At 47.3% G+C, this 288,358-nt stretch overlaps 2 protein-coding genes and 1 pseudogene across 2 annotated transcripts; 1 reads left to right on the plus strand and 2 right to left on the minus strand.

Moving 5' to 3' along the window:
* Nucleotides 1-13,326: 13,326 nt before the first annotated feature.
* Nucleotides 13,327-234,182, minus strand: PRKCH (protein kinase C eta). Its single transcript, XM_040975480.1, has 14 exons — nucleotides 233,257-234,182; nucleotides 159,891-159,954; nucleotides 112,969-113,119; nucleotides 110,341-110,375; nucleotides 105,758-105,846; nucleotides 104,038-104,167; nucleotides 102,152-102,279; nucleotides 97,456-97,599; nucleotides 96,997-97,170; nucleotides 70,754-70,908; nucleotides 35,320-35,458; nucleotides 34,095-34,283; nucleotides 16,439-16,582; nucleotides 13,327-14,544 (listed from the first exon to the last, which is right to left on the minus strand). The coding sequence occupies exons 1-14, from the start codon at nucleotides 233,617-233,619 to the stop codon at nucleotides 14,398-14,400; spliced, it is 2,052 nt and encodes a 683-aa protein (XP_040831414.1). The 5' UTR covers nucleotides 233,620-234,182; the 3' UTR covers nucleotides 13,327-14,397.
* LOC121153254 lies at nucleotides 96,225-96,371 on the minus strand (annotated as a pseudogene).
* A 31,996-nt stretch (nucleotides 234,183-266,178) lies between the features above and the next one.
* TMEM30B (transmembrane protein 30B) lies at nucleotides 266,179-267,448 on the plus strand. Its single transcript, XM_040975646.1, has one exon. The coding sequence runs from the start codon at nucleotides 266,188-266,190 to the stop codon at nucleotides 267,250-267,252; it is 1,065 nt and encodes a 354-aa protein (XP_040831580.1). The 5' UTR covers nucleotides 266,179-266,187; the 3' UTR covers nucleotides 267,253-267,448.
* The last annotated feature ends 20,910 nt before the right edge of the window (nucleotides 267,449-288,358 follow it).

A 288,358-nucleotide genomic window follows, 5' to 3' on the forward strand; every position in this document is an offset into this window, starting at 1 on the left:
AATGTTCCTAGAGAAACAGTGGAAGATGGCTCAAATCCTTGGGCCATTGTATCCATGTGGGCGACCTGGAAGAAGCTCCTCGCTCCTGGCTTCAGTATGGCCCAGTCCTAGCCATTGTGGCCATTTGGAAAAACGAAGCAGTAGATAAAAGATAGCTCTCTCCCTTTTTGTCTCTCCCTCTCTACGCTTCAACCTTTCAAATAAATCAATATATGTGACAAAAAAAAAGCTTAAGAATACTTCCAAGACATCCAGGAGTGTCTGGAGCCTGAAGGTCTCCTGTCTCCTTTGTCTGTGACCCTGCTTAAGGAGTGGGATTGGGGAATCCGCTATGGAGTCACTCCCATCTCCCAAATTTCTTCTAGAGTCTGTGTGTGGCTGAGGGTGTGTTTATCTCCTTGGAGAGCAGATGGGAAGCCACAAGGCCAGAGTCAGTATCTGACTCATGCCAGCAGCTTCCTGTAAGGGCAGTGCCGGGCCGAGGCTGAGCAGTACTTTTCCAAGGTGATCCAGGGCTGTTGCCACATTCCTGCCTTCCCCCATCAGACCTTCCTGTAGGCCAAACCAGAAAGTCAACCCAAACCACGCATTCCTGGGCAGTCAGGCACAAGGCTCCAGAATCAGTGTTTCCAAGCAGTCCCTGGGTACCCTGTATACAACACCTCCAGGCCCTGGACTCCCTGAGCAGGGCCCTGTCTGCCCTGACTAGCTATGGGGTCACATGGACGCCAAAGTGGGGGGCTCCATGTCAGCTGGGAAGCACTGTCCTGGCTGGACTCCCCTGTGGGAGTAGTCAGCTGAGAAAGCCACAGAGCCTTGAGCTCCCTGGGCCCTGCTTTTTAAAAAATGTATTTGTTTATATCATTATTTTATGATACAGTTCCATGGGCTCTGGGATTTCCCTTCCTCCCACCCCCTAAACCCCCACTTCTCCACTGATTTCCCCTGTATCATTATAATATTATAGTCCTTCATAATCAGTCATAAGTCCATCATTCTGCTATGTAAATGTATCCTGACATTGTAGGTGTGGAAAATGGCAGAGAGTCCAGCATCCTATGGTCAAGATATATCCAATAGTTTCATTGGGAGTCCATCTTTGATTCAAAGCAGAGGTATATACTGCATTGTATCTTCACATTGGATGTGATCATCTCTATTACATAGTTACTATTCATCCTCTTAAATGAAATGCCATAAAATCAAATCAACAACAGTAAGAAAAGATAGAAAATTTACAACATAAAGTTAGATAGCATGCTACTGAATGACCAATGTGTCTCTGAAGAAATGAAAAAGAAAATAAAAGCCTTCTTGAAGTAAATGATGCTACTTTGTGACCTATGAGTCAGTGAGGAAATTAATAAGGAAACAAACTTTTTTGAATGAATGAGAATAAAAACAATAATGTAAAACTCCCTGAGATGTAGCAAAAACAGTATTGAAAGGGCTGCTGAGCTTGTATTTTGCATGAAGGTTGCCTTATATCAGAGAGAACACATGATATTTGTCCTTTGGGAATTGACTTATTTCGCTGAGCATAAAGGTCTAAAGTTGGACTATTTGCAAATGGTAGAATTTCATTCTTTTTAATGGCTGGGTAGCATTCTATGGAGTAGATGTACCATAGTTTCTTTATCCACTCCTCCTTGGATGGGCATCTGGGTTTTTCCATATCTTTGCTACTGTGGACTGTGCTGTCATGAATGCAGGACTACAGATCCCTTTCTCATATGCAGATTCATTTCCTTTGGAGATACTCCCAGAAGTGGGATAGCTGGGTTATATGGCAGATCAGTTTTCAGTTCTCTTAGCATTCTCCGTACTGACTTACGAAACATTTTAAAAAGAAATAGAAGAAGACATTAAAAGATGGGGAAACTTATCGTGTTCTTGGATCAGCAGGATCAACATCATCGAAATATCCATAGATTACCAAAGATAATATACAGATCCAACATGATCCCAATCAAAATCCCAACAACATTTTCTTCAGAAATAGAAAAGCTGATACGGAAACACAAGAGGCCATGAATAGCCAAAGCTATCCTGAAGAATAAAAGTCAAGCTGGAGGAATCACAATTCCAGACCTCAAGACATATTACAAAGCAGTGGTCGTCAAAACAGTCTGGCACTGGTACAGAAACAGAGATCAGTGGGACGCAATAGAAACCACAGAAGGGAGCCCACACATGTACAGGCAACTGATCTTCAACAAGAAAACAGAAAGCAATCCAAGGAAAAAGCCTGGTCTCTTCAACAAATGCTGCTGGGACAACTGGATAGCAGCTTGCAGAGGGAAGAAGCAAGACCCCCCACCTGTGACATTATACAAAAGTCAGCTCTAACAAGGACCTAAAACTGCACCCAGAAACCATCAAACTACTAGAGGAAGACATAGGAAGAGCTCTCCAAGATATAGGAACAGGGAAAAACTTCTTAGAAAAGTCACCAAAAGCACAGGTAGTCAAAACCAAAATAAGCTACATCAAGCTTAGAAGCTTCTGTACAGCAAAGGAGATGATCAACAAAGTGAAGAAGCAATCAATGGAATGGAAGAAAATCTTGGCACATTACACAACAGATAGGGGACTAATACCCAGGATTTACAAAGAGCTTCAGAAACTCAAGGACAGCAAAACAAACAACCCTGTGAAGAAACGGGCACAGGAAATGAACAGACATTTTTCAAAACAACAAATTCATACTCAAATGGCTAATAAACAGGCTCCCTAACTGTCAGGGAAATACAAATGAAAACCACATTGAGGTTCCACCTACTTCCAGTAAGGCTGGCCTACATTCAGATCTCCACTAACAACACCTGCAGGCGTGCATGTGGGAAGAAATGTAACCTTCACTGTTAGGGAGAGTGTAGGCTGGCACAACCTCTATGGGCCTGCCTTTCACAAAGACAGTTTTTTTTTTTTTCTGGCACTGCCCAGCCATGGCTGATACCAGTCTTGGTGGTGGTGGTTTTGTGTGTGTGTGTGCATGTGTGTGTGTGTGTATTTTCTCCCCTAAAGCCAGGTTCTGACTTAGAAGTGCCCCTGCTGCTTTCTCCTGCCTTACACATGGCAGACATGCAGGTGAGCCCCTCTCTTTTGAGAACAGAACCCCCCGTGAGTGGTAGCAGGACATGCGCAGAGAGGGGCAAGAAGAGAGAGCGGTCTTGCATGGTCTGCGGGGGAGAGAAGGAAGGAAACTCACACATCACCAAGGAACCCTTTGGCTCCACTCACCCCATTCCTTCCTGGCAAATGGAGAGCTGGTGAGGGTCGCGTGTCTGGGGGAATGAAACAGATCCAGAACAAGCTGGCAAATGACTTCTCCCTCCTATTCTTGCTTGACTGATGGCTATGGGTCAAACCCAGCTCTGTCATCCTGTTTTAAAAATTAAGTCCTCAGTCATGGTAAACAGGACTGTGCTTTGCACTGAGTCAGGTCAGCAATGTGCAAGGCATCTCTTGGTATTCTTGTTGCAGTCTTAGGAGATGAGCACCACTATTATCACAGGTTGACTAGTCCTAGTTGGAAAGCTGAAAGGCTCCAAAATCTAAAACTCTTCACGTGCCCGTGTGACACTATAGTGGGAAATTCTACCAGTGATGGGTTGCGGTCAAAATACAGGGACATTAGAATATTGTCTAAACTTACCTTCCAGGCTACGTGGATAAAGTGTATAGGTAAAGAATTAATTTGATGTTTATATCTGGGTCCCATTCCCAAGATAGCTCCTTAGGAATATATGAATATTCCAAAATTTGAAAATTGGAGCTACTTTTTGGAGTATTTCAGACAAACATTATGGGTATGAAGTACCATTTAATAGACGAGAACAAGGATTGGCAGTGTTTAGTAACAGGCTCATAATCAAGCATAATCAAGTTCAAATCCATGTGTTCTGGCTCAATGTTCCTTACTGCTTAAAAAAAAAAAAAGGAAAAAAAGATTTACTAATTTAAAAGTCAGAGAGTTGGGCTCGACACGATAGCCTCGTGGCTAAAGTCCTTGCCTTGCATCTGCTGGGATCCTATATGAGTGCCGTTGTTTTTTTGGGGGGGTGGGGGATGCTGGTTAGTAACAGCTACTCCACTTTCTACCCAGCCCCTTGCCTGTGGCCTTTGGGAAAGCAGTCATGGACCAACCAAAGCCTTTGGACCCTGCACCCACGTGGGAGACCTAGAAGAAGCTCCTGGCTCCTGGCTTTGGATCGCCACAGCTCTGGCCATTGTGGCTCCTTGGGGAGTGAACCAGTAGATAGGAGAATTTTGAAATCCGTGTGTGGCTTTCCATGGAGTTTTGGAATATCTGTCTTTGTACCTCGGTCTTTTCTTGCCCTCTTGAAATTGCAGGCCTTGCTTAACCCTCTCCCTCCCAGCCTGTAACAGGCCTGTTTTCTCATAGCTTGATCCCAAACTTCCTTTCTCTTTCCACTGTCACATTTCTTACCTGTAAGAACAGTCATTTCTCAATAACGCCCCCGGTCTGCTCTCCTGGGCTGTTCACTCTGAGCTTATCAGGGAGCTGGAGTGGAGAACAGGGCCAGCCCTGCTGCTTACCTAACCAGGAGCCTCTCCTTCCTTCCCCTGCTCCATCTCTGGTCCTTGTCCTGGCCCTGCTGGGAGAACTAAGCCCTCTCCATCCACAGAGGGCTAAGTCACAGTTGGCCTGCAGCTTAGGCGGCAGCCACAGGTTCTCTGTGCTGACTATACGATGGAGCTGCCTGGGGAGCTTTACAAATCTCACTGTCCCAGCAGGGCAGCTCCAGGGCCCCTCTGGAACCTCTGGATGGCACCCACTCATCTTCAAAAATGGCTGGTGTTAGGCACAGTGTGTAATACCCAATGGGCCAACGCGTAAGACCATGATTCGGGAATGTTCTCTGTCTCCAGAGCTCCTTGTCCGCACCTGCCTCAAGGCAAGGCACTGCGCAGGCAGGGCTGCCTTCCCTCCTCATGCTGTCCTCTCTGCAGTTGATATTGCCGTGATTAACTAACCACATTCTACAGACAAGGAAACTGGAGTTCACAGACGTTTCAACATCAAGCCACCTCCTTGCAATGACAGTCGCCAGCGCAGCTGAGCCGCGGGAATCCAGTGTTGGCTAACTCCAAAGACCATCATTTAGTTGTTAACTACAGGGATGTGCTGGTAGCCCATCTGGCTTCCCTACCTCCAAATACTTGCCCATTTCCAGTGTATAATTATTTCCCAACAAAAGCAATTCTGTACTACCACAGTGAACTCCCTAAACTCTAACGTAGGCAGAGACGTGTTCAGTCTCTTGAGGGCTGGTGGGGCCAGCCCCGGTGAACCCTTGGTGGAGACGGGAACACATGTGTAATTGCACCTTCTCCTGACAGGTCTTCCTGGAATGGACCTTACACTGGAGCTCTGCATGAGTAGGTAGGAAGGAGGCTTAGCTCTCAATACTGAAAGGCACAAGACATGCCACAGGAACAAGCACCAAGTGGCTGCAACGGCCAGAGCTGAGCCAATCCGGAGCCAGGAGCCAGGAGCTCTTCCAGGTCTCCCACTTGGTACAGGGTCCCAAGGCTTTGGGCTGTGTTGACTGCTTTCTCAGGCCACAAGTAGGGAGCTGGAAGGAAAGTGGAACAGCCAGGATATGAACCAGCACCCATATGGGATGCCAATGCATACAAGGTGAGGCCTTTGGCTGCTAGGCTGTTGTGTCAGGCCCATATTTTTAAAACAACAATTTATTTATTTTTATCTACATGAAAAGCAGAGTGATGGAGAATGCAAGAGATCATCCATCTGCCAATTCACTTCCCTAAGTAGTTGAAAAAATAAGGGCCAGGCAGTAGCCAGGGGTCTGGCATTCCATCCAGGTTGTCCATGTGGGGAACTGTGATTCAAGCAGTTAAGCCATCCTCTCCTGCCTCTCAGGATGCGTTTTGGAGAAACTGGATCAGAATCAGAGCAGTTGGGACTTCAGCTGGTACTACAATACAGGATGTGGGCGTCCCAAGTTGTGTCTTCGCTCACTGCACCACAACACTCTACCCATAAGAGCCATTTTGAAGAAGACAGACCACTTGGGCAGCCTTGACCTTTGGGCTCCTTTGGATCAACCCAACATCTCTAGATTAGAACTTAAGTTCCAAGAATGCAACAGTTGATGAGTGTTTCCCTTATCAGTCTAGTTTTCCAAGCAACCAACCAAAGTATGACTGGACTGTAGTGGGTATGAATTCCATAAATGTTAGTTTGGCGAGTGAGTGAACATGCAAGCTCTTTTGTTCTTCTACATCAGAATCTCCTGAGAGGACACGTGTAAACTGAAAACAAGGCAGCAAGTGTTCCCGTGGCTTCATTTTTGTGTTTATATTGAAAGTTTGCCATCTCCAACAAGATGAATGAAAGCCCTGAAAGTTTATCTAAGAGGAGCAGGCATTACCCAAAGTTTGCAGAACCACTATTCCAGATTGATAGCAATCTGTCAATCACTACACTTCTGGTACCACTGCTTCTTGAATCCATATTGACCACACGGAAGAGTCACGTATATTGCAGCAGCTGTTATGCAAAATCTATTACCCTGGTAGATCCCCTGCCTGGTAACCGTGTTGCAGGCTCATCTCCAAGCCTTGTTCTTCCTAAGCACCTGCACACTCTAAAGCCCATCACCACTCACAGTGCTCTTGAGACATCACCTCATTCTGTCCTCAGCTCGCCTGCATCCACCGGGATGCTCTGTAGCATCTCTTCATCCAGCTTGGCTATTGTTCATGCTAACTGTGAGCCGGAGAGTCTTTCGAGAAAACAAAGAACAGAACTGAAGCATCCCACCATCTCGTTCCTCCTCAAGAGCTCTCTTTTCAGTTTTAGAATCTTCGCGTGCTGATCATCATCTTAGAGAGCTGCTGCTTTTCCATGGAGGAACAAGCATGAGAAATAGGAAAGGCAACCGGATGCGAGATATTAGTGAATGTGTGATTATGGAGACAAGCGAGCTGTGTGCGCCTGCAGAGGGGAGGACAGTGTACCAGTGTGTGCAGTGAATGATGGACTGATGGTGTCTGGCAGAGGGTCGCTAAGGCTGGTGTGCGCAGATAGAAGCTGATGGGCCACAGCCCCCTGCTCCCTTTGAGAGTCACCTGAATAGAAGGCTGAGAGAACTTGAGAGGTCATCCGGGTTATTTCGGACACTGTCAGGTTAAACGAGTACTGGATGGTGCCTGATTTCTAATTTGAAATGACTCCAAAGAAGATTCCTATCTCATCCTCCGCAACCCACTCGAATGTTCGGCCACACTCAATGCCCACACAATCTTCCCTTTGTCTGGCCTAAATCCTCCCCGCTGGGGTCCAAACCCTTAGAAGAATGAAGCCTGTGTGGGGTGAGGGCCGCCTGGGTGTGAGACAGGCAGCCCTGGTTGATCTGAAGGGCTGCTGCACAGGGACAGCGGGCTATGGTTCAGTCTCTATAAGAAAGCACAGACATATGGGGATTCAGGTTTGACTAGAAACCTTCCCAGAAAGATGATTTATTTAGGGGACAGAGAGGGAGAGAGAAACAGAGAGCTCCTATCCACTGCTTCATTCCTGGAGTGCCTTCAGTGGCTGGTGTTGGGCCAGACCAAGGCTGAGAGCCAGCAACCCAATCCACGCTTCCCACATAACATGCATGGCGGGGACCCAACAACTCACCCGCTCTACACTGGCTCTCAGGGCCTCAGTTAGCAGGAAGCTCAACAAAGAGCCACAGCTGGGTTTAAACGCAAACAGTGATAGGAGCTGCGGGCACCTCAACCAGCAGCTCAACTGCTGGGCCAAACACCTGCCCTGCCAGTGTCTGTGTCCAGAACATAGAGGCTCTTGGTTCTCCCACTGGCTTCCACTCTTAGGCATGCCACGACTCTCTGAACTTCTTCAATGCCTGTCTGTGTTCTTTTTCCAAACTCACCTCCAGCATGCTGAGGGTTCTGAGAATGGGATGTAGCCCTGATGCCATCTGGTCCAAAGTGTGAATTCAGTGTACAAGAAGAGTTTAAAATGTTCATGTGCAGTCAAGGATAGCCCCAAATCGGGACCCTGCACCCACTTGGGAGACCCGGAGGAGGCTCCTGGCTCCTGGCTTCTGATCGGCTCAGCTCCGGTTGTTGAGGCTAGAGGCTCTTTGTCTCTGTCTCTCCTTCTCTCTATAGATATGCCTCTCCAATAAAAATAAATACATCTTTTTAAAAATAGTAATAAAACAATCATGCTGAACTAGAATTAAAAATGAGATTATTTGGAGGCAATTTTTTTTGAAAAACATCACTTAGGAAAATCATGGGCAATTCTCAGCCTCCCCCTTTTTTTAGGACAAGCACAAGTTTCAAGCATACAACAGGGCAGGATGGACTCAAAACACTGTAGAAGTTGTATGAAGGTCTTTGGGAAAGGTCCATAGCTTCAATCTCTTCAACTTGTAGCTGGCACAACTGCCATACCTGAGGAGATGGAGAGCAGAAGAAGACGGATATTCACTCACTTACTGGCGGGCACAGTAAGAAATATTCCCACAGGCTCTGTGGAATAACGGCAATCACCTTAGCTAAAAGGGGTTGAACATTTGCCTGTGTTCCCATGATAAACACTTGACACATATAGCCATCAGTCACGCTTGCAGAAGTAACATTGGGCAGCCAGGTGCTGTTGTCACTTTCATTTCACAATGAGAACATCGAGATCAGAGAACCACTGCCTGTCCTAAGGAACGGGTGGGGAGTGTACACTCATCACACAGCTCTGCGCCAGCCTCGAGCCAGCACCACCTTGCCTCCTAGGACTGTGGTTCCCTGGGTTTGCAGCCGCTTCCCTTGGCAGTCTACAATGCGATAGTAACAGCTGACCCAGAGCCATTTCTAGAATTCAGAAATATACAGGAGATGAGTACAGACAAAGAATTCTATATTACAGCATGCACAAAAATGAAAAAACTCAAGGTGGGCGTTGCAATGTAGTAGATTGGCCTACTGACATCCCATGTTGGAATGCCAACTGAGTCCTGGCTGTTCCGATTCTGATCTATCCCTCTGCAACCTTAGAACAGTGATTATTAGAGGCTGGGAGGATTTGGGTGAGGAACTAGAGAGGGAGGTTGCATACCACGTGCCAAATCAGATATTGTGCATCATACCCCATTAAAATGTGTAAATACACGTGGCATGTGGGATTAAACTGTCACCTGCAGATATCTGAGTGCTAGCTGGATTCAGGCTGCTCCAGCTCCCTTCCAAAGCACCTGGGACAGATGAAAGATGTCCCCAAAGCCCTGCATCCACCTGGGAGTTCCAGATGCAGTTCTAAGCTCTTGGCTTTCACTGGCCCAGACCTGGCTATTGCAACATCCCCTTCTCTGTGTCCCTCTGTCTTTAAGGTACATAAATAAATCTTAAAAAAAAAAATGTACAGGTAAGCATCCAATACGGGTGGTGGTTTGTGTCCTGGCCACTCTACTTCCAGTCAAACTCTCTACTATTGGCTTGAGAAAAACAGTAGAAGACGGCTCATGTGCTTAGGCCCCTGCTACCCACAGGGCAGATTCTAAAGAAGCTCCCAGCTTCCTGGTTTTTGTCTGGCCCAGCTCTGGCTGTTGCAGTCATCTGGGAAGTGAACTAGTAGAGTGGACATGTCTCCCTATCTTCTTTTTAACTCTTTCAATTAAGTACTTTTTTTTTTCTTTTTAGTGTACAAATATTACATGCTAATGTGCTAATGAAAACTTTACAATAAGAAACACACAAGGAAGGTAACCACCATTTTTGAGCTTTCCCAGAACCTCCTCATGTAAGATCAATATGCAAAGCAGGCCGTCCTGCCATCTTGAACATTTGCTGCATCACAGCGTTCAGCTCTGAAAAAGAATGGGGGAAGAAACGGAAACAGAGCTCACTGATGACACAGGAGAGTAAAGAGCAAGGAAGGGGGCAGTGACGGAGGTTGGAGGGAAGGGCAGGCAGGGGCAGGGAAAGCCCAGGGTGGCAGCTTCTGCTCCGACACAGGAAGGAAGGGAGACTACAAAGCTGTTTATGCTCTGGCTGGGTCCCTGCCAATGCCTCGCTTCAGAGGATCAAACGTGTGCGGGGCTCATTTCCATTGCAAATGTCCAGAGTGGGGCTGCATGGTGTCCTAAAAAGGTGGGAAATCAGACCTCGTGTGCTGCTGAGTCAGGGACCACTGCATTGGGCTGTTTGGTCCTTTCAAGTCAGCACTGCCCCATGAACTGACCAGGCCAGCCCAGCTGGGGAACACAGAAGACAGAATACCTTTTCAGGGCTGGCCTGTGCTAAGGTCAAGGCCCAATCTGTGGCTGAGATGCAGTTGAGATCAGCACATGACCAATAGGCTGGTTTCTCTTTTTCTTGTTTTTTTGGCTTTTTTTTTTTTTTTTTGCTACCAAGTGAGCATCAACTGGGTAGCTGAAAGGCAGTTACTCCTGTTGCTGTTGCAATGGCCAGCAAGAGTGGGTGGCAAAGGAATACACCCAAGGAGCAGGGAAGAAAAGACTGGAAACTCCACCAAGGCTCAGAGGTTCCCCCAGGGGTTCAGCTGGGGTGCAGAGGACTCAGCATGACCTAGACTACTTCCTCTTGCTCAGAGGCTTAAGTCCCAATTGCATCAGCTGGGCCTGCCCTGTTCCTTTATACAGGGTTAGCAGCTCCAGGCCCTGCATCTGCCGATCACACCATTTCACTGCCGATGAAGGTGACTCATTGTCCTGCCTGCCCCATTTATCTCGCTGCTAACCCCAGTTATACTCTCTTGGTCTCAAAACTCCACCAAGATGGGAAAAAAAATAATGCTGATTTTCATAGAAGAGCCTAACTAAACTGAGGGACAACCAGAGACCCTAAGAGTGAAATGGCCTGCTGCCTTGTGTGATTTCGCGTGGGTTGTTTCATTGCCCCGGGGCCTGTTTTGCTATCCATAGGACAAAGATGACAGTATTCACCTGGTACACTGAGAAGGCAGTCCAACGGAAGACTCTGGAATCAGGTCGCACACATTACACATGCTCAATGAGTGCTAGCCATTCTTATTAAGTGAAAATGTCTTCGGCATCAAGGGACAATCTACTTGGTCAAAGCAAATGCTTGGGAGCTAATCCCCCTTTCACATACTGGAGGCTCCATATCTACCCGAGCCATCAATATGGGATGTGCTGGAAAGTTGGGGACAAAGAAGAATGGGAAGGATATGAGGCCCAAGAAGGAAATATCTCTAAACTCTATCCAAGAGGCAAGATGGTCCCGAGGGAGCCAAGGGTCACAATGTGGCCTCATTTCGACCTAGGCCTTGCCCCAAAGCCCAGAGTCCAGTGGCCTGGCAGACTCAGAACCTGCCGGCTAGACGACTCACTACCAGCTGGCTGCCAGCCTGCGCCAGGAAGTGGGAGGGAGGGCCTCGTGACCCTCAGGAGCAGATGGAAAACTAGGCTCAGGAGAACTAGGGAGAGGCAAGACACTTAGTGCTGCCTAAGGTCACAGCACATCCTCTCTCTCCTCACACGTGAAAGAGGGATGAGCAAATCAGAAACTCCATCCTTGCAAAGTCAGTAGCAGCTGGTGGATAGTCTGACAGGTCTAGAATAACCATGGGAGGGTGGACACCAGCTAACCTGGGGTACCAGGTAGCAGGTATGAGGATGGACTGGGACAACAATGGTGATTGGTGACACAGACTCAAAATCATGAACCCCAAACAGAGCCTTCAACGCAGAAGCTAGAGACCACGGGGCCCAGTCTCCTAGACTGTCTCCCTTGGTTTCAATGAGTTGAAGAAGGAGGTACGTTAAGGTTCTATTCATCGAACTCAAGAGGTTATTTGCTTCTCCAAGATATAACTTGATGGCCAGTAGTGTCTCAGGGGTCTTCAATTACGGGAATTCCAGGTCTGGCGCAGAAAATAACTACCACCTGTTTGTCCACCCCCGCCCCTCTCCTAGGCAGCCTGGAGCCCCTTGGTTACCCTACACATTCACTGCAGAGAGCAGCATTGCTGACCAACCAGGAACTTGGACACGAGCTCAACGTGTAAGCAGATCAGATAGCCACAGTGACTCCAACCAACCCCTTATCTGCGGGCTGGAGGCCAGCATGCAGCTGTCCTGCACCTTTGTCCCCCTCATACCTGACACCCTTCCTTGTGGCCTCTTTAAAACCGGGAGCATTTTCGTTTAGCTGGATGGTCACTCTTGAGACTTGAAAACTGGTGACCTTCTCACCTATAGATTAAACTCCCACGTTCTTTTATCCTCAAACCTCGTCCTTGGTTTTTTGATTTTGGCAATGGAAATGAGGACTAAGCTTTTGGGAACAACCCCAGAGAAGGTTTAGGATCCTTGCCATGGCTGTGATGCTGAATTTTGTAAGCAACTTTGGAGTGGGGCAAACCACAGTAAGAAGCAAATCAATCTCACAGAACCAAGGGAACTGCTATGCTGTCACAAAAGCCAAAGAGATTCCTGGGAAAAATCCCAAAGTCAGAGGCGATCCCTCCCTCTCCAGAGGCAAGCCTGTTGGATCAGAACTGAAAAGATTCAGATTCCAGATCTGGATTCACTCCTGGTCAGGACTGTATCCTGTGGGAAACCAACCAACTCAACCTCTCCAAGCCTTTCTTTCCTTCTCATTTGTAAAATGCACCTGAGGCTTCACACTTTCCATGGTGGAAATGGTGGGAGAAACTGTCAGCCTTACACCGCTGCCACTGTCACAATTACTCCATGAAGTTATACAGCCAAGAACGCAGGTGTACTGCCAAAGAAATACAAAGGAGGCTCCTAGCTACTCTTTGGCAGGCAAGAGTGAGCCCTGGATGGGAACTGCCAAAACCAGCCAGATGCTGCTCGGTGTCTACTTAATGGGGCACCCCACTTGGGGCACGGGGAAGCCACACAACACTCCCAGGAGAGGACATGGGGCAACACACACCTCCTCTCTTCCCCTTCCCCAGCTCTGACCACTTCACCAGTTATACTTTCCAGATGGCCAAGTTATAAACACAGGAGGCCATTGAACTTGCACTCTGGGAAGGAGAAATAAATACTCTGTCTCACCATGACACGTGGCGGGTTAGTCTGCTCGCTCCAGCAGCCTAGCGGTCACGATCCTGATTCAGAAGAGAAGCAGCGGCCAGGAGAGAGTGCCACTTCCAAGTTGAGGACACACGCAGGAAGCAGATGTCAACCCCTCAGGTACCTGCTTTTGGGCCAAGGGTTCCATCCTTTGTGCTCAAAGGTTTCCTCTGCAAGAGAAATTCCTCCTCATCGTTGGGGGTGGAGGGACAAAGCTTGCTAGACCAACAATTTCTTTTTGTTACAAAATGTATTTATTTTCAGCCAGATAAAATTTTCCAACTGCACGTATTATAAGGTCTGCCTTTGATGCAGGCCCACAGTTTACAAGACCTGTTTCTAATTATTACAATGTATATCAAATGTTTCTGTCTCTTAAAACATAACTTAAATAAACAGCTAACATGTGAGTTGCCAGTCTGGCCATGGACGTGAGGGGTGTGCAGTTCTTCACCGCTGAGTTCCAAGTACTTGGAACCTGGTCAGACACCCCAGGTAAACAGGAGGCGCAAACCCACAAGCTCACCTATGGAGAGCGCCACCGTGGCAGTGATCCTTCTGTGAAAACTGAGTGATGTGGGGAGGGGGCAGGGGACAGAGAGGACAGGGTATTACACAGAATACGAACGCCATCCAGGTAAATTCATGGAATGCTGAGCGAAAGAAAGCTGCACAAATGCCAAACCATGGTTCACGTGATGGTGGTCTGTGGCACCTGTTTGTTGGACACTCAATAAATATCAAACAACGCACTGGGAGTTGGGGTCTGAGAGTAATGTCATAGCAGTCACCTTGGAGCCCAGGAGTGGGTGTTAAGTTGTGGGTTTTAGGAATCCCGTCTTTTGATGCTTCAGAGGAGACCATTCTATTTGGAAACCATGCACAGCCTCAGACAGGCCTTGGAAATCTTGACAAGCATGGAGAAACTTGAAGACAGCAGGTAGGGTCTTGGCTAGAAGAACACAGAGTGATCCATGAAAATCTTGATTTGTCTCTCTGAAGTCAAAAGCCTGATGGGCAGAGAATGCCCAGGATCCAGTGGATCTCTCTCTCTCTCTGCCACCTGTTAACTCCCCAAGCCCTGAAGAGGCACCGAACCGCCTAGGCTGAGCAGTGTCCACTGTCACAGATCTCATCATGATAGCACCCTGGCTCCGTCTGCACTTGAACGAGTGGCTCTTGAAGCTCTGTGTGCTAGAGTCCTCCACTTGCTCCTGGATGGACGGACGTACGGACGGCGAGGTGGCTGCTTCTAAGGCCGATGCTGCTGAAGCTCCCTCCCAGCGGGCTCTCACTCTCCGTGGAGCTAGGGCTGCAGCTCTGGAGACATGTAGGAAAAGTTTCTGAACTCATCCTGGTTGATCATAGGCAGGTGCGCCTCATCCATGGGCGTTAGAACCGGCTCTTCCTTGATGAAGTCAGGGTCGAAGTTACTGACATCTTCTCGGGATTTCTGTGACAGACAAGAAACAAGAGTCAGTGTGGGGTCCCTGTCCGCACGGGACTCGGTCCCTTGCAGCAGCCGGCTGACAGCTGGCTCAGTAGCAGCCCCTTGCAGCCATGCACGCTGGGAGTCAGCAGAGCCTCGGGGCGAGTCTATAGCCTTCAGTCCTCTGACAGCAACTACGAGTCGCCAAGCCCATGGAAGTGTCGCTGGGCAGGTCGGCCTTCCTACACAAGGCATTCATCCGGCCATGCGCACCAGCCGATACACACAGGCTCATGTTTGTCAACAAAGGGGTGAGAAGGGTCCTGCGCCCCTCCTTTCCATCTCCTTGTTGGCACCCAATTCCATACGTGCAGAGCTGCTCTCATCTCTTTGGATGTTGAGCCTAAGGGGTACTCTCCTGTTATGTTCCTCAGCACTCAGCTGTACCAAGCTCTCCTGGGTCAGCTACACAGTCAGGGCTGTAGGATCCACCTCTGATCACGAGGCTTTCCCCAGGGCCCAACCCCAGAGGAGCCGGCAGGGGAGGTCCACAGAAGGAAACGACTCTTAAAAACTAAGTAATAAGGCAGTGGAGAGGTGGCTTCGGGACACAGGCATTCAGCGCTCCTATCCTGTGATGCACGCTCTGAAAGTCTGCAACAGCTGGGCAGGGCTGAGGGCAGAGCCAGGAGTCCAGACCCTGAGCCGGATCTCCCATGGGGCTGCTGCTCCTGCTGCCTCCCCAGGTCCATAGTAGCAGGACCCTGGAGTTGGAGACGGAGCCAGGAATGGAACCCAGGCACTCTGCTGTGGGACACGAGCATCTTAACCCCACGCACTGGGGTCCAAAGCTTAAGGGGCTCTTACCAAGTAAGCCCACTCTTTTTTCAAAAGCTGTATATTTTACAACTTTCTAAAAAATACAATCCTTAAAAAAACGTTTAGTTATTTTCATTGCAAAGGCAAGATTTACAAAGAAAAGGAGAGGCAGAAAGATCTTGTATCTGCTGGTTCACTCCGCAAATGGCTTTCATGGTCGGAGATGAGCCTATCCGAAGCCAGGAGCCAGGAGCCTCCTCCAAATCTCCCACACAGGTTCAGGGTTCCAAAGCTTTGGGCCATCCTCTGTGGCTTTTCCAGGACATAAGCAGGGAATTGGGCGAGAAGTGGAGCAGCCAGAATATGAACCAACGCCGAGATCAGATTCCAGCACTTGGATGTGGAGGATTAGCTAGTTAAGTGACTGCACTGGCCCCCTATTTTATATCTTCCTCAAACAATGTCCAAATCACCATCTCCCTCAGTCCAACATCTCTTCTCTGGCTCAGTATCTTTCTCCCTCTTTGCTTTCAGGGCAACCCTTTCAACCCCTCTAACTTTCTGGCTGGTCTGGCTCCTCTACAATCTTGACCGATGGGGAGCAGGAGCTTAGATCTGGGGCCATGGTGGGCTGCCCAGGGGCTGCCATGTCATGCTGCTGAGCAGTCTGGACAGGGGCCCTGGCTGCTCTCAGGACTTCTCGGGCCTGTGGGACTTGGCCTGTGCTGTGCTGGGATGAGAGCTGCGGTGGCTGTGACAGAGCCCACGCTCTCCAGCCATGTCCCACTCTCTCTCTGTGTTCCTGGGAGCTAGGGGAGCCCACAGGCACCCTGACCAGGGAGCACTGACTTTCCATTCAGCCAGCCTCTTCTGGGGAGATCTGGAAAGTTCCAGTCCTCTTAGATTCTGGGAGATTTTCTTTCAATAAGCGGGGAAGGACCCAGGGCAGGAGAGAGGGGAGGACCTTGTGAGGTACACCTGTGCAGACACGTCGGCGGCAAGGACCAGCCCCGCTTCCGGGGGAGGTTCCCTGGTGTCTGTGCATCTGTGCTCAGCCCAAGGGATAGAGAGGAGATCCACAACAACCTCTCACACTTACGATTCTGGGTCTGAAGGGCGGCTCGAGCTGGCGGTGGTTCAGCTGGGCCCAGTCGATCTCCTTAAAGAAAGGGTGTCTCAGGATGGCGTGCTCTCCTCCCTGGGTCAGGCTGCCCAGGCGCATGGTGGGGTTCTTGGTCATGAACTGAGGGAGACACAGAGGGGGAGAGGGAGAGGGTTAATCCACTCATTCATCTGCCGTAGAGATGGCCTGGGTTGGCAGGCTGGCAGGCGGGCGGGCAGGTGGGCGGGTGGCACACAGGCTTGGGCCCTGGCACACAGGCTTGTGGCAAGCCTGCTGGCTGCCCCTACTTCACGAGCTGGATTTTCCATCTCGAGCAGCCCAGCCGACATGAATCACGTCTCACAGGCGCAGCTGTGATGTGGATTTACGGCCTTGCCCACTCCCATGGCAGCTACGGCCCCAAGCAGAAAGCTCAAGGGCTCACTTCTCTGGAAACACCACGTCGTTTCTTTCCTGTTGCAGGAAAAGCACCAACTGATGACAGAGTGCACCTTTCCCCAGGCGTGCTGCAGCTGTGGCCAGCCAGCACCTCATGAATGGGCTGCTTTGGGGGGACAGCTGTGCCGTTTTTCCCAGGGACCTGACCACCTGACCAGCTGGCCAACATTCCTGCTCCCTAGCAAGACCAGACTGAAAACAAGAGAGAGCCATTGTTTGCAAAGACCTGTGTACAGCAGTAGTAAGGGTGGAAAAGCTTGGGTTTGGGGCTCTGAGACTTTTTTTTTCTGCAGCAAAGGTTAACAAGAATTTTACAGGCAGCTTTCTAACGATGCTCCCGCTCATTCAAAAATTGATAATTCATTAATTTGAGAGGCAGGAACAAAGACAAAGAGCTCATTACTGGTTCGCTTCACAAATGCCTGCAATGGCCGGGGCTGGGTCAGGAGGAAAGTAGGATTCGGGATCTCCCATGTGGGTGGCAGGGACCTCCTCGCTTGTGCCATTGCCTGCTGCCCACCAGGCTATCCATTAGCAGGAAGCTGGAGTTGGAAGTGGACCTGGGACTTGGACTCAAGCACTGTGCTACGGAGATGTGTGTTTTGATGGCTGTTATCCATCTCTCCCCCATTTTGTTCTGCTTTTGTTGTTTACAGATTTATCTGATAGACAGCATTTTGGCGATTGTGGGGGTGAGAAGGAGAGAGATCTACCCCTGCTGGTTTGTTCACTCTCCAAATGGCAGTAACAGCTGGGGCTTGGCTGGACAGAGGGCAGGAACTTTTCCAGGTGCATTCGCAGGGGACTGGAGCAGAGGCAGAATCACCAAGACCCATACGGCATTGCAGGTGGTGGCTTAACCTCGCCATGCCACAACACCAGTGCCGTCCCCATTTTGAAATAAATTCAATGACTAAGACTTGGTTTCTGCGCAGACCAAAAACGACAAGCATTGCCACAGACTTGAGCAACTGTGTTTATTTGATTGGGAAACTGGTGTTGAGCTCGTAAGAGATGTTTTGGGCTACAAGTGCCTTCACAAAATGCCCAAGTGTTTTGAGTACATCTTGCCGAGGGATGGGGATGGGCTAATTCACTTTTCATGATCAAAACATGGTTCTCTATTTCCCAAACACCCAGGCAAACTGAATTGCCCATTTCCAAGGAAAATTGTCTAGGGTAACAAAGTTTCATTTTGGCTCACTGAAAGTTATCTGTAAGCAGTAAGTTATCTGTAACTTACATAACTGTTGTATGGAGAACATATGACAGGCCCCAAGCACACTTCTTCAAGTCTGATCTGTGAATTACACCAAAGTAATCCCATGTTTACAGAAACCCTTGAGAAGCCAGATTTACAGAATTAATCAAAAGCAAGCCTTTTTGATGGCACAAGAGATGCAAAGGTGGTGCAGGTGGCTATCCCCGCCCTGCCAGGTGGCCAGAATTCACAGCTCCAGGACAGCAGGAAGTGATGAGCAGTGAATGGTGAACAGTCCACCCGACAGGATCTGCCTCATCCAATGCCCCCAACTTCAAAGGGCAGCTCATAGGAAGCAAAGACACTGACCAGCTTAATGGCTTCTAGTCCCAGGGAGAAGACATTGAAGGCACAGGTGTGCTGGTTTGGAGGCTCATTTCAAAGGCCCACAGGAGCAAAGCCCAACTTTTACTGCAGAAGACGGATGGGAAATAATTCAGCCTGGGGACTTCAGTAACTTTGTGAGACAGGCATTTGGCCTGGTGGTTAAGATGCTTGGCTGGGACACCAGCTAGCTCCTAACTCCACCTTCCAGCTAACACACGCCCAGGCAGGCAGCAGTGGGAGCTCCAGGCATTGAGCTCCTGTCACCCACAATGGAGACCTGGGTTGAGTTTCTGGCTTCCAGACCTTGGCCCCACTCAAGAACTCTTGCAGGCATTTGTGGAGTGAAACAGTGGATGGAAACTCTTTTTTTTTAAAAAAAAAAAAAATGATGCTACTACATTCACTCAAATACCTTAAAACACGTATTTGTAGGAGGAGAAGGGGGGCAGTAGGATACCCCTTACCAGAGCTGCCCTATAAACAGGAAATGACCCCGGCCACTGTCAGATGAACTCAGGAAGGTTAGGATAGGTGGTTTGAACAGGTATGTGGCTGAGGGAATAGCTGAGACAGCTCAAGGATGTCAGACTCTAGGAGGGTTTCTAGTTAACAGGAAGGGAAGGTTGGGAGCAAGTCCCAGAGAATTATGGGGGAAAGAATGGACAGAGACCACCAATTGCCTGAAGTTGGTGTGAACAGTTGAGTTTAAGATCACAAGGCTCCTCCTGGCTGTCTGATGAAGCAGTGGTGTTGAGTAACAGGAAAGGGAACAGAGCAGCAAATTATTCTTTGTAGTCTGGTAAATTTTTTTTAGAGGATTTGTTTATTTGAAAGGCAGAGCTATGGAGACAGAAGTAAAGACAGAAAAGAGCTACCATTCACTGGTTTACTCCCGTGTGGCTGGGCCACACCAAAGCCAGGAATAAGGTGCTTTATCTCGGTCTCCCACATGGGTGCAGGGAGCCAAGCACTTGGGTTATCCTCCATTGCTTTCCCAGGCCATCAGCAGGGAGCTGGGTGGGAAGTGGAGCAGCTGAGACTTGAACAGGTGCTCATATGGGATGCAGGCATTGCAGGTGGCAGCTTAGCCCAACGCACTGTAACACTGATCCCTGTAGTTCAATATATTTTTAAAAAGATTTATTCAACTGGAGCCAATATGGGATACTTGCAGACAGAATATTAACCAGTTGAGCCATTGTGTTGGCCCCATCCCCCCACAAACATTTTAAGATGCCCATGTCTACCCAATAAAAAAAAAAATGATTTGCCAGAACCACAACCTTAGGTGAGAAGTGCTTTTGTTGCTCAAGCTAGGGCTGATGTCACCCTGACTAGTGACCCCTGTACCCAAGCACTGGGTGCCCATTCTGCCTTTAAAGCTTCCTCAGCCTCAACCCTCCTGAACAGGTACAGCATCTACTATAGTACGAAGATTCTACTGCAATGCCCACTCCCGAGTAAACCTACCAACTGTTGGAGAATCTGTTGGTATTTGGTTAAGCAAGGCCTTCCCACCTGCTGAGCCTGGGAACCCTGTTTTGCAGCTGAAGGACATAGGCATCCACATGGCGGGGGGGATTTGTGGCATCACTCTGGGGTACACGTCCAGACCCCTAAGTCTCAGGAACACTTTGGGTGGCAGAGGGAGGGCAGAGGAGGCTGTGGGGAGGGAGACAGTGCAGACCTGGGGCAAGCCCCATGTCTCAGACACATTTTGATTGGTCCCTAGAATATGTTTTAAAATAACTGCAGTTATGTTTCAAGCACTCAAAACCTAGGAAGTGTTATATCACACAGCAGTCAGATTTTTGCAGTTTCTTTCAGAAAATGGACTTTTCTGGAACACTGGGCCTGCACACCTCCCCTGAGACAAGGGCCAGTTAGTTGGGGCAGTAGCAGAGGTCCACTGGGTTGCTTCTCATTCCCATGGCCTCCCTGGTGAAACAAACCAGAACAGGAGCCAGTTCCAGAAGGGGGAGGGGTGACGGGGAGCTTGTGACATGGAAAGGGTGAAGGAGGTTTGCAGCCCCACTGTGACACCCCCTCCAAAGCCACTGATCCCAGGTATGAAATCTGCAATGGTCCACAATGGAACAGTTAGAGGCTAGAGGTCCTGCTTGCTACTCTAGGCATGACACCGGCCGCTTCCTAAAACCCATCCCGCTGCTGTGAACCATAATGACATAACAACCCCTTTGCAGAAAACGCCTTCTATTTGCTGTTGTCCCTAAGGGAACCCAAAAGCCAAACAAGCTCACAAGAACTCTGTGTCGAGCAATCCCTTCGGTCTAGACCTGAGGTTCCACTTCAAACGTAGTCACCTCAAATGACCCTCTTCCTGACTGAGGGCCACATGGCCATGCCAGCCAGGAAGGAAAACCATGTGAGTGCAGGGAAGATTCTGGCACACTTGCTAAAGGAAGCAGGAGTTTTTCCAGGGCTGATGAAAGCGCCTTGCAAGCTGCCGGAGAGTAAGAGCAGTAAGAGCGGCTGGGTGGAAAATCTGAGTCCATGTGGAATGTCAGCGGAGGGCGAGGAGAGGGACTCCCCTGCACAACCTGCCCTGGATGGGGGGCCCTCACAGGGAGTGGGGGCTACCATGGGACTCAGAGTCAGCCAGCCTTGGGCTCTGGCAACTTCACAGCAGCCTGCAGAGAAGGTGTGCCCACAGCAGGCAGAAACCAGTCTTCGCTCTCCCCTGCCTGCCACCTCCTTGGGGGAAACGTGTGGGAGGGAGCTGGGCTTATGCAAACCAGGAGAGGAGCTTTGCGGGGTGGGGGTTGGGGAGGGCGCTTCAAAAAGTTCATGGCAAAATGGAACTAAAAGGTGTGTATATTGGGTGAAAATCATTTGCGAATCCACATGGAGTTTTTTCATTCCACTCATTTTTCAGTCAACTTTTTGAAAATGTGTGGATTTCAAATTTTTTTGACACCGCAATACACACATCTTTTCAATTCCACTGTCCGTGAATTTTTGGAAGTGCCCTCACATGAAGGAGCTAGGAAGACCTCTGATATTGAAGACAGGGAGGTTAATGTCAAGTCCTGCAGTTCAATCACCGGTGTTTGTAGGCCAGTTCTAGCCTGGAGCAGCTCTGTGACCTTGGAGGCAAATGTCTCAACGTCAATGGACCTCTCATTTCTCAGCCACACCAGAGATTTTCCTGTACTTCATCATGCCAGGATGTAATCACCAATGCAAAGTACATAGGAAAGATGCAAGTCTTCCAGAAACAGGGACATCTGTGAGGATCCTAATAAACCACTCGGAGGTCCGTCCTGTCCTTTCTAAAGGCAGAAGTTGGGATTGAAGGCCTCTGAGAGACTAAACCCTGGGGTTGGACTTGACCCTGAAGGCCAGCTGGCCTCCTGGCTACTCTTCATGGCAGCCAAGAAACACAGTAAGAGGGGCTTCCTAGCCCAGGTTCTAAAGTGTTGGTGGGGGGTTGGTGGCAGGCATGGTCTTGGCAAAACAGAATTTCTGACAGCGAATCTTCTCTAAGGAAGTCTTAAAGCAAGCATACATAGAACACTCAGGTTTTCATGTGCAATTAGATGTGTGTGAAGAGAGACGAGGGCTGCTGTGTGTAGAGATGAGTAAGAGGGAGTGACCTGGTATTGCTCTGGCATTGGGGACAGGACTGATCATGTCCCAAAGCCTGTGCTACCTGAAGCAGCTTTGGTTTGGAGCTGTCACACATTCCTGATGGCAGAGTCTAAGCTGACCCTGTGTCAGTATGAATCTCGAGACAACAGAATCAAAACACACTCTGAAACTCATCAAAACGTCAGCAACGGGTGACAGTAGCGCTTCCTTTTCCAGAATCTGATTTCACAGAATGAGAACTAGTTGTATAAAGAGAGCAATTAGACTAATAGGATTTTCTTCCAGGAGCCAAAGAACACTGAATTTCCCACCTAATAGTTGGATTTGGCTGTTGGACAAAGAAAATAACCTTGTCCTTTCATTCAATTTCAGACATTAAACAAAGGGCAGAGCGAATTAGTGGCTGGCACTGGTGAGCCGGGAGGGGAGAAAACCAGGCCACAGGACATTCCCAATGCCATCAATATTCCAGGGAGAGCTACCAAACGGTAAGAGGGCATTTATGATTCTAAGCCAAGTCTCGGGGAGGAGGGCAGGGATAGAGCATAGGGCACAGAACAGAGCGAGGTTCACAGCCACGGCTGCCAAACCCCCTCCAATGCAAAACTGAGCTGTCCCTAGGGGCTGACTCAGAGCAGCCTGTGTGCAAGCGTGTCACCAGCGTCAGGAGAGTCTGACCCAGTGAGGAGAACTTACCAGTCCCTGTTCTTTCACAGTCCTTTGTACTGGTTGCAGGATGCATACACCTGGGGACAACAGGCCTCTGGGATCAGGGCAGCTGCAGAGGCAGGGCAGGGCTGGGCAGGTGAACGAGTGGACCACGCAGCAGAGCAAAAGAGACACAGCAGGGCTGGGGGCTGGCACTGCTGAGGCATTATTCTAGGGACAAAGGTGGGGCCACACAGCCATACTTCAGCTGAAGCTGGTCTGCGGGCAAGGTGTACACGGGGAAGTTTTTTTTGGCGGGGGACTGAATCTTCCTTGGTACAGCTGGGTGCTGCTGTCAAACAGTGGTTGGGCCAGACCAGGGGAGCTGCTCTGGCCTGCTCAGATTCAGCCTGGATGGAAGTGAGCAGGGTGGGCGGTGACAGGCCATCAGCACGCTCATCACAGAGACCACCCTGCTGGGCATCAGCACAGGATGGGCAGGAGTGGCTGGAATGGCTGATGATGATAGCGAAGGTAAAGGCAAGAATAAAGCTGTTTTGGCTAAAGTTAGAGCTTTCTAAGCAACTGAGACTCGTCAAGGGTACTGAGAAAGCTCATGGAAATGAAATGAATACAGTTGTTCATTTTAGTGCCAACCCTGCTCATCAAGGACCTTCCAGAAGTTCATGAAAACTGTGTCCAACCAGGATGCCTATAACCCACATGGGAACATCTGGCTTCAATTCCCGGTTCCAGCTTCCTGCTAATGCATACCCTGAGAGGCGGCAGTGATGGCTCAAGTGACGGACGCCCTACCATCCACATGGGAGACACCAGCTGATTTCTGGCTTCCTAGCTTGGGCTCTCTTGTGGACAGTGAATCAGGGATTGGAACACTGTCTGATTCCGTCTCACACACAAATGAAGAACATTTCTTAAAAACAGAATTCAATGCCATCCAATAATGGGAGGCCCAGGATTGTTTCATTGGAAGAATTTCCAGCAAAACCTGACGGACTTGTCTGAAATTAGATGGGAGGAGAGATGAATGTCCACAGTCTGTGCCAACCTCAGCAGTTTGCCACTGATGCTTTCTTCCTCTGTGGATTTATCACTCACATTCTGGGAGCGTTGGGCTGATATGCTCAAGATATGCTCAAGGCTGTAACTTCCTCCATCACAGAGGCCACAGATCCCTTGGGTCTGAAGTGAATTTGCCTTTCAAAATAATAATAATAATAGAAAAAAGTTGTTGGAGTGGACGTGTGGGTAAGTGGGTTGCCAGTGTTAGGTTAGCCCTGGCAGGCTTAACGAATCTGTATCAGATCATTCAGGGAGATCTTAGACACATACTCTACTTCATTTCCTCCTTAGGAAATCTCCTGAATAAATGCCCCGTGTTGCTCCTAGTCCTTCAGGAGTATAGCATGAATAAAACCAAAATCAGCAGCGGGCCATTGGGCTGTGTCTTCCATCCTGTCTGTGATAGGAATCCAGCAACCCTTTCAGAAACTACTCAATTCCTTGAAAATGTTTCCAATAATCAACCTTCCCTATGTCTTATAAGATTTACTACATTGGCTGGATCCCAGGTCATCTTAGAAGCTTCCTTTAGGTCATGACATGATGTTGGTTCAAAGCAGGGGAAGGTCAGAGGCAAGTTTCAGGGATGGAAGTTCAAGGTCATGCACTATGCTAAGGCCAATGCTATTAGTTGATTTGGTTTTATTCCCGGCAAACCGGCCTTCAGCTGCTTTAACAGAGGGGTGAATTTCATTGCTCCCCAGTAACATCCAAGTGGTAAAGTAAGAGGCAGCTCTGGACCCCAGTTGCACAAGCTAGGAAAGAACTGCAGAAAACTCACACCAAATGGAATCAAACGCACAATTTTGAAATCACTGCATACTTTTTAAAGAAAACTCATTTTTTCCCATCAACTTTTTGAAGACCTCACATTTTTGCACGGATTTTGAATTTTTTTTTACGCCAAACTAAAATCCTTTTATTTCTATTTTCCCACAAACTTCTGTAGCTACTGAGAAGAGTTGAAGTGGCTAAGGAAGGATTCTCCAAGGGCTTATGACACGATGTCCTTTATTTTCAACCCTGACCACTTTCCTTCTTTATCATGGATACATGTTATCTTTGAGGTCCAAAGTAAGTGGTCAAGTGCTGGGTGGGTGTTAGCCTAGTGGTGTAGATGCCTGCATCCCACATCGGAGTGCTTGGGTTGACTCCCGGACCTGGTCTGTGCCTCCAGCTCCCTGCTAATGCAGACCTGGGCAGCAGCAGTAATAGCTCAGGGGACTAGGTTCCTGCCACCCATGGGGGAGACCTGGGTTGGATTCTGGGATCCAGGCTATAGTTCAGATCAGCTCCGGGCAGCGTGGACATTTGTGGAGTGAACCAGAATCTCTATATTTCTACCTTTCAAATAAGTTGTGAAAGTTTTAAAAAAAATAGAAACCACATATTTGGAGCATAATCACCTGCTAAAAATGATCCATCTTTGATAGTTGCCCAGCATAAAATGAAAAGCAAAAACAAAGTATATGACATCAGCTCACAAGAAGTTTTCTGACTTGAAGCAGAGAGCTCTTGTGACACAGATGTAGGTGAGCAAACCTTCACACAGAGTATGTCCTCATGCTCATTTTACAAAACTTTTAATTTCTCTATGCTCCTAGTGCAGATGGAGATGAAAAGAGGTGTGTGTTAGGAGTACTGCATTGAAAACAGAAAAACCAGGGCTGGCATTACAATACAGCAAATAAAGCTGCTACCTGCAACACTGGCATCCCATATGGGTACTGCTTTGTGTCCTGAATACCTTGCCTCTGATCCAAATCCTGGTTAATGGCCTAGAAAAATCAATGGAAGATGGCGCAAGTACTTGGGTTCCTGCCACCCATGTGGGAGATCCAGATGGCATTCTAGGACCCTGGCTTTGGATTGGTCAAGCGCTGGCTGTTGTGGCCATTTGGGGAGTGACCCAGCAAATGCAAGACCTCATCTGCCTCTCTTTTTCTGTCTCTGTAGCTCTTTCATATGAATACATAAATAAATATGTAAAAACAAAATCTCTTTGCACTGCTTCCTATACATAAAATATCATGCTCTTCATCCTTGGGAAATTTGGAATCTAATGAGGGGAAAGATGTTGAGGAAGATCATTCTAATAAAACCGCATGATTTTAAAAATACACCAAATGTGAAGTCTCTGGGAAGGTCCATGGTTTTCCATTGTCTGCCAATGTCAGCCATGATCTGTGAGCAAATGTTCATTTCTGAAACATATTCACTCCACTAGGAGCCTGGGGTCAGTCCTGGCAAAGACTTCTGATACCCTTCTTTAGAGTCCCCCTTAACCATGTTAGCAAAGCCAACTCTATGTTTTGAAGTGGGCCCATGTGTGCTGCTCTGGTCCTATTCTCTTCTTCTCTTTCTTATTTCCTCCTGGCTTGCCAGTCACCTTCTGGCTTGATCCCTTGAGCAACCATCCTTTACCATGGTGGGAGAAGAGTGACTAGCAGCCAAAGTCCCTTGAACTGACTGCCTGAGGACAGGTGCAGGGCTAAGAGTGTGGCCTCCTTTGTGCATCGAGCTGAGCAGGAATGTGGCCCACAACGCCAGGATGGCGAAACCTGCTAGGTCTGATGACAGATGGGCCCATACGCCTGCACACACAAGAACTTCTGTAAGGTTCAGGGACAAAGGCACACTGTGCTCTCTCTCTCTCTGCAGCCAAGTCTGTGATGCTTCCAGAACTGACAGAGGTCTTAGAAGAACGCCCCACACTGCTTCCTGCACTTGGCTAACCTCGCCACCTGTGTGAATCCAGACAGGGTGCTGACATCCTCTGAGTCAGCACTGAGCCACGTGATGATTCAGCAAAGCCCTGACCTCTGACTCGGGCACTAGGTCCCAGTTCTTCAGTCACTGACGATCCCCCCATTTTTCTGGAACTGGACAAAGGCAAAACCCAGCCCCACCTCCAAAGCCCTAAACAAACACAAGCCTGCTTTTGAGACAAAAATATCAGCCTTTGGGGATCATTTAGTGATAGCTTAAGAAACCTGATAGCATAGCAATGACAGAAAACACGTAATATTTATTCCAAAGCCATGCAAAAAAGCCATTAAAATATTTAAGGTCAGCACTCTGGAATGTCTGAATCTATTTTTTACACAAGTGCGCATCCCTGTGTATTTTTTGTTAACATCTGAGGGTATTGCAGGTTTAGTAATCCATTCTGTGACAACAGACAGTGGGCTCATTCTTTATTTGGAGCCTGCATACAAAGGTTCATTCAAAAAACTCATGAAAAATGAACTAGAAGGGGGTGTCCATAAAAAAAAATTAAATCCTTCCATTTGCAAAAAAGTGGGTCCAACTGGAGACCATCATACTCAGTGAAATAGGCCAATCCCAAAAGGATAAATAGCATATGTTCTCTCTGATATAAAACAGACTTCACACAATATATAAAACAGACAGATACAAAAGGTAAATAAACACAAACACGTGTACTTGCAGATGAATCTCTAATGCAGACTAGCATACTGGCAAGTGAATACACATTGCCGTGTCTCTCCCTACTCCGCACAAAATGGAGAACTCCCAAATGGAACCGTTAAACATACCGACAGTACGTTACCAGATTTTCTACTTCTGCCTATACCTAAAATGCCATAATGAACTTAAATAGCAGAATGTCAAACTTGTAACTGTTCCGAGAGGTCTATACTACTGTGACAATATGGGAGGGAATGAGGAGGGAGGGAGAAATCTCTAGACCCACAAAAATGTGTCACGGAAAATAAGAACAAGGAAATAATGAGGGAAAAGAGAAAGGGCTGGCATTGTGGCGCGAGTTAAGCAGCTGCCTGCAGCGCTGCCATCCCATATGGAAGCCAGTTCTTGTCCTGGCTGCTCTGCTTCGCATCCAACCGCCTGCTAATACGCCTGGGGAAACAGGGGGAATGCTGCCCAAATCACTGGGTCCCTGTACCTTCACAGGAGACTTAGCTGGAGTGCCAAGCTCCTGACTTCAGGCTGGCCCAACCCCAGCTCATGCAGGCATTTGGAGAGTGACCAAATGGAAGGAAGACCCATCTCTATCTGCCTTTCAAGAAAATGAGTAACTCCAGGAAAAAAAACCAAAAAACCAAAAAAAACCCCACCAGAATTCAGAATTAAAAGACAAGGTGTAAAAATTCTGAAATCCATGCAGTTTTCTCTTGATATAAGAACTTTTTGAAAGCCTCCTCAAATGTATGGATTTCAGCATTTTTTCTAAATGAACTTACCTAAAAAGTCCTCTCATATGAATATTTAACTGATACATTTAAAGCAAAGATGAGAAACACAACAAAAGCAAGAAAAAAGTCTCTTCCATGCATCCTGCTTGGGGCAGACAGGGTTGACTTTGGATCACTGATTTGGAACTGCTTGTTTCTTCCCCCTAGATACAAATTCTAAGCTAAAGACTTTGTGTGTGATCCATCCATCCCTTCAGCTGCCTACTCTGTGCCCCATGAGAAGTGCTCTCACAAGTGTGCCCTTTGTCCCCCATCATGTTCACATGAAGTTTTCAGACAGTCACACACCAAAGAACTGTTACGTGCACAGAGCAGGGGTGGTGAGGTGGAGTGGGGAGTGGTGAAGGTGACGACGCGAAGGGCCAGTGCAAGGAAGTGAAGCTGCAAGCTGAGTCCCAGCAGGTATGAGAAGGAGCAGGTCCCATCAACCATTGACTTTCAGAAGAAGGCCTGACAATGTCATCACTCTCCTCTCAAATCCAGAGGATGAGCTCTGAGGTTTTTAACCTCCATGAGAGAACTTTAAAAAGTACAAGGTGGACATTTAGCCTAATGGTTAAGACGTCATTTAAAACATCAAGTCTCATGTTGGGGTGCCTCAATTGTAGACCCAGCTGGGCTCCTGATTCCAGCTTTACACTAATGTGTATACTAATGTGTACACTGGGAGATAACAATGACAGATTTAAGATCCTCCAGCCATATAGAAGACCGGGATTTGGGCTGGGCCTGAACGCTGTTGTCTGCAGCACCGGCATCCTCTGTGAACACAGGTTCAAGTTCAAGTCATTCCAACGTCTAATCCAACTCCCTGCTAATGCACCCATGTGGGAGATCCCAGTGAGGCTCCTGGCTTCAGACTGACCCAGCTCTGTAGGTTATAAACCAGCAGATGGAAGATCTATTTCTCTCTCCCCACTCGCTTCCCAAACAAATAAATCTTTAAAAACAGAGAAAGATAGAAGATCTGGATTGAGTTCCTATCTCTCAGTTTCAGCCCTGCCCCAGCCCTGGCTGTTGTGGGCTAAACAGCAAGTTCAGGGATTTTCAGTTTTAGGGGTTTAAACAGTTTTAGGGCTAAACAGCAAATTCTGTCACTTTCTCTGCCTCTTAAAAAATTTTGCAGTAAAATGGAACTAAGAGATACATTTATTTTGGTACAAAACCAGTTGAAATCTATGCACATTCTTCATAATGGATATTTTCTATGAGTTTTTTGGAGGGTCCTTTGTATATCTAGACCTACAAATCTACCCATGACTGCCTGAAACTAGATACTACGAAACCTTACATGCTACTATGCTTTTTCCTACCATGCACACCTATGATAGAGATTAGTTTGCAAATTAGACATGGTATGAAATTAACAGCCAATAATAACAGAACAACTACAATAATACAATATAATAAATATTATTGAAAGATTCTGAATTAGCACTGGGGTTTTCCAATTAATATTTTTGCATCATGGATGACTGTACATAAAGAAATCTTGGGAAAAGCAGAACCCCAGGTCAGGAAGGACTATCATACCAGCGCCTTGGTGTCTCCCTAGTTCATCAGAGCTCACTCAAATTTGTTTTTCTCTGAGCCCGACATTTCAGTGGTGCAGAATCCGAAACAGTAATTCTTAGAACTGCTACTTCCTACCTCAGAGATTTTGACAAGTCATTTCCTCCTCTTCCTAGAATTCTTGCCTCCCTGTTCTTTACGCTGCAGAACCCTGGGTGGCACTTTAACTTTCAGTATAAGTGTCATTTCCTTTAGTGTTGACCTTAGGTTCCCTTCCTTGTCCTGACCCCCAGAGAAGAAACTCTCCAAAGTTTGTGTTTCGTGGCCCTGTGCCCACTCTCTGTCCTCCTAGACTGCGAGTAACATTGGAAGGTCACGTCTTTTCCCCTTGGTATTCCCAGGCCAGGCATCTGACAAGAATGAACAGAATGTAGATTCTGGTTGCCTTTCAAAGCTGGTCAGTTTCTGATGCCACTGTGTTATTCAAAGGTGCCAAATTAGACACCACTAACCAAGCATCCTGAGAAGCACTAGGACTGTTTTATAATTGTGAAGCAGGTGAGAGCTGGCACTGTGGGGGGCAAGTGCCCACCACCTTGGCAGCTTTCTCAATGGACTGATGCTTCAGGTATAACAGCAAAGCATCCAATCATGGGGTAATTTTGGAGGCCAGAAATGTGGGGTTCTAAGGATGAAAGTTACTTCTTCATGGGGAGCAATGCTGCTTGAGTCAGAATGACCAGAATTCTAACTCCATGTTTCTGCCAATTCCCCCTTTTCTTTGTGGCAAATTCCACATAAGGTGCGTGTCCTGCACAGCTCAGTGGCCTTAAGTCTACCACCTTGCTGTACAACCATCACCCTTTCCATTTCTAGAACTTTCTTTCTCCCAAAATGAACCACCAATACATTACCCCCACAAATACCCCCTTCACACCTCCTTCCAGCATCTGGAACCACAGTCTACTTTTGATCTCTGACTGTGAGCACCTGAATAGCACAATCGCATTTGCCTATTGTTGTCCGGCTTATTTCCAGAGCAGAACGAACCTCAAGGTTCACCCATGCTTTCGCACGTGTCAAAACTCCCTTCCTCATCATAGCTGAATCACATCCAATTGTCTGGCAATACTGCATTTTGTTTATCTACTCACCTATCAGCGATCATTTGAATTTCAATTTTTTTTCATGGCACTGCTGAGCATGGAGATCTGTTTGAGTCCCTGTTTCCAGTTCTTTTGAGTACCTGATAATTCTGTGTATAACTGGGGGCGGGGGGAACCTCCTAGCACACCATTTCCCACAATGACAGCCCTATTTTACATCTTTGTTGGCAATACGCAAACGTTCCAATTTATTTTGCTCTAGTTACGTGCTGAATAGCCTTGGGCAAATGATGACTTCTGTGAGCCTGAGTTTTTCCATCTACAAAATGAGGGTGGGAATGGACACTCTAAAGTTTCTTCTGGCCGTAAAAGAAGAGCTCAGTTGTCTTAATTAAATCAAGTTGCCACTGGAGCCACCGTGGGGTTTTGTGAATCTTGACTGGGTATCTTGAATCTGCCTTCTCAGGGACAAGGACAGAGTCTAATCTTTGTCCCAAGCCTGCAGCTCTCAGCAGTCTTACATGCTCTGTGCCCATCCCTGTTACCAGTGTCTCCCACTCACCATCTTGTATCAGCCATGCAGGAGCCTGGAGGGTGCACACCCTACCTGCACAGGAAGCATGCTGCATTACTCTGTTGACCCAAGATGAGCTAGCTATGAGCCAAACAGCCAAAACCTGCTCATGGAGAGGTCAGGGCTGGAGCGGGGGGTTCTTGATTGGCCCAACTCTCATGATTTCCCCTATCCAAGGGAAAATTCTCCCAAGTCTTGTGTGTTCTAACATGTTCTCCTGCTTTTCCTTGGTCACACTTCCATTTCAATGGCTCAGCTTATTGCAACAACTAGCAGAATGCCCTCATATGCGGATACACATCTGACTCAGACACAGGGAAGTTAGACTCTAGGGAAGTACCCCAGAAGTCTCCTCGGTGAATGTGGTTTTTAAGTGATTTTTAGAAGCAGTGAGAGGCACTGTCTCTCTTCCACTGTCACACCTCAAATGCCTTTACTGGCTGGCTTGGTCTGGGCAGATATGCCATGCAGCAACTCAATAATCTGGGGCCTCACTGCTGCCTGCCAGGGTCTGCACTGGCAGGATTCTGGAGCCAGACACTATGTTGTGGGACATGGGGCATTTTAACCACTAAGGCTAAATGCCCCCGCCTGGACTGTGAAATTCCACATCTTCTTCCCATGTTAGCCTCTCAGGGATGTTAGCTGTAGTAATGAAAAGTTACCTAACATAACATATATTACATCATTGAATCCTGATATTAACTCAGGGTGTGAATTTTAATACTTCTATTTCACCTGTAAAGAAGAGAACAAGGTATAGAAGCTCACGAGGGTCACATGGTGTTGAGAATCTAAAACCCCTGATCCTTCTTAGTGGGGGAGACCACCCCAACACTCCGGGCAGGGGTTGGGGGTGGCAGTAATGATCTCCACGTCAATAAATGACATGGACATGCATGATACGAAGCAGTCCTGGGTGTAGTCACTAGGACACTGAGCCTAAGAAAAGAAGCCAGAAAGGAAAGGAAGTGAGAGATCTACAGCTTCCCACAGGCCGGGGGAGGGACCCCTCTATCCTTAATGTGGACAAGACCCTCGAGGCCACGAAGATCGCTTCCTCTTGGGACAAAGATTATGGAGAACACTGGATGGCTGGATGTGCTATTTACCAAACAGCCACTGCATATGTATTTGGGGTGGGGATATCCACTCTACAGGCCGTATCAGGCCCATGAAACAACCTGGTCTGTCCCTACCAAGGCAACCGAAGGCAGGACTGGAAATTCAATAAATGTGTAGTGGCCTGATATTAAGTTGCTAATTTTTAGAGCCACAAAAGATACTATATATATATATCCAAATAACTGCTGGCATCAAACCCTGATATATATATATATATATAAAAGAAATTGTTCAAGTATTAATTATATCTGGCGAAGACAAAACAGTGTCAGTAAGTCCATATAAGGCTGCCTGTCCCAGGTGCCATGGACACTGGCTCTAAGGAGTGAGGCCCAGTCTTGCTTTGGTTAAGCCACTGCCTGCCCAGCGCTGGCACCCCATATGGATGCAGTTCAAGTCCCAGGGTAGGCACACTTTCCATGAACTTTTTGAAGACATCCTGTGAATGGGTCTTCTAAAAATACTCTACCTAGGAGACATTTGAATGTGAAGGTACGTACCCAAGCCTGAGAATCAAGTTATGAATCATGATTCACTTTGGTGATATTTGCCCAAGAAGAATTTCAGTGAATACTTTCCTTTTTTGGAAAGCTGAGACATCTAAGGACAATGATGCCTTCAACCCCAGGGCACAGTGACCTGCACACAGAATGTTCTCGAAATGGCACTGAATGTAAGACTGAAGATTCCTAAGGAGCAGCAAGTCTTTCAACCAGCAGCTAATATTTCTCAGATTTGGTTTTTCTGTCTCAAATCCCTGGAAGGACAGAACGTGAAGGAGGTCTCTTCCCCCCACAGACACTACACAACAGAGAACGCAGTGTTTTTTTTTCCTACTTGAAGAAAGCACCTTTTACTATCTTTACCGTAGAGAGCAAGTGAAAAATACATGATTTCTGAACTCAGCTAACACGGATACAGAACTGACCCAAATTACAAGCCCTTTCATAGTTCCAACACAAAGACCTCAAATACGCTTCTTTTCCATGCAAGTAAGGCATCTGGCATATTGCCCTGAGCCCACAGCAAGGGAGGATCTTTCTCATGTTATGACATAGCGCCCGAGTCCCAGGCCTGGCATCTGACTGTGTAAGGATAATGTGAAGGCCAAAGGGCACCTGCAGAGCTTTGGAAATCCCCTCCCAGTGCTCTCCATCCCACTCGTTGAATGCTGTCGACAGAAGCACCATGGGTATCACAAACTGCAACGGCATTTAATGGCTCCCACGCGACATGAAGGGCATGTCAATACACATGAAATCCTAAGTGCTACAAATAAGGTATGGTAATGTCAGGAAGTTTGTGGAAAATGGAATTAAAACTTTATATTGTTGCAAAAAAAACCCTTGATATCTATGTCTAATTTTTTCACAGTAAGTATTTTTCATGAACTTTCTGAAGACTCTTTATATGTGGGGCTTCAGAATGTTTTTGCATCCAAATAAACTTGTATTTTAAACTCCATAGTCTGTGAAACTTTGGAATAGCCTCAGCTTGGACAAACAAACTTTTAGAGTGCTACTATCATTAGCCTGGAAATAACACTTGCATAAGATAAAAGAAAGCCAGAAAGAGCCCTGGTTCCTTGACTCTTCAGAGGAAGACATTTTTGGGTGAGCTGGTGGCTTGCTGGCAGCAAGTTTTTAAGCAAAAACAAGAGGCACAAGGAACAGGCTGGGTTTGCAGCCGGGTGGGGAGCCAGACTTACGGATTTCAGGATCCCTGTGGCGTCCTCGTGCAGCCAGGTAGGGTAAACGACTTCATCGTTCAGTATGGCCTCAAACAGGTCATCCTCGTTCTCTGCCTCGAAGGGGGCGTGGCCACAGAGCATCTCATAGAGCAGTACGCCCATGGCCCACCAGTCCACCGCAGGCCCGTACAGCATTTCCTGCAAGATCTGAGCAGAGAGAGAGAGAGACAGTGAGGAGCACGCCTCGGACACCTGAGCAGCAGACACCTGCCTCGTGACCAGGGAGGCTGGCCATCTCTAAGGTGGTGATGCATATAGGGAGGGGAGCCTGCTTTCCCTGGGGCCCATCACAGGGACTTCCTCATTGAGATGAGACAACCTAAGGGGTCAAGGTGATGACACCTGCAGATCCAAAACACAAAGTGCCTTGGTCATTCGAGGGAACTTCAAAAGGTTTGTGGGAAATGGAATGAAAAGATCAATTCCAGGGTGGCAGTTTGGCCTAACGGTTCCATGCCCATATCTCACATCAGAACGCCTGGGTTTGAGCCCCCGCTCTTGCCCCTGTCTAGTCTCAGATCCCTGTCACCCCTGTCACCCATGTGTGAGGCTGAGACTGACCTGCTCCTGCTGTCACTGTGGCTCCCCCTGGCCACTGTGGGCATCTGGGGGAGTGAACAAGCAGACACAAACATCCTCTCTTTCTCCCTCTGCTTCCCCAATTAGAATAACGAAAAGCATTAGCTTGTTTTGGTACCAGCATATTTTGAAATCCAGGCATACAAGAGATATTCCAAAAATACTCATGAAAAATGAATATTATGAAAAAGAAAAACCTCTGCATAGATTTCATCCTTTCTCTGTGCCAAAATAAATTTATCTTTTATTTTCTTGTTCCCACAGACTTTGAGTGCCCTCATATATCCATGTACAAGGATAAGGAGTCTGGGTGCCCTCCCTCGCAGCTTTTCTTTAGCTCTGCTCAGTGAGGCTGAAATTAAATCGCTGTGCAGAGACAAGGAAGGGAGAAAAATAAAAGAACCATGAGCGCAGCATACTGTCTTCACTCCAGGCTAATGCCTAAGCAGATACAAGGTTTTGCTTTTTCAAACTAAAACTCTTCCTTGAAGGAACCCAGGGCAGTTCTGCCTACCCTTGACAGTGTGCCATTGATGAGCCTGGAGGCTACCTAAGTGTGGCAGGTGGTACTTGCAGTCTGGGTGATGTGAAAAGGCGTGCTCACCTCGGGAGCAATGTAGTCAGGCGTGCCACAGAACGTGGCCGTGGTAACTCCATCACAGATGCCCTCTTTGCACATCCCAAAATCTGCCAGCTTGCAATGGCCCTCGTGGTCCAGCAGCACATTGTCCAGTTTCAGATCCCTGAAAGAAACCAAGAACAGTGTGTGACCATGCAGCCTGGCCCCGCCATTCCTGGAAGGGCAACAGACCAGACCTGTGGCCGTCAGCTGGGGCTGCATTCGCCTTTTACACATGCTTCGAAAAGAACATGTGTCTCTGACTACCTGTGTAACACCTTCAGATAAGTCTCAGGGCTTGCCCCATGGTCTCTAGGTGATGGGTCCTAACAAGTGATCTAACCACATATAAAAATCTAGCTGGGGGCCAGCAGTGTGGCGTAGTGGGTTCAGCTGTCACCTGGGATGCCCGCATCCTCTATGGATGTTGGCTCAAGTCCTGGCTGCTCTACTTCTGGTCTGGCTAGCTCCCTAATGAGCCCTGGGCCCTGGGAGAGCAGCATGGGCCCCTGCATCCATGTAGGAGACCCAGATAAAGCTCTTGGCTTCAGCCTGGCCCAGCCCACAGTATTGTAATCATTTGGGGGAATGAACCAGTGGATGGAAGACCTCTCTCTCTCTGATTCTCCCACTCTCTCTGTAATGTTTCCAAATAAACAAACATTTTTTTAATACTCAGGAGAAAAAGCATACCTGTACTGAACATGTACACATATTTTTGACAGCTATTTATTAGGACACTATAAATAACTGAGAGTGTACAGAAATATGGCATAGGTCATGTGCAAATACAACACTGCTTATATAAGGGATTCGAGTATCCAAGGATCTTGGTATCCACATGTTCCTGGAAGCAATCTTCAGATACTGAGAGGGTGGTACTTGTTTTGCATGGAGAGTGAGGCGGAGGGGGAGAGCGGGGTTCACACGTGTTGATATAGGAAGCAAGTGGCCCCGTGCAAACCGCAGGCTGTGAAGGCAAAGGGAGGAGAAAGTCTTCCTTCCAGAGATGAGGGGGCTGCCTTAAGAGAAGAACTGAGCTAGACAGAACCTCCTGTGCAAAGGGGAACAGGGCGGTGGCTGCAGGCAGACGCCCAGGGACAGGCTCAGAGGTGAGGTTGGGCAGGTGGGATCAAGGAACCATGGATGAAGTGAGGCTCAAAGAGGAGGAGGATGCTTGGGACATGAGGGAAGTGAGAGGCTGACTTATGAAGGATCTGAAGGCCACATTAGCAGATGTTAATGCTTCATTTATTACACAAAAAGCTGTGCTGCAAGCCCCCTTACTTCAAGGGAGGAACGGGGTCCCAGCTGAAGAGGCAAAGATCAGGCCAGGGTGGTTGTGATGGTCCCTGGGAGACCTAGCAATGCCTGCACGAGGCAGGGAGCAATGGGGAGGCCCAATCTGGCCTGATGTATGATGGCCACTCAGGTGAGCAGTCAGAGGAAGGACGGAAAGATGACTTCCTGCCGCGGGTCCAATGGGTCAGTGGCCATGTTCACACCAAGAAGACAGGGTGGGTACAGAACTCTGTCTGGGTATACCACAGGCCCACAGGAGGCCCAGACACAGGCTGGTCCCACCCATCAGCCAACCCTGCAGATCAGACCCAAGGGAACTGTCAGGAATGCGCCTTAGGCTGCCAAAACCACACAAATAAAACAAAAAATCACACAGATGATTCCCTGATCAGACTAAGACTCAGCTTCCCGGCACAGGCTTCTGGCCTCTGACTCTACATCACTAGTCCCCAGCCCAATCTCTGTTCCGTCCCCAAGCAGGGTCCCTGTCCCTCAAAGCAACCATTCACAGGTGGTTAGAATTTGTGGAAACCACACACACATTCATATTCGTACACACACACACAGTTTACGGATATACACTCATACACTCTTGCACACACCCTACCAGCACCACTATTTAACTCATGAGAAGCTGCCTTGCAGGTGCACAGGTCGGGGTGGAGTTGAGGATGCTGACAGCTGTGTCAGGTGATGGAGCCACTATTGGTACACGAATGCATGGGTTCTCTGGCCTGCTCTTCCTTAAGGTGGTTTCTGACTCAGGAGTGCTTGATCACCTGAACTCTTTGGGGCTGGCTGGCAAATGTCGGGGGGGCGGGGATAGGCTGACATAAGACCCAGTAGCATGTGGTCCTAGGAGGCAGCAAAGTGGTAGTGAACAAGGCATGCGAGGCTCAGTGTGGTGGCCGTCCTGGATGGGCCTGAGCCCTAAGCACTCTCACTCATCTTTCCAAGCAAGAGGATTGAGGTTCTGCCTTCTCCTGGGGCCTGCTGGGGTTTCAGAAATGTCTTCTTGGGCAAGAGATACAAGTGTGGACAGAAACCCCCACTGGCAGTGGGGCTGCTGGTGATGGGTGATTGCCCAACACAAGCCTGGGTGAGTAACAACCCGGGAAGGAGGCTGGCCTGCCTGCCATGGGTCGCGGGAAAGTTCGGGGAGGGAAAAGTGCTGTGCAATCTTTTCTGTCAGTCACCAGTACATCCCCTCTGCCCAGTGATCAGCAGACACACCTGGCTGGCTCCGGGGGTGTGACTCATCCCAGTCACAGGATCATAGGATGCCACCACAGGCCACCAGGGCAGCTTACACACCTTAAACCTGACTCCTCAGACAGACTCAGAACTTCACGTGTGCTGAGGCAAAGGCCAGAGAAGCTTTGCCACCTGCTAATCAACAGGATGAAACTCTCATACTGGGATTCCAAGAGGGCTCCTTGAAGAGTACCCTATGGACAGGTGCAATGACTCAATTGGTTAATCGTTCACCTGCAAGTGTCAGCATCTCTTCTGGGCACTGGTTCATGTGCCAAATGCTCCACTTCCCACCCAGCTCCCTGCCCGTGACCTGGAAAAGCAGTTAAGGACAGCCCAAAGCCTTGGGACCCTGCACCTACACAAGAGACCTGGAGGAGCTCCTGGCTCCTGGCTTTGGATTGGCTCAGCTACCGCTGTTGAGGCCATTTAGGGAGTGAATGAGTGGAATGGAATCTTTCTCTCTCTCCTCCTCTCTTTAACTCTACCTTTCCAATAAAAATAACCTGAAATTTTAAGAGTGTCCCCTAATCCCAGCTATTAGTTCTGTGCTTAGTTCAAATCTCCACATTTGCTCTAGAAAGTACATCCTGATGTCTTCCCAGCAGACACACTGTGGAGAACACACTTTATTCCCCAGGTACCCACTGCCCAAGCCATCCTTCTCCCAGCTCCAGCTCAGTGTGGACAGGAACTGCTGTCCCCAGGAAGCAAGTGGAAGCATATTCTGACTTCATAAGGACATCAACAGAGCTGCCCTGGCTAACCCAGAGCTTGTCCTACTTTTAGCAGAAGGCAGGAAGTTCCACAAAACCCTTGCTGGGAACCGGCCCGGCTCTGGAGCAGTGAGCCTTAGAGGAAGCGTGTACTCCCCTCCTCCCACCGAGGATTCCACAGGGAAAAGAAAGCTGAAATACAAGTTCAAAGTCTTCTCTGCAGTGAGGCAGGAGACAGGAAGCTGCTGTAAGGAAGACAGACAAGCCGGCAGCACCTCTCCCTGGGCTGGCTCACCTGGCTGTCTGCGCCTGAGCAGAGCCCGACGTGGCTAGGGTTAGGTGGACTCAGCCGTGGTCAGCTGCCACTCACAGGGGTCATTACACTTCTGCTCTTTAAAAACCACAGAAGTCACCGGACAACTCCTGGCTTCAGTCTGCAACAGGCAGAGGTCAGTTTCTTGAGTTTGGCATTCCTCAGCCTCATCTGCCAACGCATAGCTCGGCAGCTAAGCTCGACAAGGCCACACAACGAAGATGGCAAGTTCACACAGCTCAGATCCTCAAACGCAGAACACACAATTACAGGCTCCCCATTCATGAGCTCATTGGGCAGCGGTATTTAATAGCGGCAGCTTTTGTCAGGCAGGCATGGGAGGGTAGACGGCGGTATTTCCTCCTCCGCTGCTTGCCTCAAAGGTATATTGTGCTGGCCCGGTAATCGGGGTTACTTAACATGCCCACAGCAGTTTCAGAGAGAATCCCCAAGTGGTTGGAGACAAAGAAGAATCAGAAATCGGATTTATTTTGTTTCTACCCGGAGCTTTCCTGAGAGTAATAAAGACCAGGGGCCGAAGCCTCTGGGCTTAGAACATTAGAATTGGTTAGTCCTCCAAGAGAAACACAGGACAGCGAGTGGAGGGCTGGTCCCTGCAACCTGAATGCAGCCACGAGGCCAGTCGCTCTCGGCAGCTAATTTTAACCTATTTCCTAACTTTTTATCATGGAAAATTTCAGACACAGACTACAACACAGAGAATAACACGATAACTCCGGAAGTGACTGTGCAACACTTTTAGCAATCGAAGCATCACCTCATTTAGCTTCACATGATCTTCAAAGCATTCATGGAAGATGCACATTGCCTCTGAATTCCATTATTCTTTTAATTTTTAAAAAGACGCCTTATAATTTCTTTGATCTTGCATTCATCTATTGGTTCATTGCCCAGATGGCTGTGAAAGCCCAGGGCTGGACCGGGCTGAAGTTAGGAGCCTGGAACTTCACCTGTGTTTCCCACATGAGTGGCAGCAACCTTACACTTCCACTGGGGCCATCATTTTTTTTTCATTTATTTTATTTTTATTGGAAAGGTAGAGTTAAAGAGAGGAGGAGAGAGAGAAAGATTCCATTCCACTCATTCACTCCCCAAATGGCCTCAATAGCGGTAGCTGAGCCAATCCAAAACCAGGAGCCAGGAGCTCCTCCAGGTCTCCTGTGTAGGTGCAGGGTCCTAAGGCTTTGGGGTGTCCTTAACTGCTTTCCCAGGTCACGGGCAGGGAGCTGAGTGGGAAGTGGAGCATTTGGCACATGAACTGGCACCCATGTGGGATCCTGGCTGAAACAAGGTGAGGAATTTAGCCACTAGGCTACCGTGCAAGGCCCCATCAATCCCATTTTTCTATGAACCCTTGGTCATCCATTCACTCCCTTTCTGTTTCAACTGTTTAAAGATTATTTTGAAGTAAATGCAAGACATGAGGTCATCTCACTTCTAAGTATTTTTAGTATCTTTAATAAAGCACAATTTTGATGTCAGTTTTCACAAAATGAACCATCTGTATATAATTGTCAGCACATTGCCTTTGTGTTTGCGGCGTGTTGGTGTCTGAGTCCAGAAGCAAGGATCTGTGCCGAACAGTAATAGTGTCACCCGGAGTTAATATGAAATGTTCACCCAAGGCTGAGTGCTTAGTCCATGCCAAGGAACTTTAAAAGACCTGTGAGCAAATGGAATTACAAGGTAAGTTGACTTTGCTGCAAAACCCCTGAAATCCACATAATTTTATCAGAATATATATTCTCACAAATTGTTTTTGAATAGTTGTCATATATATGATTTCAAGTTTTTGCACTACAATAACCATCTTTTCATTTTCCTATGAACTTTTGGAAACGTCTTCATATTTTTCTTATTTTATGCTTGAAACAACTCAGTTTGAAACAACTCAGTGAGGTAGGCAGAATAACACTGTTGTGTGTGTGGGAAAGGTCAAGATTTGAACTCCCAGACCTGGGCTAGCAATGCCCTCCACGAAGCACACCGCCTTCCATGTGGTGGTATTCCTGGCCAGTCCCTGTTGTTCACTGTCTCCCAGGAGAACTTTCCTAACTGGAACAAGAATCATCTGAAAGGAATGGTAGCTATCCCAAGATGGTACAGGGACAAAGGGATCCTGAAGCTCTTTACTGTGCAATATGTCATCAAAATTCTGCAAGAAAAATTTGCATCTTGCCCTTACTCTGGTTCTTGGCTTATATACACAAAACTCAAGGCATCCTACAAAATCCCAGACGTCAGAGGACTGGGCAAGGGCACAGCCCATCTCTTTGGCAGTTAAGTGCACAGCAGACAGCTTGCTGCTCTTCTGTAAGGAGCATGGCAGTCTTAAGTGGAGACACTACCAGGAAAGTGAATGCAGAAATCATGTTGGGTCATCTTGTGCAGTCTAGGTTGATGCTTGAAATTTCTATAAAGCAAGACCGATTCAAAGACTTGTGGAAAGAAAAGAAATAGCAACGTCTCAAATGTGGTACTGAACATCTGTTAGAGTCCCAGCTGCTTGGCCTCCAAGCTCCTGCCCTGCTAATGCACGTGGGCCTCAGTGGGAGATAGCCTCAGTGGTTGGGCCACCATTGTGGAGACCCAGAAGCAGCTTCTGCCTCCTCCCTTTGGAGTGGTTCCAAAGAGCTGTTGTAAATGAACTAACTCTCCCCTAACTCTGCCTTTCAAATAAATACAATTTTTTAAAAGCCTTAAATTCTCTCCCTCCTCCCCCGAGTTAAACACGGATTCAGTAGAATTCAAAAGTGCGTTCATGCAGCACTTAACAGAAAATATTCATCCCTTCACTCGCCCAGCAAATTACTGAGCATCATGCACAAACCAGGGGCAATGCAAGAGGCATGGGAACACAGGGCACCATCCCCACAGCTCAAGGAGAGGAATGCCTGCTGGGAGAGGCAGACCACACTAGGCACTCACACAACTAGGTATACAATTATCAACTTGGCTGTGCGCAATACTGCGAACATGCGGCAGTTAAAAATGGGACAACCTGAGCTGGCACTGTGAGGACATCTCCCAAGAAAGTGACATATGAGCTGAGCTGGGAGGATTCCCAGGGGAAGTAAAGGTGATGGAACTCCAGGCAGAGAGAATAGAGGTGGTAGGGAGAGCACAGGGCAGCCCAGGAGCAGAGCCCAGTGAGGTCAGAGTCCGGGGGACGCGGTATACACAGCATGAGCGTGGCAGGAGGTAGACAGCACCAAGGCACGGTGTCCAATGAGGACTTTGGCCTCTGGCAAGAGGAAGGAGAAACAGCTGCACAGTTCTCCCTGGGCCAGGAGTGGACCGGAGTTTAAGGACAGACATAATGAGATTGGTCGGGAAGCTTTGCAGAGTGTCCAGAAAATCGGCCATGGAGGCCTGGATGAGGGTGGGAGTAGGGCGAGAAAAGACCACTGTAAGGATGGAGATCTAGGGAGGAACGGCAGATGAGATGTAGTCATGGAAAGAGGCAGAGGCTGGCGGGAAGGAGATGTCAGCAGGCTCTGGCTCACAGAGTTTATTTTTGACACACTGAGTTATTTTTGAAATATCCAAGTGGAGAAGTGTGATGGGCAGCTGAACTCACATGGCTGGAAGTCAGAGGAAGGCTGGGCCGGAGCCATCATCTGAGAGCCATCAACTGGGTGTGGATGGGCCTACCTGGGGAGCAGGGATGGAGTGAGAAAGACAGGGGCCAGGGCACAGCCTTGGGTGAGTCTTTGCTGAGGACAAAACGCCTGGTCTTTTTACTCTGAGGTTACACATACTAGTGATGAGTTAGATCCTGGTTGGGGGGGAGCAGAGCTGAGGGCCAGGGCAGGATCCCAACTCCCTGTCTCCATGTGGGCAGTCTACAGTCCTGATAAGGATCAAACACAAGACATCAAACTTACACAAGTAGCCTTCAAAAAGTACACGGAAAATGGATATGATGAAAAACGATTTGGATTTCAGAACTCTTTTGCACCAAAACAAACAATAAATCTCTCTTTTTGTCTTGATCCCATGTACTGGTTCACTTTTTTTTTTTTTTTTTAAAGATTCACTTATTTGTTTCAAAAGTCAGAGGTGGAGAGAGATGGAGAGACAGCAAGAGAGATCTTCTATCCACTGGTTCAGTCCCACAGATGGCTGCAATGGCCAGGGCTATGCCAGGCTGAAGCCAGGAGCTTGCATGGGTGGTAGAAGCCCAAGGTCTTGGGTCATCTTCTGAGGCTTTTCCAAGGCCATTAGCAGGGAGCTGGATCAGAGGTGGAGCAGCTATTACCAGCATCCATATCGGATGATGGCATCACACGGCTTTACCACACCACCAGCTCCCTGATTCACTCCTCAAGTTCAGATTGGCTAGGGTTAGGCCAGGTCAAAGCCAGGAACTCCACCCAGGTTTTCCACATGGCAGGGCAGGGTAGGGCAGGGTCCCAGACACTTGGGCATCAACTACTGACTTCCGGGATGAGCGTTAGCATGAGGATAGATCTGGGAGCTGAAGTCAGGAAGTAAACCTGAGTTCTCCTGATATGGAACACGGGTATCTTAAACATTAGGCTAAATGCCTACCTCAACTTAGCTTTTAATGACTTTCCAGTTTTTTGAAGTACCCTCACAGTCCAAACAAGAATTCTTTCTAGGTTAACTCAGAAGCTCTTCTGTATCACGTGACTGATGCTATTGGGGCCGTAAATCTAGGTGCTTCATTTTATAAGGATATATTTTGCTGCATCATACATAATAAAAAAAAAATGAAGAGTAGAATTGCTGCCTAAATTGCGGGACATCAAGAAGAATTTTATGAGGCTAAAAATGTAGGAACATGTTTATATGAAACTTTTTATGTTTTTGGAAATTATTTTGAAATTATAAAAGGAGTTTTTTTCATCACAAAATACAATTATTCCAGAAAAAATTATGGGAGGAATGTTGATGGCTTTATGGTCTTGTCATGTTCTTTTCCATCTTAAAGTAACACAGATTTTTTTTTTTATTGAAGCAACTTGTTTTCTTCCCAGTTAGCAAGTGTTTGGGTGTAGTTACACATCTGCAAGTGTATCTCAATCTCTGCGCTGACTGCATACAACTCTAAGAGGCAACACAATTTCAACCATCCCCATCGCCATGAATCTTTGGGTACATTTTTTGCAACTTCAAACAAGGGAGTGATGAGCATTCCCGGCGCACCTGTGGGAGCGCACAAGATAACCCCCATTAGCAAACAAACGTGGAGAAACTGCACTCCACAAAGGTTTGCCCATTTGCAACCCCACCAACAGCGTTTGGGAGTGTCCCCGTTGGGCGTCCTTCTTCAGGCCACATGTCCTCACTCCCATCCTCCTTGCCAAGCCGCTAGCGAAAATGAGCTCACCGTTCCAACTTGACTCTGGATTATTAGTGACATTAAGCTTTAAGGAAAATATATGCTTACGAACCGTTTTGATTTTTCTTGCCTAATTCTATGTTTAACCCAGTTTAAAACATGCTTATTTTTTTTTGGGGGGGGGAGTCATGTTTAAGAAGCATATTGCATATTACAGAAAGTAACAATTTGTTCTACTGCTGGCCAACATTGCTGCTTATCTTTTTGCATGTTTATGGTGCCTCTCCCAGCAGGCAGTGTAATCTAAATCAGTCTTTCCTTTACAACTTCTGCGTTTCTCGACTTCTTTACCAAAACTGGATGCAATGCCGAGTGAAAGGACCGCAAATGACATTTCTGACTTTCTCTTAACTGCAATTTGGGTAGTGGGATAAAGGAGAGGGAAGAAGGTGGGGGGAGGAGCAAAGAAAAAAATAGTAGAGGTGGAAAGGCCACTACTGGGTGCTTGTTTATATGTGAATTTTTTTTTCTGATACTTTAAAAATTACCCACTGGAATCATGCATTATTTTCTTAAGCAGTAAAAAAGCTATGAAATGTGTGTTTATATATTTTGGCTAGAATGCCTTCCTTTAGTTCCTATGCCATTTAAGGCTGTAGTTCTCAAGGAAGACATGCAGGCAAAACGATCCACTAGTCAGAACTTCTTTTCCAACTGAAGCCGTAAGAGAATGTTGAAAAAACGTCATGCCACTGGCTCGGGGAAGCCGCACAGTCGTGGTTTGGAATTCTGCACCTGCAGAGTGAAATCCCTTCCAGCCCAGTTCCCAGGAGCTCCATGTGCCCCCACTTCTCCCGCCCACTTACAAGGATACATGGTGGGAAATGAGTTCTATGAGAATTTGTCCAGGACTTCCCCTTGATAGCACAGGGCCAAGGACTGATAGAGGAACCCCCAGGGACAAGGTGTTGGTCTGCATCCAGGCCTGGGTGTCCATCCCTGCAGGGCAGGCAAGCATGTTCCCACCATGGAGACATGGGACCAACTTCACCTCCAGTAGACACCAGGAGATTCCCCCAGGCCTCATTCCCTGGTAGGAAAAAGTGTACAGAAAGATGTTTTTTTTTTAATTGGGGGGGGGGGTCAGTTCTCTGGGAGGAAATATGCTTGGTTAACATCCACAAAGTACACATTGCACATCTTCTCTGGCCCATCAAACTGACAGTTCAGCCTCATATACAGTTATTTTTTTCCATGCCCCAATACTCTCTTCTAGAAGACTGGATTCCTTGGCTAAAGCAGTACACGTTTATTTAGCAGTTTCTTACAATGTCTTATTCTGTCATCGCCAAGAAAATGTCTCTACCCAGCTCCCTGCGGAAAACGCTTCCTACAGGATACCTGGCAGCACTGCTCACAGATGTACCAACGGCCAAGAAGAAGAGGGAGGCAGGCCAGAAGGCTCTGGAACAAGGAGATGATAAATCTGGGGAGCTGGGGCTTTCCTCACCACTAGGCCCTGCTCTCTGACAACAGACAGGATGCTGGGGCCAACAGTGCACTTGAACTTGCTGGTCCAGAGGCACAAATTTTTCCAGCAGCTGACTTTTTTAGGTTCCTCTAATGCCAGGTGCCAAGTGTAGGTGACACACAGAAAATGACCTGCTAGGCCGCCCTGAGTCTTGTCTGCAGAAACCCAGAAAGGAAATGGAGATTGTCTGACATTCATTCACTTAAGGGTAAGGCCACAGATAAGTCAAAGAGCCCTGGGCAGGAGTGGGGGGCTGGGGTACATTAAGCTACAGCCCACAATGTTGCTCTCACATATCGGCATACTGGTTTCAAGTTCTAACTGTTCTACATCAGATCCAGCTTTTTGCTAATGTGCCTTGGAAAGCAGAGCTTAATGCCTCCCAAGCACTTGGCCCCCTGCCACCCATCTGGGAGATGCACGTGGGGTTCCCAGCTTGGGATTTGCTCTGGCCTACTCTGGGATGTTAGAACCATTTGGGGAGTGAGCCAGTAGGTGTAGCTTTCTCTCTCTTTCTCTTCTTACTCCTCTCTGTCACTGCCTATCAAATATACAAATAAAGCACACACACACAAAAAAAGAGCCACAGCTAGGGATGAGATGGGTGTGATGGTCCTCCTTATTGGTTGACTGCTTACTGTCCATATGAGGAAAGATGACAGAGAGAACAACCTCCAGTGAGAAGGAATTAAAACTTGGGTCTCTTTAGCAGTAAGACTTAAGTCTCACCCAGGGCCACTGCACAGTATGAATGGGCTGAGGACACACAGCACCAACATCCACAAGCAGGTTCACAGATGGAAAACTGACTCAACACTGGGGAATACAGCTTCCACAAGAAGGGGAGCCACCAAGAGGATGGCCATTTTTATCAGGCAGACCAATGCTGCGGCTGTGCCCTCAGAGCCCTAAGCTAGACGCTGCAGCTGTCATTACCAGTAGAGTGAAGGTCTGCCCCATGGCTACTCTCCACCCAGGGCAACACAGGTGCTAATCCTAAGAGAGGTGCACAGCCCCTATCAGCACTGTCAGCTCCCTGCAGACACTGGTTGACTGGAAATAGTAAAGTCTGTTTTGTCAGGATGAGAACTCCCCTTTTGCTTGGAAAAAAAAAACAAAACAAACAGCAGTGGTTGCAGTCACCTGCCGCCCACGCATGATCTTGTATAGAAAGAAGGGCGATTAGCATGCTTAGGAAGGGCGAGGGAGAAGGGTACAGGGCAGGAAGGGATAGGGAAAGGTGTAGGCTGCTTTTGGCTTATCGCCAACCTTTGCCAGGCTCAGTCAATCCTCACCAGAGGGCGGGAAAGCAGTGGCCACTACAGCCCACCTCTCCTAGCCATCTGTGGTCCTCCTGACCCAGCCAGAGTCATTTAAAAACCCCCGAGGACATTTACAGTTCAGAACCACACCCAGTTCCTTGGAACTCACACGTGCCTCAGAGCTGAGTTCTGCTTCAAGGCCGGTCGATATTGCCTTGTTCTCTGATAAGGCTCTGCGTGAAAATCCCCTTTCCCCCCATTGGATGACAAACTCCAAGGTCAAGCCTCAGGCACATCTTGTGCTCTCTCTAGAACGCTAGACACAGAACAGCACTTGAACAAACACTTGAGGCTTGTTTCCAGGGAACTTCACTGATTTCCTACTAATGGCAAGCTCAGGTCACAGCTTTTTCACAAGAAATGCTCTCTGGAGAAGACTTCCTGAGCTTTCACTCTTTTCCCAGTGTTTGGTTTTTGCAACAGAAGGGTTGAGTGTTTCCTCAAACAGCCACTTAGTTGTGCATTCTTTGAATATCTAAGTACTTGGACACCATCTGAAGGTTCCCATTCTGTCACAGAGCTCCTCTCACTAATCAGAATCCACCATCAAGTGCTCCGGGTGAGTCATTCATCGTACCTCCCGAAGGTCTTAGCAGGAAGCGGACTTCACACTTTAGGGGAAAGTTTATGCTTCAGCTTATGTGTGTACCTGCCAGCCACAGAGGGTGATGAAGAGATCTTTTTCAGAGACAACCAAGGTTGTTCTTGCCAAAGCTATGGCCTGACAAATAATGGCTAATTCAGTCTCTCTGCCAGGATGTCCAGGCTGTACAGCCCAAATAGTCATTGGTCCTGGCACTCACTCCAAGTAGCTATACAGCAACATTATATACTTGAATAAGAGGCACTTTCCAAAAAAAAAATCCATGGAAAATAAATCCATGGAAAAATAAAAGCAAAGGTAAGAGTATTTTGGTCTAAACAAATTGGAAATCCACGCATAGGTTTTGCAGAACAGGTATTTCCCGTGATCCCTCTGAAGTAGGAGTTCCACATTCTTTATTACAATAAACTTACCTTCGTAATTCCAGTTCTACAAACTCTTCTAAGGCTCATACATCCATAGGTGCGTTATAAACAAAATTTAACACCTTCCACAAACGTACAGTTTCATATAGCAATAATAATGGATCATCTCCTGCATTTCCTAGGAAAACCAGGGCCCGTGGTGCTGATCATGTCTGCTAATAGATCCAAAGTGACCGGTTTGGGTTACACAACAAACCCAGGATCACAGCCAAGAATGGAGTCCTATGCTATCAAGGCAGGCGACGGGCAAATTCTCAGCTATGTTCCTAAGAAGCAAAAAGCCGTTTGCTTCCTCCAGTCTGCTGCCACCCAACAGCCCCAAGAGACCCTGGGGGAACCACTCAGCTACCTCGTGCGTGTACTGTCTAAAGGCAGGACAGTGTGAGGTGACAGGCATAAATTCTGGACACAGACTGCCTGAAATTGGATCTCAGCCCTGCTATTTATTAGCTGCGTGATCTTAGGCAATCTACTGAAACATTCTGGGCTTGAGAAAGTAGATAACAACCATTCTTGCCGTACCAAAATGCTGAGTTATTTAAAGCAAACTGCTTAGACTAAATGCCTGAAACATGTGAAATGTTATAGACGCCCTAGCTATGCCTTCAACAAACCCTAACTAGTACTGCACAAACTCCAGGAGGCTTCTGCAGAGTCAAAACTGATCAAGAAGACAAAGGCTGGTGTTACGGAACAGTAGGTAATGTTGCCAGCTGTAATGCCAGCATTCCACAGGGATGCTCCACTTCTAATCCAGCTTCCTGTTCATGTACCTGGGAAAGCACTGGAAGATGTCCCAGATGCTTGGGAGTCCTGCCTCCCACACGGGAGACCCAGATGAAGCTCCTGGCTTTGCCATTATACCCATCTGGGAATGAACCAGCAGATGTAACATTTTTCTCTGTGTGTGTCTGTCTTTCACATAAATGAATAAGACTATAATAAAGAGTACAAAAAAACACATAAAATTCTAGATCACTACTATGAGTGCTGGAGTTTGGCGCCGGCCGGCCAAGTGACATACCTGGCTGAGTCTGCAATCTGGGTAACTAGGCCATCACCTTGGGCAGTGAGCAAATGTCTCCAAGAACTGGTTATCAGCATAACACTTCAGTCTGCATCACTCATTTTTGCTGAGGTCAAATTCTTAAGTATTGGGCCCAGTGTGGTAGCCTAGCAGCTAAAGTCCTCACCTTGCACGTGCCAGGATCCCACATGGGTGCCGGTTCTAATTCCGGCAGTCCCGCTTCCCATCCAGCTCCCTGCTTGTGGCCTGGGAAAGCAGTTGAGGACAATCTAGAGCTCTGGGACCTTGCACCCGTGTGGGAGACCTGGAAGAGGATCCGGGGTCCTGGCTTGGGATTGGCGCAGTTCCAGCCGTTGAGGCCGCTTGGGGAGTGAATCAGCCGATAGAAAATTTTCCTTTCTGTATATCTGACTTCACAATATAAAAAAAATAAACCTTTAAAAAAAATCTGAAGTATTAAGATGTAGGAATTAGTATCTCTGTTTGGTATCAGCTGTCCAAATTGGTACAATGAGAAAATGCTGGTTTAAGTTGAAGCACATTAAGTTCATCCTGGACTGCCAAGTGCTGGTTAGTTCACCACAGATGCTCCAGTCTTTTTAGGAAGAATAAGTTGAAAGAGAATTAGACTCCCGTTGATATCCACAAGGTCTCACTGTAGCTGGAGAACTTTATCTTGGAGAAATTAAAATTCTCCAAAAATCAAACACAAAACCCCCACAAAACAAAGTAGCATCTATATTTCAAAAGGCAATCAGTGGACTCAGTTGTCCATCCAGTCTTTGTTTCCTACCTTCTCCCTGCATGACTATTTAGCACATGACCCAAGAGTGGCTACTGTGCAGGGTGATGAACCCACTTCCTGCAAGTGCGCTTCTGAGAGAAGACACTTTCAATTTTTCACTTGATTAACAATGCTGCAACAAGTGGAGACATCTTTGCAACATGTTCAAATCTATTACATTTTTAATATTCAGAAAAAGTATTTAAAGAGGCATGGGGTGAGTGGTGGAAAGAGGAAAAGACAGAGTTCTCCCGTCTGCTGTTGGTTCACCCCGTACATGCAACCCAGGCCATCCAAGTGGGTGGTAGAAATTCCACTACATGAGCCATCACTGCTTCCTCCCACGGTCTGTATGAAGCTGGGGTCAGGGGCCAGAGTGAGTTATTAAACTCAGACACTGCAATACGGAGCATGGGTATCTACACACATACTAGGGCAAATGCTGCTTCTACTAACATGTTTAACAAGTGCTTTTACAGATGAGCCACCAACGCCAAGGGTCATGGTCACATTTAGGAATTCTGGGAGGCCACTGAAGACCGTGAAGATCACAGAGAGCGAAAGCTATAGAGTAGATTCAGAAGCCCTGTCCTGCGCTGCTACATGATGCCTGTCTTTCCCACTAAAATGCTATCCCAATAAGGAGAAGTGTCTCATGGTCTATCCCTATCGTCATACAAGGATACTTCAAAAGGTTCGTGGCTAAAGAAATTAAAAGGGAAGTTCATTTTGATGCCCCCAATTTTGAAATGCAAAGTATGTTTGCAGTAGGCATTTTTCATGAACTTCTTCAAGATCCCTTGCGTTGCGGGATTCCCTTTGGCGTCTAGAGTAACATTTTACACGTTTTTAGGCCCCCAATTAATGTCTGAGCAGCAAAATCCTGTTTGACTACATGGAATTGGTTTGCTCTGAAACTCCTGAGGCTGACCTGTGGCGGTTGTGGGAGACTATTAGGAAGCTGGGAGAATTCTGTTTTTTATTGGGATCCTGGACCCATGTGGGACCTCTAGAACCAGTAAGGACGCCATTGCCTGCTGGGGTCCTCTTTCCTGGGGTTGACTTAAGGTCAGAATAGCACTCCAGGAACCTCCCGTGGCTCTGAACAGTCTCATATTCACTCAATACCCGATGCCAAACCTTCAAGACTAGTCTAGAACCAAAGGAAAACGAGCCCTCCTTGGTGATTGCCCAATCACGCTTGGCTTACTAAACAGCCTTTGTTGCTATAAAAGAAGGGTATTAAAATTCCACCGAGTGCCTCAACAGGATCAACCTGAGTTCAACCAGATTTTACAGGACACAATGAACTTCTGGAGTGCTTTCCATCATGAAGACGGTGACCAGGTACAGAGGGCACAGAGGGGTCAGCCATGCTGGCATCCGCATGCACCGTGTACCTGCTAACAGCCATCTGCCTTTCCCGAGAGGGAGTGTAGACTGGGGTGGGGTGGACAAGCTGGGATGCTGGCTGCATCTGATGAGGTAGTAGGGTATAAGAGCTCTTGTCCCCAGCCAGAAAGCAGAGTGTCTGGCCTCTGCCTTATCACCTCTCTGGGTCTCAGTTTCCTCATCCGTCAAATGACAGCACGGAGCCAATGGCATCCTTTCCCCACCAGCCTCCCCCAGGTACTTACTCAGAAGTGACACCCTTGACCTTATCTACAATCAGATGCCTTCCCTCCAGCCCCTCAGCCCCATGGTTCCCTACATTGCTGGCCTCGGTACTGTGCCAGTGATTTTTTTTAATACAATTCTAATCCTTAGCCTTGTGTCTGAGGCTGGGAATAGCTCTCACCACAGGCCTTGGCTGCTCCTGCAGTCTCATCTCTCTCCTTGCATGTCTCAGGTGGCCTTCACAGTGGACAGTGTGGATGGTGGCTGCTGGCCCTCTGTCCACTGCTATGACAGAAACACTGGACGTTTTGAAGCTCTCCTAACTGACAGTAACCTCAAGACCTGGTTTTCCTATGTCTTTTGGACATGCTCTTTTTCTACTAATTTAATCTCAATATGTGAGAGTACATAAAAAAGGGCATGAAAAATAGAACAAAAAGATACCTTTATTCTGGTGTAAAAATGGTTATCAAACCCAGGCAGTTTATTCATAATACACACTGCCATGGCTTATTATGATTTTTTGACGATGTCTCATATTTCAGAAAACTGTTGCTTCCAAAGGGACTGAAAGATGAAAAAGCCCAAGTGCACCCCTGGTGACAACCACAGAGAGCAGGAGGGGTTCCGCCTGGCACTTCCTTCAGCTTCTCCCCAGAGCTGAAGCTTCTCCACTCAGAAGCCGCCCGTGGCTCCCCCAGGACAAGTCCTCACCTCTCCTCTGTGCCTGGTGGTACTGGGCGCACGCCTCTAATGATGGCATGTATTGTACTGACTGTATTCGCTGGTTTCCCTGCAGGTCTTTCCCAGGCTTATCTCGGCTAACTCTAGAACAACGAACAAGGAACAGGGTTGAGTGGTCAATTAGGCATTCACCAAGTGTTGAACTAGCTCTAAGTTGCTTACCCTAACTAGTGAGTTGTTCCCTTTATCTCACCTGTCCTCAAGGGTAAGGGAAATCCCAGAGCCTGTGGAATTATATCATACATTTAAAAATAAATAATAACAGTAAAAAAGAAAAAAATATTCTGGGTAAATATTTCCCTCTCCAATACCTGTAGATGTTCTATGCCCAGTGGGGCAGATGCTGAGGGAAAGAGGTTGAAATTAGAACCGTTTTGTGCATCTGGGAGTGATACTTCTGTGCTACCCATTCAATTACACCATCTCTTCTCTTACTGTCAACCAGCTCCTACAGTTAATATAAGAAAACTGGGCTTGTAGGTACAACAACCAGTGACTAATGCGTGTGCCTGGTGATTAACCGCCCTTACAACACCGTGGTATTATAAACTAGACAAGACAAATCAGTCCTGTACATCTGCTGTAAAATTAAAAGGTCAGTCTAAGAAGAAAAGGAATGACTGAATTCCCAAGTCCTTCATCAAGTTGAAAAGCTCATTTTTAAAAAAAAAAGGCATTTCATGGAAAATTCCAAAGCCAGGAGGAATGGAATATTACACAGGAAACAATTTAAACCTTCAGAGGATCTTTTAAGCCCAAATGCAGGATCATGACTCCTATCCCATGTAACTAACTTCGTTTTGGAAGCTGATACAACAAAAATTTTATGGGGAATCAGCAGGTTGCCTAAGAAGGCTATTTGAGGACATAGTTCCAGAGGCGTGGTCTCTTGGCTTCTATCCACAATTTCCCTTCTTGAGGCCATGGAAAAAAATCTTTCCTCTTCCCCTCTCTCTGGGTATCACTGCTTTTAAATCTCTTATAAAGTTTTACTTGAAGTACAGAGAAAGAAAGACACATAGACAGGTGCTATCCATTGGTTCACTGCCCAGATGTAATGGCCTATAATGGCCAAAGTCAAAGCTAGGAGCTAGGGAGTGGGGAACCCAATCCAAGTTTGCCTTGTGGTGACAAACCCAATCACTTGAGCCATCACCACTGCCTCCCAGGGTGCACATCAACAGATGGCTGGAGTCAGGAACTACAGCTGAGAACTGAGCATTGTGGCATAGGACGTGTGGCTCTAGAACTTCTCTTGAGAAAGAGGCTTTGCAGTCTCCTGCCTATTTATAGGAAACAGCATATGACTCCCGAGGGCTCTGACCTCAGAGAGCCTAAGACTCATCTATTGTTAAACAAGAATAAGCAGGCTCCAGAAACATGGCAAGTGATATCTACCCCTCCCTCATTAGACTCTATTCTTCACTCAACGGAAGAAGCAGAGAATCAAATGATGAAACATTTTCCCAACAAGAGAAAACCTGGACTTTTGAATACGGATGATGCAACACATACCCGGCCAGGAAGGTGCCTCTATCTCTCTTCCTGTAACTTCCCATACATACAAAGGAAATGGCAAGTGCCGGGAGGCAGCAGCAACAGGTCTGTGTGGGCAATGATGCACGTGCCAGGGTGGGGCACCTGCGTTCCCTTCGCAAGAAGCACTGCTCCCAGCTCCTGGCACAGTGGGAGCAGCTATAGCCCTTGTAGTTTGGGTTGCCAAGAGCCCCAGACAGTTGCCATGGCCTTGCTCTGGTGATGTTTCCACTTTCTCGAGTGGTTCAGGAGGTAGGGGCCATCGGAGAGGTTCTGCCTGTGCTGGGTCTGCCTCCTGGCCAGAGCCAAGCATGTACAGCCTGGGTTAGGGAGTTGGGGGGGGGGTTCCCTTTCTTAGAGATGGGGCACATGACTGGCTTGTACTCTAGAGAACCCACAGAATAGGTTTTCAGGAGCTGCAAATCTTCAGGTCCTAGACATGTCTTAGCTGCCCAGCATGAGTTCTGAGGAGCAGAACTGCAGGTGTGAGAATCATTAGCCAAGTGGGGGGGTTGACTGTCTCTTGTATCCGAGTCACAGCAAACACAAGGGGGATGTGAGAGCAGAGAAAGTTGGCTTGATCTGACTCATGAAACCACAGCAAGCTGAGGTCGTTGGATGAGGACTGTTTGCTGGGAGCCCCAGGGCCACTTAAGTCCCCACCCTTAAGAGTCCACGTCTGCTGTGTAAGCTGGTCTTTTCCTGATCCTGGCTTACGGGAGACTCAGGTCCCCCAAGGGCTTGGCCCATGCTTAGTTTATTCCCAGCACTCCTGCCAGAGCAGATGGTGCCTTTGTTCAAATGAGAAGAGGCCCCTTTCTCAAGACAGGAAACTACCATCTGCCAGCAAACATAGTTCTCACCCAACCCTACCACTGGGGGCCCTGCAGTGTGCACCTGCTCAGGTGTGAACAATTGGCTTGCTTGCTTTCCTGCTGGAGTTGAATCCCAGGAGCCCAGCCACTGCGCTGGACAGATGGCTCTTCTCTGCATCTCTCATTGCTGGCAGAGGACAAGGGGGTCCAGAGCTACTGGGGATGTTTCCAGTACACAGTCCCAGGAGGAGCAAGCCAGAGCTTTTGTCAACTGCTGTCCCTCTGCAGGGAAAGCTTCAGAGACCTTCACTGGCAATCACCCTCAGTGCCCAGCCTTTGGTCTTTATATGGACTTCCACAGCAGAGTCATCTGACGTTCCCCAGGGTGGGCGACTCCTGCCCTTGGCTTCTATCTACTCCCACCATTGCTGGCTTGCTTCAGGCCAGGTTGTGACATTCTTGTCTAGGTGCCAATAAACCCTTCTCCCTGAACTTGTGGCTTCAGGCTGGCTCCTGAGGGCTGTAACACAAAGCATTTATCTTCTCTGCCTCCACCCCTACTCTGCTGCCTAAGCTGGAATGTAGGACGAGTGGGTACCTCAAAAGACTGGCGACAAGCAGAATTGAAAGGTAAGTTTTTGGATGATGCAAAAACTGAGGAATCTTTGGAAAATTTCAGGAAAATGAGTGTTATGAAAAAACTAGGCATGACTCTCAAAATATTTTTCCACCACAACAAACTTGGTTTTGAATTCTCCTTTTCTGCAAACTCTCTGAAGTACCTTCTCATGTCTGCCTATTTCACTATTACATGAAAACATACACATCCTCTGAGGTGGCTTACATACCATCTCTTCTTCAAAACCTTCACTTGAATCAACAGAGGCTCCCACTGCACTCTGTATTCGACTTTGACTCCATGATTTATTTACATTGTCCACTCCTGTGTGCTTCGGAAATCCCTATGGGCAAGGCTATCGCTTTACTTCTCTTTGCATTTTCGGAGGCAAACACAGAACAAAGCAGGTGCCCAGGGTTTGCTGAACCTGGATACTGAATGGCAGAGAACTTTCCTTCACAGATGGCTTTATATGGTCTGCTCTGAGCCTGCATATTTGCATAGCACTAGCTTATGGAGCAAAGCAATACAGGAAGCCACGGGTACTGACCAACCCCAAAGTGTACACAATGAAAACACAAATGAGTATACATGTCCTAACATACAATCTGACCAAATGCAAGCCCTGGCAGCCCAGAAGAGACAGCAGGACTCAAGAGCCTCTGTCTGGAGCCCACGTCTGCCTCAGCACAGCTCCTCCAGGCCTGGGACTTGCCCAGCCCTACCACCAAGGCTTAATAAGGAAACCACAGAGTCCGAGCACTCATTAGGAAAAACACCTGTGGGAAGGCCAGAACACGCAGGGGCCAAGTGAGGCCAAACGGGATGCTTGTGAATCTACTTAGCAGCATTGTCTGGGAAAAATAACAACAACAAAAACAAAACAAAAGAAAAACCCTTCCACTGTGAACAAAGTCATCAAGCGTCATTCTTTAAGACATTCGAGCAGAGCCAAGAAAGCCAGGACAGAAAGGATCATGACAACACTGGGACTGCAAAATAAGCTGGGGTATCTTATCAATGTTTTCATCTCCACCTTACGAAATACTGGGACATCCAAATGCACTCCTATCTGAGACTAGATTCCCCAGTTTCTGGGAATGATATGACAGAGAACACAGCTAGCAACACAGGAACTGGGAAGGAGTGGCCTAACGACTTTGCTGGGCAACGGAAAATGCTGGTGTCAGCATGTCCAATCACCCTGTCTACTTCCTCTCTTCTTTCTGCAGAAGATGAAGAAGGGCACAGGAAGGGGGGGAGCACCTCACGCCCAGCTGATGGTGCACTTGGCTGATCATCCAGTCATTTCTCTTCTACTGTCACCAGTTATGGTGGAAACCTGGCCACCCCCCAAGCCCTGTGCCTGGAAGGGACAATGTGTCTCTAGCCCTCCTGGGGAGAAGACCAAAACTCTAACCCCTGAGGGGTTTCCTAAAAAGTCATGAAAAAATGTACATACAAAAAATTTATGCATGAACTTAGAAAAAAAGATGCCAAAATAATTTATCTTTTCGTTCGACTTTGCACCACCTTGAGTCCCTTGCCTACTGTCTTAATTCTAAAGTTCCTTCCTTTCCATGTCTCAAACAGTGAAGTTCCCCAAAGTTAGCAAACAAAAACACTTGCCAGCTTCCAGAACTGCTGTTTTCATCAAATCAAGAACCATTCGCATTTTTGTAATGACAGTTTCTTTGAATCAAGGAAATACAATAACTTTTTCTATGCTTATCTGTGTCAACTACTGTGTTAAAGGTTGATGTACTGATGCAGGCTTCTGGGCTTAATTTTCAGCTTCTGGAAGATGAAGTACCTGGAAGGCAATGATGATGGCTCAACTACTTGCTTACTATCCAGCTACCAAGGAAATGTGGATCGAGTTTCCCAGCTTTAGCTTGGTTCAGTCCAAATTGCCTATTCAGATTCCTTGCCCATTTATTTTAATTGGATTGTGGTGGTTTTTTTTTTTTTTTTTTTTTTTTGCTATTGAGCTGTATGCATTCCTTATATCATTTGGATATTGGCCTCTTAACAGATATACGGTCTGAAAATTTTTTCTCCCATCCCATAGCCTGCCTTCTCATTTAGTTGTTCATTTCCTTTGCTGTGTGAAGGCTTAGTTTAACGTAGCCCCTTCTACATACTTTTGCGTTTATCTCCTCTGCTCTGGGTGTCTCAGGGATGATTCTAACAGGAATAACAGGAATATTTGGGGCTTAAACATATTCATTCACCTTCAAAGGGAAGTCTATAATCCCATTTGAAGTGATCCATCTTGAAGACACCAAGACCTTATGAGAGGTTTTGTAAAAACCACTGCCTATGGGAACTTGGAGTGTTCCAACAATTTCCTGACATGCCTGTAGAGGAACACTTGCTCTGGACAGGCAGGCAGGCTGCCCTCTCAGGGATCCTGTGTGTTTTTTTTCTCTGTGGAAGAGCTTCAGTGTCCCAGGACAGCTGGGAGCCTATGGGCTTCCAGGGGTTTCTTAGCATGGAAGAGAAACTTTTGGAAGTGGGGTGGGGCATGGGGTAACCAAAAAGGAGAATGACTTTTCAGGGGGAGCTTCCCCAAGTCCAGGGAGCTCAAATCTGGCTCGAGTGGGTTGGTATTACCTACCAGAAGGGGCCTGCAACCCTGGACCAATGAATACTGTGACACTGACACACACACACACACACACACACACACCTACCTGGACAAGTGAGGACAGTGAGTCTTACACACACGTACATGCACACACACACACACACAAATACATACACACACACACCTGGACTGGCAAGGACAGACATCACACACACATACACACACACGCACCTGGATTGGTGAGGACAGTGAGTGACACACACACACACACACATACACAGCCCTGAATGGAGGAAAGCCTGGGCCATGGTACGCTCAAGTTTCTCTTTCTGACTCACCCTGGCACGCTGCAGCAGTGTGTAGGAATTCTATGACAAAAGCTCATATTCCTGACATCATTCCAAGCACTCAAACTTTCCAGATTTTCATGAGCATTCTGTCCTCCAAACTGTGAGGAGACACGTGGCAGATTCCAAAGTGGAGTGGAAAAACCCAATGTGATTGTGAAACGCTCACCCTGCCCTCCTGTCCTCTGAGAGGCTCTGAGAACCCAGTGAAATGCAAGACTGACCAGGCCTGGCGGACACTGCGGGCGCTGGGAGAAGTGACTTCATGGCCAGCGCCAATATCCCCGATGAACACGGCATGTCTGGTCTGAGGTTCCTTGTCTTTGTTTCCTTAACGGAACTTTACCTGCAGCGACCTGTTCATGCACCTGACTAGCACCTGGGGCCTGCAGGGAGCCCCTGGGTTCCCAGTAGGAAGGCACTCGAATGAGTGTGAAGCGTGGCAGGCTTGTACACCCCACAATCAGGTGACTGTATGTGGAGGCGGGGAAACAGCTTTGGGTAGCTGGACCACAGGGTGAGCCCTCAGGAGTGGCCTGGGTGCCCCTAGGAAGGAGTTCCTTGCATTGCTACCATCTGAGGGAAGCCAGGAAGACAGCTTGAACCTGGAAGCAGGTCCCTCCCCACGTGGAATCTGCTGTTACCCTCCCTGCCCCACCTCCTTGAAAGCAAAGGGAGGAGAGAAGGGAAGGGAAGTTTCTTTGACTTCTTCATGTGTTTATACTAAAACACATGCTTCCTATAGCTAGGGGGCTGGCCTGCTTTGTTCACTTTTATATCCCTAGGCACAAAGTCAATCTCCATAAATATTTGTTGCATGCATAAATTATTGAATAGATGAGGGGATACATATGTGAATGCAGACCTCTGAAGTTATGACAAATGTCTATCTCACATAAACACACAATGGAAATAAACAACGAGTTAATGGGGACAGCACTGTGGTACAGTGGATATAGCTGCCACCTGCAATGCCGGCCTCCCATATAATTGTTGGTTTGAGTCCTGGCGGCTCCACTTCTGATCCAGCTCCCTACTAATGTGCTTGAGAAGGAAGCAGAAGATGACCCAAGTGCTTAGGTCCTTGTGATGGAAGAGCTCTCTCTTTGTCTCTCTAACTCTGCCTTTCAAATAAATAAAAAATTTTAAAAAGAGTCGACTTAGGTACAGAAATATTTAAATTCCATGCAGTTTTTCTGTGACACATTTTTTCATGAGCTTTCTGTGGATCACTCACATACATGGATTGCAAAGTGTCTAAAAGCCTACACCAGTATGAACTTTAATTCTGTTTTCCACAAATGTTTAAGTCCCTATGGATTAAAGGGTCCTAGAAAGGAAATGAAGCATGGCACCTGGGAAAAGGCCACTCTCCTCCTGCTTTGGGTTTCGGAAACCAGGGTAGCACCCGATGCTGACAAAACTCCATTTAAATGGCTTAGTGATTGAGTGTCCAATTCCCAGACCAGGAAAGAACAGCTCGCAAAAGCAAAAGGCTTGGGGGCGGGGGTGGGGGCTCCTTCCTGCAGAGGACTCCTCTTAATGAGTGGAAAAGCATCCTTCCTTCTCAGGTTCTACCACAGCACAGAATAAAAGAGAAGGCAGACTCTATATAGGTGGTTGTGCAATGTGGCCCACTCCCTGCAGCTCCCGAGGGGACCTTGAGTGGCATGGCGAGCTATCTGGTTTGAGGGGGAATGGGGGGGCGGTAAGGGGAGCAGCCAGATGTGGGGGGCCTGAACTACGTCCTCCCCAGGAAGCCAATCTGAGCTCACTCACTCCAAGTTCTAGCAACTTCTCCATTTCCCTTCAGCTGAGGACTCATCTCCCTCAGAACGGAACCTCCAGGGTCTTGAGTTTCCTGGGAAGTTTTTGGTTCTAGCATGAACTAAACAGCACAAAATGTGACCAAAGGGATAGAGGTCGGTGTTTCCCGGCACCAGCTCTCTGGTGAGACCCCGGCACAGTGTGGGGCAGGGGAGGTGGGCAGGAGCCTGGTGTGGTGAGTCCTCCACGTGGTGATCGGTTAGCCAAAGGCGGACACGCTGCAAAGCCCTGGTGGTGCCACAACACACAAAGATGACAGTCAGCCTTCCTGGCCACAAACAGATCCTCAGCTTTCCCCTCCCTGCTGCCAGCGCTGAAGCGGTGAGCCTTGCCGGGAAGCTGGCCTATGACTGCAGCACACACTTTATATTTTACATCCTGAAGCCCTATGAGCTAGCTGCCCAGGACAGCCTCCTGTTTCTTTGTTGGCACAGGCAGAGCTCTGAGCTCTGGCCTCCTGGGCACAAAGCGCTCCCAGAGCCGGCTGGCCTGTGGACCCCTTCCCGGCACACGTGGCTGACCTCAGCTAACTCTGCTCCCTAGTTCTGCTTCATTATTTTGTAACCTTGAAGCGATTCAACCAGATTCTTACAGGGGGGGAAAAAAAAAATCCTCAGGAGTGCATATAAATAAACTCTAAAGGAGACTCAACGACAGCCTGGGACCGGTTTGAACCTGTCTTGTCTGCAACAAGGAAACAAACCTTCAGTGTTCTTGAGGCCAAACTGTCTCTGGCTCTTCAAGGCGCGGGTGAAGCCGCAGCCACCCAGCAGTCGGCCATCAGGTTTGTTGTGGTCAAAACTTACTCCCCACCTCTGTAAATCATTTTCATCACCACAGTGTGTTTCCCTGAATTCTCTCTTTAAGACTGATTTATTTGAAAGCCAGTTACAGAGAGAGAGAGAAAACAAGACATTGTTGGCTCACTCAAAAATGATCACTTCTATGCAAATGACTACTACGACCCAGACTGGGCCAAGCCTGAAGCCAGGAGCCAGGAGTTTCATCCAGCTCTTCCACGTGCAAAGCGGGGGCCCAAACACTTGGCTCTCAAACGAATGACCATATAAGATTGCAGGTGCTGGCTTGAGATGCACTGCCACAACATTGGTCCCTGGTTTTCTGAATTCTATCCACAAAGCCAGAGCTCCACAAACAAGCCTGCCTTTATTTTGCTCCCCACCTTAAATTTTTCTTTCCCTCTCCTTGCCTCCTTCACCTCTCCTCTTTCCCCCTTTCCCTTCCCTCCCTCAACACTGGGCCCCAGGAAGGGCTCCTGACGAAGGACCTGGTTTTCTTAGGCTGAAGGTCATGCACCTGTGTCACTTACACCTTCCTCTGTCACTCAGCCCCATTTCTTGGCCAAAGGGCTGAGAAAATCTACCCAGGGTACCTTGGGAGGAGCAAGATCCTCACCACTCAGTTCAGCTGAGACTCAGCGGCCCTCTTGCTCTCTGGATAAGACATAGGGCGGTGGCGGCTGCTCCTAGCCCTTTCCAAGGACAAGGGCTCTCTCGTGATTTCTTCTCTGTTACACAGTATTTGTACACAAAGGTGATGGAGATCTCCCTGGACAGTCGGCAAGCTCCTGTGCGAGAGGAAGACCCCCTACGCCATGGAGGAACACCTGTGACTACTCTAAACCAGCTATAAATAAGGACAGATACACATGCTGGCTGTGGGACTGGCATCGTGGCCTAGTGGGTAAAGCCACTGTCTGCAACACTGGCATCCCACATGGGAAGCAGTTTAAGTCTCAGCTGCTCCCTTGTCAATCCAGCTCCCTACAAATGGACCGGAAAGAGCAGTGGCAGGCGCTCCGAGGGCTTGTGCCCCTGCCATCCAGACCCAGAGGAAGCTCCCAGCTCCTGGCTTCAGCCTGGCCCAGAATTGACCATTGTGGCCATTCCAGGGGTGAGCCAGCAGATAGAAGATGTCTTTCTGTTTCTCCGTTTCACTGTAACTCTTACAAATAAACAAAAACAAAGTTTTCAGGGGAAAAAAAAGAAACTGCTGTCTGTTTAAAAGAAATCACTTTGTAGCCATGTAAATGCATGAAACTTTTTTTGTTAAATATATTTGATAGACAAGAGAATGTGCTTGTGTCTACTGGTTCACTCCCAGATTCTCCAGGACCAAAGCTGGGATCCAGGTCTCTCTCCCGGGTGGCAGAAACCCACTTACTTAAAAAGCCAGCACTGCCTCCTCTTAGGGTGTGCACAGGCAGGAAGTTGAAACCAGAGCTGGAGCCGGGGATTGAACCCATGTGCGGGACATGGGCATCTTAACAGGCCAAACACCCACCCCTGAAGTAAACTTTCACATGCCTGCTGTAAGATCTGAAAAAGAAATGAAAAGCAATAAACAAAATCCGCTCTGCCCTGTTGGACAGAACAAGATTCTTGACCATCTTACCCAAAGGGAAGGTGGCTGTAGCTTACCTGCCTACCACCCTCTGATAAGGATTGAGCTCTGAAAGGACTGGGGACTCTTGGCTGTTCTGCTTTTGATTCAGCTCCTTGCTAATGCACCTGGGAAGGCAGTGGACGGTGGCTCCAATACGGGGCCCCTGCCATCTGTATGGGAGACTGCATGAAGCTCTAGGCTCCCGGCTCGGCCACTGTGGCCATCTGGAGAATGAACCAACAGACAAGGATCTCCTTCGCCCTCTCGTTCCTTCTCCTCTGCCTTTCAAATAAAAAGTCTCTTGAATAAAGATAAACTCATCTCAGTGAAGATTTTCAAACACTGGTATATGGGTGGATTTTCAGGAAGCACATAGAAAGTACGTATTATGAAAACAGTGATTTCAAAAATTGGCACCAAAATCGACGTATCTTTTAACTCTGCTCTCAGCATTTCTGAAAGGATGCAATAAGGACGTGTCAGTCTCGAGAGGAAGTGGGAAGAGACAGATGAGGAAGACTGAGCTCCCACTGTAATCAACGAAGAGCTAAGAACTGCCCTCCCATCACGGTCTGCAGCCTCCTGCATCTTATCACTGACTTAAAACGGCATGGCTCTTTGGTCAATAAATGCCACCGTGCTTCTGCCCAGCTTCCTGTCATGTGTTTCTCTCTGGTGAATCCCCATGGGCAAGCCTTAGCTCTTATATGCCAGAAATAAAACAGCAGTAAAGAGCAGAAATGACATCTACTCTCATGCCCTGTGCCACAAACTGAGGGAAACTAAAAAAAAAAACAAACCAAGGTGAATAAGAACAAGAAAGCTCAGAATGCAAGCCACAGCATGGCCTACGCAGACTTGACTTTGAGGTCTGCCCTCACCGGAGCCATCATGCCAACACACCTGCTACCACTCATAACCAATGTCCTCTCCCACCGCCCACCCCACTGCACTGGTTTACTTCTTTGTAAAAAGCCTGTTCTCAAAAAAAAAAAAATCACAAAGTAACAACATTCTCACCCACATTAGACAACATAAAAATATACATAGTGAGGTATTTAGTAACTACTAACCTCATCTCACACTGCTTCATTTCTAATTTTCATGTATATATGTATGTATATATATATATATTTTAAAGGGATGAAAATGAGCTACTCAATTTCTTTCCATTTATTTATCTACCAGGTTAAACTACCCAAATCAATATGGAGAATATTCTTTATTTTAATATATGCATAATGTTAATCATTATTTCCTTTTTTATTTATTTAAAAGCTAGAGAGAAACAGATTTTTTCCATCCATTGATTCATTCCCACAATGGCCAGGGCAGTACCAGGCTGAAGCCAGGGGTCCTGAACTTCCCCCAGGTCTCCCATATCAGTAGAGGGACCTGAGCAGCAGGAAGATGGATAGTGTATGTTGCTTATGTAAGGAGGGCATGGGGAAGCTCCCATTCTCCAAAAGCCCACAGCCAGCCAGGAGCGGGCTGGGCCAAGAACGGGAGCTAAGCAGGCATTCACACAGGCCTCACATCTGAGCGGCAGGAACTCAACTCCCCGAGATGTTACCTGTAGCCTTTGACTTATGACTGCTCGGAAACCAGCAAGAGGCCTAGCCTAGCCCATCATGCAGCTACCCTGGTTCTCACGATCACGAGTGGGTGCTGGAGTCTGACCCAGTCTGGCACACTCCAGACCCAGCCCACATTTGTACTGAGGAGCACTGTAGCCATATCCAGACAAGACCACAGCTCCCACTCCAGCCCCCGCACTCACCAGTGGGACACATAACCCAGCCAGGGTGTCCCCTTAGCTCCCCAACCAGGTCTGATTCTAGCCACAGACCTCATGCATATCCTCTGGTCTCCCACACAGGTGCAGGGTCCCAAAGCTTTGGGCCATCCTCTGTCGCTTTCCCAGGCCCCAAGCAGGGAGCTGGATGGGAGGTAGTGCAGCACGACTAATACTGGCACCTATACAGGATGCAGCACTTGGAGGATTAGCTTGTTCAGCTACTGTGCGGTTCCCTCCACCAAGTTTTTAGTGTCCTTACATTGTGTTCCAGTCCAGTCTCTTCCAAGAGTTTCAGGTTCATTTACCTGCCTTGGGCACTCCTGCCTGGATCATGTCTCACGAACCTGAGCTGGGTGGGACCTTTCCAAAATCCTTCATCTTCCTCCTCTACCTCTCATCTTGGGCTCTTCCTCTCTGCTAGTAAAAAGTGCTGTCATCCATGCAACCTGCCAGCCAGACACTGGGAAGAACTGCTGGCTCCTCTTCCCTCATGAATGCATGCTGCCCCAGGTCCTGTCTCTTCTACATGCTAGTACCCCTTAAACCCGTTTCTTTCTCTTCACCCCAAATCTCACCTGGATCACTTTGCTTCTTGCTGCCCATCATATGCATGCCTACATGTTTCCAAATTATAAAATAATAATCTACTTGTGGGCCCAGAGCAGTATGCTAGCAGCTAAAGTCCTCGCCTTGCATGCACTGGGATCCCATATGGGTTTCTGGTTCGTGTCCCAGCAGTCCAGGTTCCCATCCAGCTCCCTGCTTATGGTCTGGGAAAGCAGTCAAGGACAACCCAAGGTCTTGGGACCCTGCACTCGTGTGGGAGACCCATAGGAGGTTCCTGGCTCCTAGTTTCAGAGTGGCTCAGCTCTCACCATTGTGGCCTCTTGAGGAGTGAACCAGCAGATGGAAGCTCTTTCTCTCTGTCTCTCCTCCTCTGTGTGTATCTGACTTTCCAATAAAAATAAAGTAAATCTTAAAAAAAAAATTCACTTGTGTGGTATAAACTACTGAAATTTCCTTGAAGTCTCCCTGCCCCAATACAGGAAGTCTTGACTTTTTGGCAGGGAATTGTGTCCGATGCTGTACCGTTTACTCCCTGGTCAGTAAAAGGGCTGTTTAACTGACCACTTGTAATATTGCGATTCCCAGCACTCACTGCAGCTGCATACAGCCGTGTGATCAAGTCTGGCCATTTCAACAGAAACAATGTGCAAAGTTGGCATTGATTGAGGCAGAGAGGGTCTGCATGGGACTTCTTACTGCCTGAAACTGGAATACAGAGCTGGTCACTGGAATTTCAGCACTGAATTCCTTAGACCTGGAGATTACACTGAAGACAGCAGCAGGTAGGGTACGCATCAGTGCAGCAGCTAGATACACTGCTTGCTAAGCCTGGATTCGAGTCTTGGCTCTGTCCCTGATTCCAGCTTTCCACTAATGTACAGCCCGAGAGCCCACAGTGATGCTTCAAGTTTCAGGGTTTAGGTCACCCAACTGGGAGGCCTGGACTGAGTTTTCGGCTCTCCCCTTTAACCTGGATCAGCCCTAGCCGTGGCAAGCATTTGGGGTTTCATTGGCCTTGACAGTAAACTGTCAAAAAGGAGTACCTGTGCTCAATCTCCCCATTCAAATGAACAGACAAAGCATTAACAAATAAAATGGAACAAACGGTGGGAGAGGCTTCGACTAGTCATGATGAACTCATCAGATGAAGACTGTAAGAAAATTTCCTAATTCTATTTTCATTTTCCTGGACTTACAAACCAAATGGTAGATAAGGCATCCTAAAAGACTATCCTTTAGAGAAGCATTTGCTCTTTGGGTATTCAGATCCGAATGCCATCACCCATGAAAGAGGCACTAGGTATGCCGCAGGGTTCCCACGGGCTCCAATATTCTCTAATTCCGTTGTTGACCATATTACCATCAGGATACAGGAATTCACTATGAATGTAGTCCTTCGGGGACTGGCAATATGACCCACTCACCTGATTTTTAAATAACTTATTTACATAGAGCGGCTCATAAAATTGTGAGGTCACAAGATGATGATTGGACATTCTAGAAAAATAAAATGCCCAAACTGGGAAGATTTATGAAGAAAGACCCCTTAAAGCTTCAAGGGAAACAGAATTTACAAACAGGTCTACTGGGATGCAATAAGTCTTGCAAATCCATGCAAATAAGAGGTATTCAAAAAGTTTGTGGAAAATGTCCATGACAAAAAATTATAAATGGATTTCCACTTTTCGCACCAAAATAAACTTCTCTTTTGATATCATCTCCCACAAATGATTTCAGGTACATTCCACACTGCATCAACAACAGCAAATCAAATGGGTGCTGGCTGATGTTTGAGGTTGACTGTTAATACTGGCTGAAGTTTTGTTTGACGCAGTTTGTGAAACAGGATAGAAAATAGTGTCTGCAAAGCTGATAAATAAGATACATGCTCCTTTGCTTCCTTAACTTTTCTCTACATTTTGACTCTGCAGAAAAATTACTGCCAAGTGTAAATTATTCATGAGTGCTCTCTGGGCTGCCAGTCAGCAGGCCCAGGATAAAGGAATGAATGGTCCTTTCTTCCCTTGGCAAAGCCACCTGGTTGACTGCCTACTTCTCAGTCCACTGTCCATGGTTTCTGGGCCATGGCAGGGTCCAGACCTCCAGACAGAAGGCAAAAGGCAGGCTCTGCACTTGCTGTACCTCCCAGGAACCGGACCTCTGTTCGCCAACAAATGCCAGCAAACACATCTGAGAAGCAGGGTCCTAACACATGCAGAAAAGCATGTCAAGTGTATCTGGGCTTGCCTCCTCTTGCACACGTACAGTAGGCTAGCAAAGAGAAGCAACATGTGTCCAAGGCAGCCCAAGGCACTAGCCTTGAGAGTCCAATTTGACAGTGACCTGCATGTGATACCATAGTGCTAACATGGTGGAAAATTACTCCCCCTCAAAAAGCAAGAATCAACAACACAAAAAACCCAAAGCCCTAAAGTAAACAAATAACAACTCTGTCTGAATAGGTTAGCCATGTCATAGTATACCATCTTATCAGCACTGGTACGACAAAGATCAACCCTAACCCTAACCCTAACCCTAACCCTAACCCTAACCCTAACCCTAAGCAGGGCTATTGAATGGTCCCAAGTTTCTCCTGGGCTCCCGTGTCTAACCCACACCCTCCATGACCTAAATGTTCCCTTTCCTGCGTGTGGATTCCCAGAACTTTCCTTTCATAGGCCCATCCTTAAGACTTTGCTCCCAGCTGGCACCCTGAATGGAATGAAATTATCCTGTGAAATAAATCCACAGGACAAAAATAGCATGTGAATCTATTCTAATTAAATCTGTTCCCTTTGAAAGTCAACCATGCCAGTTAGGGCCTGAACAAGTGATTCAAGTCCAACAGTCAATTAAAATGAGTCCTCCAAATGGAACCACAGGTACCAAGAATAGACGTAACTTCTCAAGAGGTGTGAGCTATAGTCTCCACTGTCCATATCTTCCAAGGGCACTGCAACAGTCACACCCATTACAGGACAGCAGGTCCACTGCCTTGGGTCAGTGTTGGTGGTGTTTAAGCAAAGTCCCTGAGAGTCGTGAATTAGCAATATCCAAACATGGAATGGGGAATAAGCAGCCAATTCTCTAGCAAGTACTCTGGTCTTTCAGGTCTGTTACAGGAAGGCAGTGCAGTCTAGTGGCTAAATATGGTCTGAATTCTGAAGTCTTTCTAAGATATAACTATTTACCCCAACAATGCAAATAATATGATGGTACTAAAAAAAAAATTCAAGGAAAACAATTTTTGTTTCAAATCCATGTATACAAGGGGTTTTCATAAAGCGCACAAGAAGCAGGCCTTCAGCTTAGCGGTTCCCATGCTGCCATCCAGGTTGGAGGTCTGTAATTTGATACTCTGCTCTGGCTCCTGAACTGAGCATTCTGCTAATGCAGACCTTGGCAGACAGCAGTGCAGGCTCAAGGCATTGGGTTCCTGTCACCCACAAGACAACCCCGGATGGTGTTCCCAGCCCATAGTTTCAGCCTTGGTCAGCTCCAGCTATTTCAGATATGAGGGATGGGAACTATATTTCTCAAAATTAAAAAATTTAAAAAGGTAAAAACCACATATTCTGAGCTATGCATAGACCTCCTTTTTTTTTGCATCAAAAATCTTCATTTTTCATGAAATGTTTGAAATGTCCTTTTAATATTGTTGTATACTAATTACATTCAGAGAATTACAGCAGATCTATGATAATAAAGCACAGTCCTAGCAAATGCCTGGGTCGGCTCTTACTGCTGCTGTTAATATTTTTGCTGTACAATGGAAATCCCTGTCAACTAGGAGGGTCATCATTTCGAAACATTAATTGTGGGGAAGGCTCTCCTTGGGGTGCGCAGAGCAGGGGTGAATGAACAAAGCCAGGGAGAGGGGTAGAGATGTGGAACTCAGCACCCTGGTGTCTGACACCGCCACGAGAGATGGCACCAGCAACCCTGACCAGCCACACACTGGGTGAAAACAGACACAGGAAGAGTTTCCCAGCAGAGTCAAAAGCTACTGCATAGCCTGGTGAGGAAACTCAAGGCTCAGGCTGTGCAAAGCCACCTGCGACAGCCCCAGGACTGGGGAAGGAGGTGACTCCTGATGGCCTCTGGGCAGATGCCTCCACTACTGCTCTCCAGGTCTGCTTCCTGGGACCCTGACCCTTCTCCACTCCCACGGTGTGTTGGGTCTGGGATGGAACGGCTACACCTGGTTGCAGTCTGGCAATACTACGCTACAAGCACTGAGAAGGAGTTTGTGTGCAGTGCCTGTCACGCCTCCTTGGCTTTCCCACTCCTTTCTGGCTCCCTCTTTATCACTCTCATCACTTACTCTCTTCCTGTTTTGACTCATGGCATTTAAAAATATTGACTGGGGTGGGCGTCTGGCACCACATTTAAAAAGCTAGATGAGATACCCACAACCCCTATCAAAGTGCCAGGGTTTCAGTTCTGCCTCTTGATTCTAGACTCCTGCCACTGACAACCCGGGGACACACTGGGTGAAGGCCACAGGGGAGACTGCACTGAGCTGCCTGCTCCTGGTATCACCCTGGTCCAGCCCTAGCTCTGGTGGGCTTTGGGGGAGTGAATCAGTAGATGGTAGCTCTGGCTATCTGCCTGGCTCTCTCTGTCTCTAATCTTTCAAATAAATTTGAAAAAAAAAAAAAAGATTTAACTAGAAATATTGATTGCTTTTAAAATGCCTTGAGAGGTTGATAATGTCAGCACTGCCATGACCTCACAACAGGAGCAGCGTCTAGCAAGGCTAACGAGAAGTAAATTTCAATCATTCATCATTCATGTCACTTAAATAAAAGAATGATCCCTAAAGGAAAGCAACAATTGCCTCTCGAGAAAAAAAAAATCAAACAACCAAAAAACAAATGTGTGGCACCTAAGCTATAATGTCATTTACAGATGAGGAAGAGACTGGCAACAGGAAAGAAAGGAAATTGCCTAACATCCATGATTATTTCTCATCCACTCCAGTCTCTTTGATTAAAGCTCTGTTTAATACTGGCTGAGTTTTAAGACTAGATTTTGAGTTCATTCTAAGTATGGTATATGATGACCAACAGATGAATTACATATCAGGAAATGGGATCAAATAATATCTGGAGGGGCTGGTGCTGCAGCATAGCGGGTAAAGCTGTTGCCTGTGACATCAGCATCCCATATGGGCATTGGTTCAAGCCCCAGATGCACCACTTCCAAGCCAGCTCCCTGCTAATGTGCCTGCGAAAGCAGCAGAGGATGGCCCAAGTCCTCAGGCCCCTGCACGCATGCAAGCATGCAAGAGACCCGGAAGAAGCTCCTGGCTTTAGCTCTGGGCTTGGTGGCCATTTGGGGAGTGAGTCAGTAGGTAGATGATCGCCCCCTCTAACTTTTAAATAAATCAAGAAGTAAATAAATCTTGAAACCACAACGATAAATAATATCTGGGCGAGGGGTTCAACTGGTGAATGTGAGCAAGCAGGGCAAAGCTGTCAGCAGCAGATTCACCTCTGGGCCTCGTGCCATGAGACTGTGGTTCTTATATCAACCAAGAGCAGCAGCGATCCACCCTCTTCAGTAAAGACACAGATAATGCGGTGGACCCCTGGGCAACCAGCTCACTTCAAATGCTCCAGTGAAAACGAGGGAGGGTGGGAGGGCGAGAGAGCACAGCTCTGCTGGGCACCCTGCAGGGCAGGGCTATCCCAGGCCTCAGCCAACCCCAGGGACAGCAAGGCACGGCCAGTCTCTCCTGAGCCTCTCCGGGCCCTTCCAGGAACATCAGCTGGAGTGAGTTCCAGTTTGGCAGCAGAGTTCATCATGCCATTATTCCTTCACTCTGACACAGAGAACTGTTGTGACTTCAAATCCGAAAAGACTCCAAACGCTCATCAGGGAAAATGAAAAATGGCTGAATCCCACCAGGAGAGGCAACGGGCGCCAGGAAGCAAAGCTCACCGATAGATGATTCCCTTCTCGTGCAGGAACATGAGCGCCGAGATGATCTCCGCGGCGTAAAACCGTGCGCGGGCCTCATCAAACCGCCGGGACTTCTGGATGTGGAACATCAGGTCACCGCCATTCACGAACTCCATCACAAAAAACAGACGGTCCTGCACAGGAACACAGGGAGTAGCCATCAGCCCAGGGTGCCATCACTGTCCACTCCCTTGGATGCGACGGGGGAGAGGAGACAGCTAACTGGAGATGTCCAGCACACTCCTGATAGAGCAGCAGAAGGGCAACACCCAGATCTCCTTTAGCTAATTCCATATAAGCTTGGACTTCTATACAGAAGCAAACGCCATGGGTCCTAGTGCGAGCTCTGCGCCTAAAATCCTTGAACTAGAAAGTGGAAAGATAAGATAAATAAATGCTTTTCACCTGGGCTGATTACAGAACATGCAGGAGAGATGTGAGCAGGGGCTTTCCTAAGTGGCCAGAGAGCAATCGTAGAATAAGGAAAACCTCTTACACAGATCAACCAAACAGCAGACTCAGGCCAGCCTCAGAATGGCCCCCTTGTCAGCAGTTCCACGCTGTCCATCAAAACACCCTCATTCAGGGTAGGGAGCCTAACATGAGCGGGATGCCACCTGCACCCACATGGCAGGAGAAAGGGGCTCCTACAGCTGCAGGGTGGGTATTTGGCCTAGTGGCCAAGCTGCTTCTTACAAAGTCCATGTCCCACCTCCAAGCACTTGGCTGCCACTCCTAGCTCTGGTTCCTGGTCAACAAACATCTTGGGAGACCGCAGTGATGGCTCAAGCTGCTGGGTCTCTGCCACGCATGTGGGAGACGTGGTTGCAGCTCCTGGTTCCCAGCTTTGGCCCGGCCCAGTCCTGGCTGTTGGTAGCATTTGGGAAGAAAGCTGCAGAATGGGAGCTTTCTGTGCAGTGCCCAAGTAGTGAGAAGAGGATGCTGTGGAGCTGAAGACGCTTTATAGGAAGAAAGGTGTAGGTCTCGGCCAAACACTGCTGTCTCTCGAGAAACTCTAAGGTGAGTGGGCTTTCTCAGTCTCACTAACGTTTGTGAAAAGCCCTAGCTGGTGCTGGGAACCCAACAGAGTATAACAGACCATAAAGAGATTGCAGTTAGAAACACATTTCATTAAAAAGAAAAGAAAAAAGGTGGGGATTGGGATAGACCACAAGCCTCTGGAACGGAGTCAGGACACAGTTTGGGAGGCCCCGCAACCCACATCTGAGTGCTGGTTCAACCCTGCTACTCCACCAGTGATCCAGCTTCCCCTAATGTGCCCAGAAAAGCAGCCGATGATGCACCTAGTGCCCAGTGGAGTTCCTGGCTCCTGGCTTCAGCTTAACCCAGTCCCTACCACTGAAGCCTTTGGGGAGAGTAAACCAGAAATGATATTTCTCCTCCTCTCCCTTTCCCTTCTCTTCTCCCTTCACTACTCCACTTTCAAATGAATAAATAAATAGGTAGATAGATAAACATTTTTTGAAAAGACAGACCTTGGGGCAACCACATCTAACATGAATATGCCTCGGTTCAAGTCCCGGCTCCATTTCCAACTCCAGCTTCCTGCTGATGTGCACTTGGCAGGCAGAGGTGATGGTTCAGGTGCTTGGATCCCTGCCCGCCCATGTGGGAAGCCCAGAGCTCCAGGCTCCTGGCTTTGGTTTGGCTCAGCCCTAACTGTTGTGGTCATTCGAGGAGTGAACCAGTGGGAAGATTGTCTCTTTCTTTCTCTCTGCCTTTCAAAAAAAAAAAAAATCACATAAACAGCAAATCTACAAATTCTGGCAAAGCCAGAGAAAGCGGAGGAGGCAGTGACAGGCAGTGACCTGCTTAGAACCCAGGATGTTTCTGAGCAAATCACCTGTAAGCCATAGCCTACAGGCTGAGCGCTGCCCACTCAGGGCCAAGCTACCCTTTGTGAGATGAGAGGGTGGGAGGGCCCCGAGGGGCTAAGCAGGTGCTTCCCCCAGGGATGTGCACCCGTTGAGCCCAGCTGTCCTGGGTTCTGTCCTGGCCTGTCTCTGCATGGCGAACTGAGCAATTAGTGGAGCATGGTTTGTGCTCTGGCTCCTCTCACCGCCTTGCGGGGCAGTCAAGTGGATCCCTATGAGGAGGAGGCCAGATTTATGTTCTCCTGGACCTGGCTCTAAGTAATACCTCAATTACATGGGGGAAAAAAAATGCAGTATCTATTAAGCACTTCTCTCTCACTGTCAGCAAGAAACAGGTTTTAAGAGGAAATAGCCACAAAGACTTAAAGGAGCCCATTGGAAAATTATATAAATACAGCAAGCATCTGACTCAGCCAGGGTCCTCCAGTTGACTGTGACCAACAGGGGCAGAGACAGAACTGGATGGGGTATACTTTGATGAGCGATGGCTGCCCCTGTATTTTCCTCTTCGGGAGGAGCCTGGGTTGGCAAAGGGTGAGGTGCAGGCTGGGCGCGTGCTGGACACGCCTCTCAAAGATGAATCTGTACAGAACACTTTTTCCTCAGTGTTATGTTCATTTGGAGGGGAAGCCCAGCAACTGTTGCCTTGGCGAGTTTTATGGGCTGTAACAAGTACCCGAGGTTGGGTCACAATGAAGCCAAAGAGGTTCATTCAGCTTCCAGTATCTGGACCTGGCACTGATGCAGGCCTCTTAATGGACGGCATCGCTGCAACAGGTGTACGTGATGCAGGAGAGGTCACGTGGCTGGACGGGCAGTCAGGAACAGGGAGGGGCCGTTCCCTTTGTTAACAACCCTCTTTCTAGGACAAATTGGGGTCCCTTGCATCTGCTCCAGGGGCTGTGCTCCCAGTGGCCTATGGACCCAGGGCCTATGCCCTACACTCTGCCTATTAAGGTGCCAGCTGTCACACTGGGGACTATGCCTCCCTGCCATGAGATTTCAGGAATCACCCTCCAATTATATCCAGACCACAGCCAAGACTCTGGGTGACAAAGCCACCCTGCACTGTCCTTCAGCAAACAGGCTGCTCTTCTTCTTGATCAGCCTCTGGATGTGACTGGCAGTCACATGACTTCTGGTTGCTCGAAACACCTGGTTAGCAGAACTGGGTCAGCAGGCCTGTGGCCATTCCTTAGTGTGCTTGGCCAGAGTCCCAAAGGCAGGAGGAAACAAGACAAGGGCATTCCGAAGGAAATTCCACCCATTGCTAATTTCTCTCTCTTTAACACACACACACCCCTCCACTGATCTCTTTCTACAATGGAAAAAGCCAGACCTTGAGCCAAATTCCAAATCTGGGAGGCGGAAAACAAATATTGCTTTCAAGTCTGGTTCACTCTCCTCTACCTGGGTCCTATCCCCAGCCCTGGAGGCTGATTCTCCGATACCAACACAGATTCCTGCAGGTCGCCTGCTGCGCAGCAATGGGCAAGGCAGACGTGAAACTTCAGAACTGCGAGAACACGGTCCCTCGGTACTGGCTCCATTCTGTCTGCTTTCTGTCTGGATTCGCACAGAACACAGGTTACAGCTCACAGCCCTTAGGCTACAAGCAGCTAGGAAAGCGGAGCAGGAAGGAGATGGCAGCCAGCTAAGACACAAGGACGCTTTAATGAAAAGCAATTGTCCTGCCTCAAGGAAAGTCACAAGGTAGAAAAGGCCAGACATGTTCATCAGCTCATAAGACGCTTCTGCTGTGAGCAAGTCCTCTGATGATTTGCCTTGCTCTTCACTCCTACTTTGTCTGAGGAGGAAGGGGGAGACCTGGCGGCTGTTTCTTCGAGATTAGTTTTGCAAAGGAGATAAATGTCCCAATCTCCAGTGATGAGAGAAGATGCACTGCTCAGGGGGGTGAGGCTGAGTGAGGAGCCTTTATCAGAAATAAAAAGTAGGAAGCATGGCCTCAGGTCTCGTGTGGCAAGGGGACACTGAACAACGACTGTCACTGCTGTGGCTCTGAGAGCTCTGCAGCCAAAGCAAGGTCACAAATGTGCCTGGGCACCATGACTGCTAGCATAACCCAAAGGGCGGAGGAACACAGCCAGTCTGCCAGCTGTGCCATCTTAGATGACGCTTTTACTTCCCAGGAATCTCTCAAGCTTGCTATGATGATCTCATGGTCAGAAGCAACTTGAAAAAGCCACAGGTGTTTCCTGTATATTGTTCTTATTTTCATCTGAAAGATGAAAGATACTGGAAAAACACAAGGGGGAGGGAGCCTCAGTCCTTGCTCCTCTTATTCAGGAAAGACAGTGTCTTTCTCCTCCAAGGGTCTCTATGCTGCTTGCAGCAAGCCGGCCGTTAGGCTGGGTGTGGGTGGAAGGACACCTGAGCCGAGACTCAGTATGCTCTGGCTTGAGTGTCAGGGTCTCTACAAGGAACCAAGGCCCTGAGTTCTATTGCACTGGCCTTCCACGAGCTACTGCTTCTTTTAGGTATCTTCTGTGTTTCTTTTAAGGTTCTCCATGGGAACAAGTGTTTACAAAGCACAGCCAGCAGGCACCAAGCATCCTAAAGTGAATCAGACGCCACACCTGCTGTTGGGAAGCTCATCGTCCATGGACAGAGTAGCATCACCACAGGCCAGTAAGAGCAGGGGAGGGTGCAGGGGCTGTCATGCGCTCAGCCAAGGAGGACAGTGGGGCAGCCTGGAGGCTGAGCTGGGCTTTGAGTAAAGCTTCCACTCAAGAGAAGGATGCATCTGTCAGGTGAGCGTGGGGAAGGGTCAGGATGGGATGAACTTGTCAAACGCACATGCTGTGGTTGCTCAAGTGTAGTGGGATTCCATTAACCGCACTGCTCTGTCCACAGCTGATGGTTTGCAGAGAGAGAGAGGAGAAGGCCAGTCAACAGTGGTGAAGCTCTGCTTCACCCCATCAAAGGGGACACCGGTGGGATCCCAGCTGCTGTTAATAAACGCGATCACTCAGTTCCTGCTCTCTGGGAGAACTATCAGCCCAACCCTTGTGTCAAAACAGGCGGCAACCGTGGGGCCCGGGCAGCCTTGGCATCAGTTACAAACACAAATTCCTCTAGCGAAATTTCACTCCTCTGGAATGAACTCCTTCACTGTATAGCAATCCTTTCTCCTAGTTGAGGGCATGTTACGAAACGGCCCCTTGGAGGTGAAGCTCTGAAAGAAGGCGGCACACAAGCTCTTGCCCACACCTGCACTCTCAAATTCTACTGTTGCAGAACGAGAGTCAGGGATGGCTGGACACAAGCATGCTTCACAAATTCAGGTGTGAGGCAAGCAGATGAAGCATTTGGGGGGGAATATGGCATTTTGGGAAGGGCTGCTAATGGATTAAGGGTGCTGTGAATCATTTGTGGGCTGGGGGAGAAGGGGAATTTCCAAATCCTAGCATAGACAGAGATGGGCAAAGCAACTGTCTCTGTCTTCAAGCCTGAGCCCAGAGCCACTGCAGGTTTTCTCAGGTCCAGTTTCCTCGAAACGGAGCCTGAACATCTGCCCAGCTTTACTTGAGTCTTTCAGTTCCTGTACGGGAAATTCTGCCGTGATCTGAGTGGCAGGAAACCAAAGGCCCAAGAGACAGGGTTAACCTCAGGTCTAAAATGAGGAGGCCACACCCCTGGTTGAATCCTCGCTATTCTCCGGTCCCTGATTCAACCAACCACAAATACAAGTCATTCACACAGGGCAGTGAACATTTTGGGGGAAATCAAAGCAACTCAAAGATTCTTATGTCCCTAGGCCCAAGTCACCAAGTTGGTCATCAACTGCCCAGGTTCCATTAACCCACTACAGCCTGGGCCAACTCTGCCCTGGCCAAAGGGGATATAAACAGCTCTAGAATCACTGGTGGCCATGAGCATAAGCAGCATACGTTCTCAAAGACTCTCACCCAGGACTGCTCTTGAGGAGGTAAAGCCCATAGGTGACTATATGAAGAAAATGCTACACCGAGATGGTACACCTCCTAAGGAAGATGAGTGTATGGTTAGCAGGAACTGAGGCCCAGATCCTTCGGGGTCACTGTTTGCAGCCAGCTTTGGACATTACTTGTTTAGCTCCTAGGGATCCCTTTCTTAGAAGCGCCTCATCCTGGTTATTTGGGTAAATGCTGAGCCCACAGTATATACACAGGTGGACCAAGCAGGCCTCCCCAAAGACCTCTGCCTAGAAAACTGGAACTGAGATACAAAGTGATTGAATTTGGTATAGGAAGCTGAAGTTTCCTTTGTGATGTGAACCTGCAAAATGCCTTCGTAGAAGGCAATGGGGAAATCTTGGACAGGTAGACAAGTGGATGGATGATGACTGGACCAGATGGGTGGACGGATGGACAGACACAAAGATGGATGGAGGATGGATAGATGGAGACAGGGAGGATGAGAGGAATCAATGCTACAGAAACACCGAGTGAGGCGGACACCAGACATCAGAGAGCTGAGCGAGACCCTTACGTCTTTCTAATTTCAGACTGAATCTTAGCATCCTGGCTAATTTTTGCCCATGAGTTCTATGAAGCTTGTATTTCTGAATATTTCCAGTTCTCGCTCTCTTTCTTCTTGCATAGCTTTAGATTACTTTTTTAGCTGCTAATTCCCAGCCAGAGAATTTAAATTAAAATACACAGTAATTTCAAGGGTTGTAACACCTACGATTCTAGTGCCACTGTGAGAATTAAATCAGAAGCCAAGTGCCTCACACAACACCAGGCCCAGAAAAATAATCTCAACAAACAGACCTGAGGCACTACTACATCACACAGTGAGGCGACTGTGAAATCCTGAAGACCCTGTACACAGCGATGTCCCCCGTGCCTTGTGCTGGGGAGAAGAGCCAAGTGCAGCTGACATCTGCTCCGGAGCCAGGATGCCTGAGCTGCAGAAGCAGCTCCTGCTGTGCTGTGTGCTCCTCTGTCTTGTCAATATCACATCTGAAAAATGAGGACAACAGGATGACGGAACCCAGGTGTGTGGGGATTAAATGAGTTAGACTAACACCTTGGAATCTTGCCAGACACACAGTTAAATATTAGACATTTCTTTGATACTACAGTCAAAAATACCTATGTTATTATAAAGAAAAAAGGCTTAGTTAATTGCCCATTTTGGATATCCAAGTTCAAGACTGGGTGGCTGTACTGGCAAGGATGACAGATGGCAGAGGTGGCACAGGTGCACAGGAATGAGCTCATGGAGAATCAGGAAGAGGAGAGAGAGCCTGGACACATCTCAGGCTTTGGAAACTAACTTGCTCATAGGAACGACCTATCCACGTCTTGCCCCCAGTGACCTAAAGACCCTCACTAAGACCACCTCCTAAAACACTGCATAGTTGAAGTAAGTTTCCACCCTCTCACTACCATTAGCATGTGACTCTAGGGTTTTTATGTCTGAATTAGCTCAAGAGCAAAATCTGCACAAACTCCAGAGGTGCCGAATAAATATGACTAAGTATGAATAAATATGACAGGCATCCTCCTCATCACCGCCGCCTCCACTGCACCTTCAGCCCCCACAGTGAGCTGCTCTGCGGCTCTGGATAAGCAGCTGCAGGAGGCACGAGCAGGTCCCAGGCTGCCACAGCGGACGCGGGGGGGAAGCTGCAACAGGCAGCGGATACAGGGATGGCGCCTCCTTTACAGACTGCTTAGAGTGGCAGAGGTATACACGCCTGTACATGTACACACACACACATGAATGCTCATGAATCCGCACGAATACAACACTGCAACTGCCCCTGTGGCTTCTTCCCTGACCCCAAGTGGATCAGGAGTTGCCTAGGGCACTGCGACATTTACTGATGCCACTTAATGATGCCCTTGACTTGTTGGGGACTTTTCTCAGAAGTGCTTGCTAAGCCAGGGGTTACAACACAACATTTCACAACCAAAGACAGTAAGACAGGCTTCGATTTTCATAGCTCTTCTAATTTTATAATATCAAATGATAGCTCATATGCTCTATTTTAGAAGCTTTCTAATAATGAGTAACATTATTATTATTATTGCAAGGCACATATGGAGCCCTTTATTTGATTCTTAGTAGCATGTTTTATGGGGGGCACTTCTCCCTGTTTAAGTTGGCTCATGCTCATAACCAGCGAAAGATTTTTCTCTGTTTAAATCAAGAATCTGCCATTCCTGCACCGTACAGGTGTAAATCCCATTTGAAGATGGATTATGTTGGAAACCATGGGGTAAGAAAAAGCCACTGTGCTCAGGATAACAGAGAGGATGCAGATGGCCTTTTGGAAATAATTCAAAGACTAGAAACAACACTTAAAATGATGAATAATTTATCTAATGCTTTAAGGCACACTTAAGCTGAGAACCACCTCCGTCCAAGGGCACTTGAAAAAATTCATGGAAACACAGAATCCGAAGTGAAGCTTATCTCGATGCATAAACAGATTTTGACTTTAACTCTTGCCAGCTCCACAATGCAGTTTAGATGATAAATTTCAAAAATTCCATTTGGCATAATTGGCTCTTTCTGTAGTCATTTTCAACTTAGGCAGGGGAGAATGACACACCAAAATTAGCCTATTTTTTTTTTCTTTCTAAAAGCTATTCTTTCCTGAACTTTTTGAAGCATCCACAAACCTACTGGCCCAGGTGCCTCAGAGCCCCCCTGGAATATTTCTCTACAAATAACAAGGCTAGTAGAGCCAAAAGCTGCAGGTGCCACTGACAGCTGTAGTCAAGCAGAAGGCGCTCTGGGGGAATGGATGGCATAGGAGCCGACCACAGCTTTAGTGTCTTTCTCGGCTGAAGTCATACGGAGGGGGAATAAAGTGCAAATCAACAGGAAACAGTTATTGACGTCAAGGAGGTCATGGTGGAAAAGCACCCCTATGAGGAAATCTGATTGCACCATGTCTGAGCTGGAACTAACTTAAATCTAACCACATTAAGAACGATTACAAAAGCTGCAAGGAAGAAACGAGAGCGAGAGTCTGATGACTTCCTTGTTTTAAACTTATCACTTTGCACAGCTCAGATGGTAGCAGCAGCTCATCAAACCAGTAACCTCTCTGTCAAACCCATGGGCGAGACGCCTCCCATCTGAGCACAGAGCCCAGCACCCGGGAAGGAGACGTAAATCTCTAAAAGAAGAAAACTCTAAGAACCTGCATTTCCAACCTGGAGGGACATACGGCTCTGCGTAGAGGCCAACCACTTCCTTGTCATTGTAACGCATTACAAACTTCCCTTAGCATGAGACCCAATGGGCTTGCCAGCACATAGAACAAAGCAGCAAAGAGGAACTCCAGCTTGTGGTCTAACACGCTGCAAAGAGGTAAACCATCCAGGCCAGCACCATCTTTAAAACGTGAATAGGCACAAATCTAAGACAGGGTAAAATAGGTTCAAGGTGTGGCTGCTCTCTCTCCTGGGGACCCCTTTGTTGGTCACTCCAGGCCACGGGCTTCTGGCCTGGGACCACCCATGTGGGGTGGGCCAGCCCTGCACAGCTGCTCTCATGCTCCTTGGAGAGCCCGCAGCCTTTGAAGGTAGAGGCCAGATGCTAAGCGATACATGAACGCACTTCTAAAAGTTCATGCAAAAACAATCAGTTAAAATAAGTGCCAAAAGAAGAAAAAAAAAAAAAAAGGAAGTCCACGCAATTTTTCGTAAGAAGCATTTTCCATGAATTGTTGAAGATCCCCTTAGGTTCACCACCACCACAAACTTGGCTGTGAATTCCATTTTCCATGAAGTTTGTCACAGTCACAGAGGACCCCCAACTTGGCTGGCAGAGCCCAGGTGCCAGTGACACATTCCCAGTGGCACGAGCCTGGTCCTGGGATGGGGGAAGGGAGCCAAAAGTGCTAGAAGGAACTAACATAACAGGGGGTTTTACTTTTCCCCCTGACAAAACTGAAATGAGAATATTTGCCTAATGAAGTGTAAATTAGTGAATGCCTTGGTCCATCATTTGAATAGTTCATGGAAGGCTAAAGAAAGCCAGGTGTGTGCTGAGGTGAAGCCATTTGCCTTGGTAAAGTGATGTATTTCTTGTAAAAGCAATTGTGCATCCACAGGTCAAATGTAAAGCAAATGCAGGAAGCACCGAGGGTAAGAAATAAAGTGAAAACAAAGTCACCCATGACCCAGGCAACCAAACATAGGAGTCTACAAAGATAAAGAACAAAGAAGTTGAGATTTCAGAGAGCATAAGAAAGAGATGGGGCTAGCGTCATGGCTCAACAACAGGCTAATCCTCCTCTCTGTGGCACCAACATCCTCTACTGCCTTCCGTGGCCACAAGCAGGAAGCTGGATGGGAAGTGGAGCAGCTGGACATGAACTGGTACCCATATGGGATCCTTGTGCTTGCAAGGGGCCAATGTTGTGGCATGTTGGGCTAAGTTCCTGCCTGCATTCCAGGTAGGTATCAGTTCCCTGCTCCACTTCCAGTCCCACTCCCTGCTAGTGTCCCTGGGAAAACAGTGGAAGACGGCCTAAGTGCTTGGTGCCCTGCACCCATGTGGGAGACCTGGATGAAGCTCCAGGCACCCTGGAACAGTCTGGTCACTGCAAACATTTATGAGTAATAAAATAGTAGACGGAACCCAGCGCAATGGCCCAATGGCTAAATCCTCACCTTGTAAGCACCAGGATCCAATATGGACACTGGCTTGTGTCCCAGCTGTTCCACTTCCCATCCAACTCCCTGCTTGTGGCCCAGGAAGGCAATAGAGGATGGCCCAAAGTCTTGGGACCCTGTATCCACATGGGAGATTTGGAAGAAGCTTCTGGCTCCTGGCTTTGGATTGGTTTAGCTCTGGCAGTTGCAGCCAATTGAGAAGTGAACCAGTGTATGGCAAATCTTTCCGTTTCTCCTTCTCTGTAAATCTGATCTGCCTTTCCAATACGAATAAATAAATCTTTGAAAGAGCAGATGAAGCTCTCTCCCTCTGTATCTGTAACTTTGCTTTCAAATAAACAAATAAATCTTTTACAGAAAAAAGAGTCCACCTTTGAAAAACACTAAAACTCAGATCCACAAAAGAAGGCGTCTTAGGCGATGTTTCTTCTTTAGCAAGGTTTAGTCCTCGACAGACGATGCTTCAGCATATTCCTTTACATTCTTATTTCACAGAGTGTAATCCTCTCCATAAAGATGTTGGCTTAAGCACCAAATCAAAGCCAGTCTATAGAACACATTCAAGGAATTGGTTTGTACTGGGCTATATAACAAAGAGTAAAAATAAAATTACATCTACCTAGATCATTCTTTTTTCCCATGATAGTGATTCCAAAAGTTTGCAAGCACTTAAAAAAGTCAGGATTTTTTATTTCACCCTCTGATCTGTGGATGAAACAGACATTTGGTCTCCTGAGAGGAAACTGGAAGTCTAGGTTAGAGTTGTCTGTTGAGACATTTTACCCAGTCAGGAGAGGTGGGGAATATTGCCAACAATGTTTGGGGTCTGCCATGAAATGCTGGCTGGGAGTTCTGTGGCTGAGAACATGCTCACTCCAGCCCCTGTGCTACAGGGCGCATGCTCCTGATCCTCTCCCCTAGGAAACATCAGAAGGTGTAGCCCATGTGCCAGGGCAAGTTCATGTCTGCCCCTGCAGCCAGGCCAAGCTGCCCTCAGGGAACACAAGCTGTTCAGGCAGTTTTGCAACTGGGGTGAACTGCCCACCACCCAATGTGGAGAAGCTGTTCCTCTGAGAATATGGAGACTAACGTGGTAACATCAAGACTCTGGCAAGATGGGGGCGGGGGGAGCCATGATGACCAGAAGGTCTGCACAGGGGAGAGGACATGGTCCTTGTTTTGCAAGGGGCGGGGCAACAGATACTGCAACAGCAGCCCCCAAAATCTCACACCAGCCCCAGCAATGTCATGTGGGAAGTGACCTCGTCCCAGTACTTGGCTTCCTGTCCCATGAAACTGCTTCCTGAAGATTCTTCCCCTGACCATGTTACCCTTCCCCACCTGTTACCGGGAACTCCTTCAGCACCCTGCTCTCCCTCCCGCCCCCCTCCACTAGATAGACAGGATTTCTTTACCAGTTTCCACCACAACACGGCGACCCACTCTCCCCTGGGGACTTTCTCTCTGAAGAAGAAACCTCTCACTGCACCATTTCCCCAGACCGTCCCCAGCCTCAGCTTCCCGAGTCGAGCCCACCCTACAATGTGCAAGTCCACTGCCAGGATCACAGCCTTGGCACAGGGAGGGCGACAGGCTGCTGGCTTCACCCTGGGTCCCAGACCTCCTCCCTCCTCCCTCTGCAGACAGCAATCAGAGGGTGCCTTCCCCTGCAAGCCCCTTGCTGCCCCCTGGCTCCTTTCCTGGGGTCTAAGCCCCTTGGAAAAGGACAGCAGGCTCATTACCACTTTGCATGTTCTTCCTTTCCATGCCTTCCCTCTTGTAATCCTGCTACTCTACTTTGGAAGCGGAGGGGCCCTGAGCATACCTGAGCAGAATCTCCTTTTTTTTTAGGTTTAAGATTTCTTATTTTAATTGGAAAGGCAGATTTTATAGAGAGGAAGATCTTCTATCCACTGATTTACTCCCCAAGTGGCCACAATGGCTAGCGATGAGCCAATCTGAAGCCATAAGCCAGGAGCTTCTTCCGAGTCTCCCACGCAGATGCAGGGTCCCAAGGCTTTTTTGGACCATCATCTACTGAGAGTGGGGAGGATGTGGCCAGCTTGTCCCCACGGTTTGGAGCAGGTGTTGACCATGAAAAGACTCTTGCAAAGGAGGTCCTGCAAAGAGCAAGAGAAGCAAGAGGAGCAAGGCGGTAGGGGATAAGCTACCTTGTCACTGTGTCCCTGCACGGGGCCTCCCTACCCCTGCCATGCTGCGAATGCAACTGCGCCAATGGCTCAAACCCCTCCTACCCCTCAATCATTTCCACGAGGTCACAAACTTACTGTACCTCCCATAGACATAAGGGACCAGGCATTTAAAAGCAACTTCAAGTAGCCAGGGATGCCCCGAGCCTATCTGGGATGGAACGGCAGAGAGCAGCTCTCCCAGGCATCCTCATCCAAACAATGTGCCCATGAACATCAGACCCAAACTTCCTGAGCGGAAGGTCGGCTTCATGAGACCAGGAGTCCTCTCCGCTTCGTTCCCTGCCACATCCTCTGGGTTGGAAACCAAGTTCTGCACCTTGCAGGTGCTCGGCAACGATACGAGGCCTTCAACAAGTTCACGGAAAATGGAATTAAAAGATGTTTATGGGGCAGGCATTGTTGTATAGGAGGGAAAGTGACTACCTGCGGCAACAGTTCTAGTCTCCAGGTTGTTCCACTTCCAATGCAGCTCCCTGCTGGTACACTGGGAAAAGCAAGCGAAGCACGGCATACGTGCTTGGTCCAGGCAGCCCTCGTGGGAGACTACACTGGGGAACCTGGTTCCTGGCTTTGGTCTAGGCACTGGGTGATTTAAGGAGTGAATCACGAAGACTTCGCTCTGATTCTCCCTTCCTCTAACTCTGCCTCTCAGATAAATAAGCCTTTTTAAAAATGGAAAAGTTGAAATCTATGTACCAAAAAGCCTTCACAAGGCTTCTGAAAATGTGCTTTATAAAAGAACAATTTGCGCCAACATAAATGTATCTTTCAATTCCATTTCTCCAAGAATGTTTCCAAATGCCCTCACGTTGGCTGAAAGAATAAACATCTTCAATGCTCTCCAGCCACCAGGAAGTTCTCTATCCCCACGTGTGATGACTTGGCACTGGCCAAGCCGTTCTAGGCAGAGAAGCCCCAGACAGTCTAAGGGGACTAGATGAGACCGACATAGTGGGCTTGTGCCCAAAGATGAAGCAATTACAAAAAAAAAAAAAAAACAATTTTGCATTCTGCAAAGCCATAATGCTTCACAGCCAGTGGCTTCCGTCCAAAGCAGTCGTGACTTCAATGCCACGGGCTTCCGCCTCCAGGATGGAGTGGACACTGTCCAGTCCCTCACGGGGGCCTCTCTGGGCATCCCATTCGCTTGCTGGCAGCAGCCAGCCCCACTTCCTGGGGAAACACCTGCAAGCCGCAGCGGAGGCGGCTGGGCTTGGTGAAGGAGCCTCTCTGACTGCCCGCCTGCAGGAGGAAAAGCGCATGCCCAGCGCCCAGGGTCCATTCGGAGTGCTCTTCCTCTCCAGCATCAGCCTTTCAGCAGCTCCCCGCTCCCTCCTCCCTCCCCACTGCACTCTGCTCCTCTCGCTGAAGCCCAACAATACATCTGTTGATTCGCACTCCATCAGTGAGCCCCCAGTCTGCCCATTTGTAAAATCTATTTATTCTTATTGTTTTATTTTATTTTAAAAATGCATTTATTTTTATCTGAAAGGCAAATCCACAGAGAGAAGGAGCGACAGGGAGAGATCTGCCATCTACTGGTTCATTCCCCAAATGGGTTATGAAGTCAGGAGCCTCGAGCCTCATCAGGGTCTCCCCTATAGTGCAAGAGCCCAAAGACTCGAGCCATCCTCTGCTGCTTCCCAAGCCATAGGCAGGAAGTTGGTGGAACATGGAGCAGCTGGGTCTAGTACCAGCACCCATACGGGATGCTGTGGCACTGCAAGGGGAGAATTAGCACTGGCCCCCTGACTTTTTCCAATGAACTAAAAACTAAGAGGGGATTTCAAAGTTGATGGAAACCTGGAATTAAAACCTAAGTTTTAACTGAAATTGACACCCATGTAGTTTTTAATTCATTATATTTATTCTTATGGCTTGCTGTTTGAAGACACCTTGTATGTGTGACTAAACATTCACACCAAAACATGTGTTCATCTCCTTTTCCACTGACTTTCTGAAGCCCTGCCTCTCACCCCTGCACCGTCCTGTCACCAGGCGTTCCCATTCAACACCCAGGGGAGGCCAGAGCATGCCTCACTGGGTGAGTTCTGAGGGCTCCCAGTCATGCAGGGAAAACCTTAACCATGCGAGCGCTACCCCCGCAAGCTGCCAGTTGCCAGGAAGCACAGAGGTACACTTAGACCCCAGTGGGATCTGGCTGGCGTCAAGAGAGATGACACACAACACCACACGCTGTGTGGTGCAGGGGGGACGTGGTGGGCACGTCGAGGAGGATGGTACAGGTGACTTGGCCAGCCAGAACGGAGCAACCACAAGCAGAAACCAGGTCACCGTTTCAGACCTTTCTGTAACGCCCACTGCCTTGGCAGTCCTCCCTAAAGACGCGGAGCCAAAGGAACAGCTCGCTCTTGGGTCTCTTCTTTCCCATTCATTCTCATGGCCCTATTCAGCAAAAGAAAGTGGGAAGGCCTAGTGGCCCAAGAGGACAGTGGCCAAGGTGCCCAAACAGCGGCCTCTCCTCCCCCTGGAGCTCTGTGCCCCTGGGGAGTTGCTGACAGCAAAGGAGATGGGTCCAGAGTGTCAAATGCAGAATTCCAAAGCCTTTAAGCAAAGACACAATTGCAAGATGCAGTTGATTTTGGTGCAACACAATGTTTTGAAATGCATGCCTACTTTTTATAAAATTTACCTCTCCGTGGATTTTTTGAAGACCACCTCTGTTCTCATAAGAAATGATAGAAAACAGAATAGGATTCATTAGCACAGAGCATGCCGGGAAGGGAGAGCACCCCGCTCTGGCTCACTTTCTATTTTCATCTGAGCCCGAGGCAAACTACAGCCAATGACCCACAAGCAGATCAAATCATGTTTGCAGCACTCTTTGCTCAGGGAAAGCAGAAAACCTAGTTCCAAACAGACGAAAGAGAATATCCCTGGTTTTTTCTTAAGAGGCCAAGCTCTCCGCTTCGTGGCAAAGTGCCTTCATTCCTGCCTACCGACACCCTCCTTGTCGGCAGCACTCAGCCACAGCGAAAAGAGCTTCCCATCTGTGGCAGAATGGCAATGGCGTGGGGACCAAGCTAGGCCACCTGGTTGAGAACACACACTGACCTGCCTTTGCCCTGTGATCTGGGGCACCTGGTGGAACCTCTTGGGACCTTGGGGTCCAGATGTTTAAAATGAGCATCTCTGCCTCTTCCTGGACTGTTTTGGGGATGACACAAAGTAATCCCCAAAGGTGGATGGACTGCCTCCCACCCCCGGCTGGCACCCTTTCGTTCCTCCCCACCCCTCTCACAGGGCTGTTACTATGCAGGCTTTGAGGATCCACCACCATCCTGAAGCACACACTGCGGAGGAGTCTCCTGGCTTTCCGGCCGCACTTCCCCTAAGCCGCAGTCACAGGACCTCTTCCCCAGGACATGCCAGCCAAGCCAGGGCCCCACGGGGAAGCAATGCTCGGGTGCTTCCTTGTCTCCAGTCCAGCTGTTGGCAGCAGCTCAATGCGCAAATGTGTCTGGCCTCGCTGCCAGATGCTCAGTGACCGTGTGGGGAAGAGGAAAAGCAAGCTGCAGGGGGCTGGAAGTTGCTCAGGGACATGGGACCACGGGGCAGGCTGCAGGCCTGCAGGTCTCCCCTGCTCAGAGCAGGCCAACACAAAGAGTGCTTCCAGTGGAGTTGCTGCCAATGGGCTGCGAGGCAGAAATAGGAATCTTTTGAAAATGTATTCCTTCCTTCTCTTTTTCTTTAAAAGAGAGAAATCTCCTCTCCAAGGGTTCACTTGTCAAATGCTAACGGCAGTTGGTGCTGAGCCAGGCCAAGGGCAGGAGCACGACTCAGTTTGGGCCTCTCAGCAGGGGTCTAACACTTGAGCCATCACTGTTGCCCCCAGGGAGGTGCCATAACCGGAAGCTGCTGGATTGCGGCAGGAAGCCAGGACTCAAAATCAGGCACTCACATACGAATGCAAACACCCCAGTGGCATCTTGCAAAAAGGATTTATTGATTTCAAAGGCAGAGCTGCAGGGAGATCAGCCATTCATTTGTTCAGTCCCCACATGGCTCTGGAGGCCAGGACCTGGTCAGGCGGAAAGAAGCCAGGAGCCAGGAACTCCGCCAGGGCTTCCCACGCAGGTGTAAGGGCCCACTGGGTGCCACTGTCTGCTGTTTTCCCATGTGCTGTGGCAGGGAGCTGGAGGGAAAGTGGAACAGCTTAGGACTTGAATTGGCCCTGATATGAGACGCCAGCACTGCAGACCACGGCTTAAGCGGCTGCCCCACAGTGCCCTTCTCCACCCCAGTGGTATCTTAGCCCCTAGACCAAAGACCAGCCCCAGCCCAGAGGTTTAGGTGGAGGCCCTTAGCCAGAGAAAAGCAAGGGCAGGCGGCCATCAAGAAAGCTAGCTAAGAATCTGAACTCCGTGTGCTGTGAATGGCAGACACCAGCCTAAGAAATCATGAATTCCGGGCCACATGATAAGGGGAAGAGAATGGACTTTTCTCAGACATCTGATACTACTGAGAACACCCTGTGCCTCCGTGTGAAGATGTTCCTAGGACTGCCAACACCCCGACCTGCACAAAGCTCACGGATCTCTGCAGTGGCTGCTGCTCTGCTCCCAGCCATGTACCCGCCCCTGCATGCCTGGCAGGAGCCTGGATGACCCAGAGCAGGAGTGGCAGCCAGAGCGATGGGTGCAGGAGACCCTCTGTGCCTCGGATCGGCCTGGGTCCACCTGCACATGGCACGTGAGTACACAGACAGGCCCCTCGAGAGGTAAGGAGGCGTTGTCAGGGCTCAGCTTCCTGGGACCCACAGCCTGCTGGTAACAGACAGTTCTTGGGTCCAGACTGCTCAGTCTTTTCCAGATGGCAACCTTTGCTCCAATAAACTAGGTCTCTGCACAAAGACTAAAGCCTGGGACCAATATTGACAGTGCCACTCCCCCTGCCCGCTGCTGCCCAGTCTTGCTGGCTTTGTGTGCTCACCCTACTTTCTTCCTCTCCCATCTGTCCCTCCCTCTCTCCCTCTCTATGTCTGTCTGTCTTCTGCCACTAGTCGTGGGGCACCAAGAAAATTAGTGAGGGCTGGGAGACGTGAACTGCAGTCCATCATGCCAGCAGGTCCAGACGCTGACACAGCCATCACAGAGGGCCTGACAAAGAGTGCGCAGTGAAGTCAGCCCAGGAGGGCACGGGGAGGCAGCCCAGGAGGGCACGGGGAGGCAGCCCAGCAAGGCACGGGGAGGCAGCTCTGGAAGGCACGGGGAGGCAGCTCTGGAAGGCACGGGGAGGCAGCCCAGGAGGGCACGGGGAGGCAGCCCAGGAGGGCACGGGGAGGCAGCCCAGGAGGGCACGGGGAGGCAGCCCAGGAGGGCACGGGGAGGCAGCTCTGGAAGGCACGGGGAGGCAGCCCAGGAGGGCATGGGGAGGCAGCCCAGGAAGGCACGGGGAGGCAGCCCAGGAGGGCACGGGGAGGCAGCCCAGCAAGGCACAGGGAGGCAGCTCTGGAAGGCACGGGGAGACAGCCCAGGAGGGCATGGGGAGGCAGCCCCGGAAGGCACGGGGAGGCAGCCCAGGAGGGCACGGGGAGGCAGCCCCGGAAGGCATGGGGAGACAGCCCAGGAGGACACAGGGAGGCAGCCCAGGAGGGCATGGGGAGGCAGCCCAGCAAGGCACAGGGAGGCAGCCCAGGAGGGCATGGGGAGGCAGCCCCGGAAGGCATGGGGAGGCAGCCCCCGGAGCCCTCAGGGAGCAAGGACTCGCCCCTAGTCAATCACGGCTGATTCTCTCATCCTCCTGGTTATGAGAATACAACTGGAGCCGTCCATTTGGTAAACAGAAAAGAGAAGAGAAAAAAGCCTGCCCGTAATCTTATGACCTGAACACAATGGCTGGCAGTTTATTGCTGTAATTTCCTGTCAGGCCTTGGCTTTGCAGCGAGCAGGGCGGTTTTCCAATGGACTGTCCCGACAGAACCTGCCGAGGGTTCACTCCGTTTGTCATGACGTACGTGACGGTACTAGCCCCTGTGCTCCAACTTCTGAGTCCTATCATGTGCTGTGCTGGATTTTGGGCTAAATGACTTAACTCCTTAGTGTTCTACCTTTTTTATTTTTTGATCAAATGATGATAATTTCTGCACCAATTTAAAAGGGTTGTTAGGAGAATTGCATGCCAGTAAAGACAGATATTCACAAAACTGTGAGTTTAACTATTCAACGTACAACAACTTCTTCGTGGGTTGAAAATCTTCAAGGAGTACACCATTTAAGTATGCCCCATTAACAAATGCTGTAAATGTTTGCAATATTGCATAACCATTAACAATATACAGAAGCCAAAACAATCTTGAACAGAAAGAATAAGGCTGGAGACACCACACTACTTGACATCAAAATCCACTATAAAGCTATAATAGCCCAAACCGTATGGTACTGGCATAAAAGCAGATGCGTAAACCAATGTAACTGAACATATCTGTAGCCTATTCATTTTATATCAGGATACTAAGAATACACAATGCAGAAGGGACAATTTCTTTAACAATTGGGGGCAACTGGATACCTGCTTACAGAGGAGTTCAATCAGATCCGCAGCCCGCTATTTCCAAAACTCAACACCAACTGATGAAAAGACTTCAACGTATGACCTGAAGCTGCAAACCTACTAGAAAATGAACACAGAGAAAAAGCTCTACCATGTTTTGGGCGATGATTTTTTTTTAATTGGCTATGACTCCAAAAGCACAGGCCACAAGAGTGAAAATGGACAAACAGGATCACATTAAACTAGCAAGCTCCTGTATGGCAAGAGAACAATTACCACAGTGAAACTGTCCTAAACAGACAGGGAACACAGCACCTCCACAGCGAGAAGAAGCTTGGACTCCAGAAGATGGGCGGAGGACCTGAACATACACTCCTCTCCAAAGATCTCCCCGTGGGGGCTGGCATCGGAGCACAGAAGGTAAAGCTACCACCTGCCATGCCAGCATCCCATGTGGATGCTGGTTCAAGCCCCAGCCACTCTACTTCTAATCAATTTCCCTGCTAATGAAAGCAGAAGGTGGCCCAGTGCTGGGGCCCCTGCACCCACAAGGGAGATCAGAATGAAACTCTTGGCTCCTGGCCCAGCTCTAGCCACTGCGGCCATCTAAACTCTGATGGTTTATTCTCTAACTCTGACTTTCAAGTAAATCTTGGGGGATGGCCAACAAGTGTATGAAAAAAGTGCTCAACATCACCAATTATGCAAGTACAAATCAAAACCACAGTGAGGTGTGCTTTACACCTGTCAGAAGCCATCATCAACTGGATGGAAGGGGAGTGTTGCGAGGATTGGGAGAGGGCGCCTGCATAGTGTATGGGAATGTAATCAGTGCACTCATCACGGAAAACAGTACGAAAATCCCTCAAGAACGTAAAGCTAGAATGACCACAAGATGTGGAAAATCTACCACCAGGCAGACATGTCAAGGAAACGAAATCAGAGTGTCAAAGAAACATTGGCAGGCCCAGCGCGATAGTGTAATGGTTAAGGTCCTCGCCTTGAATGTTCCGGAATCCCATATGGGTGCTGGTTCTAATCCCAGCAGCTCCGCTTCCCATCCAGCTCCCTGCTTGTGGCCTGGAAAGCAATCAAGGACGGCCCAAAGCCTTGGGACCCTACACCTGCGTGGGAGACCAGGAAGCTCCTGGCTTCGGATCAGCACATCACCAGCTGTTGCGGTCACTTGGGGAGTGAATCATCGAATGGAAGATCTTCCTCTCTGTCTCTCCTCCTCTCTCTATATCTGCCTTTCCAATAAAGTAAATAAATCCTTTTCAAAAAAGAAAGCAACATTTGCTCTCCCTTGTCTGCAGTAGCCTTATTCACAAGAGCCAAGCTATGGACTCACCCTATGTGTTCCCCAGTGGATCAACAGATACAGAAAACGTGGAATACAGGATATGTCCACAGTGGAGTAAGCTGAGCCTCAACAAGGAAGAAAAGTGTCCTTTGCTACAACCTGGATGGACCTGGAGGATAGAGTTAGCTGGGCAGGTACGCATACTGCACGACCTCACAGGAAAGCCAGACTGTGACAGAGTGGAAAGGTGGTTCTTAGAGCCTGGTGGGGCGACGAGGAGAAGAAGGGAGATTGGGGCTATGTCTGCCAAAAACCAATCAATGAGCTAAAGAAACAAACTATTAGTATTCAACATGGACTCACGGACTGTTTTCACAGGCTAGTTTACCAGAAATAAAATCTACAGGACCAAAAGCATAAACATTTTTATGGGCCGCGATGCATGTGATTAAATCATTTATAGTCGCTGGTGTTTGCAGTGTTATCAGAAGTGTATGAGAATGTCAATTTCATTATGAGCTGGCATGCAACATCCACAGCTGAAGGATTGGGGAGGGGATAACGTATGGGTATATGAATTTGATAACATCTCAGCCTGGAAAATCATTTTCTTCCCAGATCCTCCTTCCTGCGAGTCCACCCTCCACGTGGGGGTCTGTGCTGGCCACTGGGGCAGCACGGGACATTGTCTTTATTAAAACGTTTATTTACTTGAATTTTATTATTTTATTGATCATATTATTTTATTTATTTGAGATAGACAGGAGATGGTCGCTCTGCTGCTTTTCTCTCCAAATGGCTGCGACAGCCAGGACCGGGGCGGGCTGAAGCCGCGAGCTCAGGGGTCAGTCCACGCATAAGGAACCCAAGACCTTGAGGTTGGAGGCTGCAAGTGAAGCAGGGCATGGGCTAGAACCCAGGCACTGCCCTGCGGGACAGGGGAATGCCAGGTGGCGTCTTGGCTGCCTGCCTGCCCTCCCTGGACATTCTTTCTTAGTGTGGGGGAGGAGGCCCTGTGGCACTGGACAGTGTAAGGTGACCCCTCCCCCATCCTGCCTTCATTGTGATGAGGAGAACTTTAAGGCACAATGGAATTCTGGGACAGACTCACGCCTTTCACATGGAGAAAAAGCTAGACCAGAACTCCCGGCTGTCTGTTGCCAAGGGCAGTGCTGGTTCCCTGCCCACAGGTGGGAGGCCGCCTGAGCCTACAGGAAGTGAGGGCCAGTGGCCCAACTGCACGTGGCCAAGGCCACCCAGGAACTGACAGACTAGGAGCAGGCTGAGCTGAACTTGAACCTGCTCTCCTCTGGGCCTGGGGGATACTGCTTCCCCAGGGCTGGAAGGGGGGCCTCCCATCCCCAGCAGGTACAGGGGCCTTCACCGGGATCAGCTGGAGCTCAAGTGTCACTCCACACCTCATCCAGCTGCCTGCTGAGTTCCTCTGGGCAGGCTGGTAGAGTTCAGCATGGTGCTCTGATTAGCATCTGCTGAATTTCAAGCCACAGCGAATGCAGACAGTCATGGTGGAAGGTTTCTGACAGGTGGACAGACGCACACCCAGGGACACCAACACCAGGAACGTGCTGGAGCTGCCATCTTGTAAACCCTGAGCACAAGGCGCTGTACAAGTCGCTCAGCACCCAAGGGAGATCCTGCCAGGCCCTCGCTCCCGCTCAGTCAGCTCACGAACAGCTGCCTGGGAGAAATGTGGTATTGGTACAAAGCTTTCGACACCCTCCTGTGCCTTAAATCACTTCAGGCCTTCTTAAGAAAACCCAATGCAACCTACATGCTATATGAATAGTTGCTGGATTTTTCAGGAGGAAAGTTTTACAAGGTTAAAGTCTGCGCATCAGCATAGACCTAATGCACGCTGGAGATATTTATGATCCGTAGTAGAAGGATCTGGAAGTTGGGGGAACAGAGGGCCGACAGCCCCTCAAAACATGAGAACTGGTGGATGCTCTAAAGTCGCTTCCTCCTTATTTATCACGCAAATCTGTGGTAACGACTGCCACCTTGCGGTTAGATGCAGAACTTTCACTGGCAGAAAATTCCACCATTGCTAATCAAAGACGGTAACGACTGCCACCTTGCGGCTAGATGTAGAACTTTCACTGGGAGAAAACACCATTGCTAATCAAAGACTTCCGCAGCTCAACGCTGGGAATCCCATGTGGCTGCTGTATTTTTGGTATACAGCATAATTACATACTTTCCTGGAAAACCACGCATTCCACATGCTATATTCATTATGCTCCCAATCCATTCCAGATTAATGTCTCATTCTACCCAACCATAACACGGTGGAATTATTGGGGAGACATTTGCAGACACCTAATCCCAGGGATTCCTGTTTGCAGGTAAAATTCCCCAGCAGTGGAGCACAAGGTGCTGCTGTAGCCTCTCCATCAGCAGCAACTTGCAACCAGTGCAGCTGCACCAACGGGGGTGATCAGTCGATTGCGATTGCCACCGAATGTCATAGGAATACATCTGACTGGCTGGGGCCTGACGAAGGCATTCAGAACCGCTGGGTGCTGGGAAACTCGGCAGGTGACTGGTGTCCCAGCCTAACCCTAACCCGGTTGCCTCTCCCTAGCACTGAGCTGAAACCTCTCTCCTTCGAGGGTGTGAAGGCAGATAAAGGCCCATGGGGGTGGGGAAGCCTCAACAAGCCAGGCTCATAAGGGGAAACTGAGGCTCGAGAAGCCATCCTCTACCTCTTGGAGAGGCTTGCACCTCCCGGCCAGCTGCAGCAGCCAGGGCTAGGCCAAGCAGAAGCTCAGAGGCAGAGCTACTTCGGGTTCTCCCACGTGACTGCAGGGGTCTAAGCATTGGGGCCAGCTTCTGCTGCCTTCCCAGGCACTGGATTAGTAGTGGAGCAGCGGGGATTTGAACCAGTGCCCACACAGAAAGCTGGTGCTACAGGCAATGGCTTAAGCTGCTGCACCACAATGCTCGCCCCCCAAGCTGTTCAGTTTTCCCCTCTTTTATTCAATCTGGCACTGGAAGTCTTAGAACCACTAGGCAAGAGAAAGAAATGACTGGAATGGAGGAAGTAGATGTCACTGTTTACAGATGACATGCCCTTATGTATGGAAAGCTAGAAGACGCCACTAAAAAGCTGTTAGTGCTACGAAAAACACTGTGAATACAGCAAGCCGAGCTCAGCAGCGCTGACATACACAACACACAGAACCATCTGGAAAGGAAGCCAGAGAGCATTCCTGCTCCCAACAGCTCTAACCGATCAGTCCATCAAACAGTCTAACATCTGGGCTAAACAAGCGAAGAGGTGAGAGCTCACTGCATGGAAACCACAGACTGTCGGTGAAGGAACTTCAGAGGACACAGAGACAGGAAGACATCAGTGCTGGCGGGCCATAAGAATCAGCGTGCCTGACTCACGGACACAACACCAAATGAGTCAAGCCCGATGACATTTTCCACGGCGCTAGAAAAGACACAAAAACACTCCCGGAACTCAGGTGGACCCAAAACAGACCCAGAATGGCCAAGGCAATTTTGCACAACAAGGACAAAGCAGGAGGCATTATACTAGCGGACTTGAAAACACACAGCAAATCCATCGTAATTAAATTAGCAAAACTGGTGTTGACATGAAGATAGCTCCACAGACCCATGAAGCCAGAATAGAAATCCTTGAAGCATAATCACACATCCGCAGTCAACTGATTTTTTAGTCAAGTTGCTAAGAACAAACAGAGACAAGCATAGTTTTTAAAGCAATGGGTTACTGGGAAAATTTGGCAAGCACAGACCCCAATATCTCTCACCGTTTGCAAATGAATCATTCAGCTCCAAATGGATTAAAAAGGACGTTGGGAGGGAAAAGGAGGAAGGTCAGTATACTCTGAGAATTGTTTCTATGGATTACAACGAATCTTTTCATATCAGTATCAATGAACATGGGCAAATAATGGATTAGACGCCTAAATCTGAGCCCTAACATAACATCGTGAGATGCAACTAAACGCTGAAGGATTTTGTGGCTCAGACCCGAAAGCAGAAATATTCCACGGGATTTCACCAAGTGAAAGAGCTTTTGTACAGCAAAGGAACAGAGTAAAGACACGACCGACAGAGTGGGAGAAAATATTTGCAAGCTATTCATCGGACAAAGGGATATCATGCAGAATCGACAGCGGGTGAAGATCAGAAAGCCAACCCAACCTGAAAAGGGCCAACATATTTCCCAAAGGAGAGCAGCAGAAATGGCCAACAGGTATCCCCAAAACACCCTCACTACCATGCAAGACAAAACTATGATGAGCGACCACTTCACTCCGGCAAGACCATCGCCAAAACGTCGGAGTAACAGGTGCCGGCAAGGAGGCAGAGAAAGGACTCCTGGCTCACCGCCGGTGGAAGTGGAAGTTAGTGCAGCCATTGCAGAAAACAGTACGGGGGCTCCTCACAGTCTAAGCCTAGAAGCAGCATGCTGTGCTAGCACTCCCACTCCCGGGCATGCATCCACAAGGCAGTGACAGGCACCTGTGAGAGACACAGTGGCACTCCCACGCTTACTGCCTCTCCATTCACAACAGGCTAAAGTAGACACAATCTAGATTCCATCAGCTGATGAGCGGATAAAAAAAAAAATACACACTGTATACACAACGGAATATTAGCCAGGAACAGGGACAAAGCTTTGTCGTTTTTAACAACTAGAAGTTGTTGGGGTAAGTCAAACCAGCCAAGCTCAGGCAGGCAAATATGACAGGATCTGCAGTCTAGAGAAACCAAAATAAACAGTTAATCCCACTTTTCCCCATGAATACTCTGAAGTACGTGTGTACACTCCTGGCTGGGGAGCCCGTCCCCAGAAAGTCCCGATATTCAACCTCATGAAATCTGGGGCATGCAGTCCCCCAAAACCACACGTGATGCAGTTGAGTGTCTCACATTTGGGGAGATCACGGGGGCCGGCATATCCCAGGTGTCATGGATGAGCCTCACCCTGGGAAGACCACCTGCGTGATCACGGTGCCAGGTAAGTAAAGCATCTTTTCAAGCATGCATTTATTTACTTGCAGCTGCTGTTGTGGCATACGCAACACTGGCATCCCACATGGGCACTACCTCAAGTCCTGCCCATGTTGCTTCCAATCCAACTCCCTCTAACATGTCTGGGAAAGCAGCAGAAGGCGGCCCAGGGGCTTGGACCCCTCCTGTTCCCAGGAGTTCCAGGCTCCCTCCTGGCTTCTGCCTGGTCCAGCCCTGGCTTTTGTGGTTATCTGGGGAGTGAACCAGTAGAAATAAGAACTCTGCCCATCTTTTCCTCTCTACCTTTCAAATAAATAAGCCTTTCAAGCTATACTTACTTGATGGGGTATGAGAGAGAAAAAGAGGTCTCATTCACTATTTCATTTGCCAAATGGCCACAAGAGCCAGTTTGTGTGAAAGCCCATGCGGTCCAGATCTCTCACCTGGGTACCACAGGCCCAGCCACTCGCACCTGCCAGGGTCTGCATCTAAGGCAGCTGGTCAGGAGCACCGCTGGCTCTGGAACCCACACACTCCAACACGGGATGCGCGTGACCCAAGCATGTGACCACAGGCCTGCCCTCGAAATCTTGGCAATTCCACTGACTCCATAGAAGCAGAAAACACGAGGCTGACTTACTGGGGTCTGGAAGCAGCAGAATAACTGGGTGAGGAAGGGGTGATTGCGGGCCAGGGACAGGATCCTCTTCTCGGTCATGGTGCACTCCACGTCATCGTCCTGCAGAATCACGTCCTTCTTCAGCACCTTCACCGCGTACAAGTCACCCGTGTCCTTCATCCTCGCAAGCATCACCTACAGCAGGGAAGCGGAGGGGGCGTGAGGGCTGTCTGGGAGTCCTCAGGGCGGAGGCGCACGAGACATGAGAGTGTGCATGAAGACACACACACGGGGCACACGAGACATGTGAGTGTTCATGAATGCATACACACACGGAGCACACGAGACATGCAAGTGTGCATGACGACACGCACACGAAGCAGCACACAAGTCATGCGAGTCTGCATGAATACACACACACATACACACAGCACAGGATACGTGTGGGTGTGCAGGAATACACACACACACAGTACTCACCTTCCCAAAACTCCCCTTCCCCAGCACTCGGAGGAACTCAAAGTTGTCGAGACCGAGCCGACTGGAAGAATGGACGCCGACCCCATTTCCTTCCTTGATGCTGTCCTTGCCCTGTCGTCTTAGGGTCGACCTGGAGACAAGTTTCTGCAAACAGGCAGGAAATCACAGGGTCACAAGTGACATAGTGGGGAGCTGGCAATGTGGCACGGAGGGTGGAATTGCTGCCTGGGTTGCCAGCAACCCTTATGGGCGCTGGTTTGATCCCTGCTGCTCCACTTGCAATCCAGCTCCCTACCAACGTGCCTGTGAAAGCAATGGAAGATGCCCGAACTGCCTGGGTCCACGTGGGAGATCCAAAGATCCTGGTCCTTGAGTTTGAACCAGCGTTTAGCTGTTGTAATCAAATGGGAAATGAACAAGAAAAAGGAAGATCTCTCCCTCTCTTTCCACAAATAAAGTAAATTTTTTAAAAATAAGGAATTGCAGCATGAACAGCTGGACAAGACTACACTGGCAACTTCACCTCAGTTGGACACAGGAGGCAAGGGCAGGCCAAGCCCTGCAGCTCACAGCCATATCAATATCAGCTTCTGGTCTGTGCCCAAAAGGTGCAAAAAAAAAAAAAAAAAGAAAATCTCTGTCAAGTACACCGGAGCCACGGAGTTCCCAGGTATTCTTACATGGGAAGCCTTGGAGCAAAATATCAGTCACAGCAATCAGATTCCAAGAGCGCCACCTAGTGTCTACTTGCAAAGAGCTGTTTTCAAGTCAGCCCAGAGAATGAAGCTCTATTAATAAGACTTTTTAATATGACATTTTATATTATATAAGAAACAGAACTTAGGGCCTGTCACGATAAGTCTAGTGATTGAAGTCCTCGCCTTGCATGTGCCAGGATCCCATATGGGTGCTAATATCCCAAATGCTCCAGTTCCCTTTCAGCTCCCTGCTTGTGGCCTGCAAAAGCAGTGGAAGGTAGCCCAAAGTCTTGGGACCCTGATTTTCCAATATGTAAATAAATCTTTTCAAAAAGTTAACTGTAGGCATAGGGCGTTTGGTTAAGGTGGTTAAGGTGACCGCTGGGACACCTGTGTCCCATACTTAGCTAGCTTTAAGTGTGTGCTGTGGCTGATTCTAGCTCCCTGCTAGAGTGCAACCTGGGGGAGGTGCAGTGATGGCTCAGGTACCTGATTCCCTGTCACTCATGCAGGAGACTCGGGCTGAGCTCCTGGCTCTCAGCTTTGGCCAGGCCCTGCCCTGGCTGTCATTTGGGAAGGGAGCCAACAGACACGAAAGCTCTGTCCCTTGTCTGTTTTTCTCCTTCATCTCTAATAATTAATTTTTTTTTAAATGTCACTGCATCACCATTGTGGTGCAGTGGACTAAGCCACAGCTTGCAATGCCAGCATTCCATTCAGAGTATGGGTTCAAGTCCTCACTGCTCCACTTCTAATCCAGCTCCCCATTTATGTCCTGGGAAAGCACCCTAGTACTTGAGCCCTGCCACCCACACGGGAGGTCCAGATGGAGTTCCAGGCTCCTGGCTTTTAAAATTCATAGTAAAAAAAATATGAAACAACCCAAAATATGAAGAATAAAAGTGTAAATATCTAAATTATCTTTAGGCATCCCTCAAAATACAACGGGTGTTTTTAAAAGTGGGAAAAAGGGAACTGAAAATTTCTTTAAGGCAACAAAGTTTTGAAACCCATGTGCAGTTTTATCATTAATATATCTTCATGAACTTTCTGAGGATTCCCTGTATTTATGAATCCCAAGTTTGAGGACACCATATCTCGTAACTTCATTTTCCATACTTTAAAGTCCCCTTGTACACTTAGGCCGTGCTGTCATTATCAACCTACAATGTCTTGGAATAATTCTGGAAATGCAATGACTTGGAGACAAGTGTTAATTCTGTAGGCTTCTGATAAAATGCAAATCTGCCTTGACCAAAACAAGCCTGACTCCGTGTCACCCCTGCAGCAGGAAGGACACGTCGCTGCCCCTACTGGCTGTGGGCTTGTCTCCCCACCCCCGAATCCAGGCCCCTTCACAGTTGAGAGGCCACAGATGGCCACACAGGGACAGGTCTGTGACAAGCTGCTCCCAGAAAGCAGATCAAAAGTCTGACATCCGGGAGCTCAGCATCTACTTAGCCAAGAATAAGTGACACAGGGCAACTTCTGAGCAAGGTTTGCAGTAAGCCCACTGCTCAACAGCCTCAACCTACAGGGACAGTTCTTTCTTAACTCAGCGAAGCAGTGATAGCAACATAAGCAAGGAATCTTCTAGAGACTCCCAAGGCTATAAGAACTTCTCTAGATCTCTCATCATACACTGGTCAAAAGAGAACGGAGGGAGCAATGTGGTATTTCAGTTCCACCACTGCTTCACGTTCCCCGTGAAGCTGGCACTGGCTACAGAGAACCATAAAGCAATGTTGCTTGACCTTCTCTTTAACCCATCCTTCCCTCCCGATAGATTTCAAGTTCTCTTTTCTTATCTAAATGACAGAGTTACAGAGAGAAGCAGAGACAGAACGAGAGAGAGAGCTTGTGTTCTCTGGTTAACTCCTCAGATGGCCACAAGAGCTGGAGCTGAGCTGATCCAAAGCCAGGAGTTTCTTCTGGGTCTCTTACATTGATGCAGAGACCCAAGAACTTGAACCATCTTCTGCTGCCTTCCCAGACCATAAGCAGGAAGCTGGATCAAAAGTGGAGTAGCTGGGTTGGAACTGGTAACCGTCTGGGATTCCCGCACTACAGGAGGAGACTGCTACACCATGGCAGTGATCTCAAATTCTCTTAATGCTGTGCTATCCAACAACAGGTTGGATAATATTAAATCTCCACTGATAATATTAAATTTCAAAGGATGAGTGGCATTGCCCATTCTTAGAAATTCTACCACACAGCTATCTTCTCCACTCCCCATATGTGAGAAGCCCTTGCTCAGGCTGCAAACGCATTAGCAATTCCCCTCTCCAGAGCTGGGACTCCAGCCTGGCAGCTACAACCCCAGCTGGAAGTGCCGACGATCCGGGTGGTTGGCATCCTGCCACCCAGGGCCTAGGTATGACCCTACGCCGGTGTGGTTACTTGGAGAGTGACCCAGCAGAAGAGAACGCTCATTCTCTTTCACTGTCTCTTCCCAAGAAGAAAGGAAAGAAAAGAAACCCCTCTTTCCCGATCAGCATCCGGCCTGCCTGTCCACCAGTCAGACTGCATTGATTTTTGCAGTGCTCTCCTGAGATCAAGAGCCACACTGTCACTCAAAGTTCCTGCTGGACAAGACAGAAGACATGCAGGAGACTGGAAACCAGGTGGTCTGTGCCAACAGTGTCTGAATTTCCAAGAGCCTCCCAGGCACTGCGCTTCCCTGCCTGGGTACCCAGAGATGATTACACGATAGACCTGAGAATCCACTGGGCCCTACACATCACGCGACACTGACCAGCTCTCCTGGCCCTCGCCTCCACTGTGCCTCAGCTCTCAGCACATGCTGGCCAGCAAGGTGGTCTCTCTGGCTGCACGAAACAAGTGGCCCTGGTGCTGACAGCTCTCCACCCACCTCCCAACACCCACAGGAAGGGACCCTTGGTCCTCAATGAGCACAAGCCACAGGTTCGCGGAGCGTACACCAACCCCGCACCGCTGCTGGCTTCCAGCACTGTGGTCAGCTCCAGTGATCGCCAGCTTCCACTCTTCAGAGAAGAGGAAGCTAAGGGTCAGGGTGACAGTCAACAGTCCAGTCAGTGCCCCAGCCAGGAGCACAACGCAGGGCCTCCGGGTGCCAGGCGTTTCAGCAGACCACAAACAAGAAGCTGATTTTTAAAATTAAGGATGGGGGTGGGGAGAGATCCCTCTTCCTCCCTCCATGCCTGCAAGTTCATGACTGATTTTAAAAAAAAAAATGACTTGGGCCTGGCACGGTGGCGCAAGTGGTTAAGGTCCTCGCCTTGCACGCCCGGGATCCCATATGGGCGCCGGTTCTATCCCGGCAGCCCCGCTTCCCTTCCAGCTCCCTGCTTGTGGTCCGGGAAAGCAGTCAAGGACGGCCCAAAGCTTTGGGACCCTGCACCCGCGCGGGAGACCTGGAAGAGGCTCCTGGCTTCGGATCGGCATAGCATCGGCCGTTGTGCTCACTTGGGGAGTGAATCATGGGATGGAAGATCTTCCTCTCTGTCTCTCCTCTCTGTATATCTGCCTTTCCAATAAAAATAAAATAAATCTTTTTTAAAAAATGACTTATTTATTGTCAAAGTCAGGGTTACAGAGAGCAAGACCATTTCCATTCACTGGGACGGGCTGTGGACAGAGGCCAGAAGTTGTATCTGGATCACCCTTGTGGGCGGCAGGGGTCCAAGCACCTGGACCATTCTCTGCTGCTTTTGCCAGACCACTGCCAGGGAGCTGAATCAGAAGTGGAGCAGCCAGAACACGAACAGGTATCTATATGGGATGCTGTCAGAGCAGGAGGCAGCCTCACCTGCCACACAAGAAAGCCAGCCCTGCTCCTTCCTGCTTCTCTTTCCTCTACACCTAGAATTTCACTGGTGGAACAAACCGCTGTGGGAAGTGCAGCAATTCTGCTGATTGCGCTGGCTGAGATACAAGTATATCGTGTGCTCCCATCTGGCCCCACCCCACCCAGCCTGCAAATCACCACTGTTTGCAAAGCAGCAGCGTCTCACCGAGGTGGGTGAAATGTTTCCTGGTTGTAGCCCCATGCCGGCCAGGGTCTTGGCGAGCTCCACAGCATTGACCCCACAATTGGGGGCCACGTTTGCTTGACATCGGATGTGTACGTTCATTTTACAGACTGCAGGGAGCAGAAAAGAAAAACCAGGTTCAAGAGGAAGGCAAGTCAACACGGCCACAAAACGCAGAACTTTTGAGAGCCCAAAAGATGACAGCGAAACTCAGGCAGGCTGGACGAGGTTGCCTTTCACAGAATGAAACTCAGCCCTGTGGCATTTTCTCTCTCTCTGCTTTGTGCAGGAGCAGAATGCCTGGCACCCTGAAGAACAGGTTTGCAAGGCCATCTTTTCATCATGACTTGATGAAACACATTCACCGAACTCACAGGAAATAGTCACTGCTGACTTACTGCCATGATCCGGCATAGAGATTAAAACGTCCATCACAGTGACAAGTACAGCCAATTAAATCACAAAGATGTGTGTCGAGTCGCTTTCTTCTTTGCCTCCTGCAAGGCAGCAGTCTCAATGCCACAGACAGAACACTGCTCACACAGGACAAGTCAGGGGCTCTAGGGACAGCCTGCTGTCTGAGTATCACTGCAGATGGCCAGCCCTGGGAGCGCTGGGCACGCATCCTGTGGGGCTGCTGTTTTCGGGGTTTGCAGCCCGTGGCGCTAACTGCTTTGGGAGCAGAAGGCACCCTCATCCTCTTTGAGGGTCAGGTAAAGAAATGCTGATTGAAACAGGAGAAAGCTGCTGGTGCTCAGCAAGCTGCTCTGAGTGATGAAGGACCTGAGAATTTCTGTTTTAAAAAAAATTGTTTTCATTTATTCAAAAGGTAGAGAGAGACAGAGAGAGCCATCTCCCATCTGCGGGTTTGCTCCCCAACGAACGCATGCAACAGCCAGAGCTGGGACAGCTAAAGCCTGAACTTCAAGCAGCTCTCCCAAATATTTGAGCCACCATCTGTTACTTCCCAGACTGCATGTTAGCAGCAGGAAGCTCAAGGTGGAAGTGAGGCTAGGACTGGAACCCGAGCTCTCCGACACAGGACGCACACGTTACCATGGATACTGGTGTGCACAAAGCGCCGGCCCTGGAGCTGAGGTTTCATTAGAAATAAATCCAGATGGAGGTTCTTGCATGAGCCCTGCTGAGGGCAGATGGAACTGAAACGGCACCCAACCGCTCCTGCTTGATGGAGCCAGTCCTTCTCTGAAGTATTTGGAGCATGAACCAGCAGCTCATCTATCTGCTTCTCTCTCTCTTTCTCTCTGCCTTTAAATCAACCATATAGACGTGTTTTCCAAAGTTCATGGAAAAAGATGGGACTCAAAAAGAAGTTTATTTTGGTGAAAAGAATTCAGAAATCCATGCATAGACTTCCTCTGATATACACTGTGCACAAATTTTTTTTTTGAAGACCTGCATGGATTTTTAACATTTACGGCATCCAAGTAAATTGTAATTGTGTACTCCACAAACCTCTCAAAGTATCCTTGTATTTTAAAAAGTATTTGTATGAGGGAGAAAAACAGTACCTATTAAGTGGGTAGCAGGTGGGAGGGTATCTGAGTACGGACTGGCTGGCAGGAGGGCAGATCTGCCGGCCTCCCCAGCGATACACAGGACAAGAGAGGAGCCTCGCACACAGCACCTGCTCAGCCGTCAGAAGATGACATCAGCTGTCCAGCTGGACTTAACATTTGACGTACAAGAATTTGGGATTAAATAGCCATGGATATACAAACACGTAACAACAAAGATGTGAATTGCTAACATAGCTGGTGGCACCCATGCCAGATGAAGTCCTGAGCTCAGAGAAGCCCAGAAGCCCCAGTCGAGTGGAGTGGGTCACTCAGCACGCATTAACTCACTTTTGCATTGGAGCCCTTGCCGCATGATGCCCCAGAGCAGGGAGCCGCAGTGATCACAGAAGGTGGGCACTTTGTAATTGTGGATATTGAACTTGTGCGGGATGTTGATGCCAAACCTCTGCTCGGCAATCTGTAGACAGGAAGGGAGAGCGCAAGAGATCAAACTTCAGCACGCCACCTTTGTAGAAAACGTCATAGGAGCCCAGGCAGAGCCAAGTGCTACTCCAACACCCGAGCTGCGTATATCACCTTACAGGACTCGCCCCTTTGAGTGACCTGGGGCTTACTAACTAGATTAACAAGACAGAGAGAGCACCCACCATTTGGGGGGTGGGGAGACCCATGGAAATTAAGACTTTCATTTTCTCTCTTTTACTCAGGCTCCCTCTCTCTCTCCACACTCCCCCCTTCACGTCCACATCCCCTTCCCAGGACTTTGTTTTTTAGCCCAGGATTGAATGGGTGTCTTATGGGTCAAATGCATACTTGCTATCACCACAGTTTTTCTAGAAATTGTGTTTCTGGAGAAAAGATAGACATAGGTGCTCAGAGGACATGGATACACAAAAGGAATCCACCCCAAGGGACAGCAGCTGCTGGTTAGTTGGGCCACACCAGTGTATCCCGTGATAGCTACACTGGCCAGGCTTTCTGCACCCCACACCACAGCTGACACAGTCGTGGACACCAGGCCAGCACCTGCAGTGGGGCATCACTCCTCCTTCTCCTAAGAGCTGCGGTTCTCAGCTCTGTGCACAATCCCTGGAAACCCCAGGCATCTACTGAACCACTGTGTCCGGGTCAGACTTTCCAAGGCATCTGCAACTCCACTGTGCATACTCAGTAACACCTCAACTGCTTCCTCCTTTCCGGATGTAAGATGTGTGACTCCCCTCTCGTTGAATGCAGTGATGGGGACCAGAGGGAAGCCCACGGAAGGACAGTTACTTTTAAAAGTCCGTGGAAAAAAAAAAAAACAGAATGGGAAGATGTTTATTTTGATGCAAAAAAACCCAACTAAATCTGAATACAGAATTGAGAATACACATTTTCAATGCATTTTTGGAAGACCCTTGCATGCATGAATTTCATACTTTCTTGGCACTAAAATAAGTTTATCCTTTAATTCCACTTATTACAAACTTTGGGAAGTGCCCTTAGAGATCCTCCTGTTTTGAGCACTCGTAAGAGGTTAGAGCCAGCCAACAGCCTCCTTAATTGGGAAGCACGGTGCACAGTCCACCATACATTCAACACATCCATGCTTTGTGGTTTAACCCTCTCCAAGACCCTAGGAGGGAAGTCGTGATCCAGTAAGACTGAGGCAAAAAGAAGCTATAGGCCTTGCCTGAACTCTTGATGTTAGTGGCTGGTGGAGACTGGTTTGGAGTTCAAGTTCAAGTGGTTGGGTACCAGGGTGAAGGTTTCTTTTATTCCACCCAAGCTCTCTCTAAGCCTGTGGTCTCCACCCAGCTGGCCACTCCCAGAGTCCTTACAAATAGAGGCTTTGCTACCCAAGGACAGAGAGGCAAAGGTCACGGAACCCAAACAGGGAGAAGAATGTTAATTCCATTACCACCCTCAGTGTCAAGGACTGTGGGAGAGAAGCAGGACAAGGCAATGGAACAGGGAGAGCAACAGGGTCCCGCCCCCCCATCCCCCCACCCCCCCACACACACGAGACAGCGGGTGCTTAATCCACACACTGCTATCCTCTTACCTTGGAATCCACTTTATTAATGTTGTTCTGGCAGGTGCAAGCCGTAACAATCAGATGATGGCAGCGTTTATGGACGACACAGGTACATACTAGGAAATTAAATCCAGCAATGATACATCACTGATCAGAAGCTTGCCACACAGCCCACAGGACCATGCGATGCCATTGTCAGGATGTCTGGCCCATGAGGTGGCGGCCAGCGCTTCCCCATTGCTACCTTCTCCATTGCCATCTTTAGGCTAATGCTCTAACTGCCCATCATCGGGACCTGAGCGTCCTTCCTCTATGCTGACTGCACCTGTTCCCACCACCAGAGGGCTCTTCCCTTGGGCAAGTCTGCACATGGTTGCCCCAGGATGGAAAACCTTCAGGGACATCTCTTTGCCTGTCTGGTCAGATTTCCCAGGCAAATGCCACACCCCCAACCTGAGGTTGTCTGGTCCCTTTCTTTTATAGATCTAGCTGTTGCTAGCACAACTAAACAGTCCCCACCCTCCCCTATACGTTGCTACCCCCTGGATAGCTCCTTTCCCTATTGACCAATTAAGTCGGCCACAACTCCAAAATCGCCTCTTCCATGTGGATGTACTCTAGCCTGGACCCCTTTCCCAGCTGAAACCCATGTCTTTCCTGTGACCTCCCAGTGCCCTCCAACTCTCTTCACACCCTCTGCATCCAGCTGCCCCCGTGCCTTGGCGCCTGGAGCAGAGATGGCATTCAATACACATATTAATGGAGTGACTCAAGTAATTGTTCCCACACCCAGAATTTTCTGAATAACATTACTTATTCAGTCTTGGCTAGAAAACTAACAGTGCAACCTCAATAAATGAACTTCTGCATTTTAGTAGTCTTACAACAGAAGCTAGGACCCAGTGTTTTAAGGAAACTCTACTGTTAGATTATATATAGTAGTTTTGGTCCATAATGCAATTTTAACTTGGATAGATTTATCCTGGTTAAGCCATGTCAATGTGTAAATTTGTTTTGATAAAGAATTTTCTATCCCCCTCCCCATACAATCCCCACCCCAAAATCCACAAAAACCTGATAATGCAGATGAACTTAAGATGGGGCCCATGACATAGTGTAGCAAGCTAAGCCTCTGCCTGTGCCACTGGCATCCCATATGGGTGCCAGATCAAGTACAGGCTGTTCCACTTATAACTCAGCTCCCTCCTAATGTGCCTGAAAAAGCAGCAGAGGATGGCCCAAATCCCTGGGACCCTGAACCCACATAAGCAACCTGGATGAAGATCCTGGCTCCCAGTTTCACATCAGCCCAGCTCTGGCCAATGTGGCCATTTGGGGAGTGAACAAGCAGATGGAAGATCTCTCCCTCTCTAACTCTGCCTTTCAAATCTCTCTAAAAAAATAGATCAACATAACCAGCAGGGTAATAGGAAAATATTTAGCATTTTAAGGGTTTTTTTTTTGAAACATGTGAAAGGATTAGGATTAAATGCATAAAGAAAGTGATTTGTCAGCCAACAGCACTCTATCTTAAAACAAACCTGGCTTTCATCAGGTTGGCTTTTTGAGAGCACCCAAAATGCAGAGTGCCCAGAAAACTGGTCCTCCACATTAGTCACTCAGTGGCATGTTATTTAACTTCATGGTATTGTAAGTTTCTAATTTTTCTTCCTGTTGTTGATTTTTGTTTTGTGGCGTTTCATTTAAGGGGATGTATTGTAACTGTGTAATGGAGACTATCATATCCAGTGGCATGCTGTTTAACTTCATGGCGTTGTAAATTTCTGTTTTTCTAACTGTTGTTGATTTTGTTTTGTGGCTTTTCACTTGGGGGATGTATAGTGACTGTGCAGTGGAGACTGACATGTCCAGACGTGAGGATATGGTGCAGTGTGCATCTCTACTTCCAGATCGAGGATGGACTCCCAGTGAAACTGTTGGATGTGTCTTGACAATGGGATGCTGGCCTCTCTGCCATTGCCCATGGCTGCAATGATGGACTTAGGACTGTTGATGAGGAACTATGCTGTTGTAATGATATGGAAGAACTCAGTTTGGGGAAGGGAGAGAAGAGAAAAGGGGAAATCCCAGGGCCTATGGAACTGTATCATAAAATGATAATAATGAAAAATGGAAAAAAAAAAAAAAGGTTGTTCTCAAAGCCAAAAAAGAAAACTGGTCCTCATCCATGACAGGACCTCAAAACCATCACGCCTCACACTGAAGGCTCTTACTTTTCAAGGCATTTGGTTTGTTCTGTAACAGCTGAGCTAGACTTGATGAGTTTTATCCATCCTTTCAAACAACCAGCTGTGGCTTCTTGCCCATGCTCACTTCAGGCTTACTCTTCCTTCTCCAGATTTCCTAACGCAGAAGTCTAAAGTACTGAATCTCTTCTTGCTTCTGATCTATGCAGTCACGCTGTAGTTTCCCATTTGAGCTTTGGCTGCATTTGCCTATTTGGATAAATCATATTTTCACTTGGTTCCAAGTATTTTTTTATGTTCTCGTGAGTCTTCTTTTTCTGACCCATGAAACTAAGAATGCGTCGTTTCTTCTTCAGATATTGGAGATTTTTTTCCAGCTCCTTTTCTGCCGCTGATTTCTAACTTAATTCCAGTGTGGCCTGAAAAGATAACTTTTTCCTGCCTTTTCTCATCTTTTCTATTTGTGGATGTGTTTTATGGCCCAGAGGAGGGGTCTCTGTCGGTCAATGTTCCTCGCCAGCTTCAGATGTGACATCTGTACTGTGGCAAGGAGTGTACCGCTGGTGTCAGATTGTGACTGTGCCATTCCGAGGTCTGACTGACTGCTGGGTCTGCGTGGGGCTGAGCTGCTGAGGTCTCTGGCTGTTAAAACTGGATCTGTGTCTGCATCAGTCTTTATCTTAGCATTGCGATGTTGGCTGTCAGGCCCTTCCACGTTAAGGATGACTGCGTCTCTTACGAGAACTGACCCTTTGGCTTATCACATCAAGTCCCTCGGGATGGATCATTTTCCTGGCTCTGAAATGCCCACTCCAGTCTGCTCCTTCGCAGCTCACCTGAGGTTTCTCTCCCTGCCCAGGCATTTGGTCCCTCCGCAAGGCGAGAACAGGAGCACTCTCACATCCCCTGAGCTCTGTAAATAGCAGGACCCCTCTGAAAACCAGACCACCCAACGTCCTGGCACAACAGGCCAGAGAGGGGAAGACATAAATCAAGGTAATCAGAGACATATCCTGAATAGGGTATGGTAAACTCAAAATTCTGATCTTGTGTCTTCAGACTTTTCAACTTGACTTGGTAAGATGATCAGACCAGATAATGGGAGCCATCCGTGTACCAGCAGGCACAGGTGAAAAATTAATAACCAGCTTGGCCCCTGAACGGTTTTCTAATTTAGGGATGAATTCCTAACATATGAGTTTAGCATTGCTGTCCCATTGATTCTACATCCATTTTCCCCTATCTTTGGGAACTCAGGAGAATTATTCATATGTATTAAAGTTACAATTAGATTCAAAAGTAGGTCTTATTCAGTTTTTCCAAGGGAAATGTTTTACCTCCCACCCCCCTCAGAGAAAGTGAGATTTTCTTATGGAGACGTGGGCTGTCAGTCTAGGACACTCAGTGCTATTTGATCAAATATGATAGTTACTTTATACAAAAGCCCTTGGTTGAGGAGGCCCAGATAAAGGGATCGCTGGATCCAGCCTGGGTAAACCACCCAAGGGAGGGGCTTTTTATCATTCCTTCCACTTTCTTCCCATCCATTTTATTCCCAATTTTACGAGAACATTATTAAACTGGTTGTCCTAGGATTGTGAAAATATGTTATGAATAATAACTCAGAGGATCACCCACAACATTTTTTTCAATATTTCTCACTGTTTTGGTTAAATCAGTAAATTACAAAAAAATTTTAAAATAGTTTCTATCTTCCCTCAGGGCAACTAGAGAGCATTGTGGGAACAGGTGTTTGGCCTAACAGTTAGGACACAGTGGGATGGCTGGATTTCATTCCCAGATCTGACTCCTAACTCAGCTTCCTGCCAGTGGAGACCCTGGGAGGCAGCAGGAATTCAGTTCCTGCTGCCCATGTGGGAGACCCCAGTTGAGTTCCTAGCTGCTGGCATGAGCCTCAGCTCAGCCCCCACCACTGTGGGCATTTGGGTGGCATACCAACAGACAGGAATTGTCTCTGTGTCTCCTCTCTCTCTGTCTGCCTCACAAATAAACTAATAAAAACTTGGAAAAGAAGACAATAGCAACATCATACTACTTCACACACCTACTAACAATGGGGATGTAAAAATCCAAATCTGTGCCTTTGAGATTCCAGGGAATGGCTCATAAAAAGGCACTAGCTTTTAGTGCGCTCATGCCATTGCTGAGGCAACATTTTACCTATGCCATGTTAGTAGACAGCTTGGCTTCAGAAACAAAAATGTCCCATGTGCACTAAGATGCACCAAGGTCTAACCCAAACTAAAGACTGTAACACGTGGAGCCTTCTTTGATCTCAGCACTTGTTGTTACAACATGAACAGACTGCATCCTATTTTCTGTTGGCATAAACATCTTTTGACAAAAGAGTAAGAATAAATATAGCTTTTCAAGTTTTCTTACCTTGGCATTGATAACCCTGTTTTCCAAACACTCCCCTATTCAAGAGAACAGAAAAAAAAAAAATTAGTCACAGCATTTCAGCAATAACTCTCCTACTATTACAGTTCCTTAAAGGGAAATAAATGTCACTCTGATTCTTTAAGAGGAAAAAAAAAACCACAGTTTTGGGGCAGAGATGATGTGCTCTTTGAATGACTATGAGGCACAAAGGATATTGTGCAGAGGACAGAAATGGGTGGGTACCCTGTGCCCCCCACTCACTCTCTGGCAGCCTCCTGACACCCTCATCTGCCTGCATGCCCAAGCCTCAGGGTGACGTGGAACCCCACCACCCTGTACTGACCCCACCACCCTCCTTGTGCCCGCACATGGGCTTTGTGCCCACAGCTAGGATTGCTCTCTCCCAATCATATCCTGTATATGATGATGTTATTATTCTCATTCTCACTGATACATCCACAGGCTGGGCCACACACAGCCCAGAGGCTAACACTGTCCCATCCAATGCTGTGACAAGCCACAGGAGGCAGCTTCCCAGCATGGCGGTGATGCACACAGCCTGATGATGACACCTGGGGCTGTCTGCTTCTTTGGGCCCTAGACACTTGGTGATGAGAGTCAAAGCCAACAGCCACTCATAACAGGAGAGGGCTTTAAAACCTCCACGGAAAGAGTATATGATGAAAAAAAAATAACAAAAAGAAAACAAAAACAAACAAAAAAAGAGTATATGATGAAAAGCTGATGTGTACGTAGCTTTCACAGGTTTTGGCATCAAAATAAACTTCTGTTTTAATTCCCTTTTCCACGAAGCTTTTGAAGCACATTTTGTTGATGTAATCCATGCACCCAGGTTGTGTGTGTATGTGGGTTTGTGTGAGTGTAGGTGTGTAGGTACGTGTCACAGAGTTAAAGGTTGCTTGGGGGTGGAGTTAATATTTCCTTGGTGGAAAAAAAAAACTCAGTGAAATGCTTGAAGTTTCCATGACAAACATTAGCTGAGGTCAAAGTTTCACCACAAATGCCTACTGGGGCCAAACAGATCACATCGAGGTGGGAGCAGAAGAGCGTGAGGTGACACAGCCGGCGCAGGGCGGTGGCCAGCAGTCAGCAGTTGACCACAAGCCGGGCGTTGTGGCTGCAGGGAGGGTGGGCGTGGCCCGTGGGTGTGCAGACCCATGGCTGCAGCTCTCGCTGCAGAAAACGTGGGCGGAGGTTCTTCTGGAGGTGTTGAACTGTTATCACCCTTCTGTGGGCTTCTCACCAGCAGCCGGCGGAGCCTTGCAGAACTCTCCATTTAAAACACCAGAGAGTCGGTCTTAGCCTCCAGGGTCTGACTGCTCAAAGGGGCGAGACCCAAGCAGTCAGCGGAAGCAGTCGGCGGTCCCGACCAGAAGACCTAGTGCTCCGGCGAAAACCATCTGTGTCCTTTCCAGCTGTTAAGCCGTGTTTTCTCCCACCAACGTGGCTCAGGGAAACAAGAGCAAGCGTGGATGTGTGTGTGTTGAGAGGGATTTTCTCCTTCTCTTTCCAAATACTTATACTGAATGCTGCCTCTAATAAAATATAATTATGACTTGTTCAGTTCGCCTTATACATTTGCTATTGAGAATTAAGCATCACTTGCACATATAGGAAGGTCTTGCCCTAAAGCTTGAGAATTTTTCATCTTTCAATACCTAAGTCCCTGACTGCCACAGATGACATTACAGCACGTGATCCCCGAAGCTGAGTACTGTCAGGAACACACCGCTGTGTGGTTCATGTTCTTGCAGTAACTCATTCCCGTAACTCCTCCATCATGTGACCCACGCTTTCTTATGGCAACCCTACTGAATGTTCTTCACCCAGTTTGTTGATTACCTATTTACTCACTATGTAGCTTTTCTCTCTTACATTTGCTTTTTGCTTCATTCATGAATCATTAGCATCCTTCCCAAAACGACTGAAAAAAAGAAAGCATAACTAAAACTTGGGTCTGTGGTTACTACTTACTCTGTAATGGGGTTTAAACTATCGGGTGGTCAACATATGAGGAGGGTGCTTCAAAAGTTCATGGGTGGGCAGGCATTTAGCATGAAAGTTATGACTCTTCTTGGAATACCTAGATCCCAAGTGCCTGGGTTCAAATCCCAGCTCTGCTTCTGACTCTAAGCTTGTGGCTAATGTATATACTGGAATGTAGCAGGTGTTAAAGGTCGTAGAGACCCCACGACCTACACAGAAGACTAGGATGGCATGCCTTGCTCCTGGCTTTGGTCTGGCCCAGCCAACGCTATTGCTGGCATCTGGGGAACGAAACAGTAACTAGAAGATCACTGCCTCTCTTTCCATTTCTCTGCCTTTCCAATAAAAAAAAAAAGAAAGAAATTTAAAAAAAAAAGTTTGTAAAACACATAATTCAAGGTAAGTTTACTTTGGTGTAAAAACGTTTTGAAATCTATACATATTTTTTTTCATAACATGCATTTTCCATGAATAGAGCCCTTAATAGGCACAGATCTCAAATGTTTTTGTACCAAGATAAACTTATCTTTTAATTCTATTTGTAATAAGCTTTCTGCTGAAGCTACCCAGAGCAAGTCTCCAGAGATGCCCTTTGAAGGGGCAAGCTGGGGGGCTTCTTACCAGATGAACTCCCTGCAGTGAGAGCAGTAAGTGGGTTGTCTCAGGTATGTGGCCATGAACTTGTGCCCGTTGATCTGGTGGACTCTCCTTCGCATAGCCCTCTGGCGCTTCCTCGTAAAATGTTTGAAGATTCGGTCTCTCTGAAGAGTTGCTGCATATTAAAATAATAAAAAAAAGAAAATATGTAGTGAGTCTAGCCATGCCAAATATATGAGAAAGTTTAATGCTTCAAATATTCTGGGACAGGTGCCTGGCCTAGCAGGCAAGACGCCAGTTAGAATGCCCGTGTAAGAATGCTCTGAGGGGCTCAGAGTGACGGGATTGGTTACCCAAGCCCTGGCTCATGACTCCAGCTTCCTGCTCATGCACACCCTGGGAGGCAGCAATGATGGCTCAAACGGGCGGGTTCCCGCCCCCCATGTGTTCAGTCTTCGCCTTCCTGGGCACGTGCGGAGTGACTCAGCAGATGGGGACAGCAAGCTCTCTTCCTCCCTCAACCAATTTATTTTTTAAAACGAATGAGTAGCAATTAAACAAGCAAAAACCCACACAAGTAAATACACTCCAGACTACTACTCCTTTCTTTAAGACCCCAAACACTGCAAAGGTCCTTTCCTAACCGTACCTTTCTACATGCCTGCTCCTGGTTTAGACATTCTGAGCATTGGCCGCAACGCAAACATAGTAAAATATGTCTGCCACATAATTACACTTGAATTTTCCAAGACACTCAGAGATCTGTAAAGCTTACTTCCTCAGCAACGGTTTTAAATGAACCACTTATGAAAAGACGATCTAAGAAAGCATGCAAAAAATAATTTGCTAGTAAATCTCAAAGCCTAGAAAAACAGAAAAGATTTCTCCTTTTCAATTGACAGATAATACTTGCACATCTCATGCGATACACCGTGATGTCTCAGCACTTTCATACAACGTACACTGATCCCCCTGGGATGCTCGGGTTGTCCGTGGTCTTTGTGATGAGAACATCCTAGCTATTTTGAACCATACGACACAACACTGTGAATGATAATCCCCATCTATATGCAGATACCAGGATGGATACCTCCATCTGGTGTGATTTCATGCCCCAGTTCCAGAATCATCTCAAACACATGCTAAACAGGAAATGATAGAAGCATAAGATAGCACAGAGTGATAGTATGATCTAAGTAAGATATGGAACAAAACTCTCAAGTCAAAGGGATTCAGATTTGCAACTGAGGAAGTTGCTACTAAAAGCAGCAAGTCAAAAGGATGCAGGAGCTAGTACAAATGAGCCCAGCGAACACCCCAACACGCCCAATTCCTCTTCACTCATTTACAACGTTCGCTCCTTTATTGTACATACAGAAAACAGATCTTCTCCAAGTTGGAGGAAAAGCAGAATCTAGGCATAGAAAGGTATTTTCTGAAAACGATGTCTTTTCTTTCAAGCTTGATCTAGTCCTAGTCTGAGGCTGGCCTGCATCCCAATGGAAGGCACCTGAGCCCCAGCAGGGAATGAACAAATGAGGGACCCACCACCGACCCTCAAAACTAAAGAACCTCAGAACTTCCCTTATTTGTAGAACATACACCAAGACTGTGTTCTGATTTCCAATTTCTGAAAGCTATACTTCAAGTTAAAATATCTGCTTTTGGTGCGGGCCCAGTTGCATAATGAGGCTAATCCTCTACCGTGGTGCCAGCCTCCCACATAGGCTCCAGTTTGTGTTCTGGCTGCTTTACCTCTGTCCCAGTTCCCTGCTCATAGTCTAGAAAAGCAGTGGAGGACGGCCCAACTCTTTGGGTCCCTGCACCCACGTGGGAGACCTGGAAAGAAGCTCCTAGCCCAGCTCCAGCTGGCAGCAGCTGTTCAGGGAGTGAGCCAGCAGATGGGAGGAGATCTCTGACTTCCCTCTCTCACACAGTCATTCTGACTTCCAAATTAAAAAAAAAAAAACCTTCTTTTTAAAATTTCTAAGTTGTCATTTATCAGCCCTACAACTGAAATGGCATTGCCTCAAAAGAAAGAGAAAAAAATCAATTCATCCTAGCACTCTTTTTCTTTCTTTTCCTCGTTGTGTGTGTCTTAAGTGCCAACGATCACAAACACGCTCCATTCTGTACTGCTCACACTGCCTTACCGTACGGTCCCTGAGGGTGTGCAATGGCCACTTCTTTCCCCACCCAGTTAAACACAAATTAACATTTCTCTGATCAACATGAAAGGCTGACTTCCTGGGATAGAAAGAATTCACCAGCACTGAATTTCTTAAGCTACTCACCCAAAAGCTGACCCAGAAGAGGCTAATTCTGCTGTCAGAGGAACAGTGGCTGCCACATTACTGACCATGGCCACTGTACTTCGTACCACTGTACCAGAGTACTTCCTCAGGTGAGTCACTGGACACCTGCTGTATAAACCAAGCTCTGACTCTACCAATCAACTGAAGGACACTTACCGCGACAGCCTGTTCCCTTTGGTCTCCCAACACTCTTCCCTCCCTGCAGGTGATTCAAAGAGGTCCAATTCTACCCAAGATGGACATGTACAGCAAGAAGGCAAATCACACTCGAACTCTTCAATGAACAAACACTTGCTGAAGGGGCGCTTTTGATGAGGTGGATGCAGTGGTCTCCAGTAGCACTGCAATTCTACCTGCTCCACTTCATGTTCGGAGTATGTGTAATCTCTGAAAAGAACCCTAGTTAACCTTCCCGAACTTTCTCAGGAAGACAAAGTAGGAGGGTACATAACACAGTGTGTGGAAGATGGAATTATACAAGATAAGCTTATTTGAGTGTGAAAAAAAATGTGGATGCATGCATAGTTTTTTTTTTTTAAATAAGTATTTGTTACGAAACTTTAAAACATTACTTTATCTGCTTGTTTTATTATTTGTGAGAAAGATTTCTCATTCATCTACTGGTTCACTCTCCAAATGCCCACAACAGCTGGAGTTGGGTGGGTTCAAAGCTGGCAACTCAATCCACGTCACCCATGTAGGTAGCAGCCAGCATCATGGCCTTCTAGAGTCTGCACTACCAGGAAGCTGGAGTCAAGGGCTGGAAACAAGTGCCAAATAAATAGCCCTTCTGATGTGAGATATGAGCATCTAAACCAGAGTCTTAATCGCTAGGCCAAACCCTTGCCCCCTGCCACGAATCTTCTGAAATATCCTCACATACCACTGTCCCCAGCCCCATGGAGATGGCACCAATTGCAAAATTCCTGGGGCCCGGTGCAGTAGTCTAACAGCTAAAGTCTTCCTCTTGCACACACTGGGATCCCAGATGGGCACTGGTTCTAATCCTGGCAGCCCCGTTTCCCATCCAGCTCCCTGCTTGTGGCCTGGGAAAGCAGTTGAGGATGGCCCAAAGCCTTGGGACCCTGCACCCACGTGGGAGACCCAAAAGAGGCTCCTGGCTTTGGACTGGCGCAGCTCTGGCCATTGTGGCCACTTTGAGGAGTGAATCAATGGACTCTGTCTCTCCTCCTCTCTGTATATCTGAATTTCCAAACAAAATAAAATAAATCTTAAAAAAAAAAACTCCTGACAAGCTTGGTAATGATTCCCCAGGAATAGAAACACTAACACTTTCCTGTCCTCATCCACATACTTCCATAATTCATTCAGTCACCATGAAGTGAACAGATTAGAGAGTTCCTCTGTGGGAAGATGAAGACACTAAGTTAATGTAATCACCCCATACCCAGCCAGTGCTACAGCCAGACACAAAGTGAAATTTGAAGGGAATTGCAAAATGCAAATTCAACTCTCCCTGGGGGTCTAATTACCAAGAAATTACTGAATCCCTTAATCCCATCAAGATCAGGTAAAAAGGTCAACTGTATCACATACTTAACATTTCATGAACCAAATCCTCCTTTTTTTTTTTTTTTTTTTACAGGAACTTTGCAGTTGACTGCTCAGGGCCACAGGGACCTAGGCAGAGGTCACTTGGAGCTGTCCATCACTGCAGCCGTGTGTTGACGTCTGTGCAGTTGTCTTTGGCCCGTCCTGGAACACCCTTTCCTCTTGTTTCCAATCAGTTTACAAGCCTTTCTACTGTCTACCACCTTAGAAACTAAGCCAGGAGCCAGGAGCAACACTCGCTTCCACCACAGCCCCGCACATAACACCCTAATATCCTGGGCACTGTGTCTCTTGTCTCTGGTCACCTCCCCTTGGCCCCTGGCTCTAACCAGACTCTTATCTTTCCTGGATTTACTTGCTAGTGAGTCTCTCTGTCTACAGAGAAAACACCCACACTCACAGGCACCTGGGAGCACACAAGAAAACTGGGACCCCGTGACTTCAGTGGTGTTCACTGTCACCAGCTGGCATGAATTCGGGGCCCGCACTCCGCTCACCTGGCTAGACTGGAACCCACTTCACAACAGAGAAGGGAGGGTTTGTGCTCACTGTGCGACAGCCTCTCCTAGGACACCTGGGATGATTGAACCTTGTGCCTTGAACAAACCAGGGCTTTGGGAAATCTTTCAGATCACATTTTAGTGGCCAGCCCCATCATGCTTTGCAACTCCAACTTGCATCACAACTTCTGTTTGGCTCCTGAAGTACCTAATGCCCCAAAGTACAGGGCAAGCTGTCTCTTAACTCTTGCTGGCTTTTCCTATCTACAGGTTGGGGTGGGGCGGGCCCTGGAACTCATAGGAGTTAAGTTTTGATAAGTTTCCTCTTAGAACAGGTGCAGAGCAACCACATCAAGTACAATGAAGGTGAATTGCTGTGAACCAACATTCTGTGTCGTCTGAGGAGCTTAAGTACCTTTAGACAAATGCCTGGGAGTTACCAGACAACGCTTGGGGGTGTGTTTCATTTGCAAAAAGCCGTGCTGGCTTGAAATCTGTGAGCTGTTGTTTAGAAACCTGTTCTCTGACGCCTCTGGAAAACTGTTGTTGACTTTATCTCAAAAAACAGCAGAGACTGCATCCTGCTTTGTCTTACTCTAACAAACTGAACTGAGCACTTTCTACTCCAGCAGCAAAAACACGCACTTGGAGGCACTTCTGCAACATTCCAGTGTGGGGCAGAAGCAGCTCTCGGATGAGTGCAAGCAAATGAAATGGGGCAAAGAAAACACAGGGCCTGGTTTTTTTTTTGTTTGTTTTTTTTTTTTTTGATTCCCAGGATCTGTTGATAGAAAATGCATTTAGACATTAAGTTAGACTCAATGGAAAATGTGATTGAACTCTTTACTTGAACTTGGCTAATTGCTAGCTCTGTGGCTGGTCTCCAAGGGACCGTACTGAGGGCTGCAGCAAACAGGAATAGGGTGCACAGTTGGGAGCCCTTCTGTCAATTTTGCTTCTCCCCTTTTAAAGCTGGGTGGTCCTCAGCAAGCCATCCAACTTCTCCTGTCCCAGTTTCCTCATCGCCAGCATGAGCAGAGTATATTTTTCCAGGCCCACTGTGAGGACTCAGTAAGTGCATCACAATTAGGAAAGCACACTAAGACCTATGATACGTGTTGTTAATTCTTCATACGGCCACAGAGTTCCGCAAGTAGAAAAGAATTTTTAATTCAACTGTCTTTCTAGGACAGTCATTATCTAAAACTAACTCGGAATTTGATATCAAAAACAGCCAGACAACACTGTCCAAGATTTGTCTAGCTAGCTACTGGCAAAGCACACACCAGCATCTTCCACTTCTGATATCACCACACTGCACCCGGCCCTTTATAAAACACGGGGTCTTCCCACATCCCTGGGAAGCGGTACATTTCCTGGTGAATCAAGGGTTAACAGACGGGTTACGTGAGGTTAAAAGCCCTTGACAGAAGTGAGGAAGCCAGACTCCGTGTCCTCTTTTGTCAAGCTACCGAGTCACATGGCTTCTTTTCTTCTTCCTGAGAGAGTTTTATCATTTGTACATGTGGGAAGGAACAACTGTGAGAAAAAGCAAACAGGAAAATCTTCAACCAAAAGTTCCCAGTCGAGAAGGAACCAGCGCGCTCTGTGTGGGTCACCCAGCTATGTCCCCAAAAGGCCGTACGATGTGGCAGCAGACCTGTGCTGAGCGTTACCCAATGTGCTGAGTGTGCAGCCACGGGACTGTGGAACTGTGTATGAAGAATGACACGCAAAACTGTACACGCAGACAGCTTCTGTTAGAAGCAGTGACGATACAGAGAAGCATTGGTCCTCACGCCAAGCACATGCCACCAGCGCCCGTGAGGGGCACTGAGTGGGGCACAGTCCCTTGATTGACACAGGAAAGTTTCCTGGAGGGGCTGAGATGCGCAGTGGTTTGCAAGAGAGACAGGAGAACGTGGTGAGAACAGGCACAGGTTCCAGGAATCTGCCAGCAGCGGAGATCGAGGCTGCAGCCAAGGGCGTGGTGGTCGAACATGGCAACGCAAGCTGCTCACACAGCACTCAACCTCTCTGCGTACTTCACAAACTCAGTGATCAGCTCGGACGTTAGAGGAGCCCACGCGGACCCACCTACACAGCAACGGGCAGCAGTCCTGAGCCGAGCAGGGACAGGAACACCATGTCACCAGGCTGACTCCTGAGCACCCGTGACAGCTGAGCCCACTCACAGCCACCACTCCTACCAGAAAGGTAAAATCAGAGCAGAACACCCAGATGTGACGCTATGAACAGGGCCCAAAGTTCTACCAAGGGAGAGCCTCACGTGCCCGTGTTAATGGGAAGAACGCTCTCCCCTCTCATCATTTTACCTTCCTCGGCTCAGGCATCTGGACAGCTTTTCCATCTCAGCCCCTCGTGGATTCCCTGCAGCCCACTGCTGAGGCAGGTGTCCTGGCCAGGGTTTTGCACACAATCCTTGCAGTCTCTCTGGGTGTTCACTCATCTCTTCAGAGGCCTCACTCATTCACTTGACTTTCAATAACTGCTGGGAGACAGCATTCAAACACAGAAAATGCTACAGGGCTTCCAGCTGCTCAACTTCTATTTTCCTAAGATTGATTTATTTATTTGAAAGGCGGAGCTACAGAGAGAAGGAAGAGAGAAGAGAAACAGAGAAACAGAAGAAATCTTCCTTCCTCTGGTTCACTCCCCAAATGGCCACACCAGGCAGAGCTGGGCCAAAAGCTTAGACCTAGCAGCTTCTCCCAGGTCTCAAACATGGATGCATAGGGCAGCACACTTGGGCCATCCTCTGCTGCTTTCCCATGCGCATTAGCAGGCAGCTGGGCTAGAAGGGAAGCATCAAGGACCACAAAGGTGCCCACAGAGGATGCCAACATCTAGGCAGCATCAGTTTAATTCACTGGGCTATAACACCAACCCTGAAGCTTATTTCTCCCATCCAAACACTAACCAGGACTGAGCCTGCTTAGCTTCCGAGCACAGACGAGGTTGGGTGCATTCAGGGTGGCACAGCCACAGACCCCTAAGCTTACTTCTGAGAAGCTTCTCAGCACTGTCCTGATGAATCCCCAGGTAAGTCAACGCCGACATCGGCTGCATGACCCTCTTCACAGAAGATCACAGCACCCTCCACTACCCAGACACAAACCCGAGAGAGGGCGTCAGGGGCAGGCCTTTCTTTCACTGCCCGCTAATCCTTACTCCATTCTGCTCACACCCGTCCCGCCTTGCAGTTCCCCAGGAGCGGAGCTTGAGCGAGGTAGTTTCTCTACGAAACAACACCCGCAAGTCCAGAGGTGGAGCAGGGAAGGAAACCCAGAGAGAAAGTGCAGGCTTCCAGTGTGGGAAATGGAATCCCAAGCACTTCCGAGGATCTCAGCAAGTTAGTAGAACACCTCTGGAGATGGGCAATGGGCACAGAGGGCAATCTTGGGTATTTATCCTCCAGCGCCTGTTGTTTCCTCCGTTGCTTCTGAAGAAAGACAGGATTAAAACCCCAGAATTTCCAGTGTTATTTGTGAGCGAAGAGGAAAACAGGGATGGAACATCCATTGCATGTATTATCTGCAGTAAGAAAAGGATTCAAAAATTTTCAAATTTTGCAGAAGGTTTGAATTTAAAAGATACATGTCGTTTAGGCAAAATAATTTTTTTTAATCCAGACATATTTCATAGAAATAGGCATTTCCACGAACTTTTGAAACTCAGTTCTTCACTATATTGTACTAACATCCACTTTCGTCTTTAATTCAACATTCCATTTACTTGTCTGCTCTTCATGGTTGATGCCCACCAGCTCCTCTCTTCCGATGTTTGTTGCCCCACCAGCAGGAGGACCTGGAATATGTTATTTCTATCTGATTGCATTTTTGGTCCTGTCACCCAGCCTCCCTCCAATCTACTCCTCCCACCCTTCCTATCTGCTATAGTACCTATTCCAAGTGAAGACAAACTATAAAAAAAAACTGCCAGTTGAACATTATTCCATTGTGTCATTTAAGCTTCAGCTTTATAAAACAAACATTTAAAAGAGCCCTGCATCACAGAAAACGTAAGTAGAATATCCATTGATTTATGGGCACATTTATATAAATTAGAAATGAAATAATTAGGAACTGTCTTCAGTCCATAACTAGACAGTGAAATGAAAGACAGAATGGTCCCTTTATTATTTTTGGAACACTCATTATGTTTAGTATCGAATGAAAGAATCTCAGTAGTCCGACTTCTTTTGCTGTAGTTTTATATCCCCCTATCTACATGACGATAATGTCAATCTGCTTAATTATACAGGGAAGGGGAGCTGACACTGTAGCTCAACAGGCTAATCTCTGACCCTGTGGTGCCAGCAACCAGATGGACACTGGTTCGTGTCCCGGCTACTCTACTTCCCATCCAGCTCTCTGCATATAGCATGGGAAAGCAGTAGAAGATGGTCCAAGTCCTTGGGCCCATGTATCCAAAAGGGAGACCAGGACAAGGTTCCTGGCTCCTGACTTCAGATTGGCTCAGCTCTGGATGTTGCAGCCATTTGGGAAATAAATCAAAGGATGGAACACCTTCTCTCTGAAAATCTGCCTTTGAAAAAGATTTATTTTTTATTGGAAAGTCAGATTTACAGAGTGAAGGAGAGACCCACTATCTGCTGGTTCACTCCCCAAGTGGCTGCAATGGCTGGTGCTAGTCAATCTGAAGCCAGGAGCCAGGAGTTTCCTCTGGGTCTGCCACGCGGATACAAGGTCCCGAAGCTGTCTACTTCTGCTTTCCCAGGCTACAAACAGGGAGCTGCAACGGAAGTGGAGCAGCCAGGACACAAACCAGTGCCCACATGGGATTCCAGGCATGCAAGGCAAGGACTTTAGCCACCAGGCCACTGCACCAGGCCCACAAATAAATCCTTAAAGATTTTTAGTCTACAGGTACTACCTGTAAAAACCTGGCAGTGGCTGGTATTATTTGTGATGGAGCAGACAAAGCTGTTACTTGTGATGCTGCCATCTCACTGGGGTGCTGGTTTATAACCTGCCTGTTCCCCCTTTAATCCAGTTCCCTGCTGATCACTTGGGAAAAGCAGCAGAGGAGGGTCCAAGCTTTTGGGCCCCTCCCACCCATGTAGGAAACCCAGAGGAAGCCCAGCCTGGCCAGCCTACCCTTTGATGTTATGTGGGAGTGAACAAGCAGATGGAAAATCTCTGTTAACACTCTTGCAAATAAATAAATAAGCCTTATATAAAAAGGAATCTTTCTATGACAATGCTGATGAAATCTGCAGCTTCCTTTTATATGATGTGCCACAGTCAACATGTTAACCCTACAGTAGGTCAATCAGACATTCCAAAACAGAACAATTTCTGCACAGTTCTATTACAATGTCCTGTGGCTTCTCTCCATCTAAAGCTGACTTAATGAAATAAAACTTCTTTTGCAGGGTAGTCACAGATGACAACCCAGCCAGGCTCAGCTCGGGGTGACGAGGGAGACAGCTCAGGTCCCACCGTTCTAGCACATTCTCCCGCAGGTCTGAGGGCAGAGGGACTCACAGTGATGTTAAGTGTCGCCCGGGGCTGGGGACCCCCGGTTGACTCCATAGTTCAGTTACTGTGCCTAGCGCTGTACTAGACAAGGCACCGCAGCGGCTGCTGTCACATGCGGATCCCACTCCCATCCACGATGCCCGGAAGCAGGACAGCCAGAACGTATAGCAGAACTGCTGCAAGCTCTGCGAAGAACCGCTGTGTCATCCTCCAGAACCGCCAAACCAACGTCACAGGTATTTTCTAGAAACTTCAGTAAGTTCTTTGCAGAATGAGGTCTTGAGTAGAAAGATTTCAGAATAACAATCTTCAATTCCTATGTGTCACTACCTTCTACACAAAATGAATGAGTGAAAAGCCCCCCTGTCTGCTATTTTCAATAAATCTGACTGGGGGAGTTGTCCCACACGTGGGTTCCTGTCCTGCTGACAATGCCACAAAAGTGGACAAAGCGCCATGTGCATGGCTTTCGTCGTGGTCTGTGGCAGATTCCTCATTCCACTCTGGTGTTCTTGTTGATAAAAATAAAATATCCTGAGAAAAATGGAATTAAAAGATAAGCTTATTTCAATGCAAAAAAAACATTTTCAAGACGTACACAAGTTTTTAAGCCTATGAAAATGCCCATTAGGAAAATCTATACATGAAATCCAAGTTTTTCTTGCAGCAAACTGCATTTAACTCCATCTGATGACAGATGCGCCCTCGTCCCTACCTACTATCACATTTAATGTATAATTCAGACCTAGTAAGAGAGGAACAATACTGCTAATAATAAAACAGAACCATTAAAGCGACAGATGGGTAAAAGCGATGTGAACATGGTTCCTCCCTTTCAAGAAAGGGTCAAGACAAATGTCCCCATTGAAGCCACAGCATGCAAAACCACAGTAAGTGGACCTCATGGAGCATCCCAAAAGATCCTAGTGACAGAGCCGAACACATGCGTCCCATGGACACTGAGGTGGCGTTTACAAGGCCAGGCCATACCGCTGCTCTCCAGGATCGTTCGCCTGCCCAGATTATCTTTCTATTTCTTTTTTTTTTTTTTTTTAAGCAATTGCTACTACCATTACCCTTCCAATAAAACAAGTATACATCCCACCCTAAAAGTCAGCTAGTGTCACCAGCAACACCTGCCTTGTGGAAGCCAGGCTTCTCTGAGTGAAACCTCTGGGTTTTTTTTTTTTTCCCCCAGGCACTAAAAAGCTCTGGGACTCTCTCCCCACCCCGCCCCAGCCTGGTCTTCCTTCCTCACAAAAAAGATCCTTGTACAAACAACCTGTCCCACCGAAATCTTTTCCAGATAAACATGTGTTTCCTGCTGGAAACTAAAGGAATCCTGCCCTTTAGTTTGGCGTATCCCATTTCCTTTTCAGCTTCCTGCTTTGTTTTTCTCTTCTCCACTAGTAGATTTCTAAGGTCCCTTCCAAACTCCCAAGTTCTGCTCGATGACTTTAGAGAAATGTTACAGAACCTCAGCCAGGAGAAGCGCGTGTTGTCCAGTTATTTCTTTCTCCAACTACCTCGCCGGAGTTGAAGCAGGGCTGACTTCCGCGTGTGTTGACTACACGGAGCTATACCCGCTGCCCTGTTGCTCCTCACAAGGCGACTAACTCCAAGGCCAGCGAGAAGGCAAAATGCCTTTACCACATACTCAGATTTCTTCAAACACGAATATGAGGGCTTCCACAATCAGTCGTCTTTTTGTCAACTGTTGCAGAGGGTAGAAAAGGCTTGACAAAAAGAGCTTTGCTTTCATCAAATGTTGTTTATAAGGGGGAAGAGTTCGTGAAAAATTGAAATTAAAAGAAGTGCTTGGTGCAAAAATCTGGGAAATAACATGCATATGAGGGATCTTCAAAACATTCATGGAAGTGTACACTATGAAAAAAAATGCATGGATTTCAAAAACTTTTTTGCACCAAAAATACTTATATTTGGCTTTTCACCAATTCTCTAGCACATAAAACCCTTCTCAGAAGCTAACAACTTAGAAACACATCTACTGGCTGCCAGGCCAGGCTTTCTGCTTCTTTTTAAGAAATAGCATTGTGTAGTTAAACTAAGGATCCAAATTTTAAAAACATGAAGAAATTAAACAATCTATAGTATTTGTTTTTCAACAGTGTCAACGAAGGATTGGTTGCAACAGGAACTGAAGCCACTAAGGAAAGTATAACTTTTTGATTTTGTTGAAGAATTTCTCTCTTTTACTTGGCCCAGTGTTATCCCTTTCTCACCAGAAAGAGACTGAGCCATCAGTCTAGCACAACAGTATAAATGGCCAAGTTTTGAAACAGATACAGATTTTTCACAGGATACATTTTCCATGAATTTTTTTCAAGACTTCTCATTTCTATGGTCTTCAATATTTTTTGCATCAGAGTAAACTTATCTTTTAATTCCATTTTCCATGAAGTTTTCAAAATACTTGTACCTCCTTTTCTTAAAGTCCATTCAAGTTCTGCCTCTATTGTCATAATAACCCACTTTGTACCTGAGAGATAGTTTGTACTTTTCCAGGAAAACTAGAGGAGAGAGAGTGTGTGTGTGTATATATACACACATTCTAAGTGGCTGCATAAAAAGTGAAAAGTGCCTTCATCTTTTGCAGTATTTGGTACCAGCCCAATGCACCATATTAACAGATGCCTGGTTATCTTAGTTTAATTCAGATGTTTATTATTACAATCCAATAAGCACACAGTCTAAAAACACAATAGTTCAACAAACCGTGATAGTTCCTGCTAACATGAGGAATGAAAAAACTGCAAGGTATCATTCCTTTCAAACATAACTTCTGGGACAGGAGGCATTTGTCCTCAGCTGGGGCATTACATGGCAGAAAAATCTCTTTATTCTTTGAATTTTTAAATGAATTTTGAGAGACAAAGGGTCCAAGAAAGAACTCTCACCTGCCAGTTCACCGCCTGATGCCCAACGTGAGCAGCAGGAACACAACCATTCGAGCTATTCCTGCTGCTTCCCATGATGCACATTAGCAGAAAACTGGAACTGGCAGTGGAGCTAGGATTCAAAGCAGGGATTCTGAAATGGAATATACAATAGTGGGACGTGGGGCTGGAAGAGTAATGCCTTCTGCAACCAAAGTCTAGTGCCAGCATCACACTGCACACAGGTATGAGCAAGGAATTTACATGGGAAGGTGCCTCATTCAGACCCGGGGGCCATCTCAGGGCAGCTTCTCGGAAGGACATTCAGCCAAATGCTAGTGAAGGTTTCAGAACAAGTGACAGGGAGATGGAAGCAGAAAGAGGGGGACGAGTGCTGTGAGAGAAGTGAACGGTATGAACATAAAGATCAAGAGATCCCGGCTGTTGACCTTCTAGTCTCGCCACCTGTAACTCCTCAACATGAAATATGTATCCAATGTGTACGACTTACTAGGGCTGACACCAGGTAGAAAGCAAAGAGTACACTCAGAGAAGATTCTCAATTCAGTATGCAAGGTGCAAGAAGAACCACTGGGTCGTCCATCCATTTGTTTCTCATCTTCTACATCTTAGTTTTCTGACTATTTTGTAGTATTTAGAATATGCTCTGGGATGCACTGGCATATGGATGTACATACATGTTGGCCAACAGCTGGAAAACTAACTTTCCTAACACAAAGAGTTCCCATAAGGTGGTAAGACCAACGGTGGGGATTCCTGGCAAGGAGATGAACGGAAGCAGGAGGGGGCGCCCTCAGTATCATCCCATGGGCTGCAGGGATACTGAAGAACTACTTGTTTCTCCCGGCCTGGTAGCAGGCCTTCTCTGGAAACGGGGAACCCTGTGCTAAACAGCCAGGGAGACTACATCTAAAGATTTATTTTTATTATTATTTTTTTTATTGGAAAGGCGGATATACAGAGAGGAGGAGAGACAGAGAGGAAGATCTTCCGTCCCATGATTCACTCCCCAAGTGAGCACAACAGCCGATACTATGCCGATCCGAAGCCAGGAGCCTCTTCCGAGTCTCCCACGCAGGTGCAGGGTCCCAAAGCTTTGGGCCGTCCTCGACTGCTTTCCCGGGCCACAGGCAGGGAGCTGGAAGGGAAGCGGGGCTGCCAGGATTAGAACCGGCGCCCATATGGGATCCCGGGCGTGCAAGGCGAGGACCTTAACCACTGCGCCACCGCGCCGGGCCCGAGACTGCATCTAACAGAACCATCTTGGTAATCAGGGAACAAGCTTTTGAAAATGACGGCAACATGAAGACATTGTAGAGCACTGAGATGGTTCACTGACAGGATGCACTCTCAGGAGGAACAGAATCATCCTCAAACGAAGTCCTGAGCCAGACAAGGAAACAGGTGAGTTCAAAACTTATAAACACGTAGGTAAGCATAAACAAAGATGCAGAAGAAACAAAGCTTCAGAGCACACCTAACTTCCCGATTTCACATAAGCCACCCAGGAAAGTAGTCCGTATACATTGCCCAATAAGAACAGAAAGTGGCAGCTAGCTTTAGGCTCCCTACATAAGCCTGTACAAATTCTGATTATAACCACTTAAAAAAAAAAAAAGAGGCTACGGCTTCCAAGTCAGTACAGTTGGGAGATGGAATCGGTGGAGGTGGTGGTTAGGGAAATTCCAATCCACTTTTAGAAAGGAAAGCTAACACTGGATACATAGCATACCGCTGAAGGCGTCACTCGGAAACACCCTTACCTACCCTGAGAGCCTGGGTTCTACCACCAACCCCACATTCCATTCAGGTTTCCTGGTAATGTGCCCCCTGGCAGGCAGCAGCCACGGCCCAGGCAGTGGGCTCCCGACCACTATGAGAGAAACCTGAGCTGAGCTCCAGGTTGTGGGCCTGACCTGGCCACTTCAGACATTCGGTGAGTGAATCAGCAGGTGGGGGATCTCTCCGTATGTCTAGCTCTCAAACCAATTAAAAAAAAAAAACTGACAAGTTGTTTTTAAGACACAAACCCGAAACGGGGACAGAAAAGAGAAGAAAGCAGAAGACAAACATTAATCAAAAGAAATACAATGTAGACACATGAGAGTCAGATAAAATATTGTAAAACACAGTATCACTAAAAATAAAAAACAGCCAACTCACAATGATAATCTGTTTGACTAGCAGAATGCAACCATGTTCTATGAGGATACTTTTAAAAAGGTGAAAAATAGGGCCCAGTACGGTGGCCTAGCGGCTAAAGACCTTACCTTGAACATGCCAGGATCCCATATGGTCGCTGGTTCTAATCCTGACAGTCCCGCTTCCCATCTAGCTCTCTGCTTGTGGCCTGGGAAAGCAGTGAAGGATGCCCCAAAGCCTTGGGACGCTATATCTGTGTGGGAGACCCGGAAGAGATCCTGGTTCCTGGCTTCAGATAAGCACAGCACTGGCCATTGCAGTCACTTGGGGAGTGAATCAACAGACAGGAGATCTTCCTCTCTGTCTCTCCTCCTCTCTGTATATCTGACTTTGCAATAAAAATAAATAAATCTTTTCTTAAAAAGGTGAAAAAATATATTTTGATGTGAAAAATGTTGAAAGCCAAGCAAACTTTTTTTTTTTACACTATTCATTTTCCACTAACTCCTGGAGGAGCCTTCACAGTTGTAAGCTCACAAGTGCTCTTCATGCAAACAGTATTTACTGCAATGTAAATACTGCAACGCAAATATTTAGAGCAATGTAAGAATGCAGCCCCCTCCTGACGCGCCCATTCTGCAGCACCTAAAGGCAAATACTCCAAGTACTAAGCTCAAGCACAGCCTCTCTCTTTTATCCCACGAATTGTTCAAAACCACGCCACGGTTGGCATCTGCTTCCCATTCAAAGAGACGATGCTTCCATTTCTCTTGGGAGAATACTGAAGGGAAGACCTGCTGTGCACATCCAAGTTCAGTCTTTGGTGCTTTTAGGCGCTTGTGCCAATAACACTTCTGGTGTGCCACCATCTAAACAACAATTAGTGTTGCCGGGCTTTTCCACATTAATCATCCTGCTGGTATTTCACTGTGGTCTTAATTTGCATTTCCCTAATTCCCAAAAGCGTGGAGCATCTTTTCATGTGCTCACTGGTCATTTATATTTCTTCTTTGGAGAAGAAGCATTTTTAGCTTTCTTTAATATATTTGTCTTTCCTTTAAACCAGTTCTTTTTAAAAGCAACGCATTTTTATTTCATCTTTAATTTTTACTTATTTGAGAGGTAAGAAGAGAAAAAAAAAATCACACTTCTGCTAACTTTTTTATACCATCTCTAACTGGATAAAACAATCCAATTAAGTTTTAATGAGATCATTCAAATTGCATTAAATTTATTGGCTCTCTTTCCACCAGTCCCAGCGTGTGCACACCACACACACACACACACACACAGATCTTTAATTTTTCTGGCCTCTTCAGAATCAGCATTGTTAATATCATCAAATCCTTCATTGGCTGAAACGAATTCAGTTTTGGCAACTGCTAACTAACTCCACCATGCTCTGCGGGACTTAGCTTGAGCAGTGGGTGTGACTACTGCCTCATTTGTTTGGAAGCAGCACAGCGAACCATTGTGCATACTCTGATTCAAGAAAAAAGCAATTCCTCCAATCCATCTTTGATCCCAAAGATCAAACACAGTGAGTGAGCCTCACATTTGCCCTGGAGACAGGGTGGTCCCTGGAGACAGGGTGCTATGCATTCCTATTTCAGCTGCTGTCCAGAATGGATCCTTAACATGACTCTAGTAATCCTTTACTCGTCTGCCCTTACAGTCCAATTTCTCTTAGCCTCACATTTGTACTGAATGAGACCGAGTAGGAGCTGGTTTCACAGGAGCTGCAAGGAATGCAGCTTTTCCAGCTCCCTTCTCACTTACAGATCAACTAGAAATGCATGGAAAGCTGTACAAGTTCAAAAACAACTGGGAGGTAATCCCCTCCTCCTTTAATTTCACTTCATTTAAGAGCTTATTTTTGACCTTTGACCTGGATCATAGCACATCAAACAATGGTGGGATGTGAACTATGGCACTTGAGACTGCATTCGGAATTCTTGAAACCACCGAAACAAAACCGGGAAAAGCTACACTGACTGCCTAGTTAACTCCACTTCTTTTCCAAAAAGGACATTTTTGACACACAGAAAACTATACAGAAAAATGCTTTTTTTCCCCCCTTAAACTTTTATGTGCAATGATTGAATCTCTGAAACAAAGCAGCGAAGAATATCTCCTAGGGTTGACGGATACAGACATGTTCCATTTCCCCCAAAATAAGAACTCCCACTAAAGTATCTAGTAGTGAAGGGCCAGGTCAAAGCTTCACTCAAAGAAATAAAGTGAATAAACTACTGAACAGCGTCTTTTAGTAAGGGCCTATAGCAAACAGCCTCCAATAAGAGAAGGGGAGGTGGGCTGGATGGTCCCTGCACCTGGTAATGGCTGGGAGGGAGGTGGTACTGAGCAAAGTCTTTGCCATGCTCGCCCAGCTTGTCCATTACAAGCTGTTCCCTAATGCACTTGGATCAACTGCATGCATGCGTGCCCAGGCAATAACTCATGAGATTACAGAGTCACATTTCCTCAGACAAAACTTTCCACTTTTCTTGTACTTCCGCAAGAAAATTCCTCCATAAGCGCAAACACAAGGCATTTAGCTTCCCACTGTAATTATCGGTGATTCTGAACAGAATCCTCTTGGAAATGAGAAAATAGCCTTCCACTTTAGGACAGAAGGCTGCCAAAAAAAATAAGCATGGAAAATGAAATTAAAAGGTTGGTTTTATTTTGATGCAAAAACAGCTTTCAAATACATGTATAGTTTTTTCAGAATATAAGTTTTCCACGTGTTATGACAAAAAAAAACTCCACATATGAGAAAATCATCCTTTAAGTCCCATTTTTCCCATGAATTCTTCAAAGGCCCTCCATATAGGTATTACTGATGGTGACAAACTCTACAAACTGGAGTCTTCACACCCAAGACTCCATGGACTTCCCTGGGGAGGAAGTGCCATCCAATACTACACAGTAATGTAACTATCTTGGATCAACGGGTTATTAAGCAGTGACACCTCTGATGAAAACGTCCTTACTGATGATGGCTGCCCAGACTTATGTAACAGCCAGAGTCTTGCTTCAGCAACGACAGGGTAGCAAGGATTTGAACATTATTTAAGATCACAGGTCTGGTGCTTTGGGTACTATGTTTTGGATTTATAACCCAAGAAATCCTGATTCTGACTTTTCTGCTGTCACCAAAGACACTGGCTAATGCAAGCACAACAGGGAAGTGACAGCTGGGCAATGTGTGCAGGCCATGAGCACACAATACAGGCAGGGGGAGCTAAGCATTCCTCTGCACGCAAAGGTCAAATGCCTTGGCTAGGAAGTCAAGTGTGACTGGGGTTGTGCACCAAGAGGAGCCTACAGTTTAGGGCCTTGGACTAAAACTGCATGACCTTGTATGGAAGGTGAACGGATCTGGGGTCAGGGACAACAGACTTTTACTGAATACACCACATGGCTCCGACCACATCACATCTCAACCTTCCATTTATAACCCATCCAGCCATGGCCTCACAGCCCCTTCCAGGTAACAACCACCACTCCCTATCCAAACTATGCTTTGTTAAAACAAGTGTCCTAGTCACCAAAGACCTTGTCTCCTGCCAAGTCTCTGCACACATCACTCTCTTCTTACCTTCCCCCAAGTGTGTCCCATCCAAAGGGCAAAGTGCTCTGTTTCTTCTCTCCCCACTCACTGCACACACTAATGCTCTCCCATGAATCCATCAGTCTTGTACCATTCAATAAACTGCCTCTGCATTTTCCCTTTTATTAACCTTGAAACAGACAAAAAAATCTCTGGGAGGTCCATGTTAAGATTTTTACAGTTTTACATCTTCCCACAATTTGTTATAATGAGCTTCTAACACCTACTAGTGATGTCCTTGCCAGGTTATAATGATGTGCCATTGACAATGTAAGACAGAAGTTAAGAATCTCCGGATCCCAGGATATTGTGGTTCAATGAGACTGCCTGATTCCCAAAGACCAACTCAACAAGGCAACCATGCTGATGCTGCAAAAGGGCTTGGCCTCGGCCTCCATGAGCTACAATTCAAGCTCCTACACAGAAATGCGGGAGCAAATCCAAAGGGCCTAGATGCCACACTGAGTTTCTACGCCTAATTCCAGCATGCTGCTCGTGCAGACTCTGACAGGCAGCCACGATGGCTCAAGCCATCAGGTCTCAGCCACTCACACAGGAGACTTGCACTGAGTTCTCAGCTGCTGGCTCTGCCTTGGCCTAGATGGTCACACGCATTAGGGAGTAACCACTGGATAGGAGCACTTGCTCAACCGTGTGTGTGTGTGTGTGTGTGTGTGTGTGTGTGTGTGTGTACGAGCCTCATTTTTTTTAAATATTTATTTTTATTATTTTATTTGAAAGGCGGATATACAGAGAGGAGAGACAGAGAGGAAGATCTTCTGTCCAATGATTCACTCCCCAAGTGAGCACAACGGCCCATGCTATGCTGATCCGAAGCCAGGAGCCTCTTCCGGGTCTCCCACGCGGGTGCAGGGTCCCAAGGCTTTGGGCCGTCCTCGACTGCTTTCCCGGGCCACAGGCAGGGAGCTGGAAGGGAAGCGGGGCTGCCGGGATTAGAACCGGCGCCCATATGGGATCCCGGGCGTGCAAGGCGAGGACCTTAACCACTGCGCCACCATGCCGGGCCCCTACGAGCCTCATTTTACAGGGAATATTTTTCAAATGGGATATTATTCATTCATTCAATAGGGTATTTGTAGCATAGTAGATATGTACCAAGCACACTGTTAAGAAACAATGCATGGATAAGAGAAAGTGTGTGTGTATCTGTGTCTTAGCATGTGCATACACATACACAAAGATATTTCTAAAGTTCTTGCAAATATGAATGAAAAGATAAGCTTTTGATGTAAAAATATTGTAAAGTCAAAACATTTTTATAATATGCACGTTTTGTGAACTTTTGGAAGACCCCCTCCCTTGTATGCTTGAATTTCAAATTTTGTTTCACCAAATCTATCTTGTAACTCAATTTTCCTTCTTTCAAGTACATGTGCATAAAACTGAGGCCCTCAGTAAGTGCACAGCCCATTGCAATGTTCATGTGTGTTAAATGTGGATTTCCTGATTAAATTTCAGACTGAATCAGAGTATCTGGAGTGGGAATCAAGAATTTGCATTCTAAACCCGGAGAGCAAATGGCTGAGGAAAAAGGACTGACAAGAAAGGGAACAGCTAAAACACAAAAAGCAACGCGGTGGTTGCCCTACTTTGCGTATTCAGGAATCCTCTGGAACAGGGGAGCCTGGAGCACCTGCAGAGGCAGTGGCACCAGAACTGAACGAGAAGCCGAGCAGCACAGGATAAGCCCCAGGAAGGGCTCTCCAGCACTCTGCATCTTGCTTCATCTTCCTACTGATTGGCATCATCCTTAACACTACACACCTGCAGCTAGCCCTGCCCACCAGTGAAATCTTAACAGGCTTGCTGAGCTTGGAGGACACACCTGCCTTAATCTCCATCATCCTCTTTCCTGTCTCTCTCTCTCTCTCTTCTGCCCACTAATATGTTTTTCTGTGGAGCTGCCTTATTGCAGAAGCCTCCTTAACCCTTTCAAGCCAGGGGTTGAGTGAGGGATGGAAGCCTGAAGTCCAACAGGTAAGCAGCAGAGAATGCCTGAACTGAGGCGTGCATTATAAAAGAGCTTGCAAAATTCAACTACCTGCAAGCAGTTCAAAATTGCTAAAGTTACAGTGAGTGCAGAGGACTGATGGGAGATGATATTTGGAAAGGTCAATATCAGACAAGGCTGGAAGAGTGTGAGACTCACAGATGGCAGAAGGCACTGCCAAGTGGGCACAGGGCACGATCCCCACATTCCCTCAAGATCAGGCCCAGAGAGGATCCCCATCACAAGGCTGATTTGTGAAGACTGAAGTGAGAGAATGAATGCAAGAAAAATATGAAGTTAGGTACAAATATTTTCTGCAATGCATTAAACCCCTCCACTTTTTAAAAAAATTATTATTGATTTTTACTGGAAACTTACAGAGAGGAGAGACAGAAAGACTTTCCATTCTCTGGTTCACTCCCCAAATGGCTACAGTGACTAGAACGGAGCTAAACTAAAGCCAGGAGCCAGGAGCTTCCTCTGGGTCCCCCATGCAGGTACAGTGTCCCAAGGCTTTGAGGAAGGCATCCTCCACTGCTTTCCTAGTCCACAAGCAGGGAGCTGGATGGAAAATGGAACAGCCGAGACATGAATCAGCATCCACATGGAATGCTGGCACTTGCAGGTGGAAGATGACACAACTGAGCCATCACACCAGCCCCAAACCCCTCAGTCTTAAGAATGATTAGTTTGTATAGTCCTACCAGCATTACTTAAGATGAGCTGGATTAAATGATAAAAAGATGAAAGTACAGCATTCAGGAGATGCAGTAACATATCAGGGAATCACTGGGGATAGAAGCAGCCTGGAAAGCCTACTCCTCTTCTCCAATTCTGGAAGTGGGCATTTGGCCTAGCCATTAACATAGCCTGTCTCCTGCACTGTTACTACCGGGTATTCCAGCTTCTCCCCGGTGCAGACCCTGGGAAAGGAGATGGCACCTCAGGTAGTTGGGCATCTGAACTCATGTCCTGGCTCCTGGTCCAGACGCAAGTCACTGTGGGAAGTAGGGAGTGAACCAGGGGAAGGGGAGCATGCTTGCTCTCTTTCTCCATATCTCCCCACACCTCAAAGGAAAAAAAAAATAAGGGGACGGGTAATGTGTGGCATAGAGACAACACTAACATTCCATACAGGTGCTGGTTCACATGCCAGCTATTCCAATCCCATGCCCTGCTAATGTGCCTGGGAAAGCACTGGAAGGTGGTCCAAGTGCTTCAGCCTTTGCCTCCCATGTGGGAGACTGGATGAAGCACCTGCTCTTAGCCAGGCTCGGCCGTGGCTGGCGCAGTCACTTGTGGAGTGAACCAGCAGATGGAAGATGCCTTTAAATCTGCCTTCCAAATAAATTTTAAAATAAACCCGATCATATAGCACCACGGACTAGATAGGTTCACTGTAAACTAACACTGCTAGTAGCATCCTTTGTGGAGTTTCTGCTTCCGGTCAGTGGTTTGTGTACTTAATCTAATGGCAATAACTCATACCAGAGAACTGAGTAAATCAAGGATACCTCAAAAAGTTAACAAAAAAAAATGGAATTAACAGATAATTTCACCTTGTTGCAAGAATGTTCTTAGTTCATGTACAGCATTTTGTGTATTAGCATTTTATCTCATATGTATGGATTTCATTTTTTAAAACAAAATGTGGGGCCCGGCGCCGTGGCGCAAGTGGTTAAGTCCTCGCCTTGCACGCCCAGGATCCCATATGGGCGCCGGTTCTAATCCCGGCAGCCCCGCTTCCCTTCCAGCTCCCTGCTGTGGCCTGGGAAGGCAGTTGAGGATGGCCCAAAGCTTTGGGACCCTGCACCCGCGTGGGAGACCCAGAAGAGGCTCCTGGCTTCGGATCGGCATAGTATCGGCCGTTGCGGCTCACTTGGGGAGTGAATCATGGGACGGAAGATCTTCCTCTCTGTCTCTCCTCTCTGTATATCCGCCTTTCCAATAAAAAAATAATAATAAAAATAAATCTTTAAAAAAAAAAACAAAATGAAAAAATGTGCCTATCTTTTCATTTAAGTTTTCATGAGCTCTTTGAAGTACTGATGCCTGGGACCTTCACCAGCAGCCAAACACACAGTTAAGGAGAAGAAAGTCCCCAGGCAAGGCTCAGGCTCCTCGCTGGTTCAATGCTGCACCAAACTGGGCTTAGAATGAACTTGCTGGGGAAACAAACGGACAGTGAGACTCTGTACATAGCCAACTTCCTTCCTGTGCCTGGGACCTCCCTACAGGTGACAGTGATTCATGTGGCATCATAAGGAGTTAGTTCAACACTGCCTACCTACCTCCCTCTCCCTTGTCATCCTGCATATCTAAGTATACACACAACATACTTCTAAAAATTTGTGAAGGGACCAGAGCAGTCGATTAAGCCTCTACCTCCAACACCAACATCCCATATGGTGCCAGTTCCTGCCCCAGTTGTTCCACTTCCAACACAGCCTCCTGCTAATTCACCTGGGAAGGCAGCAGAAGATGGCCCAAGTGCCAGGGCCCCTGCACCCACATTAGAGACCTAACTGAAGCTCCTGGGTGCAGGCTTCAGCCTGGTGAATCCCTGATTATCCAGTCATTTAGGGAGAGAACCAGTGAGGGATTATTTCTGTGTGCCTTTCCTTCTCTCTAATTCTGTGTTTCAAAAAAAAATTTTTTTAAATAGAGGTTGTGGCGAATGGAATGAAAAAATAATTTTTTTCTGCAAAAGAATTTTGAAATCCTCTAGGTTTCTTTCACAACCCCTACCAACTCCAGGGGCCGTGTGGCAAGGTATGCAGACTTCTTTGGTTGTCACACTTGGAGCAGGGGGCACTACTCTGGCATCCACAAGTACAGAGCTGTTGCCAACATCCCCCTAAGACAAAGGCAGCCCCACAGCTATGAATTCTCTGCCCCCAAACCCAGTGCACTGAAGTTGAAAAGTCCCACAGTACTGTGATTCTCTAGATTTAATTTGTCAAAAAAAAAAGTATTTGCTGCTTAAAAATATGTGGCAATGTCTGCTCCAGGACACCTGCCTGAGCCCAAACTATTCAACGCAGCAATATTCTTTTGTATTATGCTTCAAAGTCCTGAAATAGCACCAGCGTCGACCTGGCTTTTACATTCTTATAATAGGGCTGCTGGAGAACCACCATTTGCTATGGAGAGCTAATCCTTCATCCTTTCTTTCCTTCATCAATGTGGGATAGGAATCAAGGGCCCTATAGCCACCTCGTGGGACCAAGCGGCAGCTCTCTTACTGTGTATGCAGAATCTAACCAACCTCCCCCAAGGATGGTGGCGGTGGGGTATCACACGGGGGCACAGCTTTTGTCCTGATGGGAAGCCATGGGTGTTGGCTTCACAAAGATCCATCCTCCACTGGTCAGGCACCAGGCCAGAAGTCAAATGTATCGCCACTGCTAGGAAGGAAAATGAACAATGGCCTCTTCATCTGAAATCACAATGGAAATCTAGAAATGGGCAGAGCATAATTCCCAGGATGGAAAATGGCCCAGGCTTCAGTTCTCGTGTCCTGGCTCTCAGGGGACACTCCAAGACATTTTCCAATCAGGGCGAGCTGAACTCTTGATTTACTAATTGCAATGGAAAACTCGGGGACTAACTGACACCCTCTGATACCATGCAAGGGAAGAATTCTTACTCTGGGGCCAAAGCCAGCACAAAGGTTTCTGCTACGCTGAGGTTCTGTGAGACATCTCTCAGCCAAAGAAGCCAACAGATACCCCATGCTTGGCCCAATCCTTCCTGAGTTCAAGGCACACCCCAATCACGTGTGGCTCTAAGCCCTGCTTCCTGTTCCATCCCTGTCCTCTATGCAGGGGTCACAGACCTTTCCCAGGAGCACCTTCTCCCCCAGTGCTCTCATGCATTAATCATTACACATCATGCTGAAACGCATTTCAATGACCCCATCCACTCCAAACTGTGTGCTTTTTGGAAAATAGAAATACAAAAGCTACTTCAAAAATGTTGTGAATATAGGACTCACACATATTAGGAATCATCAAAAAGTTTGTGAAAGTGCATATTATGAAAAAAAGAACTATACATGAATTTCCAAAGACTTCTTGGACCAAATAAACTTATATTTTAATTCCACCCTTCAAGAAACTTCTTTAAGTACCCATACTGTCACATTTACCTTTTTGTCACAAGGACACAGGTTAGTGCCTGATCCATGAATGAATGAAATTGGGTGGTCAAACACAAAACATGCTTGAATGTATGATCCACCACCACTTGGGAGCCAAGTCCTCACTTACGATTGTACGTGAGGTCCACAGTATTGGACACAAGGGCAAAACTCACGCTAGTAAACAGAACCAGAGAATAGGATCGAGCTGTGCAGATGTTTGGAAAACAATCGCAGGGTGGAGAAACTCAATAAACGGTTGGCCTTTGAGGTGGCAATAGACACACTCTCCCTTGTCAAGTTCAATCACTGGGCCACATGACTTTGCCTCTACTCTTTCAGGAGAAATGTAACCTTGGTGTGTCTTGCTTCTTGAAAGCATCCACAGAGGTTGCCTTTAACACAGCAGTTTAGACACCAGTGGAGATGCCTGAGACCCATGTGGGAGCCCCAGGTTTGATTCATAGCTCTAGCTTTCTGCTGATCTCAGGAGGTAGCAGAGGGGGCTCAAATAGGAGACCACACATGTGGAAGACTCGAATCGAGCTCCCACATTCCAGCTTCAGTTCCCAGTAGATGCATGGAATTGGGGTATGAACTGGTGGACAGGAGAGCTCTCTCTCTTTCCTCTCTGTTTAAAAACAACAAGGTGCTCACAAAAGAAACGACATACATGTATTAATTGTAAACACAAACACACTTTCAATCGAGATGCTTTCATTTAGACTATCAGGTTTCATAAGCATTTATCACTCTACAGGCGCCTTTCTTTGTCGTTCTTTCCCTTCTTTTTAAGAAAGCAGCCTACCTGAACCATTCCTAAGTCCTAGATGATGATTCCTCATAAGCAACCATGAATCCACAACACACCACACATTGTCTTGGATTGAAAAACAAATCCCACATACACACAAGCAGTACTGAGACATTTTTTGTAAATTAAAAAAGGGATCCAATTAAACACATTACTGAATTTCATCATTAAGTGTATGAACTTATGCATGAACTTTAGAAAGTTCATGAAATATGGAATTAAAAGATAAGTTCTTTTGAGGACAAAAACATTGTGAAATCCATGCATTGTTTTTTCACATCATGTGTTTTTCAAGAAATTTTTAAAGTTCTTGCCTATTATTAGCCAAGAGATACAAAATACAACACTTAGTGAGGTTCAGCCACAAAGTCAATTTAATGTTTTCTCTGCTATGAGGCTGATACAGAGGTATAACAGGTAAAGCTGCAACCTGTGACCCTGTCATCTCATATGGGTACTGGGATGATCCCCAGCTGCTCCACTTCCCATCCAGTTCCCTGCTAACATCCTGAAAAAAGCAATGGAAGACATTCCAGGCATTTGGGACCCTACCATCCTTATGGAAGACCCAGGTAAAGCTTCTGACTTTGGTCTGACCCAGGCTGGGCTACTGTGGACATCTAGAGAGTGAACCTGCAGGTAGAAATGCCCTCTTTCTCTCTTTCTTGTACCTCTCTCTGTAACTCTTTCAAATACTCCCTACTCCCTTCCACAGTGGGATGAGGCAGAAAGAAGACCCACACCAGGGGTAGCCCCTTGATCTTGGATATCCCAGGCTCCAAATACAAGAGCTGGACAAACCTATAAGATACTGACAATGAGAGATCAGGAAAGAACACCAAAGCAGGAGACTGTAATTAGGATTTTATCTGGTAAAATCTGGGGTTCAGATGACCAGAAGGAGTCACTTCAAAGATGTCTACCCTTAAGCAGCTGTCCTGTCTCCGGACAGAATGATGGCACATTCCTTGACTAATGAAGAGGCCTTGTAATCCCCCTTTTTATTGAACCTCAACCCCTCCTCTCCCAGAACGATCCAGAATGAAGAGGTAATAGAAGATGGGGTACAGACAGAAATTCAAGGCCCCTTAGCGCCCACAGAACTGGGTGCCCTTGGATTCATTCGTATGAGCAACAGGACACTGGGTGGAAATTTTCCTGTTGTCTCTGAATTGCAGCTGAGGACAAAAGGCACTAAACAGCCCACAGCTCAGTGCCGAGAGCCCCACCCGTGGTGGCTTCCTGGAACTCTGCATCAGTTCCTCGAAGTCAGAACACGCGGAGGAAGGAAGGGGCTGTCAGGCCGAGGCCACAGGAGAGGGACGCAGGGTTATGGAGAAGACTCCCTCCCCAGCCTGTAGCAAGCAGGGTGGGTGATTCCAGGACAAACAGCACTCTAGGAGACAAGAGTTGAGAGAAAACACGGAGAAGACCATGCATCTTACAAAGCTATCCTTCCACATATCCTTGTCTTTATTGTTTTTTTTTTTTTTCTCCAGTTCTTGTTGTGGCATCTTGGCCTAAAAAGAAGTAGCCCGAAGCATTTTAAACTAAAAAGCCAAAGAATGATCCTGCCAGCTCAAAGGCCCAATAAATATATATGTGGCTGGAGATAGGGAGAGGTACCAAAGTATCAACTGTACTGTGTCCACTATTCCTTTGGAAGCAAATGACTCAATGTGTTGTTTTTGGTTTTGTTTTGTGAAGAGTTAGCTCTGGTTCATTCCATACACATTGATCAACACTCCTGCTATCTGGGTCCCGAGGACAACATAGGACTAAGACAGGAGCTGAAGAGACTTCCATAAAGCCTTGGCATAAAGGTGGCTGACACGGAGGCAGCTCAAACCTCTGCACAGTGAAGGCATCCCTTTATCCCTTGGAGTCACTGAAGCATTTGGTGTTTGGTAAGCTCTAATGCACATTCTCTAGGATGCTTGGAAGTTCTGACATTTAAATGACCAGAGAGAAAATGACAGTAGAATCCCCAATATCTCATTGTCTCTGTATCTTAACAACCATGCTCTGTTTCCAAGGTTCACTAGGCATGGCCGTTAGTGGCAGGTATATGAGGGATTGCAGGTAGCCAGGTGCACTGCTCAGTGTCACAAGAACAAGGCAAGCACAGCACCAAGACGGCTCCTGGCCCTGATAGCTGCATTGATCTGTAACATAATGGGCAGAAACGCTGGGTGCTATATTGACAGGTGAGTCCTTTCTTGAAGCTATTCAAGGGAAGGGGAGAGCACCCAAGAATAGAATGGGAACTGCAGCAGGTGTAATTCAGCCACACAACTCCCTGTCACATAGCACAAGCCAGAAGCAGTGCTGGAAGTGAGGAGACAATCTGAGCTCAACTCTGTTGACCTTCACAGGCAACAGGATCTCCCACACAGCCCTAAATAAGAAGAATTTTACATACCCCAGAGCCAACCTGTCAGATCTTCAAGGGATATTCAAAAAGGCCATGGGGAATGATTATGAAAATATAGATGGCATGCATTTCAAAGTTTTTTGCACCAAAATAACATTTTAAGCCATTTTTGCACAAACTTTTTGAAATAAAAATCATTTCACAAGCAGAACTGAGTGAAAATAGTACCTCAAATCCTCTTAAAAGTTAGCCATTGTTGGCACAGTGCCCCCTTCACATAATCATAATTTTGCCTCCAAAGTGCTTAAGAGATAATGTAAGTAATAACCAGCTACTAGTTTTAAGCAGGGACTCTCACTAGAACATAGCACCACCACCTTTAATCTAAGAAGGAACGGGGTGGTGGTTATGTTCTACACAAAACAAGCCAGCAAGCAAACAAAACCTGCTGGTGGACTCAGGCAAGACATGCTAGCTGGTAATTCAAAAACAACCAAGTCTGTAACGTCAAAACCACAAAAGTCAACACACACTTTAACTCACAAGCAAGAGACCAGTTTAACAAACCAAGGCAAATATTAGGTGGGAAAGGCCAAAAGCTTTTAACCAATTTTCAACCAACCAACTCTGCTTATTTGTGACTAAAGTAAGTGTGTTTGACCTAGCAGTTGAGATGCCTGAGTTACAAATCAGAGTACTTGGGTTCCGTTCCTAGCTCTGGCTCTTGAATCCAGGTTCCCACCAGGAGGTAGTGGTGATAGCCAGGGTAGTTAGGCTCCAGTTACCACTACAGGAGACCTGGCATAAGTTCTCAACTCTGCCCTGAGCCTGACTCTGATCCTTGTAAGTATTTGGGGAATTAATCAGCAGAAAAGTGCTCTCTCTCGCTCTCTCTCTCTCTCTCTCTCTCTCCTCTCAAATAAATAAAACTTAAATATACAACCACAGCCACCCTAGGCAGCACCTACTCAGCTCGGGTGATTAACCTGATCTTGGTGCAGGAGGCAAAGCTGAGGCACAGGGGGCAATGCTGCCTGACAAGGTACCTGCTGGCCCTGGCCATCCACATTCAGTCCTCTAGAGATGAGAACATGAACAGCAAGGAGCTTTCACAACATGCCTTCTTTCTGGTGCTAAGAAATGTCACAGAAACATGAACTCATTCTTCTTAGTAGAGCCATAGGGAGAAGATTATTCATTGCACCACTGCATCTGTGCACAAAAGGCCACTCAGCATGGGGGGTGGACTGATTTCCAACACACCTATCTCCGGAACTCACAGCTCATTCCTGTCCTACTATCCTGCCAGCGTTCCTGTGAAGCATTCACAGCAATGGGAAAGTCGCCCATGAGTAGGGCTGATCTCACACACCATCCCCACCTCCTGGCGCAAGGTCAGTCCTCACTAGAAAAAGTCCCAGCAGCAGTTTTCCCTGGAGTTTCAAGCCACGATTGGGAAAAGGCATAGCAATGGCACTGGTGGTAGATGTTGAAACAGGGGCAGCTTATGCTCCCTGAGGTCCACTAAGATGGAGTCTGGCAGAGCACAAGCACTCTTCTTACAGGTAGTGGATCTGCCCACACCTTCTCCACCCTACCCGTGGGCACTTCCCTTCCATTCTCAGCTCACAGCAGCTCTTACCATGAGCAGCTGGAAGCACTGTCCATCATGCACGCTACTCTCTCCTAGAAGCTGGCATACACCCATAATATTCAGTGGCTCCTTAGATTTAAAACAATGGTGACAACTGAGGGTTCAGATAATGACACTTTTTCTCAGTGCTTTTCAGATCATTTACCAAGTACCCAGAAGTCAACAGTATGCACATTTCCTCCATGGTGGGTGGGTACCTTGATCAGCACTGCCCTCATATAAACACTTGGTTTATATATAAAGTACCCCATCATAACCCTGCAACCTGGGCATGAGGCCCAGGAACACACAGAACAAATGGTCAGAGTCACAGTGACACACCAAAGCCAGGCATGGAGGTACAGGGTGTGAGAGACTCCAGCAGACACTGGGGATATGGCACATGAGAGAACCCTACATTATCTGCAGAGTTCAAGTTTGGAAACCTTCAGACGAATGAGGCCACACACAAGACAAAACCCACCTCCCAGCTGATTTCAGCATCCACAGTCCCTAGTGAGTCAGGCATAGGGCCAGACACAGCCAATGGCCAACAGTCTCCTACATGTGAGATAGAAGTCCCCATAAACAAGGAACTGAGGACATTCAAGTATTCATGGTAGAAAAGACCAAGCATACGGGAATTAAGATCAGCAAATAGGAAATGCAACGCCAGAGGAACAGATGCAGAGAAGACATGACAGGTCACAGACACACTTTAGCAAGACCCTGAAGCTCTCTCTTGGACACCCTGGCTGAGTGTTCCAACAGGGTCCTCACCAAGCTGGGACTGGAGGGTGACAATGGAGCCCTACTAAGTTGACATGGATTAAAATGTTCAAGAAAATTCATATGGCTCATTCCCAGAGTTGAGTTTCAGTTTCTGTTGATGAGCTTTTCTGACAGCCCAAAGTTAGAAAGCAACCCACCCAAGGCTGTTCCACTCTCCTTGGTCACAGTAGACCATAGGCAACCCTGAGCTAAGTTGATGGTTCCAGTTGGGCAGTCAGTCTTTTCCAGAGAATGACACTTCATCGCCTTCACTAACAAGGGGACTTTGGAACGTTCAGAAAAATGTTCAGAAAAAAACAGAATTAAAAGATGCCAAGACACTTTGAAATTTATGCAGATTTTTCCATGAAAAAAAAAAACCAGTTCAGATTTACTTATCTATTCAAAAGTCAAAGAAAGAGAGAGAGAAAAAGGGAGAGAGAGAAATTTTCTATCCGCTGGTTCACTCTCCAGTGGCCAAAATGACTGGGGCTGGGCCAGGAGCTTCGTCGGAGTCTCCCACAGGGACCAAGAAGCCCAGGAACTTGCACAGTAGCAGGGAGCTGGGTCAGACATGGAGCAGCCAAGACTTTAACCATTATCCATCATTAGACACCAGTGTTGCAGGCAATTGCTTAACTAGTTTACATTGTACCACAGTCCCTCCCACACTCTCCCCATGAAATCTGTGAGGACTCCCAGTACCTAAGTTAGTACAACTTTAAGAAAAAATAAATTATTCACTTGATAGACACATGAACTCACCATCTGAGTATCAGTTACCAAAATTCCTATGAGATGAAGTTCAGCTAAGTAGACTAGATGGTCAGAGTACAAAAACAGTCACTGGTGGCCAAGCACATGACACTCTCTTCTCCCCATGTATGCTGTTCGACCCCTGTTCACCACATAACTGATGTGGCTCTCTTTCCTGGGTACCAGATTCATCCCACAATTAATCCACACAAGAACACCAGCTCTGGATCAAAAAGTAAGATCAGGAGGTCAGTGCAGGAGGTTGTGTGATAAACCAATAAGAACTTCTATCAAGGCATAGCCCCCAAAGAGTACACCAGGGCTTTAGGGTCATCATCAAATAAGTAGCCAGGGGCAACATGGCTGGAGCCTGGTGGCTATTGGAAAGAGTAGTGATGTCCTCAAAGAGTTCTGAAAAACAATGCTTGAGAAAGTCAGCATCAAGTAGAAGATGCTATCAACCTTTGGAGTAGTTGGAACAGCACACACTGAGTTATTTGATCCATTCTTGGGTCTGAGGATCAGCACACGGGTGCTATTATAACCTGAAATAGTAATAAACAGAAGAAGAAACTTTTCCTTTCATACTTCTTGTCACCCAGTTTTAAAGACATAGGTCTTGTCAAATCTTTCTGAAAACGTATTCAATCATATAAAACAATAACAAAACTGGCTCCCCATTTTGGTGGAATCATTTTCAATTGCCTTGTGCTAGTCCCAGGTACCCTGAGTGAAGGGAAATGCTACACGATCACACCCATCTGCAGCCTGAGAGCTGACAGGTGCACAGCCAGTGCTCCCGGTCCTTGCCAGGGCTGGGCTGAGTCGGCCTCAGCAGCAGCACTAGGACACAGGAACAAGGCCCTACGCCCCTGTGCCTCATTTTCTCCCCCTAGTTATGCAAAAGTTGAAATCCGACCTAGATCACAGGGTGCTTCCAGGAATACAGTTCAGATTTTCTCAATTCTTAAAACCTTACACCAAAGCAACACATTGCCATACACATTTTTGCTCTGTTTACTTTTTCAAGTGGCAAATCTCCTAGTCATTAAAACTTTCCATTAATCAAATCAGATATGTTTTAGAATACAACAAGAGCATTCAAACATGCTCAGCCATTAGCATCAGCCAAAATGCTTATTAAGAATCTATGCCCATGGCTGGCCTGATGGTGCAGCAGGTTAAGCTGCAGTATCAGCTGTAACACCAGCATCCTGCTAATTAACCATGAAAAAGCACTAGAAAATCCACTAAGTGCTTGGGTCTCCTGCCCCCCAGGCAGGAGCCGGGACCCAGTTTCAGGCTCCTGGCTCCAGTCTGGACCAGCCTCAGCTATTGAGGCATTTGGGGAGTGAACCAATGGATGGAAAATCTCTCTGTGTCTTTCCTTCTTTCTGTCACTCTGCCTTTAGAATAAATAATAACTAAATACGAAGAAATCAAAAGGGTGTCTTTCCATGATCTCCCCAGAGACACTGATTCAGGATGGTCCCTGAGAATCCGCATTCTTCTAATTCTTTAAGTGACTCCACTGCTCTAACACAGACCTTGTCTGGCCATTTCACATTTTTAAGTCCCCATTCTCAGCACCTGGTAAGTCCCAAATCTAATGATCCAAATCACAGAAGCATTCACATTCACATGAAACAAAAAGTACCATTAAAATTCACAGGCAATGACGTTCCAAAAGGTATCAAGGCATACTTTCAGAAGTTTAAGAAAATATGAAATTAAAAGGTAAGGTTTACTTTAGCATAAACAATTTTGAAACCTATATATATGAGGAGTCTTTAAAAAGGCTTTGAGGAACGTGCACCATCAAAGGATAATGCAGAGATTTCAAATTTTTGCACCAAAATCAACCTAATTCTATTCTCCATGAACTTCCCGAAACTTCTTCAGATTTAACCCGCAACAGCAGTATCACCAGTTATTAAAACTGTACGGCAAACAATTCACACCAAGTTCAAGAATAAAAAACTCCAGCTGAGCCTCAGATTTCTCACTGGCTTGGAGATGGGTGAGGTGCATACACAGGAGTCATTTCTTAATAACCCACAACCAGAACTGAATTACAGTTAATTATATTGAGCAGTGGTGCACAGACTTGCTCTCCATCCCAGACGGTCAGCTTGAATTCCTGAAGTGTGGTAAGCTGTATAATGGCTCCTAATTTATTTTTGAACAATAAGCAAGTACTGTGTAATTCACAGAACTTGGGAAAGTCTTCAGAACACACTTAGCATAGTTGCATTAGCAACGTCCATTAAGTCACTCTAAATGGCTGTGATGTTGTGCTCTCGGGGCCCCTTGCCAAAGGGGAAAAGATGTGTCTGATCAGCCAATTGGTAAGCCAGCACAAAACGTAAGCAAGCTTCGCTTAAGTGACAAGGTATGTTCCTGAAAAGGGAAGTGACATCAACAGGATGTTGACCTTGTGCCAACAACCCTGCATGCTGGGCACCTCCCTGGGCCTCGCGGCTTGGACGCGTTCTCCACCTCCTGCAATTCTAACTCACCAACCACATCCACCCTTAGGGTCCTGATACTTCCTGTTCCCTGTCCCTAGCACTCAGTCTGAGGCCCACTCCCTCTCCTGCCCAGAGCCCTGGCTCACAGGGCCCACTCTGACCTCTGCATTTAAAGAACACCGCTGTATACATCCCACTCTCTGGCCCCTCCTTCTGTCTGGTTTTTCTCATAGCTCCTTCCCTTGGCATGTTAATGTGTCTAATTGTCTCTACACCTACACACAATTTTGAGTTCTGGGAGGATAAACAGATCTTCCCATCTTCTGCTTGCCCTATGACAAGAACTTTTATGGGTACATGCATGTGTGAACATATACAGTCATGACATAATCTCAAACGTAACTGCCCTGTTTGTAGGCAGTTGAATGGATACGGAAAGAAAAGATCAGATAAACAGGAATTTCACAGAGCTCACAGAAAACTAGAGTAATAATTTTACTGGACTACAAAAGAAAATTGAATTTTATGTAGTTTATTTACATAATGCAAATTTTCTCTGAACTTTCTAAAGATTACTCATACTTGGACTTCAAAATATTTTGTCCCCAAATAAATTTCATTTTATTTACTTTCATTTTGCATGCATTTTTGAAGGACTAGCTAGATCTGCAGAGAGTGAGGCAGACACAGAGAACAACTCTGCAGCTGCTGCACCAAAGATTCAGGAATACGATTCAACCCAGCTCTTTTGAAGCAAATGAAAATTCACACTGGGAACAAGTGAATTTTCCAGAATAATGTGCTAAGTTGCGACTTAGAAAACTTAAAGCCACCTCTGACACACACGAGAGTGCAACCGTCGGCCACTGCTTCTTTCTCCCCCATCCCCGCCACATCAACCTCATCAAAGGGGGTCACCCTGCACTAACAGATGCCCCCAAAAGACAGCTCCCAGAGTCTAGGATAGAAATGAGGACACTCAAGTCAGGTTGCCGGGATAAAGGAGGAAATGGGTGCTCCCACTTACCCACCCTCTGCCACAGCCTTTTACGGCTGTTGGGGAAGAGCTGTCAACCTCACTGGCTCAGCAGAGAGAAACTCGGCTTCTTCATTTTAAGACAAAAAGGAGAGATAAACGGCTCCCAGAAATAAATTTGAAGCCTTGAAGAAAACAGATGTTGGAGCAATTCATTTTCCTATTAGAAATTAAATCATCTCTGTTTTACTGAGAGAACATCACATCAGTTTAATTTTAATGGAGACAGAATAGAGTTGGGACAAGAGGAAGAAGCTGGGTAGGATTATCTTGCAGAACTATGATGCAAAGGGCGTGGGGTCGTTCCTAGGGAGGGCCACAAGAAGCCGACCCCCCCAGCACGTCTGTGCACACATTCCTGAGGGGTGTTCCGTGGGGTGTGTAACTCTGACTGCTTGTTCACACATCTTGGGACCGCCTCGCTCAGTCCCATCTGAGACAAGGTAAAGCTTTCGCATGAAGCTTGCCCACCTAGCACAGGCGTGTCTAATGTCAGAAACCACTCTAGGCTTCGGGCTTATTTAGGTGTCACTTCCTGGCTTTGTTTTTCTGAGAACATGTTCAGAACCAAAAGGGCACCGTACAGCAAAAATAGAGAAAAATTCTATTAAAAAAGACCACTCATTCTATGGCTTATATTAACTAACTGTCACCCAACAGCAGCTCCCAATCTGACACAGACAATTATTTGTCGGCATCTTCTCCTATGGTTGTCATAGTATAACATGTTGGGCTTTGGGGGAATAAAGGGGGACGGGGTGTGGGGAGGGAGAATACAATACAGAAATCCTAAAATATATTAATTCCTGGACCCTATGGTTTAGAGGTGGGTTCCTACCAAACTAGAAATCAAAAGAGAGACCTCTTTCTATTTTGTTTTGTTTTTAATCTCCCATCCAATGATTCATTCCCCAAGTAGCCGCAGCAGCTGGAGCTGAGCCAATCCGAAGCCAGGAGCTTCCTCAGGGTCTCCCACTTGGGGGCAGGGTCCCAAGGCTTTGGGCCGTCCTTGACTGCTTTCCCAGATTACAAGCAGGGAGCTGGATGCGAAGCAGGACCACCGGGCTTAGAACCAGATGAGAATTTTAGCCACTAGGCTACCACGCCGGGCCCAAAAGAGAGATATTTTGTAAATATGTATTCACTTTAAGATAATTAAATAAATATTTATTTATACGTGGTTGCTGGGTGGAGAAGTTAAGGTGCCATTTACAACGCCCCTTGTCCCTATCGGAGAACCTGCGTTCAACGCCAGCCCCAGCCCTGACTTCAGCTGCCTGCTTCCTGTAGCCCCTGAGAGGCAGCAGCGGAGACCCCCATCCACAGTCTAGACCTGCGGTGAGTACTGGCTCCTGACTTCAGCCCCATTTGGGAACCCCTGCAGACGTCTGGGGGACGAACCATCAGAAGAAAATGCTCTCCTGCTCTCCTGTCTCTTTGCCTCTCAAATGAAAATCAACAATAATAAACATACACATTAAAAAAAAATAAAAAGTAACAAGTCCATTGTACATTATAACATTGTTGTAAATATCTATATTTCCCTGAAGATAATGATGAGAATGGCATTGTTTTACAATTTGCAAATCTCTTTAATGTCTGACGTAAAAGAAGCCACAGGATTCTCACACCTGCTTCCGTATTAAATCCATCGCGAAGTGGTTCTAATCAGAATATGTAACTGTTATCCGGCCTCATGCAGAGAACAGTTTACAAGGAGCATTTTAACAGCTGTTCCAAATAGTTGTGGATATTCTTCTTTGATGCCTTATCAAAACAAGCAGTCGTTCTTTGTTATCTGCCACACAGGAACTTTTACTTTTACATTAAAATCCACTTATCTAGCACATCCTCAATGGATACCTGACACCTACATGGCTTGTAATCTCACGTTTTTGGTCATTTTGAACATCTAATGTTTATTGATTCATACAGATCTTCCAAAAGCTGACACAGTTCATTGTACAATTTTCAAAAATCACAATTATTAGCCACCAAAAAATTACGAGAAAAAACTGCTGAGACGTTGTCAAGCTCACAATGGCGGATATACATTTTTCCCAAAATTTCATCGTGGTTTGAAGGCTCTGCGTTTACAAGTGGCAAACTCTCAGTTGTTCTTGAAGAAACAGGCTCGCTTTGTTCATTTTTAAGTATCTGAAAAATGTCCAAATGCCAAAACTAGAATTTGGTTATCACTTCTTCAAAGCAAGAACGGGGCGGTTCTATGCACAAACTGGCTACCTCAGCTAACAACTGAACCACACGAGTGCTTTGGTTCAAGGATAGTTTTCTCAGTTTGTAGCACAAATGTTTTACACATACTTCCTGTTTTTTAGCACAGAATACAACAGTCAAAAGTTGTTCTTCTGGGAGGGTGAAAGATTTTCTCTGTCTTTCAAACCAACACATCAATAACAATATTAATAGTGTTTACTGTTTTAATCCAGGACATTCTTAAGTGAATGTCCTGAGCTTTTTCTCTCCCCGGCAACTGTGTGGTAATGAAGCTCGCTGGGTGCCTTGGCTCCATAATTAAAATCCTCCACAAAACCACCAGTTGGTTTTTCCATCTTCCATTGCTAAAAGTGAGACAATAAGACAACAAAGATGGGCATGGTCTCCCAATCAGTAGGCAGATTCAGCCAACACACCCCATGCTTAATGCGTTCTTTTTACATTTATTTTCCTGAGTTCTAGAACTAGGCCTATATTGAGAGAACCCTACCAAAGACTATAAAACCTGAGCGAATCTTACCTCAATCCACCCTAAACTATAGTGCCATGCCTGATGTCTGAGAGGGCTGCACCTTTCCCAAGGGAATGTCCATCTTTAGACGTAGCAAGGAAGAACCAAAGGGAAGCCTTGTAAAGGACACCATACCATACCCCCATAACTCCCAGCCCATCCCTCTCTCCGCCTCCCCAGCTGTAGGCAACTGCTTAGGTTGCCTTGTACCTAGACAAATGTTACACTGCTGGGAGAAAAACAGCCAATAGCTGGCAGGCACTCTGTGCCTGGTTAATGCCAAATCTGTGTTAACTATACCAGTATGCCAGCAATAGTTGCTTATTTATTTATTTATTTATTTATTTGAAGATAAGTAGGGAGGGTGGGGAACTTCAGGCCCAGACACACTACCCTTGCCTGCAGGTCGGGTGGGGGTGGAAGGATTGCACGCTACCCAGGGAAGGGGTCTGGTGATGTACTGGAGAGGAAGCAGCAAAGGGGATGTTTGGCAGACAAGGAATGATTTTTGGGGTCTTCCACAGACCAGGCCACTGCACTCACAGGTGGGCCGAGGAACAGAAACAAGAGTATAGAAAACCCAGAACGCATGTCAGGGTCAGGCTAGAGTACCCGAACATGTGGGAGACCTATGCTGAGCTAAACAGCATCAACTGGCACTAGCAAAAGCTGGGGCGTGGTGGCATGCCATGTCAGGCTGGGGGAAGATAATGTATGGAAATTGAAGGCTCACCTCTGTGGAACTGCAGTACCCGATGGTTTACAGAGAGAGCTAGGGGCATGGATGGGCTGAGCCAGGCTGGACCACAGAGCTTACCTGACAGGAACCCACCTGACACTGGTGGTTAGGGTTGCGAGAAGGCCCTATGGGACCAAACTGCAGCACAGGCTGACACATGCAAGGACCAAGAATTTGAGCAGACTATGCCAGGCAGCGTCACTGCCCCTACTGGCATATGTGAGATCCAGGGCTGGTATCAGACCTGGTAAGACAACTTGGAGAACTACTGTCCTGTAGCTTCCTCAGGGGAAATCAGGAACCAGGACTAGAGGTGGGCCATCTCAGTCTGAGTTACAAGCACCTAATGACGCGCTAAAACCTGGGGCTGGGATTGGGCCTAATAGGAGAACTCTGCGGTGCTACTACCACTTCAGAGTGGGACTGGGGGTAGGCCAGGCTGGGGTAAGCCAGGTTGGACGAGGCTGCTACACCTGCTGGCGTGCCCAAGAGCCAGAATGTGAGCAGGCCAGTCAAGCCAGATCACAGCACCAGCTGGTAAGTGCCCGGACTGGGTGCAAGTCATGTCAGGCTGGACTACAGTACTCTCTGGCAGGCGCAAGACCTGGACTGGGAAGATGCCTGGCAGGGGAACTGTGGCCACTCCCCTGCTGGGCTGTACCTATTACTGGTGAGTACAAGAACCAGGTTGGACAAGGCGGCAGCACCTGCTGGCATACATGAGGACTGGTTCTGGGGAGAGGGTTAAGTTGAGCTAAGTTGTACCATCAAGAAATGTGCCCAAGAGCTGGATGGAATGTGGGCTGGGCCAGGCTAGACCACAATAGAAACTGGCATATGCAAAACCTGGGGCTAGGGGCAGGCCTGGTGGGGATTATTGAGATCATTGCTACAAGGCCATAGCACCCTTTGGTATGCCTGAGGACCGGATCTATGGTGGGCTGGCTGGGCTGGGCCATAGCTTCTGTTGGTTCAAATGAGACATGGCACTGGAGTGGAGAAAAGACATGGCAGCACACACAAAATCTGACCTTGCACTTGCTGGTACACTCTAGAGTCAAATTTGAGGTCACCCCAGGTGCAGTTTCTTAGGTGACTCCTCAACTAAACAACTGGACTCAGACCCTGGCCACAGAGAAATACCACAGGATGTATAGTCCAACCTTGGAGTGCATATATCAGGACTGGGCTGATGCCTGTGTGGTGGACAGCATGTCCAGTTGCCCACAGATGTGGTGGCCAACTCATCTAGGCCAGCAGGGATGTTAACTGCCACATCAGAAGCTAGAAAGCAGAACACATTAGACAATTTTCCTGACAACCAGCAGATCTTGGAAAGATTTGCTCAACCATGGAGCAACGAGACCAATGTCTCAGGGCTATCGAAACCACTCAAGGAACACCTTCAGGACACTCTTCCCTTAGATAGGGACCTCCAAGCAACATCAAAGGACCTTCTCCCATTCCTGAGTGCTTAGCAGAGTGGTCCCCTCCCCCTCCTCCCCTAGGGACAGAGGAAGAAAAAATATAAGAAAAAAGCTGAAATATTAGTCCCACCCACATTCTTCCATACCTAACCCTCCCTCACCCTTATCAGAGGCCCACATGGGCATGCATCCTTCTCAACTAAGTAAACAATATTAAAAATAGAATTAAAAAGGGCATCACCCCAAAAGAAGAGCAGTTCCTGAGAGGGTGGCAGGTAGCATTATGTTACCCTTGGTACAGTTTCCAGTTGCAGACACTGGAACGCCTCCCCTCCTGGCTGGTACAGCTTGCAGTTGCGGACACTGGAATGCCTCCCCTCCTAGCTGTAGGGCTGAGTGTTGCATCACGGGCCTGGCACTCAGGGACATAGGCAAGCTGCTGCCTCCGAGCCTGGTTCTCCACCTGCACACTGAAGATCAGGCCAGCCTCTGACGTACACAGCGGGCAGCGAATGAAATCACGACGGGAGGGCAGGAGCACAGGGAGGAAGTCAGCTATCTTAAAAAGAGGCTGTCCTGCTACCAGGAAGCAGATAAGAAGCATTGCTGTTGCTATTCACTGGAGCCCAAGTGCAGCACCGGGTCTGCTCATCAGTGAGCTGCAGGCCATGAGCAAAGAAGGGTGGCAACATGCCACGAGCCCAGCTAGTCCTTCACAAAGAGCACTTCTGCCTCCTCCTTTCTCCCCAGCCCCTCACCGCCTCTTTTTCACCACCCCTTGTCTCAAGGGTAGTCATTTCTAGTTAGCTACAGAGCTGCTTAGACCAGCAAGAAAACTGAAGTAGTCATTCATTTCTCAGGTGGAGATGCTAAAGGACATTTTTTACAGCTAATACTTGAGGGGGGAAAAAAAATAAGCTGTCACTCAAAATATGAAAACAGCAAGGCCATCAATCAACTACCAGAAGAGGAAATGATTTTACCTCCTTTTAAAATAATACAGAAAAATGCATGGGAAAATGGAATTAAAAGATAAGTTGAGGAGCAGATATTATATTCCACTAGCTGGCACACATTAGACAATTTTCCCGACTAAGCTTTGCAGAAAGTTCCTGGGTCTATGAATGCACTAAGGTCAAGTTTGTCAACAAGCGGACCTTGGAAAGATCTGCTCAACCATGGAGCAATAAGCTGGAATGCTCACATCTCAAATCACAGGGCCTGGGTTCAAGTCTGGTGTCTGCTACCTGAGAAGGCAACAGGTGATGGCTCGAGCACTTGGGTCCCTACTACCCCTGTGGGCGTGACAACCCAAATGCAATTCCTGGTTCTTACCTTCAGTCTGGTCCAGGACTGGGGCTGTGGGATTTGGAGCAAAGAACCAGCAGATGGAAGATCTCTCACCCTCTGTGTCTCTCTGTCTCACACTGTCTTTCAAATAAATAACACTAAACTTTAAAAAAATTTTATTTCAGTATAAAATGTTTTAAAATCTATGCCTTTTTTTCATAATATGTATTTTACATGAACTGTTTGAAAATGTGTCTATGAATGAATTTTTCAAATGTGGGAGATGACATTAGGTGCGAGGGTTATGCTATCACTTGAGACACTGATATCCCATACTGGAAAACAAGTTCGAGTCCTGGCTGCTCTACTTCTGATCCAGCTCCCTGATAATGTACAGGCAGCAGCATATGTAGGACCCTGCAGCCCACTCCGGGCAGAGCTCCAAATTTTAGGCTTCAGCCTGACCCAGTCCTAGCTGGATCATCTAGGGAGTGAACCAGCAGTAGGCTGTCTCTCTGTCTCCCTCTTCTTCTCTTTCTGTCACTCTTTCAAATAAAGAATGTTAAGGGAAAAAAGGGGTCTTGTATGCACCTTGTCATATCAGATAAAACGAGACTGCAGTTTTGAAGTGGCCATGTTCATCTGCCTTGTTGATCCACTAGCCACAACCATTTAGCAGAGAGCATAATTATTTGTAAATCAGTGCTTTAACACAGGAAATCTGAGCCAAAAACTGAGGCAACAGTACAAAAAAGAAAATAGCCTGTAACAGAGAATAAGCAGACAGCCAAGTCCAAGGGCCCTTCCCATCCTCCCTGAGGAAACATAGATCATTTCCAAGTAATGTGATCAGGGCCTGGGAGACAAAAGCAGCTCAAGGCTGTATCCAAAGGAAAAAATACTCTGCTTCTAAGCAAGTCTGAAGCCCTTGCTTGGCAAGTGCTTTGCCAAAGTTTTGTTGTCTTCACTGGAGACAGAGACAAGGAAAGAGCTTTCCATCTGCTGGTTCACTCCCCAAATAACACATGTAGGTGGGAGGAACCAGATCCCTGCAAGCCATCACCACTAAGTCCCAGGGTGTGCACCAACAGAAATGCTGGAATCGGGAGCTGGAGCAGCGTATCAAAGTCAGGCCCTCCACTGCTGGAAGCAGGCATTCTAATCAGCATCTTAAACACCCTGTGTCTGCTTCTAAGCGCTTGTTCTTACCCCCATGGAACTGACACAGAATAGAACACCTCCGTGCTTACTTTGCTGACACCAAGGAAGAAGTAAGTACACTCAGAACTTCTGTCTCAAGGTCTTGACAAAGACGCTTCTACCATGAACTCTTGATTTTTCTTTATACTTTCAGGAAACTATCTTTAAATCAAACTTTGCAACTGCGAAGTGTTACGCAATCGTTAGCAGGAGACAATATGCTTGTCATTCACTATGAGGTGATGGAACAAAGGAAATTATCTCACCTCTTCTCACTGCCGTTTTTGGCTCACAACTTAGCAAATCTTTAGCACACTCTGATTTTTCTAAAGTATTTTTATCACTTAAAATTAACCGTGTATATTTTTATAACATAAAAATTGAGAGTTACGTCTACACACCAAAAGAAAAAAAAAATTCTCCAGCTTTTATTTATGCTGAGGAGACATGTTCAAGTACAGTATCCTTCTAACACTCTAAGAGCAACCAGTGTTCTGGGTTTTTGCAGTCTTAAAATTTGTCATTTTGCTTTCTAACGTTGCACCCTCACACGAGAGGAGAAGAGTTCAATAAGCACAAACACAACACTGACCATCTCTAGTTTCTACAGCCAAATGGTAGGCGCTGTCATGTCACTTAAATCCCACCCCTCTGCCCAACTCTGGGCTATTCTAAAATAACCCACAGAAGTCATACCGTTACCATCAGTAAACCTTTCAAAACCTACTTCTAGCAGACATTCTTTTTGCTTGAACAACCACAATATCACAATCACACCTAAGCAACAACATCATCATCTGGTCCCATTCTTCACTGGTCCCCAGGGAGTTCTTGTTTCTTTTGTAATTTCTGTCTGCATGGATAGAACACAGGCCATAGATGCAACTGGCTGACAGGTCTCTCTGGCTCATCTGGCCCTTCTTCCTCTTTTTTGTTTTTTCCTTCCCATTTTGGGGCAGAGAAACCACGTCTCTTTTCCTCTAGAATTTTCCCACAGTCAGCCTTTGGCTGATTACATCCCACGGTGTCGTTTAAAATGTTTCTCTGTCCCCAGTACGTCCTCTAAGCTGACGGTTAGATGTGGAAGCTACATCAGACTCACGCTTGATTTCTGGGCAAGACTACCTGGGGGATGGTTTGCTGTGCTTTGTCAGGAGGCACATCATGTCTGGTTCTCATGCTGTGGGCCACGCACCTGAATCTCAGGTACCCTGAGTCTGAGAACTTACAGTCTCTGCAAATCTTAACAACAACAAAAAATGTTGTGTCCTGTTTTTTTAACACCTTGATCTCTTTGATCTGTTCTTAGATCAGGAGATATCACACATCAGCTTAATTTTTTCTATTGTTTCTTTTTTAATGCTAGCAGATACAATAATTTAGTTGGGTGCATTTTCATCAAACCGTTCCCCCTTCCGGCCCTTGCTACTCTCTTCCTCCAGGTAAAAAGGAGTCTAATCCAGCAACAGTTATAGACATAGCCACAATGGCAGCATTTAAACGCTGCATTAAAATCCCAGGTCTCTTTCACCATGGTTCTAAATTCCAGTTTGACTAGATGATGGAGTCAGCTCCTAGCTCCAGAAAGGATTCATCAGGATAGAATCAAAGTTGGCACTAGACAACTTTCTCAAAATAAATCACTTCATAAATAAATAAATACACAATCACTTCAACTGCAGTCACCAGTGCTTGGGGGAATTCAGCCCGCTGTTGGCGCTGGCAGCTGATAACACCTTCGTGGCATGATGAACCACGGGAGGGGTTTCTGGCCCAGTTGATAAGCCTTACACCTCCTTGGGCTTCCAAGGGACTGCACAAAGCTCTGACAGCTCCCCATCCTTTCTCCCAGCGCAGATGCAGAGTGACACACACACATAGTCTGAACCTGCCACCCCTTGCAAGAGTGAAAGGTAACAATGCTAATAGTGATAGGGGCAATGCACCACTGACTGGGGCTATCCCAGGCAAACCTACACACAGGCCCTCCACTCTGGCCACATTTATCTCACACTCCCCCCCACACCTTCAGCAACTCCACGCTACTCATTTCTGGCTCTCTCGCCTTCAGGCCATGCACAAGCTGTCCTCCCCTCCTGGCACACCCCACTTGCCTGCAAAGCTCCCTCAAAGATCTCCTGGCCGACCTGTTCCCCTTTTCCCCTATGCCCACACTAAGACTTGGGCTAACTCCTTCACTGGGAAATGCCCACCTCCCAGTGCCCCCAGGATGCCTCTGTGGCTCCTCCTGGGAGTGCCCTCAGGACAACACGCGGGACTTGCTCACCTTCGCCTTCCCAGCATCTACAATGAGATTACAGGTCTGCACTCAGCAGGTACTGCTCTGTGATTTCTCAATCCTGTCTTCCATTTAATCACTTTTGTTTTATTCACCTGAGTTGCTAACTCAGCATCACTGATGAGAAAGAAGGAAATGAGGCAGGATGAGCTGAAGAGCATCAGCAGCTCCTAACGCAGGTCCTGTACATCACGCACGGACCACAGCCTCACGCATCTTTTTAAGTGAGAGTTTTGAGATGACAGCACCTGGTCTAGTGGCAAGAGGAAAATAGGCATGGATGAATGGATATAGCCAACTCCATGCTGGATTGGAACTGTGTGTCCGATTCTTGCGGTTTTTCCCACATAAAGCGAATGTTAACAGAAAACAGACCTGCTAAGCATACAAGAAGACCCAAGGCAGGGGCTGGAAAGCCAACAGAACCTATCTGCTGTGACCCTAGGTGTGTGGGCATGAGAATCCCGCTAGCACCCCTCCTATGTGTGCTGGAGTATGCAAAGCACTCCCGCACATCATGGGACCTTTGGGACAAGCCCAGGACACAGCCCTGGTGGCTCCCGAGCTGTGATGACATCTCAGCAACGCTAGGCCCCCATCTTAGCATCCAGCACACTCCAGAAAGGCATGAGCTTCTTCTACTTCTCTCTGGGAAGCCCTTAAGCACCCTATTTGGGAACAAGAGCCCCAACCTGTCACTTTACAATTGAGAATAATTTAAGGTGGCTGTCAGGAGTGAGGCTAAGCCAAGAGCCAAGAGCAGGCACTCCATGCCAGGCCCAAACTGCTGCCACAGTTGCAGTAGGCACCTGGGGTGGTTCCATCTCCTCCTGTAAAACACACAGAGGCAGCCATGGCGCTCTCTGCCTTCAACAAAGCCACTGCACTCTGCAAACTTAAGCTGAACTGCCATGCAGGAGCAGACAGTGCATAGAGCCATAGAGAACACAGCAGAACTGCTAAAATCTCAACATGACAAGTCTAGTTCTCATGGATAAACCAGCTCTTCCAGCATCTCAAATATGCAAACACACGTAAGACCAGTAGAGTATAAAAATGTCGATTCACTGTAGAGTGAATCTGTCCATGAATTCACTGCTCTCCTTATCTGCAAATGTTCCTGGACACGAGAGAGCTCTGGTTTCTTGCTGCAGCAAAAGAAAATGAAAGAGTAATTTAAAGAGGAGGTAGAATTACTCAGGTGGAACTCAGGCTACTGCAAAATTTTACTCAGGGTACGCTTGTAAAGGAATGCAATGCCAATGACCTCATAAGAACTCATTCTCTAAAACCTTTTACCATTTGATTCCTCTTATCGCTGAAATTAAGTGACAAGCACAATGAGAACATCCAGGTGTGTCTCAGGGTCGGTGTTCTGAGCTGCTAAAGAAAATTAAGGAAGATGCAACCTCGGCAGTAGTCCTAGAGAAATGGCAGAGCTGTCAAAAGCCATCGCATGACTGACAGCAGGTGTCACACCTACAGCCTCACTTCACTGTTCCTGGTAACTACACGCAGAAAAGTGATGCAGCATCCTCATCCTCACTCGGTCCTCATGCTGACCTCTTCATGCTTGGCATTTCTTAGTTCACAGCTGACCATGTTCCTGGTATACTGTGAGAAAGTTAGATCAACGACGGCCCAAATGCCGCATGAATTTTATTCTACTGAATTAGGAGTAGACTCATTTACCCACAAACCCTGTATGTATATGCCAAGAAACCAAACCAAAGAAGAAGACATGAGAATGAATAGAAGATCCCTAGGCTGTAACCTAGACATTCTTTCCCGTTTAAAGATGCCAGGTTTCTGGTGGTTTCAATATCACCCAAGAAGGGAAGAATTAACAAGAGAAACGATGCATCCCAAAGGAGCATGGTTGGCTGAGAAGAGCAAAGAGAGTGTAGCTACTTCTGCGGCAGCAGTAAATGAGAGCCTTCCCAGGGTAACAAGGAAACAGTGGTAATAAAGAATGATTGCCCAGCTTCTTTCATAGACATCTGGAGGCAAGCAAAAAAGTTGGCACAAAACTCAAAATCTAAAGCACAGTTTAATAGGCATGAACCCAAGAACAAAACCCAATTCAGCTAAGATATTGATAAATAAAAGCTTAGGTGAGTATTCAACAATGTGTTTGACTTAGCAAAAATATGTCATTTGGCAATGGAAATGAGACACCACTAACAAAACACCACGTGGCCCAACTGAAGACTAACTTTTAAGCATCTTTTACAGAATGCTCTTTTCTGAACATGAATTTATTTTTCATCTACCTAGGAGGCAAGGGAGAGAGAGAATTTTCCATCCACTAGTTCACTCCAAATGCCTGCAACAGCCAGAGCTGAACCAAGACAAAGCCTGGAGTTAGCAGCTGGGAGCTCCATCTGGGTCTCCCATCTGGGTGGCCGAGGCTCCAATATCTGGAGCATCACCTACTGCCTCCCAGCATACATTAGCAGGGAGCTAGATGGGAAACAGACTAGCCAGGACTCAAATCTGTGACCCGATAAAAGATGCTGGCAACCCAAGAGGCAGCTTACATCATGCCACAATACCTATTCCAAAAATGCTTTTCTAAGTATTTCTATAACAGGAATCCCTATGAGTATTTTACATACATCAAAAACCACCCAAAACTTTTTCTTACCTTCAGTGAAACTTCCTGTTAAGGTTATTACCACAAATACTTTCCCCTCTGGTTCCAGATCCACCTACAAAGAAGAAAAAAAAAGTGTTATATTTCAGTATTAAAGCATTTCATAAGAGCCTTAAATAATTCCTTAGATAGAGCCTAAATGTGTAAATTACAGCAACAAATCAACTCTACATCTTCCATTAAACAGTGAGGGGCAAAGAATAATGAAAGCTCAAGAAAGTATAAAGATTAAAAAGCAAATCTAAAGGAAGCCATATTTTTTTTCCAGAGTTTTACTCTCTTCCATCTTTGGTTTCTCAAGTTACAGAGAAACATTCATATATATTTGGGTAATTGCTTTTGAGATACCATATTTTATGTAAACCACCTAAAAGAGCAGTACTTTATCATCCCACGTGGCAAGAATATGAAATAGAGGAGTAAGGGCGACATGCAAGGTGATGAACAGAGATTTTTCAGTCCACTGCTGATTTTTTTTTTTAAAGATTTATTTTTATTATGTTTTCATTGGAAAGGCAGATATACAGAGAGGAGGAGAGACAGAGAGGAAGATCTTCCATCCGATGATTCACTCCCCAAGTGAGCACAACGGCCGATACTATGCCGATCCGAAGCCAGGAGCCTCTTCCGGGTCTCCCACACGGGTGCAGGGTCCCAAAGCTTTGGGCCGTCCTCTGCTGCTTTCCCAGGCCACGGGCAGGGAGCTGGAAGGGAAGCGGGGCTGCTGGGATTAGAACCGGCGCCCATATGGGATCCCGGGCGTGCTAGGTGAGGACCTTAACCACTTGCGCCACCGCGCCGGGCCCCACTGCTGATTTTTAATCGGATGGAGTAAAGGGCTGAGTATTCCCATGCAATTCCACCAAAGCTGTCCATCTTAAGGAGGCGCTAGGGAAAGAAGCTTAGGAGTCTGCATGCCTTACTCTTGACTGTTGATGAAAGTCTTAATACCTCCTGAAACTATCTCCTCAGCTCAGGTGCAAACACAGGCAAGCTGAGGTCCTTGCATACAGCCCTCCTGTGCACACACTCCATTCTCCATGTGGCATCCAGGATGGAAGCGCTCATCGCCACTCCCCCAGCCAGGCAGTACCTTCTGCCCTCTTCCTGCTGTTTCACCAATGGACAATCCACCAACACCTCAAAGCCCTGCCACAGATGCTGTGGACCAAAAGAAAATCTTGCCAGATTCACCTCACCCATGGTTCTACTCCACCTCAAAGAGCAAAGTCAAGAAGAGCCAAGTCTAGACAGTGCAGTCACTCTGGCATAATGTAAATTCAAATAAGATATAAGCCACATGGTGTGATAGAAAAAAAAAAAAAAACAAACACCTGCCCTACACCAGGCTGACTGCACACAGCTGGGACCTGGGCAGGGTCCACATCACCCCCATTGGTGTTCTCATCTGGAAATCTATGGTGCCATGACTCAGCATTTCTAACCTGGCTTCCATCACGTGATCTCCACAACCCTGAATGACACTATTGGCTGTTTTTATTGTACTTACAGGTGAACAAACCCTCCCCTGCCAAATGTCTTAGCCTTAACCTAGTCACACCCTCTGATTCTTTAACATTATCCTTTGACTCTATACTTCCTCAGTAACGGCTGCCTGCTTGTGCAAGTCTCAGAAAGCTGTCCATGTAGAACAACCTAGGCCCCCTCTGCGCAAGCCCTATCACCTGCCTGCAGCCCTAATGCAAGTCACCTCTATTGCAAGGCAGCAACTTGCAGCCCCGCTGCTGCTAACTCACATTGTCCCCCCGCCCCACTGCCCAATCACCGTGTGTGAACACTGACAGCACCCTTCTCAAAATAGGGGAATGACTAAACAGGATGTCAGTCTCTAATTGTCTCCACTCCGCCTTGACTTGCTTCAAGTCAAAAATATGTTATTTTTAAAAGCCACTCCCTCACCTTCATCACAAAGGGCCAGCGGAGAACACACACAGACACACACATTCAACCTAGCATCAACCGCCGCTGGCAAAGGAACCACCGGAGCCAGCCTGCCTGATAGCCGAGGCTGCTTCCGCCATCCAGCAGCCCAGTGCCAAAGAATCTCCCTGAGCACTGCCCCCTAGCCTAGAACAGCCCTCCACCACCATCCTCCCAACAGGAGACTGTGCTACCACGTGGAATCCGCACCTACCACAACTAGAATAGGCTCAGTCCCTCACTCCTAGCCCAGGCCAACACCATGGTGGAAGAGTGAGATTCAAACACCATCTCCCAGTCCATGCATGAGGGAGGATGACATGCTAAGACATGGGACCTTCAGGCAGGGCCTTCAAAGCCTCATTACAGAGGGACGTGAAAACTATTCAGCAGGTTGCACAAAACAGGTTGCATTTATGGAGAATGAAATGCAACATAAAATATAACAAATCAAGGTGAGAAGCAAAAGCACTGTTTCATGAAATGTGTTTGCAATTCTATATGCAGGTGTAAGGGTTTTATCTAGGTGTCTGAGCAGAAAAGAGCAGAAGACATCTTCCATCTACTAGATTACTTCCCAGTGACTACAACAGCCAGGACTGGGCTAGACCAAAGCCAGGAGCTAGGGACTCAACCCAGGTCCCAAAAGTGACAGGGGTTCAATTACTTGACCCATCAAGGATATGTATTAGCAGGAAGCTGAAGCCGTGTCTCAGAATCTGGAGTAAAACTCAGCACTCCAATATGAGTCACAGGCATCCCAAACAGAGGCTTAGCCACTAGGTCAAACAGCTACCCCACGTACCAGGTTTGAATGTAGAAATATTTCCTTATGGGGCTCGGCACTGTAGCCTAGTGGCTAAAGTCCTTGCCTTGCATGTGGCAGGATCCCATATGGGTGCTGGTTTGTATCCTGGCCACTCCACTTCTCTTCCAGCTCCCTGTTTGTGGCCTGGGAAAGCAGTGGAGGATGGCCCAAAGCCTTGGGACTCTGCACCCAAGAGAGAGACCCAGATAAAGCTCCTGGCTCCTGGCTTCAGATCAGCTCAGTTCCAGCTGTTACGACTACTTGGGGAGTGAACCAACAGATGAAAGATCTTTCTGTCACTCCTTCTCTCTGTAAATCTGACTTTCCAATACAAATACACATACACACTTCTTTACATTACAGAGAAACAATAGAGGGGAAATGTGTTGTTAGATTTTATCTATTCCACCTACATGTGCTGGGGAGTTGTTGGCATTTATCCTTAATAGGTTCTTGGACACCCTTACTGATAGTCAACTCACTCCCTCAGTGGCTGGCCAATTCCATTCCTGTCCTCAATACAAAGATCCTTATGAGCAGCAATGCAACAAGATCAATAGTTTCCATTCCTTGATCCCAGTTCTGTTCTCCACAGCCCTAGCAGACACTGTCTTTCTAACCAGGATGATCACTCTAATTTCTGGGACAGAGTATGAACTGCACTGAGTACTGCCCCTCCCTCCTGTGTAATCCATACAGCCCAGCTGAAATTCTGTTCCAAGCTCTGGAGTGTACATATTATCCAGGCCCAGCCACTTAGAGGTGGACTCCCCGTAGCCTGGGTCTGGCACATTCCCTGTATCTGGCTCTCCCGGTAATTGCCAACTTCCCATCCTCAGTAACTGCTCATTCAGGTTTGGCCACACAATCCAAGGAGGTCCAACTGGAAATCCTGGATCTAAAAGTAAGAGATGAGATCTCACTTTGATGTAACTTCAATCTGGAAGGACATAAACGTGGAAATACTGTCAGCACACCGAGCTGGAGAATCACGCCAATGAAGAACCAGGCACCCAACCCAGGTCTCGCATGGGGATGACAGGGACCCAACTACTTCAGCCATCACCTGCTACATCCCACGAGTGCGTTAGCAGGAAGCCAGATGGAGAGCAGAGATGGAACTTGGGATCTAAGCACTCCTACGTGGGACACAGCCATCCCAAGCTGAGGCTTAATGGCTGAATCCAATGCCAAATCCTCCAAGAGCTTTTTGAATGGTCCCTGGTGTATAGGTTTGACAGAGAGATCTGTGCTCGAGACAAAAGAGATGCCACGATGACAACAAGCAGACCTTGATGATGGTGCTTCAGCATCTAGTTGAACATCTTTTTAAATTCTGCTGCACCTTTAGGTTAGGTGAGTCCAGAACATTCCTTCATTTCATAACCAACTTGAGTAGGGCTTTCTATCACATAGATCCAAAAGACCAACCCAAATTTCCAGCTAAAGCAAGGGTGTCAGATACCTGGCAACCAGGACCACATTCCCCATCATGTTTCCTGCTGTAATCCCACCCTTGACCTCCCTCTAGTACAGACAATCCGTCACTCTTACATCACATTCTAATGTCAAAGCCCAAGGATATGCCTGTCTTCCTTTCAGGTCAGCTCCCTACAGCACTGGCCCCAGTTGGCAGCTCCTGCTGCCCGCATCTCCCTCCTCCTCAGCTGCAGGATACCTCGCCTTTGTGATCATCCTCCGTGATTTCTCTCCCAACTCCTACCCAACTACCTCCATCTGACTGACATCCTCTAATCTCACAATTCTCAGTCTTCTTTACTTCTACTAGAAGACCCAGACTCACAATTTCTTTTCTTTTTTTTTTTTAAGAAGTTATTTTTATTGAAAGGAAGATACACAGCGAGAAGGACAGAGATAAAGATCTTCCGTCTGCTGCCTCACTCCTCAAGTAGCCACAACAGCCGGAGCTGAGCAGATCCAAAGCCAGGAACTTATTCCGAGTCTCCCATGTGGGTACAGGGTCCCAAAGCTTTGGGATATCTTCAATTGCTTTCCCACGACATAAGCAGGGAGCTGAAAGGGAACTGGAGCAGCTGGGATACGAACCAGCACCCTTATCCCGGAATCCTGGTACATGCAAGGTAAGGACTCTAGCCAGTAGACTATCATGCCAGACTCCCAGACTCACAATTTTAAGCCTTGTCTGAGGGTTCTGTTGGGGTAAGACTGAGAGAAGATTACCCAGGGACTCTTGGGAGGCAGCCTGAAGGCATGGGTAGAATCAGATTCATTTCCTACCTTGAGCACAGACTCATCTTCAATCCTATCCGAGAAAAAACTGTGAAGTCTAGCAGCAAGTAAGCCAGTCTAGCACAGCAGTTAAGCCATTGCTTGGGACCTCTGTGAAGGAGTACATGGGTTCACTTCCGAGCTCTGGTCTCTAATCCAGCTTCCTGTCAATGCATGCTCCCAGAGGCAGAAGGTGATGGGACACTTGGCCCTAGATCAAGTTCCTAGCTCCTGGCTTTACAAATGTGTATTACGAAAAACTAGAGGGAGATTTCCAAAAAATACGTACCGAGATATAATTATCGATTCGTTTCATTTTCTCAGCACCTTTGGAAAGTATCCTGGCATGCACCCTCTCTGACAATCTCCACCTCACATTCCCACAATCCGGTTCTTCACATCCTCTGCCCCTCATCTGACCTCACCATGCTCCTGGCAGTCCATACCAGGAATCCAGGTTCCCTGCCGTGTCCTATCACTGCACCAAGTCCTCTCCAGTCCACTTCCTGGGTCTCCCCTACCATCAGCTCCCTCGCCCACCTCTACTGCTGTGCCTCCTCTGCCTCTGGCAGGAGCTTTGCAGCTGGCTTCCTTACCACAACCTCTCTCTCTGTCCTCAGCTGCCCATGACAGCTTTCAAATACTAAAATTTGTTCACATGTCCTCCTAACTTTGTCTCCTTCAGCAAGACCTAAATTCCCAAATCATCCACACAGTGGCCCTTCTTATCTTTCAGCTCTGCAAACCACAACAAACACAAACAACCGGCACTAGCCTCAGTGAGCCCTGGAACACTCACTTATGGACCACTCACATCAGAAGGGCAACTCCTGGGCCATTGCAGAAACTAGGAAGTCATCCCACCTTTGAAAACTGCCACATTAGAAAGAGATGATCTACACTAGAAAATGCAGAGTAAACATAAGGTGCCAAAACAATCAGATATCTGTAGCGTAGTGGGTAGTCACCAACCTCGACACAGGCACCCCATGTGGGCACCAAAACGAGTTCTAGCCGTTCTTCTGACTGAGCTCCCTGTTAATGTGCCTGAAACGGTCCAAGCACTCGAGTCCCTGCACCAGTGAGGAAGACCTGGAAGAAGCTCCAGGCTCCTTGTTTTGGCCTAGCAGAGTCCTGAGTGTGTGGCCACTGGAGGGAGGGAGGAACGGAGTGTGTGTGTGTGTGTGTGTGTGTGTGTGTGTGTGTGTGTGTGTGTGTTAACTAGCAGAAGATCTCTGTCTTTTGTGTGTGTTTCTGTATTTCAAGCAAACACAATAAATTTTAAAGAAAAATATATAAGAGTATCTTTGGGACCTTGAGAAAGGCAAACACTTCTTAAGTTCAACACCAAATACACTATCTATAAAACACAAGTTAAACTTAGGTTCTTTGAAAGACAAGCCACAAATTGCAGAAAATATTTATAAACTGTACATTTGGTAAGGCACTTACATCCAGAACATGTAAAACATTCACAAAACTCAACAGTAAGAAGACAACTCAATTTTTACAAGTGAATTTAATGAAGCAGGCATGCAGCTCTGTGTTTAAGATACAAGTGAAGATGCCCACATCGCATGGGGAAGTGCCTGAGTTCCACACACAGCTGAAACTTCCTGCTAATGCAGACCCCGGCAGGCAGCGGTGTGAGAACCACTGGGTTCCTCCCACATGGGAGGTGTCAACTGAGTTCCCAGCTCCTCTCTTTGGTTCTGGCCCAGCCCCGGTGCTACAGGCACGTGGAGAAAGAACCAGCAACAGGGAGCTTTCTGTGTCTCTGACTCTCACTTCTCTATCTCTCTGGGTCAAATAAATAACTCTTCAACAATTATTAAAAATGGGCTTCACTTCTTCACTTAAAGAAATACAGATGGCAAATAACTATATAAAAATAAGTTTAACATCATTGACCATTAGAAGGATACAAACTGAAGCCATAATGCATTAACACTATATATATATTAAAATTAATAAGTGAATAAGTTACTGAGGTTCTGAACCATCAGTAACTCCAATATATTATTTATGAACTCCAATGTATTATATTATGCAACCACAACTTCAGAAGAAAAAAAAATCAACATTTTCTTAAAAAAAATTACACCTATACCTACACTTACCATTTAATCTAGCCATTCCAGTCCTGTGTATTAACTCAAGAATAAACAAAGTATATGTCCAAAAATTTGTATATAAATGATCATGGGAACTTTTTAAAATAATAGCTAAATAGTAGAAATAAAGTGTCCAGCAACTAACCAATGTATTTTTAAATGTTATATCCATAATAGAATATTCAACAGTGAAAAGAACTGAACTATTAATGCATACAAAACAGAGAAACTCACAACAGTAAATGCAAAAAGCCAGACAGTGTTTTCTATATGATTCTATTGATACAAAACTCTAGAAAAAGCAATCTAATCTATAGTGAGTGACAGCGAACACCTCAGTGGGTCCTAGAGACAGCAGTAAAGGAAACAGAAAAAGCGACAGGGTGGGACTGGAAAGGGCAAAAAGGGGGAAGAGTTGAGAGGAAATTCATTTTAGCAAAGGATCCTGGGACAAGAGAACATCCATCCACGAAAAAACCAAGTTGAATCCATACTTTATAAGACTGGGAAACATTAACTCAAAATGGCGCACACATGTCGGAATTAAACTCTCAGAAGGAAACATGAGAATAAACTCTCCTGACTCAGGACCAGGAAAGAAGTTTGCTTGTTGTTGTTTTATGTTTTTGTTTTTGGACTTTTTTTTTTTTTTAGATTTACTTATTTTTATTGGAAAGGTAGATTTACAGACAGAAGGAGAGACAAAGAGAAAAATTTCCCATCTACTGGTTCACTCCCCAATGGCAACATGGGTGGAGCTTAGCCAATCCGAAGCCAGGAGCCAGGAACTTCTTCCAGGTCTCTCACATGGGTGCAGGGTCCCAAGGCTTTGAGCTGTACTCTACTACTTTCCTAGGCTACAAGCAGGGAGCTGGAAGGAAACTGGAGCATATGGATGCCCATATGGGATCCCAGCTGATGCAAAGTGAGGACTTTAGCCACTAGGCTATCACACTGGGCACAGGCAACTTTTTTTTTTAGGAATAATTATCCTAAGTATGTGATCCCTTCTTCAGGCATGGGAGGGAGGGAGACAAACTTAACAAATTAAACTACATAAAAATTTTTCAAAATTTTCTGTTACAAATGATTCTACCAAGAAGTATAAAGATTACCCACAGAATTTGAGAGAATCTTCCAAAGTTATAGGTCTGTTGAAGAACTTAGATGCAGACTACAAGGTACATTGGAAGATTTGTAAAAATGGAATTAAAAAGTTCATTTTCGTGCAATAAATTTTTCTGAAATGTGCACACAGAGATTTTGCAAAACACACATGTCCATGAACTTTTCAAAGATACCCTATGCATGGGTTTTACATTTTTTACATCAGAATAAGCATATCTTTTAACTTGATTTTCCATACTTATTGAAGTATCTCCACATGTTAAAAAAGAAACTCTGATAAGTCAGTAATATACAACCCAGTTTTTGAAATGAGCAAAGAATTTCAATAAACATTTCTACAAAGACAGCCAAATAATCAATAGATCTGAAGATGGTCATTATCAATAGTTATAAGGAAAATGCCAATCAAAACCACAGCTCTTCATATCCACTAAGGTGGCTAGGATTAAAAATGAAGACAATAATTAGTGTTGGAAAAGCTGTGGAGACCATGGAACCTCATAATATCGTGGAGGATATAAAAAGGTCAGACACCGGACAAAAAGCTGGCATCTTGCAGGTAAAGTGGGCACACAACACAGCAAGCCCACACCCGGGTATGCTCAACAGACCCGAAAAGATGTGAACACAGCAGTCTCTACACAAATGTTCCCAGCAGCCTTTGTCATGCTGGCCAAAAAGTGGCAACAGCCTAAACACGAACCGGTCAGCTAATGGATAACTCATGGTGTACCCACACAACAGTACAACACCCACCAATCTCAATACAGGACACCGAGGGATGTCCTGAGGACAGAACAGACACGAAGGAAGCCAAAGACAGAAGACCCCACACAGCGCAGCTGCATGACCAGGAAATGCTGAGGTCGGCCAAAGCCACGGACAGAGAGATGCACGTGGTTGCTCAGGGTTGGGGGGTCAAAGAGGAATGCAGATTAGCTGCCAATGAGGCTCCCTTCAAAGGAGAAGAAAGCGGTCTTTGTTGTTGTTGTTGTTCTTTTGGTTATTATTTTCATGTACTTTAAAGGCAAAGCAAGAAAGAGAAAAACAGATCTTCCAATTCACTGGTTCACCTCCCAAGTGGCCACAAGCCAACAGTGGGCTACACCAAAGCCAGGAGCCCCTAAATTTCCATTGTTAAATATGTTACTGAATGTACGTCCATAATATTTCCATACAGGCCAGTGTTGTGACACAGCAAGTTAAACTGCCTCCCACACAGGATCACTGGTTTGAGTACAGGCTGTTCCGCTTCCAATTCAGTTTCTTGCTATTGTACTTGGCTAGGGAAAGCAGCAAGAGAAAATCTAAGTACCTGGGCCCCTGGCACCTCTATGGCTTTAACCTGCTCAGTTTCAGGCCTTGTGGCTATCTGGGGAGTTGAAACAACAGAGGGAAGTCCTCTTTCTTGGTAGCCTCCTCCCCATCTGGTTGTTGCTCTGCCTCTGAAACAAGTAAATTTAAAAAAAGAAAACGAAGAGAGCATTCTGAAATATGCTTGTCTCAGTCCTTCCCCAATATCGCACATGCATTTGCACAGTGTAAGCCTCAGGATTTCTTCTAACCTTGCATTTACTCTGATGTACTTGAAGACCTATCAGCTTCTGATTTTCAGCAGCCCCTGGAGAGAGCCCCCCTACCTGCACCCCCAGGGTAATCTGGCTTTGATTTTGGTCCCAGAAGAGTCAATGTCCCACTCATCAAATCAATGCTGTAAATCAAGTCTGTGCCCCACCCCATCTGAGCTTGTCCTCCACGTGTGTTCAGCCAGCAGCCATACCAGCCAAGATCCAGGTTCTGCCTCTATCTGTCCTATCTGGTCCTTGACCTTAGGCAAGTCATGCAACAGCTCCATGCCATTTGATTTCAAATGCGGGGAGAATAGAAATGATGGACTAGGCATCCGCGCTCTTAAAAGTTCCTTGGGCGATTTTGACAAAAGCAGACCCCGGACCCCTGTGGAAGCCCCAATCCATGCTCTCTGAGCATCTGACTACAGCTAAAATGTCACTGATGCTGTTTCCCTTCCCCAAAGTTTCCAGTAATCACTGAAGCTTCCATTCTTCTAGGTTATCATGTAATTAACTGGTAATAACCTACCCTACCCTCCCCTCCCCGCTGCCACCTGCAGCTGGAACCCTCTAGCTCCATGTACCCTGTGGAGGGAGGGGGGCTTTCCTCCCAGGGTCGCCAGCCCTCCCCCCTCATCTTTACTTTCTGCAGTCTTCCCACTGCTTTACCGAAACCAAATAAGCAAAAAGGTGTTCACACCTGGGCACTTTCTTAAATGCCACTCCTACCAACTTCACCACAGCAACGCCTTCGGAATGAGGCTCACCCTCTTCCATTTGGCTTTCAGAGCCACCAGGCTCACTATTAAACCAATCCAGATGGCTTTTTTTTTCCAAATTCCAACCTGTGAACCGGCTCCGCTGGTCAGGCCTGTCTCCTCCCTCTAGCTCACAGCTCAACTCCTGCCATGGCCTCTGCTTAGAAAGCCTCCCTCTCTTCACTTCTCCTTCCTACTCGTTCATTCAAACTTTCACTGAATCACTCCCAGGGTCCGGGACCACTGCCAGGTGTTTAGGAATTCACAGAGCAGCTCCTTAGGGCCGCAGTGCAGGTGGTGGGGAGGCGGGACTAAGCACACCTGGAGAAGATGAGGCAGCTACGGGATGAAGGAAGGGAATGTGGTCAGAAAAATCTCTCTCTCTCCCTCTTGTTAAGACTTATTTGCTTATATGAAAGGCAGAGTTACAGAGAAAGAGGAAGATACAAAGGGAGACAGAGATCTCCCATTCTCTGATTCACTCCCCATTTAACCACAATAGCCAGCGCTAAGGTAGACTGAAGCCAGAAGCCTGGAGCTTCATCCAGGTCCTCCCAAGTGGGTGGCAGGGTCTCAACTCTTGGGATCCTCTTCAGTTACTGTATCAGAGACATTCGTAGGGAGTTGGACAGGAAGTGGAGCAGCCAGAACTCCAATGGTGTTCATATGGGATGTCAGCGTTGCAGGCAACTGCACCTGCTGCATCAAAACACAGGCCCTTGTCAGGAAGATCTGGACATCGACATGTGTCTCTCCAGTCTCACAATTCCTGTCTCAACTATTACCAAGATACTCCTCTGTACAGCTGAATAACTGGCTATATTTTCATTGACAAGGAGACTTCAAGATATTACAGAAAGTAGAATTAAAAGGTACATATACTTTGGCACCCCAAAACCCTGAAATCTATGCACACAGGAAGTCTTCAAAAAGTGCACAGAAACACAACCTGGAAACAACTACGCATGAATGTCAAAACTCTGCACTAAAATAAATGTGTCTTTCCATTCCACTCCACTTTTGAAGTACCATTCACACTAGTGACAGTGCTTTGTGAAAAACAAGGAAACAAGGGTACTCCGAGGCTGCTCCAAGGAAGCCCGGGGGCCCACTGCTTAGGAAGCACACTTGGTGAGCTTCCTGTCCCCCCAATCTTCAGCTCTGCTACCCCTGCCCCATTGGCCACTGACTGCCCTAGCCACCCAGGCTGGGCAAGCCACTCCTATCCCTGCTTCAGCCGGCCTGTCCATGAAGCAACAGCATTCTCTCAAATTCTTTCTTAGCTCTAATGTTTCCTGATTCTAAACAGGCTTAGATAAAAGCCTGCACACAGGACTCCAGGGAAGCATTCATTTAATTAACTGGTAATAATTTACAACCATTTCCCTTCTCAAAAGGCATTAGAATTGATCACAGGCAGGAAACTTCAGGCTACTTAATATTCATCTCAGCCTGGAAAAAGCAGTGGGATCTAGCCTACTAAAAGGCGAAAACAACAACTCCTTCTTTGAGTGAAGGGAGAAAGTTCACCTAGACTCCACAGGCTTTGAACTTGACTTCTGTGACCGTGGCTTTGCTGAGCTCGGTGTTACTTTCCTAAGTCTCATTTCAGGGATACATAGCATTAGAATCTATAAACATGATCAAGCATTTCATGATTCTCTTCCAGCTGAAGCTGTCAGACTTCAAAATGGGAGCTCAAATTCCTACAGGGGGAAAAAATAACCTTACAGGATTGTAGCAATAACCTAGATGGAAACGCGCAGTCGTGTCATTTCATAATAAAAATAACAGTTACATCTTGACCTCCAATGTGCTGGAGCCAGGCTCAGTATGGACTTCCACTCTCTCTCTGACCTTCAACACCTGCAAGGCATGGTCATTATGCAGATGGAAAAGTCGGGGCTCAGTGAGACGGCACAACTGGACATAGTATCTCTCTCTCTCTCTCTCTCTCTCTCTCTCTCACACACACACACACACACACACACACACACACACAGTGAAGAACTGGCTGACACTCAGATGCTGAAAAGATCCTATGCTGGGAAGGCCTCAGCTTCCCCCCTCCCCCCCGCCCGCCAGCCCGCCGTAGGCAGCTGTGGCCGGCATCTGCTGCAGGTCTGCTTGCTGCCTTTTGTCTGCCCTAGGGCCAGGCTGCCCTGGTTTGGACACATGAGGTCATCCTACTTCCTATCTCTGTGGAAGCCTGGGCAAGACTCTTGCCACCAGCCCCTGGGGGTGCTCCCCACCAGCTATGAGCCTTCAGTGTGTCGGGCTTTCCCTCCCCACCGCCAAGGCCAGCAGGGTGGCAGGAGCCTGACGTGCTTGCTGCTCAAGGGCTCCTAATGCCGACGTAAGTGGGAGATGCTAACCCTATGAGAAGTCTTCCAAGGAGGAAATCTGTGCAAAAACCGTATCATGGGACAATATGTATACATTTTGCTAAAGCACTTTTTTCATCAAAATATAATGTATCCTTTAATTTCATTTTTCAAATGAACTTCCTGAAGCGCCCTCATTTCACAGAATAAAAACTACCACAAAACAAGGGTGGCAAGCCTCAGACAGGAAAAAGAGATTTTTTTTTTTTCAACTCTGCTTAAGGTGAAGGAAAATACTCTCATGACTTGAGCGACTCAATTCCCGGTGGAGCCTTTATCCTGCCAACTCTGGCATGGGCTGTGGGCACAGCTCTGGCGCTGCCACCTGCCACACAGGCAGCTCACCTGTTGCACCTGGAGAATGTGAGGTGGACAAAGCCACTGAGCCATTTTCAAATCTAACAAGCTACAACTGTGGGTCAGAAGCAGCTTTGGGGTCCCAGGGAGCACATTCAGGCGTTTGAAGCCTGCAAGGAGCCTGTCTCTAAAGCACACTGCAGGCTCACAAAGCCTCCCCCTCACCATAACTCCCAGCTAAGCACACCCACAAAACCACGGTCAAGTTAAATTTAGAATGAGTTCAACTCAGAACCCTTCAGTCATGTTCCAGTATAGAGCATATATTTTTTCTGGTGATGGTAAAACTCTTCCATCAAAACAGATCTCCTCTGCCCAGGATGAGAAAGCAGAAATAAAAAATTGAGATTGGAAACCTCTGGCCACTAGAATACCCTTTGGCTACCAAGATGCTCTGGCTTGGATGTGGTTTGTGACCCGAGGCTTTGTGTTGGCAACCACATCCTTAATGTGGCAATGTTGGGCAGTGGGGGGAGACTTTAAGAGGCAAGGGTCTGGGTATGGCAATGAGGTGGATCATGCCACTGCAGAGGATGCCCACATCCTGTGTGAATATGCCCGGGTTGGAGTCACAGCCCCACTTCTGGTCCAACTTCCTGCTGGTATGTTTTGTACAGCGTGAGAGGCAGTAGATGCTGGCTTAAGTATTGGGTGCCAGCCACTCACCTGGGAGACCTACTCAGGTGGAGTTCCTGGCTCCTGGTTTCAGCCTGACCCAGCTCTGGCTATTGCAGGCATTTGGGAAGTCAGTCAACAGGGAGAAGCTCTCTCACTCTCACTTGCTCATTCTCTAGCTTTCATTCTCTCTTTCTGCTTCTCAAACAAACAAAAAGTTGTAAGATTCCTAATGAAAAGAGGAGGGGGTCATGCATGCAAGTCATTAGATCATTAGGGACACTGCTCTTGAAAGGGATTAACGTAATCTCGCAAGGCTCTAGTCAGCTCCCATGAGAGGGCTGCTGGGAAGTTAAGGCCACTTCCTCTCCCAGGCTGGCATCCTGATTCCAGTGATCTCTGCCTCTCAAGTATGTTCCAGCATATTTGATGTGACCAGTCAGGAGGCTTTCACCAAGGCTGGTGATTTGATATTTGTATGTCCAGCCTCCTGTGACCTAAACGAGTCCCTTTTCTTCATCAGGTACCAACCTATGGCAATGCAAATGGACCAACAAGAGACCCAAAGGCAGAAATGTCTACTGTATGTGACGCTGCTCTGTGTGTTTGTGCACACACGTGTGCGTGTCTTAGGATACGTTTCCTTTTTTTTTTCTCAAAGATTTATTTTTATTGGAAAGTCAGAAATACAGAGAGGAGAAGAGACAGAGAGAAAGATCTTCCATCCGATGATTCACTCCCCAAGTGAGCACAATGGCTGATGCTATGCCTATCCAAAGCCAGGAGCCAGGAACTTCTTCCGGGTCTCCCACATGGGTGCAGAGTCCCAAGGCTTTGGGCCATCCTCGACTGCTTTCCCAGGCCACAAGCAGGGAGCTGGATGAAAAGCGGAGCTGCCAGGATTAGAACCGGCACCCATATGGGATCCTGGCATGTTCAAGGCGAGGACTTTAGCTGCTAAGCCACGCTGCCGGGCCCAGGCTTTGTTTCCAATTGATGAGTAACTGAAGATGTAAATTAAATGAAAGATACGTTGGGCTCTTCAAATTACTCCAGTTCCTTCAGCTCCCAGGATGCACTCCACATAGGAGTCAGATGCCTCCCTAACACCACCTTCGTGGTATCACAAGCTCCAAGAGGCAGTGCCCAGTCTTTCAGGGGATCCAGAGCTTCTGCCACTCTTAAGGGCTACCAGGGTGGGCCAAGTTCCTCTAAAGCAAATATCCACCCTGGCTGCCAGCAGAGGAGCTGGCAACAGCCCCAGGCTGCTGGACAAGGCTCTATACTCAAGAATCAAGAAGGTATCCTGAAGGACCTCATGGCACTGCAGGCCCTGAGAGAGACTGGGAACTGCATGCCCTCTCCACACCACCGGTACCCATGCCCAGAACAGTTCAACTAAGCAAGTTCTGCCCCAGCTCCTCTTTGCTGCTAGGCAGACCCTTCCAGAAAGGGAGTCTGCCCTGCCCTGGCCTGGCCTGGCCAGGAAGACATCAGAAGTAAATAGAGCAGGTGTCTGTTTGCTCAGCCTGGGCAGGGGTGAGGAATGCGCTCCAGGCCCATGTTTCCCACTCAGCCACATTCCTTCTCACCACCTCTGCAGGTGGCCCAGGGAGCCACTATCAGCCCCATAGGAAGTCTCCTTCTCACAGAGGTGTCCCACAACAAGGACAAGGCAACAGATTCCTGCAGGTTTGGGGAACAGATTCCTGCAGGTTTTGCCACAGAGGCTGAGTGGCATGTGAAGAACAAAAATAAAGGGATCTCAAATATTCACAAGGAAATAATTGTGCCCATCTGCCCTGAAGATGTCAGGTTGAAAACAAAAGATATAAATAACTCAGAATAACTCTACACTGTTGATTCTCAAGGTCCAGAAAAGAAGGGAAAACAAAGCAGCTCTAGCAAAACCAGGACAAGGGTAAGTCACAACTACAGAGTTACATGTGTAAGTCTTTCAATACTGCACCAAAGATCCTAAACCAGGCTCACTTTATGAAGTGAAGAGGTCTATTTGAGCTGATTTCAGCTGCTGTGCTAGGAGTGCAAAGTCCAGAGGGCCCATCCAGCAATGGCCTTCTTGAGCAAAGAGCATCCCACAGCAAGAGATGTCTGTGGTTTCCTTCTTCCTATAAAACCATTTGGGAATCAATTGCAGGGCCTCCATCCTAATGGTCTAACAAAATCAAGCCACTGCCCAAAGACCCCACTCTTCAACACTATCATTAAAAGGAGTCCCACGCTCCAACACTTCTTGGGGAAGGCTTTGGGGATTAAATGGCTGCCCAAGTTCAGGGGAACACATCAAATTGGAACCAGCACATGCACACACATAAGCAGGGAGACGTTTCACAGACTTGTCTGCTTACATACTCCTTGCACAGTCTCTTGGCCAACTTTAGAAAACTGAAGTGGAAACAAGTCAAATTTCAGAGCAATGGATAACATGCCCAGATGCACATGGAGGATATGGCATCCACTGCGACCCGCAGAGGACATCTTGTACCATAGCAGAGGAAGGAGAATAGAACAAATTGGTCAACTACCCCAGCCAAATGATGACAGCAAATATATGGGCGAATGGAGCCTCTAAGGTCGACAGTGTCAGCAATAGACCTTGGAAGGATTTCCTCATCCTTGGAGCAGCAAGATTGATAGCATTTCAGAACTACAGAAACCACTTGAGTAGAACCCTCAGAGCATGCTCCACCTTGGGGACTCTGGGATGACATCTGGTAGTCATTCCCCATCCCCAGGTACTGAAGTAGTTGGGAGGCTGGGTGTGGCTTCTCCCCTTATCTCCCCCAGATATAGAAAAAAGAAAAGGAAAATTTGGACGCAATGGTCTCATCCACGTTCCCCTAATCCTCAACCCTTCCCACTTGGATCAACTATGCAAACATCATGAAAAACAAATTAGAAAAAAAAAAAAAAAGAACTAGTCAAATGAAAGTATCTATCATATTCCTTTTGGTCTCCTAAGGGGAAAGAAGAGAGACAAAAGCCCCAGAGAAGAGATATCACTAAAAAGTTCAGATAACAGCTATGCAGATGTGCTGTGTCAGTGGAGCCATATGTGCAAATGCTGGGATCACCCCCCACCAGGCACTGCAGACAGCTAAATGCAGGCCGCACATACAGGGTTGGGTCAGAAAGGGGCTACAGGGAAAATAATGGCAGTCACGTGGCTCACAGGGAGGCCCTCTAACCACAGCGCAGTGGGGAGCTGCTGATAGGTCCCAATGAGCAAAACTGCAACAGCCCACATGACTGCCACATCTCAATAGCGGCCATGTTGATCAGAAGGGGCAAGAAGCTGGTGATGGGGATGTGTTCCAAGGCCACTCCAATGGGCTTAGTGTACAAGCCACATCGCAAGAGGGGATGAACAGCAGAGGGAAGACAGAAGGGAAGGGAAGATGAAGGAGAGGGAGTCAGGAGAGAGAGAGAGAGAGAGAAGGGAGGAAGGAAGGAAAGAAGGAAAAGGAGGAGTCAGTGTCCAGGGCTGATGACGAGTCCTGGGGCCCTTAACTCAGACAGGGACCCCAAGAGGACAAGCAGGTTTGGAAGAAAAACAGAGTTCAGTGTGGGATCAGAACTCACATCCTTGGAGCTACTCTTCACAGCTTCTCAAAATGTACACAGGGTAAAGCCGCCACCTGTGACACCAACATCCCGTATGGGAGCCACTGTGAGTCTGGCTGCTCCATTTCCAATCCTGCTAATGGCCTAGGGAAAGCAGAAGAGAGTCCAAGTGCTTGTGGTAGAACCAACCATGTGGGAGACATAAAGCTTCCAGTTCCAAATTTTGGCCTAGTCCAGCCCTGGCCATATCGGTCATCTAGGGAATAAACTAGCAGACAGTAGATCTCTCTCTCTCTCTCCCTCTGTCAATACTCTGCCTCCCAAATAAATAAATATTTTAAAAACCTTTTTTTTCAGCTGGAGAAGGAGGAAATCTGCCAAGACACACATTAAATCCCAATGCAGTCCCATCAAAACCACCATTTAGGAGGGACAACTCGTGCTTAAGACAGTCGCGTCCTGTATCCTCCCAGAATGCCTACGCTTGTTTCCCAACTCCCTAATGAGAGACAGAAGGTGGTGACTTCAGTAATTGGGATCCTGCCACCCACATGGGAGACCTGGATTACACCCAGCTCCTAACTCCAGGCCTAGCTCTTGCCAGTATTTGCAAAGCACATCAGCAGATAGGTTCTCTCTCTCTCTCTCTCTCTCTCTCTCTCTCTCTCTCTCTCTCTCTTTCTCTCTCTCTCTCTCTGCAACTTAAACTATGTGCCTGGGCAAAGCTTTCCCTAGGAAGAGTGTGGCCTGACATGAAGCCCAAAGATGTTTTAGAAAGGTGAAAGCATTGTGAGTCAGAAGCACCTTGTGGGAAGATAGACCGCTGTCAGAATAGCGAGCAGGACTGGGGGAAGATGTGTGCATGTGGAAGAGTCCGAAAAATGACTGGAGGCAAAACTGCAGACAGCACTATAGCCTGAATGTTCATCAAATGATGCAGGCCCAAGGAGTCACCAGAGGGCTGTGCTGTGCCAAGTTATGGCAAGCCGACAGGGAAGAGCAGCATTTAGTTGAAATACGGAAACATGCATGGCTTAGAAACAAAAAATGTGTCAGGGTCGAAGGCAGTGGAAACCCAAAAGCATGTAAGCAGAGCAAATGAAAGTAAAGAGGCAGGGAGTGTCGGTTTGGGGGCCTGGTGACCCGGATGAGCGGTCATCAAATGGTGACCCCAGAGGCAGCTTTAGCCACTGCTTGCTTTTGTAAGCTAGACTTTATTAACACACATCCCCTCACATTTACATATTATCTCTGGCCTCTGCCTGCTTTTGTTCCACAGAGGCCAAGATGAGGACCTATGATAAAGATCTTTTGGCCCACAGACCAAAAAACATTTACTTTCTGGCCCTTGAGAGAGAGAGGTAGAGAGATAGAGAGAGGTAGAGAGAGAATATATATATATATATTTAGATCTGTCAACCTCTCTTACCATCAATCAGAGAAATCTGGCGGGGAAAGAACGTGTTTTAGGAAGAAGGAAATGAGTTTAAATATGGACACAAAGGTACCAAAATAGAAACATGCACTTGGCAAGAAATGGAAGATAAAGTTGATTGTGGAACAGGGGTGATTATTTGGGAATCTTTCTCAAAAATGTGGTCAATACAAGCCGTGAAGCTTTTCCACAAAGCACACAGGAAAAGAAGAAAACCAGGAAAGTTCATTTGCCCAAGTTCAGGTCAAATAGCAGAAACCAAATACTGGAAAGGTAGCGGAAGACCAGGACTTCAACGGGCTTTGAACAGCTTGGGAATGGGGAGGTAGCAGGTGAATGGAATTCATGGAATTCACCCTATCTCTAGGGCAGGAGAAACTGCTTCCTTATCCAAAGCCAAACCTGGCCACATCCCCATTACAGCCCCCTGAAGCTTTAGCTGTGTCCCTCAAACTAACCCGCTAAGAGGGGAATAGGGAAGATACATAGAACAGCCAGCACAAGCAGCATGTAATTGAATTAAACAAAAACAGTGGGACCAGCAATAGTCCAGGTTGGGAGACAAGTGGCATCTGGATTGGGCTGGGGTTTGTGGGACTACTGAGGAGCCACTTCAATGGTACAGGTGTGAGGTGGAGAGACAGGGATTTCAGAGGCCACAAAGCAAGATGGAAGACGTCCTCCAGAGGTCAGCAATGATTCCAGCTTTAAAAAACAAGGACTTTGGACGCAGACATTGGCTCAGCACAGAACGGGCCTGAAACTTAAAGGGTTGCAATGAAGGCACAGGTCTAAGAGTCACACACATCAGCTGAACCACGCAGGTGACACCAAGGAAACACTGCCCCATTTAAAGAACGAGGAGTCAAGGACCAAGGAAGCCACGCTTAGAGATGGGAGAGATTAGAAGCACGAGGGGACTTCAAAACTTCCAGGGGAAACGCATATTAGCAATAATCACACCTTGGAGAAACCTCACTGGTTACAATATGACCGCTATGCAAAGCTGGGAAGTACATGTTATAGGAAACTGTGCATGATTTGGCACCAAAATAAATTAATTCTACTTTCTGTGAACTTTCCGAAGTACTCTCGTTTCTTACATTGCTACCTCAAGTAGCCATGCACATTTCTCTCCATTTATCGCTACAACCACTATCCCCATTGTATGGCACGGTCTCCTGGAGACAGCTTCTGCGTTGGGTTTGGGTTTTAGGACCTCAGGTACCACCGCTGCTCTTCACCCTGTGCAGAGACTCAGCGAATTTCTGCCTGCTGCACAAACTTGATTAACTTCTACTTGCCACACAAGAAGGTTTCATAAGGTTCACCTGTCTCATTCTCTCACTTATTAATAAATCAGTTTGCCTCCTCTTGGAAACTGGTTTTACCAGCTCAACTGCAGCCAGGGCACAGTATGACAGCAGACCGGTTCCTGAGCATTGGCTGAAATTCAGCACAGTGAACATGAATTTGTGCAATTAAAATAAAGTGTAGGGCCACCAAGCTTTCCAGAGATGGGATGCAGATGCTCACTGCCCCATGAGAAGCACCTGTGCTCCAATGGCCCAGTGGTGCAGACACCCCAGGTCCATTCCAGAGCTCACTGCTCCAGTTTCCAACACCAGCATCCCAGCAGTACAGATCCTGGGAGGCAGGGGTGGTGGATCGACTGAGGCGGGTTCCTTGTGCCAGCTTCAGTCTGATCCAGCCCTGGGCACTGCAGGTATTTGGAGAGCGAGAAAGTAAGAGTTCTCTCTCTCTTTTCCTCCTCCCTTCCCTCCAATAATAATTCAATAAATACAGCAAAAATGTACAAAACAACTTCACAGAAGGGAACAGGCTCTGGTCTTTGTGACTTTGGAATGAGTGGAAACTCTAAGGTAAAAGCACTTCACTCTAGCTGCTAAAGTTCTTTCCAATGGCGTCCCAGATAACGTCTCTGAAGTCACACATGTGACTTCTATAGCTAAACAGACAGCAAGTGCTTTTCAACTGTTGGGGTGAGTGTTTGCAAACAAGCAAGAGGCAAAATCACTATGAAATAAATTCATGTTGAACTTAATATAGAAACACATGAATCCATGCAGAAATATGTGTGAAGGAGTAAGCATTGTGATATAGCACAGTAAGCCTCCGCCTATGGTGTCAGTATCACATACAGGCGCAGTTCATGTCCCAGCACTCCACTTGTGATTCAGCTCCCTGCTGATTCCCTGGGAAAGCAGCAGAGAATGGCTCAAGTCCTTAGGCCACTGCACCTGTGTGGGAGGCTTAGCAGGAGCTCCTGGCTGCCAGCTTTAAGTTGGTTCATATCTGGCCATTGTGGCCAGTGGGAGAGTGAAGCAGCAGATGGAAGATCTCACTGTCTCTTCCCTTCTCTCTCTGTAACTAACTTTTCAGAAAAACTAAGTATATCTTTTAAAAATAATAATAATAAATATGTATATAGAAGTTTATAGTTACACGGGGTAATAGGCACACAGACATCCACTTCCTTGCCACACGGAGTCATGACTCACCAGTCACAACTAGAACACTGGATTCCCAGAGCTTCTAAATCCATTCTTCACTGAAAGAACCAGAGGTCCTTAAATAGGTGGCAGGGACCAGAGATGGGCCAAAACAACACACAGAGGGAGCCCGGAAGCCTCTCACAGAACCAGAAAGAATAAGGAAGTGCTCAGAAAACAAAACAAAAACCACAGCAGTGACAGAAACAGCCCCCACAGCGATGGGTGTCACAAAGGTTGCTGAAAGCAAAGGAAAGCACTCCCAAGGGCCAACACTGTGCATTTGAGCCATGTGGGTTTAGAGTACAACCTAAAGCATAAAAGGCAATGATGCTGTCAGGAAGTATGTGAGAAAAACTAAATTCTGGTGCAAAAAAAAAAAAAAGTCTACATTGTCCATGCAATTTCTGCAGACTCCCACTTTTAAATACCCATGAGCCCCATACCAATATAAACAACCAGATATACAAATCGAAATCTTCCAGGCAAATAACCCAAATGCTATGTTCTTCCCCACCCCCACAATAAACACTACAACTGTAACACGATCAGGGACCTTCCCAAGGTGCCTTCCGGGAGCACCTGACAGTCACCTCTGAGCCCAGAGACCCAGGCTCACGTGAACAGGTACAAGGCCCAGGGCTGGAATGTGGGGCATGAATGGGACTGGTGACAAACTGGGTGTGCCAGGCACACAGGTGGCACTTGACCTCTGTGGCCTTCCTGCTCAAAATCTGACAACACTAGTGAAACCGCCAGACAAACTCCAGACAAGCCCCGACAGAAGAACATTCTACACAAAACACCTGCCTCGTGCTCCTTGTAGGCTGTTCAGGAAACTGTCACACATCGGGCAAGCCCAAGGGCACCCGTGTCCCAGGCAGACTGCAAGGTGGAACAGGGCTGCTGGGCAGAAAGGAAGGAAGCCAGGGAGCTGTGTGGTTTCTCCAGCATGGTGCAGGGTGACGGGCTCGTTAGCGCTGACACGTGCACTAGACCCACGAATAATGGAGCATTCTGAGAGCGGAAAGATCCCAAACTGCCCGCACTGGTTTTCTGTCATTCTACAATTCTCCTCAAAGTAAACATATTTTTAAGAAAAGAGTCTCTTAAATGGAAACTGCCTCCTCCATGGAGTCCCAAAGCTGGTAAATCCTCCAAGAAATTAAATCTGAATTGGCAACTGATTACCATGGCTGACAAATGTGAGGCTTTCCCTGGGTGGATGGAAAGAAAGCCAGAGGCAGCTGGGTAAAAGGACACCTGACCTTTTTATTCTGTGCCTGTGGCACGCTGGTGCTAATGCCAAGGTGTTCCCAGCCCGGCTCTCCCCAGCTGGCCTGCTGACAGCCCATCCACAACACAGTGGTCACTTGCAGAAAAGGCCCCAGGTTTTGTTTAAAAGCATTCCTTTCTCCAAATTATTTTCAGACTAGGTTTGAAGGAAGCATCTGTCCTTAAGCTCAAAGTGGAAGTCAGAGAAAAGGGGACAGAGAAGAGAGAAAACAGAGAAAAAGGTGTATGAGACAGAGAAACAACCACGTACAACTTGTGGGGAACAGCCAGCCTAATGAGCACCCCAGGCAGCTGAGGCTGAGCAATGCGAGTGCTATCACGCCCATTACACTATCTGATTTCAGGAAAAGCTGCAGAAAACCCGAACAGGAACTTCTCATCCCAAAATGAATAAAGACTTGAAAGTAGCTTTCTAAGACACCACAGCACTTTTCATTTTTTACCAAACACTAAGAGAATAACTCTTCCGGGACCTTTCGCAGCACCTGGACCCAGAATCCGCTGCTTTGCCCATCACATACGTAGACCCCAGCCCTGGCCCAGTGCACCAGCAACCCACTGACAAACGCCTCCAGGGACCCGATGCCTACAGAAGAATGGCAGCCATGTCGGTAGGAGTTTTCACTGTTCTCACTACTCCTGCTTTTCATCCAACAACCAATGACGTTATTTAGTTTGCATTCTAGGCTTAAAAAAAAAAATCCACATCCCTTACTCAAAGGAACTGGATCAGAACTGTTCTAGAACTCAGATTTTTTTTTTTAATTTTGGAATACGTGCATAGATGTAATGATATATCCTTGGGAGACAGGACTCCAGACGAAACATGAAACTCATTTACGTTTGACATACACCTTATACACAGAGCATGGAGACAATCCTGGACAGTATTTTTAGTGCACTTGTGTTTTGACCATAATCCATCATATGAGGTTAGGTGTGGAATCTTCCACATATGGTATCATGTTTGTTCTTAAAAACTGTGGGATTTTGTAGCATTTCAAACACCACATTGTCAAACGAGAAATACTCCCCCTGTAAACATAGGTACATACACATTTACAAATACTTCACTTATATACCTACTTGTCTGTGCTGGTTGTATTTTCAGAGAGTTTAATGTTACTGAGAATTTTGTCTTTCATCTTCCTTCCAGCTTTTATACACAAACCTCCATTTAGTGGCTGTTATTCTGGGGCTAGTGTCGTGGCACAGTTGGTTAAGCCACAGCTTACAACACAACCAATTTCAGAGCACCAGTTCGAGTCTTGTCTGTTCTGCTTCTGATCCGGCTTCCTGGGAAGGCAACCGATGATGGCCCAAGAACGTGAGGTCTGTCCACAGTTTCTATCTCCTCGCTTCAGCTTGGCCCAGCACCAGGTGTTGTGGCTGTTCGGTGAATGAACCAGTGAATGGAAGTCTGTGTGTGTATGTCTCTCTCTGCCTTCTAAATAAATAAATGCATATTTTAAAAATAACCAAGCATTTGGGAAAATAATCGTACTGCTAATGCATTAAATAATCCAAAATACAAGCCTGGCATGGTAGCCTAGTGGCTAAAGTCCTGCCTTCCACTCACTGGGATCCTATATGGATGCCGGTTCTAATCCCAGCGGCTCCACTTCCCATCAAGCTCCCTGCTTGTGGCCTGGGAAGGCAGTCAAGGATGGTCCAAAGCCGTGGGACCCTGTACCCACGTAGGAGGGAGATGGTTCCTGGCTCCTGGCTTCAGTTCGGCACAGCTCCAGCTTGCATCCACTTGGGAAGTGAATCTGTATATCTGACTTTCCAATAAAAATAAATAATTTTTTTTAAAAATTCCAAAACATACACCAGCTGACACCTGATATGAAAGCCGAATAAGCTAAGAACAGTGATTGCAATCATATTTATCGCTATATGCTATATTACACAAAATAGAGTCAGTTTATATGAAGATACATAACAAAACTGTAATAGACAAACACGTGAAAAAAAAAGGGATATGAAGTCTGGGACAAAGTTGAAAACTGTTTAAGTTTTATGAGAGCTGAACTACGAACTTGAATCCCTGAAACAAAGCAAAATGGGAACTACATTCACTGCATTTCTTGTTAACAGTAATGAAACCACACCACACGGATCTCTTAGAATAGCTTCCAGGCCCCACAGATCTAAAGCAGGGATAGGGAACCCCTCCTTCTGCCAAGGGCCATTTGGACATTTATGACATTATCTGCAGGACATACAAAATTATACCTACTATAGATTTACTAAATTTCCAGTCCTGCCTGTCGTTGCCTTAGCAGAACCAGAACAAAATGGTTTCATGAACCTTAAACAGCCCACGGGCCAGACTTTGCCCTGCCCTGAAACGTCCCCAAGCAGAATGAGCAGCACCTGGGAACTTGCACACACACTCAGGCACTGCCCTAACCACTTCAGCAGAGCCTCAGAGTGCAGGGCCCAGCAGGCTGATGCAGGCTACACCCCGAGAACCAGCGCTTGAGTGTGCGTCTTCAATGAGCATCTGAAAGTGGTTTCAAACTTGCTCCAAAATAGCCTACCTTTTGGCTAATGGTTCGTTTTGCAGAGCAAAGCCAATAAAGAGGACCTTGAAGGCCAGAAGCCACAGGACAGAGCATACTGCTTGGGAAGTCTGGGAAACAGCTCCCTTGCTTCCCAGGGCTCCGCACACACCAGGGGCATGGAGCAGGTTCACAGAAACGTGCACATTATGAAACAAACCATGCATGGATTTCAACAATTTTTTTGTACTAAGATAAATTAACATTTTAATTAATTTTTCCATGAACATTTTTAAGTGTCCACATATTCAACCATTTCTACACATTGCTGTAATAAACAAAGAATGAATATTTGCATGCATGAATGAGCCTCTATCCGACCGTTCCCCTGGAATACCAATTACTGCTGACTGAGTTTAAGGTGTCTATAATGTAATGTGTCATGTTCAGAGGCTCCTGCCAACAGTCTGAATGAACTGATTTTAGAAGGGACTCAACATGTAAGATCAAATATCTTTAGGTCTTAAATCCAGAAACCAGAACTTGCACAAAACATCCAAACTTGAGCACACTCCTGGTTTCAGCCCATTTGGCACCACAGTCTGGAAAGACAAGAAACAGTGAGTATGGTGCCAGCTGGTGCGTACCTAGACAAGAGTCACATGAACTGCCCAGCCTACTTGTTCCCCATTGTTAGTTCATAAAAATCCTGCTGCAGAACAGCTGACGGAGTCGGCGCTGCCTTTACTTCCCTTACAACTGAGCCCTGCAGACGAGACTGAGGGTCCAGCACGAAGCAATCAGCACACAGGAGAATGCTGCCTCCTCTCCACCAGCCAACGCACAAGCTCAAGGCCGAGAGCCTCCCAGCAGCAAGCTTCTCTTCTTTGCACAACTAAGAGTGACTCGGGGAAGTGCCGGTAATAGCCATGGCAAAATGAGAGAGGCAGGGAGGCTGTGACTGCCAGGAATCTACAGCAGCCGCTGAGGTCGGGTGGGCCAGCACTGAGGGAACACGACGGGGACAAAGCATGTGCTTCAGCCACACTGGGACACTGGCACCTCGCATTTTCTTCTCGGAAACTGTGCACCCTATTTCATGAGCTTCTTAGAAGGAAGTCAACCAGCGGGACAAATGTGCTCAGGGAAGTCTCACTACTTACAGAATGCCCCCGGGTCACTGGAGCCAAAACGGGGGAGAAAATCAAAGGGTCGGCCTCAGCATTCTCTCATTCAGTTATTCACTTAATCAACAAGTACTGAGGACCTACTGTGTGCCAGGCCCCACGTAAGGTGCTGAAACAGGGAAGTCATGGGTGGAGAGCAGCTCCCAGGGCTCCCAGACCTCACCCACAGTGACCTGGATGGCAGTTACATCAGGGCTGACCTCTGACACACATGTGACCCCTGGCCACATGCGAGTGGTATCGTCTCCTCGCTTTCAGGTGGATCCCCTGAGGACACTGTGTCAGATCTTCAGCTCAGGCAAGAACCCAGTTCTGGAAGCAATGGGATATGCAGGAAAATGGGTATCCTCACTCATCCAAGTATTTATTTCAGACATCTCATAGTTAGTGCATCTACTTTATTAATATCATTTGTAAGGCAGAGAGACAGAGAAAGAGGGTTCTTCCATCTGCTGGGTCACTCCCCCAAATGCCTACAATAGCTGTGCTGGCCCAGGTCAAAAGCAAGAACCCAGAATTCCATCTGGTCTCCCATGCCAGTGGCAGGGACTCAAGTCCTCAGGAGGCATTCACACGCACTTCCTGCATCTGCAGGTGAGTCAGGACCCAAACCCAAGCATTCCAAGCAGGATACAGGCATCCCAAGCAGCTGCTCAACCACTACGCCCAGTGTGCACTCCTGCTTATTAGTGCATCTTGACGCTAGCTTAAAGAATGGAGGAAGCCATAGGAAGAACTGCCTGCCTAGAAAGGAAGGTACACTCAACGATTCCAATCCAACAGGCTTGAAAACCACGGGTCTGATTTTTATCACCCTTACTGTCAGAGCCCCAAGAGCCCCAAACGCCTCAAAGTCACTGGCAATGGAGAAAAGTATAAATACAACCCAAACATGGGATAGGAGGAAACTTCAAATAACTGCTGGGAAAGTGGAATTGAAAGAAAAGTTTATCTGGGTGCAAAAAATGTTTGACATCTGTAGTTTTCCAAAATACACACTTTGCATGAATTTGTTGAAGAACCATTGTGTAGAGACATTTAAGGACCACTGACTGTACCAGAAGGGGTCACAGTAATTACAGAGCCTGAGTACACGCTTCTGCCCCTGATGAACACCACGTACGTTCCTCAAGCAGGTTGACATGCACCACACCAACTTCCTTACTCCTAGGAAACCTGTGAATTCTGAGGCCATCGCCTCCGAAATGCCAGATGCCACACTGGGCTCCCCCCAGGTGTCCACAAGCAGCCTGTAATTTCTGCTGACCATCCTGCAGGAGGCCAGATGAGCAGGTGACACAAACTCTTTCTCTCTGAAGTTTCTCTCTAGCTCCCTCCTCTTTTTTTTTTTTTTTCTTCTTCCTGGTTCATTATTCTTTTCTCAAGGAAATAAATAACAGCAGACACATGGCATGGAAACAATCTTCCCAAAGGATTCATTTAACTGTGTACAACTCCTCTCCGGGAGTGAGGGATCTGTGAAGGGGCGGAGGCAGTGTCGTAGAGTCATACTGTGTGAGGCATGTGGAGACTCTTCCTCCCGCCTGGGCAATGTGCACCGCAACTATGAGACATCACACACCTGCCACAGGGGTGCAGTTTTTCCTCCCTACCCATCATGGAAGGACCAGCCTTACTTGCAAAGAGCTCTGCAGTCACCACCTCATCATCACTGCCTCGTTGGGAAATGGAGGCAAAGGTAAGGCAGAAGTTGTAGGACGAGGCTTCCATAATTGCCAAGTTTCCATCCCTCCTGCAAGCTGTTTCTCAATCCCTCCCTTTCTGTGGAAGTCACTGCACCCTATTTTACCCCAAAGCCCAGAACAGCCTCTTTCTTCATCTGCTGCAGGAACTTCTGCCTCACAGTTTAAACCCTGCTTGATTATCTAACTAGTCCTGTGTTAAGATCTTACTGCTTCAGCTAACCTAGAAGTTCTCTTCAGGACCAGATTCAAGCCGCACGCGTTAGGGCCTCATATACCTTGGCATACAGGGGGTATGTGACACACCCTCACATACCCTGGGACCAGAGCCTGCAGAGCAACGTGATTTGGTGTGACTTTGTCTCACTCTAGCAGGCAGTTTAAAAAGAAATCAAATACCAACATACATAAAGGTGGAAGGGAAACCATAAACAGGAACGCATCACTGTGCAGATAATGAAGGATTAATCTATGGCCCTGTCAGCATTACAAAATGTGCAAATTTACATCAGCGTTTTTGGTTCTTTTTATTAATAATCCATTCTGTGACTCAGTGGAATATAAAATCTCTCCTACTTCTTCTTACAGAAACCAAACAAACTTTAAATAAACTATTGACTTTGAAAAGCTAGAGATAAATATATATAGTAACATCATAAATTATATGCACTGTCCAAGCTTTTCCTATGTTCCTCCTTAAAAAGACACACCTTAAATAACTGAAAACGGAATCACAATAGGAGTCCCCCGGGATACCGTCATATTCATGTCACATCCCTTTACCAACAATATCACTCAAAACAGTTAAGGAACATGCCTAACCTACCATGTTCTTAAACACCCAAATGAAGGTGGAAATTTAATATTTTTGTCTACTTCTTGCATTTTTTTTAAAGAAAGACGGAGACAAAGATATCTTTCATGTTCTTGTTCACACCAGAAATGCCCACAAGAGCTGGGGTGAACCAGGCCACAGACAAGAACCCAGAACTCGATCCAGGTCTCTCCTGTGCTTGGCAAGGACCCAATGACTTGAGCTGTCATCAGACGTCTTCCACGGTGCACACCAGCAGGAAGCTGCAACGAGGAGCAGAGCTGAGACTCCAACCCAGGGTATCTGATACAGACTGGCGTGGGCCACTGAACCAAAAGTCCACCACCCCCTACACATCCAGTCTTGTAACAGTATGTTAACAGTGTGAATCCTCTAAGTGGAATAAAAGTCTGAATTCTAACAAATGTTCCCCAAAAGCTGCCGTCCACTCAGCTGGCCTTCACAGCCAAGTCACTTCTGTCACTCATGTCCACAACCATACCCCATCCTGAATACCATACCCTACAGCCCCATACCTCTTTCTTAGTATACCTGCTTAGTAACCACACAGACACCCCCAGGCCCATGAACTGTCTTCTTCCACCCTTCAGGGCCCTCCTGGCCAGATTTTCTTCCCTGCTCTCACCAGCAACCCATACACCCTCCATCCCTCACTCTTCTGCCATATCTGACTGATGACACCACAATGGCAGTTCTTACGATGGCCGCTCTGCTTCTCCACACAGGCTCTAATCCTGCAATTCTCCAACCCATTTTTTTCTCCACCATCCCATCTCATTTGCCTTTAGTTCTAGAACACTCCAAATGATCTCCCCTCACTTCATACTATGCACTTACTTCATGCTCCCTACCCCATTCTGCCTTGCCTGCAGCTTCCCTACACACAAAAGCCATCTCAAGTACAAAGCTCACAAGTCTCCCCTCCCAGCTTCTGAGTCTTTCCAGAAACACCTTCTTCCACCCATTCTTCTACTTCTGCTTGAGGTTCCTGAGGTCTAACTCCATCCTTTGTCCATCCTCTCCATTTCCAGTGACCCTTGAGCAACCAACTGCTCACTTGGTTCTAACCACCACAGACACTCTCACATACTTATTTCCTGGCATTCATGCCCACAGTTAATTACCTAATGGGCACCTGAGCATCACCATGTCCCCTTGGCCCTCATATACTTCTTCTTCCCCCTACACTCTCGAGATCTATAATGCACCAGAACTTCAGGAGCTGTTACAGTCTCTCTGGTCAGAATCATCTCAACTCAATATCCCAGCAACGTCTCAATCTACCTTCTCTACAGGGCTAACTCTCACTGCTTCTGGGTGTATGTGCATACGCTCACACCTGGCCCAACACAAGAGCTTCCCACAAACCCACCTCAACTCTGTGATCCTCCTGGTTGCTGTGAAAGTGCATTAAAAAGACAAATCTGATCATTTACAGCACAGGGAAAATGCTGTAAGGTCTCCCCATAACTAAGACTCTAGACCCTTCCACAGCACACCTGGTTCTTGGTGAATTGGCCTCCAAACGCATCATTCCCTTTTACTGCCCAGAATTGCTTATGCCATGCTTTGCACTCTATCATTGCTGAAATGCTATACTAGCAAGCACACACAGGCAGTGAGTTTCTCACTCACTCTTGTGTGAATAAGTCCTATGTATTATTCAAGACTCAGTCTAGAAGTTAGCATTTGGCCTAACAGTTAAGACACCTGGCACCTCATAGCAGTAGAGCCTGGGTTCAATACTTGGCTCCAGCTGCCAATTTCCAACTTCCTGCTAACACAGACCGCAGGAGGGAGTAGGTGGTGGCTCGTGTGATTGAGTGTCCCTGCCACTCACGTGCTTCACTGAGTTCTCAGCTCCCAGCTTCGACCCAGCCACTGCAGGCATTTTCTCTCTCCCCCCATCCCACCCCCTTCTCTCTGTCTGACTCTCTAATTTAAACACACAATCCATGTGACCTCTCCAGGAAACTTCGCTGGGTCCTATGGTGCCAGCTCCCTGCCATGACACTGCCCTCACTTACGATGACGGCCAACACATACCTTCCCGGGGATCTGTCTCCAAGGTGATACTTTTCCCCTGGAGCTTATCCCAAAACTGGTATCAAATGCAAAGAGGGTCACCAGCACCCCCTGTGGCTGCACCAGAACATGCATCTTGGGTAAGGCCAGGCCAACCAACACGGGCATTGAGAAAAAGGGAACTTCCTCTCAGCCCCACATTCGACACGGAATATTTGATTATTGCAGCTCCTCCGTGTCAGAGTCACATGCAACCTGACTCTCACAAGTCTGCAACAAAGTTTGTAACAATCAAACTGAGCAGTCCATCCTGAAACACTACAATGGAAATAGATTTTGTTATTTTTTCTTGGGCTGGGCTAAAATTAGTAAGTGATAGTACTGTAAATAGCAATGCATTCAAGCAATCAAGGGCTTTGTTGCCTGTTAGTATCCCAGTTCCCTCATTTCCTTTGGCTCTTTCATTTTCTTGGAGATAAGACAGCAATTCATCTTAAAGGTATTTGTTATTGAAACAGACCCTTTGGAGAACATTCCTGAACATTCTTTAATAGCACAGACCCTGAGATTGTTTCACTGATTTCCTCAGAGTTTTAGACCACTTGTAACCATGCTGCGCAAAACTAAAATATAAGGAAGCTTCAAAAAGTTCATGCAAAATGGAAAGGGTTGAAAAGATAATTTTGGTACAAAAATATTTGAGATGCACATGGAGGTATCTTTGAAAAGTTCACGAAATATACATACTGCAGAAAAATCATATTTAGACTTCAAAATAAATTTTGTACCAAAATAAACACCTTTTCAATCCATTTTCCATTAACTTTTTGAAATAACTACACATATAATCAAGTGACACAAAATGATAAAGAAAATGGCATGTTTTTTCATTTTTAAACATCTTTCTGAGAACCAGCTTGCCTTGGTTTTTTTTTAACTCAATCAATAGATTGTGCCCCTCTTCTTGCTTGTGAGGCAAGCACTGTCATTCCCATTTTACAAGTTATAAAACTAGGGTCCAGAAATCTAAACAACTTGTCCCCTCAGGGAACATTAAATTCTATTCCTGGTCTCTGCTTCAAAGTGTCAGCTCAAGGATCTGACTGTTCCACCTCCCAATGAGTAAGCAGCAAAGGATGGGCCCCTGCTACCTACACAGGGGTCCCAGATGTGGTTCTAGACGCCTTGCTTTGGCCTGGCCCAGCCGTGGCTGTTGCAGCCATGTGGGAAGTGAACCAGCTGATGGAAGACCTCTCTGTCTCTCCTTCTATGATTCTCTTTCAAATAAATGAACAAATAAATAAATCTTTTAAACATATATTCTAGTGAGCTCCAGAGCATAGCCCCAGCTGAACTAATCCTAGGTTGAGGTCTACAGCTCCTCCGGCCACTGGAAGCCAGGGGCAAACAATACCTGGAGGGCACAAGAAGGAAAGTAGATTTTGCCCTTTTTCTGATTCTAATTTTCAAAGTGTTTCATGTAATCCAACCATACATGTCATTTTCTTTTGTACACCCACGATTTTCTGTAAGAAATGTCAATATTCACTTCCAGGATACACTTCAGTCTCTGAGATACTAGGAAGCAGAGGAAAACAAATCTGTGTCTTTCTCTTCCCACATTTTCCCCTTTCTCCTGTGAGTTGCATAAGAAATCATTTCCAGACGGAGAGCAGAACATCAATTGGATATGCATGCTGTTGTTCCTGAAGTGACAAATACACTCAAATTAGGTGATATATTGCTCTACGTATTATAGAATAAAACAGTACTTCCTTTGGGTGGCCACCAGGAAGTCTTACTTCATAGCTCTGTTAAGCCCCACCAGAGATGAAGTGGCTTTGGTGTCCCCCTCGGGACTCTTCCACTCCACAACTGGGCAGCAGGACAGTGAAGGCAAGTCCTGCGTCTGCCATGGCCCACGGGGCAGCCCATGTGGCTGCTGAGGACTTTGGCATGTGGCTTATCCCACTTAAGGACAGTATACCATTTCCTATCACTGCAATTCAAGCTTAAGCAGTAGCTACGTGTGGCTGGCAGCCACTGCCCTGGCCACAAAGTTGTCAAAGAACCCAAGTATTTCCATGTTCAAACACCATCTTTTTCATGATGGAAAACTAGGACTTGGGCAGTCTCTGGAAGAGGTTGGTCCACTTCTACATCTCGAAGACAACCTGCTCCCCAAAGCCCACACATCCCCAGGCCTCCATGTCTGGGGATTACGCAGCTGAGGATCAGCCAACCACAGGGTGAAAACAATATATCTGTAATGAACTCTGACACACCTTTCATGACATTTCCTAAAGAATAGCAATTATTTACATAAAATGTACATTTTACTAGATGTGACAAGTTATTGAGAGATAATTTAAAATATAGAGAAAAGGGGAGTGACTCAAGCATCCTCAGATTTTGTTATCCAAGTGCATTGGGGAAGATTTAGACTCAATGCCCTGGGGTTACTGAAGGACAACTTAGTTCTACCACAGTGTAATTAACATTGCTCAGAAAAAAATGTACACTTGCAGTTATCTCCTGGAAGGGAACTTCTTATGCAAAAAAATGTGTTAGCATTACCATTCAAAATAAGAATTAAACTGGTAGTGTAAAATATTCTATTTCCTGTAGGAATCATTTCAGGCTTCCTCTAACACCACAGGCTGACAATCCCACTCCAGGACCCAGGACTGGGGACTCAGTGGAAGGAGTTCCACCTCTGTTGTTACTACCCAGATCAGGCTTGAGCAGCTCGTTGCCAGCCCTGCCTTAGAACACACAGTCCCCAGCAGCAGCAGGCCAAGATCATGTACAGTTTTGCTGGCTCCTGAATTCAGTCATCCATTTAACAAACATTTCATAAGCACCTACTGGATGCCGAGCATCACAAAAACATGAAACTGAATGACAGTTTCTACCCTAGGGGACTTGGGCTGGGAGGAGACACACATAAACAGATAATGATTCCACACATGATGTGTGCATAGTGAGCCCGGAGAATGACTGTGGATGGTGACCCGGCCTATCCTGGGAGGGTCAGAAAAGGCTTCCTGGAGGAGCTAACACCTGACCTGAATCTTCAGAATGAGGAGGTGGAAGGGCAAAGTCGGGAAGGGAGCATTCCAAGACATGTGGCTAACAAAGTTGACCAACAGCCTAAAGCTCTTGGCATGCATAGGAAACCAACAAACAGTATCGGCCAGGTGTAAAGATGGAGCCAGGGAATGATGAGAAAAGAGGCTAAAATGCCACTACAAGCCAGGAGTCAGGCAGGCATTCCACGTGAGCTTGGTCTTCATTTGCACACGATGGGGGCGTCAGCAGAGGGCTTCAAAGAGAGCAGCAACACTGCAGGGCAAACCTAGTGGAACAAAGGCAGGAGGCTGTGGTTTCACTTGGAGAGCAATAGTCAGGCCTGCACACAGGCAATGGAAACAGGAATCGAGATGGTCGAAAACTCAGAAGTTCCAGAACAAGGAAATAAACGGTAATTAGAGACCAGCCATGCTGGGGGATGGGCTGGAGGTAGGGGCTAAGGAAAGCAGGCATTGAGGACCAAACCAAGCTCTGGCTTGGATAGCTCAGGAAACAGGATGAGCAGGAAGAGACTCCCCGGTAGCTATCTCTTCCCCACTTTGCTTCTGAGCCAAGCACTGGTCAAACCTTAGGGCCCATCTCTTAAAAACCTTCTGATACACATACTATTTTCACCCCTAGTTTTAAAATGAGGACATTCACGCTTAGGAATTAAATGAATTGTTCAAAATCAAAACACACAGGAAGTACATCAGGACTACGATTCAAATCTAGCTCCATCTGATTCCAAAGCCCAAATCCTAACCACCATGCAACACAGTCTACAAACACAGGAGGGAAGGGAAGGTCCAGCCACTGTAGAGGCGAGGGGCAGCTTGGCATAGGCCCTGACTTCAGCCTGGTCCTAGAGAGCTGCTGGCCAGGGATGGCAGCCATGTGCCTCTGCCACAGGAACTAGGGGCACTGACCAGTTCCCCGATGACCTAGCATTCCGTAAGGAAACCCACTCACCACTACTCATCGCCTCCACTCTTTAGGGAGGGTGGGGAAAGCCACCATTAAGGGAGCACTAAGGACAAGAACCATGTTTTACAAAGGTCTCCCAAGACAACTCATAATCAATTATCAAGAAAGTGCAACTACTGCAGCTAAATCCCTTCACTCGCACCACCTCAGCCTAGCAACTGAGACAAACGTCATTGGACATGCCAAATGCGCCAGTGGCCAACCCAGGAACAAGCTCAGAAAAACCCCCAGCAAGGCTGTTGCCTTTCACATGCTACAGACACCTGACCTAGCAGAATCCCAGCTCCTAAAGTGAATGTAGGTAACAGTGAGGCAACTCCAGGACTAAGTGTGAGGCGGACACCAGAACAAAACACACAAGCTGGATTACAAAGCAATGCAAGGATGAGATGGCTCCCAGCTCTTTGCACAGGACACCCACTCCAGACAGCAACACTGGCAGTACACACTTCCCAGTGCCTTCCCAGGCCTCCCACCCCCACCCCAAACAACCATACAAGACCAGGAAACCCACAAAGCAAGGGAAATGTAAGGTCACCCCTCTGTCCTGTGTCCACTACCCCGCCCCGACTTCCTCTTTCAACCCGGGATGAGCTGTCCTGTTGTGTTAAAGAATGCCAAGCGCTCAGTCAGTCTGACTGGCAGTTCCTGCTCATCAGGTTCGCTGGATGCTTCTAAAGGGTGGTGATGTGGTACCAGAAAGACTGCCCGCCTGGCTTGGCAGAGTTCCAGGCTCCTGCCCCGGGTGAGTCATTCCCCAGTTTCTATCATGTGTAAGAAGATCCGTGATTAGAGGAGACTCCACTAATAAGGAGCCCATCTCTTGAGAGAAACACTTGTGAGTTCTGATGAGATTGGACATGTGCTTTGGCGGAGACCTTCCAGAATCACTGTGGAAGTGACACAAGGCAAAACTGTGACGTAACAGGACTGGCAATGTTGGCCCTGAGTGTGTAACAGCCCAGAAATGAATCCTGAAGGCACCCAGGAAGCAACTGATCAGGCGATCGTAGGCAAGGGATCTCAAACTTGACCATGAGACCATAATATCTTCCCTTAAAACTACTTACGGGGTACTTTAGTGAAGACGTAAGAAAATAAAGTTTAGTCAAATCAATTAAATACTTACTTTATGACCATACTTTAAAAAAAAAATCCTCCATTTGATGTGTGATAAGCTATACACAAGAAAATGCATGATCTAAAGTCTCCTGCATAAGCTTTATTATCTACCCTCTCCTGCAGCTGACACACAACGGCAATGTAAGGGCACCTCACACACATGATCAACTACAGAACACCCTGTCTATTCTTCATATGTGAAAGCCGACGTGGGATGCCCAGATGAAGCTCCTGTCCGCAGCCTAGCTCAGCCCTGGCCATTGTAGCCATCTGGGGAGTGAACCAGAGGAAGGAAGGTCTTTCCAGCTCTGTGTAACTGTGACTTTTAAATAAATAAATCAGAAAAAGTCTAGCTGTTTGAGAAAAAGTAACTTCAATGGCCTAATATTCTCTCAGCTATTTTCTTCGCTTATCTTCTTTTCTGATTATAAAATTATACATCAGGAAAAAACTTGGAAAATTTAAATCTCTCACAATCCCAGGCTACCTCTCCACTCAGGAAAGCTATCCCTAAGGGTGCCATGAATAATCTTTCAGATTTTTTTTTCCCTTTGGTTATATAAACATACAATCTCTTCTTCACAATTCCAAACAGAATTTTACAGCATTTTGTCAAAAGCTGACCTAAAAATGATAGACTCTGTAACCTTTATTTTCCCTCTTGGTGTGAGTATTCATGTTTCCCAGCTGAAATGATGGGTTCCTAGCTTGAGAGGCAGAGAAACAGACAACTCCCATCTACCGCGTAGTTTTTTAAGATTTCTTTATTTGCCATCGCAGAGTTACAGAGAGGGAGAGACAGCGAGACCTTCTATCTGCTGATTCACTCCCCGAATATCACAACAGCCAAGGCTGGGCTGGGTCAAAATCAGAACCCTGAAACTCCATTCCAGGTTCCACGTGGGGCAAGGGACCAGACACTCGGGTCATCTTCTGTTGCTTTCCCTGGCACACGAGCAGGAAGCTTGATAACGAATGAGCAGCTGGGATCTGAATTGACACCTCTATGGCATGCCAGTGCCACAGGCGGTGGCTTAACCTGGGCACCACAGCATTCCTTCCCCACCATTTGCTGGTTTATTCCCCAAATGCCTAAAATGATAAAAGACTGGGCCAGGACCAGAACAGGAGCCAGGAAGTCACTCCAGGTCCCTACATGGGTGGCAAGAAAACAACCATGTGATCTCACCACTGTCTCCTGGGAGTTGCAGTACCCGTTCATCTATGAAAGACATCCTTATCAATTCACTGTAGTTGTTTTTAAAGCTTTATTTACTTATTGGAAGGGAAAATGACAGTGAGAGACAGAGACCAATCTTGCACCAACTAGTTCACTCCCTAAATGGCCAGAAAAGTTGAGCTGGGCCAAGCTGAACCCAGGAGTCAAGAAGACTTTCCTCATTTTCCAAGTGAGCAGCAAGGATCCAGGTACTTGGGCCATCTTCCCCTGCTTTCCCTGGAGCATTCGCAGGAAGCTGGATCAGAGGTGGAGTAGCCAGCATACAAACCAGCACTGATACAGGATGCCAGCACTGCAAACAGTGGTTTAATTTGCTGCATCACAACACAGATCCCCCTTCTTGAACAAGTATGTGAGCTGAGGGTAAGTCAGCAAAAATTACAGAAAAAAAGACCCTGTTTTTAAAGGAATAGATAGGTAGTATAAATAATTCAAAAATCAAACTTCCAAAATAGGATTAGGGAGAAGGCCTACACGTGGAAAAGTAGACATGACAGAATTCAGAGCTAACAATCTTAGAGGTCAATGACCAATTTTCTATCAAGGCCATCTCACTACAGTCAGCTGTGACAACTGTCCCAAGTTCTCGGCACCAGGTGACCTGTCCCAGTGTCCAGCTCTCACCTACATGCTCCATACAGCCACCCTGAGACTGTGAAGGTCACTTCCGCAGGAAGGGAGCAAAGTGTCCCAGCTGTTAACAGGCATTTACTCTGCACCCTTCCAAATCTTACAGCAGGCATTTTATAGCCAAACACAGATGTGAAAAGCCTTTGCCACTAAGAATTGAAGTTCAACGTTCAAATTTAGATCACTTTTTCTCCCTTGCAAGCCACAGCTCACCAAGCGTATATCATTCTTCACTCATCTTTCAGGGCCCCAAAGAGCTAACTAAATTAGAGAACAGGAAAGCCATGAACTCTTCTCCCAATGAGAACACCAGCAACATCAGATCCCCCCGGCCGAAGTCTCCCAACCTCCAAACACCACTCAGTTCACTCAGCAAAGTCCCTCCAACTCACAAGCGTGCATAGCACATCTCCGTAATCAACACACCCATGTCCTACCATTCAGGCCACAGAACAGAACGGAGAGAAGAGGAGCAGCCGACGCCAGCCAGCACTTCCCTGTCCCCTTCAGCCAAGTCCCCACCATCACATGCAAAGCAGGACCCTGGCCAGAAGCACCAGCTGGGAGAAGGAAGACTTCATCCCCACACAAAGACAGAGGAATAAAGGCGAGCCCTGCAGTCTTCTCTGAGCATGCCTTTTCATGATCTGGGGAAGGAGCAACTATCTTAAAGCTTCTCAATGCAGTGCCATGCCGTGACTTCTCTGCAATGCCATAGGTGAGCCCTGCTTGCAGGCAGGAACTGAGATTAAAATCCAGGCACCTTGTGTATCCTGGCATCCTCATGCCAGGCAGGGCAGTGCTTTGTCAAAGGGGTGGGGCAAAGAGGAAGCGGCTGAATCTACTCATTTCCTTGGCTGAGGCCATGTGAGACCGGCCGGCTCTCTGCCAGGAAAGGTGGAGAAATCTCCTCAACAGAAACACCTGCCATCCACAGATATGCTTGGGCCACCTCTGGGTACTGGAAGACTGAAGTCAGGGTAAGTTTTATCAGCCATCTGGATCAGGGGAGGCTGCAACGCCTTTTATGGGCTTGGCACAATCAACTCGTATGGGCCCTGCCTGGTCAACAAGAAATTTGTTGGAGATACATACGGTGAAAAAAAACAATGCATGGATCTCAAAAAATATCTTGCACTAAAATAAGCTTATTTTCAATTCCATTCCATTGTTAGCTTATTGAAGCACTTTTGTACACTTTCCCCTCCCTCTAAGATGCTGAGCCCAGGGCTGCACAACACCCTGGGTTCCCTGGCTAGACGGATCTGAAGTACTCCTGAACTCCCCTGAGAAGGGGGCACCTCTTTCTGTGTCCGCAACAGGCCTGGGATACTGCAGAGGACAAGGAAGGGGTCACTGGCTGCTGTTTCTAATCTCGGTTTCTGGAATGACTTTGAAGCCATGAGAGTCTCATTTCCACAGAAGTGTGAAGCTAGCAGACAAGACGAGAGCATGGCCCTCTGGAAGAAAAGAAATCTTTATTTTCTGTGAAAGCCCACAGACCCTAGTACCGGCCAGTTCTATATATAGATCTCGATGTATGTTTGAACCGTTTATGTAACCAGAAACAAGGCTGGGCCAGCGCATCTGGGGTGATCTCCCGGACCAGCAGCTACAGGTGACCTGCAGAAAGGCCGCTGTCTCAATCCCAGCCCTGAGAGATGACACGACGGGAGAGAGAGAGAGAGAGAAAGCACACCAACACGAGTGAATGTGAGAACAAGAGGACATATAGGTGTGCCTCAAAGAGTTCCTCATGTAAAATGCAATTCAAAGATAAGCATTTCAGTGCAAAAAAAAAAAATTTAATGCATGCACAAAAGTGGTCTTGTTCAAGAAAGATGTGCATTATGAAAAAAAAACTGCATGAATTCAGTTTTTCACACCAAAATAAATCTCTCTTCACTTCATTTTCCGTGAACTTCTTGAAGTCCCATCACACAAAGCATTACAGAAATATTTAGAGAGGCCAGCATTATAGCATGGCAAGTGGAGACACTACCTGGAATGCCAACATGCCATAAAAGAATGTTGGTGTCTTGGCTGCTCCATTTTTGACCCAGCTTCCTGCTAGTGGCTAGGGAAAGCAGCAGAAGATGGCCCAAGCGTTTGGATCCTTGTACCCATGTGAGACTCTGAAAAAGCTTATGGCTCCTGGCTTCACCCCGGCATAACCCTGGCCATTGTGGTCACCCAGGGAGTGAACCAGCAAATGGTAGATCTTTCTCTTTCTCTCTCTGTAATTCTTTCAAAATCAACAAATCTTAAAGAAAGAAACGTTGGTTATTTTCCAAGCCACACATCCCCTCAGCACCTTACCTAAAACAATTCTGGGGGCATTTAAAACAAACTGTTTTGTCGTGGGTCTGTAGGATTAATTTATCCCCTGAAGTCCTGGCTGTCACAGATACTAACCACATTCATCATTATCCACGAATATGAGAAGGAACACACACTCAGACAGCACTCAGGCACACCTTGTACAGGCAGCAGCTGCACCCCAGCAGCACAGAACTGGGTTCGAATCCCGACTCTTCCTTTCCCTCTTAAGTGCATCCCTAGGACAGCTACTTAATCTCTCAGCAGCCCTTTCCTCATCTGTAAAATGGGGAGAACAATGCTGATCTCAACAGGACTAATCAAAAATAAAGTAGGGTAACAAATGTTAAGGCCTGATGTAGAACAGATGCTCCACAAAGGTTGACTCTGGAAGCAGAAGATGGGTCACCAAGTCCCAGCTATACCTCCTCACATGTTTCCTCAACTAACCTGGAAAGATGATCCACCTGCCTAAGGGAACTGCCGTGAGGATCGGAGAAGAAAGCACATATGAAATCAAATGGGGCAAACAACACACAGTCTACAGGGACTAAGCAAACTGACTATCCAGAGGTGGTAACTGCAGCTGTTTTCAATCTACCTGAAAACTGCACAGGCCAAGAAAAAGAGGCAGAGATCCTCCATCTGCTGCTTCACTCCCCAGAGACCTACAACGGCCATCAACAGGGCTACGTTCCTGCCAGGAACCAGGAACTCTACCCAGATCTCCCATATGGGAATCAGGGACCTGAACACTTGAGTCATCACCGGTTACCTCTCTAGGTGGGCATTAAATGGGAAATGAATGAAAAAAAGGAGCCAGGATTTGAACCCAGGGACTCTGACATGGTACGTAGACACTCAAGTGGTGGCTTAACCACCAGGTCAAAACACTCCCTACTCAAACGCAGATCTTTAAACACAAACTGATCACCACAATCATTTTCAATTTTTTCAAAATTTCAGAGCAATTCCACTTAACTTGAATCCCTAAACACAAGCCAGACACCTGCTGGGTGCCAAGTGCTGTGCTAGGGGCCGAGGCCACTGCTGGACTGCGGCCTCCGCCTTTCAGGGACGCGCAGGCTGGGGGCGCTGATCCATGAATTATTAACACACAGGGACTTGGTGCAAAATAAAATGGCAATCTATGCACCATTTCTTCATTTCACACATCTCCATTAACTCTTGGAAGACGCAAGTGCTGCAGGGGAGATGTGCCAGCTGCTCTGGAAGGATAATACGGAAGAGGGGAGGAGGCTGGGTAGGAAGATGGACAGGTGACCTTATCCAAACCTAGAGGACTCAGAAAAGAAGCAACAGTAGAAAGTGGCCTTGGAGGCAGTACAGGAGAGAGGGAAGAGGAAAAAATCGGTGCTGAAGTCACTTGCCAGCACTGATGCAGAGCCCAGCTCTGCATGGCTTAAGAACTCAGGAAGAGGGAGTTAATATTTGTCTGACAGTTGAGATGCCCACATCAGAGGATCGAAGTGAGAGAGCCCAAACCTGCGTTCTGACTCCACCTTACCACTAGCGCTGGACCTGGGAGGCAGCAGGTCAAACATTGAGTTCCTGGAATTCATATGGGAAACTTGAACTAAATTCCTGGCTCCTGGCATCAGATCACCCAGACCTGGCATTCAGGGAATGAGCCAGAAGACGGGAGCTCTCTCAGTTTGTGGTGTGTGTGTGTGAAAACCTAAGAAAGAAAGGAAAGGAAGACCACGTTAAGAAAAGTCTGGCCCTATTATGGGACCCAATAAAGAAGAAAAGAAGCTTCCGTCAGTCCCCACACAGGTGTAGACAGGGCCCTCACTTTACACCAAGCCTGACATCAGAAGCAGAAGCGAAGCTCATGTTGCCCTCCAGGGGCCAACCCGACCACTGGAATCCACAGACACCACTCAGCGATCAAAGGCCTCGTGTTTCCATCCACCCAGTGCTTTCATTCTGTCTGTCCAAAAACCACTTCACGGCCACCGATTCCCCTGCGACACACAGGCCACCTGACCTCCAATGCACCTGCTCCAGCTGTGACAAACCCCAGGGAAGGCATCCTCCCCAGAAAGCACCAGCTGCACAACCAGTCACGAGGGGCATCAGGATGACACTGGATGGCAGCCATCACGTGCAATGAAGTCTCAGCACAGGGACAGGAAATGAGCGGGGCGCCAACAGTCCGCCATGAACCTCCATCCACAGCTCTCTTGGCACCTGCTGAATCAATCTTGAGTAACCAGAGAAAGACTCCCCACTCTAGCCCTACCAACCTTCCCCTTGGCCCCAGGGCCTCAGTCACGCTCTTTGAAGTGCTTTTGGATCCTGTTCCCTAAAACCTCTGGGTGCTCTCTTCCTCGCTATTTTGGCAAAGCTCCTTGTACGCACCCTCCCTCACTGCCTGAGCAAAGTTAACACAGAGCACCTCGCACCTCAGATCTGCCCATGTAAAAATGCTAATGAGGCTCATTACTGGTTATACTGGGCTTCTGCTGTGTAAAACAGAGAGAGGTGTTATGAGTCAACTCACGGTGAGAAGGCACTCTTCTGTAGACACACAAACACCCCTCACCTTCCCTCCAAGAGGCCTGCACAAAATGTCTTAGTGCCCCTGGCTCTGGCGGATGCTGGCCACTGACCTAAGCTAGATACCAACCTCTACAGAACAGGGATTTGAAGCGGGCTGGGGAGTAGGATGGTATTTCAAAAAGTTCAGGGTAAACACAATTTGGAGGTAAGCTGGTTTTAGCGCAAAACGTGTTTTGAAATCCACGCAGTTTTCCTAACATGCATTGTCAAGAACAAGACACTTCTATGTAGGAACTTCAAAAGTGTTGGCAATGACGATTAACTTACCTTTGACCTTGCTCTGCCCTGTGCTTTCTGAAATACCCCCATACAGATGCTCCTACTTCACCAAGCCCAGAAACACGTATTAAGACCAACCAGCCAGAGCTACTCCAGCTGACAGCCAGGTAGCCTTGGGCACCCGGGCCTGGCAGAACACAGATGAAGCAGTAAGGGTAGCAAAAGAGGCATGAATGGACCTGCACAGGGCCCTGAAGATAATCAGAAAAAAATTACCAGCTCCACCAAAATTGCTTTCAACCACAACACCTTCTCCCCACGACTCCTAGGAAAACAATTAAATTAAAAGTAATTGCATTTTTATAAAATAAGTCTACCACCGTTCCCTCTGCACAAAGTAAACTTCCTGAAAGACAACAGCAATGTCAGGACAGTCTGTGCTGAATTGCCAAACTCTCTTCAGAGTCTTAGGGACACGGAGCCTTGGCCTCCTTCTCCTGGCCAGTCCCCACCCCCAACTTCAAAGGGACTCAAAGAAACAACGGAATGGGGAGTGAATAGACAAGCCAAAGTCAACAGTCACATTCCTCCACCATTCTTAAACAATGCTTTCAGATGGCTTCTGAGAATGTCAACATCATTAGCTAATGACTGAATGCCAAGATGAATGAGGAAAGCTATCATGCTTAGAAAAAAATAACTCCTTTCATGTTCATTCCTATAACGGCTGTCTGGTTGAGGTCCAGGACCACGAATGGACGTTAAATCAAGCCCACACAGACAGAATGGGCTCACAAAACTCAGGAGGGAAACGTTTGCTCTTGCTTTGGGCATAAAAGCATGATTCCTTCCTAGACCTCTGCCTGAGGGCTCTGGCAGGCACAGTAATGGACACCTCTGTGCCATGAAAGTGTCCAAGTATGTACTGTCTGGAAGACCAGCTGGAGCCACCTTTTCATGTCCATTTGTGCCAGCTTACCTGTCAGAGCCAGGATGCTCTGCACCAATAAAGGCACCAATAAAGTATTGAACATAGTAAATGAAGAAACATTAAGAAACGGTATTAAGCTCGTGTGAAAACATCTCAGGCCTTTGGCGTGGGCTACAGACTCTGGAAAACTTCCCACCTATCAGGTTACCCTATTGTAAAATGCCCCTAATCCTTGATGCTTGTGGTCATAAACCCACTCAAGGCTTTACTATTGGATCAGAGTACAAAACCAAAGGTAGAAATGTACATGGAAGTCAGGAGGCAAGTCCCAGGTCAACTGGATCTATGTTATGTGATCATCTGACACTTCAAAAGTACAACCAGAAATGAGGTACATCCAAGAACCCTTTAGTGTGAACAGCACAGGTACTACAACCTGGGGACCCCGCATTTGCTGCAGGTTCAAGTCTAACCCATAAGGCTCTCCCCCCTCCTTTTCAGGTCCCTGTAAACCTCTTAAATCTTTCATAGTTTCTGGCACTTAACAGAATGAAGAGGCAGATTCCCTCAAAAGGCAGAAATACGCAGGAGTGCTTCCTGTAGGTCTTCATTTTGCTTTATATCAACCACCAAGGCCCATTAGCACAAGACAGTCTGACAACTCCACACACATGCTCACACTCCAGCCCCACCACTCTACCTGGGGAAGCGTCTCAATCTCCCTGGACCTCAGCAGCCCCATCAAAAAAGAAAACATGACCGTTTCTAAGAGGCTCTTGAAAAGGTTCATGGAAAATACATGAGGAAAAATTATGCATGGATTTCCAAAAATGGTTTTGCACCAAAATACTTTTTTTAATGTGGCTATATTTTATCTGTTTGAAAGAGCAACAGAGAGAGAAGGAGACTTTCCATCTGGTGGTTCATTCGCCAAATGCCTGCAATAGTCAGAGTTGGGCCAGGCACAAGACAGGAACCTGGAACTCCATCTGGGTCTCCCACATGGGTGTCAGAGACACAAGCACTTCAGCCAACATTCACTGCATCCCAAGATACGCATTAGCAGAGAGCCGGATCAGAAGTAACTTATCTGGGACTCAAATCAAGCACTCTCTGACGTGCAATATGGATATGAGAGGCAACTTAGCATGTGGTGCCACTACGCATGCTCCCCAAATATTTATATCTTAATTCCATTTTCCACGAACATTCTGAAGGACCTTCATATGCTTATGAAAGCAGAAATGCCTATAAAAGATTAGAAAATATGTTGCTCCTTCTAGCCTCAGAGGGACAACAGTGAGAGAAAAACAAAGCAAAAGAATGTATTCCAGAATGTGCTGGAATACACAAGAAAGCAGCTTGAGAAGTGAGGGCACTAGATGTAAATATCTTAGGATGTGCCCCCCCTAAAAATAGTGAAACCAGTTTGTTAGGAAATAGACTACAAACGGGAACTGAGGGCAAAGAAATATGCAGCCCAGAGCTGAGATAGGAACCAGAAAATGCCCTTTGAGCCAGATGACTGGTGCTGTCATTCAGCGCTGAGACAGGAACCAGAAAATTCCCTCTGAGCCAGACAAGCAGTGGTGTCATCTGCCTAATGAGGAAACAGGAAAGTCGGCATGTGAGCAGGATGCCACAGCCTGGCCTTGACCACCCCAGTGGGAGCTCAGGGTAGTCACTGGGTCCCTCTGAGGGGCTTATAGCCTCAAGGCGCCAGCAATGCACATGTGACGCAAACAGGTCACTGGGATGGGCTTTGGCCTACCCAGTTAACACACGCACAACCCATAATACACTGCGTTTCCTGGGAGGTGGACGATGATGGCTCAAGTCCTTAAGTAGCTCCTGTTCGTTGAACAGACCCAGAATTCCTGTCACTCAACAGCTAATCTCACTGGGAACATCTGGTATATACAGGACCCCTACATCACAGGACCCTTGTGGACTAGGGAGACCATGAAACATCAGACACGTGTAAACTCCACTGCCAGTCCTGGTGCCCATGGGCTCAGTGGCACCAGGATGCTCTGACTCGTTTCCCTTTTGTCTCACGTGCCCAGGGTCATGCAGCAGCAACCCTGGCCACAGAAATGGGTGACATCAGAATTCTCAGAATGAAGGGAACTAGGAGATCACTCCATTCTCGCTGGCCTGAAACCAGGTCACACGTTCCGTTTCTCAAGCACACTGGCAGGCCCTGCAGTTCCAAGGACAAGCACACCACCAGCCTGATGGCACAGTGACAAAGTTTCAGGATGAGGAGGGGGGATTTCCACAACAGAGGATGTCACCAGCACAAAATACAGACTCGGGGCAGCACAAAGACAGACAGCATTTATGGGGAAGAGAACCCACACTTAACTACTCATCAACACAGGAACGAATGAGCCAAGCGGAGTGGATGTACACAATGGAATATAAGTCAGCCATCAGGAAAAATGGAATCCTGGCAACTGCAGCAAAAACGGATGGAAGTGGAGGTCATTATGTGAAGTGAAATACACCAGCTGCAGAAAGGTCAATACAGCAAGTTCTCATAGACAACAAATACAAAGACACACGATCTGAACTTGGAACAAAAAGCTATCATTTCACTTTGCATTTTCCAGCCCTTGCTCTAACACTGTTTCCAGAACCCACAAAAATCTCACCAACAAAACACAAAACCCTCTTTTCCTGATACGGACTAATCCTTTTATAGCTTTTTTAAGAGAAATCAACAGGTCACACAAATAGGTCATCTCATAGCCAGTTCCCTGTCTTATTTGTCAGTGAGCTGACTGTCACCAGGATTTTTATTTTGCTGTAAAACATTTGAAATTGATGGTCAAGCGTGGTCTTCAAAATTCATGCATAATGCTTATTATTTTTTTTAAAAAGTCCTTCATGAATTTCAAACTCTTCAACTGAAATAGACTTCTCCTTCCGTTGCAATTGTCCACACTATCTGAAGTCCTCACCTGGCAATCAGCAAACCCGGCTTTCAGCCACCCCAGAGGTTTAGAACACACTGGAAAGTCTAGTGAGAGGCCCCAAAGGCTCACACACCTCCGCCCTGTGGGTTCTGCTGCCTGGCCACAACAGTGACAGCGACACAGGGCAGAGTTCCTGTGGAAACACTTACACTGCGTCTCTTCTGATGGAAAAACTTCTCTGAAAAAAAGAACACCAAGCTTCCCAGTCCAACCTGCAGGGACCCAGGCCAGCAGAACAGCACATCTGCGGGGTGCACACTTCCGAGCCCAAAGGGCACTACCAAAGTTTCCCGGAAACTGGAATTAAGAGATAAGCTTGTTTTGGTGCAAGCATTTTTTTTTTTAAACTCGGGCATAGGAAGGGGTCTTCAAAGAGTTCATTAGCATGCATATTATCCACAACCATTCATAAGAGAACGGCACCGTGGCACAGCAAGTAAAGCTACTGACTACAGAGCTCACATATGGGTGCCAGTCTGTGTGCTGACTGCTCCACTTCTGATTCAGCTCCTTGATAGTATTCCTGGGAAAGGTGCTTGGGCCCCTGCTCCCATGTGGCAGAACTGGAAGAAGCTCCTGGCTCCCAACTTCAACCAGGCCCAGTCCTGGCCATTATATCCATTTGGGGAGTGAACCAGCAAATGGAAAATCTCTCTCTCTCTCTCTGACTTTCAAGTAAATAAACAAACAACAACAACGACAACAAAATGCATAGATTTAACAAATTCTTTTTTGCATCAACATAAAAACTAATTTAATTCCACTAATACAGCTTCATCTATGGAGCTCAAAATCTACACTTAATTAAAGAACACAACCCACAGAAATGACGTGCTCTCATATTTTCTGACCCTCAAGCAGCTGCTGAATGACCAGCTCCTAATGCAAGGCAGGCCTACAGGGTAAGGTTGGTCACAACGTTATGGTGCTAACAAATCAGTTCACACTGCCTTCCCCTCCCTGTGGCTGGAGTGGAATAGTTGGGCTTCAAGAAGGCACTCCTTCACCTGCAAATGATCACAGCACTCCTGTTCAGAGGACACCTAGACCAAGTTCACCTGGCTTTGGACCTCATGGGGCCAGCCATACCAAGTGTCTTTGTCACCTCACAGGAAAGAGGAGTGCTGTTCTCACACCTCACTCCAAGGCAGACAATTCAGCCAACACTGATTCAGCAGCCACGGAGGGCCCTGCACCAGGAATACAACGGGCACCGATAACAAAACTACCGCTTATATGGTAACCCCCTCCCACCCTACATGCCTGTTTCTCACTCTGCCTCAGTAATGTACTCCAGCTGCATAGAGTCTCCCCTCAAGCTTTCCACGCCAGCACCTAACACAGTCTCTGGCCAAAGGAGAGGATGTTCAGCAAACAGTGCAAGGATGCCGACACGCAGATGTTGATATCATCACCTGTGTGGACAGATGTGCAACGACAATGATCCTTCGCCTGCCCTGTCCTTTCTCACACCACACAGCAATCCTTGCCCTGTTTAGTGAAAATGAGGTGAATTAGACATGAACAAAGGCGAGAAAACTGAATCTGCTGGGTGGTGCCCAGCTCAAGAACAGGAGGCAAGGATCTAGAGGACGTGGGAGGGACAGCGGGGGAGGCCAGCCGAGGCTGGCCTGCCAGGATCTTCCCAGAGAACCTGACCTTTCATGATCTCTAGCAGGTCAGAGTTGAGGCTTAGACAGCTTACCTGGGCAGCTCGTGGAGGGTGGGTTCAAGGAGACCACCTGGAAGCCTACCGCAAGGCTCCACCTCCGCGACAAGTGCCACAACATGACACAGGTGGGAAAAAGAGAAATTAGCTCCCGACAATTCCCAAGCCTCAGTACTCCAAAAAGTGTGGAAAGTGGGACGCACAGATGAATTGATTTCGACAGCAAAATAATTTGAAATCCATGCACAGAGGGATCTTCAAAATTATTTATGTAAATGAATATCACAAAGCATTTCAGTATGTTCTACCCAAATACATATCTTTGTGTCTCATGTTTCCATGAACTTTTTGAGTCCCCCCTCATATGTAGTAAAGACAGTGGAAACAGGACTGGGTGATTGCTGAGCCTGGGAAAGAAGTAGAGGAACCCCCGAATGTAGGCAACTGCTAGGTTGCCTTGCACCTATACAAGTGTTCCATGGTGGGAGAAAAGCAGCCAATGGCTGGCCAGCCTTCTGGGTCTGGTTGAATCTAAATTTTAGTTAACTACACCATGTAGTGTCCCAGAATAGCTGCCTATTCTATTTTTTTTTTAAGCTATATGGGGGGCCGGTGGTGTGGCCTAGCAGCTAAAATCCTTGCCTTGAATGCACCAGGATCCCATATGGGTGCCAGTTCTAATCCTGGCTGCTCCACTTCCCATCCAGCTCCCTGCTTGTGGCCTGGGAAAGCAGTCGAGGACAGCCCAAAGCCTTGGGATCCTGCACCAGCATGGGAGAACCGGAAGAAGTTCCTGGCTCCTGGCTTTAGATCAGGGCAGCACCGGCCGTTGTGGTCATTTAGGGAGTGAATCATCGAACGAAGATCTTCCTCTCTGTACATCTCACTTTGCAATAAAAATAAATAAATCTTAAAAAGAAAAAAAAAAAAAGCTACACGGGAAAGGCAAGGAACACTGGGCTGGGACACGCCACCCCAGGCCCCAAGTGGGAGTGCTGCAAATTGCCAAGGTAAGGGAGAGTGGGGACATTCTGAAGTGAGAGCTGCTGAGGACATGTTTGGCAGGGGAGGAATGATTTCTTGGGACATACAGACAGGGCCGCTGCACCCGCAGGTAGGCGAGAGAGCTGAGACAGTGGTTTACAGGGTAAAACCACAGGGAATGTCTGAGTCAGATCAAGGCACTTGCCCACGTGGGAGACCTTGGCTGGGCTATGTGGCATACCTACTGGCACATGTAAAAGCTGGTGCTAGGAGGTACATCTGGTTGGACTGGGCTGAAGCACACACCCACAAATATCAGCGCTGGGGTGAGCCACAAAAGCTGGACTACTGCGCCCATCAGAACACCAGAGAACTAGTATCAGGGGGTAGATTCTGTAGGGGCCTTGTAGGTTTATCTCCGTGGGATTACAGCACCTACTGGTTTGTGCAGAGAGCTCGGAGTGGTGGGGGCAGAGTCAGGTTGGATTACAGAACTCACTTGAAAGGAAACCACCTCACACTCATGGGAGCTGGGGCTGGGAAGAGGCCAGGTGGGGCCAGGTTATAGCACACACCAATACATGCAAAGGCCAGGACTGAGCGCAGACCATGCCAAGCAGGGCCACTGAACCACTGGCACCCATGGGATCCAGGATTAGGAGCAAACCTGGTAAGGGAACTTGGAGAACTCCCTTACTATGTTCCAGCATCTGCTAGGAAGCACAAGAACTGGGCCTGGGGTGCAGGCCAGCCCAGGCAAGGCTGAAGCACTCATCAGTATTTGTGTGGACCAAATCACAGCACCCACTGGCACACATGAGAGGCAGTACAGGGAGTAGCCGCACCTGGATGGGCTAGGTTGCAACACCCACCGAGAGCTGAGACTGTGGGCAGATCAGGCTGAGCCACACTATAGTACCTGCTGGTGAATGCTGAGACTGGGGGTGGGCCATCTCAGAAAAGGCCTCAGCACCTGCTGACATACACAATACCCAAAGCAGAGAGGAGGCCTGGTAGGGGAACCCTGGAGACTCCTGCTGGGATACTGCTTCCATAGGTGGATGTGAGAGCTAAGACCAGGGTGGGCTGGTCTGGGCAGAGCTACAGCACCCATCAGCCAACATTTGGTCTGGGTCTGGGGGTAAGCCAGGCTGGGCAAGGCTGCTGCACCTGTTGGCATGAGAGAAAGCCAGAAAGGGTGCTGGCCAGCCATACCAGACCACAACTGCCTCTGGCAAGTGCCAGGACTGGAGCTGAATCATGTCAGGCTGGCCTGCAGTATCCCATGGCAGGTACAAGACTGTGACTGAGAGCAGGTGTGGTAGGGGAACTGTGGGTACTCCCCTAGTGGGCTACAGCTCCTGCTGGTAAGCATGAGACCCAGGGCTGGAAGTGGGCCAGGCCGGTCAAGGCTGCAGCACTTATCAGTACACATGTGGGCTGGGTCTGAGGGCAGCTTGGGCTGAGCTAAGCTGCAGCACCCACTGCTATGCATGAGAGCCAGATCCTGTATCAATAGGATGGATTGCACTAAACCCACAGGACCTATGGACACACGCAAAAACCAGTGCTGGCGATGACCTGGTGGGGGTTATCGGGGGTCACCTTGACAAGACCACAACACTTGCTGATGTGCATGAAGACTGGGACTGTGGCAGGCTGCGCTGGGCTAGGCTGCTGCACCCATCAGTTCATGTGAGAGATGGGGCTGGGGACAGAACTTACCAGGTAGCTGCATACACCAACATGTACGTTGGCTAGTGCAGATGATGGGCCAAACCTGACCCTGCACTAGCCGGTGCACACAGATGTCTTGAGGTCAAACCCAGAAGGGGCAAAGTTTCTTAGGGAACTCCCCAGCTAGTTCACTGGACTCAAATTCCAGCCACAGTGAAAATCACAAGGCATGTGGTCTGACCTTGGAATGCATGCCATCAGGACTGGACCTCCTTAGTAGCTGATGCCTGTACAGTGAACAGCATGCCCACCAGCTCATCTATACCAGCAGAGCAAGTCAAGTGTCTCATCAGGGGATAGAAAGCTGAACAAATTGGACCACTCTCCTGTCAAAGCTTTGCAACATACTCCTGGCCTGGGATGCACGCTAAGGTGAACTTGTCAACCAACAGACCTTGAAAGATGTTCTCAACCCTGGTACAACAAAGCTGATGGCATCTCAGAACTATCAAAACCATTCAATTAACATCCTTGGAATATTCTTCCCCACACTGGGGTCTCTAAGGCGTGACAGAATCACTGTCTCCAATCCCATGCGTGCTGATGTAATTTGAAAGCAAAGAGCTGTCCCCTTCCCCAATCCTCTCAAGTAGACCAGCAGAATGAAAAGAACTGAAACATTCGTCCCACCCACTTTTCTCCATACCTTGACTCTCCCCACGCTAATCGAAGGCCCACATGGGCACATATCCTTCTCAACTATGTAAAAAATAATAAAAATAAAGTTAAAAATTAGGAAAACAAGAAGCAAAGGAGAAAGCAAAGCGCACAGAGATGCTCAGGTGATTGAGTTTGGTTGGGGAAACAGGAGGAGGAAAGGCTGGGGGAGGATGAGATGTTTTGGTATGGCCATGTTGACTTGGAGATGCCCAGTGAGCATCCATGCAGGTCTGGGCAGCCAGCCTATCAGTTACAGAACCTTGTTTTTGGGCCTGCTGGAGCCACAGCTTCACCTCTTCCCTTCCAGTATATTGTGAGGAGTCAAGGAGACAGAGTTCAAAGCCCTTTTGCAAAGCCTGGCCCAGGTAGGAGTTAGGATTCAGGAATCAGGAGGCAGAATCACAGGAGAAAGGGGAACAAAGAGGCAAGAACTTTGGAGGAGAGGGCCCAGCGCGATGGCTCAATTGGTTAACCCTCCCCTCCTAAGCACCAGGATGCCATATGAGCACCAGTTCATGTCCTGCCTGCCCCACTTCCCATCCAGCTATCTGCTTATCACCTGGCAAAGCAGTAGAGGACAGCCCAAGGCCTTGCGACCCTGTACCCATGTGGGAGACCTGGAACAGCCTCCTGGTTCCTGGCTTCAGCTCAGCTCGGGTCATTGCAACCATTTAGGGAATGCACCAGTGGATTAAATATCCTTTTCTCTGTTACACCTGCCTTTCCAATAAAAATAAATAATTTTTTAAAAAGAACTTTGGAGGTGAACATTTGCATTAGTAGCTATGGACAGCAAGTGGCGCATCTCACAATGGAGTGCTTGTGCTTGTATCCCAGCTCTGACCCCTGCTTCCACGTTCCTGCTAATGTGGGTGCTGGGAGGCAGCCAGCAATGGCTCAACTAGTCAGGTTCCTGCCACATGCGTGGGAAACTCAATATGCGTGGATTCAGTTCTTCAGCTGAGCTCCAGTCTCAGTCCGACCCCAGCCGTTGCAGGCATTTGGGAAGCAGAGGGGGGCATTCTCTGGCACTCTCTTTCTCAATCTCTGTCTCTCTGTGTCTCCCTGTCTGTCTCCAAGATAAATGAATGAAAAGGAAGACAGAGACTTGGAGGCAATACAGTTAAAGCCATAGATGGGCAAAACAGTTAAGGGCAATATAGTTAAGGCCATAGAAATAGATGAAACAGTTGACAAAACCTCAACAAATACTAATATTTAATGAAGTTAAAGACTGACTGGGCCTGGTGCCGTAGCCTAGCAGCTAAAGTCCTCGTCTTGCACGCACTGATATCCCATATGGATGCCGGTTCATATCTCAGATGCTCCACTTCCCTTCCCTGCTTGTGGCCTGGGAATGCAGTTGAAGACAGTCCAAGGCTTTGGGACCCTGTACCTGCACGGAAGACTTACAAAAAGACAGTGGGAACACAGAACTGGTGAGACGCAAGAAGAAATCCAGCACAGGAAGCATGTGAACGGGAATGTTACAAGCAACAAGGCAAACATGCAGTGACAATGGTGTCATCATCCCTGTGTCTTGCTAGAGCAGTGACCTCAGAGTGGCCTCCGGGAGACAGGATGGGGCCGGCAGGCCAAGGGCAGACAGTTCCTGAAGCAGCAAGGAAGGGGAGCAAGCCAGGCTAAGGTGGCAGTGTGGTCTGCTCTGCTGGCGTTGGGAAGGTGGAGCAGCCTACGTGGCCACCGTGGCCTGGCTTGCGCATGGGTGTGCTTCTAACAGGAAGGGGTCCAAACGAGAGTGGAGGAGAAGGTACACAAGGAGAGATGCTGACCCACGGAGAACACAGGGAGGCCCTTCGACGCAGCAGGTGGACGGCACTCATAGCAAGACTGTCCTCTAATAAAAGCAACAGGGCACCAGTGGGCGTTCAGGCTCATGGGCTTCCATTTTCCTGTAACTTTAGCATAAAACTAGAGTTTTTAACTCTATCTAAAAGCCACAATGAAGATCTTCTGAGTGCCCATATGAGGGAAACCCCATGGGGCCAGACTTTGCTACATGCACAAAGTATTGGAAAATGCTGTATAAAATTACTTCCAGGTTGTAAGCATCACCTATGTATGAAGGAGACTTAAATTCTGTCATTACATTACCTAAGAACTTATGTTCCAAAATCTACAGCTATCCAACATCTGAAACACTTCTGGTCCCAAATATTCCAGGTAAGTGATGCTCAACCCACACCTGCCTCCAGGGAGTAGTCTGGGTGCAGGAAATAAACAAACTCTCCTGGATCCTGACTCTGACTCTAGCCTGAGACCTTCCAAAACAATGTCTCAGAGAGAAATAACAACCTATGGGGTTCCACTAGGACTGCAGGGGGAGCCCATGTGTTCCCTCCTCCGAGTCTCTCAATTACACTGCCTGTAAGGCAGTTTAACTTCAAATAATAGAGGGAATGATAACTGATAGAAGGGTTCATTTAACATCTTGGCACAGACAATTTTTCAGAATCATTATTTTTCCTATTTTAAAATCAAATTCTACGTATACAAGTTTCATAGGACCATGAGAAACGCAGTTCAGACAGAGAAATAATTTCAAGAGCCGTTTATCTTGCCAGAACAAGATATCTCGTAGAAAATGAGTTTACCAGGCAGCTGTCACTCCAAGGTCATCACTGTTCCTTCATCTGCTGTGTGCCCCTGGCCGATGGCCTGCTGTGACCAAGGGCAAACAATCATTAACATACACCTGATGCTCGCTACGCCAGGTCATGATTTAAGCCTCTGCAGTTTTCCGGTGTTGAAATCTACCTGTTACCACCCAAACAAATGTTCTTAGTGGGGTGGGTACTTGGTGCAATGGCTGAAATGCCAGTTGAAAGACCCACACCCCATATCAGGGTCTGAGTCTGAGCCCCACTTCCAAGTCCAGCTCCCCACTGATGTGCTCCATGTGAAGCAGGGGGTGACAGACGGAGTTCTGGGCAAAGCTTCCAGTCCTGGCCCAGCCTCGTGTGAGCCACTGTGGACATTTAGGGAGTGAACCAGCAGATGGGAACTTAGGGTGTGTGTGTGTGTGTGTGTGTGTGTGTGTGTGTGTGTGTGTGTGTGTGTGTGTGTGTGTGTACGGGTGCATGCATGTGCACTGAATACTTCTAAAACTTGTTTTTTTTATCCAAATAACCTGGGATGTTTCATCATTTAAAACATGGTTTACATCTACTAAGGGGGATTAAAAACCATCCTAACATATTCATTCTTTCTAAACTATGTCTAAGGCTGCTCTTAAAAACTCAGATATACAGGAAAACGTTGTCCATATCTGGATCATGAACTTTTAAGGGGAAAGTCTTTTAGCAAAAGTAATACATATCTTCTTAGCTGTATTTATTTACTTATTCGTGTATTTGAAAGGCAGGGTCACACATATATAGAGAGAAATCTGCCATCCGCTAGTCCATCCCCTAAATGGTCACACAAAACCAGAACTGGGCCAGGTCAAAGCCAGGAAGCAGAAGCTTCATCCAAGTCTCTTATGAGGGTGACAGGGGCCCAAGCACTTGGACCATCTTCTGCAGCTTTCCCAGGCATATTTGCAGGGAGCTGGAATGAAAGTGGGACGGTCAGGACTCCAACCAGCATCCATACGAGGTACTGCCATGGCAGGCAGTGACTTGAACATGCCACACCACAACAGATTCAAATTCCAGCCTCTTGAACCTTGATTCTGACCCAGGACAAGAGAACAATGAGGAATTCCTTCATTCTGTGAATGTTTCCTGGATGAAGGGCTCTTATGCAGGAGCTGAAGATGGTTGTGTCCAGCATTCACACAGGGAGCAGCATTGGATGGTTGAAAGCAGCAGGTCAGCAGCCAGAGCAAAGGCAGACGCCCACAGACATGTCCTCCTTCACCCCAGACACTGCACCGGCACTTCCCCAGCACGCCAACACAACCACAGCCCAGGTTCAGATGAGCATGACAAAGTGGCGAGGGGGCCCTGCAGGAGAGCTAACCACAGCTCCTGCAGCCCACACACACCAAGACCCAGCTAAACAGCAAATGCTAACCTGCCCTGCCTTACTACAGAGCACAGGAGACTTCTGTTCTGAAAGTTATCATGCAAGCACAGATCAGAAATCTCTTACAATCAACTTGCCCCAAAGCAAGAATCTGGCCTACAGACAAGGGGTAGAGACTAACCACTGTCAAATGAGTCCAAAGAACACTTCGATTACAGCAAACAAACTCAGGTACACTTGAGCTCGCCTAGAAATCCACACTCAAATGATGTCCTTTTAGCATCACCATTTTCCTTTCAGAGAACCAGATAAACTCTTCATGTCCAACAACCAGTATCAGAAATTCAAACTCCAAGCAAGACAAACACGTTTTAATGCCAATCTGAAGAGGCTGTTTGCCATCACTTCCCTTAACCACTGCAGTAAAGTGCTCACTCTACCTTTGTTAAGTTCTGTTTGAGTTTATTCCAACCAAATATTGCAACTTAAGTCTCCAGCTCTTTGGTTTACACTAGTTCACAACCCTCCATCTGCAAATGTCACTATGGTAATCCCAAAGTCAGAGGGAAGAAATGTGCGTAATTCAACCCAAGTCCCTAGGATTTGAGATAAAGAAGCCATCTTCCACCAAAAACTAGACACTTTTTACTCATTTGACAAAACGCTAAAACTGTGAGAAGGCTCCACTCAAAAAATCTTTTTTAGGGCTGATGCTGTGGCACATCAGACTAAGCCTTTGCTTGAGAAGCCAACATCCCATGTGGGAGACCTAGAGAAAACTCCTGGCTTTGGAGCAGCTCAGCTCTGGCCATTACAGACACTTGAGGAGTGAGAGAACCAGCAGACAGAAGATCTCTCTCTTCTGTCCCTTCTTCTCTCTCTAAAATCTGCCTTTCCAATAAAAATAAATCTGTTTTTTTTTTAAAAAAATCCCTTCTAACTTTCTATTTCTCTGTAAAGAAATGTCAAAATGAACGTCAACAAAGGCCTGGGTCTATGACTTCTTACTTAAGTGCTAAGGCTTGAGTGGTGGTGGTGGTGACCCTAATAACAAATGATTCCTCGGGGATGGCATGCGTCGTATGCTGTGCTAGATGACTCTCAGAAAGCCCGAGGAGGTAGGTACTGTGTCAGGGATGAGAAAACCAAGGCTTGCAGGGATCAAGTGCTCCCTGCTAATAAGAGGTAGAACTCATCGTTAAAGCCAACCTGGGTGACACCCAATCATCACACCATGATGCACTGATAATTATGGTGGCTGTCCAATAAATAGTCCTCAAAGCCTGCATCTGTGTATTATTAGTCTATAATTGCAGATTCTGCATTCTCATTTATGAGACTTAGGCAATTGCTAATATGTTCTTTTTATATTAAACACATCGCATAGATGTTGAAGGAAAGATCAGAAATATTCAGCGATACCAAAATGGGCATGATGCCAAATTATTATAGAAACTGGATGGAGGTGCTATAGCACAGTAGGTGAGGCTACTGCTGTTTCCAGTCTTGGGCATTCTTCTTCCAACCAGCCCCCTGCTAAGGCACTAGGGAAGCAGCAGGCACGGACTCACGTACATGAGTTCCTGTCATCCAGATGGGAGATCCAGATGCAGTTCCTGTCTCCTGGCTTTGATCTGACCCCGCTCCAGCTCTTACAGTCGCTTGGGAAATGAACCAACAGCTGAAGAACCTCTCTCTCTATCTCTCTCCCTCTCTCTCTCTGTCACACACACATACACACAAACACTTTCTCCTTGTCACTCTGCCTTTCAAATAAATCCATGTGGAAAATGGAATAAAAGGTTAGTTTAGTTCAGCACAGTGGTCAAGATTCCCAAATCCCATTTATGATGACCTGGGTTTGAGTCCCAGTTCAGCTCCCATTTCCAGTTTCCTGCCAATGCACACTCCGGGAGACTTGCTCCCTGCCAGTCATGTGGAAGACCTGGACTGAGTTTCAGGCTTCTGTGACAGAGATTTGGTGAGTAAACCAGCACATGGGAGAGAGATCTCTGTGTCTCTGTCTCTGATTCTCTCACCACTGAATAAATAGAATAAATCACTTTTGTAAACTTTATGGTAAGTATATTGTGGTGTACAAAGGTTGAAAATATATATCCTTACTCAATACATGCATTTTCATGAAGTTTATAAAGCAAGATTGAGCTATATCTAGTCATCCATAATGAGGTTTAATTTCCTTTAAGTCTACTGCAGTTATGTTTATTAACTCTCAACCTTAACCTTACAAGCTTGTAAAAAAAAAAAAATACACATTGGGGTCCTAGCACCTCTATCACTGCCATGCAATCTTTCCAGCACCGTAATTTCCTGAAGTTGTTGTTTTTTTGTTTTTGTTTTTTTTTTTTATTTTTTACAAACATCTATGCAGCCACAGGAAACAAACACATCTTTTGGATATCCAAAAACTCAGACTAAAGTTCCAAATCTGTTTCCTTTCCCCCATTCTCTCCTTATAGAGCATGGTGTTTGCAGGGTAGGACTAAGCAGGTACCCCCCTCATGTCATCCCAGGGCCACCAACAAGACTAGGCACTCCCCCTCCTCAAGAAATGTCTGTATTACCACCTAAACAGGAGCATGTCTGCAAGGCAGCCCTCTAAATGCCTTAAAAAGCAAGCAAAATAACCATTTCTGCAGGACCCATATTGTGCTGGACATGTGCAATGTATAGAAGTGGATCTCCATACCAAACATTAGCACTGTAAGTAGCAGGGATGCTAACAAGCTAAGCTGACTCCATGCTACCCTCTCTCCACCATCTCTCACCACCACATGACCAACTGGTTCCCACTTCAGAACTGGTGCCTGAGCTATTCCCTCTGGGAGCCTTTTCTCTCCTCTGCATGTAGCTGCCTGTTAACTTGTCACCCAGGTCTGGGCTGAAATGTCACCCTCTCCGTGCACTGTTCCTGGCAACTCTAGGCAAAGTAGCCACCTTGTCACATTTGGTCTTGTCACCCTGTTTTGATTCTCCACTTTGCACCTGTTGCCTTCTCCACCTGTTGCCTTCTTCCTCACTTCTTGGCTTGCTTTCTTGCTCTCTCTCTCTCTCTGGATAAGCCAGTGTTCTGGTTCAGGGCGCTCTGCCCTGTCTATGGCATCCGAAAGAGTGCTAAACACACAGTGGGTGCTCCATGAACACCCAAGAATGACTGGCTATTCTGAGCTGGTTGCTAGCTTCACCTCTGGCTAGCAAAGGACAGGAAGAGGATACTGTCTGAATGTTCTCCATTCTGCTGCATTCCCAGCACCATCGAGGTGTTTTCAGGAAGCCAGAGGAAGTCCAGAGTGGAAGTTCTGAGAACAGCTGAGAACTTGCTGGGTCATCAGACACCAGGGGTAAAAGGAACAGAAAAACATGACCAATTTCTTTCTTTTTTTTTTAATTTTTAAAAATTATTTTTATAATCTTTACATAGTTGATTAGGGCACAAAGGGTGAAGGACTACAGGAAAGTGGGTTAGACCATTGTTTCCACATTTTCTTTTTTTCCCCCCTGTATCTGGGGTAAGGGGGAGGGGATAAAGGGAGAAGTCCCACCCAGCTCCCCACGCATCCCAGGATCACCAACATGGGGCATGCTCCAAGGGTCCTGCTCAAGTGGTTTTGATAGTTCAACAGTTCTGAATTACTGCCAGTCTCACCGTTCTAAGAACTATGAAATCTCTCCAGAATCCACTGGCTGACATAGTCCACTTTAGAGTCTCCGTTTGCCCAGAATTTCACTGCCAACATATAGTTAGGGTAGATGATCGATTTGTTCTATTTTCTGTCCTCTGTTGTGGTACCAGGTGTCCTCTGCAGGTTTTTCTGGTCTGCCATATCCTCCATATGTGCCTGGATATGCTGTCTACTGCTCCGTCTGAGCCTCTGAGGAGGCTCAGCTTTGACACTTGCACTCCATGGTCAGACCAAAACATGACCAATTTCTAACCTTCTGTCTTAGACATCAGTGCACCAGAATGCTCACTGTAGCTCAAAAAGAGGGCAAATGTTGCAAGAAAAATGTTTACAAAACAAATCATGTCTTTTTAAAAGATTTATTTATTATTGTTATTGGAAAGGCGGATATACAGAGAAGAAGAGAGACAGAGAGGAAGATCTTCCATCCGATGGTTCACTCCCCAAGTGAGCGCTACGGCTGGAGCTGAGCCAATCCGAAGCCAGGAGCCTCTTCCCAGTCTCCCGTGCGGGTGCAGGGTCCCAAAGCTTTGGGCCATCCTCGACTGCTTTCCCAGGCCACAAGCAGGGAGCTGGATGGGAAGCAGGGCCGCCAGAATTAGAACCAGTGACCACATGGGATCCCAGCGTGTGCAAGGTGAGGACTCTAACCACTGCACCATCATGCCAGGCCCAAAACAAATGATCTTTTAAAAAAGTATTGATATGGAAGGAAAAGAGACCAAAATTAAGAGAGAGATGTTCTATCCAGTGGTTCGTTCCCTAACTGCCCAAAACAGCCAAGATGGAGCTATGCTAAAACTAGGAGTCTGGAACTTAATCTGTGTCTCTGACATGAGTGGCAGGGACCCACATACTGCAGCCATTCACTTGTTGCATGGTGTGTACTAGCAGGAAGCTGGAGCCAGGATTCAAACCCAGGCACTCCAATACAAGATGCAGGCGTCGCAAGCAAGGTCTTAACCGTTAGGAAAATGCCCACCCCGCTATCATTTCTTACGGTGAAAAAGTTTACATTAACAAAATACACCAAGCTAAGATCATTCAAACTGTCCTAGTTTTTTTGGGTGTTTTTTTTTTTTTCTCCATCTACTGTAGACCTCAAAGAAACCCTTTCAAAAATAGAGGCTTTGAAAATGCCTACATAAGCACAGCCATGTAGGTCCAAAAGTAGGTTACCACCTAGAGTATGTTACCAGGAGCCAGAAGCAAGTGAAAACACGGTGGGTTTTCTCAAGTAATTCTTTTTCTTCACAATACATAGCTCCTCTTTCTGACCAATCAATCATCTTCTCTAATTGATAGCAGCAGATCTGTTCCCAAGTACAGAGGAAACCGCAAAACCATCCCGTGAGAACCAGGAACTCAGGGAAACCTAACTCTAAGCCATGTTTTAACAGGAGTTTCTTTATGTGGGTGCTGTATTCAAGGTCACTGCTTCAGGGGACCCAGTGTCACCGTTCCCAGAATATGCTCAAGATGTCCGCACAAATGACCTTCCAAACATTCAAGGAAAATAGTAGGTTGGGGGGGAGGGAGAAGAACAAAACTACAGATAAATCTCCAATTTTTTACCCCAAAATTAAACCCCATTTCATTCCATTTTCCTAATGCTGTAAGTCTACAGTAAAGTACCCAAGAGACCCACAGCTTGCACAAATGCATGATGCTCAGGGATTTGCACTACTATGGGGATGATTTTTGGGTGTTTCTCCAAAAACCATTTTGGAACTGGGGACAAATCTAAGCCTGGGCAGACAAGTGTCCAGGAGACACTTTCTGAGGGAACAGAATGATGGAACCAAGACTGGCACTCAGGCCACCCAGCCCTCTGACATCACAGGTGAGCAAATGGAAGCCCAGCCCAGGAGAGGCCACCACGCCACACCTGTACGCGGTGGAGGCACAGAGGCGGTACTCCACACATACAAGCAAACACATGACTGACAGTCACAAGGCAGCTCTGGGGTTCAATTTAAGCGCCTGGAGAAGAGCGGCTAGGATGATACAGAAGGCCTAGGATGAATACAGAACATGTTCGCACTGGCCCCAAATGATGAATTTTTGTTCACAAGCTTATGAGGCATTCGTGTCGCCTGCGGTTCCATCTTCCAGCAAACTTGTCCGTGTTTCGCCATAAGCACAAAATGAACACCGTTGGTAACCTTACAGAAAGTATTTCTCTCCGTTTGAGGTCAAATGTGTACAAGGGTAAAATGGTTACATTTGTAAAGAACCCAAAGAATTTTCTGGAAGGCAGAGCAAAATTAAAGCACTGCTGGTATCTCCCATAAGTGGTCTTTCTGAGACAAAAGTTCAGTGTGGGGGGGCCAGCGCAGCAGCATACTGGGGTAATTCCCTGCCTACAAACATGCCATATGTGTACCAGATCCTCTCCCAGCTGCTCCTTCCAAGCCAGTCCCCTGCTTACAGCCTGAGAAAGCAGTGGAAGATGGCCCAAGTCCTTGGACCCCTGCACCCATGTGGGAGACTCAAAAGAAGCTCCAGGCTCTTGGCTTCAGACTGGTCCAGTTCCAATCATGCGGCCATTGGGGTGTGAACGAGCAGACAAAAGATCTTTCTCCTTCTGTCTCTTTTTCTCTCTCAGCAACTCTGCCTTTCAAGTAAAATAAATAAATCTTTAAAAAATTTAAAAAAAAAAAAAAGGCTCATGTGTTTTGACAACTACTGCTCTAACTGGTATGACAGAAGCACAGGAACACCTCCCTCCTGATAAAGCCCTCTGGGTTACATGAAAATTCTCAACAAAAATTTCCTGTCTCACAAAAGAAAAAACTTGAGCGCAGCACTTAAAACACGATGTGGCCAATACCCTTGGGCTCTATCTTCCATCTAATTAAAACGTCTGTCCTGTGAGTGATTTACAGTGTGTGTCATCAAAAAGGGTGGGTGTGAAGCCTGGGGACAACAGACACTTGACTACAAGGCTTTAATTACCACGCAAAGCCATCAACAGTGGGATTCTCAGCCCGTCTCTAACCACCACCGCTCAGAGGAGGAGTCCCTTAGTGGAAACTAAGAAATACAACTGCATGACCAGAAACAACGGTTGCTCAGTGTCTCCTGTGACCGAGGTCAGGCCAGGGAAATAACACCAATGGCGCTCTCTAGGCCAGACAAGTCGCGGAGAGGTGAACAATCCTTGCTAAGCCTGAGCAATTTAGATTCGCAGAGAGTCCGTTCTTAGGAGCTGCTAACCTTGATCATTCATAATTTATCCACGTGCTTAAAACCAAACCAGACAAAGGAGAAGGAATGGCATCACTGCCTGACACAAGCAGGCACAGGCTTAAGGCTGTTCCAGCGTAACCACCCCAGGATAGAAACCGGGGCACAGAGCTGCGAATACACAGAGTCTTCATCACAGCTGACAGGTAACAAAGCCACACTGGTGGCCCTTACGCTGCGGCCTCCTATCACCCTGTGCTCAATGTATACTAAAATACAAAGAGAAGACACAACTGTATATGCAAACAGATCTCTAAATACATAAAATCAATGTGTTCATAAATAAACCTAAGTAAACGTGTCCATGTTTCTGTAGACATTAAATGTGTGTGTGTGTGTGTGTGTGTGTGTGTGTGTGTGTGTGTGTGTGTGTGTGACACTTCCTCTGAGGTAACACTTGCGCCAGAGCCTTTTCTTTTTCTTTTTTTTCAAAAGAAAGGGTCATCCCACATTGATGAAAATTAGTAGTGACTGACTATACTAGGGAGTTTTTTTTTTTAATTATTTACTTACTTATTTGAGAGAGAGAGACAGAGAGAGAGCTTCCATTTGCTGGTTCACTCCCTAAGCAGTTGCAATGGCCAGAGCTGAGCCAGCCTGAATCCAGAAGTTTCCTCTGGGGCCCCCACAGAGAAACAGGGGCTCAGTGCTTGGGCCGGCTTCGACTGTTTTCTCAGGCATATTAGCAGAAAGTTGGATCCAAGTGGCACAGCCGGGACTTGAATCAGAGTCCATTGGAGATGCCACTGTCATCCTTCCCATCCAAACCCCAGCCCCTGAGCAGAAAATTTGGTACCCATATTCTGAAAATAAAGGCTCGAATTATGGTGCCACCAACTCAAAGGGCTTGAGTTCCGACTCTTGCTCTGAACAAGCCCATTTTCCCACCTCAACATCCATGGTCATTCTATAATCCACACACAGCAGAAGGTATTTCATCGCTGAAATATGGCATTATTGTTTTCCATCCAAGAGAAACAAAAGGATAATGAAACTTTGTTCCCTCCCAAACCTTCCAGAGATGGACACATGCCTGAGCCCCTTTAGTTGGCTAAAAAGCCTCTCCAGGCAAACATCATCAGATCAGAAGCCCCTTTCAAAATATCCTTTAGGGAAAGAATCTTCACAGTTATTTAACCAACACGGGCTGTGGCCAGCTACACTGGGGCCTGGAAGACAAGCTCTCTGCCTTGCCTCCAGGAAGATGTTCCTAATCTCCCTATTCCTGAGTACCCCTTGGGTTCTGTGATTTCCCAATTGTTTCTGTCTATTATCTTCAGTCTCTCTACCCCCTCAGAACATCACATCTATGAAGCAAGGGACCGTGTTTGTGCAGTCCACTTGACTTTTGGGGTAGAGCCCAGACTTGTCCCTAATATATGCTCACTGGCTCATGCAGAGCTCGGCAATTTCAAAATAGGAATAAGCTGTTAGGGCAGCTATGCAAGAGCCATGAGGATGAAACGTAGTCCATCACCAGCCACAACTCCTCACCTCCTGCTCCTCCAGAACAGAGGGCCTCAGGATCTCATCCAGACAGGGCCTGGAAAGCTGTCATCCAGATCGAAACCAGCAAAATGACCTAGGAACTCTAAGAACCTAAAGAATGCTCCAGGAAGCCAAGCACAGAGTGTGAATGGAAAAAGATGAGGGAAGACTGTACAAGGCTCTAGGGGCCAAATCATGAAGAACATTATAGAGGAAACCTGGGCCAGATCATCGACAACATTCTGTATCATCTTAAGACATTCAGGTTTATCCAACAAACATGGGGTACCACAGAACAGAATTTTAAGTAAAAGGAAAGATTACGCATTTGACAGAATTAGGAAAAAATTATTTTAGATTACAGTAATGATAAGAGTGGAAAACAGCAGTCAGAGACTGCGACACCTTGTGTGTGTGTTTATCAGATTCTGATAAAATGGAGCCATGCAAGTGATTCACCCTATTGTTTTATATTAAAAAAAAAACTCTGAAAATCGAAAGCACTTTTTATTCTAAATAAAGGCTGCCCACCTCATAAAAATGCACTGTACTTTTACCATCACCACTAATCACAGTTCCAAACACTTGTTAGACACCAAAACTACACTAAAAGTTGCAAAAGACACAATGATTCATGCTCCTCCCACCACCTACTAATCAAGCACACACTTTGGTGTTCCAAGGCTGAAGAAACAGTCTTTCCATGTCTTGCTTCTGCCCTGTATTTAACTTATGGGACCTCTGTGAATGAAAGAAGTTACACTGTATCTCAAGTTTGGAAATTGTATACTTCCGTAGACTTTTAAAACAAAGGAAAAATAACAGAATTTCCACACACGGGGTTTACAATCCATTATCATATTCAAAGGGCAAAAGAATTTGGCCCAATCCCCGAAGCACATTTCAGTATCTCATCGATGGATTTCACAGAATGAATGCAATTATGGTCATTTGCTGCCATCATGGGCATTTCCCAAATCACTCTGCTTCTCTTAGAAAGGTGAGTAAAATGTTTAAAGAAAGGTGGTTCCAGACTACTTACACTTTACTTGCTTCCAAATCACTTACAATTTTCTTTGTTCCACACATATTTAGTGCCTTATGTGTACCTGTATCCAGGATACCGCTCAGGACACTAGTGCAGAACACAGATTCACAGAGGTGGGGCCGGAGCTGCCAAGGCTTTTACATTCTAGCAGAGGAAAGAGTAACATGCAAGTTGACTAACAAAGTAAGCTCCGAGAGTGGTGAGTGCAATGAGGAATGACAAGATAATAGCATGACCAGGAAAATGCCCTCCTGGGGGACCTCTGATGCCCAGCCTGCAGGAATGGAAGCAGCCAGCCCAACCAAAGCAAAACTCTTCAAACACAAGGTGTGACATTGCCAATGCAACCCACAGATTCTGGAGAAAACCTCTCTGAAGATTCTAAGACGTGTTGTTTTGTTTTGTTTTCTCTAAAACACTGTGTGCTAAGTAATCAGTGACAGACACTTAGGGTAGGAGGTGGGGAGAACATGATGAGAATAAACAACTAAACTACAAAGCACAGAAGAGAATCCAGCGCTAGATTCTCTGGAAGGGTTTTCATGGACCTAGCTTGAGGAGTCAGGAGAAACAGTCAGCAACTGGCCTGTGGGTGCCAGCCAGCCTCACGTCACAGGATGGCAAAGCAGGTGTCTCTCTGAGAACGGAGGGAAAGCAGGTCTGGGGGGGGCTGCGCCAGGACACAACCTGGGAAGCTGCCAAGCAGGGCCTTCCTTCCTCAGGGGGCAGCAAGGTCATTCCATGACGCAGCCTCCAGCTCCGCCTGCCTCCCCCAGGTCCTCAGAGCCCTGCATCAACTCTCAGATGCCAGTCGCCATTAGAGAAAGTCACCAACTCAACGGCAAACACATGGAAAAAGGCAGGAGGGCCTGAGCTTAGGCAGACCTTCAGTTTTCAGAACTCCAAGAATTTACGCTAACTCAACAACTTTAAGAAAAGGCAGAAGAAAAAAAAAATCCAGCCATTGGTGATTTCAAAAATGAGACTGTGTCCAAAAATTAGAAACGAATTTAATAAATGTGTTTTATAACGACTGGTGTTTTCACACTCTTACGCTGAGAAATATTCTGTGAGCTGCTACACAGGCAATCTGATTTTCAAGTCAGAATGAGCTCAAATCTAATTCTGTCATTTATAGGCTTCCATTTAACATCTTCAGCAGCATAAGGATGATAAATCCTTACTGCTTTTCTGCAGTTTGATTATTTCTAGCGCTTTAGTCAGGTGTAACTGTCATGGATGTGGAAAACTTTGACACATCTGCATAACAATCAAAATAATAAGTATCTCCACCTCTCCTCCAAGTTGCCTTGCATTCTCATTATAATCCATCCTTTCCCCATGCCCTGGTAATCCATTACTTCCTATTCCCAGGCAACCACTGATCTGCTTTGTGTCACTACAAACCTGCTTTCTTTTTCTACAATTTTAGACAAATGGAATCATATGTTACATACTCTTCTTTCTGGCCTGGCTTCTTTTTACTCAGCGTAACTATTGTCAGGTTCATCAACGCCGTTGCCTGTATCAATGGCTCAACTCCTTTCACCGATTACTATTCGTAAGGCTCCAGCACACCACGTTTTACCATTCATCAGCTGATGGTCATCTGAGATGGTCTCAGGCTGGGGCCATTACAGATTAAGAGGCTATGAACACTCAGGCACAGCCTTTGTATGAACGGTTCACCTCTCTTGGTAAATAGGTAAGTGCAGATAGGTCGTGCGCTAAGTGTATGTATGTTCATGGCAAGAAACCACCAAAGTGTTTCCCAGTATGATTGCACCGCTCTACAGTCCCAATACTACTGAGGGTGCCAATGTTCCACTGCATCCATCAACACTAAGCATGGCGAGTCGCACCAGATGCAGCCTTTCTAGTGAAAGTGGGCTGATGGCTCATTTTGGTCTGAATTTACATTCCCTTAATAACCGACGAATGTGAAAGTCTTTCTATGTGCTATTTGCCACAGAAGTGCTTTCAAACACCTCACATTTTTTTAATTGGGCCTTTTTCTCACTGAGTTGTCAGATTACTTTTATATAGCCATTTTACAAATCTTTTGTCCAGGGCCTGGAGTGATGGTTCAATTGACTAATCCTCCCCTTGGAAGCACAAGGATCCCATATGGGCACCAGTTCATGTCCAGCTGCTCCACTTCCCATCCAGCTCCCTGTTTATGGCCTGGGAAAGCAGTCGAGGACGGCCCAAAACTTTGGGACCCTGCACCTACGTGGGAGACCTGGAAAGAAGTTCCTGGCTTCTATCAGCTCAGCTACAGTCATTGCAACCTTTTGGGGAATGAACTTGAGCATGGAAGAACTTTCTATCTGCACACCTTCTCTCTGTAAATCTGCCTTTCAAACAGAAATAAATAAAACTTTTAAAAAATAAAACAAAAACAAATCTTCTGATTCATAGGTTGCAGGTATTTTTTTCCCCGTCTATGGCCTTTGCTTTTATTGAGCATCCAAAGAGAAGCAATAGCTTTTAATCCTGATACAGTCCAACGTATGGATCTTGCTTAATACTCAGGGCTTTTTGTGTTCTAACTACAATGCACTTTGCCAACACCATAGTCACTAAGATCTTCCTGTCAAGCTTTTACATTCAGGTCTAGAATCTACCATGAATTAATGTTTATTTTATACTGCTGCATTGGCTATCCAGTTCTTCAAGTCCTTCTTGTTGAAAGGACCAACATTCCACTACTAAGCTGCCTTCTTGGTATCTCAATCAAAAATCAATGCGTGTAGCTCTATTTCCAGACCCTCTTCATTATCTTCATTATTGCAGTTCTTTTTTTTAATTGGAAAGTCAGATACACAGAGAGGAGGAAAGACAGAGAAGAAAATCTTCCGTCTGATGATGTACTCCCCAAGTGACCACAACGGCCGGTGCTGAGCTGATCTGAAGCCAGGAGACAGGAGCCTCTTCTATGGGACCCGACTATTGTAGTTCTACAGTGAACTCTGAAGTGGCACAGCGTAAGTTCCCCCAGTTGGCCTTTTTCCAAGACTGTTTGTAAGCCAATCTAAATCCTTCACATTTCCATATCAATTTTACAATCCATTTCTTGCTTCTTTGGGGGCTTGATTTTTGTTTTCTTTCCTAACTGGAATCCATTTCTAGTTTGGTCCATTTCTAAAGCAAAGCTTGAGATTTTCTTTTTATTTTTTTAAGAATTATTTTATTTTTATTACAAAATCAGATATACAGATAGGAGGAGAGACAGAGAGAAAGAGCTTCTGTCCGATGATTCACTCCAAGTGAGCGCAATAGCTGGTGCTGCGCTGATCCGGAGCAAGAAGCCAGGAACTTCCTCCAGGTCTCCCACGGGGGTGCAGGGTCCCAAGACTTTGGGCCGTCCTTAACTGCTTTCCCAGGCCACAAGCAGGGAGCTGGATGGGATGTGGGGCCACTGAGATTAGAACTGGCACCCATACGGGATCCCAGTCCATTCAAGTCTAGGACTTTAGCCACTAGGCCACTGCGCCAGGCCCAAAGCTTGAGATTTTTATTGGGATTGCATTAAATTTACTAATACTTCGAGAAGAACCAAGGTTCTAACAGTATTAAATCTTCCCATTTGTGAATCTTCCAATCTTCGAAGGAATTGCTCATTTCATCTAAATTGTGGAATTCACTGGCCTAAAAGTCGCCCATAAAATTCTTCTGATATCCTTTACTGTCTGTAGGATCTGTAGTGATGTCTGCCCCCAGCCCCTTCATTATTCCTAGGGCTGACAATCTGTCTTTCACTCTCACTCTCATATTCTGTCTTGAGATTTTCAACTTTATTGTGGGGGTTTTTTTTAAGCCATCTTTTTGTCTCACTGATGTTTCTCTTATTCTGTTTTCTACTTCACTGACTTTTTTTTGTTGTTGTTTGTTTGTTTTAATTTCCTTTGCTTACCTTAGGTTCAATTTTTCTCTTCCCTTTCAATTAACAGAAAATCTTAGGTCTCTGTCTAGAGATTTTCCTTGACAATTTAAGAGTATAATGCTATGAATTTCCATGTGAGAACTACTCTAGCTGCAGCCATCACCTCCCTGAATTTAGCATAGACTGAATAATATACAGCCAGTGAACAGATATTTGTCTGCTGTTTGTCAGGAACTGGGTTTGGTACTAGGACTACGTTGCCTAAAATACAGCAGATCCCCTGAGGCCAGCACAAAGCTCAACTGGCTAATCCTCTGCTTGCAAATGTTGATATCCCATATGGGCACCAGTTGATGTCCCAGCTACCCTACTTCCCATCCAGCTCCCTGCTTGTGGCCTGGGAAAGCAGTCGAGGAAAGCAGTCGAGGATAGCATAGCGTGCTCGTGGCTCCTGGCTTCAGAACAGCTCAGCTCTGGCCACTGTAGTCATTTGGGGAATGAAACAGCAGATGAAAGATCTTTCTGTCTCTCCTTCTCTTTGTAAATCAGTCTTTCCAACAAAAAATAAACAAATCCTTAAATATATATATACTGACCCCTTCTTGCATCAAACTCAGGAAAAATTAGCAAAACTAATGACCAACTCCTTGATACTTAGAAAGTACATTAAACCAAAGCATACCATGTCTTTGAAAAGCTTTTTGAGTACATTTTACTTTTAAAAAAAAAATTATGTATGGATTTGAAATAACTTTGCACTAAAATAAAGTTATCATTTTATTCCGTTTTCCATTTATTTTTTGAAATATCACCATAATTTGATTCTAACAAAAAAAATAGCTACTTTTTTGAGGTCAATCCCCACCAGATCCTCTTCTCTTGACTTGGCAAAAACTAAGTTGCCAAGTTTTCCAAAAGCTAGCTATCTTCTTACAATGCATATGAATTCAAGGTAAGGGAATTCAATTACCTTGCTTGGAACTGTCAGAATAAACACACTTTCCAATATATACACTGAAAGACTAAATAGCATTTTTACAGTTTTGAACTCCGAAAGCACCTTCACATCTTACTATAAAGGAGAATATTGAAAATAACATTCCACCTATTCTCCCAAGTATTTTCTTAAGATTCTTAATAAAAAGAAACATCACTCTACCCATTCTGAATGCCCTATACTTCAGTTTTGTTTTTTTAGGTTTTTCTTTTACAAATGTTTACGTATTTGAAAGGCAGAGCTACGTAGAGAAAGAGATGGAGAGACACAGAGAGGAAGAGAGATGATCCATCCATTGATTCACTCCCCAAATGGTCACAATGGCCAAGGCTGGGTCAGGCTGAAGCCAGGGGTCAGAAGCTTCTTCCTAGTCATCCACATGGGTTTAGGAGCCTGGGCACTCGGACCATCTTTGCCTGCTCTCCTAGGCTCATGAGCAGGTAGCTGGAACAGAACTGGAGCAGCCAGGAATGGAACCCTGCTCAAATAGGATGCAGGCATTCTGGGCGGCTTACTCCACTAAGCCACCTTACACCTTACATAAGATGTAAGCCATCTTACATCAAAGTATCTCAGCTCAAGTCCAGCTTCCAATCCTACTCCAAGCTTCCCCGTAAAGCGCTCCCTGAGATGCAGCAGCTGATGGCTCAAGCAGCTGGGTCGTGGCCACCAGAACCGAGTCCCCAGTTCCCAGCTCTGGCTTGGCCAGTCTCAGCTGCTGCAGGCATTTGGGATGTGAACCAGCAAACAGGAGTTCACCCTCCTCTTTCTCTCTTCTCTCTCTGCCTCTGAAATTAAAATTAAAAATAGTTTTAAATTGCTGAGCCTATCCTACCAGTCATATTTTCCGAAACGCCGCATGGGGTTATAGCAAGGATTAAGAATAATTAGAACTATAAGAATTTCATTTATACTTAAATCTCTACCCATCCTGTGGTACAGTAAGTAGTTCTTAGCCATCAGGCGGCTCTTCCTCCGTTTGTGCTTCATCAAGCTCTCATCTCCTGCTCTTCATTTTGGCCACAGATCCTCGGCCTGGACTGTGCCCTGAAATCACTCGGGAGCCACAGGTCACTTACGTGGGGAACCCACAACCAGAGCTTCTTGTCTAGAGTTTGCAAAAATGGGGAGTTGGTAGGGTTGTGCAGGTGACTCAAACACAGGGTAGGGATGAAACGGCCCAATGTGGGCTCCTCCCAGAGGGCAGGCCTCCCAAGCCTATCGGCCGACCTGCACCCCAAGAACCTTCCAGAGCTTTCCCCAACAGAACTCCCGATCAGACACTAGCTCAATAATCTCACTAGAATTTCTCACTTCATTTTTCCTTTTCTTTTTTTTCCTGATTTGAAAAGCAGAGTTACTGAAAGAGAAAGGCAGAGCGCTTCCTCCGCACTGGTTCACTCCCGGAATGACTGCAGCAGTGGGAAGACAGGAGGCCGGAGCTTCCTCTGGGTCTCCCACGTGGATGCAGGAGCCCAAGCACTTGGGTCAGCTTCCACAGCCTTCCCCCGTTGCACCAGCAGGGCACCGGAACAGAAGCGGAGCAGCTGGGTTTTAGATCAGAGCTTAGATGGGATGCCGGTGCTGCAAGCTACACCCCTAGGCTCGTTTTAGAAACTCACTGCAGATCACGTATGCCTCTCACTGTTTCCCATCCATCCCTTCCTAGTCCACCTTTCCATTCCTCAAAGGTAGGCTGAAGGGTGACTTAGTGTAATTTGATGGCTGAAGTCAGGATTTTCTTTACTCCTATTTAAAAGAAAGAAAGAATTCCACAAGATCTCTTTAACTTTAGACAATGGATGGTGAAGCTGCCAATTCTTCTAGGTTTAAAATAAATCCATAAGTGAATTCTAAGCAAGAGCTGCTGACTTAGACCAACTACAATTAGCACATTTTCAATACCAATTCTGGGTTGGGAACTGTCACCCTGCAGAACCTTAAATCATGAAACCATTCCAAATATAACTGCACACTCCATTTTGCCAAAGCAGATCACTCTATTATAATAACCACCCAGTCAGCTCAAAGTGGGATAGTTAACACCTGCCTGGGAAACACACGATTAAGGAATCTATACGCCAAAGTCCTTTAGCATTGCCACGGGGTGTCTGGAAATTGTATTCACAACAATAAATTTGCCTCATGAGAAGTCTGTGAGAAGATGGGACCAGCAACGGGACAGCAGGGACAGCAGGGGAACGCCGGCAGAGTCCCCCGCCCAGTGGACCGGTCTCTGACCAAGGCTGCTGGCTGCGGAGATCCACACTGGAGCACCCACAGGTAAATCTAAGATCCTGGGCAAACTGCTAGCACAGATGCCTCTGCCAGCGTGCAAGACCCGGGGCCTGCAGCGCTGCGGCGGAATGGATGTACAAGCCGAAACACGTGCGCACGTCTGCGCCGCCGAACCCACACGCACCCATAAACATTATGAATAATACTCGCGAGAATGCAGGGCTTTCTCCTAAGAAGCGCTTGAAGCACTCTTGCTCAAAGCGTGGCACTTTCACACCAGCCTTTCCTAAGACAGCTGGGGGTGCCCACGCCCCGAAATCTGCTCACAGATGGGTAACCGCCCTGGCCACCCTCGACATGGACCCCGGCTAAGCCCCAGCCGTCGTCCCCACACCGAGGACCGAGCCCAAGCCGGGTTCCTAGAGACACACCTGCGCCCGCACACACCCACCGCGGCCGCGTCACCAGGGCCGCGGCCACCTGGGCGAGGAACAACTTCTGTAGGGAATTCCCTCTGCTGGAGCGCCAGGAATGCTAGAGCAAACGCGTTTTCGGAAAAATGGGGCCCGCTGAAAGCACACAAAGGGAAGGGGATGGCGGCTACTCACCCAGCCCTCGAAGGTGTCCGAGGCGCCGGCCGTGCGCAGCAGTTCCTGAAACTGCAAGGTGCAGTTGGCCACGAAGTGGTCGTAGCCCAGGGGCGTCTCATGGAAAACGGCCAGCTCCAGGTGGCCGCCGTCGGTGACGTTGGCGCAGAACTCCTCGTTGTAGGTGGGTTTGTTGGTCTTCTGCTTGGTACTGGTCTGGCCCACGCGCACCTGGTCCACGCTCACGGTCAGGTAGGGGTCCAGCAGCTGATAGCCCTTCTTGAAGAGCGAGTGGCGCAGGGACCAGCGGGTGGGCTGCAGCCCCACCGCCTCGCCGATGCGGACCCTCAAATAGCCATTGAACTTCATGGTGCCGGACGACATTGCCGACGCCGACGCCCCAGCCCCGGGGAGGAACGCGCCGGCTCGCACGGGGAGAGCGGGGAGCCCCGGCTCAGGCCAGCCCGCGCGGCAGCCTCAGGCGTGGAGGCAGCTCCGGGAGAAAGCAGTGCCCAAGCCCCCCTTGGCCGGCCATTCTGTCGCCTCCCTGGGACACTCTTCCCCTCCCCTCCTTCCCTCACTCCCCCGGCTCCCGAGATGGAAAGGAGGGGAGCCCGTCACCGAGCCCTCGGCAGTCAGCAGGCCCTGGGGTGGGGAAGCCCTCCGGGGCGCGCGGCGCGTCCCGGGGTTGGTGGCTGGCGCGCCACTCGCGCCTTCTCCAAGGCTGAGAAGCTCCTCTCCGCCGAGAGCTGGAGCGACCCGTCCGGTGAGCTCCAGCCCCGAGCGTCTCCTCCCCGCCTCCTCCTCCTGCTTCTCTCCTCCTGCCCCCGCCTCTCTAGCCGGCTCACGCTCTCCCCCCCTCGGCGAGCTTCAAACCAGGAAGCAGCTGCCACCGCGGCCGCCGCATCCCCGGCGGGAACCCTCGCGCCTCCTTGCCTCAAGTTCACGGCATCTCAGCGTCCGGCTCCCGCGCCTTCCGGACCCCGGGGGGGCGTGGCGCGCGCGCGCTCGCGGCCCGGCCCTGCGCGCGCCCCTCCCGCGGGCCTGCGCCGCCCTGCGCGCGCTCCCGGCTGCGCGGGTGTTTGCTGAGCGCGGGGCGGGCCGGCGACCACTCCTGGAGCAGGTTTCTTGGTGGTCAAGCAAACACCTGAGGCTTGGCTGCCAGGCCCGGGCGGGGCTGGGAGGCGGGAAGGACTGGGAGGAGCGGCAACAGCAACAGCAGGGGACCCCTCCCTGCAACCCTCGCAGTGCGCGGGGTGACCGTGTCTGGCCACCCCGGAGAGGCCGTGGCCAGGGGCTGGCGCGGCGTGGAGGTTCTTTCTTCTAATCTTTATAGCACTGGCTCATCCCGGGGTTCAGCTCGGGGCCCCATCCTGTTTGTGCGCCTTTTCCTGCAGAGGGTAATTACACTGTTGTTGTTGTAATTTTTTTTTTCTTATACGGCAGTAGTAATGGAAATCGTGGCTTCCTCCTTCCTCCAAGAGGTGTGTCTTGTTGCACAAAGAGCAGGAAAGATCGGTTCTTCTAGACACAGATATGGCCAACACTTAATCAGTCTCTTCCTCTGCAGAGTGATCACAGTTCCACACAACCCCGGGGTCGCTCGGACAGAAAATGTTCACTGACACACAGGCCTGTGGGCCCGGGGAAACCCACCCTGTGGCTCTCAGTCCTTGTCTCCTGGGAGCATCTCTGCTCCCTTGAACCGCACGCCAAGGCCAGTGCAGCCGGCTGGTCTCAATAATAGCCCCCCCCCCCCGCAGGTCTCCGTAGGAGCCCCACCTAATCCCATTCTGTTGAGTTAGACAGAGTTTGTAGCCCTCTCCTCTCACTTCCCCATTCAGAACTCTCGCCTAGATAGGTTCTCAAGCTTTTCCCACCAGTGAATGGAGGTCCCACCAGTTATCACTGCACAGGATAAAACAAAAACAAAGCAGAACAATGGGCACAGTGGGGAAGGGCTTCCTTAGCAAACAGACCAGGAGTGCGGGACATGGCCTCAGGCAGAGCTTGCAAAAGCATGCTTTCCAACCTCCCTGGGCCTCCAGGCCAAGAGGTTACGTGGAGTTTGGGGGTCCCCTCTGCTCCTCCTCTGGTGAGAAGAGCTGATGTTTGCTGCTGTTGAGTTTGGCACCGCGAAGAAAAGCAAGGGGGAAATGCAGACCAGACCAGGAGGTGCTGGACATTTAGGCTGTGCTTGGTGGACCTCATCTATGGCAAAGCAGAAGCGTCCAGAGGTTGGCAGACTGAGCCAGGACAGGGTAAGATTTGTGTTGTTCCTTTTTAAATATAATTCTTTTTATTTTTTTTTCCACTGGAAAGTCATATATTCAGAGAGGAGGAGAAACAGAGAGGAAGATCTTCCATCCGTCGATTTACTCCTCAAGTGACCGCAGCGGCTGGAGCTGAGCCAATCCAAAACCAGGAACCCACAGCTTCTTCTGGGTCTCCCACGCGGGTGCAGGGTCCCAAGGCCTTGGGCCATCCTCGACTGCTTTCCCAGGCCACAAGCAGGGAGCTGGATGGGAAGCAGGGCCACCTGGATTAGAACCGGCGCCTATATAGGATCCTGGCACATGCAAGGCAAGATCTTTAGCCGCTAGGCTACCGTGCTGGGCCCCGAGATTAATGTTTTAAGAAGTGTCACTGGAGCAGGAGTTTGGGCCTGGTAGTTAAGAAGGTGGCTGGGATGCCTGTGTCCCACAGTGCCTGAGTTTGATTGCATAGCTCTTGCTTCTGACTCCAGCTTTCTGCTAATGCAGACATAGGAGGGCAGCAATAATGGCTTAAATACTTGGTTCCTGAGCCTGGCATGGTAGCCTAGCCGTTGCAGCCACTTGGGGAGTAAATCAACGGATGGAAGATCTTCCTCTGTGTTTCTCCTCCTCTCTGTATATCTGATGTTCCAATAAAAGCAAAAGTAAAATTTCAAATAGTTGGGTTGCTGCCACTCCCAGGGTTGACTTCTTGGCTGCTGGATCCCCCAGTCCAGCCCCAACCATGGCAGGTAAGTAGCAGAGGGAGCAAGCTGTGGCAGGCAGCTCTGTGTCTTTCAGTCTGTCTCTCTTGGGTGGTTCATGGTGATGGACTAAATAGAGCAAGGAGGAAGAACAAAATAGCAAGGATGACTTGCAGAATGTGGCTTGAGCAAATGTGTGGGATGGGGAGTCATTAGGGAGTTAAGAACATTGAAGGAGGAAGAATTGTGGGAGTAGATGAAGAATTCAATTTGACACTCATCAGTTTTGATGTATGTTTGAAATATTTAAGTAGAACTCTGAAGCGTGCAATCGGCTGTACGGTTGTGACACTCAGTGGAGTCATCTGGGTTGATGACATCCATTTTGGACCCATCAAGATGTATCAGCAATGGAAGCCAGAACAGTGGCTAAAGATGCTTCTCTGGGAAAAGGGAGGCATAGAGGCTGGCAAAAGAAGAGGAGATAGAGGACACAGCCCTGCAGAAACCCCAACATTTATAAGTGGAGAAGCAACCACGGAGGAAAAGAACCTGTGGGAGAACATGAGAGCCTGGCATTGAGAGCCAGGGTTGACGTCATCCCAGGAGCTTTGGCTGTAACGGGAAAGATGGAATTGCTAGGAGGAGGGCTGGTTTAGAATGGACAAGCAATGCTAGTGTGGAGAGTAAGCGTGCAACTCTAAGAATGCCCGAGGGAACGCCCCCCAAGGCACAGAAGGGGGGGGGACCTTATTTGAAAAACAAGGCACCTGTGTTTGCAACTTTGCACCCCTGCAGTTCAAGATTGCCTGACAGAAATCACATGTCTAGGGACAGGCATTTGGCACAGAGGTTACCACACAGCCTGGCACACCTGTGTGCCATCAGAGTGCTTGAGTCTGTGTGCCAGCTTCACTTTTTTTTCTTTTTTTTTCACTCATTTTTTTTCTAATTTTTATTTTAAATGATGCTTACATAGTTGATCAGGGTGGGAAGGACTGAGGGTGAGGGGAAAGTGGGTGTGATCATTTTTTTCCTTTTTTTATTATTTTATTTTGATCATCTTTTTTTTTAAAGATTTATTTTTATTATTTTTTCATTGGAAAGGCGGATATACAGAGAGGAGAGACAGAGAGGAAGATCTTCTGTCCGATGATTCACTCCCCAAGTGAGCTCAACGGGCCGATACTATGCCGATCCGAAGCCAGGAGCCTCTTCCTGGTCTCCCACGCGGGTGCAGGGTCCCAAAGCTTTGGGCCGTCCTCAACTGCTTTCCCAGGCCACAGGCAGGGAGCTGGAAGGGAAGCGGGGCTGCTGGGATTAGAACCGGCGCCCATATGGGATCCCGGGCGTGCAAGGCAAGGACCTTTAACCACTTGCGCCATGGCGCCGGGCCCTTGATAATCTTTACATAGTTGATTAGGGCACAAAGGGTCAAGGGCTACAGGAAAATGGGTGAGACCACTGTTTCCACATTCTCTCTCTCTCTTTTTTTTTCACTGTATCTGGGATAAGGTGGGAGATAAAGGGAGAAGCCCCAACCAGCCTCCCACCCCATCCCAGGTCCCCGACGTGGGGCATGCTCCGAGGGCACTGCTCAAGAGGTTTGATTGTTTAACAGTTCTGAATTGCTGCTAGTCTTGCCATTCCAATTACAATGAAATCTCTCCAGAATCCACTGGCTGACATAGTCCACTTTAGAGTCTCCGTTTACCCAGATTTTCACTGCCAACACGTGGGTGCGGTAGTTAATTAATTTATTCTGTTCTCTGTCCTCTGTTGTGGTACCAGGTATCCTCTGCAGGTTCCTATGGTCTGCCATATCCTCCATGTGCACCAGGATATGCTGTCCACTGCTCCGTCTGAGCCTCTGAGGAGGCTCAGCTTTGACACTTGCACTCCTTGGTCAGACCATGGAACCTGCACTTCTTTCTCTCCATGGTTTGGGGTTCTGAGATCAGCAGTTCAGTTGGAGGAATACTCAAAGAAACTTCGTCTGAGGTGTTCCCAGACCTGATTCTTGTGTGTGCCTGCTCATTTTTTTTCAAGTTTTCCATTTCTTTATCCTGTACCTGGGTTGAGGGGGAGACCAAGGGAGAAGCCACACCCAACCTCTCAACCGTCCCAGCACCCAGGGATGGGGAGTCAGCTTCAGTTCTGATGTTGGCTCCCTGCTCATGCACACCCTGGAAGGCAGCAGTGTAGGAGTATTTAGGAACTTGCTACCCATGTGGAAACCTAGAGTGAATTCCTGGCTTCAGCCTGGCATAGTCTATTACAGACATTTCGGGGGTAGAACCTGCAGATGGAATATTCTCTCACTCTGTCTCTTCTCTCTTTCTCTTTCTCTCTTCCCCTTTCAAATAAATTTCTTGAAAAAAAGAATGACACCATCAGAGTGAACTATGGACTCCAAGTATGAGTATCTGGCTGGTGTGGGTCAAGCTACTCTCTTGCTCAGCTGGGTTTTTTTTCCCTCTCCTCTTGCCTCTGCATCACCTTTTGGCTTTGCTCCCTTCGTTGTGGCAAGCTGGCACCACTGGCAACCATCTCCCTTGGCAGTATGGAGGGAGCCACTTGTAGGAACTGAAAACATTCCCTGCTTAGCCTCATCAGAGCAACGACTTTTTCTGCTGGCATATTCAAAACATCAGGAAAATCCTGCTTGTGCCAGCCTGTGTCATGCATTAGGAGGTGGCTCCTGAGGGATGCTAGCAGTATGTACCACATGTACAAGGTCCCTGTTGGAAGGCACTGGTGACCACTAAAAACCCCATGATGCAGCAACTTTGATCCAGAGCTGCCTGGGTTCATAAAACAGGCAGTGCAGCAAGAAGTCCTCTCTGTCTACACACCCTGCCCCTCCCTGGCAGCTGCTGTAACAACATTGCAATACACTAGATCTGTCTCTATTCACTACTGTAAAATCTCTATTACAGTCCCTTTCATAGATTGCAAGGCCCTTTTTTCTCTATTGTTACCATTTCTCTGTCTTCTCTTAGTCATACTACAACTTTGTACTTCTCTGTATACAACTCCTAGATTCTTACTCTAGCCTGTAAATGCTATTGTTTTTTTTTTTTTCTATGCTTATGGAGTATCGTGGTACAATGAGTTAAGCCATCATCTGTAATGCCAACATCAGTTCTGGTTCAAATTCTTGCATGTTCAACATTTGCTCCAGCTTCTTGCTAATGTGCCTGGGAAGTGACAGAAAACAGATCAAGTACTTGGGCCCCTGCCATCCGCAAGGGAGACCTGGATGAACTTCCAGGCTTCTGGCATTGGCCTAGCCCAGACCTATGTCTCGCGCCAGTGCGGGCAGTTAGGGAGTTTACCAGCAGATGGATAGCCTCTGATTCTTTCTCCCTCTCTGCCAACTCTAGCTTACGGATAAAACATTTTTTAAAAAAGAAAAACTGGGGGCTAGCACAATAGTTTAGTGGCTAAATCCTTGCCTTGCATGTGCAGGATCCTGTATGAACACCAGTTCAAGTCCCAGCTGCTCCACTCCCCTTCCAGCTCCCTGCTTGTGGCCTGGGAAATCAGTAGGAGATGGACCAAACCTGGGAATCCTGCACCCACATGGAAGACCCAGAGGAAGTTCCAGGCTCCTGACTTTGGATTAGCTCAGTTTTGGCCATTGTGACCACTTAGGAAGTGAACCAGTAGATGGAAAATCTTTCTCTCTGTTTATCTGCCTTTCCAATGAAAAAAAAATAGATCTTTAAACGTAAAAATAAATAAATAAAAACAAAAAAGGAAAACTGAATTAAAAAGTTTATTTCAAATAAAAACTCAAAATTTGTGCAGTTTTTCATAATATGTATTTCTCATGAACTTTCTAAAGAACTGTCAGTATGTATCCATGGATTTCTTTCTTTTTTTTTTTTTAAGATTTATTTATTTTTATTGGAAAGTCAGACATACAGAGAGGAGGAGAGACAGTGAGAAAGATCCTCCGTCCGATGATTCACTCCCCAAGTGAGCGCAACAGCAAATGCTATGCCGATCCGAAGCCAGGAGCCAGGAACTTCTTCCAGGCCTCCCACACAGGTGCAGAGTCCCAAGGCTCTGGGCTGTCCTTGACTGCTTTCCCAGACCACAAGCAGGGAGCTGGATGGGAAGTGGAGCTGCCGGGATTAGAACCAGCACCCATATGGGATCCTGGCACATTCAAGGCGAGGACTTTAGCCGCTAGGCCACGCTGCTGGGCCCTATCCATGGATTTCAAAATGTTTTGCACCAAAACAAACTCAGAAATTAGTTTCCACAAGCATTTTTTTTTCCACAAAGCAAAAGAATCCTTTTTTTTTTTTTAAGATTTTTTTTTTTTTTATTATTACTTGAAAGGCAGAGTTACAGAGAGAGAAAAAGAGAGAGATTTTTGATCTGCTGGTTCACTCCCCAAATGGCCACAATGGCTGGAATTAGACCAGTCTGAAGCTGGGAGCCAGCAGCTTCATCTGGTTCGCCCATGTGAGTGCAGGGACCCAAGGTCTTGGGCCATTTGTTTTCCCATGTCATTAGCAGGGAGCGGAATCAGAAGTGGAGCATCTGGGACTTGAACTGACATCCATGTGGGATGCCAGCACTGCAGGTGGAAGCTTAGCTTACTATTCCACAGTGCTGGCATTGGCAGAAAAAAAAAATTTAGAAAAAGGCCCACAACTAGTTATACCCACTTTGTGAATTTCACAGTAGATAGAAAAGATCTTAAGCAGAAAGAGCCAGAGGCTAAGTGAGGATAGTGGAAAGAGTTGAGAATAGTAAGGACTTTAGGAGGCCAAGGGTCCTGGTACCCCAGTCAATTCATGTGGCAGTGGAGAGGGGGCTCATCACAAGAGAGACTGTGGGAAAGCAAGTCTCCGGGGAGCAAACCTACAGGGGCCAGGGCACGCAGCAAACAGACACAGACTCTCACTCACCTGAGGCTTCCTCAGGGGAAGGGCCTTCGATCATTACTGAGTTCCAGAGGAGCCAGACAGATTCCAAGGGCTGAGAGCAGAATAGAGGAGCAGGTGTAAAAGCAAATGCTCCCACAGAGCATCAAGGGGGTGACCCCGTGTACTCACCGTGGCCCAGGCACAGCCTGGTGATCAGCGGTGAGAGCTTCATAAATTGGCCCTGCCACTGCTTTCCGACAGGAAAAATCAAGTGAGGTTAAATATTTTATGTGACTATACCTAATTCATTTATTGATGTAACTCACCTGTTGCGGCTACTTACTGGTGTTGGAATACTGCCGTTTGAAATCAGTGGCCTTACCCGAGTGTCTTTGCAGTTGGAATTTGAAACCCTGGTAAGCCTTACGGTGTCTCCGAAGAATCAGATTCCTTAAGGTCTCACGACAGTTTGTGCGTTAAAAAGATACGTACTTCACACACAATTTAAAAATAACGACTAAATAGTTCAGCAACATGATCTCAACGTGTCACCTCCAACCTTTCTTTGCACCTACTTTTGTAATGCCAACTTAAAGTAGCACCTCACCAAATGAGATCAGCATCATGGCATGGTGGGTTAAGCTGCCACGCTGTACCATCAGCATCCCATCCGAGCACCAGTTCAAATCTAGGCTGCTTGGCTTCTAGTCAGATTCCCTGCTAGTGCATCTAGGAAAGAAGTGAAAGATGACCAAGTGCTTGGGACTCTGAACTCACACAGAAACCCAGAAAGAGTGCTAGGATCCTAGCATCAACTTGCACCAATCTTGGCTACTGCAGTCACTTTGGGAATAAACCAGCAGATGAAAGTCTTCTCTCTTGGTAGCTCTGCTTTTCTAATCAATCAATCAATCAATCAAGTAAACCAAAGAAACTTCAAAAAGTTACTGGGAGAGGCCAGTGCTATGGCATAGCTGGTAAACCTCTGCCTATAGTGCCAGCATCCCTTATGGGAGCCAGTTCTGGTTTTGGCTGCTCCACTTTCTGTCTGACCCCTTGCTATATGGGAAGGCAGTGAAAGGTGGAGGCTCTGAGTGCCGGTCTACAGAGAGGCCCAGATCTGGACACTGCGTTCATCTGGGGGAATAAACCAGCAGGTACAAAACCTCTCTGCAGTTCTGACTTTTAAGGAAATAAATATCTTCAAAAGGAAAAGTTCTTGGGAAATGAATAGAATGAAAAAAAAAAAAGCATGGATTTAACACTTTTTAGAATACGTTTATTGACTTTGAAAGGCAGAGCAACAGAGAGAGAGAGGGACAAAGATAAAAACAAAAACAACTATATTTTGATTTTTAAAAAATTTTTTATTTGAAATTTGAAAGGCAAAGTTACAAAAAAAGAGGCAGAGAGATGATGAGAGAGATCTTATTTGCCAATCAGCCTCTGGGTGGTACTGGTGTGGGCTGAAGTCAGGAGCCCTGTGTGGGTGACAGAGGCCTAAGTTCCTCCCGAGGTACATTCGCAGGGAGCTGGACAGGAAGTGGAGCACCTTTTTAACCACAAATATTTTAAAGTATCTCTTCTTTTTTTTTGAAACCAAAATCATTTAAATGCTTTAAATGCAGAAGTTACTAAACTCGTCATTTTTAGTATTTCTCCAGAGCGTTTTGTAAAAGCACCAATGATAGGAGCAAGTGAATGCAGTTTAAAATAGCAATCAGATGGTCAGGTTGTTCTATTAACTTCTCATCTGGTTCTGGCCCATTACAAGCCCAGTGGTCATTAACTACAAGCAGCAGGCAAGTTATCAGATTGTAAGCTTTGTGTGAGAAACTTGTGAAAGGGAAAGGACTGTTTGACCTTTTTTTTTTTTGTTGTTTCTGTTGTTTGTTGCTCATCACATCTTGTTCATGACATTCTTTCGCTCATTCAGTGGTCGTCCAATCATGAAGTCCATTCTTTTTTTTATTATTCCTTTTTTATTTTATATTTCATGAAGTCCATTCTAACTATTGGCACCATACTTGGCCTATTGAAAGTCCTAGGACATTTGTGGCATGCTCTACCTCATTCTTCCAGTCTTTGAATTGGATGGTTTTATATGACAAAGACATAAAATGGTTTCCATCCATCAGATGATCTTAACACTAAGGTCACTCAGGCCCTGGCTATGTTATCTTTATGGCCTTGGGGAATGGCGAAATCTTCACTTTCAATGGAATGCTTTACCACCATGTAGCTGAGACTCTACATCCATAGTTCTAGATTTTTCTGATCTATTGTCAGTGAAAAAGCAAAGGTCATCTAGCTATAATTCAGGAGGATCCTGTTTGAGATAAATGTGCCTGGGTAGAGTAGTTGTCCTTTAACAACCCTACCTGAGTGATGGTTCAGCCCTGGCTTTGCTTCTGAATCAAATTCCCTGCTATTGCACCTGGAAAGGCAGCAGATGACAACTCAACTATTTGGGAACCTGCTATCTTCACAGTAGATCAGACAGCGCCAGCCTGACCCAGTCCTCGATTTTTAGGCTGTTTTTGTTGTTGATAAAGAAAAAGAAGAGCTCTGGGAAGTATAACAAAAAGACAGGGAAAAGATAAGCTCGTGGGTGAAGTGGGTGCAGAGACACACACACACACACAAAACCACAATGAGTACAAAGAAGAAACTTGGGCTGGATACAGGGGAAAGGAGGCCAACAAAGGAATTTTACACATTTCCCTGAGTTACTCTTTTTTTTTTTTTTTTAAACAGTCAGAACAACTGAAATCAGGAAACACCTGTGCTTGTTAACATTAGTTAGGAAATGATTCTGAAAACTTGGACTGCGTTTGAGATAACTGGTGGCAAGCAGCAGTATCATTCCAGCATCTATATTTCCATGTAATGCACAAGCTATTTCTTTCTGTTTGGGTCCATTTTTGGAAAAGCAATCAGAGACCCGGCGCAGTATATTTATGGAGTAATTGTTACATTTTCTAACTTTTAAGGTTACCTGGCATTGAGCCACGTGTTTGTTTGGTTTTTGTCCCCATTTATAATTATTTGAGGATTGTTATAATCATGCATAAATATGGCTATCATATTTCAAGATGAAAACAGATATGGGGAATCACTATTTTAAGATGGAGACAAAAATATAGAATGGGGATAAGATGGGCCAGGAAAAAAAAAATGAGAGAACAGAATGATTGAGTCCATTTGAAAACATATAACACGAGCGCAGACCAAGGCTTTGTCTGGAGTGAAATTAGAAGTTAGGCGGGGCGGGCTAATGGTGTAGCAATTGAACTACCTCCCAGTGCCCGGGTTCAGGGTCCCACTTTGCTCCCAATTCCAGCTGCCTGCTAATGCACACCTCCAAAAGAAGCAAATGATGGCTCAAGAACATGGGTTCCTGCCAACCACATACAAGACCTGCATTGAGCTCTTGACTCCAGGGCATTGGGGAGAATGAATCAGTGGAGAATGAATCTGTCTCTCAAATAAAACAGATCCAAAGGAAAAAAATAATAATAGGGCTCAGTGACTAAATACTCACCCTGCAAGTGCTAGGATCCCATGTGGGTGCCAGTTCATACCCCAGATGCTCTGCTTCCCCTCCAGCTCCCTGCTTGTGGCCTGGGAAAGCAGTAGAGGAAGGTCCAAAGCCTTGGGACCCTGCACCTGCATGAAGACCTGGAAGAGGCTCCTGGCTCCTGGCTTCGGATTGATTCAGCTATGGTCATTGTGGTGGTTACTAGGGACTGAACCAGCAGATGGAAGCCCTTCCTCTCTGTCTCTCCTTCTCTCCATAAATCTAAGCTGCCTTTCCAATAACAATAAACAAATATTTTTAAAAATCAGCAACTAAATCGTTTGCAAGGTTGGCAACTGCATGTTCGGTGAATGCTGAATGTTCTCTGGACAGTTCTATTCCCAAATATACTCCTGCCTCCATAGAGCTTATCTTTGATCAATTTATGTAAACAGTATGATCATTTATGGTATTTTGATATGGTTTGTTAGACAATCAAATGAAACAAACAAATTATACTACAACCTGATTTATATCAGCTTCCTTAGAGATAAAGTGTGGGACAGTTTTGCTTCTGGCATTTCCTCTGTTAGATTATCACCAGTGGAAAAAAAGTTGCTTTTGTTATCTTTAAGAAATCTGCAAGGTGGGGGCCCAGTGGCTTGGTCTAAGGACTAAAGTCCTCGCCTTGAACGCACCGGGATCCCATAAGGGCTCCGGTTCTAATCTCAGCAGCTCCACTTCCCATCCAGCTCCTGCTTGTGGCCTGGGAAAGCAGTCAAGGATGGCCCAAAGCTTTGGGACCCTGCACCTGCACCCGCGTGGGATACCTGGAAGAGGTTCCTGGATCCTGGCTTCAGATGGGCATAGCATCGGCCGTTGTGCTCACTTGGGGAGTGAATCATCGGATGGAAGATCTTCCTCTCTGTCTCTCCTCCTCTCTGTATATCTGACTTTCCAGTAAATAAATCTTAAAAAAAAAAAAAAAGAAGAAGAAGAAATCTGCAAGGTGGGTGCCAGGTTCGTAAGCCCTGGGGGGTGGGGGAGACAGGGTTGTGAGCCCCGGGGGTGGAGGATCCGCTGGGGCTCAGGTCACCTAGCCCTGATCCTTGGGCCTACCTGCATGTGAAAAAGGCAGAGCAGTGGATGCAGACCCTGATGCACATGGAGAGTATGGCAGTCCATTGGATACTATTGCAGAGGAAGGAGAACAGAGATAACTGGACAGCTACTCCAGCTAACGATGGCAGCAAAAATCTGGGGGAATGGAGACTTGAGGTCCATGTCAGCCAATGGACTTTGGGGGGGGTCGCCTTAGCCTTGGAGAGGCGAAGTCGACAGCATGTCAGAACTATCCAAACCACTTAGTCAGAACCCTCGGAACATGCACCACATCGGGGTCCTGGGTTGATATCGGCTGGCGGTTCCCCACCCCTGGGTACTGCAACATTGGAGAGGCTGGGTGTGGCTTTCCCCTTTACCTCTTCCCTTTTCCCTTCACCCACCCTCAGTCCTTCCCACCCTCATCAACCATGTAATCATCATAAAAAATGAAAATCAAATAAAAAAGAATCTCACGGGGGTAGTGTGGTGGTGCAACATGTTAAGCTGTTGCCTCCAGTGCTGGCATCCCAGACGGCCAGCGCAGTTGGAGTCTCCATTGCTTCATTTCCAATCCTGCTCCCTGCGAATATACCTGGGAAACAGCAGAGGATGGTCCGAGTTATTGGGCCCCTGTGCTCACGTGGGGAAGCAGCGTGGTGCTCCAGGCCCCCGGCTTTGACCTAGCACAACCCCGGTCAGTGTGACACTTTGGGGAATGAACTAGCAGATGAAAAATCTCCCTTTGTCTCTTTTCTCTTTCTGTAACTCTTTCAAATAAATAGATAAAATACTAAAAATAAGTAAATAAAAAGAAAATTACAAGTTGAAATCTGTAACAATGAACAAAGTTATGTAGATTATCTTATGGTCTTACAATTTCATATCACACTTTTCCAAATAGAGCCATATTAGAATACTTAAATTCTTCAAATATATTTGACAATTTCAAAATATAGTGCGTATTTTTTCATAATACGGATTTTCCAGGCGTTTTTGAAGATTGTAAGTATGTATTTAATAAAAAATACACTAATGTCTTAATTCATTTTCTATTAAACAGACTTTGAGGTGGGCATTTGGTGCAGTAGTTAAGTGGCCACCTGGAATGTGTGAATCCCATATTGAAGTGCCTGATTTTATTCCCAGCTACGTTGCTTCCCATCCAGCCTCTGCTGCTGTGTACCATGGGATGCTAATAACTCAAGTGGTAGTAGGGTCTCTGCTCCCCACCGAGTTAAACCGAGTTAAATTCCAGGCTCGTGGTCTTGGTCTGACTCAATCCCAGCAGCTGTAGACATTGGGGAGTGAGCCAGCAAACGGAAGAACCCGCTCTGTGTCTGTGTGTGCCTGTGTCTCCGTCTCATTCTCTCTTGCTCCCCTTTAAGTCAAAATGAAAATAAATTTTTAAAAATTAAAATGAACAGACTGATGTAGACATTAAAAAAAAATATTTTGGAACCTGAATTTGTGTTCTGGTATGTTCTGAAGGTTTACATTCTGCCCCAATATGTGTATAAGATGTCCACTTCTGGCCACACAGAGTGGCTGCTGCCAGAGATTCCCTCCCAACTGAAAACAGCCAGAAATGCATGAGGTAATGGATTCCAGGCTTGCAACAACAAAACATCGCAGGACCTTGGTCCCTGCAGGGAAGGAAACGCAAAGTGGTCTGCCCATCCTCTCAACTTCCTGCCTGGGGACACTGAAGAGGAAGTGGGATCCGAGAACCCAGCAATGCGGAAATATTGCTGGGCTGAAGATTCAAGTCCAAGAGCGGGTGCCATCCTTGGAATGTATAAGGGAAGGTACCAGAGAGGAAGACGCTGTGCTGAAGAGCGCAGGACCACTTGACAAGGAGTCCCCCTGCAGCCCCCGTGCAGGGGAGACTGGAGTCGCTGTGAGGCTGAGCAGCGCCATGATGTGACACAGGCCACGCAGAGCTGGAACCTGCAGCATGGCAGCCAGACGAAGGAGAAAAACCCCAAGGAGCACCGGGCTCGCACAGCTGAGATTCTGAAGAGAGCACACCTCAAGAGGAAGTGCTGCCCCGGAGAAGGAGCACTGAGCTGAAGCACAACGCAGTGGTGGGAGTCAGCAGTCCCAGAACTGGCCGGGAGACTTGTGACTACAAAGGAATTCTTTTGTTTTCCTTTTTCCCATAGCTGTTTTTTTTTTTTTAAGACAATAGACTATGTAAGAGCAAATATGTATCAGAGCTTTTAACTCATATCAGAGTGAAATATATAATAACAATGATAAAAAAGGACACAGCATTGATAAAATTGTACTTTTGCAAGGCTCTTACTATTTTATCTGAAGTGATACAATATTAATTCTGTATGGACTGATAAGATTGGGCTGTTAAATATGGGAGTTACTAGTCAGAAGTGACTAAATTTGTGTAATTAAAAACGTATCTATTTTGGTGCTTAGCACGGGCCCTGGGCAGGCAGGTAGGGCCCCAGGCCAACACACTGCCTCACCGGAAGACTAGACCCAGGGACCGGAAAGGGCAGTGCAAGCGTGGGGGTTGTGGATTGTCCAGGGAAGGGAGTTTGAGGATGTGTGGGAGAGAGGACCATGGAAGGAGTACTTCACAGGTGAGGTATGACTTCTGGGAAACTTCTGGAGGATTTTTGGGGTTTGTGGCAGGCTGAGTTGGGCTGGGCTACAAAACTCTGCAGTTATGTAGTTATGTAGGCCACTGCAATCACCAGTGTGTGTGTGTGTAGGTTAGTGCAAGCAACTAGTCCTAGGCTGGTGCACACAGGAGTCAGGGCTGGGGTCACCCCAGGTGAGGTTGCTTGGGAGATAACCTGATTGGAATGCCGGACTCAAAACCCTAGCCACAGGAAAGATCATAGGATTTGTGGTCCAGTCTGGAACTGGGCCTCCTTGGTTACTGATGCCTATGCAGTGGGTGGCATTTCCAGATGCCCTTGGGGAGACGATGGTCAGCTCACTTAGACTTGCAGAGTATGAGTGCCAGGTTGCACAACTCTCCTGGCCAAGCTTTGGCAGCAAATGTCTGGGCATCTGGATGCACTAGCGTGGACTTTGCAGCCAATGGACCCTAGAAGAATTTTCTCAACCTTGGAGCAAAGAAGCTAACATCTCCAAGTCATCAAAACCACTCAAGCAAATACCCTCAGAACATTTTTCACTATGTCGGGTTCTTTTTTTTTTTTTAAGATTTATTATATTTTCATTGCAAAGGCAGATATGCAGAGAGAAGGAGAGACAGAAAGATCTTCCGTCCGATGATTCACTCCCCAAGCGGCCACAATGGCCAGAGCTGCGCCGATCCGAAGCCAGGAGCCAGGAGCTTCTTCTGGGTCTCCCATGCAGGTGCAGGGTCCCAAAGCTCTGGGCCATCCTACTGGTTACCCAGGCTACAGGCAGGGAGCTGGATGGGAAGCAGGGCCGCCGAGATTAGAACCGGCACCCATATGGGATCCTGGCACATTCAAAGTGAAGACTACCCTCCACGCTATCATGCCGGACCCTGCATTGGGGCCTCTAAGATGGCATCAAGAGGACATTTCCCATCTCTGGTGCTGATATAGTTTGGCAGTTAGGACTGTCTCTATCTCCTTCCCCTTCCCCCTTCCCACCAGATACAGGAGAAAAGGGAAAAAAAAGACAATTGTAAGCATTTGTCCCACCCACCTTCCCCCACGCCTCAACCCTCCACACCCTAATCACTGACTCTCGTGGGAGTAGATCCTCGTCATCCTATGTGAACAACATTAAAAATAAAAATGTGAAAAAAAAAAGTGCACATGAAAAAATTTATTTTAAACCTCATTTTATCAGCTGTGCCAGCCATATCTTGAAACTTATTATTTAAAAAGCAAAGAGACAGACAGAGATCTTCCAACCACAGGTTCACTTCCAAATGCCTGCAACGGCCAGAGCTGGGTCAGGCCAAAGCCAGAGTCCGGGCCAGAGTCTATCCAGGTATCTCACACGGTGTCAGGGGGCCAAACACCGGAGCCATCACCTGTGGCCTCCCAGTGCATGCGTCCGGAAGAACGCATGCTGGGATGCAACCCAGGTATTTTCTTGAAGGTTATGGGAAAACTTAGGCGTTGCTTGGTTGCTACTCCAACCTTCTCCTCCTCTTGGCCACATTTTCAAGGTATAGTAACCAGATTTAGCTGGTGGTTACCTTACTGGAAAAGCACATAGAGCATTTCCATCACTGAAGAAAGTTTCGATGGAGTATGCTGCTCTAGAGAGACCAGTAAAAGATGGAAAACGTGGACATACAGCTGACAGCAATTGGGGGAATTAAAATAGAATACGCATGCCCCGTAATTAACAGTGAAGCTACAGCCTGAGAAACCCATCATTCCTGGGAGACGTTATAAGCCACAAATGCATTCAGTGCACTGAGCTTACCCATTATCCTTGTCCACCACAGAGCAGACTATAGAATGTTGGTGGCAACAATGGGGCTGACCGGGTTATACCCACCACCACTGCCCAGTATCCTGAGCAAGGAATGGACCACATATTGCTAGTCTGGGAAAAGATGGAATTTAAAGCAGTTTCTACTGTCTGTGTACGACTCTCCACATTACCAAAAATTCAAACCATTGTCCTCAAAATATTCTATTTATCAGGGCCCAGTGTGGTGGCCTAGAGGCTAAAGTCCTTGCGTTGCACGCACTAGGATTCCATACGGGTGCTGGTTCTAATCCCGGCAGCTCCACTTCCCATGCAGCTCTCTGTTTATGGCCTGGGAAAGCAGTCGAGGACGGCCCAAAGCCTTGGGACCCTGCACCAGCGTGGGAGACCTGGAAGAAGCTCCTGGCTCCTGGCTTTGGATTGGCTCAGCTCCAGCAGTTGCGGCCGCTTGGGGAATGAATCAAAGACGTCAGAAATTATTCATTCCCTTTCAAACATGCCCTCAGCCGCTCCCATGCCAATACATCTCCAATACCCATTCCCTGAGTAATCTGTAGGACTCCCATCCCACGTGGGGGCCAGGGTGGTATGTCCTGGCCTGAAGCTCCCTACCTTCCTCACCCAGTTAAACAAAATGAAATAGGCAACTATCCTGGCATACTGGCACAGTGTTAACCAACTTGGCATTAATCGGCCCCAGAATGCCTGCCAGCCACTGGCTACTTCCTCCCAGCAGTGTAACTCTTGCCTAGGTACAAGGCAACCTAGGCAGTTGCCTCCAGCCAGGGGGTATACAGTACTTTCTTCTACAGTCCAGAAAGTAGGAAGTCAAACACTTTCATATTTGAAACTCATAGTGCCATCTAAAGGCCACAAACCATAAACCAAGAAAGAAAGAGAACTGAAATAGAATAACAATATTTTAAAGAAGTTTGTAAACTTCAAGTTTCAAAATAATGTAGTTACCTAACCTTGCGTGCAATTTCATCTTCGTCATTATCAAGTGAGTTAGCAGTGATCATATTGCATAGGTAACTAGAAATCGTGTTTTACATTTAAACAGTTTGTGACAAACCTGAAAGTATAACTTGCAGGCACTTTATTTTTAAAGTCAAAATAATCAGAAATATCTTGGGTTAAAAAAAAATACAATGGGAGTCCTTAAAATGTTTATGAAAAATGTATATGATGAAAAACTTCAGATTTCAAAATTTTTATAGCAACATTAACATTTTTTTAAAGATTTGTTTATTTTTATTGGAAAGTCAGATCTACAGAGAGGAGATACAGAGAAAGATCTTCCGTCTGCTGGTTCACTCCCCAAGTGGTCACAATGGTCAGAACTGAGCCGATCCGAAGCCAGGAGTCAAGAGCCAGCAGCTTCGTTTGGGTCTCCCAGGCGGGTGCAGGGTCCCAAGGCTTTGGCCCATCCTCGACTGCTTCCCCAGGCCACAAGCAGGGAGCTGTAAAGTGAATAGGAAGTGAAGCAGCTGGGAGATGAACCAACACTACTATGGGAGCCCAGTGCATATAAAGCAAAGACTTTAGCCACTAGGCTACTGCGCCAGGTCCTAATCAGTTCCCACCAACTTTTTGCAGTACATTTGCATGTTCAATTGAGATCATTTTATTTTATTTTTTTTTAATGAAATTAAAGTAGGAGGGCTAGAGTGACTTTTAGCTATCATGGTTTTCACAAGATTAGTCCACGGCCAGTCTCGAGTGTGGGGAGTTAACTGTCAAGGACTCCTGCAGGCTCTTGATGGGGAGATGGCAGTTATGCAATGATTTGTGGACTCTAAAGAAAGACCACGAAGTTAGGCTTTCTTGGTTCTGTTTGGGAAAGCTGCAGCCCATTGCAGGAGCCAGTCACAGTTCTGCTGAAGTCACAGGTGTCACCGTCATTATTTAACCAAGGGTGTAAGACTTCGGCAAGAGGTGCACACAGGAGCATGGAAAGAGAACTTGAAACAATTTACTTGTTGGAGCACGTTTTCCAGAGGGTGTTCTGGAAAAGCGCTTGCAGACCGCTACAAGCAGGGAATGCTAGAAGCAGCCAGTCCCTTCGAAGAGACGACGCATGAAGGATGTGTTAGAAGCAGGATGCGCGCTCCTTCGGCCCTTTTCCTGCACCCTGGATGCATCACCAATCCTTGCTACGAAACCCCTTGCCAAGCTGCTTCTCTGAGTACTGTTTGGGGCATAGTCTCCTGTTCCGTGGTCTACTTTGCTTGTCACAAATGAAATGTTTCTATGAGTAACTCTTGCTTGAGTTTGTTTATTTGGCAATGCCCTGAGCAAACAGACCCTATGTGTCCACCAACAGTGCACGCAGCCAGTTCGGAAGGACCCCCCAGGGGAAAGCAGTACAGCACGCATGAAGGAGACAAGAGCGTCTGCCCAACTCCTAAAAACAACCAAGCTGGCTTCTTCTAGAACCAAAATCTCACACTGAAGTTTCTTACTCAGTGACTACTTTAAGGCTGAGTTCCTGATCGCAGTCCCTCTGACAGTAATAATATAGGCAAACCGTTAACTTCCTGTAAGAATCACTTTTTAAATACTTTACTCTGGAGTATAGCAGGTAAAACTGACAGCTGCTGCTCCAGCATCCCACAGGGGTGCCAGCGCAAGGCCTGGCTGCTCCCCTGTCAACCTAGTGCCCTGTTAATGAGTTTAGGAAAGCACTGGAGGATGGCACAGGTGCTTGGGCCCTGGTACCTAAGTGGGAGATCCAGAAAAACTCCAAGCTACTGGTTTCAACCTGACACAGCCCCAACTGTTGAGGCCATTTGGGGAATAAATTAACAAATAAAAGGTATCTCTCTCTCTCTCTATGTCTCTTCTTCTCTCTTATAACTCTGCTTTTCACATGAACAAATAAATCTTTTTTAAAAGATTTATTCATTTTTATTACAAAGTCAGATATACAGAGAGGATGAGAGACAGCAAGAAAGATCTTCCATCTGATGATTTACTCCCCAAGTGACTGCAACGGCCAGTGCTGCACCGATCGAAAGCCGGAAACCAGGAACCTCTTCCAGGTCTCCCACACGGGTGCAGGGTCCCAAAGCTTGCGGCCGTCCTCAACTGCCTTCCCAGGCCACAAGCAGGGAGCTGAATGGGAAGTGGAGCTGCTGGAATTAGAACCGGCGCCCATATGGGATCCCAGCATGTTCAAGATGAGGACTTTAGGCTGCTAGGCCACACCGCCGGGCCCATGAATAAATAAACCTTATAAACCCTTGCCCTGAGCCGTGCAACTGGGGGAATGCACTGTGTCAGGCTCATGAGAAGGGGATTTCACAAATTCCTAAGTTACCTGGGTTTTGCATTCTCACCTTCAAGGCCAATATGTCTCTATCAATTGAATTTGTAAGTGAGCTAAACGAAGCTGCTTCCAACATACCACTCAGTGACCCGAAGGCCCAGGGCTACTCCAAGGTAGAAGCTGGCTGTGTGCATGGTTCACTGAGCAGTCCCGTCTTCTATTGAAGACTCCGCTACACAGCTTTCACTTGTAATCTGAATAACATAGTGAGGTCTTCTCGAGGCTAAAGAGAAAATTCTGGCACCACCCCAGGGTTTGGTCTGGTGTTCAGACTTCCAGTGGCGCTTAATCCACAGAGCTTTGATTTTGCTTTATTAAAGCTCTTAACATTTCCTCCTACAAGGAGCTATCTGGCTTGACTAAGAAAATACTAAAATTTGAAAAGCATCTACCACGTACTCTACATTTGAAAGGATTTGAAGATTATGAAAAACAATTTCCAGAGGCAAAAAGTAAGAGTTCTCCAGCAGCTAGTTCCCTTCCCAGATGCGGCAAAAGCCTGAGTTGAGGAAAGTCAAAATCAGGAAAGGAGCTCAACCTGAGTGTTCTGTGTGAGTAGCTGGGACTCAATTACACGAGCCGGCCAATGACGCAGGAAGAAAAGAAATTGTGAAAAACAAAGATACTGCTTCCCTCTGGCCCCGTCAAGTAGGTTACACAGAATGAGCGGTACTCCACTCAAATGCGATGATGTACAAAACTCATCTTTGACTGGTGAGTCTTTTCCACTTGGTTTCAAGTTCTTTGAGGATTGAAAATCATAGGTCGCCTTCGCAGAATGTTTTCAGACAATTGAAAATTTCTTTTTATATTAACTTCCAGGCATGCCAGGACTGTAGGGGGGAGACGCAAAGTGTGTAAACACAAGGCTTAAAGCATGAGTTTCGCGTAGGGGCTACGATGTCCTGCGGAGAGTGGTAGAAAAGTGACTGTCACAAATTGGCAGCAGCACCCTCACGGGATCACTGCTGGAACGCGATGCAGAGAGGGAAGGCTGGATGGATCAGTGGCTCGGCCATGCTGCACATCAACCCTGCCATTCGGGAGGCTGCACCGCGAGCCAGTGCCCTCACCACTGCTTCTCAAGACAGAGGCCAATATTCCATGTTACAGCTTCTCTTAAAGCTGCAGTTGCTGGAATGGCCACAGCTAGTAAGAGAAAGAGGAGTTAAGTGAATTATGTGACTTAGTGCTCCAGCCAGCAAGTCATATTGCCTGCTGGCTCTCCCAGGAGAGATTTTTTTTTTTTTTAATCGGAAAGTCAAATATACAGAGTGGAAGATCTTCCGTCCGCTGTCCCCGTGTAGCCGCAATGGCTGGAGCTGAGCCAATCTGAAGCCAGGAGCCTCTTTTGGGTCTCCCACATGGGTGCAGAGTCCCAAGGTTTTGAGCTGTACTTCACTGCTTTCCCAGGCCACAAACAGGGAGCTGGATGGGAAACGGGGCAGCCGGGACATGAACCGGCGACCATATAGGATCCTGGCGCATGAAATGTGAGAACTTTAGCTGCTAAGCTGTCATGCCAGACTCCCAAGGATTAAAAAAAAAAATCTATTCCAGGGCCCTGGCACAGTAGCTTCGTGGCTAGGTTCCTCTCCTTGAATGCACCGGGATCGCATATGGGTGCTGGTTCTAATCCCTGAGGCCTCATTTCCCATCCAGCTCCCTGCTTGTGGCCTGGGAAAGCAGTCACTGATGGCCCAAAGCCTTGAGACCCTGTACTCGCATTGGCGATCTGGAGGAGGCTCCGGGCTCCTAGCTTCAGTTTGGCTCAGCTCCAGCTGTTGTGGCCACTTGGAGGCAGCAGACAGAAGATCTTCTCTGTCTCTCCTCCTCTCTGTATATCTGACTTTCCAATAAAAATAAAATAATTTTTAAAATAAATTCAAAACACTCAGTGACTGAGTTTTCAGTGTACTATGGTCTTATAATAATAATATGCAAAACATTAAATATTGATATGTCAAGAAGCCTATTTTCATAATCAATGTTTCCATCAGTGGCTTCAATGAAGGGTAGATTGATCAAATATTTGGGTGACACAACACTAGGAAAGATGGCTAATATAGTTATATAGATATCTGTATGTATCCATATCCGCATATATCTATCTCTATATAAGTGCATATAGATATATATAGCTAGAGAATCAGAATATGAACCTGCTGGAGGCTGGCAAGTGGCTCAATGGGCTAAACTGCTGGTTGTGACACCTGAATTCCATTTGGAGTGCCTGGTTCAAGTCCAGGCTACTCTGTGCTTCAAACTCAGTTTCCTGTTAGTGTGCCTGGGAGGCAGTGGAAGACGGGCCAAGTACTTGAGTTCTTGCTACGCATATGGGCGATCCGATGACTCCTAGCCTGGCCCATCACCACCTATTGCAGTCACTTAGGGAATAGATGAGCTGGGGGAAGACTTCTTTCTCTTTCTCTCTTTTCTCTGGCTTTCCAATAAATAAATACAATTTTCTTTTAAAAGATATAATATAAACCACCTTCATCCATGGGCATTATGATCCTCAGTTGAGATAAATTTTACATACAACTTCAAGCAATGCCCATACAGTGTCTCTCTGTCAAATACCATACTTTAAGAGGTGGGGAGCACCCCAGCTCTGTGAGACGGGAGCTAAGGTAGGCAGGCAACTGGGCTGAGCTGTCCACCCTAACCGGGCATCAACAGAGAAGCCAACCAGCCAGATTCCTGGGATGTGATTCACTCTATCCTGAGCAGCAAAGACTGCAAAGAGCCACTTAGGAACCTGTGAAATGTAAAACTCATTATAAACCTGTCATTACCACCAAGGAGCAGCAGCCTCCCACCGAGGAAGCAGGCAGCACAGAGGCGGAGTCTTCCTGGGGAGACTATGTTGAGGTTCCCACCGGGGTGCTGGCATCCTGCTGGCTTTTCACAGCTTGCCAATACGCTGGCTGAGCTTGTGGATTGGGCCCTGACAGGGCCTTTATGTCACTTAGCATATTTTAAACATGGAGCTTAACAAAGCTTTTAGAGAGATGAGCTTTGGATGCAGTGGTTAAGATGCTGCTTGTGCATCCCAGCTTCCTGCTAATGCACACCCTGGGTGGCACCTTCTGTCCATGGGTCCCTGCCATTTAAGTGAAAGGATTCCCAGCTTCTTACAAAGTCCCCACTCCCATGCTCACAGTTGTAAGCAGTGGCCTAGCAGGGGCATCCCTGGGGCTCCCCTACCAGGTCCGCACCCAGCCCTGGGTTTTGTGCATACCACTGAGTGTTATGGCGCAGTCTGTCATGGCTCTCCCCCAGTTTGGGCATTTACCAGCAGGCACTGCAACTTGACTCAGTCCAACCCACCCCCAGCCCCTAGCACTTGTCAGTGGATACAGCAGCCTAGCCTAGCTTGATGCAGCCCCAGCTCTCATGCGAATTGGCAGGTGTTGCAGCCCAACTCATCCTGGCCTGCACCCTGTTCTGGCTATCACTCATGTCAAAGTGTGCTATGAACCGACTCAAACTGGTATGGTCCTAAATCCAGACCATCAAGACCTGGCCTGTCCCCAGTCTTGGCTCAAGCTCACCAGCAGGAGCCGTGAGCTAGCAGGAAAGTTCCTCAAGTTCCCTATCGACTCCCTTCCAGCCGCAGATCTTGCATGTGTCAGTGGATGCTGCAGCCCAGCCTGTAATGGCCTGCCCCAGTTCTGACACTCACTAGGGTGTACTGTAGCCCAGCCAGGCATAGCCCATACCCTGTCTTGTATCTTGTGTATGCCAGTGATTGCTGTGGACTGGCCCAGCCTGGCCTGCACCCAGAAACAGCCCATGAACATGCTGAGTGCTACAGCCTTGCCTGGCCTCCCTCAGCCCTGGTTCTAGTGCTCTCCAGAGCCAGCCATGATCTAGAGGAGAGTTCCCCAAGTTCCCCTACCAGACCTGCTCTCAGCTTTGGCTCTGCCAAGCCTTGCTTAGCATGATCTGCCCTCAGACTAAGCCTTTGCATGTGCTAGTGGGTGCTGTAGCCTGTTTTTCTCCCAGCTCCTGACAGTGTCTGTGAGTTCTGCAGTCCAGCCTGGCTTGGCCCGTTATCAGCTCCAGTTCCAGAGTGCTGCAGTCCCACAGAGGCAGCCCCACAGGTTCTCGGACATACCAGTGGGTACTGTGGCCCATCCTGATGTGGCCCACCCTCTTCCCTGACACTGGCAAACAGGTACTATAGCCGAGTCCAACCAGGCATGTCCTCCAGCCTCTGCTTTCATGTGCACTTGTGGGCAGTGAGTCATGCGATTTCGCCCATCCCAGATCTTCCATATGAATGGGGTGCCTTGGTCTGGGCCGGGCATGCCTTCCCATTCCCTACTCTAAATCACCCCATCTTAGCTCTTTTGCCTGCTTATGACTGCAGTGGCCTGGTCTGTGGAAGTCTTCAAAGTCACTCTTCTGAGCCCAGCGTGATAGCGGCCTAGCGGCTAAAGTCCTCGCCTTGAAAGTGCCAGGATCCCATATGGGCGCCGGTTCTAATCCTACCGGCCCCACTTCCCATCCAGCTCCCTGCCTGTGGCCTGGGAATGCAGTCGAGGTCGGCCCTAGGCCTTTGGGACCCTGCACCTGCGTGGGAGACCCAGAAGAAGCTCCTGGATCCTGGCTTCGGATTGGCTCAACTCCAGCCATTGTGGCTGCTTGGGGAGTGAACCATTGGACAGAAGATCTTCTCTCTCATCCTCTCTGTATATCTGACTTTCCAATAAATCTTAAAAAAAAAAGTGACTCCTCATCTATCAAATGCCCTTGGCAGTGCCAATTCCAATACATCCTTAACTCTCCTTCCTTGGAGCATCTGCAGCTCTCCTGCTGGACAGTGGTACCTGACGTATCTGGGGGGGCCAGAATGGTGTGTCCTGGCTGGCATCTCCCACCTTCTGTGACACTGCACATTGGTATGCAGAGTCCCCCACATATCTTTAATTTTTTTTTTTATAATATGCTGGCACACTGGTATAGTTCACACAGATTTAGCATTAACCAAGCCTGCAATGGCCATCAGCTTAGTCCTCTGTCACTGCTGCCTCTCAGGATCTACACAGCAGGACGCTAGGATCAAGATCCAAAGCCAGTCCAATGTGGGACTGGGGATCCTAAAATGCGTTTAACCACTCAGCTGTATACCTGCCCTTTTGCTAATGTTCTTACCGAGAAACTCCTTCTTATTGTTTGAACCTGACTTCTCTATCTCATTTTTTTTTTCAAAGAGCAATTGTTATTCTCTTTCTTATTTACTGAGTGTCTCATCTGAGATGCATGCCACTTTTCTGCTAGATAAATCCTAAGTTCTTTGCAGATACAAAATTCTTTCTTACGGAGAATCTGAGCAGACGGAGAGTCCTCTCTAGGCTCACCTCCCAGGAGAGGTGCAGGGGCCTTCTGTCCACCATATGTCCTTGTCAGGTGCCTCCGATTTAATAAGAAGCTGTCAGTCCTTCCCTAGCTTGCCTGCTTATTAAAACATATGGCTGTACATCAAACTGGCAACATAGAAGCTCTGTGCTCTGGGAAATCAACAGGACGCTGAGGAGAGTTTTGATTTTGTTTTTGTGATAATGTTTTAAAGATTATTTTTGTTTGAAAAGCAGGGGGAAGGAGAGACAGAAAGATCTTCCAGCCACTGGTTCACTCCTCCAATGGCTGCAACGGCCGGAGCCTGAGCCGATCTGAAGTCAGCAGCTTCTTCCTGGTCTCCCATGTGGGTGCAGGATCCCCAAGTACTTGGGTTATCCTCGACTGCTTTCCCAGGCCATTAGCGGGGAGTTGGATAGCAAGTGAAGAAACCAGGACATGAACTGGCACCCATATGGGATGCTGGTGCTTGCAGGCAGAGGAGTAGCTAGTTGAACCATCACGACAACCCTGAAGAAGTGTTTTTAACCACACGATGAAACATCATGGAAAACATCATCACAGCACAAGAATACAGGCAAAGGGAACATATTTTGTAGAACAAGGTGGAGCAGAGGAAGAAGTTGAACCATGTAGCACCTGCCGTGAGTTCCTGCAGCCTTGTAGGGGCAGGAGGCAGGAACACAGCGCTGTCCTTACCCGCCGAACACCTTGGGGCCTGAGCAATGTTTACCTTTAGGGAGGATGACTGGACAGATAGCAGGGACCTCATTCTTCTCATGCAGTAGTTTTCAAACATCTTTGAGACCACTGCCAGTTCCCCCAACACTAAGCATGAATGCGAAGGAGGCAAAGCAGCCTGGATCCCAGGGCCTCCACCGCACAGCTCTGCTGAAGTGTGCTTTGGCCAGGCACCGTTACACCTCACCACGCACATGCTCCACTAGGAATAACTGCAGCATTGACTGAAAAGGTTATTATTTTTTTTAACCCAGTTTTACAATAGCTTTACACATAGAACACTTTTTCTACTTTTTGGTGGCAGTGAAATTCCTCTAAGCTAATGTTTGCTTTCTCTGGTACAAGCACTGATATATCCTTCCCTAGCAACTGGAAAATTTTTTAAAATATGTGTCTGTGCAGTTAAAGAAAAAGAGGGAGATAAAGAGATCTTTCAGCCAGGATCCTGGAGCGTTATCCAGGTCTCCCGTGTGCATGGCAGGCAGCCAACTCAGGGGACCATCTTTCACTGCTTTCCCAGGTTCTTTAGTAGAGAACTGGATTGAAAGTGGAGCAGCCAGGATTCGAACTGGTGCCCATGTGGACTGCTAGCATGGTAGATATGCAGCCTAACCCATGATGGCTAGCTTCCAGGAAAGCTTATGAGACAGTTCTCTGGGCCAGTGTCATGACATAGTAGGCTGAGGCTATGCTTGTGGCGCTGGGCAGGAAATATGGGTACCAGTTCATGTCTTGGCTGTTCCACTTTCTTTCTTTCTTTTTTTTTCTTAAAGATTTATACATGACCGGATAAGCTGGAGAACATGAGTCCCAGAGGGAGTGACACTGGCAGATGGCCTGTCCCAAGTTCAGAGAAAGGATACACGGAGCAGGGAGCCGCCTGAGGACCGGCCCTGGCTCCCTTCTGGTCGTGTCTCCTGGCAAGGCACTTCTCTGCCACAGCAGCCCCCGACTGACGCTCAGGAGCACGCTGCCCCCCCTTGCATTCCAGAAATCTCTGGCGAAGGCCATCTAGTTCAAAGACGGAATCCAATGCACAGAATTCAAAGATAAGCTTCGGTTGGTGCAAGACCATTTTGAAATCCATGCATAACATTTTCTAAAATGCATTTTTATGAACTCTTTAAAAAAAATGAAAAAACCAGGCATGGACTTTTGAGTACTAAAATAAAGCAAACCTTTAATTCCATTTTCTACTGCCTGTTTGAGGAGATCTTGCATGAGGCTGGAGTACATGGGCGGCTGCCACAGCTGGGCAATTTGTGCTACCCAAGGTGAGCGCCTGTGGCTCCTGTTCCCAGAGACTGAGACTGGAGGCAAGAGAAGAGCCCCACGGACTGCATGCTTGCAATTTTAAAAAAGGTTGTTGTTGTTATTTATTTGAGACACGGAGTCAGGTCAGACGGAGTTCCCACACACTGAATCATTCTCCAAATGCCCGTATCTGCTGGGGGAGCAGAAGCCAGGAGCCAAGAACTTAGCCAAGTCTCCCACATCCATAGCAGGAGCCCAGGTACATCACTGCTGTGTCCCGGTCTGCATTAGCAGGAAGCTGGAGCCGGAAGCCAGAGCTCAGAATCAGACATGGGAGTCAGGTATATCCCAACCACCAGGCCAACTGTCCACCCTCCCCTGTGTATTTTGAGGAGCCTGTCCACCCTTTCCACTCCCCGTTCTAAGTGATTTTTTTGCTCCTTGGCCAGTTTGGGAAGCAGTGGGTTAAGATACTGCTGAGGGTCTCGTTTCCATTACAACTCCTAGACTTGTAACACAGCCATCCTTACGGTGGTCTTCCAACAGAAGAAAATCAAAGATGTAACTACAACCATCAAGTATTCAGCGGTGTCAGGGGCCCTGGCCTCCCTGCGGATCCACATTGAAGAGTAACACATCAGCGCTGACCGGGATCACTGGCCAGCCCAGGAATTTCAACAACTAAATCAGGGATCTGGTAACGCTATTGGCAGTGGCTTGCGCAGCTTCTCCAGGGTCTAGGACATCTAAGAATTTCCCGAGACTTCCAATAGATAAAAAGGGAAAGCTTGTCTCAACGCAGAGTCTCACTCGATTAGGCACGGAGGATGATGGCAGAGGGGGCGGCCTCCAGCCTCAGCAGCCGGGCTGTTCCTACATCCCTACGCTGTCTCAGACCTTGGAGTTCCCAGCTGGGAAAGGCACCCCTCTTACCCGCTGCCCTGAACAGTCTGATTTCAACTCAGTCTCTTCTTTCCAGTCTCAGAGCCCTTCCTTCCCCTTTTGACCCCAGTTCTGCCGTCCAACTGGTCTAAGCTTGCCAGATGAGCAGGCACAATCCTTGTAGCCAAACTCCATCCGCACCCTAAACCAGCCCACACCCAGAGCCCGTGCCTTCGCTGGCCGGTTCGCTCCATCTCAGGCCCATTTCTTGTGGCGTAGCGCCCCCTGCGGTGCAATCTGGGAGACTCGCCTGGCCGCTCCCCTGACCTCCACTGGGGGCAGCGAGTGGGTGAGAAGGCCGGTGTGGTGGGAACAGGGTCGGCCTCCACCTCTCGAGCGCACACGTCCCATTAAGCGATGTTTCTCGGCGTCTTCCACTAGGGGGTACTACCCTATAACTTTTGAAACAGGAAGTCTGCTGAATGCTGTTCTTAATGAAAGCTGAAATGCAGGCACACTGAATTTTTAAAAACTTTTCGGAACACATGCTGTAATTTTATGAAGCAATTTAATTTGACTCTTTTTAAATAAAAGCTGCCCCACGGGCAGAGTAATAGGCAACTATATTGAGCAGTATAAACCTATGTGAGGGAACACCAGTTAAAAACCCAGGCTCTGTTACGCTAAGATAAATAGTCGTGAATTAAATGAAATAAACGCAAACGCGGAGGACAGCCAGACAAGTGAAGTTATTTTTTTTTTTTCTCTAGTGAGAAAAACAGCTGTGCTAAACAAAAGATAGCTTTGAAAGAAACGTCTTTGTAAAAGACGAAACAGCAACAAAGTCTGGGAATCTTTGCATAAATTGGAGAGAATTCTGTTATCTTTGTGGTTTAACAGGAGAGCTGCAATACTGAAAACTGATTCAAGGGTGAAATCTCCACAGCTCTTTTAGATGACGAGAGCTCTTTACTTTGCCAATAAATTGAAAAATAAATTGAAACTAAAAAAAAAATTACAAAATTGGGCCTTAGGTCATTTTCTTCTTCCTAGACATTGAGCCTAAGGAGGGAAAAATACGTAAGAGAAAAGGTTTTATGTAAACAGGCACCTGGAACGCAGTCTGGGTCTTCCATGAGGATGGCAGGGCGCTAAATACTTGGGCCACTTTCTGCTGCCTTGAAGGTGCAACAGCAGGGCGCTAGATCAGAAGTCGGGCAGCTGGGGCTCAGTGCACACGTGAAGTGCCAGGATTGCAGGTGGCCTAACCCAGTATGCCACAACATCGGCCTCAGGAATTTGACCTTTAAGCTCATTTTCTAGTTGCATAAATTGATCCTAAGGAAAAAAGAGAAAGGGTTGCATGCAAAAAGACATTTGCTACCACATCCCCCTGGACGTTGAGATATTGGAAGCCATCTGTGTGTTCAGCAACAGATAAATAGAATAAATAATAGATCCAATAATTAAGGGACCATTAAATTATGTAGAACACACAGAAAGAAACAGAAAATATTTTAGTCTTTATGTCATTCAAAAGAAAGTAATTTGGCATAATTGCATTTCACTGTAACTTTAACCAATTGAAAATTAAGTACACATGTAGGGATATAGCCCAGAAGATAAAACGGAAAAATGAAGTGTTTTTTGGAGTATTTGGACTAGGCATGACTTCTTCTTTCTCTTTTTCTTAATACTAAAGCAATAAAACATTGCTGCAACGAGGTTGTTTCTTTACTTTCCTGGTCCTAAAGAGTTTACATCGATCAAGTGTCCTTTAAGACATCATGCTTATAAGCACAATCAAATGGAAAGGCAGATACACAGAGAAAAGGAGAGACGCAGAAGATCTTCTGCCTGATGATTCACTCCCCAAGTGACCGCACTGGTTGGTGCTGTGCTGATCCGAAACCGGGAGCCAGAACTTCCTCCAGGTCTCCCACGCGGGTGCAGGGTCCCAAGGCTTTGGGCCGTCCTTAACTGCTTTCCCAGGCCACAAGCAGGGAGCTGGATGGGAAGTGGAGCCACTGGGATTAGAACTGGTGCTCATACGGGATCCCAGTGCATTCAAGGTGAGGACTTTAGCCACTAGGCCACTGCGCCGGGCTCTAACTTTTCTTTTACGTTTTAAATATAATGCTGAACCTAGAAGGTGCTAGAAACGAGCATTCCAACTTTCCAAGTTTCCACAGGTTTAGGATGACTCTTGAATGCAATGTGTTATGCTAAGCGCAGCAGCATAAATGAGAAGATATTTACATTACTAGTATTTTATGAGTTAGAAGAGAAACATGAACATTCCAGTATCTGCCGAGGACTTAACACAAAGTGAAATGGTTCCTGATGCAAACTTTCAAGTATGTGATTGCTTCGAAGTATTTGTGGAAGATGGAACTGGGAGTTTAGTCTGGGGGCTGGACCACTGTCATGTCAGCATTCCATGTGGATGCCAGTTCAAGTCCAAGCTGCCCCACTTTCCATCCAGCTCCCTGCTACTAACTGGCCCGAGAACGCAGCGGAGGATGCCTCGAGTGTTTGGGCCCTTACACACATATATGAGACCAGGATGAAGCTCCTGGCTTCAGTTTGGCCAGCCCTGACTCCTGCAGCATTTGGCAGTGACACAGTGGATGGAAGTTGTCTTTCTCTCCCTATCTCCGTAACTTTTTCTCAAATAAGTATGTGAAATCTGTTTTTTTTTTTTAAAAAGTTTATTTTGGTGCAGTACATCTTTAAAATCCATGCCTAGCTTTTAATTTTTTTTTTTTTTATCATTTAAAGAGGATGGAAGGAGCCGGTGTTGTGGCACAGTGTGTTAAGCAGCCACCTGCAGCACCAGCATCTAGTGTCACGTCAAGTGTTGGCTGCTGCACTTCCGATCTAGCTTCCTGCTAATGTGCCTAGGAGGGTGGTGCACGATGAGCCAAGTGCTTGGTCCCTGCCATCCATGTGGGAGACCTGGTTCAGCTCTGAGTTTTCTGGCCATTTAGGAAGTGTATCAGCAGACAGATGGCCTGTCCCTCCGTCTCTGTAATTCCTTCTTGAGAATGAATCAAATCAACCTCTTTAAAATGTTGAGGGAAAAATGCATATTATGAAAAAAAAAAACTATGCCTGGGCTTCCTAGTTTATATATACCAAGATAAACATATCTTTGAATTCTGTTTATTCATGAACTTCATTAGATAACCTCAAAGCCAGATTCAAAGCCGGAATCTCCTGCAACAGGCAGAGGAACATAGTTCCTTAGAAAGTCCCGTGCTTCCCTATTCCAAACATCCTGGGAACAGCGGCAGCTTCCACGGTCCCCAGATCAGCCCACACTCCTGGGAGGCAAAGATGCTGAAGAATAAAAACAAAAATCAAACAAAAGAGAAACCCCAGGCGGTCCAGCCCAGTTTCTCCCTGCCTGGCACCTCTGGCAGTTAATCAGATATTTAAAAGCTGTGGCCCTCCCCAATCTAGTTAATATTATCATCAAGGACATTTACTTTCTATCTGAAAAGCAGGTTTGTAGAGAGGAGAGACGGAAAGCTCTTCCATCTGCTGGTTCATCCCCTAAATGGATGCAGTGGCTGGAGCTGAGCCTATCCCAAGCTAGAAGCTTCTTTTGGGTCTTCCGCACACATGCAGGGTCCCTTCGTTGCTTTTCCAGGCCACAAGCAGGGAGCTGGATGGAAAGTGGAATTACCAATCCTAGCCTTCATGTAGGATGCTGGCACCTGCAGGTGGACGATTATCCGGTTGAGCCACGACACCAGCCCCATTTTTCACCTTTCTTAGCTTCACAACAATGCTGGGGTGTCTGACTAGAAAACCATTTCCCATGACTAAAAAAAAAAAAAAAAAACAAAATAAACACACCTAGAGCTCGAAGGCAGCGGTTGAACCCCCAAGGGATACACACTGTCAGTGTAGGTCCGTGCGTTCCGATCACAATGTGACAGCTGTCCCCAGGACAAGAGGCTCTGGACCTAGCTCCCTCCAGCCCAAGCAGAGGACCAAGCACATTAACTCCGTAAACTCTAGGAGCCTCTAGCTCCCGCCGGCGGGGCCAGCTCTCCGCATGCTTCCCCCGCAGCGTGCTGCTGGCACCTGTGCTTTTCGGTAAAGTCCGGTGCAAGCCCCGCGATGTCACTGGGCAGGCTGAAGGGATCGGGGACTACCTGAACCAGGCGTGAGTCCCTCGCAGGCAGCCTGAGGCCGCCACTCCCCGGGACGGGGAGGAGCTGTCGTCAGGCCTGAACCTGCTCCGGGAGGAAACTCGAGCCCAAGCTCGGCAGGTGAAGGCTGGACGCGCGCCCGGCTCACCTCGGAAGGGGCGGAGCTGGCGGCGATCACCTGGGCGGAGGCGGAACTGAGGGGGTCGGGTACTGGGACGCGGATACCTGTGCCGCCCGGAGCCGTGCACCTGTGCGGGAGGCGGGGCCCGAGCCCACCCGAGTGTGGCAGGAAAGCGGCGGAGCCCTCCGCCCCGCAACCCTGGGCGTGCGCCATGACCTGGAGCGCCACCGCGCGTGGCGCCCACCAGCCCGACAACACTGCGTTCACGCAGCAGCGCCTCCCCGCCTGGCAGCCGCTGCTGTCGGCCAGCATCACGCTGCCGCTCTTCTTCTGCGCCGGCCTGGCCTTCATCGGCTTGGGCCTGGGTCTCTACTACTCCTCCAACGGCATCAAGGAGCTCGAGTACGACTATACGGGTGACACTGGCACGGGTAACTGCTCCGTCTGCGCCGCCGAGGGCCAGGACAAAGCGCCGCCGCCTCCCTGCTCGTGCGCCTGGTACTTCTCGCTGCCCGAGCTCTTCCCGGGGCCCGTGTACCTGTACTACGAACTGTCCAACTTCTACCAGAACAACCGCCGCTACGGCGTGTCCCGCGACGACGCGCAGCTGAGCGGGCTGGCGAGCGCGCTGCGCCAACCGGTCAACGAGTGCGCCCCGTACCAGTTCAGTGCCACCGGCCTGCCCATCGCGCCCTGCGGCGCCATCGCCAACAGCCTCTTCAACGACACCTTCTCGCTGTGGCACCAGCGCCAAGCGGACGGGCCCTATGTTGAGGTGCCGCTCGATCGCGCCGCCATCGCCTGGTGGACCGACTACCACGTCAAGTTCCGCAACCCGCCGCTGGTCAACGGCAGCCTGGCGCTGGCCTTCAGCGGCACGGCGCCGCCGCCCAACTGGCACCGGCCGGTCTACGAGCTCAGCCCGGACCTCAACAACACGGGCTTCGTGAACCAGGATTTCGTGGTGTGGATGCGCACGGCCGCGCTGCCCACCTTCCGCAAGCTGTACGCGCGCGTCCGCCAGGGCGACTACTCCGCGGGGCTGCCGCGTGGCGCCTACCGCGTCAACATCTCCTACAACTACCCAGTGCGCGCCTTCGGCGGCCACAAGCTCCTCGTCTTCAGTAACATCTCGTGGATGGGCGGCAAGAACCCCTTCCTGGGCATCGCCTACCTGGTGGTTGGTGCCCTCTGCATCCTCGTGGGCTTCGTCATGTTGGTGGTTTACATTCGTTACCAGGACCAGACGGACGACGACGACGACGACGACGAGTGACGGCCGCCTTCGGGGGTCCCTCTTCCTGCTGCTCGCCTTACCTGTCCTGCCACCTGCCCCCCTTTGCCTTGCGTCCTGGACGAAGAAGGCGCTGGAAGGGATTGCCCCCTTGTGCCTAACTGCTTGTGCTGGGTGCACCTGCAGAACAAAAACGCTCTGGCGACTTCTCCCTTCCTCCTTAGCCTCTGCAGAGACACAGAAGGGTGGGCTGGAAGGGAATATTCCAGGGTGTTTGAAAAAGGTAAGTTTATTTTGGTGCAAAAAAAAAAAAAAAAGAGAGAGAGAGAGAGAGAGAAATCCATGCCTAGCAGGATCTTCAAAGCACTGCTACAAACAACATTGATTTTAAACCATGTTTTGCACTAAGGTAAATTTAACCTTTTAATCCTCTGTAAAGTCCCTTGGAACCTGTTAGAAATGTAAGTGATGGGAGGGGGGGGGAAGAGAGAGACACCAACTTCCCACAGAGTCTGAGCAGGGAAGGCTAGGACCAGAGCCTTCAGCTGTGTTTGGAACCAGCTCCCCTGTGAGGAAAGGCCTGTATTCCCTCCCAGGCTGGGTCCCTTCCCTGACCAGGTAGAGCCCGAAGCAGTCACCTGAGTTGAGATCTGCAGGTGGGAATTTGCTCCCAGGGGTAGCGACAGTCATGATATTGGGTGTTGTTGGGTGTTACAGTCTCCCTTCTAGAAGGATCCCCTGGTTTCTGGACTCAGGGGCGAAGGATGTTATCCCTAGCAAAGTGGCTGGCGTCCACATCCGCAGGGCCAACAGACTTGACCGATGTTTTAGGGCAGAAGTGAACTTTGCAGGTTCTGTGTAGACACTTGAGACGCGAGGCTGGCCGGTGCAGCTCAGGGAGATGTTTTAACTTTGACTCAGGGAGGGAAGTATTTAAAGTCCCGTCTGTGTCTTCTGACTCATGGCTCACCTCTCTTTACCATCTGCTTTTCTTTCTTTTTCCTTTTTGTTTTGTTTTGTTTTGTTGTTCTTATGCCTGGGAGAATTTCCTTAGCACCACTTTCCTAGGATCTGGAAAAAAAAAAAAGCTTTAAAATGTGCGTTCTCAAATGAAGCATTTGGTTCTGACTAATCCTGTTTGTGTGAATGCTAATGTGTTACAGGCGAGCCTGCATCTTAGGATTTTTGTTGGACCTTTGATATGACATCACACACTCTTGACCAAAGTTATTCCACTCATATGAAATAAAGTCAATCAATGTATATATGATATAAAGTTTGTCTGAGAAGCGATAGAATGTTTTTAGGACTTCCCTTTGTGGCAAAATAAATTTAAAGGAACTTAAAAATCTTCCCAGTAAGGCTGAAAGCTGTAACTCGGCGTTGGCCCGAGCGGCTCTGAGCCTGCTGTCTGTCCCTGTGACTTTCTGAGGACCGCTGTTTACGCTCAGCCCTTTAAGGCAGGCCAAGTTCTCGAAGCAGGTGTTTTTGGAGGTTGAAGAAATGGTGACTTGTCCTGAGTAGTTTGCAGTCACTCTGCTTTCCTCTAGTTCTTTGCAAATGACCGCTGGACGTCATGCCCGCCCTTGGCAGCTGTCTCAGCTTACGGGGCAGAGGCGGGTGGGTGAAGAGAGGCAGTGTGTGTGTTTCTCCATACACCAGAAAGTAGTTCAGGAAGCCCCAAATGCTGACTCCCCAACGCTGGAATGCAGTACACATTTATCATCAAATCATGAGTTATGATTTTAGCCTATGCACACATTATGTGTACGTGAAATGCCTTCTGTTTTGAGTAATTGACTAGCACCCCAACCCTTCCCAGTTCTGTTGGGGGGGAGTTTATTGCTGTGTGGGGAGGGTAGCCATGAACGTCTTTAATAAGTTCATGAAAAGTATGAAAAAGCTCTGCCTGGATTTCACTTGTTTTTCACCAAATAAAGCTTTAATCACATTTTCAGTGAGATTTTGGAAGCACCCTCCTGTTGGGTGATGATTTTTACAATATAGTCATTCAGATGGTACATGATTTTACATGAGATCCCCAAAATAGAATTCATTCTGATTAAATTGATGGTTATACTGTCAGACTCCATTCTTTGGGTTCCTGAAGGAGAATAAAGGTTATGTTTGTCTTTTCTTTGTTATCTCGTTTGCCTGAGTCTCTTGAACTCTGGTCTTAAAGGCACACACAGTACCACCCACCGGCTTCATCTGTTAATAGCAGATCTGTGTTGCAGCAAGAAAATCTTCTTTCAGAATCTGGCTCAATTCAAGTACACTCATTCTCCCATTGTTAGCATCCTGAAACAGAACTTGAACTTAAAGCAACACCAACAGGTATAGGTACTACATCATGCTCAACTATTGCTTGAATTGGATAAATGTCTTTTTTTTTTTTTTGGAAAAAATAGCATTGGAAGTCATTAATATCCACATTTTTTTTCAAAGTTTTTAAATGAAAAAATTTCAAGAGAATCACTTTAACTCAACTTCCTTCAAACCAATTTAAAAAGGTCATCGTAGAGCAGGCTTGTCTGTGCATTTTACTGCAATAGGAAATTGCAATGGTTTGTGGGATATTTCGGAACGCAGAGTGCAGAAAGGTTCAAAGTGACCCGTGGGAGGTGGTCGCTCTGCAGGGTGACTGTGTCAGGACTCTCGGTGGGCTCGCATTCCCATGTTGTCCCTGAGCTGGAGAAGCATCTTCTAGGGACCGCAGCAAGATGGCCCTCAGCACCTGGACAGGCGTGGGCTTTGACCCACCTTGTGAAATGAAAACACACTTGCTCCCAGAACCGAATGACATAGCGGAAAAGATGTCCCAGTTCAAGTCAACTGAAACAGTTGGCTGAATGTCCTGTGGAGCAAGGATCGCCTCTTAGCCTTAGCGCTTTCATTTTCATCCGTTGCCCCCTGTCATGGAAGATCTCAACAGTGGGACAACTGCTCATCCTTAGTAGGGCTGCGCTGCTATCGACTAGGTCTTTCTTTGCCCTTGGAAATACGCTATCAGCTGCAGTCATAAAAACAAACTCCCTCTGCCTTTGTAGGCATTCCTTTGCACCCCACATTTTTTTTTTTCTCCACCTAAATCAGAGCTGGATGATTGTAGAATGTAAATTCTCATTTTAAAAATTGTAATGGTTTTCCCTAGGAGAATTTCAATTCTCCCTCTGCCCCAACAGATTTTTTTTTTTAAAGATTTATTTTATTTTCATTACAAAGTCAGATATACAGAGAGGAGGAGAGACAGAGAGGAAGATCTTCCGTCCGATGATTCACTGCCCAAGTGAGCGCAACGGCCAATGCTATGCCAATCCGAAGCCAGGATCTGAAGCCAGGAGCCAGGAACTTCTTTCCAGGTCTCTCACGTGGGTGCAGGGTCCCAAAGCTTTGGGCCGACCTCGACTGCTTTCCCAGGCCACAGGCAGGGAGCTGGATGGGAAGTGGAGCTGCCGGGATTAGAACCGGTGCCCATATGGGATCCCAGGCGCGTTCAAGGCGAGGACTTTAGCAGCTAGGCCACTGCGCCGGGCCCATTTGTTGTTAGGCTATCAAGAAGAGTCTTCGCATTATGTGACAACCACATCAAGATCCCAGAACCTAACACGAGGGCAGCTCTTTGTAGTGAGTTTGTAGAATGTCGAACAGTTGGTGCCATGTGTATAAGCATGTTGCACACTTCTCCTATGAGCCTTACCCATGTGTTTAGGTACTGTACCCACAGCCCTGCCACCACATGGGATGCTGGAGCAGGTGTGTGTAGCTTTACTTAACCCTGGAGCCGTGGAACCCAACAGAGACTATTTGGGGTTTGGGGAGAGAGGAGGAAAAGGGACTGAAGGGAGGATGGGGGCAGGAGGCGTTTTTCTGAGTCAGTAGGGTGTCTGGGAGCCAAGGATGCAAGGGAGGGCCTTGGCAGCAGAGGGCAAGGGCTCACTGGAAGGCCACCCGCATGCCAGGCCCTTGGTTCAGTCGGTGGCTGATGGTGGCTCACCTCCCTTGGACACCCCCCCCCCCCCGTTGCCTTTCTGATCAATTTGAATGTGATTGATCTTCATCCTGAGAAGCCAAAGGTATTACTGTCAGGAACTGAGCTAATAGCTTTGCCCTCCACACTGACTTTTAGCTAAGTCCCCGTTACAGCGGATGGAGCCTTACGTTACCGATGAAAACCGAAATGGATGTGCCGCTGGTCACGATGCTGTGTTCTTCTAAAAGGCCTTTGTTCTGCCAGTCCAAGGTGTGCAGCTCTGCGTGCTCTCAGTCTTACCCAGCAGGATGCATGAACTCTCAGAACACGACCAGGGTCAGCCAAGGAGCAGCGCCCTTCTTCTTTCTGTTCTGTTTAGTTTTGCTCGGAACTCTGTAAAAAACAAGTAGCAGTCTTACAAACAAACAAACAAAACAAAGCAAAATGTAGACCACTTGAGTATTTTCAAAAGAAGACTTGATTAGTTCCTTGTCATGACTTTTTACTAAGTAAAAGATATTTGTCTTTTCGGTAAAGAGTCTAAATGGGAGCTGCGACTTTTCCCAGGCAAATCAAGAGCCGAGTAAAAAGTACTTTCTATCTATCTCCTCATTTTTTTTTTTCTGCAACCCTTTAAGGTTAAAGACTTACTATTACTTCAACACAATTTGCAAATAGCTGGTATTCCTCAAGCTCTAGCTCGTATATTCCTTTTACTGAATCTTTAAAATCATTACAGGACATCCCACAGTTAGGTGATGTAATCCTAACTTCTCCCCAAACTCATCCTTCTAACCATCCCAAGGACACGTTTAACATCACAGGGGAACAGTAAGTGCCCCCTGGGTAAGTGCCCATTGCAATGGCCTCCCCACACAACCGGTCCTTGCTGGTCCCAGGAACTGGAAATAACTGATCCATCCCCTCCATCACTCAAGCCCAAATCCTGACCCCCACCGCCTGGCTGCTTCCGGTCAGACCCTGTGACTTTGGCTGTAGCCTCCATGCTCCTGCCCTTGGCCAGCGTGTTGTTATTGCTCAACGTAAAGTTGGAGAAGCCTCCCACCTGGGCTGTGGCTTATTTCCCACATCAGGGCCACCGGGAGCCGTCCTGATATCAGCCCCTCACCCTTCAACTTGAAACCACTCCCGGAAGCCAAGTCTGAGCTGCTCAGAACAGCTTCGTGGCGGGGTTCACTCTGAAGCTCCTGCAAATGCCAGCCATGCTGAAGGATTGCTCCCAGCAACGCTGCAGTCCTCAGCCGCCTGGCCGCCTGGACCTCCTTTGTCCTAGGAGCCCCCCCTGCCTCCCCTGGTCCAGCCCTGCACCCAGAGCCCCCCCTGCCTCCCCTGGTCCAGCCCTGCACCCAGAGCACCCCCTGCCTCTCCTGGCCCAGCTCTCCGCCCTAGGAGCCCCCCCTGCCTCCCCTGGCCCAGCCCTGCACCCAGAGGACCCCCTGCCTCCCCTGGCCCAGCCCTGCACCCAGAGCACCCCCTGCCTCCCCTGGCCCAGCCCTGCACCCAGAGCACCCCCTGCCTCCCCTGGTCCAGCCCTGCGCCCAGAGCACCCCCTGCCTCCCCTGGTCCAGCCCTGCACCCAGAGCACCCCCTGCCTCTCCTGGCCCAGCTCTCCGCCCTAGGAGCCCCCCCTGCCTCCCCTGGCCCAGCCCTGCACCCAGAGGACCCCCTGCCTCCCCTGGCCCAGCCCTGCACCCAGAGCACCCCCTGCCTCCCCTGGCCCAGCCCTGCACCCAGAGCACCCCCTGCCTCTCCTGGCCCAGCTCTCCGCCCTAGGAGCCCCCCCTGCCTCCCCTGGCCCAGCCCTGCACCCAGAGGACCCCCTGCCTCCCCTGGTCCAGCCCTGCACCCAGAGCACCCCCTGCCTCCCCTGGTCCAGCCCTGCGCCCAGAGCACCCCCTGCCTCCCCTGGCCCAGCCCTGCACCCAGAGCACCCCCTGCCTCCCCTGGTCCAGCCCTGCGCCCAGAGCACCCCCTGCCTCCCCTGGTCCAGCCCTCCTCCCAGGTGGCCTTCGCAGCTCTCTCCAGGTGCTTACCTTGCTGCCTGGGACCTGATTCCTCGCCAGTTGGCCTGCTCAGTCACGCTGCTCGCTTTGTGGCACTGAGAGCTTTTTTCCCCTTACTCATCTTGGTTATTGCCAGTGCCAGGTGCTGTGGGCAGTGTGTTGGGGGTCCTCCAACATTTGTTTAATCCCGATTAGGAAACGGATAATTCCATTACTTAACAACCACTGTACATTTTATGTCCTTCGATGCAGTGGAGTGCACAGGAAATAAGACAGGAAACAAGCAGGATGCAGCCTGGGCATTTGGAAATCTTGGAGCAGGAGGGCTGTGATTGCACGTACATGCGTCACAGCAGGCAAATGCTAAGCTAGAGCTGCCATCTGGATAACTGAGATGTGCAATCAGCTTTTCCTCCATAAACTAATTTACAAAAATGAATAGCAGATGGGTTACATTAGCCCGCTGATGGGGGGGGGTAGTGATTTTCCACTCAGGGATAATCAGTGTTTACCTAAGAACCTGCACTGTGTTCATGCAATGCTTGCAGGAGGAAAATATTTTTCCCCTTGTATAAGTCTGTAATAAAATGCAAATGAACACTGACTTCTTTGGCTCCGTGATTATCCAAGAATCTTTTGAGACAAAAATAAAACTTGTAAAGAAACAGCCAGAAGGGACGCCAAGAAAAAAAAAAAAAGCTAGTTGATTGTCCCAGTTGCTGACTAGTATTTGGTTTATAACATTTGGCACATCTTGATATCTACATAATAGTAGTTTTAAAACCATAAATAATATTTTACAGAGGTCACACTGTAGTTATTTAAGTTCAGGGGTTTATTTCCCCAGCACTAAGTAGCTATGAATGAATTATGTTGCGTCTCCACAGCCACAAGGGGGCTGTAAACCCCCAAGTCCTGGCAAGCCCAGGAATATTGCTTCAGGAAAGAATAATGCATGAGAAGGGAAAGGTATTCCTGCTTTTCCAGGTAATATATGTGACTGGCTTGGAGCTATAAACTTTTCTTATGTGAGACTTTCCTCTGATTCTGGAAAACAAGTTAAGAAAGGACTTTGTATTGTCTTTACTAAGCCAGCGAGGGAGGATGCTAAGGGGAGTTTAGCCCCAAGCCAGGAGCACTTTCCTTGCACCTCAAAGAAACAACAAAAGCTGCAGCATGATTTTACAAGCTCCTGGAACTCTCCAGATTCTTTCCCAGTGACTCTTGGGGCAAATGTTTGTGTAGCTACTGAGGACAGTGGCAATTTTAACAAGATGCAATTCACGTTTAGGACTCAATTTGCTCTGATGCAGTTGCCCAACCCTCCCGATGTACGGAATAATGGACGGAAAGATTTTTCTTGCTTTTTTTCCCCCCCTGTGATGTCAGAGCAATCCGACTATGTTCATTTAGCAAGTGCAGAATGAGAGGTCTGAACGGAAAAGTGAGCTTCCCCAGGATAGCGAGAGGCAGCCAAGGGGCAGTTAAGGCTCGGGAAGCTGGCTGGCTATTCCAGATCCACAGCGGCAAGGTAAGTGGCTGGTGCCAAGCACTCTCCCGTTTCTTTGCTGCTATCACATTGAAATTTTCACAATCCTTGAAAGTAGTATTGAAAAGTTCATGGGAAATAAAAGCATTATGTTTATCAGGGGCAGTGGAGGGACACAGTGATGCCAGCATCTCCAGCATCCCATATCTTAGTGCTGGTTCGAATCCCTGCTGTACTAAGGCTGATCCGGTGGGAAAGCAATGGAAGATGGCCCAGACACCTGAGTCCGTGCCTTCCGTGTAGGAGACAGGGATGGAGTTCCTGGTTCGTAGCCTCAGTCTGGCTTGGTCCGGGATGTTGTGGCCATCTAGGGGACTGAATCAGTTAGGTGGAAGAGCTCTCTCTTTGTGTCTCTGCCCTTATCCTCTTATTCTGCTTTTCAAATAAATAATAGATTTCTTGGAATTTAATGATGGGCTGGAATTGTCTCTCTCTGTGAATTTGACTTTCCCATTAATAAACAAATATTTGAAAACAATGTAATGATGCATTTATTTTAGAGCAGTGCCGGCGTCGTGGCAGAGTGGGTAAAGCCACAGCCTGCATCACTGGCATCTCATTTGACACTGGTTTCTGTCCCAGCTGTCCCATTTATGATCCAGCTCCCTGATGATGGGCTAGGAAAGCACAGAGGACAGCCCCCGTGCTTGGGCCCCCTGCTGCCCACTTGGAGACCTGGAAGAAGCTCCTGGCTCCAGCCTGGCTCCACCCTAGTCCTTGTGGTCACATGGGGAGTGAAGTAGCAGAAGGAAGACCTCTCTCTGTCTCTTCATTTCCCTCCAGAACTATTTCTTCAAGCAAATAAATCTTTAATTTTTAAAAAATTTTGATGCAAACAATGCTTGAATTCCATATATAGAAGGAGTCCTGGAAAATTTCATGGCCTCCTCCCAAAAAAAAAGATATATTACAAAATATTTTTACACCAACAAAAACTCATATAGAATTTTTAAGTATCTATTTTATTTATTTGAGAGGCAGAGTCATGAGAGAGAAAGAGAAGAATCTTCCATCTGCTGGTTCATTCCCCAAATGACCACAATGGCCAGGTCTATGCCACAGTGAGGCCAGGAGCCTGGAGCCCTACCTGGGTCTCCCATGTGCGTGGCAAAGACCCGTGTCCTTGGGCCGTCCTCTGCTACCTTCTCAGGTGCTTTGAAAAGGGGTTGAACTGGAAGTGGAGCACCTGCGGCTGGAACTGCCATTCAGCGGTTGGCACCAAAGCCGGAGACTTAACTCATTGCACCAAAATGCTTGCCCCATACTCATCTTTTAATTCTATTTTCTGTGAACTTCTAGACATCTCTGTCATTACCTGTGTTTCTCAGGTGAGGAAGTGACACACGGAGGAGTTAAATAATCAGTGCAGGCGGTACAAGAGAGCAGTGGGCAGGCAGCATCCACTCAGGTCACCGACATGGCTTCCCTCCTCTGGTTTTCTTGTAGCTCCTGTGCCAATAATGACTATGATTGAAGTCATTAATGACTTATTAAGTAGTCATTAAACAGCTGGGAATGGGATGCGGCCTCACGCGCGCCTCTTCCCCGCTAGGCTGGAAGCAGGCTTCCGCGTTGCGCTTGCTCACAGCTGGCAGCACAGTGGGTTTGTCTACACCAGCATCCCCACAAACGTGTGAGTCTCGTGTGTTGTGCCGAGACCTTCGGCATCCGAGGTTCTACAGCTGGAAATTGTGCATACGGCTAGAGTGATAAAAAGACCTTAGCAACAACTTTCCCATTTTCTCCGTCTTAGCTGATAAGACTGTTACTGGGTGGGGCAGCACCCAATGCACTTCATTTTAAGTCAGTCCCCTGGGAACCCTGCAGCCCGACAGTCCCTGCACGGGGAAAGCACTTTTGTGTTGGAAGTGGAGCATAGGACCAAAGCCTGCAAAGTCCCCTCCTCCTGGTCCTACAACACAGCAGAGAGCTGCCCGAGTGGACAGCAGCCCCAGACAGAAATCTCGGGGAGAAGGAATGAGATGCATTTTAGCTGCTTTTTCTGGAATTTACTCCTAAAGGTTACCAGCCAAGCTGTGACACTTGCTGCTCTTGCCAAGGCCTGTGGCCGAGACCTGGAAGGCCTAGCACAGAGTGCACCACTGCCCTCCGCTGGACAGAGAGGGAACCACCAGCACTGAGCCACCTTGGCCCAAGGCAAGGACAACTGGCTTCTCCATACTGGGAAAGATGAGTTTTGAGAAATTGAAGTTCCTGGGAGTGTCAGCACATTTCACTTAACTGGCCAAAAAAGAAGCTGGCACGTCTATATTTCATTTTTGTTTCATCTGTGTGTTCTTCAATGTAATGGTTGTTGGCAATTTCAGTTTTGTTTTGCCCCTGGAAGCCTTTCTCACAGAGCTTGTAGCCGGTAAAGAAAACAATCTTCACCCCAGTGTTGGCAAAGTGCATATGGTGAGCCTCACTGTAGGTGAAGTCATAAATCAAGGCACAGGCTGCTAACTCTCCTTGTTAGCTTTGAAAAAACAAAACAAAAACAAAAGAACGGGGACACTGGTCAGTACTGGCAGGTGCCCTTCCTAGGAACTGTGTGAAATGGTCTCACTGCCTGGGGGTGACTGGTAAGCCTTTCAGTATTTGATTCGGCATGAAGAAAGGCCATGAGCAGATGGTTGGCTCGGGGTTAAGATGTCCACAAGAAACTCACATCCCGTATCAGTGTTCCCAGGTTCAAGTCCTGGCTCCACGCTCAATGGAGTGATGTCTCTCTCTCTCTCTCTGAAATGGATTTAACAAGACACCAAAGCCCCAAGAGTCTTTCCACTAGAAAGACAAGTATTCTCACCCGGGGCTCCTGAGCTTCCGTCCTGATGAAGCAGTCATTCATTCAATCGGAGCAAAATGCTTCCGCTGTGGGTGATTTGAAACTTTGCAGCCTTCGTGTCTTAACCACTGCACCGGACACCCGCCGCAAATCCTTGCTATAAGGATAAAGTGGAGGAGCTCAAAGTAAGACCACCGAGTTGGCATCAGTACTGTGGCGTAGGAGGGACCAGCTGTGATTCTGCCATCTCTTCTGGTTGCTGGTTCTTTTCCTGACTGCTCCGCTTCTGATCCAGCTCTCTGTTCATGGCCTGGGAAAAGCAGTGGAGGATAGTTCAAGTGCTAGGACCCCCGATGCCCATGTGGGAGACCAGGTTGGAATTCCAGTCCAGCCTAGCCTAGCCTCGCTCTAGGGGTTGGGACCGTGTGGGGAGTGAACCAGTGGATGGAAGATTCTCTCTCTCTCTCTTTTTTTTCCTCTTCTTCTCTAACTCTTTTTTTTTTTTTTTTTAAAAATAACCACCCTATTTCTTAAAAAGATTATTAAGTCAGATTTTAATTGCGAGCATTTTTCCCTTCCCCAGTGGCCCTTCACGTCAAAACCCATATTCTATGATTGACAGCATCTGAAATTCAATGAATTATACAGTATAGCTGTGGAAAGAATGCTTCTAAACTCAAAACCAGATAACCTAGGACGGGAGGCGCTGAAAAGGCATATTCACTCAATAGGTCAACCTGCACCATCGATCAGCTTAGAGAAGAAAATGGAATCTTAAAAATTCTCTCACTGCTCGGATGTCGCCGAGTACCAGAAGATGAAAACAGCGTGTCTGATGCCAGCATGGATCAGCCCCTCAGCCGCCAGCGTTTCAGCGTAATTATTGACTGCACGCCAAACAGTCTCCGGGATCGTGAGACGGGGCAGGTGGGAGCTCAGAGATCAAAGCCAACACGGAGCTCCTGTAATGCGCCTCGCTGGCAGGATGCTCCGGGACCACGGCAGCATCGGGAGAGTGTCTTTGTTGGTCCCTGGGGCCTCCTTTGCACCAGGAAGCTTTGCTGTGCAGCATCCATCGTGGCTGGGAGTAGCACATCTCTGCTCGCTCAAAATGAGCGGTGTGTAAGTGTGTGAAGTTGATGACCCGATAGCAGAGTTATTTCTGTTGACAGGAAGTCAAGGTAGACTCTCAGACAACCTCGGAGACAATATCTGCTTTCCTGTGTGTCAAAGTGGTGAAGAACAGCCGTCATCCGGGATTGCCAAATTGCTTCCTCCAGCTGTCTCCTTGGTCGCGGGTGGAAGCCGTGCTGGGGTGAAGCCTTGTTCGAGCCAGCCTCAAGTAAAAGCCGGTCTGCCCATTGAACTTGAAGGTTCGTTGCAACCCCACCCTCTAGCACGCTGCCCGAAAAATTAGGTTTTTGTTTTTCCATCAAATACTATGTTTTCTGTTCCCTACCACCCAGCTGCACTCCCTGCTCTCCACCCTTTACTTTCACGTCAACAAAGTTCAGGAAATAAAAAAAAAATTAAATACAGCCTGTTAGACCAGTTTTATTGTCAAATGTTCATGAATTAGTTTCACAGAAAGTGAAATGAAACACTAATTCCATTTTGGTACACAATTTTGAAGGTCTTGCATAAAAGAGCATGAAAAAAGATTTCAAAGGATCATGAAAAAAAAGTGCACGTTATGAAAAACCATGCAAGGATTTCAATTTTTTTTTTTTGCAACAAACTAAACGTATCTATTTTTATAAATACGAGTTTATTTTTTGCAATTAGGAAGCTTGTCATCACTTCACCTCTTATTAAGATTTATTTTAATTTATTTAAAGACAAAGTTACAGAAAGAGAAACAGAGGGATGTTTTCCATTTATCGATTTACTCCCCAAGCGGCCAAAACAGCCAATGCTGGGTGAAGCCAAAGCCAGCAGCCTGGAGCTTCTCTCTGTCTCTCACGTAGGCACAGGGGTCCGAGCACCGGGGCGGTCACCTGCTGCTCTCCCAGGCGTAAGAGCAGGGAGCTGCATGCAAACTGGAGCAGCAAGGACACAAATGGGGGCCCTTATGGGATGCTGGGACTGTGCATGGCAGTTTCACTGGCTAGAAATAAGTTGTCTTTTAATTGCCATCTTTGCAGGGCTTTGTTGAAGTGCCTGTGCAGGTGTCTCAAGCGTGTGAAATTGTTCCTAGTTGCGTGTTCTGATGCACTATTTCTGCTCTAGCCTGGTGGAAAACAGTTTGCCATCTTTTTTATTTTTTTTTACAAAGTCAGATATACAGAGAGGAGGAGAGATAGAGAGGAAGATCTTCTGTCTGATGATTCACTCCCCAAGTGAGCACCACAGCCGATGCTATGCCGATCCAAAGACAGGAGCCAGGAACTTCTTCCAGGTCTCCCATGTGGATGCAGCATCCCAAGGCTTTGGGCCGTCCTCGACTGCTTTCCCAGGCCACAAGCAGGGAGCTGGATGGGAAGTGGAGCTGCCAGGATTAGAACCGGTGCCCATATGGGATCCCGGTGCGTTCAAGGTGAGGACTTTAGCAGCTAGGCCATGCTGCTGGGCCCAGATCCCAGCTTCTTACTAGCCTGCATGCAGGGGTGGGTTGGGGTGGGGGTGGGGGCAGGACTGACGGCTCAGTGGCTTCTGGGAGGCCTGAACTGAGGTCCCTGCCCTGGGGTTCCATGTGGCTAGCTGAGAATTAAACAACAGAGGGAGAACTTGCTCTTTCTCTCCTTTGTGAGTAAATATATAAATAAATGAATTTAAAAATTTTCTTCCCCAGGTGTAGGCAAAGAACTAGGTCGTCTTGTGCGAGTATCACACTGCTGGGAGAAAAGCAGCCAATAGCTGGTGGGCATCCTGGGCCTGGCTAATGCCAAATCCGTGTTAACTCCACCAGTATGTCAACTTAGTTGCTTATCTATTTTTTCTTTTATTATTAATTTTTAAGGATATATCAGGGGGGTGGGGGGAGGGAGGATCTGGCACTGCTGACCCTCAACCTGGCTCAGGCTGGCCCACGCAAATGCCATTTGGCACCAGGTATCTGATGCGCTCCCAGGTGCAGGGACTGTGGGTTGGCCAGAGGAAGGGGCCAGGGGATGTGTGGGAGGGGGTATGTAAGCTGCAGGTGAGGAATGATGTCCAAAGGATTTTCAGCGATAAGACCGCTGTGCTTGTGGAATGCACGTACCAGACTTGGCCTGCTCAGTGGCTCAGATGGAGCAGGGGATGGCATACCCAGACACACGCGGAGGACATGGCAGTCCATATCCTGGGGCCTGAAAGGGACATCTGGTGCCACAGCAGAAGAAAGGAGACAGAACAAATTGGTCAACTACCCCAGCAAGTGTTGACAGCAAACATCTGGGCAAATGGAGACTCTAAGGTTCACTGTGCCAGCCAATGGCCCTTGGGAGGATTTCCTCCTCCTTGGAGTGGTGAGATCGGCAGCATTTCAGAACGAGTGAAATCACCTGGGCAGAACCCTCGGAGCACGCTCTACATCGGGGACCCTGGGAAGATATTAGGCATCCCTTCCCCATCCCTGGGTACTGGGGTGGTTGGGAGGCTGGGTGTGGCTTCTCCCCTTGTCTCTCCCTTTAACCCCAATATTGGAAGCAATGGTCTCACCCACTTTCCCCTAACCCTCCAACCTCCCCGCCTTAACCAATTATATAAACATCATTAAAAACAAAATTAAGTAGTATTAAAAAAAAGTTTCTTACTTTGGAAATTTTTTTTTCCCTTGCTTACTTTCAGCAGCTTCAGGATCTAATCCCCACAGCACAGTCCCTCAGGAAGCTTGAGGAGAAATGGAATTCCAAGATTTGTTTTCTTTTTGAGCAAACAAAAATGTGAAGAACAGGCACAATTTCTCATAATTTCACAAACGTTTTGAAGGTCTGTCATGAGCGTGGATTTCAAAACTTTTTTGGCAGAAAAATGAATTTCTCTTTTAATTCCATTTCCCATGGACATGTTGAAGTCCTCTCTTAGTTGCAGCGTGGGGAAGGCTCTCTGTCAAACAAGTTAAACTATTTTCTCCTCAAACCATTCCACAGCCTTTGAAACACGTTGAACATGGGGGGCAGGTGCGATGGCTCAGTTGGCCAACTCTCTGCCCTGCAGTGCTGGTTCATGTCCCAGCTGCTCCACTCTCCAGCAGTTCCCTGCTTGTGGTACTTGTGGCCTGGGAAAGCAGTTGCGGAAATCTGCAAGAAAGAATGACTCAGCTGATTCACTTTGGAAATGACCACAGCAGCTAGGGTTGGACTAGGCCAAAGTCAGGATCAAGGAACTCTGTAAACCTAAAGGTTTCCCAAGTGAATGGCAAGGGCCCTAGGATCTGAGCCATCCGCCATCACCTGCTGTTTTTCCAGGCACATTAGCAGGTAACTGCATCAGAAGACAAGGTGTCTGGGCTCCAGTGAATGCTCCCACATAGGACACTGGTGTCGCCGGGGTTTTCCCATCCCCCACTGCAGCCTCACCTGCTTCAGCATAAGCTCGGTCCCATCCAGTCTTTATCCTGGTCATGTCTGCGTGTTCTCCACAGGAGAGCAGGTGCTTCTTTTTAATTTTCTAAAAATGTATTTATTCGAGAGACAGAGGGAGAACACGATTCAATCCCCTGTTCACTCTGGGGATGAGCTGGAGCTGGGATGATTGAAGCGGGGAATCAGGAACTCAATTCAGGTATCCCACCAGGGTGGCAGGGACCCCGTTCCTAATCCACTACCACTACCTCCCAGAGTCTGCACTGCAGAAAGCTGGAATGGGGAGCAGGAGCTGGAATACGGAGCTTCAGCACAACAACAGAGAGAGAGAGAGAGCTCACTTGTTGAGTCTTGCTCCTGATTTCAACCCCCGCAATCGTCTTGCTGGCTTACACGATGCATACCAGGTTTCCCGCAGAGAAATGCAACTGTCAAAATCGTGAGAGTTCAGACCTGCCAGTTTCCACCCAGAATTTGGTAGAGGTTGTAACTGAGGTTTGTTTTTAGGCTTGTCTCCTCCCAACGCCAGCTTCTCACTTGTTGGAAAGCGCTGAGCCCCAGCCTGCGGTGAAGGGGCACTGAGCATCTCTGGTGACCCCCAGCCTCTTTCTAGCTGCAGTGCCTCCTTCTCCCGCCCCACCCCTGACTCCACAAGTTGAGCCTGCATCATGGACCTCAAGGGCCCAGACCCAAGGAATTTAAACCTCTCTGTTTCACTGCCAGGCAGTCTTCCAGAAAGGTCACTGATGTTTGAAATTCACCAGCCCCTCAACCTGCTGAAGAGGTAGGGTCAAGGGAGTTAAAAGATTCCATATTAAGCCACAGAGCCTTTCCATTCGCGCCCTCCTCAGTGGCTCTTTGCAATATGACCTACATGGGTCACCACGTCCCCATGGGCTTTCAACTCCCCATTTGTAAACTTGATCAGTGCTTACTGAGCCTAGCATCTCATATCTGGGGGTAGCTGCATTAAAGTCACACAGGGTGAAGTCCCCTCCTGATTTCTGTGTTAATATCAGCTAAGTCCCTACGCACAGCTCACAACTGGAAAGCAGCCATGGTTGGGAAATGGCTCCCACTGGCCAAACCCTCCCTCCTCTAACTCTGGAAGCCAATTAAAGCTGCACATTTGACACAGACAACATCTTGTTTATAAAGGCGAATATTTAATTAGTGGGAGCCTATGACTGGCAATGCTACTTCTAACCCATGTAACAAGATACCTTAAGCTTGCGAAGCAAAGCCTGTAAACTTAAACTACTGTAAAATTATAAAAGTTTAACATAAAAATGGAAAAACCTTTAAATAGCTGTTTTGTGCAATGTTCTTAACAGACAAGATGGCCACACAATGGAACTGTGTAACTGCGAACAGCAGGCACTCCAGGAAGATCAAATAAACCCGCTTTATGAACACGAGGAATTGATTTTTAATGAGATTCTGCTCGACTGTAATGGCATCCTGAGCGAGTGATCCAGTTTCTGCGGCCTCTGGGCTTCAGTTACAAGGTGCAGAACAAAGACTTAGCTAAACAATGTTCATGCATTTGCCCTTGCACCACATGAGTTAAATAAAATAAGAATATTGCTCTCAGACATTCTCCAGAAGGTGCCTGTAGATGCGTGCGCGCACACACACACACACACACACACACACACACACTCACACTTGACCTTGTGCGCATATGTGCTCCTCTGACTCGAAGTACTTTTCCTAAGACATTAATCTGTTTGCATATTCTCTCTCTTCTTTTACTACTGGAAAAGTATATTTAATTTTGAAGGGCAGAGAAACCCAAAGAGATCTTCCATCTGCTGTTTCACTCCCCACATGCCTGCAGTAGCCAAGGCCAAAGCCAGAAGCCAAGAACTCACTCTGAGTTTCCTGTGTGGGTGGCAGGGACCCAAATGCTTCGAGCTATTCCCCGTTGCCTCTCTGGGTGTCCGCTGGTAGGACACTATTGATGGGAGCCAAGTTGGGACTCATCCTCGGCACTGCCATATAGGGTGTGGGCATCTTAAATGACTACCCCTGCTTATGTATCCTGAGTTTTGGAGAACTACACTCTTAAAATCACTTGTATATATTAGGTTCCTCAAAAGGTTTGTTGAAACATGGAATTCCTAAGCTTATTTGGATATGAAAATTTGAAATCAATGTATATATGTTCATAACAAACTTTTTGAAAACCTCTCATAAATCCATGTGTCCTCTTCCTTAATTTAACTTCCCCCAGAGCCATCCGTTTTGTCAATTTCCCGATTTCCCTATCTTTTCCCCCTGTGGTACCATCTGCATTTTCCAAGTCCTTACCATCTTTAATTTGGAGAAACCTTGAGATGCGAGTTACCTGCAATACTGCACATGGAATAGGTAGTGGCTGGATGAGCTTTGTCAATTGCAATCACAAACATAACCAACCATCTGAAATAACATACAGAATAGCTCCCTTGCCCCCCACCCCAAATTATTTTATGTTCACCTCAAATACTTACCTTCCTACAAAGGCAACTTACTTCTGATTTTTAATTTCTGTCAGTTAGTTTTGACCAATTGGAGACTTCGTATCAATGTGTCATGTCGTTTGCAGTTTTTTTTTTTTTTAATATCCAGCTTTTTTTTTTGATCTATGTGATATATTGGAGACATTTCTATGTTGTATTTCCATCATTCCTCTGTTTTGTGGCTGATAAGTGGTCTGTAAATGATATATATATTTAAAAGATTTATTTATTTGAAAGTCAGATATACAGAGAGGAAGAGAGACAGAGAGGAAGATCTTCTGTCCGATAGTTCACTTCCCAAGTGGTTGCAATGGCCGAAACTGAGCTGACCTGAAGCTAGAAGCCTGCAGCCTCTTCCAGGTCTCCCATGTGGGTGCAGCATCTCAAGGCTTTGGGCCGTCCTCGACTGCTTTCCCGGGCCACAGGCAGGGAGCTGGATGGGAAGCGGGGCTGCCAGGATTAGAACCAGTGCCCATATAGGATCCTGGCACATGCAAGGCGAGGACTTCAGCCGCTAGGCTACTGCGCGGGGCCGAGATACAGTTTTATGAGCTACAATTGGATTGTCCTTCCTCTCTCCTGCAGCTGGGCATTCTAGGCCCACCTGGTTTGAAACTTATACAAGGGTCATCCAGCTACTCTGAGTTCTACAAGGAACCCCAAAAAGTTCATGGGAAATGGAATTGTTGATGCTTATTTTGGTGAAAAATGTCTATTTGGTGAAAACTTTTGGTTAAAAAAATGTATAATTTTTTTCATAATCTGAGTGTTCCATGAACTTTTTGCACTGTCAAATTGTTGTTGCACCAAAGTGAACTCATCTTTTAATTTGATTTTCACCAAACTTTTAGGAACCTATTTATATTCTTGTATGAACTTACTTTTTGTGAGAATACCTTTTGATTTCCCTCGGGTAGTCCCTAAGGAGTGAATTTGGTGAGTTGCAGGGTAGATGTCAGCTGGCTTTTTCCAAAGTGATGGAATCACTTCAAATCCATCACTCTGTAATACCTAATTCCATTTGAGAAATTGTGCCAGCAATGATCCATTTGTGTCAGGTTCACGACTTTGGCACACTGTAATAGCATGCCTAGGCCAGACTAAATACATTTTGAAAAAAGATACGGATGTAAATGGCAACAGCTGAGTTTAGGTGTGTCTAATGATTCCAACTCAGAAGAGGAACAAATCACTCTGCTGCTCTTCGGTGACAAAATGAATTATTTTTTATGAAAATGATGTGGGCGAAGGGTGAGCCAGCTGCGATGACGCCTCTCCTGCTCTGGGCCTTCTCAGCCGGACCAGAGCATCTTTTTCGGAGAACGGTTGGGAAAGCATTGGTAGGGACTTTATTTGCCTCCCATTGGCTAGTTGACTCGGCTGTAGGAAGAAACACTGCCCTCTTCCCGAAGAGCTTACATCTGTTTCTCATACAGCTCAGCCACCCAGGCTGCCTCTCCAGCCCCTAATGCTGGCCAGGCTACCACTTTATTTTTACCCCTGCTCTTTAAAAAAAGATGAAAGTTCCTAAAACCTTCTTGCATGCAAGTGTGTATGTGATAGTGATGGCTTAGGTTAACAAACTAAACAGTAGCCACTTGAGTCGTCTTGCTTTTCCCTCCTTCGATGAGTTCTGCTCTTTTCTTTTCTTCCTTCCCTTCTTCCCATTTTTCCTCCTTCCTTCCTGTTGGTTTGTTTACTTTTCTTTAAAAAATTATTTTATTTTTATTGGAAAGAAAGATATACAGAGAAGAGGAGAAACAGAGAGGACGATCTTCCGTCTGATGATTCACTCCCCTGGTGGCCACAATGGCTGGAGCTGAACCAATCTGAACCCTGGAGCCAGGAGTCTCTTCCAGGTCTCCCACGCGGGTGCAGGGTTCCAAGGTCTTGGGCCATCCTTGATGCTCTCTCAGGCCACCAGCAGGGAGCTGGCTGGGAAGCAGGACCACGGGGATTAGAACCCACTCCCATATGGGATCCTGGCACATGCAAGGTGAGGACTACTGGGCCTTGGTTTGTTTATTTACTAAATTATTCATGCATTGTCCGCCTTCTCCAATGGAGTTGTCAGACGCACAGCAATTAGAATGTGATGACAACAACTTAAAGATAATTAGTTCACAATGGCTTGAGATCTCATTAACCCCCTTCGCACCTCATGGTCTGTTATTAAAATGAAATATTTGAAGATCTCTTAAAGCACCTCCTGTTTTACTGCCTCAGTTACAGACAGAAGGTTTGGTATTTTATTGGTTAGGTCTTCTATTATTTTACACTCACTACAATTGTCTCAAAAATTGTGAGAATTAATGGGTTAAAAAAAATTGTGCTTTTTCTCAGAAACCTGTTTTATGGTTTCTTTCCCCAACAATCTCCTGCTCACCCAGCCCTTTTAAGTAAGTGGGAAAATGTTTTGGCAGAGTCATCCCCTTTGTTACTACGTACTACCTGGCTTCAGAAGTTTGGCCAGTTTGTACGGAACTCCAACTGAAGGGTTAGTGGCTGAGGCATCCACCATGAGTGCTTCCAGGTGTACCAGTTGGTCGATGAGCCAGTGCTAGTTCAAAAATCTGCTGGCCTTCCATTCCAGTCATTATAGGATAGCTTTGTTTTGCTTGAGCTGCAGTCAATAAATATTTAATAGATGAGATTCATGATCTTCAATTGATTCAGTATTATTCTGCCTCTGAAGTATGAAAGAACTTTAAAAGCCAGTAGAAAACTGGAACTAAAAGATACTTATTATGGTGCAAAAATTGGAAATTCATGCATGGATTTTTTTTTTGCACGAACATTTTCTAGTCCTCTGTGTGCATTAATTTTGAATATTTTTGTACCAAAACAAATTCTTTTTTTTTTTTTTTTTTAAGGATGGGGTGAGAGAGAGAGAGAGACAAGAACTCTCATTCACTGATTCATTCTTCTATACCAGCCCTAGACTGGGCTCGGCTGTAACCTGGAGGCAGAAACCCAGTGGGTGGGTGGTGGGGACCCAACTGCTTGGGCTGTCACTTGGTTCCTCCCAGGGTGCACATTAGCAGGGAATTAGAAGTGTGGGGCACAGCAGAATCGGGGCTTGGAGCCACACACTCAGATATGCGAGGTGGGCTTCTTGTCCAAGTGGAGACTTTGCTTCTTGTCCGGATGCTCAGCCCTGAATTTGTCTGTTCATTTCATTTCCACAAAGTTTTTGACTCTGTGGACTCCCTTTAAATCACTAGAGAGAAAAAACCAAAAAACAAACAACAACAACAACAACAACAACAAAACAAATCCAGGGATTCTGTCCTCTTTTGTTCCAAATATTTCTTAGGGAAGAAGTTTCTGTATTCTGGGGACAATGCAATTCCAGTGCATATTAAACTTTAAATATAAAAGCATATTCTAATGTTTCAGGAGTATTGGAATTAGCTTTAAGTTTTTGTTTTAAGATGCTAACTATCTAGAATGCTATCATTTAAAAATATATATTTATTTATTTATTTGGAAGGTAAAGTGACAGAGGAGAGAGAAAAAGAGAAGAAAAGAAAGATCTTCCATTTGGTAGTAGTTTCCCTAAAAGGCTCAAGAACCTGGAACAACATCCAGATCTCTTGTGTGAATGGTGGGGGCCCATGAACTTGGGCTATCTTCTGCCGCTTTCTCGGGTCCACTAGTAGGTAGCTGAATCAGGAGCAGAGCAGCCAGAACTTGTACCAGACCTCCAGTATGGAATACTGGTGTCTCAGGCAGCAGCTTAACTCACTGTGCCACAACTCCGGCCCCCTAAAACAATAATCTTAATTTTGGTTGTACTGTTTCC

Source organism: Ochotona curzoniae, unplaced genomic scaffold (assembly GCF_017591425.1).
Source record: "Ochotona curzoniae isolate NIBS_2020 unplaced genomic scaffold, NIBS_Ocur_1.0 contig_2688, whole genome shotgun sequence".
Taxonomy (NCBI): Eukaryota; Metazoa; Chordata; class Mammalia; order Lagomorpha; family Ochotonidae; genus Ochotona; species Ochotona curzoniae.

Bases quoted from the DNA above. Each gene is read 5' to 3' on its own strand.
- PRKCH (XM_040975480.1), bottom strand. From the start codon at position 233,619: ATGTCGTCCGGCACCATGAAGTTCAATGGCTATTTGAGGGTCCGCATC. The intron at 110,376-112,968 runs GTAAGAAGCCCC...TCTCTTGAATAG, and splicing joins CACTGCAGGGAGTTCATCTG to GGGAGTGTTTGGAAAACAGG. The intron at 104,168-105,757 runs GTAAGAGGATAG...TCCTGTCTACAG, and splicing joins TTAATAAAGTGGATTCCAAG to ATTGCCGAGCAGAGGTTTGG.
- TMEM30B (XM_040975646.1), top strand. From the start codon at position 266,188: ATGACCTGGAGCGCCACCGCGCGTGGCGCCCACCAGCCCGACAACACT.